The following is a 260,300-nucleotide window of genomic DNA, read 5'->3' as shown; positions in this document are numbered from 1 at the left end:
AGTATAAGCAAGAGTTCATCTTTACAAAATCTATTATTTATTTCTTAACATGAACCAGGGCAATGAGATTCAGTCACCTCTTTACACACACAGTTATTATGTTACATACTGTAGGTGCCAGGTCTCACTATTCAATGTACAATTCATATAATGTCCCTGTTAAAAGGGGGTTTAGATGCTGAGATTCAGGAGCTCTTTGATGGTTTAAAAGCTGAAGTCCGGGGACGACCCCCAGACTTTCCAGCTCTAGTCAAAACAACAAATTGATTAAGTCAAAAATTCGTGCAGCAATTTCCGCAAAACGCCTCCAGTCAATGCGGCATCTGGCGTTAACAGGTTATTTCATTGAGAGGTCTTCTTACTCAGATGCTGACGCCCAGTGTGAAACTAAAAAAAACAACAACTCGCGTTTGGGGTATGGACTGGACATAGTAGCTAAAATTCCAAATGCCTTACATAGTTCGTGAAATGAAACGGTCAGTAGTGATCATTTGGGAAAGGTAAAAACGCTGCGGTTCCTCATCGTCATAAATAACGTTTACAGCATATTGCGGTGCTTGTCAGTTTGGAAGGCTGCCACGTTTAGAGGCTAACCTGCTGAAACCCCCGAGACATTTTTTTGGGGGAAAAAAAAGTGTTTCAACACTTCGCATTATTCCTTCTATCACTGATTCAACTTATAACCGATGTGCCCAGAAACAGGGCAATATGTTGTATATTTGTTTTTACAAAGATTAAAGACCGCCGTGCAATTTACGGTAACTTACAAAGAATGAAATGCTAATGTTATATCGCTTGATAAGATTAAAAGTAATTAGAGCTATTTTTGGTTACTTAGTTGTGTTACTTAGTTTGGCAAGGATGTAGCGTTTAAAACTTAATTGGTAGGAAATTGGTAAGAATTTGAATTTCAGTACTTCTAAATTACCTTTGCTTTTTCACTGACAGCACAATTACTGTATAAAAGATCCTGAGTTAGCAGGGTAGATTCGTAGCCAATGAAATTAAGGGAGAGGTAATTCTAGTGTCAGTCACTACAGAGCTGCCTACCTACGGATAACTTACCTGTTTCCTTAAAATAACCATGAAACAGATTTCAGAATTGTTTTGGATATTTACCGTCCCTTACAAAATGTATCAGAAACAGCTAAATGAACTGGCCGGCTGCTTTCAAATAAACAGTGGTACATTTACTAGCCGTGATGAAGACAGCTTGGTTACTTTAGTGATATTTTTAAATATTTTTTTTAGATTCTCGACCTGTTAATAAAATCCACATAACTTACTAGAAGGCTGCCACACTTTCTGTCTGGCTTCAGTAAAGTTAACATCCCGCAGTCCAATTCCAGACAGCAGCGCTAAATCTATTTGGATAAAACGCGTGTGACCCAGACAGTTGGCAACAGTCCCAAATGCATTACACCGGCAGCTCAAATAAAAACAAGCATCTCTCACTACAATGAAATAAATGGAGAAGGGCTTCTAATTCTAGTACAACTCACCTGAGGACTCTGCGTTTGATTTGGATAAATAAAAGCATGGTCAACAGACAAACAGTCCCTGTGCACACCTGCTCGCCTGCGTTAACCTGATCGCCGTCAGTTGCAATGGCAAAAGTTTACAAATCAACAAATCCCAGGTGACCACAAGTAAATGAAAAGCACAAGGATAAATCTGGTTGATTAGCCTATTAAAAGATTAGATCCTGGACTTATCAGCCTGTGCTAAAGCCCACTGGACTCCAGTATTGGGTCAGATGCGAGCCTGCAGAAATCGCTGTTACACACAGAGAGAGAACAGTAATATCATCAGAAATGATTCTCGGACCACCAAGTTCTTTTAGACCTAAACCAAATGGAGGTGGGATTTTAAATACGTGTCTTTCGGTTATTTAATTTAAAACTTTTACTTTTATTTCGTTTTAATCAAAAATGGTTTGTATCAAATACATCTTCAATATAAGTACACATACAGCTGGCTACATGATGAGGACAACAATGTCCTGTTCACTTTTGCCGGCTGATTAGAAGACGTTGCATGATAGTTACCGTTTTGATCTTCATTGTCAGAAGCATTACCTACTGAAGAGCTCACAGACAACAGAACTCGTCTGCACTGAAGTTCCGCAGTCAATTCACTGCCTTCTTCCCCCTTTCGCTTTAGAATCTTTCTCATTTATTTTCATGCCGAAAAAGGGATGCTGGAGTGTTTCTTCTTTTTGAAGTAAAAAAAATAGATGAGGAGCTTCAGAGAATCAACTGACTTTGTTGCAATTCCAAAAATACAATTCCATTAATTCATTAACAAAAAAACCCTGAATAAATCTTTCTTAAGGTATTTAGTTTCTCTGTTTGTGTTTGCTTGTTTTGTTTGATGTGCAAAAAATACTTATTCCTATATCATAAAAATAATTTCAAAATACACTGAAGCAGTGCAGGCAAGACAGGAAAGTTGTGTTGAAGTAGCCCCCTTTATTACAGTACCCGGCCTATAGCCAAGTTTCGAGCTGCTCAGAATTGGCAGTTTTACACTGGGAGGTTCGGCTGACGTCAGTGCAGATGTGCTTTGGTTTAGCTGTCAGCTGTGCGCATGTTCCGATGTGAATCACGTGAAGGGGGAGGGGGGTCTGGGGGTACAAGCAGGGTACGGTCTTTCTGCATAGGTACATTGCCAACTTCTAGTTAACTGGACGGGAGTTTCGTTCCCCTTCTTCTCTAAACTGTACAGTTGTTTCGGTAAACGTGACACTTGTTTAATTGATGTTTCAGGCTTACCTGCCCCCCAAGAAAGTACAGGAGGCAAACGTTCACTGAGGGCAGCCTTGCAAAAGGCATCGAGTTTTTACAAACAACAGCAATGTTATAGGAACAAACGTTCTCTGGCTTAAGTTGCTTGTTGAGGTAATCGGGGTTTCATTTAAATTTCTGTTAGCTTTTCGGAGAAAACGTTCTCATGACCGCCAACAACAATGATAAATTCTACTTTAAAGCGGCATCCTAAAAGCCAGTAAAAACGAGCTTGGTCGAGGAGTGGGAAGTCACTTTAAATCTTCATATTGCCACACATTAGTGATCCTTATGGAATAGTACTTGAAATTAAGCATTGCAGTATATATTAAGAAAGATGAATGCCTATCGTGTATTTTGTAACGAACGATTGCTGGGAATCTGGTGGTTGAGCATTATCCATATGTCTGCATCGCAGACCATATTGAGGTTAAAAATCTGCCAGCTGCCTTATATTTGAAAAGTGCTTCTTTTGCTGTTGAAGAGTCCTCCCGCATCACATAAATCTCTCCTGTTTTGATGCCTTGAAACGAAGAATCTATATTTTCCTCTTCTTTTTTCCATCCCACGCCGGAGGTTGTAGTTTTAATCCCTAGAAGGATATGAGCATTTGGCGAGAGCTGCGGTGATTCACAAGGTCGTGGTTGGAAGATCATGCAACAGATAATAGTCGCTGTGACTGTCATTGGGCTTTGAGCCACCTGAAGTAAAATGATCTCTGCCTTCAATGTTTTGTCTTTTTTTTGCATTTTTTAAAAACCCCGAGTTGTGTGTATTGCACTCATATGTCATTTCTGTCTTTAATGTATACACACACAATATTGGTTTATTTTAAAAGGCCATAATTCACTTTTATTGTAAAACACCGAGCGGTTACTATTTTAAAATATTGCCTTTTCTGTTCCGTAAAATACAGCTAAATGAACTCTACTGACATCTTGACCTACATCTAAAGTCCAGCGATATGATCTTACATCAGTCTCATACATTCTGATATATTAATGCTCGACGGATCGTTTTAAACCAAGGTACAAAACTGCTTGTTCAGTGCGCCATCGTGTGGATAAAACTAAATATACAGTATTAAACACTCGGGTGTTAAATGCTTTTTTTACAGTAGATTTACATCCCTCCTGCCACGTGAATGTGGATTTTTTTAATCATTTTTTAGTTTGCTGTATATTAGATAAAAATGTTTATCAAGTTTATCAAGCAAATGTTTATGTAGCGGTTTTCATACATACAATACCAGGTGCGATTTAAAGGGCGATTCCAGATTTGGAAATTATTTTAATACTGATATTTCAGGCTTCGGGAAAGTATTTTTTTGCCAATAACAATAAATGAGAAGAAACTACTAAACAACTAGAAAACAACATAGGAGACACAATAAGAAAGTAAATGATACGAAAATGAAAAGGTCATTTACATTTTTCAGGTGAAGTTAAGTATCCTCATTCAGTTTTGATGTAGCAAAACAAGTAATGAAAAAGAGAATTAAGGCACAGAACCTAAACCCCGAACAATTAAGAGTCTCAGAATCCATGGGTCCGATTTATAAAAAAATATTGAAATACCCTAGTGTTAGCAGTAAGCTATATACTGTACCACCACACTGAGATATCAGAGATAATTAATATAATGAATTCCAGAATGCATGCTTATAAATAATGAAGTGATTATCATGGGAGATACAATGGGAAAAAATTACTAAGGTCAGCAATTCCAATGGAAATGGTATCAATAACTAACAACTGCTTTATTTTTCAGTTTTGAATAAATAACAAAAACCCTCCCCCATCTTTGCTTGTACGATGTCAAAGTAAAACATTAAAACAGTCAAACAAAAGCTAGGTATTCTATTTATAGTTCAATTGTATAATTAAAAATCAATATTAGAAGTTTTTTTTTCAGTGTTACAGCTGGTCTATATTGAGTATTATTAGCATAGAAGAGACACAAGTGTTGTAGGTGTTAGAATGACTCAAGTTCACCTCCACGGCCTGATAGAATTCTGTCAACTGCGGTCTTGACTGACTGTAAACCCCTTAACTGAAAAATAAAATGATTCACAAAAAGAATGACTTAACTAAACTAAATAATTACAGACCAAGAAGTCTGACTTACTAATACTATTACATGTCAAGTTATGGAAAAAAGCGTTCAAACAAAACTAGAGTATCCTCTGTAGGGCAAGAGTAATCTAGGGTGTATCATGGGTTTTAGAAAGGTAGGTATTGTTTATTTAAATTGCTAGAGTTATTTGAACAAGAAACAGCAGTAATGGATACAATATACATATGGTAGATTTAGATTTGTGGAAGATTTGTATTAATTTCTTAAAAATCTTAAATCGCAAACAGTAGGAACCCAAGGTGATGGGTGCCTTTAGGTTAAGAGCTGGTTAATGGATAGGTTATGATAAGAAATGAATGCTCAAAATGAGGTTATGCCATTAGCGGAGTACCACAAGGATCTGTTCTAGGACAAATGCTTTTCCTAATGTATACAAATGATCTAGATTCTGATCTAATATGTGAAGTAGTAAAGTTTGCAAATGCTACCAAACAAATATTGTAGATCTTAGCAAGGAAGCCTGTGGAGCCTGTGTGACACCCGAAGAAGCCTCCACAGCCGAAACATTGTGTTTGTTTTCTTCTCTTTTCAGCATGGAATAGACATTTAGTGTAGTCAAGTGTAGAGTACTTTTGTAGTTAGCAAAAACATAAACTATTGGTATAAAATAGGATACACTGAGCTTCAAGAAGCATCTCTATGAAAAAGACTCCATTATTGTCATATACTGTAGGTCATATGGGGAAACAATGGAAAAGACAAAGAACGATAGGACATACAGTACAGTATATAGATAAAAATCCATCTGTTTTCTAACCGCTTTATCAAAAACAAGTCATACGGGAGCCAGAGCCCACCTCTGCAAGCAAGGCTAGAAGGCTAGTGTTCAGCAAGAAATACTTTTGTTAATGCATAGGGGAAAAAAAGAAGTTTATTGCAGGGATCTGCCCAACTCTCTATGTAACCTTTTCATAGAAAATACTTTCACAGCTCATCTCCCCACTGCCACCATTCACTGACATAGTCAGTAAATCTTTAACTTGATGCATACCTCAATCACGATGTTTTGTGTATTGGTAACATACGAATTCCTGTTTGGAAACTGGGCATTACTGCTATTTTGATAGAAATACTGTCTTTTTTGCAGTTTTCAATATTCAATTGCAATTTATCAATTGATAAATAATATAGAAATATTATATTATACAGAACTTTTTTGCAACAGAGGATAACTTGAAGTTCCAAAATCCCACTTAAATTGCAGTAAATAAACAAAGCGCATCCTCTACCATATACATAAAGATTGTTATTAAATACATTTATTTAATTAAAACCACCAGCTCATTTTTGTCAAATGAAAAACATTTTCGGTGCATTGTAGTTTGTAGTACACATACTGTAAAATAATAGAGGCTTGTATAATTGATAACTTTGAATAAAAACATGAAATAACATTCCTCCTGCTATTACATTTGACTGAGCATAATCCCATTTTTAGGAATGACAGACTTCCCTAAAAAGCAGTCTACAATGGAACTGAAACAAACGTGTTTTCCCTTACCACAGGCCTGTTATACTCATTTCTTGCACCTCATCTTGAAACAGATAATTTTCTCAAATAGTTCCCGGGGCACCATTAAAAAAGTTCAGTCTTAAAAGCATCCACTTCATACCTTGACAAAGGTATTTGATCCCTGATTTAAGCTATTTTATGGGTGGGGTGAGTTGCCCATTCATAAAACAAAACTCTTTATTCAACAAATATTTACACTGGAGTGCCACTTCCTTTTCCTGTATAAACCCACTAAAAATTCACACCCACTTTTATCAGATAAATTTAAAGATTTCCTTCAGCATGAAGTAAAAATGGATTTTTACAGCATACACTGTTAGGGTGTAAGGGTGGCATATTCACAAGAAGTAAGTAACAGGAATTTAATTTCAAGTCTTCTATATTAGATATGTAACGACAAAATCTAGTTTACAACAATAAGCACGTCAAGTACATATATTTCTATTAATGTTTCTAAGTAACAGAATATAAAATGTTACACTGCCTGACGAAAGCTAAAACATGGCTACTTTTCAGACAAAAACCACAAAAGCACTTTGTCAGAGCACCTGCAGGAAAAAATGTTTGCATCGATCTTGTCTTTTCAAACAATCAAGACAGACTGAGGCAAACAGTGGTGAGAAACCCATTTAGGGAACTGTGATCATAATGGGTTGTGCTTTGAAGTATATTCTGAAACTGTGCAGATTATGTACACATCAAAAGTCTGCAACTTCAGGAAAGCAGACTTTGAAGTAACGAGAAAGTGTTAGAGAAGCAGAATAGGATAAGACATAGATGCTATCAGTGGAAAATGGATGGCAACAGTTTAAAGAGATTCTGCCTGAAGCACAGAATGCATTTATCCCAAGAGTCAGCAAAACAAAAAGCTACAAAACAATATGCCAAATTAGAAGGCCTTTGATAGATTTCCTCATAAAAGCTTAATTCTCAAATTACTAGCACTTGATATTTGGGAAAATGTGTGGATCAGGATTAGGAAATACATATCAAATAGAAAATAGAGGGTATAAACAAGGGGTGAATACTCTCTTTGGGGTGATGCAATTAAGAAAGAAGGGATCCCTCCTTTTACAACAACTCTTCCAAATTTATATCAATAATCTAGATTCTGGTATATTTAGTAAAGTTTGCAGAAGATACCAAATTAGGAGAATTAGCAGACACTGTAGAAGCAAAAAACAGGCAGGTGATATTTAATTGGACAAGTTTTTTCGTATGAAAAAGATTTGGGTGTTTAATGTCGACTGATTGTTCACATCTTCCAGACAATGCACGGAAGTAATAAAAAGGTACACAGAGTGTTAGGCTATATAGTCAAAATTGTATAATTCATATTAATGGTTGTTTTTTTAAAGAATGTACCAGATGCTAGTTAGGCCTCATTTAGAATATTGTGTACAATTTTGTTCACCAAAAAAGATTTTGCTGCTCTAGAATCAAACCAGAGAAAAGCCACCAGCTGCATTTGGAACAGACAACCGAAAGAACCGAACCCTTTTAGTCTTGAACAGAAAAGACTGTAAAGGGAACCTGATACCTGAAGCATTTAAAATCCCCAAGAGCACTGACAAAATCAATGCAGCTGACTTCTTCAGGACGAGCAGTTCACATGAACAAGAAACAAAACAAGTGGAAACTATGTGAAAGTGTATTTAAAAACTGAGGAAGTACTTCTTTACCTAAAGGGTTGTAGGAGTACATAACAAGCTTCCCAACTACAGCATATGGTTGAAGAAATCTTCAAGAAACAGCTGGATGAAATCCATGAATTGATGAACTACTAACTACCCAATAGGCCAGAGGACCAAAAGGTCTGCTCTTGTTTCAACTTGCTTGTCTTCCTTTAGTCTCATGACCTGCTTATGCGGCAGGGAGTAAACATTATGTTTTATTCTCACTGCTAATTAGAGTTGACTTAATTGTCTTTGTTAATTAACTTTGTCAATTACCATACCAAACTCCAGTGAAGGTTTTCTCTTGTGGTTGCAGTACTGCGTGAAGATTAATGTTTGCCTGTTAACTGATCACTCTGGTCACACATTGCTCTCTCTTCAGTTCTGTTTCAAGAATTACACTTGCCAGCTGGCTCACATTCACTGGCATGCAAATCAGTGAATCAAATATCCATCTATCCATTTTCCAACCGGTTTATCCACTTCAGGGTCATAGGGGAGCTAGAGCCTATCCTGGAAAGCGATGGGTGAGTAATTGTATCCTCACACCAGAAGAAGAAGGCTTAACAACTGTATTTTTCTTTCTGCTGTTCATCATAGAATTAACCTTTATTTCTGCTCATAGCTATTTATGGTTCAAAGTGTATCAAGCAAACAAAAGTAACACTTTTTTTTATCTTTTCAGTACATCAACAATGTAAGAATAACCGTGTTTTTATTGTTTTGTTGTTGTTGTTCTGAAGGATTTTGTGCTAAATGTTGTATCATAAAGATCTTCAAATATATATACATTTGTATTATCATGATATATGTGATCATTCTCTGCATAAAACTGAATTTTTATAAGAAACAAAAATTACGAGGCTTTTGAAGTGAATTTAAAGGTGAGTGAATATCCATTTAGAAGAAAACTTAGCTTGACAAAGGGTATTACTTAATAACACACAGATTGAGAAATGGTTACTCTTGTTAAGTAATTCGCTTAATGCTAGGTATTAGGAGGTTCGATAAGCGATCAAGGCGGATAATACACTACAACTCCCAGAATGCAATTTTCAGTATGCGCATGCTCCTAATTTAAACAAGAATTGTTTCCCTATCAGTTCACTGCAGGAAAGCGAATGGCGCAAAAGGAAATCTGATTGGATAGACTTCGGATCATTTAAGGTTTCTGCCATTCATGTGCTCGGATCTCTGTTGTTGATAGGCTACAGTCTACAGGTCAAAGTGTAAGGGTCTTAAGTATTTTTTTCATGTAAACTAAAATCATGGCATCTCCTACGGTCAGTTTGGACCAGAAAAGGAAATTGGATCATGAGGGTGAAAAAGGGGGCAATGCTGAAGAAGATGAATGGGTTGGGCCGTTGCCAAGTGAAGCTACACAGTCCAAGAAAAGGAAAGGTAATGTTTCTTGATAGCTCTCGCTGTCTGGTACATGTTTAAAGTGCGAAACTGCGCAAGCATGGGTTGACTGCATAGGGACGAGTAAAGGATGATTTCAAGCTGAAAAGTAGAAAGAAGAAACTTTTCGGCTATTAAGCCTTCTAAATCTGTGTTCTGTTATGCCTTTCATCACGTTAAGTTTAAAAAAAATGCACTACCTTCACCCCTCATCTACTGAGTTATATATATATACTGAAAAATGGACCTTGCAATAGGTGGTCTAGAGTCTCAAGGTGTATCTAGTGTATTAGGCCTAAAAAGTGTTGTCTAATTACTTGAACGAATTCTACGAGGATTAACGATTTTAAGGAATGTATTACAGTATTATATATCCCGATTAAAACATGGCGATGTGCCGTTATAATGTAAACTTACAATTAAATGTTTCTTCATAAAGAAAATAGTTTACATTAAAACGTGGTTTTACAAATGCAGTACTGATGCTAAAACTTCTCTCTCCTTTGGGTTCTTACATGCATAGTGATAATGGTACATTTAACTCTTTTGGTTGCCAGTAGCTAATTGAACTGAGGTTCCAATCCGGCTGTTTCTTGAATACGCTGGGAAACGTGTTGCGAGTATCTGCAGCTATTTGTGTGTAAAACGTTCTGTTTGAAATGCACCTTATTTGCCACCTCAGTGGTATGGTTTCTGTCTTGTTATTGACTCTGAAGACATCCATATGCTGTGTCAGGAGCTCTTGAATGGTTTGGGAAACCACTCAAACACCTTTGTGAGAACTATCCCTTGGCAAGTAAGAAGCCAGCTGACCTTTTGTGTGTTTGGCAGTGCTTGAGTTTGAGAGGGTGTACCTGGACAACCTGCCCTCAGCGTCTATGTATGAACGGAGCTACATGCACAGGGACGTCATCACCCAAATAGCATGTTCAAAGTAAGAGAACATTTTTTTCCCCCAACCTAATTGCTTTAGAAAACTACGTAGTACTTCTGAATAATCTATTATTCTGTCTTTTCTTCCTTCCAAAGTAGTCATAAGTAGTGTTGCATATACAGTTGTGAGAAAATGTTTTTGAACCCTTTGGAATTATTTGAATTTCTGCATGAATGGTTCCTAAAATGTGATTTGATCTTCATCCATAAGTCATAATAACGAATAAAGACATTTTACATTGTCATATCTTGATTGAACAAATGGTTTAAACAATCACTGTCATTGAAGGGAAAAATTGTGAACCTCTAGATAATGGCATCTTATAAAGAGGGTATTTGGAGTCGGGTATTCCAATCAGTTCAGGTTTGAGTTTGACCTGCCCTGCTGTATGAAAAATCAAACAATTTGGGTTACCTGCTCTTTACAACAGAAGTCTGTTGAAGTGCAATATGGCCCAATCAAAAGAGATTTCAGAGGACCTCAGAAGAAGAGTTGGTGAAGCTCATAAGACTGGAAAGGGTTACAAAGGGATTTCTAAAGACGTGGGCCTCCATCAGTCCACAGTCAGGCAGATAGCTTACAAATGGAAGAAATTCAGCACTGTTGCTACTTTCCCTAGGAGTGGGCGTCCTACAAAGATCAGAGCAAGGGCACGCCATACAATCCTCAAACAGGTGACAGAACCCTAGGGTGAGAGCTAAGGATCTGCAGGCATCTCTTGCACTTGATAATGTCTGTGTTCATGAGTCTACCATAAGAAAAACACTGAACAAGAGTGGTGTTCATGGGAGGTTACCACGGAGGAAACCACTGCTCTCCAAAAAAACCCATTGCTGGACGTCTCAAGTTTGCTAAAGACCACCTGGATGTTCCACAGCACTACTGGAACAATGCTCTGTGGACAGATGAGACAAAAGTTGAACTTTTTGGTAAATGTACACAGTGTTATGTTTGGAGAAAACTAAACACTGCACCCAACACCAAAACCTCATCCCAACTGTGAAGCATGGTGGAGGGAGTATAATGGTGTTGGGCTGCATTGCTGCCTTAGGGCCTGGATGGCTTGCAATCATTCATGTCAGGGTTTCTGTCTGTGATCTGAAACTCAAACGACGTTGGGTCATGCAACATGACAATGATCCAAAACACAGGAGTAAATCGACAACACAGTGGCAGAAACAGAAGAAATTGCGTATTTTAGAATGGCCAAGTCAGAGTCCTGACCTCAATCCCATTGAAGTGCTGTGGCTTGATCTGAAGCAGGCTGTTCAAGCAAGACATCCCAAAAATATGAACTGAAACAGTTTTGTATAGTGGAATGGGCCAAAGTACCTCCTAACTGCTGTGCAGGTCTGATCAGCCGCTACAGAAAGTGTTTGGTTGAGGTTATTGCCAATAAAGGAGGTTCCATTAGTTACTAAATATAAGGGTTCACATATTTTTTCCTTCGATGACCTTAATTGTTTAAACCATTTGTTCAATAAAGATATGGCGATGTAAAATGCTGTGTGTGTTGTTTGTTAAATAAGACTGTCTTTATTTATTATTACGACTTAGATGAAGATCAGGTCACATTTTAGGAACCATTCATGCAGATATTCCATATAATTCCTAAGGGTTCACAAACTTTTTTCTCACAACTGTAATTTTCAAGATGTGTATTTCTTTGTTTGCACATGAAACACAAAATTCATATTTTCGGTCCACTTGTCTGAACTTTGTAGGATAAAATTTCCTTCAGTTAAAAAGATTTAGATGTATCATGAAATCTTTAGAGCAGGGATCCCCAACCAGAGAATCCAATTTTGCTTGAGGCCTCTCAATGAATAGTATATGAATAATTTCACACTTAAAAAAAAAAACTGATTCCAGTTTGTAACGTTGAAAGCATCACGTCTCTAATAATCCCTTCCTCACCGCCCAGTCAGTGCCAGTGGGCTTGGAGGTAATTTCTTCTTGAAAATTCTTGATTGATTGACGTTCAGTGGTCATGGTACGTTTTTATGTTTCAGCCATTTACTTCAGCCCCATTGCCGAGCAAGTGTCTTATGCGACTTTTTTGTTTTTCAATGGAACATCAAAGTTTTATTTATGGCTAAAAGAAGTGCTGAACTTTCACAAAAGTACTCGATGTTCAGATAGTTGTAACATTTTTACACGTAGCCCCGTTTCCTCCCGTTTAAATTTTTGTGCACCTGTTAGATCGTTTCTCCTGTTTCAATTTATTTTATTGTATAGTGTCTGAGTGACAGGCACCGTAGAACACTTCCTGATTTGATGCGTCTTGAAGCACTATTGCATTTCTGGGCTTTTTTCCTCAACTGTTACTGCTTATATGGGATTGTGAGATAATGCTGGTGTAGAATGATACCTTCCTTTGTAACACTGCCAATGGTCTGACAGTGTGATTGAACTGAGGCACACAACCCTTGTCATAGAGGGCGGCTTACCCTTCGTATTGGGGATCCCTAATTCTCGGCCTGGAGTGCCAGTGTCTCTGCAGGTTTTGTAGGTCTTTTAAAAGCCGCAGCACCTGAAGAGCTGGGAGACACTGCTCAATCGGTCCAGTTAAGCCAATAATGAGTTGGAAAGAACTTGCAGACACACTGGTGGTCCAGGACTAGGGCTGGATATTCTCGCTTTGTGGGACTGTGACTGTGGCTAGGTACAGTGTATATCACATAAAAGCAGCGAACATGTCATTGGGAAGCACCAGGACATTTTCCCCACAAACCCTGGACTATGTAGCTGGTTCATCACTGTGGCCAAAAGCAACCCTGACTTCCTTGATTTTAGCTGTCTTTACATCATTTATCTGCAGGCTTTGTGTGCTGGACTGCTTAATTTTCAGCACGCTGTACATTCAATTATAGAGGAAAAAGACATCTTGCCATATTAGATTGTTAGCACATTGGATAAAAGTTCTATTTATATCTTTGAAATTTTCAACCAAATTAAACGGTGTATTTGGGGAAAAAAATCTTCGATTGGTTTTTGTTTTATAGTATGAAGTAGTTTCTGATGCATATGTCATTTAATTAACATCATTTAGTTGCATTGTCATGGTGACAGGGTGATAAAGATTATGCTGCTATAGCATCTTATAACTTACAATATTTTTGCCTTTAGACAAAGACTGGGAAACACTACTATAGAGGTCCCAAGATGCATTGCACTGAGTGGTCATCGTTATGCAGGTTAATATGCTCCTGTGCCATAGAACTGTATATTTTATGGTGTCCCACCAAGATACAGACTGTGCCACTCCAGTGGTGTGGATCGTCTTTCTATTTGACCAAACTGTTTGAGTTATTGCCTTTTGATTCCTGACAGGACGGATTTCATTATAACAGCCAGTCAGGATGGCCATGTCAAATTCTGGAAGAAGAAAGAAGATGAAGGAATAGAGTTTGTGAAGCACTTTCGCAGTCATTTAGGTGCGTGAAATTTCTAAGTGGCTTTTCTCTTGTTCTTTAGGAAATGGCATATTGGACAAAAACTATGATTGGAGCTGTTTAACATCTTAAAGCTGTTTAATGAAGCATTTGAGTTCATTCTACCAAGTTCCATATGCTGTACAGTACTACAGATCTGAACTACAGATCAGTTTTAAATTAAATCAAGCATGAACTTTAAAAATGCCTACATGTACATAACTCTGTTTAATCCATTACATTGTGCAGTTCTTGTTTTTTTTATTTTGTGATGGCCCTATTCGATATACATTAGTTGAAACCTGAATACTGTATTCGTTTTTGCTTATTGAAAGTGTTCCTTTGTTCAATCAGGGGTGATTGAGTGTATTGCTGTAAGTTCTGAAGGGGCACTGTTATGTACAGTTGGTGATGACCAGGCCATGAAAGTATTTGATGTTGTCAATTTTGACATGATCAACATGCTAAAGCTAGGGTAAGTAACATTTCTGAAGGTATTTTTGTTTATTTAAGCAAATATGAGGTCACTAAAGAGCATCTATTTATTTTTGTCACACTCATTTATTACCCTAAGGATGTTTTTATTTTCTTGCAAAGGATGTACATTTGTACCCATGTTAAAAAATGGATTCAAATTAAAAGCCTAGACAAAAGGCTTCTAGTTTAATGTTTAGAAAGCTAACAAATGTGAATTTGTTAGAAAACATCGGGTAAATAAGAGGAAACTAAATATGCTTCTTTCTAGACAGAAAGTGTTATTTAAAATTTGGAACTGTTCAATTAAGATGATGTGGTTTCACTATATCTTGAAAACATCAGTCTATAACAATGCTTACTCCTAATCATTGTAAATGAACATTGATTTTAATGTTTAATCATCAGATGCGTGCAGAGATTGTCTAGTTTCTAATCTGTTGGGTTACAATCCCTCTGCCATTTCTTGTGAATCTGTACAGCTTCCACCCTGGGCAGTGTGAATGGATCTACAATCCAGGTGATGCTATATCCACAGTTGCCTGTTCAGAGAAGACGACAGGCAAAATATTCATTTATGACGCCAGAGGAGATAACCGCCCAGTTCACACATTTGAGAAAATGCATTCGTCACCCCTGTCTCAAATACGGCTCAACGCACGATACAGAGTCATTGTATCAGCTGACAAAGCAGGGATGCTAGAATACTGGACCGGCCTTCCAAATGAGTTCAAGTTTCCTAAAAATGTGGACTGGGAGTATAAGACAGACACGGACTTATATGAATTTGCCAAGTGCAAGACCTATCCTACTAGCCTGGCTTTCTCAGGTGATGGAAAGAAAATGGCCACCATTGCCTCCGACCGGAAAGTTAGAATTTTCCGCTTCATAACGGGGAAGCTGATGAGAGTGTTTGATGAGTCCTTGACCGTAAGTTCATATCTTTAACTTCCAATGGCCAGAACCTAACATAACAGGATGGCCACTTTTCTTTCATAATCTGCATTAGCAACCAGTTAGGTCTGAGGAGCTGATGATAGAGATGTACAAAAGGCAGGCAAATAACTTGAACTTGTGTTCTAGATCTTCTTTTAGAATTATATTTCTTTCAAAAAATGGATCTCAAAGGACTGTCATGAATCAGATTCACTTAAAACAATCTTTGGTAATCAACTCAGGCTGAATAGTGAATGAGAGCTATTAAGAATCATGACCTATTTTAAAATTTAGTCTCCTGCTGATTGTCTTATTGGTATATCTTTAGGTCTACCATACTGTGCTCTACAAAGCTTATGGGGACACACTGAGAAGCAGAACTGCACAGAGGGATTATGTGAAACAGCAGTGGAGCTTGAATGCGAAGACCGGCCACGCTCCTGAATGATGTTTTGTTTTTCCACAGATGTTCACAGAGCTGCAGCAGATGAGGCAGCAGCTTCCAGACATGGAGTTTGGCCGGCGAATGGCTGTGGAGAGAGAGCTGGAAAAAATGGATGGTATCAGGCTGACCAACATCATCTTTGATGAAACCGGACACTTTGTGCTCTATGGAACAATGCTGGGCATCAAAGTCATTAATGTAGAAACCAACAGGTAAAGAGCAGCCTCATTCAGGGTTCTGAAAATGACTGATAACCTAAAAAAATGGATTTGTCCCAGCAGATCATAAAGGAGAAGTCTGTAACCTTTTTAAATCTCTATGTGTTGCTATGGTAGGGTGTATGTATTGTATATTGTGAAGTGTTTTAAAAAAATCTTTTGAATAAGGAAATCTGGTGCAGTATATCTTCTGAAATGGTTTTCACCTACAGTGACTGCTTGGGAAAACATGAGCAAGCAAGTGAAGAGACTGAAAAACTTAGAAGTTCCAATTTCACACCTGATATTGCAATTTCCAAACAAGACATTGCCACTGCAGTATCTGAACTGATGCCATCCCAATTTTTCATGGTGCAGTGTGGTCATAGGGAGGGAAAGGCAAGCCATGACAATTTCCTGATATGTTGTCTGTAGGTGTGTGCGCATTCTGGGGAAACAGGAAAATATCCGTGTGGTGCAGCTGAGCCTGTTCCAGGGAATCGCCAAGAGCAGCCAAGCTGCACCCACTATCGAGATGAAGGCATCGGACAATCCTGCCCTGCAGAACTGCGAGCCAGATCCTACCATCTTCTGCACGGCCTTTAAGAAGAACAGATTTTATATGGTAACATCTGCATGCTTGCCATGCATTCCCAAATCGCCTTTACTGCGCTTTGAAAATAAAGGTCTACCCCTGATCTCGTGTGCCTAAATACAACGCCAGTTATGAAACATGAGTTTCAACCTATATAGAGTAGACCATCGTAATGTAGTGCCGACATCTGCAGCAAAGAACAAAGCATTTTAGTAAAATGTAGCTGGAAATTGTCAAATCTCATGGGCATAACATTTTCTGTTCATTTGATCAGATTAGGTTTGGATTTCAGTGATTAACATTGAATATGCACAAAGCTGGTGGTTCCAAAATATGAAATTGCACACTGTGCAGTGTTGATTGTGCTGCAGTCACATTGAGGGCAAAAAAAAAAGTAACTGTTCTTTTAGCTTTGCTTGCGTTTTGTTGTGCTCAACAGTTCACCAAAAGAGAACCGGAAGACACGAAGAGCGCAGACTCGGACAGGGACATCTTCAACGAGAAGCCATCCAAGGAAGAGGTGATGGCAGCCACTCAGGCTGAGGGACCCAAGAGGGTATCCGACAGCGCCATCATCCACACCACCATGGGCGACATTCACCTCAAGCTGTTCCCTGTTGAGTATGTGTTTCATGGGCCAGTATATTTTATTTTTGATCTTCGCTTTTTTATGTCAAGTCAAATTTGTAGCTTTGATCTCTGATGAATTCCCTAAACACTTGCAATCAAGTCCTGGTTGTTTCAAGGTGAATCTGGGGGTTTAAGGTTATGGAGTGAAATGTGCTTCCATCATCTGACTGTTGTAGATGCTTGGTAACCTGCAGATGAAATACTAGTAGATTGTTCTGAAAAGCACGACAGTACTTATACTATCAATGTAGCTGTTTGCAGTCTCCGCTTTGATTAATCTGTTAACAATCCTCTGCTTTATTTTTTCCCCTTAGATGTCCAAAAACGGTAGAGAATTTCTGTGTCCACAGCAGAAATGGATACTACAATGGACATGTATTCCATCGTGTTATCAAGGTATAATTTTCTGTCACTTTGGCCTTCATTTTTTCCCCAGGAATAATACTTAGGTCCTGTACCTGTAGATCATAAAAAAAAACTCAGCTGAGTGTGAAGAGTTGAAATAATTTAAAATAAATTAAAACTGCCTAAACTTATTCAGTGAAGTACAGTCATGGTTTTAGTAGTGTTTTGCTGTACCCTACTGCTTTACATTTACATGGGACATTCAGTGCAAGGGTTTTGTGTGTTATAGTCGTAGATTTTTGTATTATAAATAGGGTCTGGTGTTTTTCTTGACCCATTTTCTAATGTATTTTGAAGTCCTCCAGCACTAAGAGGTTGACACAGCCACTTCTTGTACAGTCATCTCATGGTGGGACCTTAATGATTACTAAATGAAAATGAAACGATTATCTATTTTATTACTACAACTTACTGTATGTGTAAAAGGATGTAGTTGAACAGTGTTATGGCTACTGATGTTTAATAGAAAGGCATCAATATTTTCATACACAGTGTAGTTAAATTAAAATGATCAGCAGGAACAATTTAATGCGTCAAAAGAATAGGTTTGCATTGAAGAGGCAAAAAACACTGAAAGTGATTTTTTTCTAAATTGCTCAAGATCAGTGCAATTGAAATACTGCATCCTTACATTTTTACACAAAGTATGTTTATTATGATAGTTCAAGTAGGTAGCTACGTTTTCATGCGTAGGATGCAAAGGAACAGGTAGAGGTTTATTCTATGCTGAAAAGAAAAGACACAACACTTCGGTTGTAGAGTCTTCTTCCAGTGGGAAATGAAATTACGCATCTACTTTTCATGATTTTGTTGTAAAATTCATTCATTTTAACTTAATTTGTAACTGTAAATGTTGGTCTGTCTTTGCAGATGTTAGGTATTCTCTCTCTCACACTCTCTGTGTTGTAAGCTCACATTTTAAGGGCTGGCTTTCTTTAAAACATTCACTCCCTTTTAAGAAATGTTTCTTTGCTGTGCCAATCTTGTAGCTTTTATGAATATAAAGAACATTCATTTTTTTGTGTTAAAATGTGCTTTTTACAGTCAGCCCCAATAGTTTGGTGCTTTATTAAAACATCCGATATGTATGGCAAATGTCTGTGTGACGATGCACTTTTTATAAAAAATGAAGCTTTCTACTCCTTTTTTTTAAACCTGGAGTCAAAAACTTTTGCAATGCACTGTTTCTACCTTAATGTGCATATGATTGTACAGTTTGTAACTGTTGTAACTTAAAACAAGACCTGAAGGGTTTGTTCATTGCTCCCTCGTCTCCTCTCACGCTGCAGGGGTTCATGATACAAACGGGGGACCCCACTGGCACTGGTATGGGTGGAGAAAGCATCTGGGGAGGAGAGTTTGAAGACGAGTTCCACGCCACCTTGAGGCACGACCGCCCCTACACGCTGAGCATGGCCAATGGAGGGCCTGGGACTAATGGCTCCCAGTTTTTCATTACTGTTGTGCCAACGGTAAGCATGTACTTTCATACCACTTGTCTGGTTACAGCATGTACGATTGCTGCGACAGTGGAAAGTCGGTTTCATTTATACATCTCCCCTCTCCCCTCTTTAATTGTTGCAGCCCTGGCTGGACAATAAGCACACCGTTTTTGGGAGGACTACGAAAGGCATGGAAGTCGTTCAGAGGATCTCAAATGTAAAAGTCAATCCTAAGACGGACAAGCCCTACGAGGATGTCAGCATTATAAATATCACCATAAAGTGAATAAAGCAAGCTATTAGGCTGTATTTTGTTTTCAAATGTGTTTGAACCATTAAACATTTTTAATAAAAAAAATTTTTTTATGTTTGAGAAAAGGTGTGATAACTTTCACATTGGGGACACTGAAGGTTTCATGATGAACATATGTTATGGGAGAGATGAAGCAAAATTAAGTGATTTCAAGTAATACTGGAAGTGAATAGTTTCTAATGATATTCTTGCAGTGGTTGTAGGTTCTTGTGTTTTAACGGATTCATTTTTTTCCACCCACAAAGTGAAACAGCTGTAAGATCTTAGTTCTGTAACGAAATCAACTATTATGTCCACAAGGTGGTTTTTATTTCAACAGCAGAAAACTAATTCACATTATTGAATGGTATACAAAAGCATTTCTCAATACACACTTCACTCAAGTTACAAATGTTCTTGTTTAGATGTGTACTGTGTTTTCATGGGTTTACAAAGTAATGCCATGTATTATTTTCCACTAATCCACAGCAATGATGGTTAACCTGTAGGATAGTTACTAAATGAATCAAATTCAGACATGCTTTTTCAATAGGTACAAGTAGTAAACTTACATTAAGATGTTAAATGATGAAGATAGTGTTAAGATGAACCTACACGTTCTTTGAATTTCTCAGGAAAAACACAATGATGGTACCTTGGTGTAGTACAATAAAAAATGCAATGTAATGTTTCATAGACCAAACCCAGAGTGAAAACTAGACATTTCTGCAAAGTAAATCTTAGATGATGTGTAACATCAGTCCATGTTGCACTATAATTAAACAGGATGTACTTGAAATGTAGCATTTTTACAGCAGTTGGTCAGTTATGGATAACTGTAGAAAATCACTTTCTGCAAAACAAAAGCTCCAAGCTTTTAGTAAAGATTTCCAGAAAAATGCAGCCAATCTTCTACACTTTCTACCAGCTACACGTACTGTACTACTGTATTCCATCACTGTTCAAATCCAGTGAAAAGTAGATTATCTTTCTTGTGAAGTGTTTTTAATTCTTTAATTTCTTAAGTGCTGTCCTATAGATGGGTTTTGCCTGAATCTGGGATCAGTTCAAGACTGATGCCCAATGAGTCTTTAAAATTGCAACATGGAAATGGGCTAAAGGGTGCATTAAATCTGGGTGTTCTTTTTACATAACTACACATGCAGATAACTTATAAAATAAGAAATATAATATTTCCTTTTAATGGAAATAATGTTCATCAGTCAGAAATATCAGGCAGTTACTTCCCTGCTCCACATGCAAGGCTGATTTGGATACTGGTCACCTAGCAGTCTTCATGACAGAGAAACTTTCGTCTGCAGACCTTGATGGGAAACAGGATGATCACTTTCAAGCATTTAAAGTACACATCACAGAGCTGAAGTCACTGAAGTGCTTCAGGATCTACTAATCACATTTTTCCCCATGTAGTAATCAGTGACTCAAAATACTTTTCAGCCACTAAAGGATACAAAACAAGATATCTCTCGGACTGCTCAGGGTGTTTACAGCAAAGAACATAAATTTCCATGATGTTCCTCAACACCTTCAGGTGGCTGGAGGTGGTGAGTCATATAATCATGGCAATGCCTGAATGCATTGGATAGTCCAAGAACAATTGTAAGCAAATACTTAAATACTAGGCATCACATCAATTTTTTGCCCTGAATGCATATGCATATGAAATGAAAATGATCTATTAGTACTGAAGGAATACAATTTTTGAGAAACACCATCCAGAACTAAGATTCTGGAGCAGTCTTTTTCTGCTTATGCAGGATGTGCTTCAAATGGAGTAGTTTATACAGCAGTTGGCAAACAACGTAGAATACCACATTCTGCAGATGAAAAGCTGCTACCATGGATCTCCAAATCCCCAGCATCATATTTCTCTTTCTTCCTCCTTTCTATGTTTCAGCCTTATAGGACGAATGAACAGATGACAGGTGCACCCACTGCACCTCTACTGAATCCTCCCCTCAAAACAGGAGATGGAATAACTTTTATAAACATCATTAACCCGGGTCATAGCCATAAGGTTCCTTAACTGACCATGATTTAAACATAAGTAATACAATTTACAAAGAGAGGTTTTAAGAAGATAGTCTTTTAGACTTCTTGCTAGCTGGACAACAGATACTACTGCATTCCACCTACCAGTTAAAATCTATCCAGTTAAATCTATAGCATCTTCCAAAGCAAAAACAATGAAACAAAACTGTGTTGATGATCCAAATCCATGATATGTTACCAGGGGACTGTTCAGAATCACTAGCAAAACTGGGAGGTCTTGAACAGGACTTTAGAATAGTCCACTAGACAATTTCAGAAATAGGCCAATTTCATTAGACCTCCCCTTTTCATCAACAGGAAGACCCCCATGAACAATGAAGGGAGCACAATGTGGGACAAAAAGGATACTGCGTGTATACCAGCAGGCCTGAAACTTCAATTTAACACCATTAGGTTGACATGTTTATCAACATCAAAGGGAAAGCTGAGACAAAAATTTGACCTTTTACAAATGGTCTGCTGGAAGCAGTGGAAAGAACCCTCATCTACAGCTCATGGGCCAATGAGCCACCAGGTGTCACAGAGCAGATCCTCTCAGGGAGGAGATGCTATAGGAACCTCAACCCCACCCCAACTCTCTTTCCCACAGCCTTGCCGTGTAACAGAACGCAAACCAATAAGGGTAACAATGAGTTAGCGGTGGGGTGTTACAGAATGTGAGTCAAATCGTCAAGGGAAGCCGATGGAGAGGGGCGGGCCCAACCTCGGAAGGAGCTCAGGCCACATCCAGCACCCCCGCGGCCACCAGCTGCCGGGACAGCCAGTCCAGGCCCTCGTGCAGCCCCGTCCCGCTCCGAGCGTCGCAGCCCTGGATGTGCCAACTGCGGCCACAGCACAGCTTGTGCAAGCTCAGCAGTTCCGTCATCTCCTCCACGGAGACCGCGCCGGCCACGTCCTGGGGGACCGGGAGGACACACGTCAGCACAAAGATCAGTCAATCAACCAATCTTCAAAACACAGACTTACTCCTAAATCACGGAATGCAATACTTCCAGCGGATGATCCAAGGTAGATTTACCTTATAGTCAGCCATTAAGTAAGCAATATTAGTTTAAAAATGAAAATAAACTATCCTTACCACAGGTGTTAGGGTCCATTAGATAACTATTACTTTGAAATAATATGAAGGCAGGGATGTAGTGGAACCTCAAAAATATATATTTACAAATATTACCCTATACAATCAATATACAGTTCTGTTCAATCACAGGTGTCACAGGTATCTAGTAATACATACAAAGGGTTAAAAAGCTAATACATAAGGTGGCATAAGAAGCATTTAAATACAATATTTACAGATGCAAATGGGTAATTACTGTATCCTGGAGAGATAAGGGAAAGGAGACACCATTAATACACCAGTAGTAACAATAGTACCTAGTTCAATACTAAACAAAATCAAAAGAAGACTATTGTTTCTAAAATGAGCAGTTGGACCCAAAGGGGAAATCTGTGTTAGGACCCCTACAGCTAATTTATATCAATGATCTTGATTCTAGTTAGTAAACCTGTCATATTTTACAGACAGTACTGAAATAGAAGGATTAGCAAGCACTGTAGATGCTGCAAAGGAAATTTGAAAAGACTTCCAAAAGCTAAGGCTGAAAAACACTTGGAAGAGGACTAGTGCAGAGTGTTAGATGTATGTAGCACAGAAAACTTACAGATTTGAAGAGACCTGTGTTTATGTAAAAACACCATTATCATCTTCTAGACAACGCAGAAGAAGAAAGGCAATACAGGATTTTAATAACAATGTTAGGCCATACAGTTACAAACACAGGGTTGAAATTAACGCATGTTATGTAAGATGAGTATAATGCACTAAATTTATTCATAAAGGTAAATCTCAATGCACACACTATCCTTAACGCTATGAAAGTCTGTTCATTATTTGTAAATATTTTCACATCCAAATCACCAGCCTCTCTACAATACGTTTAATATGATGACTCTACACAACAGTAACCCTCCTTTTGAGCTAGAAGATCACTGCCAAAGCCAACTTCCTAACATAATGACAAATATTCTACTATATATAATATGTATTCTACATCAAAGATACAGCTACACCTCTGATCCTGATTACACTTATTACATTTAACTATAATGAAACAATTATACATCTAAATAATTAGACTAACCAGAAAATGGCAACTTGAAGGTTGAAGTCCCTGTCCACTTTCTCCAACAGTGTGAGCGCACTTTGAGTAAAATAGGCGGAAAACGCAGTGATAGTTTGGCGCTCACTGCTCTAACATTTTAGAAGAGCAGTTAGCTGTATGGACAAGCAAATGATGACCCATTATGGGCGTCATACATGTTACTTCAAGATACAAAATACTGTATACGTACCTGTTTATTGGCGAATATGAGAAGCAGCGCGTCTCGCAGTTCTTTTTCTGTCAGCAGCTTGGCCAGCTCACTGTGGGACTCCATCAGCCTGTCTCTGTGACAGCTGTCAATCACAAACACCACCGCTGGGAACACAAAAGTGGTACACTTTTAGACAATTAGGGTCTAACCCCACGATTTTCATGATCTTCTAAAGGGTTTACATCACAATAAATGCCCCTTTTTTTCTGGCACATCCGAGCTATGAGGGATCCGTATGGTCCAGTGAGTGTTTGGTCACGTCAAGTGGAAACCGGTGCATGAAACTCCACAACCTATCTAGCTCTCTAGGCTTAATGTACAATATTTTGACAGTGCATAATCCTCAGTCAGTGCACAAGAGAGAAAGAAGGTACAGTAGCACCCTGTAGAGTTGTTGAAGAAGACAGTTTGGCCCTTTCCTAAAGACTTGTAGGCTCTTGTAACAATTTGGGCAGACTGCTGTACTCCAGAACAGCTGGAATCCTCAGTCTGAAAACAAATTGGATTAGAATTAACTATAGTAGATTGGGCATCAGCTGAAACCTGATGCATTGCTCAGAAAAAAAAAATAAAGTGAGAAGAACAAACTGGTACTCTCTATCAGATTGTCTCTCCTGTGATTCTACTGTGTAAGACACTATTTACAACAGCTTGGGTAGTTCAGTTGATAAACATGCAAAGTCTGTCAGTTAGGACAACTTACAGTAGGTTAAAATCAAGGGTCAGGTTTGTCAATGCAAGTGGAAAAGGGGTATTAAAGAAGAACAACATTCATATAACAGGTTCAGAAAAAAACTCAAATTCCCAGTGGAAGAGAAAAAGATAACCAGAAACCACTCTATTTAGTAACATTAAGTTTTTAAAAGGAACATGCTTTTTATGTAATTGATAATTTTCCAAAGAATCCCCAGCTGCGAATCTAAGGCACAGCTGTTATAAGACATTCTTGAAAAATAACATTGGAAGGCCAGATAAAGGCTTGGATGCTCATGGAAAAGAGCCTGTGACGTATGATCATCTCAGGCCACTCTCCAAGCTCCTCACATCTTTCACCTGCAAACCCCCCTTCCTCTGTCACAAAACCCTCAAAACACTAAAAGATAAAAGTGCTCCGCTATGAAAGACACAGTTCTCAGTGATTCTTTAAGAAAAATATTGAGAGGTGTACCTGTATGACCATCTTCATGAATGTACAGTATTGAGGAGCAACAGGGTGACTAAAGGCTTTAAAGACTCAACCATAAGATCAGGCTTTTAAACAAGGATTTACTATACATTTATCCCAGCAGTATTGCTTTCATTTGCATAGCACTACTGAATTAAAAAAGCCTACCAAGAGAGTACGGTTATCCTCAGCTGACTGGGCAATAGAAGAGATGACAATTCATGCTTTGAAATTGCTCCTGGACAAGAGGAAATTTACACAATATTATATCCTGAGTAGAGTGAGAACATCTTGTCCTGTTGTCTCATCTATAATGGATCACCAAATCAGCCTGTGGGTATAACCTGGATTTCCATATTCCACAACTGACACAAAAAGGTATTCTGTCAAAAGTGGCCTATTCATCTTGTTTAGAAGTTTAAGACCTGGCAATATATCAAGGTAGACAACTCCCACACCAGATCATGAATTTAATTTTAATCCAAATTTGAAAATCAAATATTGGATATATTCTGAATAAATATTTGGATTCTGATGCATACCTTGTGTGTTTAGATAATAATGTTTCCAAAGCGGCCTCAATTTATGTTTGCCACCTACATCCCAAATAGTAAACTTTAGGTTTTTGTATTCCACTGTTTCCACGTTGAAACCTAGAAAACAAGGAATGATACGGTTAAAGGTCACCTGAACAATAACTCCACTGAACGACTATGCAGTCTACCTTTAGGTTTGGTTTTACTGTGTTTTTTTAAGAGCTGGCTCTGATAGAAATCTTACCCATCAACTACTCAAAGTAAAGCAACTTTAAGACAGGGTATGTGCACGTGTATATACATAATTTTTTAATAGAATGGGTATAATACAAGGTGTTACACCACAGAAATGTGTGTAAAACCTAAAATTGGGTCTTACAGGCCTTCAAAATAATCATTTTTCTTAACTGTTTTAAAAGATACCACCAAAAACAAGCTAAGGTCAACAAGTTAGGGGTGGAATAAAATCTTATATCACCCAAAGTTTAAACATTAACAGGTATTACTGGATGGGCTAGGTTTTTTTTTACAATGTTTCTCTTTCATTTTAATACCATACTGATTGCCTGGAAACCATAATAAATAAAACCATAATTAAATAGTTAAATATTTTACAGAAAACAAAAACGTTTACCCATTTCAGATATGGATTCCTGCAATAAAAATAAAGCAGACTATGCATAAACAAACTCCAGGTTTAGTTGTACAGATATCCTGCAGACGTTTTACCTATTGTTGGAATGGGCTGCATGAACTCATCCTGCTTTAGTTTAAAAAGAATTGTGGTTTTTCCTGCCCCGTCCAGCCCTAACGTCACCACACGAATCTCCATTTTTGGGCCTATGTGCACCCTGTTATCCTGAAGAGAAGGGTAACAAAAAGTAAGACTTAGGAAATAGAAAAACATTTGAAGTACATCTGTTGTTAGCACAAAAAAGGGAAGCTTCACAAAACATTTTTAGAAGTGAAATATTCAAAATATGCTTTAATTCTATTGGACTTTCCTAAAACAATACAGTATATTCATTCTAATGTTTTCTTTTACAAAATTACATAGGAGATCAGATACTGCTGAACAGGAGTTAGTTTTGAAACACATCAAATTATGTGTAATAGGAAGCACACCAAGATCAGGAGAGCTGCAACAAATACTGTCCTCACTTTACCTTGGTGAAGGTGACCGGAATACTGGCGTCAAGCTGAATATGATCAGCAAGCTCTGTGAATTGCTGCTGTTGTTTCTGGAGTGTTTCTAGTAGTCTTGTGATCTCTTGTTTTGCCAAAACAACTCTGCAATCATCCTGTACAATGTAGAAAACAACAATAATAAGGCAAATTCACCTTCAACCATGCCATATTTCTTAACATCTAGAGTCCTGCTCTATTGAAATGGTTCCTCGATATTAAACGTGAGGACTTTGATTTTTAAAACTCCTCTGAGACCGCGGTGGGTTCCAATCTTTTTCCAGCCAAGGTCCAGCTAGTTTTGATCCCTGCATTTCATAAACTACTTCCTACAGCAACCACACTAAAGAAAAAAAGGTATTTCTGGCATTTGTATTTCTCCTTATTAATAATAATTCTGCATCTTACACAGATGGGCAGTCAAACCAATAAAACGAAAACCATTGATATGATAAATAGCTTTCTAAACACTTTCCTCAGAGTTTATGCATTCCAGAAGGAAAAAGTGTAAAAAGGTCCCTGTCATGCCTGGATCACTTCCTACATGAAAGTTTAAACCAGCACTTGTATGAATGAAGAGTGAAGCTCTGCCCCCACCAGGTTTAGCACATGGCTACTCACAGGCGCTCACAAATTCAGAGGACCTCGCCACGTGCCTCCCTGACAGCCAACACTACACAAGTCCTCACTGTAATGAATGCAGCTCTGCTCCATTTCCGCTCACAGGCAACCTTCACAGCCACGCAGTGCAACTCTCCAGACATTTCCTTTCGTTCCTTTCCTTTTGTTGACGGTGCCATACCTGTTGCAATGTCTTCTCACAGTGAAGGCAGGCAGTGGAGACCTGCGACAGCAATATGGTCATGTCTTCCTGCTGCTGACGAAGCCAGATGAGTTTTTCTCGCACGTGGGCGTCAACCACACTCAGGGCCATCTCCTCCTGGCGGCACAGTGTCTCGTGCAGGTCTGCAAAGTAAGCTCGGACACAAGAGCGCGCGCTTTCAGCCGTACCAGGCACCTGGATGGACAGGAAGGAAGAAATGCAAGAAGGCTCTCACACACACACACACTAGAAAATACTCATTAACCCCAAGCCATGCCAATTCTATTCTCAGGCACTGAATAAAATGTTTTGCCTCTGTAGTCAAGAAGTTCTTATCTACAGTACGAGCAAAAACAGTTTTGGAGTACTTATTGGTAATCTGTACATTTTTGGTCACATAACATAATTAACAATTAACATAAAGAAGGGATTTGAAACAGCAGGCTGCCCTCAGATGTCACGTCTATATGCATCTACAGATTTTCTCCACGACTATTCAAGTACTGACTTGGTCAGGCCTCAGCAGGTCTTTGCAGAGAAAGTGCCATTCGATCTTCCTTACATGTTCTGTGTGAGCCATGCCGATGCCATCTTCCACAATCTGTTCTCCCCCCTCGATCTGCTGCACAATGCCCACCAGTTTTCGGGAATACTCTGAGATCTCCTCGGTAAAAGTACGAATGCAGTGAGCCATGTCCAGAATGGAAGCACGGATCTGATTTGCTTCGGCTTCCAACACTGCATGCTGAAAGTGTGGGGGGGGGGGGGAAAACACTGCATGATTTGAAAAGGACTGGATGTTGGTATCTTCTTACCTTAAGAAACAGGTGTAAATTAGCAACTTCAAATCACATGTAGAGCCAAAACTGTCTGTTACCATACCCATACAGACACAATCATAAGCTAAACATCATGCATTCAAAAATGGAAAAATGCAACACACATTAAGGAGTTTTAGAAAAGCCTGTGCCTGACATTCATCAATTCCCACACTTCAATTCAGGAAACTTTCATCAAATTATCAGACGTTAATCACACAGCTAAACGGAACATTACTCAGACTTCAGAGTACATAACAGCTGTGACAGTCAACACTGTGTGATTAGAGGCTATCCAAAACAGCAGCAGCAGTCTAGCTGTTGTGGATTGTGATGACTTACCTTGTGGCCTTGGTGCTTCCCGTACTCTTTGCACACACAGCACATGAGTGGGCCTGGCTGACAGGCATCTTCCAGGCAGACAAACTCGATGGCATGCACCTGGTGCTGGGGACACAGAGTCTTCTCATGGGGCTTGTCGGCAAGGGGGACGCGTCTGTGCTTGGCTAGGGTGCGGGTGGAGTGCGTGAGCTGGGAGCAGTCTGCACACAGGTGAGTGGCGCACACAGTGCAGTACATGGACGCGATGTGATTCTCGTCCTCGTCACAGCGGATGATGCGCTTGGAAAGAAGGGAAGGTTGAGCGTGTTGGAGTTGGCCAAAAAGAACATATCAACACCAGCAACACCAAAGATGATTATTTCTTTGTAAAATTATGTTTAAACATGTGTTATGCCTTTGCTTTCTATGTTAAAAAAACAGGCTTTCCTCAAAGCACAGATAAGGGCTTTTTTAACAAAGAAGGGGTTTGGAATGCACTAACTTAATGTGTGTTTTACTACCCATTTCTAATTAAAACAGATGCAACGTAATTTACAATTTTGGAAAAATAAAATAAAATGCATTCTAGTTAGTCAAAATCAAAGGCAAATTCTATGGAGAACAGTTACTATGAACAAATGCTAATCTTCATTTCTGAAAATTTGTCACAGGGGTGGACACAAAATGGAAACACCAATATGAAGTATTTTAATTGGGCGTTGGGCCAGCAAGTGCCGCCAGAACAAACTGTATACTCTGTGGCAGAGAGGAAGAGTCAAACAACTCATTCCTGGATGGAGGAGGTGGAAAACCGTTTCAGGCATCCTTTCAGAATATTTCATATATACTTGACTGGGTTCAGATGTCATGACCTTCTTTGTCACCAAATATGTATACATCACCATCATGCCCATGAAATCACTGGGCAACCACATACGCTCTGTGGATGAGCGCACTGTCATCCTGGAAGATACCTATCCCAGCAGACAAGAATTGCTGCAACATTTGTCGAGAATAGAGTAAAGGATGAATCATCTGACAATATCAAATTTCTCTACAGCTTGGTTTTCTGTTGCCTGTGCTCTTTGCTCCACTGAAAATGCAAACGTGCATTACCAGCTGTGATGAGTGGTTTATACTGTACACCGCCACCAGACTATTCTATCTCACTCTGTGGAGCTCTAGGTGGACTGTGCTTGATTAAACTGGCTATCCATGCTCCAGGTTGAAATGATCCACAGTTGCTCGGCTGTTTGGCTCACACTTCGCATCAATGCACAGACATCACGATCCTGGAGTATGAGCTCCTGCCCAAAGTTTCCTTTTCCTTATGTCTTTCTCTCAGTCACTTGGTCACTGAAGGTTCTGCCAAATGCACCATACAAATCACCCCTGTTTGAAAGTCAGTGAGATCTCCTCTTGCTGCCACGCTAGCTAGAATTATAGGCAACCAGGTCTCTCCAACATTTTTATGCAGGACACTAAAGCATTCTGGGATGTTATTTGCTTAATTAATGCATGAGCCACACCAGTGTAGAAGCCCTAGCTTCAATATACTTGGTCTTCCCAGTTTACCCAGGTGTTTCCATTTTGTGTCCACTACCTGTACCTAAAGCATTGTGCACTGTACAAACTCAATGTCACCAGATCATAAGGTACAAAATAAAGCCTGAGAGATAGCCACAATGCCACACTCAGGAGTTTAACACTACTGAGAATGCCCAGTGAACAGTCTTCTACCTCTCCAGCTCCTCCTAAGGCATCTTCTGACATGCCTGACTGGTTAGAGGCCCCATGCTGCAGTCTCTCAAGGAGCTCAAGCAGAGCAAAGTTCTTCTTCAGTCCCCAGACTCCAGAATCTCCTAAACAAACACACACATTCAAAACTGTCATATTACCATAGAAAGTTCACATCCCAAGATATTGCACAATTGTTAGAATCAACTTATCAAAACAAGTTCAAGAAATTGATTCTGTGATCTGTATATTGTGCAAGCTTCTTTATGTTCTTACTTCTCATGCAAAATAAAAATGTGTTCTTCATTCCTTGTTCTTCTATGTCTTCCTCTAAGATGTAAAACCATACAAAAGGGCAGCTCCAGGTATAAATTTTATACAACAATTTATATAACAATGATTAGACAAGGCTCTAACCCTCACTAGGAATAGGAGGCTAAAAATGGATGAATGGTTACATATGTAAAATATAAATCTGTTTATTAATTTTAATTAATAACAATGTGGGTTTGTAGCTGAACATCCAGGCTAACATTCTGTATAAAAACAATTGTAAAAAATTAAATTATTCATACTGTATATTAAACTTCTAAAATAGATTAAAACTCCATAGTTGATTGACTGTTGCAAAGTCAGAATGAGGAAAATCTGATTTAATTAATTCTGAGCGTCACACACTTTTGAGACAATTTCATGATAAGTACTGGACCCTGCACTGTTCATTTTCCATACACTTAGTTATTAAAAAAACATTTACACTCTAACTATTTTTTTACCTTGAGTCTAAATGTTGACTGTAGTTTCATGTTTCTAATTTGGACAATTGTTGGTGTTTCTGTTAACTTTTAAAGATAAAGCAGCTTTTTAAAAGATAGTGCAGCTTGTTCCCTTAAGGTTATTTCCACCAGGAGGTTTCTTGTATCAGTTCTGTGTTCATCTTCATTTAGACATCTCCAAGGTTGTTTTAGACCAGTGCCACTACACTGCATGTAAACCCCTAGAACTTCACATACATGTATATCACCCAGGATACAGAAGAAAACTTCAATCTCATTAAATGTTAGCAGTCAGTCTTAAACCCAAAATACCACGATGATAATGACTGTTTCTGTAACTGAATTTCCAATCTATAAAGGATTTTAAATGCCATTCTAGATACTTCTTATTTTAGAATTTTATAACATGGGTCCCTATGAATACCAATTCATCTTTTTTTCTCCGTTTGTTTTTTTGTCCTCCAAAACACAAAAAAACAAACTCCAGTTTATTAAGTCAGTGAATTATAATTAAACAGTCATATGCCCCAGCTGATGCAAATTTAGCCACAGTAAGCAATTTCAAAGTCAGGGCCTTGTCGTCTCCATGGAAACAACCCAGCCCAGAGCTCACCCAGCTCGGTGACCTGTCTGTCGAAGGGGCAGCGGATGGCCCTGCCGTGCAAGGGCAGGCGGGTGAGGCAGTCATGGCAAACCGTGTGGCCACACAGTAGCAGCCGGGGGACTTTATCCCCTTGCAGGGAGAAGACGTCTTCGCACACTCCACATTCCAGCACCTGGAAGCACACAACAATCCACATGAGAAGAGACATCCGGCCAATATCCCAGGCAACGCAACCAGACCGACATAGCAGGAGCTTAACAGCTTAACAGCAGCTTGCGGCCACAGATCTCCTGGGCAGCACACAATAACTATCAGCTCAGACATCTCAGAGAAACAAAACCTAGGCTCCGATTTAAGATTCACTCTGGCATAGGCTGGGACAGTGCAATCAATGTATCTGAATGTAATGCACAGAAATGAAGTCTGACACTGAATACCTTTGAATCCAAAGACAAAAGCCAAGTGGAGCTCGACTAGCCAATCAGGTTGATTAGCCAGAAGCTATATCACCCTGCAACCCACTGAAGCTCAGCAGGTGTGACCCTGGTGAGTACCTGGATGGGAGACCTCCTGGGAAAAGCTAGTGTTGCTGATGGAAGAGGTGTTAGTGGGGCCAGTCGGGGAGGGGGCCTGCCCCTCTAGACTGTGTAGGTCCTAATGTCCCAGTATAGTGATGGAGACACTACAGTGTAAAAAAAGGCACCGACCTTCAGATGAGACTTAAAAAAAAAAAGAGATTCTGACTCTGCGGTCATTAAAAATCCCGGAGTGTTTCTCATAAAGAGTAGGAGTGTTAACCCTGCTGTCCTGGCCAAACATCCCCCCATATTGGCCTCCTACTCCGTTCTCCTCCCTGCTTACAGCTGGCGCGTGGGAAGCATACTGGCGCACTATGGCTGCCGTCGCATCACCCAGGTGGGTGCTGCACACTGGGGGTGGTGTAAAGCCCTTTAAGTGGAGTGTCTAGGAAAGTGCCAAATAATTGTATTATTTCTATTTATTTATCAGAAATAGAAAATTGTATATAAATATATCAAATAGGTTAGGATTACTATTAGAGGTACTGTGTACTGGAGCCGTACAGCACCTTGTACTAGTGACTGCCATGCTTTCCTGGAGCAGCTACTAATATTCTTTTTTTAATTTCTTTTGAGCTTATATTTTATTAGTTTTCTATGTATTCTAACATAATATTATAGGACTGACTGCATCAAATTCTCCAAGTTAACCGACTGCCAGACCCATAAAACAGTACAGGGATTTTTTTTACAGACATCTGAGTCTGGGGGGGGGGGGGGGTGGCAACGGTCAGCATTACTGGCTCAAAGCACTCGGGCCCTGGGTTCAGTTGCTGGGGTGCTATCTGAGTAGAGTATGGACAGTATGTTATCCCCATATTCACTTAGATTTTCTCCAACAGTACAAAGACATACTGGTTGGTTGGGTTCTGGGAAAACTGGTGTGAGCAGGTGTGTGTGTGTCCTGTGATGGACTGGTGTCCCATCAAGGTGTACCCTGCCTTGGGTCTGTTGCTTGCCGAGACAGGTTTCGGCTCCCTCGGGGACCCTGTGCTGCATAAAGCCGTTAGAAAATGGAAGGTTGGAGAGATTTTAGACAGAGAAATTAATTATTGAACAATATGTCAATAAACTATTTATAAACTGAAAGTTGTTTGAGGTTGACCACTGAACAGACTGGCTGATCTGGTATAAAGCACTAAACATTGCAGGAAGGTCCTGAAACCAAAACAAACACCTACAGTAACATGCAATTCAGGCCCCATTTCAGGGTTTGTTTTTAATATAAATAAAAGTGCAAGTTTTGCACAATAACTCAAACTTATTATGAGTGTTTTGCTTCCATATGCTGATAATATCTGAGATTACCTACAACAGGTGAAAACATTTCCATGCACACTGTTTTTTATGTTATAATTAAGGTTGCCACATGGCCCCATAATCCCAGCTAACTTTGAGACAGAGCAGGATATTAAAGTCCCTAAACTTTTACTGCAGCTTAAACACCGCATTGGGTCTGACAATAGAATAGATCTCTATGAACATGGAAAAATAAAAAAAGTATCTAGAGCCTGGAATTTTAATTTTACCTCACTCATTTGCATGTATTCATTCCTAAACGATGCAGCTTACCTATCTAATGCGTTCTTCTGTATAACAAACTGTGCATCTGATTACATATTTGTTCTGCAGGACAGTAGGATAAACACAATGCAAATGGCAGCTGTTTAATAGGGATGATGGCAAATTGATGGGTTGAGGTCAATTAAGCTGAAAAAATACTCAACAATTACGTACAGAACTGCTGCCCCCACAAGTAACCGAAAAAGCTTTGCATTGGTTTCAAAGTAATTTAAACATTTAGGACTTCTTGTGAACAAAATGTTATTAAGTTTTAACATTGCTACAATATAAAACAAAGAAATGCGTGTCCCAACACAAAGAGAAAGGACAAAGGGGCATTATTTCACTACCAAACTAAAAAAAAACAGGAAAAAAAAGAAAAAAGGAAGGGGCGGATTGAATATACTGTGTAAATTATAAAAAGCCTTTGTCTGGGCCAAGGTTTGAGCTCTTGGAGCTGAGCAATGTAATTTAGTTATTTTCAAGAAGGATAATAGCTATTTTGACACTTTCAAGAAGTATAATATCTACAAATGAACAAAACTCTCTATGATTTAAAGCAATGCTGCTCTCCACTCAGTCCTGGAAGGCAGATTTTATAGCTGCAGAAAGGAACTATCATCGAGTAGGAGCAGTTTGGGCATCACTGGCATGGGACCAACCTCCCACAAAGCCACACATGCATGCTTCTTTTTTCACTTAAAAAGATCTTTTTGCCCCCCCCAAAAAAAAGTCAGAATCCAGCAAGCGATGTGGCTTATTGCTTGAACATTTTTGTGGACCTTTATCTTTATTAGGAAAAATAGAAATAATATCTGAAAATATGATAAACAAGAGTTTTTCCATGAAAAATGTCTAGAATTGAATATTACTGGGCTAACATGATCAAACACAGCCTGCACTAGCTGAGATCATCAGGGCCAGGAGAATTTTGCTTCTGCATAGATTGAGACTGAGACTTCAGCTCCAGCAACGCTTTAGGAGTAGCCCAAAGTTTTCAGCTATCGATCTTAACCAGGTCTGTGCAGGAGCCAGAGGTACAGTACAGAGGTGTTTAATGACCTTAAAAGCTGGAAGCTCATGTTGTTTTACACTAAGTACAAATTGTTTTCTAGGATGTTCACCATACTCATATTGAAGCGGTCTTATCATACATAATAGGAATTTGGCTCTAATTTTAGTGAGGCTTTAAACTAAGTTTTTAAAACTATTTCATATTTGGCCTGAATGTTACAGTTTTGTTCTCTCCCCCCCCCCCCAACTGTTAAAATGCAGTTTCTTAACTGTTCATTATGTCTGTTTAAATTACAGGAAAAAGTAAAAGAATAGTCACCTATTCAAACATTTGGTGTCTTATCATAGAGAATGAGGGTAAAAGAGTGGTGTCTTAAAGAAGTCATGAAATGCAGTGAGATTCAAGGATGGGAAACATACTGTATGCGTGTAATATATTGAAGTTTTCCAGCAATACACTTATGGAGGAGCAAAGTTGAGTGAACACAAAATCAATCCACAAAGGCATTTTATTACTAGATGGGGGGGGGGGGGGGGGGACTATTTTTAACAGTTTTATTTCACCGAGCATCACATTGAATTCTTGTGCAAATGTTTGAAAGCTTTTGCAGGCAGGGAAAGAGAGGAAACAAGGGGACAAACACAGGGGAAAATGTCCAGCATGGGGATATTCTCTACATGCGTTCAAGTCTGGAACATTCTGAGGTTTAATGCTACCTGGAAATTCAAAAACATTGGGCATAAAAACTGATGACTAAATACAACCCTTTTCATTTTATGTATTGCACAAGAATGAGCAGTATTCTTATACTGTAGCTTATGAAATATATTAACATTAGCATATTTGAGAAGAGTCTGTTAGAGTAAAGCAACTTGGATTTAATCAAATTGCGAGCAAAACGGGTTCTGAAGGAGATGTTTGCAATTCCTTATTTACTGCTCCAAGTATTTGGCTCTGTGCTCTTTCTGCCAGAAATGTCATGCAAATGCATCTTTACATGGTCATGCTCAAGAAGCAGGTTTAATTTCTGCAAACATAAAAAATTAGACCATGAAAATTAACTTCATCCCGGTGTGGTTGGGTCATTCATTCACAAATTTTACAGCTTTACTAGATTACAGTAACTGTAAATTTCTTTTTATGTAATGTCGGTATCGATATATTGCTTGTTTCTGGGTAAGAAAGATTCTACCGTTGCTACTAAAAAGAAAGCTGCACAATTGACATCGACATCTGATTTAATGATAATAACATTAGAGACACAAAATAATGGATGCAGTTACCAAAAATAAAAACAATTAACTTAGCCATCTGCACGCAAAGATTTAAAATCGGGGTTATTAACATTTGTTATGCAATATTTAAGTAATAAGAAAACTGGCCAATGAAGTGTGTGTGAGACACAAAACTCAATTTTTAAGTGACTACGTCTCGGTCAAATATGTGATCCTGATTATAACCACACAAAAAAAACAATGATTTACATGCGCACAGGAAGTGCAATTTTTCTATATTTTGAAACATGCAATTGTATTCAAGGACAGCCTTTTCTTTGATGCGTACGCCAACGCAGGCGAGCAAGCCTGCTCTAAACGCGCTGGAAATTTCCAGACTAAGTTACAAGTCTAAGCAAGCCAAAGATCGCTTTCCTATTTGCAACACAGGCTTTTCTGTGCCACACAAACTGCAAGTACCTTGTCATGAGATCTTGGTCATACTGCACTTACATAACAAATAACGCATGATTAATATATCTTTCTGAATTAAACTGCAGTGTGCAAACTGAGTTTAAGGGTTACGTAAAAGACAATGGGGACATCGCATTTTCAGAGGCTGTCATCAGCACCAAAGAAGCTGGTGCAGCTACATTAGCAACACAGCATCCGAGCCACGACAGCAGCGGCCGCCCAACTTGCTCTCTCTCGCCAACTCTGTCATTCACGGTCACCGGCAATGCACTCCTCTCTGCGGGCGTCGCAATAGGTTTTCTTTTTCGGTCACTGACCGTTTCGAGCGTCGGCTTCACTCACCTTCACCGTGCCTCCTGCAGCCGCCCGGCCATGTCGAACACAGCTCTCCATTGCCGCTGCAGATGATTGCTTGTTTACACCTACAGCAGCAGCCATCCTCGGGCACTACCACCAGCCCAGCCGCCCCTAGGTGGGTCCGATTGCACGCAGGCAGAATGGCATCAAGATAAAAATGCTTATATGTACTGGAATTGGAAAATAAAGACTCAGGTTGAAGTTTTAAAATCAGTCCTTTTAATCTCATCGACATATGTGTGTAAAGTAACAACCGAGTTCCTATTTAAAACTTCCACCTTCCCCCGAATAAGCAAAATGGACGTTCCTGTCAGCTGTTTCCGTCAGCTTCCAGAAAGCTGCAGGTGCGATTGCGCATTGAAGAGGCTCGGTGAAGGAAGTTTTTGTGTAGCTGAAGAGGAGGCTTTGAAGGCGGAATCTTTGAGTTTGAAAGAATTTGAAGATTGTTTTAATCGAGTTTATGTGTTTTCCCCCTAAAAATACTGTATTTTATTTCTCCCTTATGTTTAAGAGACAGTTTTCTAGTTATGTGTTTAGGAGTAAGTTTTGATGCAGTAATAATGCAAAAGAAGGGTGAAAGTGTCACAGTGAAAAAAGAAATATACACTTTATGTTGCACAAACTTTTTTCGTTTGAATTCAGAATACATTTTTCCCATTAAACAATTTGAATTTTCTTGTATGACTTGATTTGCTCTCGTTAACGTCACTTTTACATTCTCAATTGTCATGTATACAGTGAACCATTGTGATCATTATATAATGATATTGCACTTTTTTGTAGCTTGGATGTTCTAATGTTAAATTCCGATTTCAAGACCACTTCCAACAAATTGCTCTTCAACTATATCACAATCCATCTAGCCAGTCAATTTTAATACGGTCTATGGTGAGAAGGTCCCTTTGCATTCACAATGAGCATGGTAAGCAGCTGTTAAGTCATTAATATACAGTATGTATACAATATGGAAAGAAGTTATGAAAAGCTAATACCTTCGTAGTTTTTTTTGTTTCCAAACTTGTTACTTGATTCCATGCATGAAACAGTGCATCATCTCTAAATGAAAGGCGATAACGATTCCTTCAATTATTTTTGCTGATGACATGCTTCTATATTAACATTAAATGAGATATTGTTCCCTTTTTCATAAGAGCACAGAATTTGCTGACGTCGTGAACCCAAGTACCCTGTGTGTGTTTTAATGAAGCTCCGACGCTAAAACCCCAATTTAAAAAAAAAGAAACGCGTAATCTTGTCCGCATTGTTTGTTCCTATTTGCTCTCCGTACACTGTTCTGCAATGCAGGTGAAGGTTCACAGGTTCACACAGACAGGGAAGATGGATGTCAACCAGGCCAAACAAGAGCATTTGCTGGCTTTAAAAGGTAATATTTTCGGTTGTTTTTTATTGACATTGAAACAAACAATTGTATGATCTATATTTTGCTATACGTCCAAGGAGTGAGTTTAATTATTATGGTTAATTTGACTAGAACTTTATTACGGTCGCAACATAAATCCGCAATCGGTGTTGCGTCCGTAAACAGATAGCCAAGACTTAAAAATGTAACTGCCGTTCTTTAAAACAACCATGTATGAGTTTATAATATTTTGCGTTGTTTGATGTCAAGTCTTATGTCTCTGAAATATATGTGTATTGTCCGAAAGTCTAATGGACTAATGTGTCTCGCATAGTCAGAGTCGTACAAAGTCCCGAGAAGTTTTTTTTTTCTAAACGCCAAACATTGTTTTAAGTCAAATCTGAAATAAGTATACCCTTCACTTTCCTCTTCGCGTTAATGATCCTATGGATACCACAGACTGTATTGAACAAATTCTTCATTATAAAAAAAAATGACGAGAGGGATGACTTTTCATTTTTTTGCAGGTCATGCACAGTTAGCTGTTAACGGGATATATAATTTGATACGTAAGTTGTTAGGGAGCTGGTCATTCGCGGTGACTAACGGATGGAGACTTCGGCTGTTTTACTGTGATTACCTGATCTTTTCACACCTTCACCATAATTCCGCTTCAGGTATTCTCAGCTGCCCCGCACTGGAAAGTGGAAACGGACCAATGTGACATTTCATGGTGTCCTTGAAATCCATAAGGATCGTCAGTTAAAGAAACACCGAAACCAAGTTCGGTAATTGCGTCCCGTGGATGATGAGCTAGTCATAGTATGGATGTAGTCTTGCATTACAAGAATCATCAAGGTAACCTACACGATGTGTTGGAAATAGCCGAAAGGGCATTGGAAGATTTTCCCTGTGCTCCTTTGCCAAGATTTGTCCCCTGGTTCCCAAATGATGCCAGCAAGCTACCGCTGAAACCCACAACGCGCCCACCAGTTATCTCGCCAGAGGAGGTGGAACAAATCAGGTGTCAGCTGAGCTCTTCAGCTCCTTTGGCGACTTCTCAAAGCTATGACTGCACAGAAGACTTGCTGGAGTTCTGCACGGGTTTTAAGAGGGCGAGAGCTCAAAGGGGCAAGACGAGGGCGCTGTCTCTGCGCACAGGTTCACCAAACTCCGAAGCAAGAGTTTCGAAAGAAGGAGGGGGGTTTAGAAGGTCATGGAGTGTTTCTCTTCCCGGGAGACTTCAGGAAGTTCTGCCTTTCTCCAGACAGCTCCAGGAAATATTGGAAGGCCTCCAGATCCACTCACTGCAGAGGGCCAAGTGGATAATTGAGGAATCGAACTGCCTCAGAAAAGACATGGAATGGGTTTGGACTATCCTGAGCAGGGCAGTGAGACATTCCAAACTTCCTTCTTGCAACGCAAATTTTCAACGAGACGTGGGGCAGATTTGGGTTTTCTGTGATATTTTGTATAGTGAATATATCGGAAAGTTTATGAAACAACAATTAAACTTAACCGGTGAAATTAATTTAGTAGTTCATAAACATGGAACCATTTTTAGCATGTAGTCTTGATGGAAAATGAATTAAAATGTTTTAATACTATGAACTGATTTCTAACAAAATAGATGTTTTTCACCTATTTATTGTAATTATTTTTTTGTTAGACTTGTCAAAATAAACACATCTCTAAATGCCATCCAATGTCCTGTATTAATACAAAGTAAAAATGTATCAAGAGAAATTCCATACAATTGAAAAGCAGCATGACAGAGTTGGGTCTTTTGCACTTTCTGAATATGAAACAATGGGGAAAAAATGGGAATCTTTGTGAACTGGATATTTCATTGCCAGTGATCACAATTGATATTTCAAGAAGAAGGAATATATATAGAGAGAGAGCTACGTGAGAGCTTCACCATGTTTTATTATTGTGTGTGAGAGAATTTTGTATTAAAGAGACAGTTTAGCTGAAGTTTGTACAAGGTTGCCTCTTCCACTTAAGCCGGGAAAACAGATTTGGATATTTGTGTCCACTAGTGTCTGCAACCTTAAGCTTATTATTGAATAGAACGAAAGGGAAAAACAGCAGAACATTTCACTATGGCAACACCGGTCTCCACACGGCTGTGTGGTGAAACACTGAAATTACTGTGTTGGTCAGAGACATGCAAATGCAGAGACATGCATTTGGCATCCCATTAAAGACTTGTCTCCTCTCTCCTTTTCATACAGAAACAGCTGTGGACTCGTAAGAGAGAGAACTCGTAAGGAAAATAAAGAATGTGCATTGGCATAATTCAAAATTGTTTCATGGTACAGTGGTCAAAATAATACAGACATAAAGCAAATTAATTGGAAGAGTTGCATCTCTTAATTGTTCTAAAGTTGTTCCCATGTGCATTCCTTTCTCTTAGGTGTGATACTAGACCAGGCTTTCAGAGAAGCACCATTAATAAAGGTGATGGATCACTCGCAAGTTAATCTGATAATGCCTGTTCTCTTGCAGTGATGCGATTGACAAAACCAACCCTTTTCACAAACACACCGGTGACATGTGAGGACCGAGATCTGCCAGGTACGCAACCTTGACTGAACAAACTGCACTGTACACACAGTACTGAAGGAGTGAGGAGGAAGGTTGGAGACATTTCAATAAAATTAGTTAAAAGTTTTCTTTTAAAGGGGAACCGTAGTCCCAATTTCTCCAACAAGTTATTAAATCTTGGTAAACGAATTAGTTAATTGATGGTTGGTGATTGAAAAATTTTACAAATTTCGAATTAAGCACAAAATCATGAATTTTGTTAACTGCTGTAAATCACCGGGTTGTTGCAAACTTGCACTTGAGTTTCCAAGGATTGTGATATGGTGCGGCCCTTCCTGCTCCCTAGTCTCCGTCATGATTAATTTAATGTGATGTACAAGCAAATAAGTACAGGTACAGGTTCCAACGTGATCTGCATGCAGAGTTAGCAAGTAAATAGTATTTGGTAAGCAAAACTCTCTAAGTTGAGTGCAGAAATTTTTATTGTATTAAAAGAGATGTATTCACAAGTCTGCTTGTTTACAAAAGAAACTGTATATGGCCAATAAAGTAATCTTACAGTGTCATATGGCTGGAACGTGTTACCATTGCGTCATTCTGAATCGCAGAGCACTGTGCTCTCGTTTCCCTGGAAGTGTCATCTTTTTTGTGATGTAAACCGAAGGTTTTACAAGTTACTGCGTACATAATACTTTTATTGTGGTTTGAATACATTCATCAATGCGGATTCTTTCTGACTCCAAAATATAAAACTAGCTTTGCAGTTCCCCTTTAACAATCACAGCTACCTGTGACAAAGGTAAAAAAACGGTAATAGAAAGGTGTCTTTTGTGATTCTTCTCTAAGATTCCCTGATAATCTCAAAGATCTGACTTCTTTTTTCTCTTAAAGATATTTGGTCAGGATTATTATTGAATTTCTCAGAATGTAGTGCAGTGTTCCATGGAGTAATAATATACTGCAGGTTAGGAGATCTCCTCTTCGTTTGTCCAGCCCTGTCAGAATATCAGGGTTACAAGGATACCATACCCAACAAACAGGATCTACACACAGGCAGTTGCATCCATCCTTCCGAAAACAAAACTGAATGCATCCATGTGATCCCCGAATAAGTACAGTGATCTTCACGCGCAGATAGAATGGTGCCACAGCTGGAGTGTTCCCAAGCAGGACACTCCACTTCAATAAAACATTGAAGGTCAAAATGGGTTTCCTGCCACATGGATGATGCAATATTTAATCGTACATTTGATGCATTGAAGCATCAGCCCAGTTTAAACAGGGTCTGGAATTATGAATGGTACCAGTCACTGTGACAGCAGGATTTCCTCACAGCAAAGACCTGTTGGAAACTGAATAGTCCGTACAGTCTAAGATGCTGCTAAAGGTATGTGCTGGCCTCTGCCATCATGCTAACAAGTCATGTTGACGCAGTAAATGTCACAGAATCTGGCCAGATTCTGTGTGGTTAAGCGCAGATGAGGCGGTATGGGAAGTGTGCTGTTCATGTGTGCCGGAATGACTTCGGTCCAGCCACCAGCAGCAGCGCCCTCTTGTGGTCAACTTCTGACAACTGCTCTGGTTGCCTTCGCAGGCGACCTTTTCAGCCAGCTAATGAAGGAAGACCCATCAACTATAAAGGGGGCTGAGACGTTGATGCTCGGAGAGATGTTGACACTTCCGCAGAACTTTGGGTAATTTTGTGTTTCTGAACATAACGTTTATTATTTTGCGGTATGTGAACTGGAGTCCCAAACACTCTACAATCTTTTTTTTTTGTCAGTGTTTGTCTCTAATATTCACATTTTTTTTTGTATGCATATATTTTTTGCCAGTTTTAAACTGAAGCCTAGGCCTTGCCAAATAATGCCTCTCTTCCCTGCCCAGAAACATTTTCCTTGGTGAAACCTTTTCCAGTTACATCAGCGTGCACAATGACAGCACTCAGGTTGTGAAGGACATATTGGTAAAGGTAAAGATACAGCATGAATTTTTACCTTCCATTTTTACTTCTGATTTCATTTGGAGTTTCATCATTGTTGCCTTGTATTGCTATACCTTAAGGCGACTATTCTAGTCATTTTAAATTCATCAGATTAACATATAGATTGACACGCTTCGGCATTAAGACGTTTTTTCTTTTCCTTTGCTTTCTAACCTTCAGGCAGACCTTCAGACGAGCTCCCAGCGCTTAAACCTTTCAGCATCCAACTCGACTGTGGCAGAGCTGAAACCGGAGTGCTGTATTGATGACGTCATCCACCACGAGGTTAAAGAAATCGGAACACACATGTAAGCTGCAGACCCACAATCCGCAAAGGCAGAGAGAGAAAAGCCTCAGTCATTTAACATACTACATGACCACGGTTTGGATGTTTCAACATCATTAAAGCTTGTCCCCCCCCCATCTTTTGTTTACTGTAGATTGGTTTGTGCTGTGAGTTACACCACTCAAACAGGGGAAAAGTTATACTTCAGAAAGTTCTTCAAGTTTCAGGTGAGCTCTCGGGTCCTGGGCATTTTCTTGGCCTTTCTTTAACACTTAAGCTGATATGTAATGCGCATTTATTGGTTTTACACTCAGAGGTCCAGATTTCATCTCTAAACTATTTCACACATCCACGACAGAAAGAGCTAAGCAATTAGCACAGCAGCCTGATGTGGCCTGATCGGTTTCTGTTAACAGCAAGCATTTCAGTTCTTCGTTTTGAATACACAACTGGTTTATGCTAACCCTTGTTTTATTGCATGTATTTTAGTACTTTTCACATTAAGAATCTAGACCAATTCTCTTTTCTTACTTAAGTAATACCCTGTCATAGCTGGTTGGTTATACAGAAGACACATTTCCAAGGCTGAGTGGATGTACAGCTTTTGAGTCTTATGGGTGAGCAAGCTGAGAAACCTGTATTATTCAGTCTGCACTCTTTTTTCACGCAGGTTCTGAAACCACTGGATGTGAAGACCAAGTTCTACAATGCTGAAGTAAGATGTTTTCGAGCATTTTTCTGTGCTTAATAGTCCTCTTTCGATAAGACAGTAGGGTTTTTTGTCATCTGTCACTCTTGTGAAAAAAGAAAATTCTCTCTCCTGTGAAAGTTAGCATTCAGTTTCAGAATAGTGTTGCTTTAGGAAACAATAGGAAAATCTGTATATACATATAAAAAGGTTAGATGGATGAGATCAAACTGCTCAAACCCATTAGTCAGCTTCACATTCCAGATGTTTCTTCTGTTTTCTGATGGAATATCGGCTCATGAAAACGCAGCTCGCAGAGTCTGGAATTTATAAGTTCTTGTTGGATCAAAGTCTTCATTTATTCTAGACCTTACACAGTAATACAATTCTGAAGCTGGTGTTGCCATTTATTTTGCTTAGCAATGCATTTTCAGTATTCTACCATCAGTTAAATTGTGTCTGTGTGTTGCAAACAGTACCAACCATTTATTATGTATAAAATTAATTTTTGTTCCTGTCATAATACCTTTCTTTTGTAACTTTTCACTTATCATACTTGTGATATTTGATTACATTTATTTTAAATATTTAAGTATTTTTATTAATATATTGTGGTTTTTTAGACATCTTTGTTGTGTTCAAATGCTGGTTCTTTTGTAGTTTGGGTTAAAACTTGTTTCTTCATATTACTAAAGTGAAAGTATTCCATCATTATCATGTCAGAGGCTTTGTAGATCAAAACATCAAAGTTAACCAAGCAAAACTGTTATTAGCACTTAATTACATTAAAAAATCAAAATATACCCAGAGAGTATTAAAAAAAATAAAGAAATGAAAGAAAACACTGTAAAAGCCAAGAGTACACTGTGTAGAGGATGAAAGAAGAATAATGTGTTAGTGGAGAACTCCGGCATCATTTACATTTTTCTTGGGAGCTACTTGCTGAATTCTAAAGGTGAGCCTTCCCTAAAACAATGGATGCTTTAAAGATTTTTTTTAAACATACACAAGGTAGCTTCAGGTTTAATAGCAGGAACAGCAGAAGATGTGTACAAGAAAAAACCTGAATTTATGTTGACTGAAAATTTTGAGGAACAGACCGCAAATATTAGACATTAAATGTGCAGTTAGATTTACACCAGACATCCCATTTAAAGCAGCAACATATTAATCTAATTCCGCTTTAGAGCTTTTAATAGTAGGACTAATAGTGTGACTAATATTTAGTGCTTTTCTCCATAAATAGGGTCACTGTATTCCAGTGTAAACATCAGCTGTGATTGGATTATATTCTCTGGGATAGGAGCTATATACTAGAGGCTAGCACCTCATCTTCTGTAAATGCTTAAAAAGCTAAATAGGGTAAGATTGAAACTTTTAGAGCTCATAGGAATTGGGATTATAAGAGTGGGATAAACAGTTGACTTTAAAGAAACGCATGACATGACTAGACTGAAATGATAAAATAGAAAGTCAATTCAATTGCATGGGAAACTAATATGAAGAGTTAATAGAGAACAAAGTAGAGCATTTTTAAATAGTTTATATGTTTCCATGGAATCCCATTTAATTACATTTTACATGCAGCATATCATTTAAAAAATAACTGCTTTTTATTATGCTCTTACCTTTTTGTTACAACACAGTGCCTTGTCTTCCCAAACTTCTATTTGTTTGCTTAATAGTTATTTAGCGCAAAGGGCTTTTTATTTCAAAATTAGATGTAAAAACATTGTCATTTTCTTTAGCATGTAACCTTCATTCCTCTAATGTTTCTTTGTTTTATTTTCCCCATTAGAGTGACCTCAATTCTGTGGTAATTTATTTTTCTTCTCATTGCCAAAGCCTTCGCTTGTTAACGTTTGCTGCAGCATTAACTGTGTCTGTCTGGAATCGACAAAGTCTGAGAAGAGGGGAGATAATGGAAAAGCATCAAACGGAACAGGACCATTCAGTGAAATTCACGTTTTTAAAATGCGAATGCCTGACGTGAATTCAGTAGTTATAAAAGCACGACTGCTATCTGGCATGTCTGTGATGCATTTGAAAGCTTTTTCATTATTTCGCTGCTTCTTTTTTGTTTCTCTCAATGCTTCCTTGTAATTGTGGCTGAAATTCAATCAAACATAGAAAACATTTAATGGGATGTGGGTGACACGGGTGCTAAAAGGAACAAGGGGGGGTTGAATGAGGATTTACAGGTGGAATTGAGTAATTTCAGATTTCATGATTGCTTTAAAGCATGCTCTATCTAACTGATTACAGTGGAAATCCTAAGTATAGTTCACACATCTTTGGGCTTTGATTGCACTAGTTGTAAACATATATAATGTACAATATTAGAAAATGTTGCAAATGATTTGTAAGTTCATTAATTTAGCAGTTTGTACAGTGCCGTGATTCCTCTGTTATTGCAGATTTTTGACACTGAATGTTTTCAGGTCTTCAACCAAAATCTATTATTAGATAAAGGGAACCTGAGTGAACAAATAACACTTTTTTTTTACTTATTTCATTTGTTTAATGGACAAAGTCATCCAACACCAACTGACACTGTGTGAAAAGGTAATTGCCCAATTTAAATAGCTAATAGTTAATTTAAATAGTTAAATCAAGGGATAATTTAGAGTCAGCTGATTGAACGCAGCCAGGCTTGATTACAGCCAGCCCTGCTCAATATAAACCTCACTTATTTTGACCCTTACCATCAAAGTCAAGTTGCCAGCACAAAGATTCAACAAGGACGTTGTGCCACAATCAATGAAAATACCTGAATAGATCAGAAAAAAAGTTGTTGATATCTATCAGTCTGGAAAGGATTACAGAGTCATTTCTAAGGTTCTGGGAGTCACTGAACCACAGTGAGAGCCATAATCTCCAAATGGAGAACTCTTGGAACAGTAGTGAATCTTCCCAGGAGTGGCTGACCTGCCAAAATGTCTCCAAGGGCGCAGCATAAAATCATCCAGGAAGTCACAAAGGATCCCAAAAAAAAACACATCCTAAGAACTGCAGGCTTCTCTTGCCTCAGCTAAGGTCAGCGTTTATGACTCCACAATCAGAAAGAGAGTGGGCAAAAATGGGCTTCATAGGAGAGTAGCAAGGCAAAAACCACTGCTAACCAAGAAGAACATAAATGCTCGTCTCTCATTTGCCAAGAAGCACCTGGACAATCCCCAAGCGTTTTGAGAGAATATTCCATGGACAGATGAGTCGAAAGTGGAACTTTTTGGACGACATGGGTCCCATTATGTTTGGCGTAAAGCAAACATAACATTCCACAGTAAGAACATCATACCAACAGTCAAACATGGTGGTGGTAGTGTGATGGTGTGGGGATGCTTTGCTGCCTCAGGACCTGAACGACTTGCTATAACTGAAGGAACCAAGAATTCTGCTCTGTATCAGAAAATTCTTAAGGAGAATGTTCAGTCAGCTGTCCGTGAGCTGAGGCGTAGTTGGGTCATGCAGCAAGACAATGATCCAAAACACAAAAGCAAGTCCACATCAGAATGGCTGAAAATAAGCAATCTTAAAGTTTTGGAGTGGTCTAGTCAAAGTCCAGACCTAAACCCAACAGAGATACTGTGGCAGGACCTGAAATGGGCATGTTTCTGAATTAAAGCAATTCTGTGAGGAAGAGTGGGCTAAAATTTCTCCACTGCGATGTGAAAGACTGATATTGAATTATAGGAAGCGTTTGGTTACAGTCATTACAGCTAAAGGTGGAACAACCAGTTATTAAGTGTAATTACTTTTTCACACAGGAGACATGGTGTTGGATAACTTTGTTTATTAAATAAATGAAATAATCACTATAAAAAAGTGTTTGTTCACTCAGGTTCCCTTTATCTAATATTAGATTTTGTCTAAAGATCTGAAAACATCCAGTGTGACAAATATGCAATAATAGAGGAAATCAGGATACTTTTTCATCGCACTAGCTGTGTGAAAAGGATTCATTTTGGGACCAGGTTACTATATTTCTTTCAGAGGAAATAAATACATTGTCTGTGACTTGACAGGACATGTCTTTTCAGTCATACAACATACTCTAGCTTTATATTCCTGCTGGTGGTGATTTTCACCAACTGGTTCCAGTTTTTACTTTTTCACAACTTTCATCATTGTTGCTTGGCAACACCAGGTTTCAGCTTTTGCTAATGAAAAGTCTTCAGCTTAAAGAACACAGCTGAAAAGGGAGACTTAACATTTAAAAGGGAGACTTAACATTTATAGTGACCAAAATCTTTTTCTCAAGAGAGATTTATACAGCAAATAATCGACAAAGACATCTGGAAATGTAATAACCAAAGTAATTCTCGACATCTGTTCCGTTGTTAATTACTAGAGTTTGATTTGCAGGCATGAACTAATCACAGCCCTCTCTTTTTGTGAGTGTTACTGTAATACTAATACACAGTTGGTGACAATAAGCCTGAAATCTCCATGCTTGGAGCTCTGACTGCATGGTTTGACCCTACAGACAGATGAGGTCTTTCTGGAGGCCCAGATCCAGAACATCACCACCTCCCCCATGTTTATGGAGAAGGTGTCCTTGGAGCCCTCAATGATGTACAACGTGACAGAGCTGAACAGCGTCTCCACAGGGGAGGAAGGGTGAGTCCAGGCTACGTTTGATTGTGTTGAAAAACAGACAGGAGAAAAAGGTTTTTGATTGTAGAGCCTTCTTTGGGTGTGACATTGTGTTTCTCCTTTCTATTTTGTGAGCTTACTGATATTTATACTTGTGACTGTCATCTTTCATACCTGGGAAATTTCTTCATGTCAGTTTCTGACTTGCATGTGTCTTTTTAGTGTATCCATCCATTTTCTAACTGCTTTATCCAGTGCAGGATCATCAGTCCCTATCCTGGCAAGGCAACAGGTGTAAGGAAGGGTACACACCAGATGGGTTGTCAGTCCATCACAAGGCACATACAGACGTGCACATACTCATACGAGGGCCAGTTTTCCCAGAAGTCAATTAACCTACCAGGATGTCTTTGGACGGTGGGAGGATAAAGGAGCACCCAGAGGAAACCCACACAAACCCAGAGAGAACATACAAACTCCATAAAATGCTAATCACTGCACACCCATACCACTCCTTTTTGGTATTTAACATTTTTAATTATCAATTGGCCTTTGAACCCATCTGAACCTAATTATTTAACTGAACGGCATGTAAAAAGTACTAGGTGTTGCTTCAGTTTGAGAATGTGGAGGCAGTGGGTTGGTATTCGTACACAATGTCTTGTGCAGGAGTAGCCTGTACAGAAATTCAAAAATAAAAAAAAAAATTTAAAGAAGAGCCAACATTTCTTTGGGACTATTTACAATTTTTTTTTTCAGAATATCCACCTTTGGAAAGATGTCTTACTTGCAGCCCCTGGACACTCGCCAGTACCTGTACTGCTTGAAGCCCAAGCCCGAGTTTGCTGAGAAGGCCGGTGTGATTAAGGGGGTCACAGTGATTGGCAAGCTTGACATAGTGTGGAAAACCAACCTGGGGGAGAGAGGGCGACTCCAGACCAGCCAGCTCCAGAGAATGGTAAATGAAGGGGGTACAGTGCATCCTGTATCTTGTCTGGTTCCACAGGCGTCCTTGATCTGAAAGGACGGCTTTGTTAGAATAGAAGAGCTGGTAACAGCCACGTCTCCCGCTGCAGAATTCTCCTTTCCAGTCACGTAGCAGGCTTCTCTTCACTGCGTAATTGACATTTGTCTGTCCAGACTTCTTGAATGTGTTACACCATCAGCAGAATCTGCAAAATTGTTCTTGTCCTGTAATCTGGTTACTGTCTGACGTGGAGCAAACTCAAAGGTCAGTACAGCCTCTTGTCTGGGAGAGCTTAATCTGAAGCAGTTCATAGGAAGTAGCAACAGCATAAGATGTGGTATTTATCAGCAACTCCTCCAGGATGCTGCAACTTAGGGAAAAAAAGCCTCAGTAAAATTTTGTGAAATGCATGATCCATAATGCATTTAAAATCTGATAATCTAAATGGCCAGTCTAAGATTTGCCACATATTTCTAATAATTGCCTTTGTTGCATTTGTCTATTTGTTTTGTGTCATTGCTATACTTTATGGTCAAATGCTACCCAATAAGTATGGAAACATTTTCTCCTACATAAGCAGACAAAAATGTTTCTGTAAATGTCAGAATATATTTAATTATTTTTGCTTCTTGCTACCACACTACCAATGTGTGGTAGTTTTTAATTGGGTCAACAACAAAGACGAGCTAGCCAGTTCTATGAGATGAAACATGGAGCATCTCTAGTTTCTTTCTTTCTCCACACGCTCCACACGCTTTCTCCACACTTTTGGAAAGTTTTATCTTGGTCTCATCTGTCTATAGAATTTAGTTGCAAAACTGTTGTTTCATCATGGTACTTCAGAGCAAATTCTAATCTGGCTTCTCTATTCTTGGTGCTGATGAGAGCTTCACATTTTGCCTGAGAAGATGTTCACAGCTCTTCTATGGGTGCATAGTTAGCCAACAACAAACATCTGACTAACTAGAGATGCCCGTTAGCCAGTTATCCCAATACTTTATTAATGTTGATTCAAATTTAACAATGATCAGATTGATCACTCGATACTTAATATATTTATATAAAACAACACGAGTAATATAAATCAATGTGTGGTAGTTTTGTTATACAGTACTTGTCAAATAAATATTGAAAATTCTGGAACAGTCTTTCTAAACTGAGTTTTTGTGCCAGTGCTAAATTCTCCAATAGTTTTTTGGGTTTCTTGAAGTATAACTCGGCACCTTAGACTTTTGATAGGAGCAAAGAGAAAAAAATTCATTAATAAGCCATAATTAGTCAATGTTGGAGAGTTCTAAACCTGACACCCTAATGTAGACTTCTTATAATGGTTGGTTTAAATTATATCTTAAAATGAAGTTACTAGACTACTGTACCAAGTACAGTATACAGGTAAAATTCAGAGCTTTGCAAACCTTTTTTCTGTTTTCCCTTCCAAGGCCCCTGGCTATGGCGATGTGAGGCTTTCTCTGGAGTCAATACCGGACACTGTCAATTTAGAAGAACCTTTCAACATTACGTGTAAAATAACAAACTGCAGGTAATGGATGTCTTTGTAAACCTTCTCAGAACACACCACACATTCTGTGAAAGGCAACCTGCAATAGTTGTATTTGTCAGCCATGTTTAAGATTGTCATTACTACAGGTGTGTATTTTCACAGAATGATGATAATTGAGTGCCAGAACCCCCCTAAGTTTACTTTAAACAGTCTTATACCAGCTCACTAGGTATCTGACTGCTCTGAACATTCCTTTCCCATAGAACTCACAGATATCAGTGCTGCCTTTGACAGGCTGTTTATTCACAGCTACAGACTACACAAAGGTTGATGAGTTCCAGGCCTGAACAAAAAAGTTTCCCTTGTATTTTCTAGAAATTTGGGTAAATTGACATAAGCGTAAGAAAACTAGACCAATGTACCAGCTAATATACCTCCCCCCACTGTATCACATATGGGGTGTTGCATAGGCAGCTGTTTCAGTGGGAGCATCTTGTTCAGAGCACAAACTTGTTTTTGAGTGGGGGTGGGGAGTGCTTTATCACATTTACAGAACAATGAACCCACTGGTCCTAGTGCCACTACATAAAAGTACGATCCCAAGAGTAGTGTACCTTACTTTAAATAAATTATTGGGAGTAGGGGGAAATTTCAAACTGTTTCGGACATTGAGGACAAAGTTTCTCCTCCATTCCCATAAATTCTCCCATATCTCCAATTTCCCATAAATTACACCCTTTGTATTATTCTGCATGGTCTGCCTTGCTAAGCTATATGACGTTAACAGAAGAGTACTAAATAAGCACAGCACTGCACAGTGTAACTTGTTATTTTGTATTGAACATCCTGTTACCTAGCAAACAACCCAGGTTTCTGCTGCCCTAGCTAGCTTTGAAACAACCATACTCACTGGCTCTTTCTTCACATTAACGGTCTCCGTTGGAATCCTCTGTTTCCCCCAGTAGCGAGAGAACAATGGACCTGGTCCTGGAGATGTGCAACACTGGCTCGATCCACTGGTGTGGAGTTTCAGGAAAGCAGCTGGGGAAGTTAAGTCCCAGTTCGTCTCTATATCTCACACTCAGACCCTTGGCTTCAGTCCAGGGCCTACAGGTAAAAACACTAACGTGTATTTCAACCCTGTTCCAGTTTCCTCCTCTGATCATATGTCCCATCCTAAATGTTGAACCACCATCTTGAAAAATTACATTGGCATAAATCATGCTCTTTCCCAACATCTTCAGAAATGGATCTTGCAAAGTAGTACAACTTAAAAGCAACGTCCCACGGTGGAAGTGTGGCATATTTTGAAGTTGTTTGAAATGTGAGCTTAAGTCAGTCAGACGTCCACGCAAAACCCAAATGATTACAAAATAGGGATATGGAAGTGAAGGAGAATACAGCCTTGAGACGTTTGTACAGATATTTTTGGGGCGTCTGTGCCTAACGTTTTATGCATGGTCATGGTGTGCACATACTCTGAAGATGCTAATTAAGAAACATGCTCATTTTTAAAAGCCCATTCTTTTCATTGGCTGCTTGAATGTTTTTTTTTCTGGGGGGGGGTTTACCCTTTAAAATGTTGTGAAGCATAAATTCCAGACTAAAAATCAGTGGGCAAGGCCAGATCAAAAACCTAGTCTCATGTTTGTGTGACATAGAAAGTTTATGAAATTAACTTGGCATAAATAAATCAGAAACCCTGTGGTCAGTTTTACACAATATGCATGACAAGTTTGTATCATGCTTGTTTGAAAGGAAAAGACTAATCCATTATGAATTAGACTAGTTCATTATGCGTGTGCATTATTTTAATGTTTTTACACCGTTCCCAGTCTTTAAGTTGATTTAATGTGTTAAATTGCTTTTGTGTCACTTTCAGCACTTTTTTTCTCATCCTTGTAGAGCATATCTGGTTTGAGGCTGACGGACACCTTCTTGAAAAGAACTTATGAATATGACGATATCGCACAGGTGTGTGTAGTCTCTTCCTGCTTGAATCGAGAAAGCTAAACTTCATGGCCATGCATGGCACTGACAGATTTCTGTGGACCAACCGTGGAGCTCTCGGCACCAACCCCTCACCTTCTTTTTATTAAAAGACTCTTTAAAAAATCTTAATGTTTTAAAAGTGGAATGTTTTAGTTTTTCCAAACTGTATCATGATTTTAAATGTATAAATGTGAATAAAGTCTTATTAAATGTAAGTCAGGTCTATATCCATTTGCAACTTTGTCACTGCTAAATTTCAGAAACATTTGTCTCGCCCCCCCCCAAACTTCAAAGCATTTTTAATGTTCCTGGTAAATGAAGCACACATACAGCACAACAGAGACCTAATTTAAATTATTTATTTATCACAAAAGGCATGTTATTGTTTGGATCAGCATATTGTTTTCTATTCCCAGTTTTTTAAATGGTATTTAAAATGTTTATCTTAAAAATTACATTTAATGTTTAAATCGCAGTGTAGTGCACAACTTATGGACATAATGTGGCACTTTGCAACAAAACATAATTTGCTCATATAATGTTGATCTAAGTTTCACAGTAACAATCAATTAATGACATTTTGGTGTACCTCCCACTGTAATGGGACTCTTATAATTACAGCCTTCCAAAGTAGTCTGAGTATACAGTATCAGATCCTGTTAAGGAACATGCAAAATAATGCTAAGAAGCATTACAATTCAGACATACATTTCTTTTCCTATGATAGTGTAGGAAGCTATTTACAGAAATTTTAAAACGGTTTCCAAACACGGAAGGAAGTGAAAAATTTACAGTGACGGGCAAAATACGTGCTACCTACAGCTGCAGTCCTGGAAATAGCTGCGTACAGTACATTACATTGCTACAACATAATACACATTTAAAACCATTTCAAATGTTATCAGACTAACGTGTAATGTACAGTCTGCTCTGTGGTTTTTTTATAATGTGTTGACTAGTAAGGTGTGCAATGTTTTTTTTGTTAAAGGAGATCAGCATTCATTGTGAAGCTGTTAAGTCACCGTAAAATGTGCTCGCCCTTTGCAGTCTGCTTCATTCTAGCGCTGCGGATATCCTCTAGTGGGGTCTTGACATTGTAATCGTGAAACGTTTACTTTGTATCTCTTTATCACTGCAAGGGGAAAATGTGCAATTAAATGTCAATTCACAAGTGCAATTCAAATAATTCAATAATTGGTGTGGCTGGTCAACATGATTGCACATTCGCATGTTTTCATATATTTAGATCATCTCCAGCAGTTTAAGCAATTATTTATTAATGACTACTGAACATTTATCACAAAGTCTTCCGTATTTTAAAGGCTACATTAAAACAACAGAAATAAGGTCAAAGCTGTCAGAAAACTGCACAAACGTACAAGGAAACTTGAAAATGTGTGCAAAAGTTCACCCAAATCAAGGTCTTATAAACCATCCTGCAAAGAGTTAACAACACTAACATTTCCAAACATCCCAAAGTTTCAAGAACCGGGGACATTTTTGATTAAACGCTCATGAATTCCTCCGAATTGCTCGTTCAGGTGATAAAGCGGGAAGCAGTGGAGATTTAAATTAGGAGCTCTAGGTATAAATCTCGCGTATCCTTCGCGTTCTGGAAGTGCGCTTCAGGCTGCTTCAGTGAGCTGGCAGAGCCCGCGGGCCCTGGGCCTACCTGCCCCTGGTCAGGAGCGCTCCTCCGCGCTGCCACTGAAGGACCTGCTCCGCACGTGGTTTCTCAGCTGCTCGATCAGCTCCGGGTTCTGCTGCTGGATCTGCTGAGCGAACTGCTGTCCGCTGCGGAGGAGAATTTTTATCTATTTAAGAGACCCGTGTGCGCTCAAAGTCTGAATCTCGGGGCTGAAATCAAAGCTAGAGAACTCATCAACGATCGCGGCACTCACGCTTCAATGAGGCTGGATATGTCCGATAATCCCCCGACCCCAGCTGCTGGACCGCCGACTGCGTTCGACATCATTCCAGACATGCTGCTCACGAAGAGAGGAGGAGATGAGTCTCCTTGCAACAAGGTGCTCTTAAAGACTGTATTAATACAAATCAACACTGGAGCACTGACCGAACGGAAGTCCAAGTAGACTAGCTTAACTTACAGCTGTTGCACTTGGGGGTTGTGCATTACACTTGCAGCCTGAGAACATCAAATCAAATTTGGACAAGAAAATGGGAAAAGATTGTCGTTAAAGACCTTAAACAAAGGAACTGGGAATGAAAGATGAGACCCTCATGACAGCATAGACCGATTTCTAACTACATTCTGGCAATTTCAGAAAGGCAGTATAAATACAACTATTTTTTCATGAAAATGCAGTTATTTTAGTGTCCTAAAGCAACATTGGTGGAACAACTTATACTCTATCTATACTAAACCCAAAGCTAGCATGATCATGATCAATGTTTACCATTTAATTCAGTTTAAAAATGAAATGGTTAACATTGATGTAAAAATAACAGCACAACAGTCATTTTCCAAGAGAACCATTCTGTGAAAGCTGCGGTCAGATTTAATTGAATGTAATAGTTCTAGGAGGATGGCAAATTTACTGCCACAGTTTCAGAATTTTTCCTACTTCTAAAACCACAACGATCAGTGAAACAACAGGGAACTTCTGTGTTTCAGTACATCTGAAATAAAATGTGATTAAAAATGATTAGAACATCACAATTAGGCATTATAAATTACTATTATTGTATTCAAACTACACAAATACCATGCACAACTTATTTGAAAAGAACTCTAAATGTGTGCTTTGCATTGACGAATCTATGAGTGAAGAAACTTAGAGAAAGTTTTACTGAGGGAGAAGTTAAATATTTTTAAGTGAGCTTGGTTAAAGACTATGCTTTGGAACTAAGAATTAAGCCAAGTCACATGACTCTTGTTCTTACCATACTGATGAAAGCAGGGTTGTTTATGAGACTTGCCATATCAAATCCAAGCCCAGTGGCAGTCTGTAAGAAAGACAAATTTCTGCACTCAAGATTGAAGTCTCCAAATAACACACCTGCAACCACTTAAGTCAAATACTACTGTATTTAATAGCAGCTTGCAGTAAATTATTTTTCAGACTAAATTTACTCATCTTTTTTGAAAGTACATTCTTAACATGATCAAGATAGATGTTAGGGAGATGTCACCTTAAGTCTTCATGCTATAAACAAAATATAATGGAATCAAGTGTAACCACAAACCACCTGTGTGCACTTTTATGAGACTGGAAATTGGGGTATTAAAATTAGAGACTATAGCCTTTAAGCACTATTTGCTTAACACAATTCTTTTTTTTTCTCAAAGGGATAATGGAAAATAATAAGTTAAACCTATGGGACAATAAATTTAAATCCAAGGAAACATACTGCTTTTTAATTTCTTTTTTTTTTGTCCAGTAAAAATTAAGTGTCGTTGATTGTGTTTTGTTGTAAGTGTTGTCGTATTTATACTTACTGGACTTGAGGCTTCCTTCAGCTTCTGCTCTGCAATTTTCAGGTTCGATTTATAGGTGTCATTCTCTGGATCCAGCACCAAAGCCTTCTTGAAGTATGTAATGGCATCTGTATATTTATTCATTGCAGTCAGGGCTAGACTGTGACAGGGATACATAGACATTTTCAAATGCGTGGACCCGCTCGCAAAATAATAAGATATCGTCTTCAGAAGAGATGAACAATTAAGTCTGAGATTAATCTTTGCTCTGGTGAAGTCTACAGATCTAAAGAACTGGAGATTGTTTTAGAAAGGATTTGGTTTATTTGTGGCTCTTTATACTCGGTAGTAATTATTCTGAGAGTGCTGAAACACTTGGTATTGTTTTTTTAATGCCTCTCACTATATAAAGCAGCTTTTAAGAGTCAAGAGTGCACTGTCTCACCCTGTTACTAAATATAACTGGAAAGGTGAAAATTTTGACCCCCATTCATTCATCATCCACATCTCCCAACTTTTTCAATTACCAACAACAAATGTAATCTCTTCACTCAATACACAAATCCTTGTTTGTAGTTTCAGGTTCTAACAGAGGTTACTTAAACACAATCATATAATACAGTACGTTTTATCTCACAAGCTCTGGGGTGTGAGTTTACTTGTCTCGTCAAATGAAAATCACTAGAAGCAGAGATCATTAGGACCTGAGGGCACAGAAATCTACATTTTGAATGTAGAGTTTAAATAATAATCAAGTTGACTTTCCTTTTATTTATAGCATGTGGATACACTGCTATGCATAACATTGAGACATTTAGGAGTTACACTATACACTATGTATATTTATTCAAAGGCTTTACTCTCATACAGTAGGTTACATGTCACATTGTAGTAGCTAATCCATAAGGTGTTCCACTTCTTCACAATTGTGAAGCTAAAATAATAGTTTAGAGAATTTCAAAATAAAGATATATCAGTATTAACTGTTAGGTTAAAAGAAAATAACTAAAACAGCAGTAGACATTCACCATAGAATTGTGTTCCTGCTCTAAACAGAGGAACCTGAGTGAAATAACTTTTAGCGCTCAAATTTCAATTTGTGGTGCCCAAAGCCTAATTAACAAGTAATCAAACAAGTACTGGAAAATCCAAATCACTGACTAGACAAGCAATACTTGGAAGGTAATCGGGTTAACTTGGCTAGATGGGCCGAAAGGCCTCCTGTCATTTTGACAAGAAGACTGTAACCTTCTTGTGTCCATCCATCAAGAGCAGGAATGAGACTCTTGAAACCAGACTTAAAATGGAGTATTGGAGTAAGAAAACCTTTGTACAAATGGGGAAATTAACTGCTAGTATGTTAATGTGTACTGTGTGTTAAATGGATATGCCAAAATAGACACTGGAGCACAGAAATTGCACTATGGATCAGTGGTCAAAGCTCCATTGGACAAATAAGCTAAAGAGTCAGTTATTTGGATCTTACTGAATATAATATGTGAAAGGTTTCGAAAGACCTTTGCTTCAAGCCTAGAACTATGCATGAATGAGGCTCAATTCAAGTTTAGGGATGCATATGCATCAAGTGATCCTGGGAAAATACTGAAAATGGATGTTGCATTCAATACACTTTTTGGTCCTGACATCCTAATACTGCCAGATAATTCCCCCTTTTAGGGGGTCCTGACATGGATCCCATAGATAGTAGTTTCGCACCTCGGACTCCTCAGCCAAGCACATACACCAAAAGTCCTAACCTGAGGTTCCTCTCGTACTAAGTGTCACGATTGTACTCCCTCCTCCTAAGGGCGCTCCAGCTCTTTCACTTCGGACCTGATTTTGTGCACCTGCCCCTTGTTCCAGCTCCTTCCTGTCCCCCTTAAAAACCAGACACCCACTCAGTTCCGGGCTCTGCATTGATTCCCGTATCGTGCGAGCCCAGGACCTGTAATCGCCTGGCTCCATTATGTTTTAAGTTTCTGTTTCTGTTCCTGTTCCCCCTGCCGGTTCCGACCCGGTTCCTGTTTTTAACCTGTCTTTGGACTTTGCCCGTTTTTGGATTCCCCGTTTGCATTACCTCTGGATTGTTTGCCCCGGACTCACCCCCCTGGACACCTGCACACTTTGGACATGCCCTCCCGTAATCATTCCCGATTCCTGCATGGCTTTTTCCCCTGTGTTTCTGACTCAACCCTGGATTGTGTCGTCCACATAGGGTCCGGAAAGAACTGTTCCGTTACACTAAGCAGGTCTGCTACTGCAGCAGCACACCACCAGTATTGTAAAACTAACCTGCCTCCTGATGGTCTAAACCCATTAGCTGAAATAAGTCAAACGCATCTGAAACAGGGGGAGGACACTGCAGACCTTTATCGCATGGAATGGACTCATCAAAGCACGGACCTCAAATACCTCTGCAGATGAGACTATTTGGACTCTTCGGAGAAACTTAAATAATAATCAAGTGTCTTTACAAGAGTGGTGATAAAGGAACAGGATTGACATGCATGCTGGTCTTTAATTGGAAGGTAAGCTGTGTATGCATAATTACTCTGACTAGTGCAATCTTCACAGTGGCTTTTCTAACCCCTCCCTCGGCTACCCCGCCCTTTGCCAGCTTTAACCGGGTCTCTCCTGTTGCACGGCTGGCCATGGTTTCTAAAATAAAAACCTCCACATGTTCCTTGGATCCTATTCCTACACCTCTGTTCAAAGCCCGCTTACCTGTCCTGATTCACTTTGTCACCGGCCTGTGAAATAAATCCCTTGAGACTGGGGCAGTGCCAGTTCTGCTCCACACCACTGCCGTTACTCCCCACTTGAAGAAATCTAACCTTGGCCTCCACCTGCTCTCCAGCTAGAGGCCTAATCTCCCACCTCCCCTTTTATCTCACAGGTTCTTGAGAAGGCAGCAGCTACTCAGCTACAGTTCTACACCAATTCCCCCAACTCTCTGAAAAAGCCCAGTCAGGTTTCTGACCCTTCCACGGCACAGAGTCTGTCCCTGTGAAAGTTTTCAACTTCAAATGGCTGCTGATTCTGGGTTTCTATCAATTTCTATTCTTTTTCTACTTGATCTCACAGCAGCCTTCAACACTGTGCACCACAACATTCTTCTGCAGAGACTGAAGGACTGTGTTGGACTGCAAGGCACAGCTCTGAAAGGGTTTCCTCCTATCTTTCCAACAGGCAGCAGTTTGTCTCTGTTGGGGAAACAAGTTCAGAGTTCTCGCCAGTGACTTGCAGCGTCCCCTTGTGGACAGTATCGGGGCCCATCTTGTTCCTCTGGGTCAGATTATGTACAGTAGCATTGGGTCATTTAACTTTCCCAGCTATGCAGATGACACACAGCTGTATATTAAAACCTAAACCTGGCATGTCCACTTCTTTGGAAAATTTAAACAGCTGTCTGGAGATCAGGATATGGCTGAGCCTCAATTTTCTCATGCTTAATAGTACGGAGGCCTTGCTGATAGGACACCTAATCAGATTGCCACTGTAACTACAGTCCCATCATTAAGGGAAATGTTACCTCTGTCCTCAGTAGTCAGAAATTAAAGTGTAAAGTTTGATGCTTCTTTCAGTGATTCAGATAATATAAAAAAAACACCTGTAAGTCTTCATATTTTGTGATAAAAGTGCTACGTGAAGCTATACCTACTTCTGGATGATAAGTACTTAGTTTTTGGTTTGTATATGACAATGAAGCAATATTTATATCATTTGTGAAGAAAAGCCACATTAAAAAGTTATTATTCAGTTCACAGTCCTCCAGTGAGTTATCTTACTATTTCAGCCCATGTGTTAATCTTACAGAAATCATTAAAAAATCCCTTCAACCCTGAACACAGGCAGCTAAAATTCAAGATCACTGACCAAGCTTTAAATATCCATCCCCAATGCTGGGCAGATAATCTTGTCATTAAGTAAGTATTGCTTTTGTGATGCAAATTAAAGGCCAATCAGTCTTCGTTTTGGATTTGATATGCTCCTCACAAAGGAGTATAACAAATCCAAAATCCTCTGTGAGGCAACTTGAATTTTTTATACTTAGTAGAAAGAGGTGACTCATGGGTGCAGATAGCTCCTTCTATTGATAGTAGCTAATAGATCTCATCCAGATGTTGCCAGAAAGAAGCCAGGGTATCACCTTCAACAATATGGCAGGGTAGCTGGTTCCAGGTTCCAATACAGACCCCTTTGTGTAAAAATGTTTCTCCTGTTCTGAGTTTTAAATGCAATTCCTCACAGTTAACACTTGCATTCTCTGGTTATTAGTTCATGGCTACTTCTGAAGAAGTCCACTGGATTGACATTGTAAAAGTATTTAAAGATTTTAAATACATCAGTCTGTTTCCCTTGTAGTCTCATCTGTTCAAGATTAAAAAGATTCAGTTTGTCAGTGTACGACATTCCTTTAAGTCTTCAAGTTTATGTGATCACTCCTCTCGGGACTGACTGGACTATGGAGAGACTATTACTGACCAACCTGTCAGTAGAGGCCTATAAAGGGGCTTCTATCGCCTGCAAATTGGCATACTTGAGGTAACTAGTTAATTAGATAATTAGTAACATATTGAAACCATGTTTAGTATGATGAGTGATGTTGGCATATATAAAATGCCTTACGGTGTTAGGTGGTGGTTAAGTCAGTTAGCAGTCTGCTCCAGAGTTTTTTTTATTTGAAGACTGTCAAACTCTCTGCAATAAAGCCTACCCCAGTGAAAGAGTTACCATTATGTGTTTTCACTTTCATGTAGTCAGTTAGCAGGTTCCTTACTGAATTACATTAGTTCATTGGGATATAGCAGGAACAGCAGTGATCCTAATAGAGTTCCTTGTGGTACTCCACTATTTACCCCAGTATGAGCATTTTCCCCTTAATCTGTATTTTGTTTCCTATCCATTGACCAACTCTCCATTCCAAAAGCATTTCCTTGAACATTGACTGCCTATGATTTAAGAATTAAGCTTTTAAAAGGAACTGTATCAACAGCCTTTGGAAAATCTTTATATCTATGTAAATATAAGTTCTGTTACTATGCTTTACTGCTGTTGCTTAATGTCAGACATTTTCCGTTGGTGTTCTATATTACAATAATAAAAAATACATTATAGCATTAAACTACAGCTAGTGTAGTTTTAATATTTAATACATTTAAAAGTCCAAATAAAAATCTTTGGAAATGTTTACAACCTTTTACAAAATGTATGAATTAGCAAAGGTGTATTGTATCATTATATAGGTGTTGTATGATAAACAACATGTTACTATTTATAATCTGTTTTTCCTCACAGCCCAGAGACTGACACCCAGTCCAGATATCAATATTCCGTACTATTTGTTTCTCATTTTTTGTTTGTCATTCCATAAGAACAGGAATTTTTACAATTGAAAGGAGGCCTTCCAGCGCACAAAGCTCATTTGGTAGTTAAATGGCCTGAGGATCTCATCCAGGCATTTTTTTAAGGCAGGTTCTAAGCTTCAACAACCTCACTGAGTGACTTGTTCCCTACTCCCACAACTCCTTGTGTAAAGATGTATATCCTGTACCCAGCAAGTAACTTTCCTAATGCGATCAGTGTGAAAACCGGCTCCAGACAGCAGAGGACTCACCCCATTCTTCCGTAGGCTTTGCTGTACGTTGGATCTATTCCTATTGCCCTCTCACAGTCATTTGTCGCTTCCACAAAGTTCCCTAGTTTACTATGAGCTGCAGCCCTGGGGAGATAACAGCAGCGTCACAAACCCATTAACTTTCTGTGACTCTGAAATGAAACAGAAACATTGCAGCCTGCTAAAGTAAACTCCCAATTACGCCCCTGCATTTTCTGCTCCTGATGATAAGTAATGAGGGTGTTTCATCCTTCCTGTTTTTACCTGTTACAGTAATAGACTGCATTGTTCAGGTCCAGGTCAATGGCTTTTGTGTAGCACTCAATAGCAGAGCTGTAATTCTCTTCCTTCATATGATTGTTTCCTAAAAGTAGACAGAGGGGCAAATCAGGCATTTTAACTGGATAAAAACACTTTATCACACTCAAGTCCAAACAACCTTCATAGAAGCAATTCAGGTATGGACTAACTACAATTCAGACAAACCTAGAAGAGTTAGAGTGGTGTATAGCTTAACACTTTGTAGTCACCGGTCTGCATCTATAAAGGCACAATTTACGTATAGGAGACCTACAGTACATGTTATAGTAATTTAACATTTAGCGTGACAATGGGTTATATTACTGTAAGTCCAATGTTAAATGCAAACCCAAGATCAAATAACTGGAAAAAACTGCAAAGATTATTTAAAACTAAGGTCTAGCAGACACAAAGAAAAACATTCCATCCTTTATGCTTGCTGTTTCTGCGTTTTTAGGAAGAAATTAACTTCCTGGAGTTAACCTGTCCTTTGCTTTTGTGCAAATTGGAAAATACTATGCAAGTTCACTAGTCGTGTGACTTTACAGTTATGTGATAGCTTCTGCAGAAGATTTTGAATACTGGCAAAAATCACGACGTCACAGACTCTAAGGATTTCAGTAAGACTATGCGAGGTTCATTCAAACAAACTATGTCCTAGATAGTATTTAATATAGGACAAGAATTTCTGAACACTATTGCCAATATTTTTCATATTCTTTTAAAATAATAACTACATATGACAGATTCAGGATGACAAACTTTGAAAACTAAGTTACATATGACAGAGCTAGAGTTATTTTTTCCTGTTTTATTGTGTACACACAATTACTGTTAATATGGATATACTCCTTCAATGCTCCTCTCTTGACAGCTTATGTAAAATAAACCAATTGAGGTCAATGATATTACAACATAACATATCACCTGCATTCCCACAAAGAAAGATTATTAAAGGCTTTTTAGCCTTTAAAGAAACACAGTTTAAAGTCACAGTCACAGTTTAAAGAAACATCTGAAGCTGAAATGAATCTACTTTACAAAAAGCTTTTGAATGGAGTTCCCTCGATTGGCTATTGCTAACCACAAGCAAAATTCATTAGAACTCTTCTGCTATTGCCACTTCAGAATTGATAACAAGAACTTCTGACACCACTGCTTTACCTTCGTTCTTCAGCTGTTCGGCCCTATCTGCATCTACTGGGGAGGCAGAGATCTCAGGAATGGACAAGTTGTCATTCTTTAAAAGGCAACAGAAGGCAAAAAATAATAATAACAATGACGACAATTCAGGTTTTCAATGTTTGTGAAGCTCTGCGAAACATCACGCAAAGCCTGATGTCCGCTGAGGGATCAGCCAATAAACATGCTAAAAGAGCCAAATGGCCTTACACAGAGGTTGTAAAATGGCTTAGTTAACAAAACATGACAAAATGTCCAGCCTACACAAAAAAAGTGGCCCCTACTTTCTTCAAGGACTATGAACTTGCACATTGAAGAATTGAAAAGATGAACCATGCAAGTCTGAATTGAGTCTTTCATAGGGCATACTGATTTTTCTTGCTCAACGGTTTAAATTTTTACTAGCAATTGCTAACTTGACTGTGTTTGTATGTGGAAAATCCTTTGGTTAAGCATAACCTTTTTGTTTTACTTTGCTACCCAATACCTAGAACTGGAATAGTCATTTTAAAGTTATGTTTTCTGCATACACTAGGTAATGACGAAGAGAAGTACTTGTTTTGGCAATGCTAATAGAGTAAGCCTGGGGTTCTCCAACCCTGGTCCTGGAGAGCCCCAATCCAATCTGTCTTCCAGTTTATCTGTTTCTGAAGATAAAAATAATCAAATACAGGCAACACCTGCATGTTATTGATGAATTAAGGAAGTAATCTTTCAGTTAACACAGATCCACTCTTTCAGTGCTCAAATGTCTTCATATTTCTATTCCAAATGATCTCTAATTTCCTTAAAATGAGATATCACTTAGCTAATCAGTAACAATTAACTTGTTCCAGGTCTTTAGGAACTGGCAATTTAATGGTGAACTGTTAAGCCTAGTAGACTGGAACTTTCCTTGAACAGGGATGGAGTCCATTGGAACACATTTTCATGGTGCTGAAATTTGACTGCTGTGAATTTGTACATTTTGATTTTGACCTTTAGGTTACACTTTGAGCTCAAGTGGTACAATAGGTAGTGTTAAAACTAGTCAAGGTCTCTAGTCCAAATTATTACTATAAAACTCTATGGCCTTGTATTTGGTGTGACAGTTTATTTCGATCAACTAAAATACGTTTACAGTGCCTTGATGAAATGTCCAAAGGTGCAAAATGAAATAAGTGGTTGCGTAGGTGTACAAGGCATAAGTGAAATACATATTTTTTGTTTTACTTAAACATTATAGAAAATGAGACCATTTATTTGTAGAGTACATTTTCCACTGAAACAAAACTTTGACATATAACAGTTCTGCTATAGTTTCACAAGTAGAATAAAATACAGCTGGAAGTAAGTTATTTTATATAAAATGCTAGAGTGTCCAGTTGTGTTCAGAAATTACAATTAGGATAATTTAACTAGGGCATTCATTCATGAACTCATTCACTGAATTAAATATGTGGTCCAATTCATAGTCATAGCAGTTATATTGCAGCTTTTCTTTAACCTTAGCTGAAGCTCTACTATGCCTCTTATATAACTTTACATTGGATAACTTTGTATTGTGAGGTCAGTGTGTCTGACAAACAGGACTGTGAAGACAAGGGCCAGCTGTGCATACCTTGAAGATGGAGTTCAAAAAGATCTCTGCAAGAGACTGTGGGACTGCAAGATAGCTGTCATCTGAGCTGATCTTAAATGTTGTCTCCAGACACTGTATTGCAACTTAAAGAAAATACAAGAAACAAACAAAATATGAACTCCAATGACATAATAAGACTATAAAGATGGTACTATTTAATAATTTACTCAATCAAGTGCTGTTCATCAAAATTACAGTGAGAAAAATGTAATGGGAAAATAACAGGGAATTGCATCTTAAGACTATACGTCTTTGAATCCATGGGCTTCTTTTAAGAAATCTTCAGCTTATTTAACACACATGAATTAGTAATTAAAAACTAGTTGTGAACATTCTTTCCAGGACTGAATACAAGTTTTATTAATATACAAGCTTTTTGTTCCTGATTCTTTTTTATCTCTGGTCTTATTGCAGTTAAAATGTTTCTTCCAATATAAACCACTTTCAAAAACAATTTATTGCGGAAACACCTTCCTGTTTCGTAAACGCACCCTTTCAGTCACTCTGTTCTTTTTAAATTTGATTTCAAATACGCAAGATGTCCAAAAAGTAAAGTGAACGGGGTACACATACACAATTTTTATTACCTTCAAGGCTTTCTTGTTCATCGGAGTTCAAAGTATCCGAGTGTGTCTGATCGCGGAGGAACTGCACAATCGAAAAAGCCAGGCGCTTCTCCACTGACATCCTGTTTGCTTGCCCACGTCACCTGTGTTTTAATTAGGACCAGATGAAATGCATAAATAAAACAATATTCCTAACCCTACTAATTCTACTAATTAGTTAATACTATTAAGTTAAATTATTCAGTATTTAATCCTCCTTATAAAGAAAAATGAAGGCGGCATGGTGGAGCAGTGGTTAATATTGCTGCCTCGCAATGTTGAAGTTTTTGATTCAATTCTGGACCTGGGGTGCTATCTGTGAGGAGTCTGCATGTTCTCCCCATTTTCGCAAGAGTTTCCGGCTGCATTCCAAGGACATACTGGTACAATAATTGTCTTTTGTGAAAACTGGCCCTGGTGTGTGTGTCTGTGTGTGCCCTGGCATCCTGTCCAGTCTTGAACCAGTCGCTTCAAAGGATAGACATCAGCTTCCCCATGACCCTGAATTTAATAAAGCAGTTTCAAAATGGATGCATCAAGGGAAAAACAGGTAGGAATTAGCGTTAGCAAGTCCCTGGTGAATGGAACTCATGAGTTGTTCCATTTCATCACTAAGATTACTTGACAACGTTTTGTGCACCATTGGCCCTCTATTATCAACACGGACATAGAAAATATAGGTATGTGTGTGACACAGTTGGTGGGTTGTATTGACTATGTGTCGTTTGTCTGAAAACTGTTTAATAGGAGAAAAAAAAGTGCAGATAAGGGATGAATACTCAAGACTCCATTAATTAGTGGAGTACTGTAGGTTTTGCATTATGACAACTGCTTTCTAACTTATATCAATCATCTAGATTCAAGTATATGTAGTAAACTAGTCAAGTTAACAGATCATACCAAAACAAGTGGATTAACAGAAACTTTTGTCAAGGTCCTTCTTTTGGAACTGTTACAGTTTTTAGTAATCTTCCTAGTTTGGTATAATCTCTGAAGCTTGCTATCTACACCAGAATCAGATCATAGATATCGTTTAGAAACAGCCCTCGTCCTTACACAGGTCCCTAAAATACTTCACTGAACATGTCACCCTATTTTGAGCATTAACCCCTTTCCTGTTCCCCTATTTCCTACTATCCAATTCCTATTCCAAGTAAGTTTATTACCTTCAGTACCCAGTGCCTGCAGTTTGAAACGTTATCAAAAGTCTTCAGAAAAACCCAAATATACAACTTAATATGCCAATCCCAGCAGGCAACGGGCACAAGGCAGGATACACCCCAGACCGGATGCCAGTTCATCACAGGGCACACATAGATACAGACGTTTTCTGAGAAACCAATTAACCTACAAGTATGTGTTTGGACTGTGGGAGGACACCAAGGAACTCTGAGGAAACCTATGCAAATACAGGGAGAACGTGCAAACTCCACACAGGCAGCACCCCAGGAATTTCACTCAGGGCCCCAGAGCTATGAGGCAGCAATTCTAACCCCTGTGCTGCTGTGTCACCACAGAATTAAGACTAACTGGACAACAATTATTATAGGTTCAGTGCCATTGTTTTCTTGTGGATGGCTACCACATGTGTATTTCTCCCGCTTCAAAAGAGTTTAGTTAACACCAATGAACGTGACCTCTTTTCCTTGAGTTCAATTGTTGGAATATCTTCTGTGCTTGAAGTTTTGGTCATCGCAGGTGCTTCTGTAGCTGTAACACTTTGGTTTCTACTGTAATATTTAATATGGAACTCCTGCTTTTTTCACCCTAAGGTTTGTTCTTTTCCTTACACCAGCATGAAATATGTATTCAGTACCTTAACCGTTTCTCTGCTAAATGTTCACCACCTTTATTGTTCCTTCTGCAGTTGTAATATTAAAAAGATCTCTTATTTTCCCTTCCACTGCTGTATTCCTTTCCGTATCGATCCTAGAGTATGACTTCTCCAATGTGATTATGTAATTATATTCTTTGAAAGGTTTTGTACTTTTTGGAGCTGGTCTGAAAGATCATCCAAATAAGCCTGCTTCTCACAATCTGTTTGTGTAATCATATCTTCACCATTTATAGGGAGATAAAGTCAGGATATTGGTTATTTTACTGTGTTATCATACAAATCAACTACACGCAGAGCACAAAATGCGGGTTATGTTATTCTTCTATCTTGCTATAGCTAAAGGACACGCTGACCCGGTTGCATCTTTTACAATCCAGAGTTTCATCAATTTTCCCAAACACAGCTAAAGGCAACTTTTAGAGCCCGATATGTCAAACATATAAGTAGGAGAGCAACGTCTAGGATCTAAGCAGTAAAAAGTTGTTTTTTCTGTCCTACAGTATATTTTTACCATTCTACACCAGCGGTACCCAGTCCCAGAGGGCCACACATCTGCTGGTCTTCATTGCAGCCAAACATAATTACCCAGTTGGAGAATTGAATATTGGCAAGGCTTTTTCCACTCAAACGTTTGGTATTTTAATGAACTTCTGGAATGTATTAAAAAGCAGCCTCAAACTTGTTTTAAAGCTGAAAACAGTCAAACAGTTCAAATTAATCCTATTCGACTAATTAAGGGTTAACTGGGAAAACCAAAACCAGCAAGTGTGTGTGCCTCCAGAACCAGGTATGAGAATCCCTGCTCATAGGTACAGTACATCTCGTTCAGGAGGGATGAAACCTGGAAAGTCTCTTTAAATCAACAGCTTGTAAAAATATGTTACATCACTCTGGTTAAGGTAATGCTTAGCTTAATTAGTTCATTAGAAAGAAACCTCTTTGGTCATTCTGGACTGGAATTGTGACCCTAACTATAGAAAGAAACACATACTGTAGTAGCTAACAAATTATATTTCTTGACTGTGAGATTTTAAAAAAAAAATATTACACCGAAACCTTGAACAGTGTCCCTAATTATTCCAGGCACTTGTGTGATGTTCTGCACCAGAAAATCCAAATTCATTTAAAAAAGAATCAATCTGTCTTGATTTTAGTACCATTGCACAGACGATTTAAAAAGCGTGCTAAGTTCTTTCAGCTTACAGCAGAAAACAATGGCTCAATGGGAGAAAACTGCTGACCCAGCGGAGGCACTGTTATAGTCTACCACCAGATCCTCAGCTGATCACAGACACTCTCTACTCCTTCAGCACACACTCCAAGTAAATGAAGCACTATGTGGTATCCTAACAATATCATCAAAAGGCTTGAATCCTGATTGTTTCCCCAACTCCTGCCAGCCCACATATTTTAAGATTAATCTCTGCAATGATTCGAGAAATCCAAAGAAACACCAAGTTAAAAGTACACAAAAGAAATGCTTGACATTACAAATCCTGTGCAAGTCATTTGTTTCAACTAGTAAATGCATTCTCAGTTCATGCCTCCCTTAAATGTTTTCTAAGACTCTTGCAATTCACTCTGAGTAGGTTCATGTTTGTGTGCATTTTAGAGGACAATTTAAAAGCCACCGTACATATGAATACGCTACATCACCAAGAACCCCCCCCCCAAATACTGCAATACACTAAACCCCCACAAAACTTTAATTTAAACAGAGGAAAATAGTTGGGTTAGAGGCTTTCCCCTCCATTTTGTTCATGCAATCCTTCATTCCAGATAATCTTTTTAAGCTCTTTTTAAGCTATTAGTTTTACTATATCTCTGGAATAACAGGATTGGAAAACCACTTTCAAAGAGCCCTCCTGGGACACTCTACTCACAAAAAAGAAAGTGAAATTAAAATTCTTTTGCTCACACTTAACAGATTAAAGGCAGGGAGAATTTAAATAACTTTGGGCTCTACTTCCACCTCCATCATTTCCAATCAATGCCATTTTGTGTTGCAGGGCCATCGTCTGAGTGACAGTGGGCTTTCTGGCAATAGGGCTGGATTTGAAAAAGATGAATTGGAACTGCGTGAAATAATTGCACTGAAAGCCAGCATGCTGAGAGATGAAGCAAGTCCCTCAGAGACCAGAGCAGAGCCAGATGCAAGATGCAAGATTAGGTGCGGCCAGTGTTGCTTACAGTATTTGCCTTCTTCTGTTCATCGCAGAAATTAGAGGCAGCACGAAATGGAAGACTGTAAACTTTATATGCGGTTGACAATATATATAAGCAGGCTTCTGCTATATAGTTTACAACCTGGGAAAGGAAATCTAAGAGAAAGAAAATTTCAAAATTAATTCCAAATCTACTCCAACACACATTAAATAAGCTGCCTTTTGGACTTTCAAGAAGGCAAAACACTGTATGTTAAAATAGTGTCCCAGAATGGCAAGATTTGACTCTAGACTTTTCCTGGGTAGGTATTAAGCAATTCTTAATGGGTAAAACAGACTTAATACTAAGGAAAAGTGTTTTTAATGAGTTCAAAGACGTTTCTCATAACGGTCATGAAAATAAAAAGACACAAATCTGAGCACAGTTTGGAACAGCATGAAAACTGTTACCATTAGTTCATGAAAGAAACTCGTTCTGAAAGCACCTGTGACATTTTATACTGTGACTATTAGTAGCGCTAACAATGACAACCTAATTATGCTAGTTGCAGTAGAACAATATATATAGCATTATCCGATTAGCATAAATCTTTTTCTTCAGCAGATGACATTTTCCACCCTCACTTGACTTAAGCCGTCTTGGGGGAGTTATGACTTTTGGTGTATTGGTGACATAATACACCTGAGAAAAAATGAGATCATGGATCATTAAAACTACATAAAAGAATTATCCTAAAGCGTGCATATTACGAAGGAACAAAATAGCCATTATCAGATATTCAGCGAATTTACCTTTTAATTTCTATTGCTAGACCGGTAGCTGTCTGACATTATACCCTATAATTTAGAATGCTTTAGACAACGGTATTTACGTAACCCCACATGAAAAGCCGTGATAATGCATCTGACTGCCGCTGCCTTACTTTAGCATGCATATCATGGCTGATGTGCTCAATAGCGCTTATAATGTACAGAAACAATCTCGGTTATAGTGCTCACGCCCAAAACTACATCTTCTCAGCTGCTGTGCTACATAACGGTCCACAGTACACTGTATATTATTTAGCCTTAGGTTTCTGCTGTCACCCGCCCACCTACCTGTGTATTTCTCGAGCAGCCTCCACAACACTAGCACACTAACTTCAGTCAAACCAATCTACTGCGGAGCTTGCGCATTCGCAACGGAAGTCAGCCCGTTCAATTCAGTGTCGACCTGTCAATCACGGCATTCTGGGCCAATAAGTAAGACTTTTCTTTAGATTTTCAGATGTGGGAGAAGATTTCTTGTCTAACAGACGTTTGTTTTAGGTGCTGTAATTTTAACACAGTACCACCTAAAGCCTTTCGACGGATATAAGCTTCTACACTATGCACCATAAACCCCCTAAAGAAAAGGTTGTCGACTAGTGCTTTTCAATGCACATTCGATAACATGGCATACTATGAAATTATGGAGCTGTGGTCCATTTCTAAAATGCACAGGACTATCTCATGAACTCTGAAATGCAAACTTTGAATTGATCCCATGATCCTCTAGAGTTGAGGGATATTCATATTTCTTCCCACACATTTCGTGCGTAACTGATCACAATATTTTTTGTCTGTAGAAATTGATGATTTGATAATCATATATAAATCCTCCTGGGCCGAGACCCCATGTTTAAAGAAACAGTTGTATTTCAGAATGCCTGACAGTATTTAGATAATTCTTAATTTGTTGCAAGTCCCTCCAACCTTTGAAACAAACTACATTAATACAATGTTACATTTTACATGTTATAGTAATATTAGTTTCACTGTGTATTCGTTAGCTTACTTCAAAGTATGAAAATTCCATGTAAGTGTTTATGCATTTTTAACAATATTTACCATAACAATATGGTACATGGGCTACTAAAGACAAAAGTTTATTTAATTTACATTGTAAACATGTCGTTCCCTTTCTGAAACTATTTACTTAACATTTATTTGTTTGACAATTAGTTTAATTAGCCTTAGTTTAATGTTTATGGGGGTTTTGTGGAGTAGCAAAAACGTGCAAATAAAATATACATTTTTCTGATATGAGGAAAAAAAAAGAGTATGGTATATTAAAGTGATTTAAAATGTGTGAGTAGATTGGGTGGCCATATGGAAGGTTTTGATATAGAAAGTACAATATTTGAACAAGAAACATACTGGAGGGGTTTAGTACGGTAGCAGCAGCGGCACCGTTTTCTTCTAAAGTTCTTCCCAATCAAGCTGTGCAGTGGGGTTTCTGGCTCGCAATAGCATGATGCACCTGGGGGGTACAGCATTTCTGTGGTAATGAAGTGGGGACCCTTCTAAAAGTAAGGTGCTTTTGACATATTTTGGAATCCATATACAATATCCAAGAAAATGCCAAAAAAATGTGTAAAGGGTGATGCATTACATTCTGAGACTCTCAATTAACTTAGATTCAGTTCTTATACCTGCAAGAACAGTCTGACGTACAGTATAGTGCCGATTCTCCCTGCAACCCTGTGCGTCTGCTAATGTTGAATTCTTCATTGCCGCTCTCCTTCAGCTGTGTTTCTGTGATTCCAGTTACCTGGATAATCACATGCTAATACAGAAGCTTCTGTATCTTGCATTGTTGCTGACTACCCTATCTTTCTTACACCCGAAGAAGGCCCCAAAGCCGAAACGTTGTGTTTCCTTTCTTCTCTTTTCAGCATGGAATAAACTCATTACTTGCTACTTAATTAACAGGTTCTCCAATCATGTGTTTTTCATTTGCATTCTTTTATGGGGGGGATTACTCTGTGATTTACAGATTTAATCTGGAATGCTTGGGCCAAGCCAATTTGTTCCCATCTTATTTAGATTTAGACAAGCTGCACAGTGCTCTGCATTGCTGCCTTATAGTGCTGGGGCCCTGGGTACAATCCCAGACATGGGGTGCTATCTGTGTGGAGTTTGTATGTTCTCCCCTGGCTCACATGAGTTTCCTCTGGGTGCTTTGGTTTTTGTCCACAGTCCAAAGACAAACTGGTAGGTTATTTGGCTTCTGGAAAATAAAATGGTCCTGGTGTGAGCATCTGCATGTTTGTATCTTTGTGTCTGCCCTGCAATGGACTGACATCCCACCCAAGGTTTATCCTGCCTTACGCCCATTGCCTGACAGGAAAAGCTTTGGCAGCCAGTAACCCTGTATAGGATAAAGTGGTTAGAAAATGGATGGATGGATGTCTGGACAGATCGCTTTTATCATACAAGCTGAAATCTTCCTCAAAACACCATGTTCTCAGCCTCATGTTATGTTTATGCATTAGTGTATGTGTGGTGCAGGCAGGATCCTTGAGAAGCCTAACAGTTTGGACCTACCTTCGGTGTGTTTCCCACTTGTGTCCCACTTGTCAATGAATTTGTTTTATGATCACTCCCTCTCGTGCGAATCAGAAAATGATGGCCTATTGAGAGTTTTAAGAACTCTTCCAGAAATAAAGGAGCACATTTTTAATTAGCAAGCTGATGAGAAACTGCATAAAGGTCTGTACAGTGAAAATGTTTAACTGGATTATTTTAAACAGAATATTGTAGAAACCAGGGACTGAATGCAGAACAATGCTGAATCAAGATGATAAATGATTTACATCACAATTGCATCAATTAGCACTGGCAACCAAGTGTCGAGCTGAAACACAGTGGCACCTAAGGACCACTTTTGAGAACCACTGTTAGATCCACTGCTAGATAGTAATACCAGGTAATACACGGTGGACTGATAATGGATTTATAATGATCCTGCATTGAAAGTTGTAACTAGGATTTTACCAAACTGTATTATTTTAGTGGCCGCAAGAGGGCGCTAAGTATCAGCTAATGAAATACTGGATGGTTTCCGATGTATTACCTCAACGAATCTTATTGTTATTTCTTCATTATTAAATTATAAAAAATATTAACAATATAATAACCGTTGAAGGAAAACAGTATGCAGCAAGAACCAAATCTAAAGACAACCAAAACATTCTGTTTTATTCTATAATGCTTTTCTGCATTTTCGACTCTTGGTGTATATCTTTCCACTAGAATGAGAATGTAATGAGAACATTACAGCAATCAATCAATTTTGAACAGTCTGTCTTCTCTTCCTTGACTCATTGAATAACATGAGAACTTGTAAATGAATGTAAAACAGAACAAATTGAAATACATCTAGTTTGGTGGTTTATTTATTATATTGCGCTTTTTTCATGAAGAATGGAGTCATGGTGTGCAGTTCAGGTCTCAGGCTGTGATTATATTAATTTGAAGGGAGTGCTTCAGAGTCTCTAGTGCTTTACATTGGAGAAACATATTCAAGATTACCCTAAGTATAGCCCCCTACGCAGAGAAGTGCATGAAGACAGCACTGAATCAGATAAAAAACTGTCGGACCTTACATGGAGATATGAAAATGGGAAAATAAATACATTCTTCATATTCACAAATATGAAGTAATACCAGGTAAGCCAAAATGAATATCCTGTTCCAGAAGACTGTAGCACTACAATAAGAAAGATCTGTTAAACAGAAAGATCAGTTTGTGAAATTCAAGACTACAGGACATTTCAAGAGTGGGTGTGTGTTGTCATTTTGTACTTTAAGGCTTAAAGTAAATTGAATTTGATCTAACTTATTGTACTGTACGTCCTGTCTGTGTATGTTATGCTGCTTAGTTTTACACTAACTTGACAAACTGGAATAAAGTACTAAAAGAACTCCTAAACTCTTTTGATTTTCTAATGATCCTCACTAAGTACTTGTAGGGAGCTGTGATGCACAGTCTTCTCCAATACAACACATAAAGAGCACTTCTCTGAAGTGAATGTAGTCTGAATTACCAACAAATTTGCACTGACAGTGGCTGCAGCAGAAACAGTTTACATAATGGAATTGTAGTTTTATTGTGCTATAGCCCATAACTAACACAACCCATTATTTCCCAAAGGACTGATTTTGACAAATGTATCAGTCCTGCTCATCACTAATGAAAATGGGGTACAATTGGCTGTGGTTTCCATTATTTTCATGTACATGTTTTTATGTCTGTACCGAGAAAGAGCTGTAAGAAAACAGAAGGGCTCAAGCCTTATGGTATGAAAAGCTGCATTAAATGTTGATGCAAAAACTGATGTCAATGTATCCAGCTTCTTTGGACAACACCCTTACATTCATGAAACTCTTTTGAGTGAATAGAAGGCAGACGTTTAATTTAATTGAAGGTGTTTTCCTCAGCTGCCTCCTGACCCTTTGTTCTGAGTTTGTTTTTTGTGTGTACAAGCAGACCATTGTCAGATCTTAGGTGAGCCTGAAAAGCTAGAGGGAACTAAGATACCAGGGCCTTTGTTTTTCAACTTGAAAACGTTCAACTTCAGCCTGAATTTCCCATGAACAAAAGAGAAATACAGTTGACACAAACAGGGATTCCAGGGATTCTTCGTATGAAGGTGCGTATCTGGTGCCTATTTTCTGGTGCAGAGTCCTAAGCTAATGGCCCCATTCAAAGACGCATCTACATTTTTTTAAATCTGTATCCTCACCTGGCTTCATACAGTTCACTCTACCACAAGCGTGTGTAACGAATATGCCCTTGCGTATAACAGGGGTCTCAGACGCTCAGGTTAAGGGTGGTTCTCCTTTAGCTCAGCCGGCAAGTTCCCAGTTGCGTGACACCGGAGACCCGGGTTCGCGCCCAGGCAGTGAGGGACAAACCGGCAGGGCAGGAGCGGCAAGGGCGGATGCCCCAAGAACCATTACAATCACGTGTTAAACTCAGTTGAGGGATACAGGGGCTCTGGTTCAGAATCAGCCCCCATCTATGTAAAAGAGCAAATAATTTGCTAGACTGAAAAAATGGACGTCCTGACTAAGGTTCAGGAGGAATGGCAAGTGTTTTCCCCCAACTGTTCTAAATCACAATCATTCCCAGCGTCATTTCTCAAAGCAATATTTAATACACCATATTTTCTCTTCATACGCATTTTACCTCATGCATCCTTCCTTCACCCCATCTCTACCTTTGGTCACCCCTCACTCTGCGTGGGGGTCCTGTCTCTCAGCCAAAAGTATTCAACCGAATTTCACTGCCAGATCCTCAAAATACCTTCTCAAACGCATCGACTTCTGGGGCGTCATTATTCCTCATAAAATTATAGAAGGGAATTTTTCTTACACATGTTCAAAGCTCTTAAAAACGACAGTATGAAACAGTACCAGGTAAACCACAAATTAGATGTCGTTCACCAAGGCATTCCCATGACCCTGCACTTAATAAAGCAGTTAACAAATTGAATGAATGAGATATCAAGTTGGGAAAAAACATCTGCTTTCCAGAGTGTCCCCTCTGGCACTTAAGTGGGGTGGTGCAGTGGCTCTGTGGCTAAGGATCTGCACCTGTGGCTGGAAGGTTGCTAGTTTGTATCCTGTGGCTAGCAGAGGAATCCTACTCCGTTGGGCCCCTGAGCAAGTCCCTTAACCTGAACTGCTCCAGGGGTGCTGTATAAATGGCCGAGCCTGTGCTCTGACACCAAGCTTCTCTCCTTGTCTGTGTGTCTCATGGAGGGCAAGTTGGGGTATGTGAAAAGGCAAATTCCTAATACAAGAAATTGTATATGGTCAATAAAGTGATCTCTTAAATGGTACAAAGGAATGTTTTGCGTTTTATGGGGCTGGGTGTTTCTGAAAAAGTGCCCACCTCTATTTCTGGTTTTGTCTCATGTGGATTAAAGGGACTAAGGTCAATGTGCTACTGAAAGCTACTTCCAGTAAACTGTGTCAAAGTTTTTTGGTTTGTCAGATGGTAATACTTGATTTTAGGCCAGTGTTTGCTTCATTTGACCCTGTATGAGAAGTATCTACAGTATGTCTTGTGCAGTCACACAGTCGTAATTTTGAATGGGTTCCTTCTTCATCACTGTATACTGGTTTAAAAATAAATCCTGTGACAGAACTGTAAGATGAGAGAGGATGCTCACTCAGAAAAAATGCTGATGTACAAGCCGCTCTTTACTAATAACATAATAATAAACCCAAGGTATGGTACGGATAGAAAAGGTAATTCTGAAAGTTCAGAATAAAATTTAAGAAATGTTAATGCATGCTTTTAATGCATCATTATTGTGCATAGGGGCTTAAAATGTCCTGCTCTCGTTTGGGGTTAATTGGAGATAGATTTTTCTTTCCACTAGCATTCCCATGTTTCTTAGAAAAAGCACTTCTCGTAATGAAAGCAGAAAGATATGCCAGTGCTCCATTGGGCTGCTGCCATTTTTTGAATTAATTAATAGCCGCACTACTGATTTTCTCTTGTCAAGAGGCATTTTGAAATAATGAAATGGGCTACTGGATGGAAAATAAAGAGTAGTTCAGAGGAGTAAATTAGAGTGAGCTTAAGTATTGTAAGTCAGGTGGTGGAAGGATTTTAAGTTTAAGATGTCACAGGCCTACAGTATATTCTTTGATGTGCACAGTAATTGTTATTTTTTTGTAGTTTACCAAGGGCAGCCTGGTGAGAAATGATGGTGCTGTCGAGAGACTTGAGCATCAAGATCTTTAAAGAGTATTTTGTGTTTACTGAAACATAATTCCTTATTTTAATAGAAAATATGTACCATGTACAGCACATAGCCCTAAAATACTAGAAAACAAACAGCAGCACTCTTGATTTTGATTTGTTTATACATTTTTATGTTTTAACTGTTCATTGGTTCTTATCCATGTGTTCAAATGTAAGCATAAACTTTAAAAGCATTATTTTTGTAAAAACCAGGTCAGGCTGTTTATTCATTTGAATTGCCATGGTTCATGGAATAAGAAAACTTTTAATTAGAAAAGTTGTATTCTTATTGTGCGCTTTCAGGTAAAAGACTTATTTCACTCCAGGCTTGAAGCTAAACAACTCATGGACAGACTTATAAAGTATGGAAAAGTAAGAAAATACTTATACCTGTCTGAAGACATACAGCAGGTACTGTCAGGACTGAGACTCCACATGCTTTTGATGTACTGGTGGCACAGATTCTTAGGATTCTAATGATAATGACTGGAAAAAGACACAAACAGATGAGTTACCATGAAAGGTACTGTAGTCTGTAAGTGTGAAATAAATGACTGAGATCTAATCCCACATACATGGGAGTTAGGTAAAAAAAAATTCAAGATATGTCAGTGAGAAACAGAGCTGACACTAATTTATTCTGGATCACAAAGTGTTTTCTTTCTAGTTATTTTTGGGAGATATAATCAACGTCTAAACTAATAAGCGAACTTTCAGTTGACTTCAAGAAGAATCTGAATGAAGAAAGCACTTATTTGGTATTCACAAAAGAAGAACAGAGTTCTCTCCTGTTTACTTATCATTTCATTAACTGTAAATACTGTATAACAACTGAAAGGTAACTTGTTTCACACTGATACTATTACACTTAGAAAGTGTGCATATGTACTGTATGTGCTGTTAGGTGGTCTGTTTTCTTGACACCCTTTGCAAATTCTTAGGAATTTTCTTTTCTTGACACATTGCAAATTCATTAGAAACTGCATATATATGTTTACATTGATGTGTTTACACATATATTTACACGTTCTTTAAAATCTGGTATTCTATAGTCAGCCTCCATTGATTCGGATGGGGATTTAAGTGGCCAAGTGTTTTAAATATCTGGTGCATCATTCACAATGTGAAACTAAACAGAGTATTTTAATTTTTTAATTTCCCTCAAAACTTCACACTGAGAAATTGTAACTGTAGTTTTGACATAATTGAAAACTACACAGAGTTTCAGAAGAATATAGTTTTGAATATACAGTATATCTTGTACTGTATATCTGCAACATTGCTCCTAATGAATAATAATTATCAGCATGAATGAAAGCCTTCTGAATTCATTCACTTGCTGTCCCTCTCAGTTGAGGCAGATTGTCTCCTGTGAACCTGAAGGTAACTAAACATACCTCTGTTTCAACAACAAACCTCTTTTATAACTGCTACTTCCATTCCAGATCATGATTATGAGCTTCCCGATATTTGCATCCTGCTTTCGTCATCATTAACCGGTCACCAAAGGACTCAGAAGATGTGCTGGGGATGGAAGACTCCTGTGTGAGATGTCTCGTATTGCTGACAAACTGTCACACACCATCTTCCACAAGTATCTTGACAGCATGCAACCTCAATCCAATGGCAGTGAGGCCAAGATGACTGGAGGCGTCATTCTGCTGCGGCCTTTGTCCACCAGAACAGCTGTCAGGATATTTCAGATCTCCCACCTGTTCTGGTATTGAGGACCTGCTGTCAGAACCCTGTATGCAAGGAGTAAAAGATCCCAATGGCTTGTCATGGTTTTGATGTAGCCTTCAGAGAGGAATGAAGGAGTCCTTCTGTACTTCAGCTTGTCAATTCTGACCTTACATTACTTGTTGGCCAGGCTCCATGGACCTATAGGCATGTATCTATTTTAAATTGGGCGTCATAACTTTGTCCATGAGCTTTGTGCATCCACAGGAGTACAAACGGCTTAATAAATATAGAATTAGAATATGTATAGACCATTAGACATTAGCATTTGTTTGCAATTACTGATTGTGTTTTATTATGTAAAATGACCATTAATAAGTCATAGCATCTTTAGACAGGAGTCTTGTAAAGAGAATTCGGAAAACAGCATGTTGCCAAAAATAGAACAAATGTGCTTAGGGCACATTTTTGAGTGGAACAGATCTCATTTCTTAAAAGTCTGAAATATGTAATATCTAAAATATGTAGTAGTGAGTCAAATGGTTTCAAATGGTGTCTTGTCAGCCTTTGAAGTTGGAGCATACTCAAAATGTACAGTTTTAGATTTCCTGAGTTTGAGGTTTACTGTGTTAAAAGGTAGGTAAGAGACTGAGTACCAGTTTAAAAGTTTAGCGTAGAAAATCTACAACCACAAACATATGACCTCTTTCTCAGTCCTTTGCACTGTGAGATAATCCTTCTGAGAGCCACAAGTGTGATTTAGAAAGTAAAAAAATAAAAAGTACAAATAATTATTTTTTGCAATACATTTCCAAACCCTAGATTTTTAAATTATTTTTAGTTTTCATTTTTTTCATTTTCCCCTAGATTTAAGCCTAGGATCAACTTTTCTAGACCTGTCTTTCTCTGATCTAGTTTCCTTGCCTTTTTTACGCCTCACGCCTAGCCTTTCATGAAGAGATGTTAAGTCCTAGAAACCGGGAGAAAGTGGAAGCAGGTGACCTCAAGGTGTAAAGAGTTGGGTCCCCTTGCACAGACAAAGCTCTACTGCATCCTTGGACAGAAGCCTGAGGTTAATATTATCAAGATCTGAAGCATTTGGTTTTGTTCTTGCTATTGAATTGCTCTTCCCTGGCACTGCAGAACTGTCTTTTTCTTTGATACTAAAAAGATATGTCAGTGCGCACTGCATAAATGGATTAAAATGTTCGGTATTTAATTTAACTTTTCATTTCTGCAAAGAAATGTACTCCAGGATGGCTGCAGTGAACATTTTTTTAACTGTTTTTGTCTCATTATGTATGGGAGAAAATGATGCTCAGACAGCCATTCTTTGGTTTAAAGAAAATAAGAAATACAAATGGACCATTAACCCCATGACCACAATGTGCAGTAAGCACAGAAGTCTGCCCTTTCCTCTACATGCTGTAGTACTGTACAGGACAGTACAGGTGTAACGAACAGTTCTTTCCGGACCCTATGCGGACGACACGGAGTGGGGGGAACACTAGGGAAACGTCATGCAGGAATACGGGGCTGAAGACAGGGGGGCGTGTCCAAGGTGCGCTGGTGCACGGGGGAGGTGTGGCCGAGGCGAACAATCCGAGAGAGTAGTCCTTAGGGATAATCCAAAACGCAAGGGTAAGTCCAAAACCAGGAGATCCATCAGAACAAGTTAAAAACCACGAAGGCCGGGTCGGAACCGGCGGACGGGGAACGGGAACGGGAACAGAGGTTAAAACCTTAACGGGACCAGGCGCTTCCAGGTCCCGGACTCGCACGATATGGAAATCAGATGCAGAGCCCGGATGAGCGTCAGCGCCTGGCTTTTAAGGTGGGCTGGAAATGGGAAACAGGTGCAGAGAATAAAGTCTTGAGTGAAAGGGCTGGAGCACCCTTTAGGAGGGGGGACTATAATCGTGACAACAGGTTTGCCTGTGATGCTCTTCTTGAGATAAGTACATAGCATATACTGTACGTGATCTGTAATTTCTGATGAAGATGGGCACTTCACTTTTGTGTTTGGGTGAATCTATAGAAGCATTTGCTCAAATGTCCACAGCCCTTTCCGAGAAACAGAATCTATATACAGGAACGGTTTTCAAAGGCTAACATTCCCAAAGCAGTGGAAAACGAAGACGTCAAAACTGCCTTATTGGATTGAATTGTAGTATAACGACCCACACGTTTATCAGAACAAAAATACAAAATTACTAGGTTGTGTTTAGTTCCATTTGAAGCAATGGATGCTGGATAATAAGGAGTCATCATACTTTCTTCTCTGCCCTCCAGATCAGTTTAAAAAGTGTACTTTAAGGGATTTGTTTTGTTTTGAGTGCAGGAGAACACAAGCCTTCTTGAACAGCTGATCCAGCTAGGAGCAAAGATTGCCGAGCTGCTGGGCCTCAGAAGACATGCTGATTATGTCCTTGAAATGAACATGGCTAAGAATACCAAAAAATGTGGCACAGTTCCTAGGTATGCTGTTTATTATATAAAGTATATAAGCGTGATTTAATGCCACACAGGAACGCAGCACATTTAGTGGTCAAAGCTTGAGGGTTTCACAGTTCTATAATTTGTTATTTAATAATAATGGATGGAATTTTATTTTACATTTTGCATTAGTTCTATTGTTTCAAGTCTTGATTTAATTTTTAGTTTTAGACATAAATGGCGGAACTGCTCAGATTGCCTTTTCCAGCTCAAATACAATTTTCGCTAATCTGAAAGACAAGGAATTTTTCGGAGGTCCTGTAAAGTGGACAATAAAAAACGTAAGAAATGTTTCTTGGCATCTGTTTTTCTCCACTTCATTCATGCAATTCTCCCTGGGACACTCCAGAAGTGGCATCTTTCTGCTTTGCATCACTTGCTGTTCCCAAAGCCTGCTGTGCTCCTGCCAGCTAATCCACATGTGGCGAGAATGGATGTGTTAGAACAGGATGAAGAAAGAAGGTTTAAGAACTGTGATGCCTTGTGGGAAAAATGTCAGAACCTGGAGAAACAAACCACCCATTCTCCATCCCCGTTGCTCTTGAATCCAGACATTCTTTTTACCCATTTTTCTTGATGACATTCAAGAAGAAACATTCAGCCTATACTCAAATGTCTAATATGGGGATTTTTTCATTTCATTTTTGTTTTTATTTCTAGCTGGAAGGAGGCATTGGACATTGGACTTTGATCTGTTCAAGACTTTTATCCTTCTGGACTGGCTGGAGGGCCCGGTAGGTGCCAGTGGAAATGGCTGGGATTTTAACCACTGGGCTACTTGATTTACTGGGCTTAATGGCTCAACACTGTGCTGAGTAATAAAGCGTATCAGTAAGCGACGGGCTGGGGGATGGGACAGGACCTTAGCACCAAAGTGGAGCTCTGCATTTCAAACCGAATGAAAATACTTTGAGATGTATTGCGGACTAAATGGCCTTCTATTTAATAACATTTCCTGTTGCCTTCTGAATAGTGGAGGGAGGAGGATGGTACAACAGCTTTTATATGGTGCACTGCAGATGACGTTTATGAAAAATTAAAGGCTTTTGGAAGAACAGGAGAGAGATTACAAGATGAAGCGAAAGAATGTGAAGAGAGAGGCTCTGCAAATCTGCGTGAACCATAAACAGGTCAAGGCCTCCTCAGAGAATAAAGGCTAGCTGAGTGTTTTGTTTTGGAAGGGGCTGCCAAAGGCTTCCTCTGTATTCACCAGGTTATGAGTTTGTGCGAGCGTGTGGCCTGAGAGTGTCAGACTGCACTCTAAGATGGACGTAGCCACCGGAGAGGAGATAGGACAGTTCTGCTTGGACCTGTGCCTGCAGTACTCATGAAGAACAGTTACAAACAAGAGGAGGCCATTCAGCTTGTTTGGTAATTACTGTAGTAGCTAATTGATTCATGCACGAAGCATGAAGAGATATTGTGCTGAAGGATCATCGCCTGCAAAAATGCCCCAGTACCCCAGGGGAGGTGGAATTGTCCCCCACAACAAAAATGGAGCACGAGATGGACCAAAAATAAAATTGGACCCCTCTTATTGTGCACAGCCAGTGGTGGCCTCATTTGTCAGTTAATAATTTCGGGGCTCAGCCTTTTGCCATCTAGACTCCTCTGAGAAAGTATGCTGCTACATTCCGTTCAGATCCTGACACCTCCTTATAGCCCTGGTTCAAATGGCCAAACCTGCTCCTTGGCAGCTCATTTCAACCCCATTGAGCCTGTCTAATGTATAAGCACGATGCCATCGGTAATGTCTAAGTTGTTTTTTCTTAAGCATCCCTAGTCCCACAGTCCACTGTGTAAATGTGAACTACCCCATGGAGCTCTTTGTCTCCCTTATTCTAGACTGGAGCCTAGGCACAGCCTCTGCTTGTTTTCCCTAGCTGATCTTATTAGCCTCTTAATTAGGCCAATTACACACAGAGCCTGATCCACCAGCTCCTTTCCCTCACATCGCTCTTCATTGAATCTGAGTACTAATTACGCATTCAGAGCAGCTGTTTCCTGTTCCTCTGGTTCTCACACATGGAAGACAGCCATCCTGGCTCAAGACCCCACCAATGGGCCTATGTTTTGAGCCAAGATGGGTGGCTTTCTCACACAGTCACCTCAAGGGGATACGAAAGCAAAAAATCCTTTTGGAATTACCTCGTATAAACAGTAAAAAGGGTTTTCTTGATCCGTTTTGGAGGTTTGCATTCTCCAAACTAAATTGTGTTGATTTGTAATATTTGCAAGTTAGGTAAACCTTATTCAAAGATTAAAAGAAAGCTTGGAAAATAAAATTCTGGCCAATCAACTTCTTCTTGGATAATATAAGATGATCTCAAGGCTGGCTTAAGTATTACCCACTTGATATATGTGCTGCCAGGGTTGCTAGGGCTGGTCAGGTGGTCAGGGTTTCCTCACCTGGTATGACAAAAGCAGCCCCTGCGATATGCTGAAGACTTCTATGCTCTTTAAGTCACTGCTAGTGTGTTAAGCACCAAACAGTTCTGCATGTGAGCACTTACAGTATCCCCATTCACCTCATGAGGCACAGGATAGACAAACTGCTTGAGTATAGGGCAGAAAACAAGCGATTTGAGATTTAGCTGAAGACAAATGACTTTAAGGTCTGAAATATATTAAGGTTTTGGTTATGCAGCTCCATCATTATAGCTGTTTTGTGAAGGTGACCTACAACAAGCCTCTGGAGAGTTCCTAGCATTTTAGGATGTTTGCCTGTATCCTTTTTCCTCTATAAATATCCTTACTAAAAGGAGACAACTGGCCTATTCAGACAATTCTTTGCTGTATTTCCAGGTGCTATTGTTTGATATTTTTATGCATGTCACAATGACAGCAGCAGTGCTGTATTCTGATTGTACGTGATGGTCTATAATTTTCAGGAATACAGTCTCTCACCTTAGAGCATAACTAAACATTGTGAAAGATGCCCAGAACTGGTAGTATAGGTCAGGGCACCTTCTCACAAGAAGCACACAAAAACAGCTGAATGTTTGACATCTTGGAAGTTTCTTAAAATGTTTCTTACCATTACAAAGTTCTCAATAAGTACACCAGTTCTCTTTTTATACTATCTCAATCAATGTCTTAATTAGAGAGGTGACCACCACCTCTTAGCTACTCCAAAATCCTTCAATTATTACAACATTCTCAATACTTAAGACACGTTTCCTGAAGACACAACTACACTCACTCAATTACAAACCGTTGTATACACAAACCCACTCATTCAACCCATGTGAACACAAACACTGACCCAAAGTATGTGAGAATGCATGCTGAACAATTACTCAATTAGTGAGATTACACCTATCCATCCACAAACACGTACACACTCACACCAGGGCCAATCTTCTGTCCACCCATCCATTTTCTAACCTCTTTATCCAATACAGGGTCGTGAGGGAGCCAGAGCTTTATTTGGCAAACAGCAGGATAGACCCTGGATTGGAGACCAGTCAATTGCAGGGCAGACAGACCAAACTCAGACACACAGATACACACTCACACCAGGGCCAATTTTCCTAAAGGCCAGTTAACCTACCAGTATGTATTCACCCTGATAGCACACCAGGAACAAAACCAAGTGAAGTAATTACATTTTTAACACTCTCTTAGGTGGTCACTAGTGGGAGGTCCAGGAAATGACAGTACATTCATTGGACAACCTGCGACAGCATGTTCAGTCAGGTTTATCCAGGTGATGTACTGTGGATTAACTGTGATTTATGTGTGGACACACATGTAATAAAATAAGTGCTTATTAAATTCCATTTCGAAGAGCATCAGATCGGACAGAGGGCAGAATGAATCTATAGAAGAGGTGGAGCAGGATCGCTTTGTCTCAAATAATTTCTCCACATGACAAATATATGCACCCTCTTTCAGTAAAATGTGAGATGTTCAGACCACAATTAGGTGTAATGAGATGGGAACTGAATGAACTCTTGTACCCTCCCCTGACCACAAAACCCTTTGCCTTTTACCTCATGTTTGCAGTATGACTTAAATACTTTGTTGCAAAGATCAAGCGGGATTTGGGATTTGTTTGCCACTCTACCTTACAGGCACATTTCTGGATTGACCAGGGCTATTCTTGTCTCGTGGGTGTTTTCTCTGGTCTCAGGTGTTGAATTCTATGTCACACCCCACACTCTCCCTCACCAACGCCGTTACATTCCCAAACCCACTGTTTCACGATCTCGTTCCTAATTGAACCCATCACATTCCCACATGCGCCAGATTCCACAAATTCTCACTCCAGGACCAATTATCCAACCACATCCCTTTCCCTTCAGTATTTAAAGTTCCCTCACACACAGTAAACCATGCTCACTATTGAGAACCTTTTTCCAACCTTTTTGACTGATCTACTGGTTCCTAATCTTGTCTTTCTTGGATTTCCCTGGTTACTGGCTTTTCCAATTGACCGAGCCCCTGCATTATGTGTTTTGGACTGTTCCTGTGCTGCTCCACATTCTGCAGGATTCACAGTCGTGCAAAAGGATCCTCCTACTGGTTCAACATTGAGTCAACATTGGCATCAAAGTGGCAACTATAATCAGTTGCCAGCTTTTTCCAAGCTGCCCATTGTGGAGAGCCACCATTGACTAGGCAATGTCTATGTAGTGTGGTACAACATTCACTTCTGTTCAAAAGGATATGTTTGAAATTTTGGTGAATACTTTTCCAACGGTCTGCAGTGCAGTGCAGTACATGCCATGACTTCATCTTAATTAAAACACTAAATCACTGAACATTGGGGTTTACTCATAATTAGGTGTACAATTACACATGATGTAGGTGTACTGTAATTGCATCAGTTACAAGTTTAAGTGGGTGATGTTCAAATGAATACTGTCTCAAAGAATAAAATTCAATTCATTAGGCTAAATACCTTAAAACATCTATTTTTGATTATTGATTTATAACTTGCCCTTTTAAAGTTACTAGGTTACAGTCTATGATTAAGCTTCTGCTGATGCCTTTCAAAGAAGGCTAATATGGGCATAAGGCTGATCTTGCTCTCCTGCTGAACTGCCTCATGCTGAATAGAAAGTGACTGATACCAGTGACAGTGACATCCCTGTTCGGGGTGTATCCTGTCTCAAGCCTATTGCTTTCCAGGATAGGCGCTGGCTGCCCTGTAACCTTGTACTGGTAGGATGTGGTAGGAAAGTGTTTGGATGTACCATTCTCAAAGTAATGAATACAAATAAAGTGTCTTTGAGTTCAGTTTAATGCTTTGCTGATGTACTAGAAAATGAGGAAAGAATTGCAGGTGTGTGTTCACCTCATGGTACAATACATACAGTACAGTCAATTTCATGCAATGAAGATTTTTAAAGCTGATTAGAGAAGGGGCACGTCACTAACTGAAGTCATGAAGTCATAGCAAGCTTGTGGACATCGATTATGTCCTTAGAGTAGTTGTTCATTCAAAAGCTGAGGTAAGCCTCGCCAACTAAAACTCATGCAATTCCAGTGATGCTCAGCTAATCGTGTGCCACCATTTGCAGACTCTTGCTCACAGTCTATCACACAGCTCAGGGCAACTACAATGCCATAGGACACTACCTGCACTCAAAGCATAGCCTTTTACTTGTTAAACAGCATTTTTTTATTTCTTTTTTTTCCAATTTTTAAATTGGCTTCTAAAGCCTAGGTCAATACTTGTGTTTATGGTCTGATTTCTGCATCCTGGTTTGTTCACCACTATAGCAGTTCACTTTTCCTTCCTATAGCGCAGTGAAACAAATTCTCTTCAAGTGCACATTTGCTGAATTCAGAGGAGCACTAGTGGAAATACATTTTGTGAAATGGAGTCCCATTCCAGGCAGCCTGCTGGATAAATGGATTACTAACAGGATAGGCAACACAGGTTTTTTTTTTCCTCCCACCTCCATGATAGCAGTATTACCAACTTGTAGCTTCATCTCTTCAGATTTCAGAACCTAGGCAAGGTGGTCCCTGGTCAGTACAGGGATGGGACACCTCCAGGTAAAAGCACGCTGCTGCTGTAAGTGCTTTTGGTAGGCCAGTAGGTGGCACTATTTCCTCTGATTCAGAATTTCCAAACCAAATCCCCAGTATGGTGACCTCGGGCACCGTGTTGTAAGAGGTGCTGTCCTTTGGATGACACATTAAAACTGAGGTTCTACTTGGTCATGGCCCTGTTTATAACTGTAGGAATGTTAACTCCTGTCACCTTGCTAAATTTCAATTTCACTATATGTGAACTTTAGGGGTGGATGTAATCCAATCTGTGAAGAACTCTGGGATCCTTCAGGATGAAAAAAGGCTGTACCACTACAAGCAAATAAAAGTTTTTATCACTTACTGAATCATTTTTAGCAGCAAGAGGGAAAACTAATTCGCTGAAAGGGAAAAAAAAACACGTTAGCGGTTACTTCAATGAGAAATTATACTGAACAATAAAATTATTTATCTTGTGATCATGTGATAATAATGCAAGAAGCAATGATAATCCTGGAAAAAATATCAGTTGCAGAATTGCCATTTGTCCTTTCATTTATTTGAATACTGAATTTCCACCCCTGAATGCTGAACACAGGCCCTGCCACTGAATCAGGAAAGAGACAAGCAGAACAATAAGAAAAAGGTCCATTTGGTAACTTCACTTTGTAGGATTTCTAATGCTAGGGTCTGATAACCTGATACCAGATGGTTACCAAAACCGCTGATCTCAATGCGGCAATGACAATACCTGAGAATAATCTGCAGTTTTTTTTAGGACCTGACACCATTCAGGTATCAGGTTTTATAGTGAAAGGGGTAACTACATAACTGATTTTGAAATAAATGTGAATTAAGCATAACTATCCGATATCTTCAGGTCATGTTAACAGTTTCTGATATACAGATCACAAATCCTTTTGGTACTGGGGCACTGCCTTAATAGGAGCAAGAGAGTAAATGTATGCCAGCAAGTTCAGAACATACAGACATATCCAAGTCAGTAAATGTCACGTTATTCTAAGAAAAACACAGCACGGCTGAGTGCCTGTCGAGCTGTGTTTTGTGGTAAGCTCCCAGTTCCACTAGCAACTGCTGCAGAATAACAGAAATGTCTTAAAGGGGAACCGCAGTCCCAATTTCTCGGACTGGTTATTAAATCTCGGTAACAAAATCAATTCATTGATGGTCTAAAAAAAAATTATAAATTTCAAATGAAGCACAAAATCGTGAATTTTGTGAAAGTACTGTAAGTCGCCATGTTGTCGCAGATCCCTGGTCTTGCCACAGGCAAGAGTGAGAGCTGCCCTTCCTGCTCATTAGTCACTGTAATGACTAATGTAATGCGATGTATACGCAAATTAAGTACAGGTTGTGCAGCAGATATTTCACTGCAGAAAGTTTCCAATGTGATCTGCAGGCAGAGTTAACAAGTTCCATCTACTGGCATCTATATTACAAGATGAGTTGTCTCTTACGTTGTTCTATTAGATTTAGTTTTTGGTAGGTTACAGGATTTTAGTAAGATAAATTTTAATGCAGAAAAGTAAAAAGAAAGAGCAGAGCTATCATTTTTTCTTCTTTTTACTCATCAGTGCGGACCTATAAGTTAAGCTCTGCCTAACTCTCTGCAACTCACACACCGACGCAGCTCATCACTGTAACCCTTTAAGTATAATTTTCTTTAGTTAACGCTTCGGATAATCAAGGGTTTCAGGCTTCAGTACCATGGCCAGAGTTCTGCGTCTTCTTCCAGAAATAACAGTATCTTGACATTTGGACTCATGACCAATTATACTGTACACCAGAACAATAAACTTGAAAAGAGATATGAACTGTCCTTTTCAGCAAACGCTTCATCCTGTCAGTCCTATTCCTTTAAATCCAGGATTCTTCCTCTGAAGGGCTCCATGATTAAATAGGTGGACAGATGCTATGGTGGATATATCCATGGATATACTATTGGTTTACTACAAACCACTATTTGTCATTAGACCTTTTGTGTCTGCACTGAACTTGATAAGGGTACAGTTTCTAAACATGATTTAGAAGTCAGAGTGACCTTTTTTTCTGGTGTGCTGTGCATCTTACACTGAACTGGGAACTGGCTGTGCAGGTGTTCTCTGAGCCAATGGAGTTAATAGTGCACATCTGCGATGCACTGTCTGGTGCGTCTCCAGACAACGAGAATTAAGTCATTTTCCATGCCATTCTGAGAACATTACATTTTAAAATGAAGCTCGATAATGAAAAGAGCCTCCATGTCAAACCAGGCTAGTTAGGATATGTTCCGCTGTAACCTCCCATTTAAGGATTTTGTTGTCACTGGAAAACATTTGTTTTCTTCAAGCAGTGACAACTATTTGAACGTGAATAAAACAGCTGAGATAATTAATTCAGTTAGGAAAGAGTCTTTCTCTCCCATTGCCTTCATCACCCCAATGTTATTGCAACGTTCCGGAATAATACTGAAAAAAAGTATTTTCCTGTCAAGTTCTTCAAAAAAATCTGAGGTTGATATTAAAGAAATGTTATCATGCACATTAAATTCTTGTTGCAGTTCACTGTTGCTTTGTAACTGAATGTGGTTTTGTTCATGTTGGCATGAAATGAGTACAGCCACTTAACTGGGGACTTATATGGCCTGTATTATGGGTACCTATTCTTCACAGACATTTTTCATCCACTTTAAGAAACAGGGAAGAACACACTCTAAGGTAAATCAAAGGGAAATATTTAATTTGCTCCTAACGTCTATTACTTAAAATTAAGCTATAGTTTTATTTCATCAGCAAGTCCCACAAGAACAAAGTCACCCATAAACAAGCTTAAATAGACTTCATTTCAAGGGTCATTTGTTTCTTTCTCCTCTGTTTGTGAGGACGATTGTAATGGCACAGCTTTTTTTTCCAAAGCCACTGGGTTGTATGAGTGTTAATAAGCATATTTTCATATGACCTAAGTTATACAGTAACCCTTCGAGTCTTGCATGGATTTTCAAAAGCATCACAATAGAAATTGTTTGCAGCCTTGTGGCTGCTGTTTTAACTTCATAAACTAGGACATCAAAAGGAAAACGTCTTGTCAACCAGGGCTTGCATTGCTTTTTTGCTGATTTCATCATTGCAATTAAACAACATCTATGCTGAGGCAGTGATTGCAATGCCTTTTTTTGTAGACATTCTTTGTTTAGATTTTGCAAGGCCAGTTTATTATTACCATTGTTAATTGGAGCTAAGCAACCAACTTGTTTGTGAAAAATGAAAATAGCATTTATAACTAAAGGCCTTAGTTGTTTCAGTTTCACCTTCCGTATAGTACTGTAAGTGCTGGATTAGGTCCACCTGAAATTAAATTGACTCAATCAGCACCTTCAGATTTCTAGTGCTAAAAATGCACCTGCGTAAAGAATTCAACTGACTTGAATTACTATTATATAAAAAAATTATAATTATATATTAGTACTGCAGTATGACAGCAAGATTCAACTGACTTGAATTACTATTATATTTAAAATGTATAGTTATATATTAGTATTGAGGTATGACAGCAATATGCCACTCTAAAAGTACAGAGCTTCTTTAATTTATGGTTTGATATTATATTATACACTTATGAAGATGAAATGGCCTTGTCAGGGATTACTTAGGGACGTCTTTATGGATTTAAGCACTGTCGCTGACAAGTGAATTTTCATTAGGTCAGTCTGCATAATAGGCTTACAATATTTCAATTATAAACTTAAAGTTATAAACTTTTTATTGTAATCGTAATAAATTTATTGTAAAAATATCCTTTGTACTGATTTTATTGTGAAAGAAAAAAGGTATGAAACAAGATCCAACATTTAAGTTCTAATTCTGAGATATGTTACACACACCCTTTTGCGTAAGAAGGGGTACTTGATCACTTCTGTAGATGTAGGCAGGTAGTTACTTAGATTTCATGTTAAATAACTATCATCCATCTATTTTCTAAGCACTTTATGCAACAGAGGTTCACAGGAGAGCTGGTGTCTTGTGAAATGGGCGCAAGGCAGGGCACAGCCTGGATGGGGCACCAGTCCATCACAGGGCAGACACAGACACTTTCCAGAAGCCAATTAACCTCCCAGCGTGTCTTTAACCTGCAGGAGGAAGACGGTGCACCCAGAGGAAGCCCGCTCTAACATGGGAAGAACATACAAACTCCACACAGATAGCACTCCAGAAACTGAACCCAGGGCCCCAGTGCAATGCTAACCATTTTGCCACTGTGCTGTCACAATTAACTAGGGTGGAGCGGTGGCTCTCTGGTTGAGGATGTGTGGCTGGAAGGTTGCTAGTTCAAATCCTGCGCCGGACAGAGGAATCCTACTCTGTTGGGCCCCTGAGGAAGACTCTTAACCCCAGCTACTCCAGGGGCACTGTATAAATGGCTGACCCTGAGCTCTGAGCCCAAGCTTCTCTCTGTCTGTGTGCCTGTGTGTTTCATGGAGAGCAAGCTGGGGTATGTGAAAAGACAAATTCCTAATGCAAGAAATTGTATATGGCTAATAAAGTGATCTTATCTTAACTACCACTGCTTTTGTATTGGTGTAGCTGTTGGGACCTTAAAGTTAAAAAATTGTCCAGCTGTCAGTTTCTGAGTAATTTGAAAGTGCTTGTTCGTACTTGAGTAAAAGAGATGATACAGTGTGCTTATGTTTTTTACTTTCTTTGGTTTATTACCTTGTTTCTCAGACTAAATAGGGACACAGTCCATCACACCAGATATAAAGTGGTCCACACCTGAAAAGACCTTTGCTGCTGTGTACAATCACATGTATGACACAATATTGTGTGAAGTTTGTTGCCAATCTCCAGATCCTTCCAGCATATTACAGACAGAGGACAGTTGTGTCCCTCTAGAATATATTCTGCGCTCTGCCTTTAACCTTCAGCTACTTCCAGTGACAGGCAATGCTGGCTTGGTGACGAAACAATAGCATCAAGAGAATGTTGCTTTCAGATCTTTGCATGAAATTAAGCGTTTTTAATTTTCTCAGCTCTCCTTGGGGTTTTCCTCCAGATGGCTCTGGCAAGTGACACATTTTATTCAATTTTTAAAAAGCTGCTACTATTTTTCTGAAATGTATCAGTTTAGATCATCAAAAAACTGCTCAATTGGAGTCTAGTTCAAGCCTTTTTAATTATTTTGTGAGCACTGTAATATACATAATATGCAATACAATAACAGCTAAATTCAAGAACTATTTTTGCATAAATCATTAGAAGGTACCCCTGTGTGTATGCACGCACTTGATTAAAATCCTTGTTTTTTATTGTAAAATAATTCACAGGATTGGTGTACTTGTAGTAATATAGGTGTAGATAAAGATGTCTTCAAAATTATAACAGCTGTAATACTGGAAACTACAGAATATGACAATCTGCGTTAACAGATCAGGATGGAATATCAAAACATTATGCTAGAGTCTCAAGGTTCTGAAGATGGGATTGATAAATTTAAAGTTTAAAACTTTAAAGTTTCTAGGATGAGAGCCAAGGTGCAAAGGATTGAGCTATACTTTCACTAATGTCCTCTACAGCAAGACCAGGCACTGCATGGTGGCTGAAATTATCACTGAATCATTTTAAATGCCTGATCTATGACATCTTACAGGAGAATGTCTACTCCTAATGAACCTGATGTCAGTGAGCTTGTTAAAGTAAGAAACCTCCCTGTCAATTACAAGAAACATCTATAAAAGCATAGAATGATATTATAATCTTGAATGTGTTCTGACAGGTGGAGTTTTGTCTGTAATTTCAGGGCAATATTTTCATCACATCTGCACAATGCGATTTTTTTAGATTTGTTTTCGAGGAGGCTATCCATTCCATAGAAAATTAAAGAATTTTATTCTTGAGAGACAAATATCCTAAGCCAATACATGAGCTGTTTCTGTGAAATAAAGAGACCTCTTTGAAAGTTTAATAAATTACAAATATGGTACTAACTGAGTTTGATTTTAATAGCTCAAATCTAGAATGTCAATTAGCTCAGTACTGCAACCCTTGCGCCAATAAGGAGGCATGGTGAGGTCTATGCACACCTTCCTCCACAATGTGTACCACTGAGCCAGCTGTCATTTTTCATGCTGCTCCAGAATGTCTGTAGCAACTCATGTCAAATGGCAGAGTGACGAAGAGATGTTGTCAGCAAGAGCTGCAAGATCTCAGCTATCAGCAAGGCCTGCAGCTTGTACACTCCCCTCTTGGCCAGCTGTGCGATGCCACATAGGGAAACCACACCCAGCTGTCTCATAAACCAGTAGTGAATGTTTGTCAATGGGTCACAATCCGTGGTCCAAACCACACATCTGTACTGTGTGAGCCAAACAGCTCATCTTACTTCATCCTCATTTTTTCTTTGTTGCCTCTTTGACAAAGGATAGTGATACAAGCAGAGTCGGATTTTGGTGTTCATAGGCCCCAGGCACTTTTGCTCTGAAATGTGCAAAAGGAAGGGTAAATGCCAATTGAATTACATTGATTGACATGATGCACTTTACACTTTTCTAATGCTAAACCTCGTGATTGAGCGAGTCGAGCAAGTCGAGCGACCATCCCTTTGATACTTCTAGTTTCTAGAACAGCCGCTAGATAGCGTATGATTATTGATTTGGAGCACCTAGAGTTGATCGCAAGCATGTTGTTTCAGCTCGTTTTTCGTTAGTCACTAGTGTCTCCCTCCTTCGTAGGCCCTAGGCACTATGCCTAATGGGAAATCTGGCACTGGATACACGTGTTTTCAAACCAAACATTTATGGCTTGTCATAAGTGAGTGATAAACATCTAAAAACATTATTGTTTTGTAATTAAAGAGGTAAATTAGGGGCATTATAGTTAGGGGCATTGGGTTCATGTAATTGAGTTTATCTGATGTTTAAACACATATGGTACTCCAAGGGGGTCACAAATGGCAAACAAACCCATTTCCACCATGTGCTGACTGGCACATACTACAGCACCTTTCACTCATTTAGGAATAGTTAGGGGGGCAGTTAGTGACCCACTGACAAAGAAATGCAGAACTGCTTTGCAATTTAGTCCTAAGTTAACTCAAAGCTGAAGACTACCCTAAGGAATGGATTGCACATTGTACAATATGTCAGTGTTAATCAGGACCCTATGCAGACAATAGAATCCGGAAGGGAGTGAAACAAACACGGGGGAGAGAGCACTAGGAAAGGGGCTGGTTGACGAATGGGGGGGGGCTAGTCCAGGCAAAAGTCCAAGGAGAGTCCGTAGGGAAATCCAGGGTAAAAGCAAAAGTCCAGAACCGGGTAATTCCTCCATGACAGACACGACAAAAGTTAAAAACCTGAGCGGGATCCAGTGAAGGGACGGGGAAATAAAAAGGGGTAACGGAGCCAGGCGCTCCAAGCCCTGGACCCAGAAGGTCAGGACGCTGTTGTGAAGCCTATGCCGTTGGGCCACTCCTGGACCCGCTGGTAGGCGGGCTTCCGGGTGTCCATCTTCCAAAGCTGAGCCCAGACTGGTAGGAGTGTCTGGCTTTTAAGGGGAGGGGCTGGAACAGGAGGCAGGTGCAAAAAATCAACAGAAACAAAAAAGAGCCGGAGAGCCCTTAAGAGGAGGGACTTACAATCATGACACAATAATCATAGATGGGAAAGCAATCTTCTTTATTTTAACAACATTGTGGAAAATGTTAATTATTCCTTCGTAAGAGTAAGGATATGTTATAGGTTTTAAATAAATACTGGCATTTAAAAAAAAAATTAGAATCAACATTGTATCAACTCAATCTAGATTAGCCAAGGGCTTTTCCCATGGATGGGCTTGTAGCTCCTATCCACACGTCTGCACACAGGGAAGACTGAGGAAGTGTAGGTAGATACATCCTAGCCATTCGGTTAATGCTTACTGACCAGTGCAAACTGGAGGAGGGGCACATCCATCTGTGCACCCACTTGGGGAATCCTGGTTCAGTCTCCTTCCGTCATGACCCGGTCTCAGAGCTCAGTGGCCTTTTCAAAGGCAGAACGAGGGATCAAATACCTAAATACCTTAAGACAGGTACAATACATGCTGTCGAACTCTATTAAAAAAAAAAGAAAGCAGTTGTTTAGTATACCCAAAATACCTCAATTGTTTAGGATTGTCACTGCAGTCCGGGCAACACCCACCACACTCTGCTAGTAATCTTAATTGTGCACAAATCCCCAGAGAAGCACTGTCTCCAAGATGACTGAGCTTCACCCCAGCAATATCTGAGCCACAAAAGTCAATCTGCATTCTAAACGGGTCTTTACTGGTTGAGCCGCCAGTGTCATTTTAGACCCATACAAGAGATTTATTGGAAAACTTTAATGTTAACTGTTTATCTTCGAATGAAAACGGAGACACCAGGGAAAGATCAGAATAGAAACAGCTTAAAAAAGAACCGGAGTTCCTGGCACTTTATTGAGCAGTTAAAACTAACGTGTCTCTCTGAGACTGGACAGTTTACTGCATGTATAAAAATCAGAGGGTTTTACAAATATTGACGTATTTTCCAGGATTAAGTCAAAATCCAATAAAGTTTTTCCTCTAAACAAACGCCCGGGAATTCCCATTTTGCAACCAGAACTAGTATTACACACATCCCTCGCTGTTGCCATTAGCTCAGAAAGTTCAGCTCGTAAATGGAAACGCGTAAGTGACAATTACCATTAAAATAAAATGGGGGTTCAAGTCTTCGATTAATTTCTAGTGCTCCTATCAGAACACGAACTAGATGAGTCTAGGTATTTTTCTGATGTTTGTGAGTATTTTCGACCCATAAACTGCTAAGTACATTACAACGGGAAGAATTTACCAACACTTTATGAAAGCTGTTATGTTTAAATTTATTAGGAACCAATTATGTGGAATGAAGATTTGCATGACCTATATAGCACACATGAACAATACGATATGAACAAAACAACTTTTAGTTAAACCTTGTACAAAGAATAAAACTCTTAATTGTAATATTAAGACATCAAGCTGTCTGGTGATAGACACCGTGCACCCATAGAGGGAATAATCAAAACAAATAATTTAGTTCTATAACATGTTAGAGTTTGTGAATCGATATTATTTACAAACTATTCATTAGAAATATGTCAGATTTAATTTCTCTAAAGAGCAGCCAAGAATAAACATGCTATTCTAAGAATAAGACGTTTAACTCGCACAACAAAAACGGGTCTGGGTACCACTTGTTTTAGCGAGTACTCTAAAGTAAAATAGTCGTTTAACAAGGAATGAGTGCATATATTTTTTGGGATCCTTGCACCGTATGCCTCCCGTCTCCGAGTTCTGGGGTACACCGATCTCGTTCCCATCTGTTGGGCATTTATTTGTCAAGCCAAAACGCGTGATAACCCCTTCCATATTTCTCCTTCTCTCCCAAAAGAAATAATCTTAGCAACCAAAATCTCTGATAATTGCGCACCTTCGGATCGACGTCGTTTCTGTTGGAGGCTGGGAGACAGGGAGACCTCGATTAAAGCAGGGCCAGAATCAAACTATGAAATCAGACTCCGTTAAATCTAGTAACTTTTGAAGGATACTAATGTAATCGCTGGACTGTTTTAAATAATCAGAGAGGAATGTAATACACATCTGATACTAATTGAATCGTTTATTTATTTTATACGCACGTATACGTATTTTATTAAAACGAGTTACCGCTGCTAGGAGTTTATCGCCCACTAGTGGCTGTATATACATGTCCTGACTATTTTCCACACATCGCTCTTTGAGAGACTTAGGTTAACCATCAAAATTGTTCGTTTTAAAAATAGTAATAAATTATGGGAATAATTTTGTTTTAAAATAAAATAATGATGCCATGGGATTTTTAATGACCAAGTAGTTAGAAACATAGTTTAACAACAATTAGGATTCACGTCTTACAGCTCTCTACTGTTGCCATTTTGTGGAAACTCTCACCAGAGGGATGAGAGAAACCTGCTTGTCCACTAGCACCATTTAAATCTGCTACCTATTTATTCTTAGTTCAGGTGGGTAGCTGCGCCAGCATGCGTAGGCTGCAAAAGAACAAGTAATAGGTTTATTCTATGCTGAAAAGAGAAGAAAGAAAACACGTTTCGGCTGTGGAGCCTTCTTCGGGTCTTGCTGAGCTTCTCAGATTTGACATGAACAGGCCATAAATTGGAATGAATACATCAGACCCTACATGATTAACAAGTCCAAGCCAGAAGATGTAGATGGGCATTATGGTGTTTAGTTGGGTTCTGTACGTCAGAAAGGTCGATTGCCTTGATTAAAGTCATCCTGTTGAAAAGTAGATGCAGGTGTTTTGACGTGTGATTTTTATTCACATATCGTTTTGAAAAACTGGTGTGCACAAAAAAATACTTCAGCAGTGCCTCGGATAACACACGCTACTGTTTCACAGTCGTATATCGTTTTATTTGTGTTGCACAGAATGTTTCTAAAGAAAATTTAACTACTTCATTATTGTGACATAAGGAAATAAAGTAAGGATACCCAAAATCAAAACAAAGCGTAACACGCTGTTAGGCGACACAATCAGTCAGTTCCTGCTGACATTTCTAACTTTTGATTTCATTCTTACAGCATCTGAAAAGGAGAAAAACAACCAAACTTGCTGTGTGTTTTTGGGGTCCCGCCTCCACACTGGGTATTGGCGTTCTTGCTTTATACATGGTAGATATGCAGCTAGCATTGGTTGTACTGTCCTGCCCGTCACCATGTTACCTGATCTCGAAGTCAGACTGAAACCAATCAGCCCCAATCAGACTTACCTAGGCGTCTGGTCTGTTTTGCGGGCTGTTGCTGTGCTCGGCTGGCTGGGACTTGATCGCTGCCAGAGCATGAATTACGCCGTATCGGAGTGCAAGTTGTGCTGCTTGCTTGCTAGCTCTCCCCGTGTTTGTGTGTGAATTTGTGGCGAATCTGTTTCTACATGTAGCCTTTTCACATTAATGAGAAGTTGGCGGGGGTGTCAGATTTGAATGCATATGGGTGCGGCGTCCCCTTTTCAGAAAAAAAGGCTTAACAGGATTTGTGTTCAAGCTTGGGGTTGAAAAAAGGAGAAATACTCGTCTTCTGGAGCAGCGCTGAGCGGTGGACATTTTTTCGCCTTTTGTATACTTGCGCTTTGTGGACATTTTGATTTTTTTGTTTCTGATTGTCAGGCTACTACTAAAGTTTTTTCAATTTAGGATTTAAGTAATTTTATTTTTTGTGCTACCCTGCTAACAGGAAGTTACTTCCCCGAAGCAAAAAAACCCTAAAGTACACGAAAGACAACTTTTGGTGAGAACACTGCACTTGGAGAAGAAGCACAGTCAATGTGCTCACTGTTTTGAGAGCTTTAATGTCATATGAATGGATGGATGCAGTAGAGGTTTTTAAGCTATCTCGCCTAAGACGATTTGCACCAAAGTAAACAAAACCGTGGATTTAAAACACTTTTCGGAGCTGCAATTTCAATGAAAGAAGGCGTCTGGAAACCTGACGTTTAAGGTAACATGTGTACCGCTGAGTTTGTTTTAATCAAAAACACCTAGAAGATGGGGGAAAAAACAACAAAGTTTGATCTAGATATCATTTGACCTCGGAAAACTCGGAAAGGGTTAAGGATCATTTTAACCCTGTTTCCGCCCGCCCCAGTAATGTCGTTGGCTGGTGTGTGAAATGGTGGTGGTAAACTTGAGCTGGAATCCGCAGCCACTGGAGGTTTTAAAGGGGGCAGACTGGAACAGAGGAGCTATTGTTTAACTCCAGAGACTCTGGACTGAAACTGATGTGACCGCTGTCTGGATGCTTTCCACGGGGGATTTTTAATCAGTGTATTTACTGTAAACCCCCTATGTTTAATACTACTAGTATCACTAACGCATCCCAAGTGGAGTATCAGAGGCGTCTCTATAATAAACACGTGAAAGTGAAGTAGATCTTTAGATTTTATTAATTTCTACCTTTATTTTCGTGTTTTTGGAGTCCGTGTAATTAGAAGGGAAATTCTGTATGGTTTTATTTGTCTCTGTTTGCTCGCCTCTATTGGTAGAACGAAACAAAGCCACAGCCAGAGGAGCTGTCAGATATATTAATGGGTCTATATATATAATTTGCATAATACAGTACTGCTGTATTTTTACTCTGTTAAATTACGATTTACTCCGTTAGAGTACGTTTTGAGTAACCCCTTCCTTTCTGGTCTTAATGTTTTGTTGGAGAAATATGCGGAAATTTACAGAGCACCAATTGTAATTTAAGTTGGCATCACTTCCTGTGTAGAATAATTTTGCCAGGTAAACCTTGTGTTTTGTTCAGATACGTCTGTCTGATGAGAGCTGAAAGGATTGCTTTCGATATTTTCACGTTTTAATAAGATTAGGCTAGGGATTTGGTGTTAACTGTGCGACCTCCTGTATTTGATTTTATGGGATACAAAGGAGGAAATCTACTGTACGACTCGAGGGGCATAAAAACATCCCATCCGTCATCTTACTTAAAACGGTAAATAAGAAGGAACTGAAATCGATCAATATGCTTTTCATTGTCGAACTAAATTTAACATAGATAAAAACATTTTATATTGATTGGTTTATAAACCTGATGCTATTGTTGTTTTTTTTTGCTAATCTGATCCTCTGTGGTTTTAGTTTCGTACATTTTTTTTATTTCGACTTACCAGCTTCGCGAAATTGTATTGAAAACCTCAGTAAAACTGTCTTCCCCCTGTTAATCATGCTGGAACAGGATTTAGTGCGTCAAGACAGGTAGTAACAATAAAAAAATACGATGAGCAACCTAGGATGGTGAACCAGTTAGCCATTGGTTATACGGCCAATTTGTTTTGCTTTGGAGCATATTTAAATAAAAAAAAATGATGAAGATAGTTTAAACTAGTGCTAGTTCATTATATGCAAAAAACCCCGAGTCGTTAAAAAAGATCTACAAAGCCCTGCGGACGCTGTTTTTATTAGAGGACAGTGATTACACTATAGACGTGGATCAAAATGGAAGCTCTTTAACACCTTATTGATGTTTTTTCGCCATTTGGATAAGATCTCGTCATTTTCCTAGGTATGTGCACAGGTATAACCGGCTTCCCTTGAATTTGGTGTAACCTTGCAGCGGAGACGGAAAGAATCTGCTAAACTCGTTGACACAGGTGTTGGTGTGAGTAGTTGGTCTGCCTTTCCTCTTTTCACCGTCACAGGTGGAATATAGGGAACATTAGGCCACAAAATGGTTTCATTATTTTTCTCAGTGTACATTAGTAATTATAATAGCAATAGTAATTAGTAATAAAAGAGAAAATAAAAATCTATTCTTAATGGATTTATATTTAACGTGACGGTTATTTTTCCAGTATGCTGTAAGTCTTCTTAAACTCTTTTGGCTTAGTAAAAAAAAAAGGACAAATGAATGTTTTGTTTGAGAAGGAACTCGGTCACTGGGATGAGTCTTAAATGAAGACTTGTTCCTGTGGGCACTGCAGTGGTGTAGTGGTTAGAGTTCTATGTCACAGCTCTTTGGATTAGGGTTGAATTCTGGCCTGGGGCTCTTTCTGTGTGGAGTGTGCATTTTCTTCCCATGTCATTACATGCTGATTAATTTGCATAGTTAAGTAAAGTGTGTGTGTGCTCTGTGATGGACTGGTGGTGGTGGTGGGGACTACACACACTCAGTGTCTGCTGCTCCCAGGTGTCAGTACTGGTCCAGGAATTACCTCCTTCGTTTGCTGTTTTTTTTAACTGGACTCTTGGGTACCCCCAGTGATTTGTGAGATTTGTAATCGGTATAAACCCTGTGCTAGCCAGCAGCCATATGACCCTGTGAAACTAAGCAGGGTTAAGCCTGGTCAGTACCTGGATGGGAGACCTCCTGGGAAGCTATGGTTGCTGCTGGAAGTGGTGTTAGTGAGACCAGCGGCCTTTCAATGGCCTCAAAATAGTCCACATGTATGATTGGCTTGGACTTGCCCTGCGATGGACTGGCACCCCGTCTAGGTTGTACCCTGCCTTGTGCTCGTTGCTTGCCGGGTAGGCTCCGGCTTCCTACGACACAGTAAGGTATAAAGTGGTTTGGTAAATTACATAAACCCTGTGCTAACTAGTGCGTTTCAGGACAGCGCTCAGGTGTGCAAGCCGAAATCTAACCAGTCACGTTCAAGCAGAAGGAGGAGTGGAGTCTCCCTGAGGCAGTTGTCCGATACAGCGTCATCCTTAATCGTCTGTCATCAATCGATTGCCAGTTAAGAGCTGTTTAGTCAGAAATAAGGGAGAAAATTAATAATTCACATGTTGAGGAGAAACCACATAAAAGTCTCTGTGCTAGTGTTGGTGGAAATAATGTACTTTACAGTGTTTTTGAAACCAGCCTCTAAATTCTGGAACCAGAGGGCAGGTCTGTCATAATCGGGGTCTGTAACTGGTGATTAAAGGTCCAGTTGGAACAAATGACAGCAAACCCTGAGTTGTTGTGGGACGGAGGCCCACTATAAGGGCTCCTGAAAAAAGATGGGCGGATGGTAGGAGAGCTGCTGGTTAAGGAAAAAGCTTATTCTCTGGACGGTTCCTGGTTCAGGCCTCATCTCTGCTCCTGCGCTGATATGCTGTGTGATCCCTTTTAAGCGAATTGCTGCTCTGTCCCTTTGTCCCGTGGGGTGGGATGAAAGGTCCTTTTGTAAGTGATTCTGCAGAAGGTGTTTCTAGTAAGGTGAAAGCATGTTCACTTCTAATTAAGCAATTGATTAATCCAGTTAATTCATTTTCAGGCCAGTTCTTTATAAGCTATGTTAGATAATTGTCACAAAATGGCCTTTTTTAAAAAATGCTCAAGTCGGTAGCATTTTTTTGTATTCTGATTTTGTTTCCGATCTTAAAATTCCGTTGCAGTTGTCTGCTTTTGAATTGCAGTAATGGTGAGTGGTCCATAAGTGTATTCATTTCACAAGGCTTGTCGGTAGAGTTTTGTTGCTTATGATTATTTAAAGAATGTATTATGGACCATATGAAAATGTGTATTGAACAATAGTGATTGTTATATTAGGTGCAAGTGATGCAGAATACAGTTAAACTTTCAGAGTGATGTGAATTGTGGAATCTTTTCCTGCAAAATTAGGAACAGTACATGCTTGCACTAGTAACAAAGTTGGAATTGTGCCAGCAAGTTTTTTCCCAGTTACAATGGGGATCAGTAGCTTTTAAAAATTTTGTGGGTAAAAACTGAAAAGAGAATCCTTTCATTAAAACAAGCTCATTTTGTCCATAATCATTACTGGTGGTCTTATTTTACAGCTTTAAGTATTCAGTTGATCCATCCATTCTCTCACCGCTTCATCCAATTCAGTTCAGTTTATTGTCATACGCACAGGTGCAATGAAATGCTTATTTGCATGTATGCTCCAATACAAAGACGTTAAAGGAATCACCAAAAACATAAACACAGAGCAGCAACAGCAACAACAAGAAGTTAAATAACATACAAGTTACAAAAAAATCAGTCAAGCAGTGTGAGGGGAAAAAAAAACATCAGTGTGAGCCGGTGGTAGGGGTAGAGTTCAGTAATCTGACAGCTTGTGGGAAGAAACAGTGGGGGAGCTGGAGCCTATCTGAGTAAGCAGTGGGCGCAAGGCAGGGTACACCCTGGATGGGACACCAGTCCACTGCAGGGCCCACACACGCAGATACACACACTCACAGCAGGGCCAATTCTCCCAGAAGGTCTTTGGCCAGAGAAAACCCACATGAACACAGGGAGAACATACAAACTCAATGCAGACAGCACCCCAGAATAACCCACAGCCCCAGCGCTTTGAGGCAGCACCGCTAACCACTGCGCAATTGGGCTGTCCAGCTTTCGGTATTCATGGGAGTTTAGCACTGTGCCGATCTATGGAGAGGCAGGATTTAGGTTGCATTGTTTCAGACTTGAGGGTTGTAGAATTCTTGGGTTTTATACATTGTCGTCTATGTTGCACTCAGCTTTGAATATTCTTAAAATGGTCTCGGTTAATTTTAGGTCATTTGCGATCCTCTTTACCCCTGCTGAATAATTGAAAATTGCTCTGTACTTTACGTCTCTATAAATAGTTTTCTTAGCTTACATTTTCACATGAGCGTTCATTTCATGTAAAAATTCCCATGTGAAGCTAAATGCTAAAGCTTGGCTGATTGTTGCTTATAAAGTCCTCGCTTGGAACGGTCAAAGGAATTTGAGCGCACGTGATGAGTTGTTACAGTTCAGCCCCATTCAGCTGTTTTTAAGGACTCTTATAAAGTGTGTAACTGAATTATGTGATGGATGTTATTGGGCTTAATGGTGCTGTGGTGGATAGCACTGCCGTCCCACGGCGACAGGCGTCCTGTGTGTGATTCTGGCCTTGGTTGCTCATCTGTATTAAGTCGGCGTCTTCTCCCCTACTTTCTCACAGGTTGTCTGCAGGTGCTGCCTTTTCCTTTCCGAGGACGTGCACTCGAAACTGTAACTTAGCCTTAAGCAGGAGGGCTGGGGCCCCTCCCTGATGTAATCACGTCTGCCTGGCATAGTTCTGCTATGAGCAGCGACCGCCGTTTGGACAGGATAAGCAACAAGAGAGTAAAAAGTTGTTTATCAGGCATGGTGGGGAAGAAAAGTTTTGTGTTCTTCATGCTGAATCAGATCAGTACTAATCTCTCATTGCTACATTACAGTTTGAAACATACTTGATTTTTGCTTGGGACAATGCTAGTTTCAGTTCTCTCTGCTGTTTTGCTTTGCGGCCTCATGGCCAAAAATACATGGGTGGGTCCTTGGCAGGGTTCGTGTTAGGAGCCGTGTTTGTTAATAACGATTTCAGGAAGAGACCCACCCAACTTACCTTTACATGAAGTGCTCCCAGGCCCTACTGAGGATGCTACTGTTATCTTTGTATTCACTGCTTCCTGTGTTTGCTGAGCCAGAAATGCCCATGGGCAGGTCCTGGTGTAAACTTATCTGTGGATTCACCCAGAGGAGCAACTAGCGTTTTCAAAATGGAGTTTTGTGATAAAGAGCGATAGATTGAAATGAAACCCGTAGCTTTGTTGTTACTGTATGTAAGCCAGAGTGTCGGTGCTCGTTTTTTCCACTACCACCCCTTCCTTTGTCAGCACTGATTTTCTGTGAGTGACTTTGTGGACCCTGCTAAACATAGTGACCATCCTAGATAGAGTGGCTAATTTCTCTCGTTAAAACAGGCTTTGGGGTCACTACTCATGTGCATTTTGTAACTTTTCTGTCTTTAGGTCTGTGAATCATCTGCCCATCCTGTTATTTTGGATATGGTAATAGTAAAGCACATGTGAGTTAGTATGAATGTTTTTTTTTTATCAAAGAAGACATTGTATTTAATGCTAGATTTTAAGCTGTGAGACATATTTGGTTTAACATGCTCAGTGTTCAGTGTGTGGTAATTTTTTTGGTGTGAGTGAAGTTTTATTTAATCTCTGACCCAGGGAAAAGTGTGGTGTGGACGGTTGAGGAGAGAATGCAGGCTCGCGCTGTGTCCGTTATTTTGATTCTTTGTCTTCTTCTTGCTTGGTCGGCTAGTTTATTTTATTTTGTTTTAGCAATAAAGTTTGATAATCGGCCAGTGAAAGCTCTGTTGTCCTATACATGAATGCCTGAAACATTTTACCGAACCCAGGATTTTACACTATCATAGCTCTTATGTAAGTGGCATTCAAATGGGAGCATTGGTAGCTTAGCTCAGCTAGTGTTAAAGAATTCACCTTTATTAATGACCAAGGTAGAAATGTATGAGTTATCGGCAAAGAAAATAATGAAATTTCCATTCCTTTCTGTGTTGCTTTTTGTTACCAAGGCATTAACTGACTCGTGACTTCTGTAGCGAAGTGTTCTCTGTTCTCTGTTCTGTAGCGAAGTGCTCTCCGTTCTGTTCTGTAGTGTAGTGTTCTCTGTTCTGACAGAGAACACTGGTGTGCTAAATCACATTGTGATGGGCTTGTTAGTTCCAAAAGACTGAAGCTTCACTCGCGAGAAAACTTCCTTTATTGTGGATTCTGCATTTACTTCACACAGAAGAGCAGAAACCTGTGCCACAGTTTGAACAAATGGTAGGGAAAAGGGTTCTTAAAGCTCTGGTTTTGTAAATCAGCAATAATAATGAATTTAATGATATTCCAGCAATGATATTCTGGACACTCCACTAAAAGTGCTTTACAGGTAATGGGGACTCCCCTCCACCACCACCAATATGTAGCCCCCACCTAGATGATGCGATGGCAGCTAAAGTGTGCCAGGAGAACAGAGTAAGAAAACAAAATTGATTATTAGGGGATTATTAGGAGGCCATGATTGGTAAAGGCCAGGGGGAAATGTGGCCAGAATGCCTGGTAACTTTTCAGGAAGTGCCCTGGGATTTTTAATGACCACAGAGAGTCGGGACCTTGGTTTTACGTCTCATCTGAAGGATAGCACCTTTTTACAGTATAGTGTTCCCGCCACTATATTGGGGCATTAGGACCCATACAGATGCGCTCCCTACTGGTCTCACTAACACCTCTTCCAGCAGCAACCTTGGGTCTCCCATCCAGGTACTGGCCAGCTACTCACGCCTGCTGAGCTTCAGTGGGTTGCCAGTTGTGAGTTGCAGGGTGATACAGCTGATATATTTATTGTTTTTTTATTGTTAAATCACTATTTAAGATTTTACAAACAGACCTTATGAGGTGTGCTTCTTCTTAGAAGTCCACAATAGAGCTCACATTAGTGCTAAAGATGTGTTAATATGACCTAATAAACTGTAACTATTATGTAAAAATAAAGAACAATTTATGTAGAATGTGGAGCAAGCACTGATAATGTCTGTGAGCTGGGCTGGAGTTATATAGAGGGCAGCGTACAGAAGGGCAGTTACACCTGGGAGCAAAACCATCTCCATGTTATAAAGAGTGGTGAAGTGTTCAGCTCCACTCTAGAGTGGCAGAATGGATAACAGCAGACCCTTTATAAATTTGAAAAGACTACTTGCTTGGCTAGTAACCCCATACCCTTAGGATCTTATTGCTGGACATATTGCTCTCTGTAATTTAAAAGCTGTGTCACTCTTCTCGGCAGCTCATTTAAGTAAAATTAAAACAGTCATTGCTTTGTTCGAAATACTGATGTTTTTATTTAAGAATCGGTATCACTTGTTTAGATGAAAGTGAAACTAGGTAAGGCAAAAACTGCTACTATTAATAGCCTCAATATCTAAGAGAATTTAAAGGGACAAAGACTCTTTAGCTGCCTAAGGTACTTAACCCTCATGCAGAAGTTCAGTATTAAGGAATGCTCAGAATGTTTCCACATGGATTATTTTGTAAAAGCTGTAGAAATGTTACCCAGCATTTCCATATCGGTAAAACTGTAATGCGTCCAGTACGTTTCAACTCTAATTCCCCATAGTATTTTTACCCTGTACTTCCTGCTTTGTAAAAGTTGGGCACATCAGCAGTAGCTGGTTCCGGTAATATTTCTCTTGTGTTGATCTTATGTCCTTATCTGTGCTTTATTATAGCTATTTATTACTCTGAGATACAGGATACGTTGCACATACTGTATGCTCCCTTAGTGTAACAGTGTCTGGAAACACAGGAAGGAAAGGCTGGAATGTTGCAACTGTAATAGGAAGGAGAGTTTTCATAAGAAGAGTGCTCTAGAGATCATTAGCAGGTACAGCACTGAGACATTGGAAGGTGCAACGCCTTTCTGTATGGCACAGCTTTTAAAAGACCTTTTCTTCTTGTGTATTCTATGGGTGTTTCAGCAGAGAAGGAAGATTCCCAGCCGAGCAATATAAATTACTATGGGTCCTGACGGACGAAACAGAACAGTCTCAAAGTGATATATTGCATTTTCCAAGTAGGCTCTGCTTTTATAAAGGTCTGTTCCACGGGAAAGAAAATATTTACATTGATTTTGCAGCCACTTCACACCAACTTGAAGTGAAGCTGCTCTTGAGAGTTTATCAGAAGTGAGGAATGGTTGTGTGACAAAAAGCAAATTCATCTTTAAAAAACACACATCTGCTGATGAAAGTGCTCTGAGAAGCACCTCTTTTTCCTGGTTTTCTTATATCTGGAAGGATCTTATCTCCATGTTCTAGGTACTTTTAACATTGGCCACATGTACATGAGAAAGAAAAAAGTGTATGAGATTTGCATCTAGGAATGCATACATGCATTATCTGGTAAACTATATTTAAGATTTTGTTTGACTCTGCACGGCAGTTTTGCAGGATTTGCTTGCACATGTTAAATAAGAGGGCAGTTTGGTGGTTAGCATTGCTGCCTTGCAGGGCTGGGGCCCTGGGTTCAATTCCAAACTTGGGGTGCTGTCTGTGTGGAGTTTGCATGTTCTCCCCATGTTCATGTGGGTTTCCTCCAGGTGTTCCTGTTTCCTCCCACAGGCCAAAGACGTACTGGAAGGTTAATAGGCTTCTGTGGGAAATTGGCCCTGGTGCGAGAGTGTGCATGTTTATGTCTGTGTGTGCCCTGTGACGGACTGGCGTCCCGTTCAGGGTGTATCCTGCCGTGGGCACGTTGCTTACCGGGCTCCCACGTGACCCTGAATTGGATGATGGATGCCTTAAGAAATGCATAACATTTAAGTCTCCAAAATGTCTTCAGAAAGGTTTAATTCTTAATACATAGCCATACAGCATTGCAGCGGTACGGCTGTGCTAATCCTGAGCATTATCTCTGATTTCTCAAACCGGCAGTACAGTACAGTGGATTGATGGTACCACTGTCTTGCTGATGAATGGCTGACTAGCCTGGGTTTCCTGACTCAGCCTGGTGCAGTCCTTCATCTGTTAGCTGGGCTCTGAAAGGGACAGGGAGGAATCTCTTGTTTTTAACCATTAATGTACCTGGGTAAGCTACTTTCTCAGCAACCGTTCTCGATCGTAGTATAAATGGGGTTTTGTCCTAGAATGAATAATGCTTGAATTAGTGGAAGGTCATAATAAATGCCTTTTTGTGGGTGCTTTACATTAGTGCTTGCTTGTATTGTGCTAAAATATTTAAGTTGTTAAATTCCTGTAATGCTTTGAAGATGCATCTTACGGAGATATCGGGGGTGTCTGCCATGACCTCTGATTTTTTAATTTCATATGGGATGTTTTGGAGAGGGTTATGAAAATGATTGCTTTAAACCAAAAATAGGACCAGAGGATCCAATTCATCATACTGCTGTGGTAGTATCTGGATAATTGTACAGTGAAAATTGGAGACCATGCAAACTGAAAATCAGACTTACTCCAGTTAATGGGAGTGTGGGCTTTCACTAGGGTTTGAAGTGATCTGATTTAAAACTTGTTTATCAAGTGCTTGACTTTTGAAGTGGCTGAAAGGTGATAAATTGAGCTAAACCTGTTTAACTTGCCATGGCTTTCAACCAAATTTTAAGTGCTATTTACAAAACTCCTTAAATGTCCTTTCCGTGAAAAAATAACCCAGTATAAAAGCAAGGACTTCACAGGCCTTTACGTTGAAAATAAGAATCTGTTCATTTAACTGGAGAAGCCCTGTTGCTGGACACTTGTTGCTATATATATACACACAGTCTGTCCTGCTATGGCTGTGAGACCTGTAATGATAAGCCAGAATAGCGTTTATAGCTTTTCCTTTCCTCATAATCTTGTTTGTGAAGTGCTTTTATATCAGAAAAAATTACATTTTTTACTAAACGAGCCGCCTTAACAGTGGAGCAGTAAAAAAAAGTAAAGTATTTCCAGTTCAGAAAGGCCCATATCTGAGGGGCATCCAGTTCTGGGATGGAACAGGGCCATTATTTTTCACTTCTTCATGCATCTGTCTTGCGACCAGGGGATAAGGTGCAAAGCAGACCATGTCTTGGGATTCAGTGCAGAAAAAGAATATGGGCATTAGGCTACAGCCCTGGGCCACGCCAAGAGCTGGGCTAACAGCAGGGTGAGTCATCTGTGGTCCCCCTGCCTGACGGTCGTCCCTGAGACATCAGTTGGCAGGCATGTGCTTGATCTCTGCAGGAGGCTGAGTGCGGCTCGTGGGGCTGGAGATCAGGTTCAGTCAGCTACTGAACCAGACATTTTTCCTTTAATTTTCCAATGTGGAAAATTAAGTGGAACGAGCGAGTCGAATGCGGACATATAGTACCTGCCTCACAAGCATATGCCTTTGAGCATATATTGCTCTGAAATATATGTATACTGTAGGTATTGTTACTCATGAATTAGTCCGAGATAGAGCACCCAGATGCATTGTGGGACTTAAAAGAATTACATTGACAAGCTGAAAGAACCAAACTTTCAGTGTTGAACAGATAAGATTACGTGGAGACCAGATACAAGAGTATTCAAACTCCTCAAAGGCATTGACAAAGTCAACCCAGTGGATGTCTTCCAAAACAGTGAAATAGGAACCGTAGAGACTACAAGATACTTGGATAGGTTACAAGTGGAAACTATATGGAAGTGAATTTAAAACTGAGAACAGGAGGCACTGATTTATCTAGAGGGTTGTGGAAATGTGGAACTTCCCCATGTTGTTGAAGAATCAGCAGATCTTTGGGTTAACTACCAAACGGCTCAGATGAGCCAAAACGCCACATCTTGTTTGTTTCTTTAAGTTCTTATGAGCAAGTTTTCACTCAGTCAGCTTGTGCCAAGTTAATTTAGTGATATGCTAAGGTACCTTGATTTCAGAGCAGGTTCGCACCTTGTCTAATCTCAGTAGTGGTTTGGTATGCATTGTTTTTAAAGAGCTGTTATCACTGTGGGCAGTCATGACAAAGACAGGCATTTCTGTTGACATTTCCTGTACTAAGGGGGATCCTATCTTGTTCTTAATGAGGCAGTGCAGTAATGTGGGCCCTGTCTGTTCTTCATAGTGTCAAATCGTCTCAAAGAATAACTATCAGCAGAAGCGTAAATGATTTGTATCTATTGAAAAGCCATGGAAAGTATTCCTGCAGTCTTTTATCCCAAGTTTATCATCCCAGTCTGTCTGTCTGCTATACCAATCATGAGTTTTGTCACTTATAGTCGTGAAGTCAGCATGTTTGTTTTTGATTAGTGTATGCTGTTAATCTACATTGGACACACTTTTCTGGGAATGTGAAACTAAAAAAACTTTTTCTGCTGCACAGGTGTGCTTTGCCAGGGATTCCTTGGTTGGTACAGCATCTGAATGTTCAAATATATAGATTCACTGCTGTTAATAATCTTCATGTGAAAATAACTGATCGCTTCATCTTTACATACAATGCTTTAAGTGGCACTTCCTTTCGTGGTTATTTTTAAACAAGGTTTGTTGTCAAAATAGTATTTTTAAACCATAATACTAGTTAGAAACTGACTTGGTAGGCTGATAGTTGAATTCGCATTTAACATTGGATGAAATGTTCAGAGGTAAAAGTTTAACGTGCTGGTTTTCACCACTGTAAAATGCACTCATAGGTTTTGCTATAAAGGGTAAGATAGTTTATTTTGCCCCTCTAGTCTTATTTTGTATTGTCAGTACTGTTCTTTTTGCATTTCTAAATTTTTTTTCTTCATATGAGATGCCAACACAGAATGACAAAGTTTAATTTAAGTGGCTATGTTCAGTGATGGCAGTCTAACAGGTTAATCATTAATGTAAATTGCCCTGTAAGCAGGTGACATGAAGGAATGTAACCTGTTATTAAGTTACTTTGACTTTAAACTGAGGGTTTTAAAGGAATGACTTTGCCAGGGTATCTTTAACCCAGGAGGTTTTGTTTTCAAACATTCTGACACTGAACCTTCAGAATAGATGAGAGGGAAGACCAAAGGCATTACCTACTGTTCAGCTTTCTGTCTCTTCTGTTTCTCTGCTTGGGCAAGTTTTACTTTTTCATTTAAAAAGTTTTTCTGTGTTCTTCTGAGCCATGAGTAAACAAGCCCTGATTTTTAGACAGCCTTTTTGGTTTGCATAATTACAAACTCAGCCTGCAGCACGAAGACAGAAATTACCTGGTTGAAATTTGCTTTCCCAAAATTCAAATCTCAACATTCATGATTCCTGTGCCTGAGCCAAGACGGCCTGAAGCACATTGATTTTTATGCTTCAGTGACCTACAGTCAGTTGTCCAAGGTGGAACAATGTGCAATAAAGGAAAAACTTTCTGTCAAGGTTTAAGGATGAGACCACACTGCCTTTTTAATAACAAATGCATGCTTTCAAATAAACCCGATCTGTTTATACAAGTATTCAGTACATAATACAGGGCATACAGCCTTCAATTTGTAAGTTTGAAGGCTTGCATGCAGTACCATGAAGAGAAATAAAAAGACCTTGAGAGTGATCATGGTTTCTAAAACATTAGAACTAAGTAAAAATAGTTTAGACCAACTTTATATCCATCCATAAGATATTGATAGAATCAGTATCTCTTAATTTCCCAAGTATGTTGTATAAGGAATTTGATCTGGTGTCTTGGTGTGAAAAACAGAAATTCAGTAATACATATTGTATTATTGACTCAATATGCAATACGTTTATGCTTCTTACAATTATTTTGACTGTTCAGGTATAGGGTGCTGTCAGTATGCACATCATGAGAGTGCTGTTACATTTCACCATTGGGGTTTGTTTTGTTTTTATTGAATCAACTTATCAAAGCTGACTCCTATTTTATGCCAATTAACGTTGAAGGAAATCTGTTGATTAACCTAGAATGTCTTCAAGCTAGCATTAAAGGGGGTAGAGTTTTGTACTAATTGTAGTTTTGCACTCTTTGATTAGTAGCGTGTTTTGGTAAGACATTACTAAATGAAAGAGCAAGGCTTATTTTTGTGATGTAGGGGGAAGGTGACGATGTGCTTTTGATACGCTCTATTTAGGTCAGGAGGCTGTAGGTGTTTCGGGAAGGAATTTTGTCTTGTTTAATGATAAGTTTAAGATCTAGCCTGAGCTCCTTAAAATAAACTTTAGCTTCCCGTGAACGCGTACTGCGGAAGCTGTATTCTACTCTCTTTCCGGTGTCTCACTGGCTGAGTCTCATCGTAATCAGAAGGGTTTGTGTGCTAGTAACCTCGTGATTCCGTTTAATTCAAGCAGCAAAACTAAGTCTGCACTGCATTCACTTCACGTAGTACCACAGGGGAAAAAAATTACCAAATACAGTAATCCCATTATAATGTCTTTTGCTGCTTCTGTGCGTGGTTGACAGTAAATCGTTAACAAACTTGAGGAAAAAAATCAAAAGAACTGGGGCAGAAAGAAACCAGTGCCGGAGCTAGAAGCCAAATGCGTGTTGCGCGAATGCGCGCTAAAGAAGTCTTTCTGTCTTGCTAATCGTTGTTTTTCATTATCCAGCTGTGCCTCCTCAAGAAATTGGCTGACGCACGGGGTTAATTGCTTTCCATAGAGGAGTTCAATAACGATTGCAGGCGTAGCCGCTGTGCGGATTGCCTGTCATGTTCAGATTCATACTTTACTTTGGAGCCGCATCTTAAAAAAAAAAGGGGGTTCTGCTGTGATGTAGGACGGGGCGAGAAGCATGGAGGCCAACCTGAAATGACATGTTGGGGACAGTTTTGTAAATAATGCGCTGTGCAGGGAGTGATTCACGGTAATCCATCCAGTTTCTGCTCATCTTCCTGCTGACAGGTTCCGATCAATAAAGCGAACGTATCATTTTGCCTTGTGGGCCAACAGTATTTTTTTTTGTCAGTAGGCAAGAAGAGGAGTGCCACGTATGTGCTAGAGCGGAGCTATTGGTTTTTTAAATAACATCAAAGGCCATTTTATGCATGCATTCTCTACTCGAACACATTTTGGACATCTAAAGTAAGCCCTGCCTGTTCTGTGTTCTGTATGAAACTAAGTGGTTTCATGAAAACAAATATTGGGAGATGGAGTTGCCACTCCTTACAGAAGTTTTTTGGAAAGGCAAGTGAATAATATAGCATTATGCTGTAATGTTACACTTTGTGGTTGCTGGTGCCAGATGAAAAACGTTGTACTGACTGGGGAAAGTACACATTCTTATGGGAAAGGCCAAGAAACAGATGAAGCTCAGAGAAAACTATTCTCATTTGAGTTGTAAAACTATGGAAACAATTTGCTGTGGACTGCCCTTTTGCTTTTTGGATTTTTTAGTTTTGTTTGGTGACTTACCTTGGTGGGTTGGTGGAAATGGCATGTTTTTATTGTTCCAGAAAGGGTAGGCTATTAAATGCAAGAGCAGTGCAATTGATTTCCTGTCCTCCAGCTATACCTTTAGATTTTGTATGACCTAACCAGGGTTTTTTTTTAACTCCTCCTTGATGCTTCATTTTTTACATGGGTTATTTTCAACAGTAATAAATGAAATGCCTTATGCTTTATAAGTTGAAGCCTGAGTGTTCTTCACCCTTTTTATTTTTGTTGTAAATAGAGCTTTATTATCTACCTGTGTGCATTTCACAATAGTAGTTAGGTATAGAAACCTTGGCATACAGGCATTGGGAATAAGAAAATGATATAGCAGAGCCCAAAGACATACTTGGGGGATACCTGATATAAATGTACAGAATAATTTGAGGCCAGAGTAACAGACTCTCAAATAGGGAGGAATATCCAACTCTTCAAGTCTTCAAGTCTTTTCAAGTCTTCAGCTTGTTAAGAACAAGGACAAACTTCTCATTAAACACGCCATGGGCTCAGATTGGTAATAAGTGTTCAGGCGGAAAGAAAACTCTATTAGCCCTCTGGTCCTCCTGTAGTATAGTTTTAAAACAGCACTTCTACGGCTGGGTATTCCCACAGCACATGGCAAGTCTTTCCTTCTGTTTGGTGAGCCTGTGTCTGAGCTCCTTGCTTTCCTTGCAAGTTCAGTTCTTCTTGTTCCTCCTCAGCTTTTTGATCAAGATGAAAATTGATCGGGTATATTTGGGTAGCAGAATGTCGGACAAGTTTTCTTCCTATTTACATGGGAATATTTAAAAATGTTCCAAATGTCATATCACAAATGTTCTGCTTTTCGCCTTTACTTTGATTACTCTCAGTAGAACACGAGAGAGAATATTTGCAGAAATCTGGATCCTCGTGGTTGGCGGTTTGGTTTTGAAACTCACATTTGCCTGTTGTAATTAGGAGTCATATTTTGAGTAGGGGATGAAGGCCGAACACCTGGTCCTAATGATAATTCACACCTCTTCAGTGCAAAACGGATGAGTTTTTTAAAATGGGGCCCCCGGCGTGTGCAGAATTAATTTCTTTGGGCATTTTTACATCCTACGTTTTTGTTAAATGAATTAATGAATATTTCAGGGACCATTAAGGTTTTAAAGCTTGAAGAGACTCATGAGCAGAGTAGTAGGAATTTCAGCAATTTACCCAAGTGCCTACCCTAGATGTTAAGTTCTTATTCAGGAAGATTGGAATTTGTCTTATTATATGTCCTCCCAATTTGAAATGGCCAGTTGTTTTACAGCCAGGCTGTGTGGCGGTGATTCCTGTACCCACTCGGGAGAGATCTGAAAACATACCCACCTGCTCAGCCATTCATCATTTGACAATTAGTGCAAATCAGAGTGGACTTCACAGCCGGTTTGTGAGAGCTGGGAGAACCTAGATTAATTCCAACACTACAGCTGTGGTGCTTGAATAGCCTGCTGTGCATCTTCACTATTAGGATAGTCTCGGTCCCACTCAACTGGTGCCTTGACTGAGGCTTGAACTGATGACGTCTGGCACTTGTGCGTTGAGCCACGTGCCTGTACTGGTTAAGCCATTAAAGAAGCCGTTAATAAAAACTGTCAAGCTAAATTGATTTGTGTTTCAGCTGTCTGCCTCTCCTGTTTAATAAAATAAGTCCTAAACTTTTTAAGTAGTACTTGATACAGTACATTATTAGTGAACTATAGTATGTGTTGTTCCTTCCAAATATAAAATCAATTTTTGGAAAATGAGCGCAAAATTTAATCAGCGTGAACGTGCTGGTTTTAAAATTAACAACATCCTTCTCAGTGTTATAGGGGAGTAGAATCCTTTAAATGTTTCTGAGCTAGAATGAATCCATAAATACTGAATGGCAGATGGCTAATCTCTAAGGCTCTGGAAGATGACAAAGGGCGGGCTATATTTCTGTGACTGATTAGCAATTATAATTCCGTTAAAGATAGAATTTCTCGACGACTTTCTTCTTGTGAAGTTTCATCACAGGCCTCTTCTGTCCGTCAGTCATTGAGAATCTGAGCAATGGTACACAAAGAACCTTTTTTTTTGACAGACTATGGAAATCTGATTCCTTTTCCTGTAGGCAGTCTAGCAGCACGGAAAAACCATTGTCCAACATTATTTTACCACAATAAATCTGGCTATAGGCCAAACAAGAACCATATTCAAACCCCACTTTCACACAGGCCTAGTCCTGGGTGGATCAACATTTTTGCTAATGGACAAAACGCAGCCTGTTACAGCATTTCCAGAATTTTATCATTTGATTATTAGAGTCATACAAGTCAAATAATTGTAGCAAAGTTCTTGCTTTATTTATGATGGCAGTATTGCTGTGTTGTTATATAAAAAGACAAAGTTGTGCTTATGGGATTCATCAAAGGCAGTAAAGGAGTTGGGTTCTGTCAGTATTACAACATGTGATAGAGAATCTAACTGTAACAGAATGCAAGTTTTTCTTTTCTAATTTTTATTTTCTTCACAATGTTTCTCCACAGTTTCCACTTTCTGTTCTTGGATTCATCTGGCCCCCAAACTGGACTTCAGAGAAGCTGGTTCATAAATGACAAGGTATTAAATTGTCTCATAAAGCAGTCAGCATTTTGCTTTTCTCTGGCATAACATATAGAAAAGTTTAGTCTAGAGCAACTGCTGTAAATGTGCCTTGACAATTCATTTCAAATAAAATGGCCAGGTTATTACACGAATTAGTGGTAATGCAGGTTTGTGCTTTAAAGAAACTAGTCTTGAAAATATCTGCCCTGCCAGTGTCAAAATGGTAAATAGCTTTGTGTTATGGGATTGAAAACAGACTTAAAGTCATATACATCTTTGACATTGTACAGATCTGTATTTGAGAGTAATGAGACTAAGACATTAACATTCTACATCTGTTGGTGTGATCTGCTGTTCCTTAAATGTTTTCTTTCAAATAAAAAATATTTATGTTTTGAACTCTTTGTGTCAGTAGAAAGATAAATTGAGGTAATTTTTAATTGTGTTTTCCAAGTTACTGTCTAGGGGTTTGTTTACATTACATGATATTGAATATAAGTTGCTAATATTGATCTGATACAAATGTTGTAGCTTGTTGCTCTTTCCAGTAATAGCTTAAAAGTGTGGTGTACAAAAAGCCATGTTAGGTCTGACTGTAAGGTATGAATCGTTGTGCGTGCTCCTTGTTCTAAGTTAGCCATCACAGTAGGTTTGTTAAACTCACCCCAAGTGAAAAGTCTTATTGAACTACAGTATCTATGGTTCTGTCATACTGAAACGTAAAAGCCCTGCTGTCCTCTAGCTAAACTGACAGCACTGAAATCCTGAAATAAATCCTATGTACTCTTGTACTTCAGTGAAATAAGTGTAGCCTGATGGTTCAAGTGGCCAAATATGAGTACAACATTCTGATTGAATTTCAGAGGGACTTTGGGATAGGTGGCTACTTAAACCTTTGTGTACCGGGGCTAGCCAGTTTTGGTCCGCAAGCTTTCATAGCAGTCTAGCTATTAGCAACCGCAATCATTTTAATTGTAACACCTTAATAAAGCTGCTGCTTTGAAGAGACTTGGAAAACCTTCCTGGAGCAGGATTGCCTAACCGTAGTAGGCCAATGTGGAAGGTGAAACTTTTGCTTGCTGTAGCCTTCAGGCTACAGCAGAAAGTGAGCAGCACAGAGCCACTGTACATCAAGACTTGTCTGCCTTATAAAGATGTTGCCAAGCTATTTGTTTCTCTGTAGAGCTGTAGAAAGCTTTCACATCAAAGCAAAAGAAAAACTATGTAAACCAAAAAGAAAATAATAAAATCTCTTTTAAGCAAACTGAACTTCTTTCTTCGTCTGTGCAAACTTACCTTACTGTATCTTTTGAATGTTTCAATAACAGACGAACAGAGAGCCTGAATATTGATTCTTGTCTGATGCAGTGGGATTTACATAGACTTCTGGGGTTGAAGGGAAGCTGAAGTTAGTAAGAATAGTTATAAAAGTGAGGAGGCCATTTGACCATCTTTTGTTCCCTACTTTCCCCAACCTTTTACATCAAGAATTGCCTCCTGTTCTCAGTTCTAAATCTTTTTCCACAGTTTCCAAATGTGTCCTCTGTTTCGTGTGAAACCAGATGTTCATTTTGAAGAAATCTGCCGGGTTGACTTTTTAAGTACCTTTGAGGATTTTAAATAGTTGTATCACTTTCCCTTATAGTCTTCTCTGTTCAGGAATTAAAAGGTTCAGTTCCTTCAGCTTGTCAATTTCTGACATTCTCTTTAGCCCGCAAAATGTATCTGGTTGCTGTTCTCTGGACTAATTCCAGAGCGGCAATATTTTTTCTGTAACATGGTGACCAAAATGGTACACAATATTCACATTGAGGCCTTACTAATGCATTATATAATTTTACCAGAAGAGGAATACAAAGAACTGCTCATTCTGTGACGTGAGTGTCAGCTTACTCACTGCAGTTCCGTAAAGAAAAAGATGTGCTGGTTTCAGTGTCTCTCCTTGCTTCTGAAAGACTGGCTAGACTGGCCCTGGCCAGCTTCTCAATGTCCTGCCACACCGTGCACTGTGGAGTCCTGAGGCCCAGCCAAGGCCTAATGGATCTAAATTGGCTAAAGCTATGAGACCAGGCTGGAGAAGTGCAAGTCGGCCTAATCATGATGGGATAATGCCACGGCGATGAGGATCCTGTGTTAGTGGCAGATGGTGCATGTCTGCTAAGAAGGATTCCATCCCATGAAAACGTGTTGGCTGGAAGAGAACCTGTAATTAGCTGCCCTTGTACCATGCAGCTAACTATTTTCACCTTTCTAGGAAGATTTAAACTAGGTTTCTAATTCGTTGATATCCCTGGTAAACATTCTTAGTGTTTCTCACCAATGAGTCTAGACCTGTCGGGGGTATAGGTTTTAAAACATTAAAACATTTTTTAAGGAAAACTAGATCCCTGCTTTGAACAAAATCTGGAAGTATTAGAAGGCAAACTTCTGGTTCTTATCCTTCTGTTGTTCTGTAGTATTCAGACTGACTTTGAGGATTTAGATTAATGAGATTGCATCTCATTGTGCCAGAGGTGAAGTCCGCGATCCGGCGGATGAATAGTCCTGCTGAGGAGGGCCCTCTGTGATGTCCGTCTTCCAGAATAGAGAGTGCTTTATTGTAGCATGAATGCCGTATGCTGGTTTACTGCTTGTGAGTTTCAACTCCACCTTTTACAACTGCATTATGACAAAATAAAAGCTTGTAAACCATTAACTTTATTGCCTAACATGTTTAAAATAAATTTTAAATTGACTGTATTTTCTACGAAATATATACCCGTGTCTGCTTCGTTTTAGGGTTAACGCACTCTTTGGTTTGGCAGATTTTTTCCCCCTGATTACTAAATGCCCTTTCCTTATGCCGGCATCACTCTACGTGACTTTTTCCTAGGATTTACTTAATTTACATAATCGTAAGAAAATCAAAGCGAGTTGTAGAGAGTCGCAGTGCGTGCGCCCGTTACCATCAGTTGTGTAGTGTGACACCCCCAGCGGCTCAGTCATAGCGCTCTTAATAGCCCCTATGCCTCTCTGCAACTTGCTTTGATAAAATCAGGTTTGATTTTCTCGTAGTGATTCGCAAGTTGTAAGGGTGGGTTCTTGTGTCTACGACAGTCAACAGCTTGAGTGCTCAACCGGAAGTACAATGCGGCTGCAAGGAAAGAAGGAAAGGGAGTGTTTTGGACTGTGCAAATGGAGGAGAGGCTCATCAAATTTTGGCGCCAGCACAGATGTCTGTCTGTTATTTCATGATTGTCGTTTTGTGTTTGTTGTTTGTTTACTTTCGTGCGGTTCTCCTCCTCGTATTCCGGTGTGCTCCATGTTGGTTGGCTGCCAAAATGAGGCGATCTCGCGGTACTTTCCCGGCACAATACGAGATTTGGAACCGTGATGAAAAGTCGTGCGGGAATCGTGTAGTCACTCACCCCCTGCAATCCTAGTCATATAATGTGACACCCTCTAGGACAGAAAAGGCAGCGAGATTCAGCAACTGCAGTCGTTAAATTTGACATGCTCTCCCACTAGAAGTCATGACGAGTCATGTCAAACAATGGTATAAGGAAGATCTTATCTTTCCTTGTCTTATTCCCTGTCATGCTCTTTAGTCTGATTGTTGTTTGAAAATATTCTGTACATTTTGTCAATTATACTAAGGCTAAATAATTTAACAAGCTTCCTAAATCAGGCATATGCCCGAACTATTACATATATATAGTAGTTAGGGGCCGCTTTGTTAAGATGTAGGCTATCGTACTAAGATATCTATCTGAAGCAAATACAGTAATCCATTGCCAGCTATGAGAGGTGTATTCCTGAAAACCTTTACATCAAGTACATCCGCACTTGGTAAACTTAATACTTTATGGGCGGAAAATAGGGTTAGGGGACCTGAAGTCATGAATTAATCTTTGAAAGCCCTTTAAACATTCTTTTCACCCCCCACTATATTAACACAAAAACATCAGATTAAAGTGAAATGCAGTAGATCAGCACAACAAAACAACACTGTCAGTGCCACTAAATATCGCTATCCTGCAGTGTGATGCTGAAAAAAGCACTTTCGGTTCATCAGAGTTGAAGACCTGATCAAGTAAAAAACTTTATCAATCAGCTTCTTCACTTCTGCTAAAATTGAAAAATGGGATGCTTCCACCTCACCTGCTGATACTGCCTGCTCTGCTAACTTCAAGTTATGTAGACTGTAACAGTTTTAAAGTCACTAAACCACCCTTTGCTGGCAAGAAACTTGTAACTTCTCTAAGCTTTATTACATATTATATAGGTCAGAGACATTTTTTCGATATTCTGGTCATTTGCATGCATGAAACTTTTAAGAGAAGGCTATGTATCATTGGCAATACTCTCTCCTGTAGAATCCTCATTATTCTTTATTGTCTGAATCTTGGATTCAACATCAAATCCATCAACAGCACTATTCCTTTGACCTTTTCACAACTCATCAAGAACTTTTATTTTATCCTCTGAAGACATCCCTGATCTTGCATACTTAGCAACAAGATTCTTCACTATTTCTTATGCTTTAGTTGCTTATTCAACTCTTGTATATATCATTTTTGAGAAATGCCATAGTTGTTTTAATCACTATCTCTTGGTTGTATAGTTGGATATCATTAATACTGTACACTATACAAACACTTGTGAGAGGCAACGAGAGGATGTCTATAAATGCACATCAATTTCTGTATATTTTTGTTCAATGGGTCGCAGTAGAAGAGTGGGTCATTCATAGACACTCAAAATCCTTTTTGGTAAATTCATGCTTGGTAGGGGATTCACTGTACAGCGTTTTTACCTCTTTTAGATCAATCATACCCATGACCTTTGTCTGTCCAATTAGAAGCATGTCTGATATAGAAGTAATTGTAGAATTTCATCATGTAATTTACAGGATGAGCTTTCTCCCCTTTTACCAAAATGGGCCACAAACTGTCTTTAACACTACTGTTAGCTCTGGGGCAAAATACTGCTCTGGCACTTGGCACAGTATAAGGGCTGTGTGTTTGGTTACTGGAACTATAGTAACAAGAAGGCACTTTCCATCTTCCTGGCAGTATCCAACCATGCAACAAAGAGCAAGACATAAAGAATCACTGTTTGACATAAATCTCTCGGCTCCTTGCTAAACAAATGGATCGGTGCAGAAAAGTATTTACTGGAAAGTCTCAGTAACTGATCGATTTGAACTTATGATTTTCTGTTACTAACCTGTCTGGAAAATGTATAGCATTTGCCCCCCATGACTAGCGATATGCATTTTATGCCTTGTTTTTTGTTGAAGCCCTCATGTGCAAAGACCTTGGCAATATATGAATGCGATGGTCCTTTGTAAATGGATAAAAAAAATGAAGGGGTTGTTTTCACAGAAATATTGGACAGTTCTGGTAAAGAGCTGAATTATAATAGCAGTAACGCCCCAAAAATTTGGAAGGTTTTTAATGTATCTTTAGGCATTGATGTTTGGATTTCGACATTTGATTGAGTAATTTTGTTTTAATTCAATCAGTTTTTCTGGCACACACAGTCTTTGGTCAGAAAAAGGAAAGAGAAATGACCTGGAAAACCAAAAGCTCGGCACTGAAGAGTGAGCTACCCACAAGGAAAATGCCAGTGAGAGCATCATTCCCCTGCAGGTTATGGGGAAGCTTAAAAGCATTTGCTGGATCTTGTCAAGCTGTAAAAAGCACAGACTGTCGTAGACAGGGCAGTTTTTTTCGTTTTATTGAGAATGAACAGGAAATTGAATTATTTGATTAATGTGTAAGAAACCTCCCTTCACCACTGTCTTATAACGGTGACGTTGTTCTGGAGATAGTATAGGCCTATTGTATGCCATAGTGAGAGTCTGAATCAATTGCAGCATAAAGCAAGCTGAGTAGAGTATAACCCCTTTTTATTTTGGCCATTTTGTCTGGTGGAACTACAACCGAAGGCTTCCAGTGAAGAGCTGTGCAGTTGACGTAGTGGCTGGCAGATCTGGGAATGAGGACACCACATTAGTGACTGCTCAGTAATTATCAATAAAACAGAGACTGCTGAATACATAGTTCTGTCCAAACGCTTTGACAGTAAGGGTTCAGATAACTGATGCTAACGCCACACGTCATTTAAAAAAAAGGAGACAGGCCCATTGATGCACTAAAATGTTTTTCTGCTGGCATGTGTTGTCAGTGAGAGTAAGTGGGAATAGGCACTAGATTCAAGTGCTTGTGGTTCAGGGCAGCAAACACATCATAACTGGTCTCAGCCAGGTCTAAAGGGTTAGGTGTGGATTTGCCCAGGGTTGCTAGGTGCAGGGTTAAAGGTCATTTCCTTCAGGTGATACAGCTTCAGAATGAAGGCAATAAGAAAATAAAATAAGCCCAGTTGCACTATTACTTGGTTAAGTACCAGAAACAATTTTAGTTGATGGCTTGCGTAAGACTAGATGGGCAAAAGTTTTTTTATTGAAAAATACTGTATTTCTGTCAAGAATTGCTGATTGGTACTACTTTTATGTAACTCAGCAGTTTGGTCCACCAATAGTTGTGCTTATGTAAGGCTTCTATATCCAGGGATATGTCCACTGTAATATTAACCTATGCCATCAGAAAGGTATTTTTTAAAAGCTTTCAAAGGTAAAAACAGTTTTTCTATTAACCAGAAATGTTCAGAAGTGTACCATTAGTGAAGTATCTTGGATTTTTCGGTCATTGTGAAGAGACCCTTGAGATAAACACATTTACAGGTAGGCTGTTGGTTATATGGAGCATGTGTAGTGTATACTTCATCCTTTCATAGAGAGAGTCTTTATTATCCCCGAGGAGACAATTTGTTTTACAGCAGCAGTGTTGGTGTACACATGGATGGGGAAAAAAATCACAACAACAATATACATACATATTTGCATAGCAAACAACAATATAAATACATTTAAGAAACACAAGGGTTTTGGTTTTACTGTTTGTCACAGTTTCCCAGGTGATTCTATTTTTTTGCAGTGCATGAGACGGGAGGCAAGTACTTAGGTTTTAATTTTAAGTTCAGGTAGTGTGGTCATTGGCAGCAGGTTTCTATAATTCATTTTGATTGAATTATATTAAGCTTAACTCTGTGCCATGGAATTAGATAAAAAATAAAACATACGTTTTCACATTAATCTTAAATCACAAATATAAATTGCTAGACTGTAAAGAAGAACACATTTTGTCTTTGCTATTCTAGTGCTTTTAGAGGGCACTGCAATGGTAACAAATTCACATTTACCACGAAATTAAGCTTGCCACGAACAGTTTACAGGCTCGTAGTGTCTATGGCCACTGTTAGAAGCAATACAAGCTGTACATTTGAGATGTGTGCTCTGGACTAGGTAGCAGGTGCTGTGTTGTAGGATTCTGTCCCATTTCTCTCATACATCCTGAAAAGCCTGCTAATTGGTCCCTGAGCCCTGGATGCCACATATCATTCCAGCTCGCCCAGCCAACGCTGGGGATGAAGCTAAAGTCTGAGGAGTGGGGCATCCATAGTATAGGTATTGTTCTCCTCTCAGATTAATGCCGGCATCACACTACATGACTCGTCACGACTTCTAGTTGGAGAGCATGTCAAATTTAACGACTGCAGTTGCTGAATCTTGCTGCCTTTTCTGTCCTAGAGGGTGTCAAATTATACGACTAGGAATCGCAGGGGGTGACTAATTACACGATTCCCATACGACTTTTCATCATGGTTCCAAATCTCGTATTGAACTAGGTAAAGCTGAAATCTCAGGAATTCACAGCCAGCCCAAGACTTGGGGATACATATTGGCACCCCAAAAGGATGTTTGAAAATATTTTAAATTATTTTGTAATGAACTCTTTTCAAATCCAAATGGGCCTCTGTAAAAGTATTTCTGTCTCTAGTGTGTAAAAGTGTATGGTGTCAACTGCAAAGGTCCAAATTGTATAGAATGAAACATTCTAACAGCCTCCTGTTTGGTGGCTGAAATGAGCAGAACATTCTTGATTCTCTGAGCCTTTTTCATTAATGCGAGAAGAGGCTGCTGTGCAGTTTGTGTGAAACCTCAGGGGTGTTTACCAGAGTCTTGGACTTTGTGGAAATCCATTGGTGGTGGAATTGGAATTGCCATGACCTGTTACATACAGTGTAACATACTCAGTGAAAACACTCTTTATCGTATTGATTTCAGAATGCCGTGCTGTTTTTCTCTGTCTAAACTTAAAGTGAGGGTCTTTGTAGGCTAATTATGGAATTAGGAAAGTCTGTCCCACTTGAAATCTTGCATTACTTTGCATAAATCAATTCCATAATTGAGATCTTGTTCAGCTTGGTTAATGAGGCTACATTAAAGTCCAAACTGAATTACACCAAATCTTGTGCTCTGTGTATTAAGATGGTCACACTTCCATCGTAGAATCTAGATACTAAAAAACTCTTGATTGCAGTTAAATGTTTTATATACAAGTTGACGTAGTAGGAGTTGGTAATTGATTTTAGGAATAACTGCAGCACCAATCCTACCTACTGTAATTAAAGGTCTGACTGTAGAAACTTTCAAGTACAAGTACTTAGTACAAGTCATAGACAAAAATGTGAGTTGGGACAAATGCTGTGACACCATTTATAAAAAAGGACAACAGAGACTCCTTTTTTCTAAAGAAAATAAGCTATTTCAAGGTAGAACCATCCTAACACTTTTCTACAAGTCTTTTGTTGAAAGTATCTTAATTGTATCTTATCTCTCTCACTTGCTGGTTTGGTAACATCAGTACCATTGATTATAATAGGCTGGGAAAATTAGTCAAAGTAGCAAATTAATTGGGGCAAATCAAATCGCCTGACATATCCTCTACAAACAGAGGGTAGCAAAGAAAGCAAAATGTGTCATGGATTGTCTCTCTCACACCGTCCACGAGATCACACTTCTCCCATCTGGGAGATGCCTCTGTAATACTAATATTAATGTGTAATACTAATAGACTCAGGAATTTTTTCATCCCCACTGCAGTATCTCTTTCAAAAAATGTACTGTTACTATTGTCTCCTTATCTTGCTGTAACTGTTGCGCTGACTTCTTGATTGGTAAAATTGTGTCTGTCATTGCGTTGTTATGTTGGGAGTGTACTGTAAAACGAATTTCCCCAATGAGACAATAAAGCTTGATCAGAATCGAATATTGCTCTATGATGCCATAAAGAACGCATAACTATTGCAGTTCTGCTGTGCCTTGGCTCCTGGTTCTGTCCTGTAGCATTATTCTGGGACTAAAAAACCGTCAAAATTGAATGAATTTCCAAAAAAGGGAAAGGGGAAAAAAACTCTTACCTTTCATTTCAAATGTTAAACTGATGGTTTTCTTTTTAATGCCACCTCAGGAAATTTCAACATGTAACTCTCAAGGTATTATAAACAGCTGTATTACTTCACTGATCCTACCTATTTGATTTGACCTGTTTTATAATTAGAATTTCAAATGATGGTCACGGTAACTCTAAAGTCTGGCCTAGATGTGTACTAAAGCGAATGAAGCTTTTAGTACGTTTACAGGCTGAGAGCTCTTCATTCCCCAGAACAGCAGCTGTTGTGGGTAGGGAGCTGTTACCCTATTGCTAGATATTAATTTATCTGTCAGATAGATGGCTTCCATTTAATTCTGGGCAAAGAACACTTGCAGCAACTTACAATATAAACAGATTAACGTAATTTTAACATTACTTTTAATATAAGAACATGAGACATGTTGCTGTCAGTCAAAAAGACTGATTTGATTAATTTCACTGAAGACATATTGCTTCTTTTCCAAGTGTACTGTAAGGCTTTTATTTAACCCCAGCAGATGGTTCGATTTATGCTCGGTATCTGAAGCGAGTTTGCTTGACTCGGCTGGGGAGGACAGAATAATAGTGAGATGTCATATTCTAAAAGTTATTTTTTAAAGAGTAACTGCTCATGTGCTAGAATGCTACCAAATGTTCCCTTGAAAGAGTTGATGGATACTTCTTTTCCATCTTGCATAGTTTCTTTTCTTTTGGCTGCGCTCCGCTGACGATGGAATGTTTTTATCCCTCCATCTTTTGTTCAGCTTGGCAGTTGGTTTTCCCAAAGTTAAGCAGGAGCACTTTTGTTTTTGGCAAAGCTTTGAACAAGGGGCTAGATTTGTTTGTTTGGTTTATGTTTTGCTTTTGTGCGTGAACTTCTGTTTTGTTTTCTCTTCAAAGCGTTATCTGATGCACACATCTTCTTTTTAAGCCGGGGAAATTAATAACATTCTTCTGCCGAAGTTGGCAGCAGAAAATGCAAGCGGGTTATAACCTTCTCCCCACGCGTTAGCTTTACAATGAGGCCTACAGTCATCCCATTGTGATGGCAAAGCCCACATAGACTTGTGCAGCAGAGCTAAATGGCGTTTCCAACTTAGGAATTGTGGGAGGACTGCTGGGAGAGCACTTTTAATCGTAACTGTGGGATGAAATGAGGGGTCAGAATGTAAAATCCCAGTGCCTCGACTCATCTGCAAGCTTCAGGGCCTGGGTTACTGTTTTAAAGGGAAAGGTCACTTGATTCACGTGAGTGGGCATAGATTAGGAACATGCCTGCAACTTGCAAAGCTTCAAGTAAGAAGGGTATGAATTTAAGTTCTTATATTACAAAATAAAATATTGGTCTGGTTTTACATACCATATACATACCATATTTTTTACATACCATATAAATATTGGTCTGGTTGATACATAATGAAAATGCAGGATTTGCATCAATAGTTTGTTGGACTCGTACACAGTGTTATTTATTGAAATAGTGCTCAGCATATCATAGAGGTATCGTTCCTTGCGATACCAAAATACCAAGTCATGTGATTAAAAGATAACACCTGTTGCCCAGTGTTTGGTGTTAGAGATGTCAAAATTGCTAAAATGGTTTGATGAAGAATCTGTAGAAATATGACAAGAAGGAATTATGTTATTAAAAAGAATAGCAAAAGGTATGGTCATACCCCTGTATGTAATAAAGATTGCCTTGTTGCTATTGTGATAGAGTTGCCTTAAGAATACATTTACAGTAGATTAGTCCAGAGATGGTGTCTCCAGTCCTAGTCCTGGACAGCCCCAATCCAGTATGTTTTAGAGGTCATTCTAAATAATTCAGATCTAAAACTGGGAACATTTACAGATGTTCCTGTACTTGATTCCAAATTCATTTTTTGAGCCTTCAGAAATTGGTGACTTCATCTTAACCTATAAAGCTCACAGATTAGAGAGTGGTTGGGTGTTTTATTCACTGATGAAGGCTTTTTTTTTCTACAAAGACCTGACAGATGACATGTAGAGAAATTCAGGTGAGTGTTATGCTGAGTATTGTGATGTTTAATAAACACACAAACTTAATTGGTGTTATTAATTGATAGTATTGCTTGTCGCCCAGTGATACATTAAGCGACTACATTGAGACCTTGAAGTGACACATTGAAGTCCTTGAGCCAACAGTTTTTCTTTTTCTACAAGCCAGAAGACTATTAAGTGACTATTTTCCAGCAGGATGATGCGAGACCATTCAGTGCTAGGGTTACGGTGACACAGCTTCAGGAAAATCCCTTCAGGGTCTTGCCATGGTCAGCCTTTTCTCTTGACATAAATCCAGTAGTTCGAGTAAGTAGCTGTGTCAGCATGCTTGGGCTGCAGAGGAACAAGTAAAGGTTTATTCCATGCTGAAAAGAGAAAAATAGTAACACAGCATTTCAGTTGTGGAGCCTTCTTCAGGTGTGAACTCGCATCTCGGCCTTTCTCGACAGCCTTATGAGGGCACTGGTTGAAGGGCTTCCTTCATATATCAAGGACACCAACCATGCTCTCCAATTTTTCATGATTTCTCACATGTGGAAAAGGCTCTGTAGTCAAAGTATTGTGTTTTTTTTCTTCTCTTATCAGCCTGGAAAAAAACCTTGTTCCTATAAATCCAGTAGAACAATTGTGAAACCAGTTCTCAAGTGCCATCAGAAAGGTAATAACGATGACTGGCCAGCCTTCACCAGCTGACTGCAGCTGTAGAGAGAAATAGGTGGATTATCTCAGAGCAGTCAGTCTACAGAACTGGGCAGATCTTGACATCAACACTGTTGGGATTGTGTCAGGGATCCTCGAAGTTGGATTCTAACTTTGTCAAGTTTTATACTGAAAATCTACCATGATTCTTCAATCTAAATTTTTGTACATTTTTTCTGTTATAATTTGTTTCATTCCTGTGTGTGAAAAAAATACAAGGGTTAAATAAATTAAACCTGCTTTCTTTTCTGCATCAGTATACATAAATGGAAAATGTCACCTTTAAAGGCTTTGCTGTAATGTAAGAAAAAATGTACCGCTGAGCCAAAAAATATTTTTTTCTATGGTACCAAATCTTTAAATGTATTTTGCATCAAGTATTGTACAGTGCAATTAAGTTTATATAAGTTACTGCTTGAACATGACAAAAGTGACAGCTAAACATCAAATAAACAACCAAGTTAAAAGCAGAATTTAAATCTTGCAGTGCAAAGACATTTGATAAATTGCTCTGCATTTGCTGGCTGTGAATTAAACAGTAAAAATCAATAGGTGCCTCATGATGAAAAAACTTCTGAAGCTGCTGATGGTTTGGTTTCATTGTATTTTCCGTTGCATAGCTATACACCTTTGGATATAAATTATACACTCAGGGTGATTTGTGTTGGCTGTAAAAGAAGGATATTCTACTGTCATGGGTTTGGGGATTTTGTTTTGTAGAGCGCTAGAATGATTTGAAATCTTGTCTCTGGAGTTCTTCCAGATGATTTATAGTTTTAGATAAACAACCTTAAACATATGAGCTAAACGTTCTGTCTGATAAATGTGTTAACAACATATTTTGGTAATAATTGTTACCTAAATGCTTAATTTCACACAATTTTTTCAGCTAAAAGGCCGTTTTCAGGAAATTGAACTTAATGTAAAGACTTGGTTTTTAGTCAGCTCATTGGCAAAAGATATCGGAAGACTCACGGCAGTTAAATGTTTTGCCGCTTGATATTCAGTGCTTTATAAAAGATGATTGGAGATGTTAGATATCAGCTTATTGTGTTCTTTTGAGTAAAAATAAAACATACGCTGGCTTTGTTTCATGTCCAAGTACTTCTGAACTTGTATTGTGCTGTTTCTTGAGGCTGCTGTAATGTAAAGAAATGCTGAACCAGTGTTTTTTATTTGTCAGATAAGATAGGCTTTTAGATGTTTTACTAAAAGTTTTTTTTTTGTGGCATTCAAATACTGCCCGTGTCCTCTGACCTGAAGAAAGGACAGAGGATATTTAAGTTATTTGCTTCCATTCCTAGTGTGAAATCTGTTTGCCTACCATTTCTTTTTTCCAGTCACATTTCAGGCTGAAAAGGGTCTCCTAGTGGATTCTCTTCTGTGTTGAGCTTTTTAAAAAAGGAAACCTAAATGTTTCACAGTCTAGTGAAGTAAAGCACCCCTTTAAACCTGATCTCCTAGGGGATGCGTTTGTCTTGTTAGTTTTTTTTCATCTCTGTATACCACTTCCTAGACTTGTTTTGCATGCATTCAGTTTTTGTCTAAATAAGTTGACACGTCCTTCATAATGATTTCTATAAATGGACTGTGACTTGTTATTAGGATGATAGTTCCAGACAATGGTAGGTGACTGGAAGTGTCTCTAAGAGTGTCGATACAATGGGTAATGCCTAGCTGGTGTTCACATTTCATAGAGCTTCAGACCCTTTGGTGTTTGCTTAGCTGTCCTGGGTGGGAGACACACCGATCAAAAGAATCTACTGGTTTACCTTAATTAAGTGCTGGGTAAATGTTTAAGTGTCAATCAACAGTCCAGAAAAACACTATATAAGAAGATGGAGAAGACAGGAGAACAGGCAGTATCAAGCACGACCAGATTGAAGCAAACCTTGCTTAGAGAGCTTGCTGTTCTGTGCTTTTTTAGGGAACGCCGAATTCCTGAGTGAAGAAGCCCTCAGTTAAAAACAGCCGATCTGGGTTAGTGTGTACATTTTTGGAATATGGAGGAAGGTTCCAATTCATGTTTACAGAGATTTAACCTCAGATTCTATTCTATTGAGTTTATTTAGTTTAGTCTTATTCTGGCCTTTGTAGGCCCTTTGAGTGTGAATACTTGGTAACATTGGGGTTTTCTGGGTGATTAGGATATTAGGCCTCTGGAACGCCTTGTTTGTAAACTTGTACATAGGGTAACTTGTGTGTTGTCTGTTTATATTGTGTGTTGTTTAGTTTGAGTATTATCATTGTTAATAAATATTTGTTTAACCTAGTGTGCCTGAATTATTGCTCTTTTCACCAAAGCTTTGCCTGAGAACAAAGAATGCACGTTCCTCTAATCATACCGCATGGTAATTTTCTTGGCAGAAAGCTTTCTGATTATTTTACTTGATTTATCCGCTTGGTCGATTTCCTGATTTTCTCCACTTCTCCATAACACCCCACTTGTAATAATATTTCATATAATTTTTTGTTGTTGAAAAGATCAAGTAGTTCATAATGTGTTAACCGTTGATAAAGAACTGATGATAAAATTCAGTGCACTAAAAGTTCAACCCTGTATGTGTGAAGAAACCGTGAAATTCCAGTTAATGTTATTCAGTAAGGATCATTGCAACATTTATAACAGAAGACTGTTTTTAACGTTAAATTAACGTGCTGCAAAAGGATACATACAACAACATTAGTGGAGTATGTTGTCTATTACACCTCATAGTTTACAAATAATGGAGCTCTCCCTCTATGTTGGCTGAAATATCTTGCTGTTTTCTTCCTCTGATTAAATTGGTGAGTGTGGAACTGTTTTCATGATTAAAGTAGATTATCTTGGGCAGTGATACCCTGGTAAAAGAAAAGGATTGAAGTTATCTTATATTAGGCTGCTGCTTTGAAGGGGGTACGTTAAAATCGGCATTAGGTATGGTGAATTACATTGCATTACATTGTGTTGCATTCAAAAACTGGTTTGTGGTTAAATAAAGTCTTAATGTGGAACAGTGTCATTAAGCACAAAAGAGAAGATAATATTTCAAATTATTTAGATGATGCCTTTGCAGTGGTTAGCATTGCTGCTTCGCAGAGCTTGAGCCTGGGTTCAATTCCTGGGGTGCTATCTGTGTGGAGTTTGCATAGGTTTCCTCTGGGTGTTTCTGCTGCTTCCCACAGACCAAAGACATTCTGATAGCTTCATGGGCTTCTGGGAAAATTGGCCCTGATGTGAGTTTGTACTTCAATCAGTGTGCGCTGCGATGAACTGGCGGTCTAGTCCAAGGTGAACCCTGCCTTGTCTGCGTTGGTTGCTGGGATAGGATCCCTCATGACCCTGAAGTGGATAAGTGCTTAGAAAATGGCTGGGTGATGCTTTTAACCATTTATACAGCTGGGGATTTTATAGGAGCAGAGTTGAGTACATTGCTCAAGGTTACAACAAGCAGGGCTTTTTCAGTTCTCTCACTTCCAGTTACAGAGTCTAGATCTCCCCCCCAGCTAATACATTTCCTGATGTGAAAGTTCTCTTAGACCCACTGCAGCGCTAGACAATGCTGGGAAATGGCTCTGTCTCTTTTTGGTAGAAAGGACAAGGTGACATGTCTGCTGTTATCATGTAGATCCTGGCTCCATCCATGCTTGTGCCGCTCACCTTGAACACGTTATTCAGGGTATTAAAAATTTAAAATAGGCAGGAGGCAAGGGGGATGCCAGCTGTTCTGAAGAGAAGCACAGGGCTGTGCTTTTAACAGTGGGCAGCTAGCTGCATTTGGATTACATTTGCATACAGAGACAAACACAGCTATCTGAAAGTTTGTGATCTTGTGTATTTAGCCAGCCTCAAAATAGTGACTCTGTGAATGTGATTTTTATTCAGTTATGCACCATTAAATGTCTTTTAACAATAACAGCACCACTGTCGAATTGGAACATTTTCCAGTGATTCATCTGGTTTTCTGTTGACCGTTATAGAAGTCCTATGGCGGGCTATTCATGACACTTGTATTTTTTAAGTGTTTTGATTATCTTTCATTCTGTTGGAAACAACAGAGCTGTTGTGTCCTCTTGTCGTTCTCATTATCAGTCTAGTGGCCAAGGTCTTTGAAAATACAGAAAGACAGAGTTTACAAGCTAACCTTGTTTTCACAAAATGAAACTATGGTTTAGGGCTTATTTCTGACATGATGTGGACTCCTCATTGATCATGCTGTTGGCACTTTTTAATACCTGTTTTTTAAACAATTTCTTTGTTGCTTGATATGTTTTTATAGATTGCCATTAAAGACGTACGGTATTCAGCACAGATCTAATTTGTGGCCATTTGAACTCATCTAAGAAAATCTTATCTTAAAACTTAAAGTTTATAGATCCACTTAGTCCTGCCAATTTCTGGGATTTATTCTGTTTCATGGTCTTCCTTTCATTACAGTGTCTTTATGAGGCGTTACTTGGGAGAAGGGAGGGGTGAGACGTGGACTTATGGTTAGTCAAGATCCAAGTAAATTGTCAGGCTGAGTTTTTGGCAGCTTTTGACCATGTTTTTCATTGTTTCCTTTCAAAGAAAAAACATGTATCTACAGAACCTGTGTATTCCCAGTAATTAAATATCTCCCTTTAGTTAAACAGCTAACTTAGATTCAGACAATGTCTTGCTGCTAAGGTTTTACTTAAGGAGATATAAATATTTCCACCCTGTGCTTCAGCAGGGAAAAGACTGAATTTGTGATGTTTGTAGCTGAAACATATGCTCTCAGTCTGGGATTCTGTCAATAAATATTCAAGTTTTGAACTGCTGTTTTACAGGCTTTTTATCTGAAGAGCATTGTTAAATGGGGGTTTGTTTTTCATTGTGGTAACCAGCAGGACACATGAAAACTTCTTCCTGCTGAAATTGATGGAATAACCACGTGACTGTTTATTAACACAAATTGGTGTAATTTGATTTGCAGCCTTAGTTGAAAGCTCCCACAGACACCCACTGACCTGCTCTGCTTGTGAGTTGTGAGTTTTGCTGTGTCTTATATGAAACTAGAGCTTTAAGCAAGATGTCAAGACAGATTAAATCACTTCTATCATGGATGTCTATATAAGGTCCATCCTCAGAAAACTGACAATTTTTATGCTGAAGAGTTTAAATTGGTTTAGCTTTAAGCACTTTGTTGTAGAATTCAATTTAGTTTTATTGTTTTAAGCTTTTGCCAGTACTTTTGTTTGTATAGACATATTTTTCAGTTCAGGACCTGTTTTTGCAAATGTGATTGTATTAACTCCATTTTTAAGTTCATAGCTGTCAGTTCTGTTGTTTGAAGGGGGAAGTTTCAAGAAGGAAAAAAAGGAAATATCTTGTTGAATTATGAGAACATTTCTCACTGTGTCGGTATCTAGAACTGAATCAGTTCTAAACACTGTGGCACCTTGAGCAGCAGGTTCACAGCTCATGGAATCAGTCTTTTAATCTTAGTTGCCTTCAGGGGAGAATCTGTAAACTTGTGCTTTCCTCTTCTATGCACATGATACTGTAAAGACTGTATACTGTACCAGTAAGCAACTCCTGCCCAAAACTATGTTCTTTGTAATACTTCCTGAATCCTGCCCAGTGCTACAAAGATACACAAGTTATTCTAGTCTTTGAAGAAGCTAACCTATTCATGTACTGGGGAGTGCACAGTGAGCTTGGTTAGTTTTTTTAGGCTCTGAAGTGGGCTGCCAAAGTATGTGCTGGTGTTAAAGTTCCCACCTGAAGCACCTGTTCTGCACTGAGACCTGGCTGGATGTGTGCATCACAATATCGTGGTTTCTCCATTCAGTATTAGGTTATAGCAACAATTCAGCCGCTAACATCAGGAAGAATTCTTCTTTTGCCAACCTTGTTCTATATAGACTACAGGTGCTGCCAGCTAGATAAACAGGGATGTGCCATTTTTCACGACTTTGGATGAATTAACTTCTACACTTTGTTCACATACTTGGAATATGTGGCTGTCTTTGTGCCGGATTCTTCTGCTGTGATTTTCTCACATACAGTAGTTAACATTATAAGTCTGTAGTCATGCTTAGCACAACTGACGTGAAATATTTCCCCCTCTTGTTGTACTATTACCTTCGGGATTGTGGCCTTTTCCGGAATTGCACTGATATTCTTGGGGACTGTCCCTCTCAGTGTGAAAACAATCTGTGCTTCCTAGTTTAATGATACTTCCAGTACCACAGACTCAGTACTCACTGGTCTTGTACTTCAAGCACATCTTGCAAAATAGGTTAAAAGCATGTTGAATTAAGTTGAGAGCTCTGAACTTGCACTTAAAAACTATTTAAAAGTACCTGAACTCTGAGAATTTTCATCAATAACAGTATCATCTTTATGTTGCATCTTGAGATATGTTAATTGCTATATGGTGTTGGCAAGACTTTTCTTCTTGCTGTTTTAAATATGAAGTGTTGTAAATGTTGAATAGGAATTGTGGGTTCAACCAGATTCTCTAAGGCATGATGTAGACTGCAGTTCAAAGAGAAGGGTGTTTAATGTTGAAAACAGATGTTGCAGATGTGTCTGTTTGGCTGTCTCTCTATGCGTAAGCGCATATATATATATATGTCGATCCCTTTAAGTCTAGTTGCATTTTAAAATACAGTTCTGTGTTATGTATTATGTGTGAAATCGGTTCACAGTGTTAAATTTGCATATATTGCAATCAGCGTTAATGTATATAGAAGGCAGTACTTGGCAGTCTTAAGTGAACTCTGCTCTATGGTGCATCTATTGAATGAGGGCGTGTGACTGTGCTTGCACACTGCAAAAAGTAAAGAGCCACAAGGTGAGCAGAGTTTGAATGTGGAAAGTGATGAGTTTAATGATTGTGAAAAGGTACGATAATTTCTGGATGAAAAAGTATACAGCTTTTGGATATTGATTTGATGCTTTTGGTGTCATTTTGTGATTAAGGGGTCTGTTGCACAAGCACTAAATCAGCATGTCAGTAAGGAAGTTTTTGGGACACGGAGGTGTCGAAGTGATGTAACCTGCGGTATATTTTTTCCAGCAGGCCCTCAAGCTGTTTGTGCTATGTCTGCCTTGCTTGCCAGCCTTGAGCCCTGATGAAGATCTGTGGGCCGAGATGGGGTGATGTGTTACCTCTAGGGCTCAGAAACCAGTGAACAGGCACAGGCTTTTTGAGGTCCTGCAGAACCGTTCCCTTCCATGTCATTCTGGCCCCCGGTTAAGGGCAGTTTTTAAAAGATGATGGTTGTCCATAGTACCTGCCTGTGGCACTGGTGCCGTCTTTCGCATATGAATTGTGACAGAGTGCTTACATCTGCCATTCATCTAACTTCATTCATTAGATTATAATGCCCAAGTGTGATATTCCCAATGTTGAAACACATTGCTTTCACTCATCCCTCTCAGCAAGTTGCCATATTTCACTACCCTACATTTCTACATGTTTCTAATGATTGCTCAGGAACACATAGCTTTGTTTTCCCAAGAGATCACTTTCAGTTTCCAGAAACTAATTTTTCCAAATGCTGAATTCACCCTTTCAAATCTCAGTCTTGTATCATCTCACTATGTGTTTTCTGGGTTAACTGTACATGCAAAGTTGTTCAATGTTTCTAATTTCTTCCATCACTATTTGTGCCTGTCTCTCCAACTTCCATAAGCATTACATTGAACCTCAGGCCCATCTCCTCCATTATGTCTTTTAAGTGAATCATTTATATTATAAGCCGAATTTAAAAATTCAGTCTTCATGCAGCTGGAAATGAACAACTGGATCCTTTATACAGCAGTACTACTTTATTCATGCCATTAGGAGTCCCAATACATTTTGCCAAGATCTCTGACACATTAAATTTTGTCCAAAGCAATTTGATCCAACTGTACTATTTGTTTTTCACATCTGAATCTCAAGTTTGGGTTTTATAAAGTGAACTCTCCAAAGGATTGCATAGGTTACTAGTGGTGTTAAGGATTTCCTGTGTGGTTTTAATGAACACATTTTTTAGATTATTGAATGGTTGCACAATCCTCTTTTGCATTTGATTTGAATCTGTATGTTTGATGTGAGAGACTTGCTAGAGAGATTTGAGATTGTTAGAGGCTTAGTGCGAGGACTTTATTTTTCTATTCTCAGATGAGTGTCTGCACCAGTCAGTGGCTTAGACCATACAGAAGTGGCTGTTTCACATCCTTTTAAACTGAATGACTCTGACATCATCAGTTTGCTTTGTCCTAAAACTTTCCAGACAGCTTCAATCTTGCAAGAATTGCTTGTGGCCTTGGACTCCCAAGAACAACAGTATGGACTATGTTTCTGATTCAGACGGGAGATTGGGACTAAATTAGTCCTTTCATATTTAGGTCTAGTTAAACATTGTTGAATTGGATCTGATCTGCTGTATGAAGGATTTCAATCTATATTCACTCTTTGGAGCGAGGCAGGCATCTGTCGGAATGACTGGAATGACCAATATAACCATTGTCAAAAGGAGCAATTCTGTCATGTGTAGAAATCTTTGTATAGGTTCTAATGCTTAAGCAGTGATCACTTCTAAAAAATATCCATGGTATCACTAGACAGTGACTAGGGCTGCGCTCGGATTATATCCCCCCCTCCCATCCCCCGAAAAATGCTTAAATGCAGAGAATTATAGAAAGCTGCACTTTGCTTTTGTTCTCTGGAAAAATTTTCATGACAAATTAAAAAGTAATTTTAAACTTTTGATGAACTGCACTGTGACTCCATGCAACCCTTACAACTTCCTCTGTATGAGGGTAACCAGGGGCACATTTTTGTGGGGTTTGTTTACTCTTCAACACAGACTTTTGTTTCCAAAACATGCTCTTTGTATTTTCAGTAAATTTAGAGTGGCATCAGTCCATTTCAGCAAAGGCTTTGCCACTGTGCACATGACTTACTCATGACCGTCCATCTAATTCAATATAAAATTATTTTCCATGTGTTAAGCGACTCTCTCCTTAGTAACTATACTGAGATAGTGCACATAATAGTGCATTTATTAAAGTATATTTGGAAAAGTGTTTTTTAAACTATATCCACCCATGACACATCATGTTATTAATGGGTTTTAATGGTGATGGTTACATTTGTGTAGTTTCTTTCATCCTAAAGGATTGCAAAGTGTTTCACATGTAAGCACAGCAGCCATTATATTCCAGCATTCCCACTACAGAGCAAATCAGATCTTGGTGATGTGGTTAATTCATGGCTTGAATGGGGGGGGGCAAACACCCCTAGTTTTACAAACTGTGCCACAGGATATTTCATGAGCAGGTAGTCACAAGCTCGGTGTAATGTTTTATTTGAAATATAGCACCTTCTGCATCAGGGTTCCTGTCAACATGTTGAGCAATTGCTAAGAATGTTCCCATCCAGGGATCAAGCGTGCCACCTACTGGTCCACCAATACCACTTATAGCACCAATCTCGTTTTCCCAGGACTAGTGGTTCACTGCTTTCCAGGCCCGGGCCTTGCTTAGTTCCACATGAGATCAGGTTACAGGGCACCTGATAAGTGGCTCGATGAAAAGAAGACAGTTCTTAAGAGCTGTATGCGCTCTGCGACAAAATTATCTCCTTTCATTCTCTTTTATATCAAACCGAGAAACAATCCAAAAGGGGACACACAACTTTGTTTGACAGTGATCGGCTGGAGTAGGGATTTTCTCCTTTTGTCTTTTAAAACTTGACCCGGTGTTGCTGTCCCATTCTACCTGTGAAGCGAATGCTAAACAGCTGCTAGTACACAGCTAGAACGAAAAAGGTCTAGTATGAGAGGAAACAGAAGAACTTTTGAAAAAACTTTATACTGTATTCCGTACATCAGAATTTAAATAGACAAAACATTTTTAGTGCCGATGAGATAGTTCCTTCTTAATAAAATACAATTGCTGTTATATCTTCCATCATTGAGTGTCAAGCAGTTGGAGAATGGATTTGTGGGCAATGCTAGAGTGGATACAGTAATACAGGTTGAAAGACTGACTCTGTAGCAGTCTTCCCTCATGTTCACTGTAGTAACAAGTCTTTTAGAGTTTTGTCAGCTTCACTCACAACGCCCCATACGCCAAAACACAAGATGAATAACAGTAGTCCCCATCAGGCTCATTAAAATGTGTTGTCTAGTGTTCTCACGCATTCTGTACTCTCTCCCCATAAAAAGGTGCAGTTGTACAATAGTTTTACAGAGCTTATGCAGTTTTTTTTCTTTCTTCACACAGAGGTGTTCAGTTACCACTTCCCCCAGTTGTCCAATTTCAATTCAGAACTGTAACTGGCTAAAGAAAAGACAATTGTATTTCAAATCTTATTTTTTTCCAGATACCTTGGTAAACGTTTTTTTGCTTAATGTGGTTTAAGCAGTGCTGCTTTTTAAATGCATTACTGCATCTGAAATGTCCCCCAGCACTGTGTTTCTGTCTTTTGCTTTTTGCTTAGCAAACTTTAGACGTTTGTTCAACTCATTCATAATTATCTCCTCAAGAACCATGGCAGTTCTGTGAACTTGACGGACCTAGTTAGCGTTCATGCGTGTCTGAACCCATTGAGCTATGGCAAACCTTCCCGACTAGTGAGTTCTCGCTGAGAGTCACATGGGAAAGGACAATAATTTTTTTGTTTTAAAAAATGTCCTTGGCTTTGCCTCAGCAACTAAAGCCTGTGAATTACAGTTACTCTCATGCCGACTTTGGTACCATTATTAAGGCTATTGCAGTATCAAGATTTTAAGTATTAAAGGACTACATAGAATAACAGAATGATTCAAAATGTCAAGTCATTCTAAAATGTTGTTTTGGGTATTGTATAAGAACTTGTTGATTGCCTTTAAGGAACTATTGCAACAGTATTCTTAGTATTATAGGTGTTCAATATTCTACTGAATTCTTAGAAGAAGGAAGAGTTCTGTTACTATTGGAGTTGCGTAAGAGAATTCAAGGCTTTTAGGCACTTTTTTATGTCAGGTATTTAAATAGTAGTGTATACCTGTATGTTTTTACTATACTAAAGACTCTCTATCTGTGACCCAAAGTCATAGGTCTTTTTTCCGTCTCTGCAGGTTTAATACCTTATCTTCATCATTTTGAAAATAAACACAGGTGTTTCAACTGTTGGGAATGCTGATTTGAGCTGTTTTTCCTGTTTGTTCCCAGATTTGTACTTTGGCAAAACCTGCCTCTGCGACCTCGAGTAATTAACATGCAGGCTCGTTGCCTCAAGGACTGTTTGAATAATACAGGAATATGTGTGTGCTTTCTGCAGGGAGCAGGGAAAGTAGCACAGGATCGGGGGCCTGAGGAGCGCACAGCAGTGGGCAGTGCATTATTTACAATGTGTGTATTTTAAAAATGTATGCTTTATTGCTCCCGTGTGGCGAAACCTTCTGTATGAGTGGGTAAAAGAACTGACAGTCACGAATATTACTACTTGGAATTGCAATATGAAAAAATGGACCCATTGGGTGCTATCTGAGCAAAAACAACAGAGGCAAAAATAGTAATGCTTTGTAATTTGTCTATAAAGTAAGTGTTTAGTAGATCTTGTACAGATTACCAATTTGCTGTCAATTGATGTGGATTGAAGTGTTAATAAAAGCATTTGTAGACTTTCTGTATTGATGGGGTTACAATGAATTGCACAGTGGATCTTTATTGATGGTCAACTGATATAGTAAACATATTTATACAACTTTGTAAGGTTTAGACCTTTGTTTTTCTAACTTCATTTTCTTGTTCTTTTAGTAGAAACATCACTTTGCCACTGGAAGTGTATGAAACTTTTCGCAGTTCATTACATTTTAACGTTATAGCAGTCTGAAAGCATGATCATTGGGAGACGAAGCACGTTTGTTACACGAGTCCTGTGAAAGTTTGATTCCACGTCTGTACTCATTGCACTGTGTGCACTAACCTCAATACAACTTCACTTTTAAAGCGTTGAAGGCTGCGTACAGGTTGATGGTTCTCAGACAGCATGCTTTAGAGACTGCTTTTGCATTTATGAGCAAAGCACTGCAATACGTAGGATCTAGGTTGCTGTGAGTAGAAAAGTGAAAATAAACTTGCGCAACGATGGGTGGAGACCGCCAAAACTGATGTCTCGTATGAAAAGGACTGATTTTCCAAACGGCATTGCAAGCAGCCAGTCGGAGCTGAGATGTCAATATGTGAAGACACTTCTGTTTGCAGTACCTTGTTAAACCTTTTTAATGTGTACTTTAATTCCCCTTGTTGACCATCCTCATTTCTGTTTAAATTTGTTTCACCTTTGTCCATGCGCTCTCCAAGTAAGGGGAAGTTTTTGTGGTGGTGCCGTTTGAAAACTGTGAGTACAGGGTGTTCAGTGTAATCTGATTTAGTGAAGGTTCCCGCCCTTTTCAGTTGGGCGCTGTACTGAATTTGACGTTCAGAGCATCTTGAGATTGTAACTGATGGAGAGTTAATTTAACAGTGATCATTGGTAAATTCATTTCTCTAATAATGTGCATGGATGTCTCCTCTAATCACTTACTGCTGAAAAAAGCAGGATGTAAAGTCATCGAGAAGATACCTTGGTATTGCCTTAGCCTTGTACCTTAAATTCTCCCAAAAAGCAAAAAAAAAAATGTTCCAAAAAGCCCAGTTTTGGCATAAATGACACTTACCATGCTGACACTGTATTTTTTCTGTTAAATAACATCTGACACCCGACACATGTTTTAGTATTTTCGTTTGCATGCCCTGGTCAGAAATTATTTGACTAGTTGTGACCAAATCTGATTAACCAATTTGTGCTCATTTCCTGGAGCTAATTGAAGCCAGTTAGCAAATTGAAGCATTATGTACTACGGCAAGAATGCATGTCGGAGCAGAGCTGAAGCAGGCGATTCTCACTGTTGCACTTTGTGACATGACAGGGAGAGGCTGTGTTAAAGGTCTTGTAGGTGCAGTATGCTGTTATCATATACTTGTGGCAGGTACTCTTTAATCCTTGGGTGTGAGTCATCCTCGTCACCTTTTACCAGGGAATGTACAAGCTATGGTCTTGGTTACATAAGAAGATCAAAACAATCAAAGTTCACGTGACATTCTGGGAATATAAATAGCACAATGGTTTTAGACAGTAGTTGTATCACAATTTTAATTACGTTATTGTGTTGGCATTTTTTTAATGGCAATATGGGGCCTGTTTCTACAACAAGGACCTTTTCTTCCTCAAAAGAGAAAAGGCTAATATTTCTGTGTTTTTCAGTGTGGTTCTTTGTACAGTATTTTAAGTTCACGTTGAAATAGATTGCAGAGAGATTTAAAGTGTGTGCAGCTTTATTAACATTATTAATCTTTAAAAGGGGTAAATGTAGAATGATGTAGGTATCCTCATAAAGGAAAGAGGAAGTCTACTTAAAAAGATAAAATCTATGCCTCTTGAAATTGACTGACTCAGTTTGTGCATAGCACCCGCTAAGTAAAGTTTTTTTTTGGGTTGTCACCTGACCACAGAACCAGTAAGAATGTAGTGTTCAAACCTCTGTTTAAAAGTCCTTGCAAATGAGGCAAAACTGGGCAATTTGCGGCTTTAAAAACTCCACAAGTATAGGAAAATTCAATTCTGTGACCTCCTTAAGTAATAGTTGTTTATTACTTCGCAAAGCTATTAACTGAAAAAACACCAGACTCAAAGGTTCTCTCAGCATGAACAGTGTTCAGCACTATCTGCTTATTAAAAACAGTGTTTCTCAAATGTGGATTCTGCTCTTATCCTTGATCGGGATTTACATAATGAAGATTACCATATTGTTTATTCTTGGTATTGTATTGCAGAAGCATAAACAAGTGAATGATTTTGGACGAAAAGAGACCATTGTAGGTGCTAGCAGTGTTTACTGCACTAGCTCATGGTAGGCTGACATTTGGCATGTTTCCAAGAAATACACACAGTATCTGTAACAGCTGTAAAAAAAAGTTTTGAGAACCGGCTTCCTTTGTTTTGACCCTTGTAACTGCATGCAAATCAAGCTGATGTTTGTGAAAGGTGGGGTTTATGTCGCTGTTTCTTCTCAGGTACAGCTGCAAAAGAGAAAGGGACCGGCTGTATTTAAACAAGTTGATGTCGAGTTTTGAAACTTCATGACTGGAGTTCTCACTGGGAGGGATTGATGTAATGGAGATTTGCTCTTGTATCAGCTGTCCCCTTTATAATTTTCATACCAGAATGCTGTTGTGGACAACAGTACTTTTTGGGAGACATAATACAGTCCTTTGCAATATTTGAAAAAGGGTATTCTCATTACAGATATGAAGCTATTTCTTTGTCCTTGTTCAGGAACTTTCAGCATGTAATCATTTGGTTCAAAATCTTGATTATTTTCTTTTGCGTTTTTTTGTCAGGCCGTCGTGTGGGACCGCAAAGCTTGCTCTTGTCAGTTTCGGTGCCAGTGAGCCCCAGCAGAACGTCCTCTACAGGTTTGTCTGTCCTGACCTCAACACCTCTTGCATTTTAAATCAGAACTGCCGCAGTATTCCTTTCTATCATATTTTCCAAGTGAAATAGTAGCCGCACAGCAGACCGTCTTTAACAGTTGTAAACTAACTCCCAAATATTGTAAGTTAGTGATAACCATATTATTGGTTAAGACTGTAAAAAGGTTGTGAGTGTATCCTGAAGTAATGTTTAATAGTGCCACCTTTAGTATTGCCCATTTTCTTTAGTTTTTCATGAAGACTTCATTATAAGATTTTATATATATATGAGTTTCCCAGAAAAAATTAGGACTCTGAAGGACATTGAAAAAGTCCTGAACTACAGTCTGTATTCCCAAGCGTATTGACTGTTTTTTTTATGACAAAAGTTGTCTAGTGACAAGGTTGGCTAATAAGAACCAGTACATCAGAAATGAATTAAATTCTAGGTTGGACGCAAGAAGAGTATTGTTGCTGAGAAGGCCTGAAATAAATCCTAATCATGTTTCCCACGGTGTGTCATGTTGCCATGTAGGAGAATTTGGGGTGGGGGAAAACCAAAGTACTACAGAGGAAGTTAGCTGTACTCTCACAGATGGCATTTATACTGTGGGGAATTTATGGCCTAGCCCAACCCAGTGCTGTGTTGACACTACACAGAATGGCCAACCTGCTACCTCATTCTCCCCACTGTTGCTGCGGAGAGCTGAAACTGCTGTTGACTGTACAACATATTACTCCAGAACAGTAGGGAGGAGTAGGTTTAAGGGTGACTGGTGCTATTTATGTTGTCTTTTGACATTCTACACTTTAAAAGGGTAATTATGCTTATTTTGGTTGAGTTTCCTCTCCTTTAAATCAGGCGCTTTTAAACCCTGCAGTCTGGAGAACTCCAGATCGTTCAGATTTTACAGGCCATAGTTACATCACCAATTTAGAAAGACTTGGGGACAATGAAACTGATAATCAGGTGTGAAATTTTAGAATCAGATGACTTATAAGACTAACTTGATTGGACCTCTCCTGGACTTTTTTTTAACTTTTGAGCTTCTGCATAGTTTAGACCTTAGACAAGCTGGCCTGACAACACTTATACAGTCCTGCTGAAGAAGAGAAACAGCAAGGAGATCGTAATTCAGTTTTTGTTATCAACAGTCAGCACTCCACATTCCTCTGTTCAATGTCAATGCTGCCTGCATCTCATCACGGCTTGGATGTACAGAATGAGGAAATAAGTTTTGGAACCGTGCCCATGTGAAAACTACATAAGTTTGGAATTTGTTAGGTTTAGTGGATTGTCTGTGAAATATAGTCTTTCTTTAGGCTTTTATAAAGTTTATCTAGCTGTGTCTCTCAGAAAACTGCTGTTGCCCCACTTGCTTTTGTTTGTGATTGTGGCTACATTAAAGTGATCTGAAATTCAATGCAGGGATGCAATTTATACTTGGGTTTAATCTCATATTTAATTTACATCTTTCTTGCAGTTGTTTTAAACTAGGAGCGTATTTGCAGCCTGGAAATTTTAACATTCCTTGATTGCTTTTGAAAAACCACTAAGGTTCTTAAGAATCTTGACTAGGCAAGGCACATATCTCTGTCATAACTCAAATACCGCTTTCTGGATCTTCCCTATTCTTACCATTTCTGAGTTTTAGAAGTTCAAGTAGGTAGCTGCATCAGCATGCGTTGGCTGCAAAGGAACAAGTAAAGGTTTATTCCATGCTGAAAAGAAAAGAGACAATGTTTCGGCTGTGGAGCCTTCTTCAGCCTCCCCTGAAGAAGGCTCCACAGCCGAAACATTGTATCTCTTTTCTTCTTTTTTTTCAGTATGGAATAAACCTTTTCTTGTTCTGTTTCTGAGTAGTTTTCCTGCAGTGGGAAGATTTGGAGATCATTGTTGTCACCAGTGGGCAGAACCTGCTGTATTGGACAGGAAATATTCAGAACTGTCCCTTTCTTCAAGAATGACTTTCCTTTTTTTACTTGTTACTTCCTTTTCACAGTTTTGAAAGTATATTGGATTGTACTTGGTCAAATAATTTTTTTTCTTGTACAGAAAATGTAAATTCCATCATTCTGGGCACCATTCTTTTGTAAGGCAGGTTGTGCTGTCCTATTGAACAGCAGGGTATCTGCAGTTCTCCATACTTCTGAAGATTTTGTTGTACTTTTCTGTAATACCATGCAAGCTGCTTGCTATGAGGAAATCACTTCACTCTCTGTACTGCTGCTTAGCAGTACTGTGCTGTTTGTGTGCCTCACAGGAAACCACTCTGTGTTGTCATGGCGGATTTGAAATTTGCCCATCGTCACTGTTGTGTCAGCACTGTCTGGAAGTACAGCTTGCTACCTGAAAACAGTACCTAAAATGTATCTCGGCTTTATGACTCAGTAGGTGTAGGGTTGGCTGTGGTGTCCCAGTCTGGCTAGTGGTTAACATTTACTGGTAAAGTAAACTGGAGTTGTTCATTTAGTCTTTTTAGTGCCCTTGTTAGAATAATCTGAGACTTGATTATTTAATATAAGTATTACTATAATATATAGTGGCCTTTTCATGGGAATTAGCTACATGGTGTCTTTTAAGTACCAGAGTGACTGCAGTAAAAGACATTGTCATGCCACTAGTGAAAAATGAGACATTTATTTTTGCTTAATACCCTCTATTTTCATTTTTTCTAATTTGTTTCTGCTTATTTTGTTAATGGGTAATTGTGCAATTTGGAAAACAACTGGTCTGTGAATAAAGCTAATTGAAGCTCTCTAGATATTATTGATGCTTCTGTGATTTAAACAGCTGTTTAGTAGTCTGAGGATTTTGATTATTTCAAAACAAAGGAGGCTTTCAAGATAGACATCTACTGCAGAAGATGCCAGAGACAAACTGCACTGATATTCATTTAAGAGGCTCAATATCTCCATCAATGAAGAATATGCCAGCTGAAGAGTTCACACATTTAATATGTGTTTTTGTCAGATCACAATCATTTTCTGTTTAGTTACTAGAATGAATCTATGTAAAACAATTTATACGTTCTTACATTGAAGGTCTAGTGAAGGTGTTTTACTGCTGTGACACTGATTTATGTCAGCTTTGGACTGTACAGTTTACTAATGATCCATTTCACACAGGGATGCATCTGATTTTCAGAGGGATTATTTTACCCCTCTAAAAAAAAAAAAATTGCATAAAGCCTTGTTTCCAATGTCTGGAGATACCCAACAATATAAAAGCATGTTCTTATGCCACCTGAAAATTATAGTGTAAACTAGTAATTGTGTATTTTGCTGAAAAAAACATTGTGGCTATCAACATCGGAAAAAAAAAGTTCTCCAGTCGTTTTATTACAAAATTGGTTGTTTGATTTGTATCTACATCTTGTATTTGTAGCTGGGTAAAAAGTGTTGAACGTGGGCAATTGTAATTTGTGGGATAACTAGCAGGCAGTTCTAAGAGATGTAGTTTTTGAATTAAATCATGCTGCTGTTCTTTGCTGTTTGTGCTTTTCAACCAGCTACTTGTTTACACTTGACACCTTAAAATAATTTTCACAATATCAGTAACTTCATCAGCCTGAATTGAGAGACATAAGCAAGTGTGGTACATTTAGACAATGTCTTCGGGTACACTTTTAGTAAAGGGTGATTTCTTGAGTGGTACCTCTCTGTGCTTTGACTTCACGGTATTCATCCCCAGCATTCAATTTCATTCAGTTTTTAATTCTTCCTCCAATATTGATCATACTTTTATTTTTGTGAAGGCGAGGAAGATAGACAGCATGGTGTCCCGTGATCTGAATAATTATAAACTCAAAGTAATCCATAGCAAACCTTGTTAGTCCGTTTTCAGTAACGGAGTGAATGTTCAATAATAGTTGTGAAGCTCTTATGGTGATGATGTGACTCTTGTATTGAAAACCTCCCCAGAGACCTTTGCCGAAACATTGTGTCTCTTTTGCCATAGTGCTCAGTGTTTTTATCTTGTCCCCAAGCTACCCCATTCTTATTCAGATGGAAAAGGCACTTTGCTTAGGAAAACAAAGGTATTTTAAGTCCATCTTCTCTAAAGTACAGATTCTTCTGTATTGATTCCAAAAGTGTCATTTCTCTTTCTCCAGAAAGGCCAGGAGTAAGTGTTGTCTTGTTGACACCCTTCTGTTGCTTTGTTTTCCTGTCTGCTTGACGAGTTTCTCAGTTAAGGCCTGCATCACTGGCAGGAGGACACGCACCTTGTAACATCGAACATAAGCCTGAGCTGTGGAGGCTTCAGTGCCTGACTGAATGAGGTCAGCCTGTGAAAAGCCAGGGTTACATTAGATAAAGCAGAGAGCTGCTAACATGTTATTCTTGGAGCGCAGGGGCTTCATCTGTGACCAAACATTTTGACCAGGGGCTGAGGGCATTTTTACGAAAGGAAATTGTGCAGAGATGTGATATTTGATAGATCTTTGATGACGCTGGCATGGCTCACAGGACATTCAAAGACATAATATAGATTTTTCCATGTCTGGTCATATGAGACAAATGTGAAACGAGGACAACACTGCAGAAGTCTTAAACTAGAGCTATGTCGAATGAGCTCATTACTTGCAGAATGGCTTTCCTTCCCACCCCCTCTGTCTCATGTTCCAAGAAAACAATGTACAATTCATATGCAAATATGCAAACGCAGATGGTAAACTCTTCAGGGGCAATCTGAAAATCTTGCAGTGCAAAACACCACCACCCAGTAAATCTTTGAGCAGGATTTTCCAAGCACCGCCCCCACTGTGGTAACAGGAGAAGTTCAGCAGGTGAACAACTGTAAAACCCTATCTCTTTCTGAATTATTAAAAAGGTGTGGACCGCATGGTCAGTGCCAATAATGGGAACTACTTTTGTCTTCCAGATAGATGGGGGGGAGGCGGTGAAAATTAAACCAGACAGAATGTTCTTGCCAGCAAGCTGCTTGCATGACTTTTTAATTTGATACCCCTGATGAGAACTGGCCAGGACGTTTCATATGCTTCTTACAGAAATCTGCATATGAGTAGGGAATTTAAGAATTGGTTATCCGTTCCAAAGTCACTCTCAGCCTGTTATTGTTTCTTTTGACTTGGCGCAGGCAAGGAATCTCCGCTTATTGACAAGCCTGGTGGGAGTCATGTCTGTGAACTAGAAGATTTATTGTCCAGTCTGAAAAGTTTCTTTGCTAGGAATTATGTGTGGTGTTAGCTGATGCTGTGAGTGCGCAGTGAGATGTATATAGTGTGTGAGTGTCTATGCCGGAAGATATCTGTATTTAAATGGAGGTTTGCTTACATTTTGTTAGATTTTATTCCGCTCAGATCTTCATTAAGCTGAAAGGTAACCTTCAGTTTATTTTTTTGTAATTTCTGTTCCCTAACTCCTTTTTTTTTGTTTGAGCCTCTTAAGATTTTTCTTTACAGAATTATATCTTTTTAAATCACATTTGGGCTTGTAATACAGGATACAAATAGTTAATATTGCTTATTTAATCAAATACTGAAAGGTAATCTTCACACACAGACCCACCTGAATTACTAGTGCAGCTGTAAATGCTTCGATGTTTGTTCATGTTTTTATCGTTTTTGTTGAAATATTCAACAGTGAACTTTTTATGTCCTCTAATTGTAAATTCTTGTAAAATGAGATTGGCCTTGGATTCTAAAGTTTATCAGCATTCTGTATGCAGGATGTACAGGATCATGTTGACTGACTAAAACACTGACTTAATTCCAGAGGGCAGAAGTTGTCCATTTACACTTGTAGACTCTATTATTTATTAATTGAGGAGAATCATTTAACATGGAATTAACCGGATAAAATGCGACACCTGGGTTGAACTCTGGTTTAAGGACACCTGAAACTTTGACATGGCCTATTTCTGGCAAATGGTTTTGACCTATGTAATGTTGAAGTCTGAGTTTTTGCTGAACCTAATTAATAAAACTGTTCTCTGTCTGAGCACAGAGTCTCAATTCTTAGCATATTAACTTGCTGGTCATCCAGGTTTGGCACTTTGGTGCCTTGCAGGAGAGTCCTGTGAAGCTACTGCTCAGAGGATAGGAAGGTGTTGGGTAATTTCTTGTGTGTAATATACATGAATAAAGTAGGACTTTAGAATTCAGTATCTTGTTGCAAGTCGGTGTAGTCTCCACTTTGTCATTTTCTCATGAAGTACATGGGTGATAAGGTGTAGGCACATAAAAGTATTTGTCATTGAATGATTGCATCTCTATCTGCACAGTATAACGCAGCCAGTTCTGTTTAAGAGAACTGCCTTTCAATACAAATATATAGGTAGTTTCTAGAAAATGTGCAGAAGGATCTAGTATAAGTTTACAGTATTTTTGAATACTGTAAGACCTCTCACATTCCTGCACTTCTTACTGGATAGATTATGGATCAAGTAGTATTTCTATACTGCAAGGAAGTCACTCACTCATCTGATTCTGTTGGTTAAACTAGAAGTAGTTACATCTTCTGTACGTTTTCTACATCTTTACTCTGTGTTGACAGTAACTGGTTAGGCTATGTAACAATTCAACCCAATAGACTTCTTCAGAATTAAAAGTCAAACACGAATGGGTACCAGTGGGAACCTGAGAATTTAAAACATAGACAGGAAGCAGATATTTTACACAAAGGATTATGGGGGTCTGGTGTAAGCTACCAGCCATGTTGTTGAAGTTGAGATCCTTAGTTCATTCAGGAGTTAGCTGGATAAGATCCTCAGATCATTTGGCTACCAGCAACCAGTGAGCTGAACAACCATCTCCCATTTCTAGCCTTCCTTCTGGCAGTTATTTTAAAAGCCTTTTTATCTTCATGATTTGTATGAGTCTACTGAATTCTAAAATGTTATGAAGGGCAAAAAAAACTATTAAGAGTGGAAAGAGAAATTTAATCTGAAATTTGATGAAGCGTCATTGCAAATACAAGGAAAATAATGACAAAATGTAGTAACAGGAGAATGTGTTTTATTGTTATGAAGTCAGGTGATTTTTTTCCAAATAACACTGATAGTTTATGTGGCAGCAGAACCCTAACATCTGTATTACAGGTTGCTGTGCTAGTCACAATGTCATAACCTTCCTTTAAAAAAATCTCCTTCCTTTACTTTTTTAATGCCAAATGGATGATTATAACAGATTCAGGTGTTAATTTCATTTGTCAGTTTAAATGGCACAGCAAGCCTTTTCTCAAAACATTAATACAGGTGTAACCTTTAAACAGTAAATCTGTGTATGATTAGTCCCACATAGAGAGGTTTCTCTTTTTAAGTGTGAGGAAAACCTTTTGTCCATAGATAAAAACATTACATCTGAATTCCACTTGACTGTGTTCTTAGGAATATGTTTTGATCTAGCTATTGGCTGCTGATAAAGGTTTTCAAGCTCACTGGCCTTGACCTAGGCTTAAACCTCTAGTTTCTTTTATTGTAGTTTACTTTTTTTGGATGGAGAACTTGGTGAGTTAGTACAGAGGAGTGCTGGAGTTCCTGGTTTCAGATGCCCGATTCTCAGACTCTTAGAAGCTGACTCAGAGTCTGCCTGTGGCAATCCCCGCGTGAGAGCCTGGTGAAAAGTCTTTTACAAAGAGCAACCAAATGCTAAAAATGTGACTTTTTAATCAATTCCATTTGAATTCTTTTGCAGTAACCCATATGTATGTTTACTTGATAAGAAAAAGAGAAGTTGGTCTGAGTTTGTAATGTAATTATATATGAATAGTTGATTTCTGGAGGAGTTTATGTCTACTGCATGGTACATCGCACATTATGTTCCTTATCATGTAAATGATCATGAATAGCTTTTTGTTGTACAGTTTTACCTTGAGAGAGAGTTAATTTGAAGATATTTTATTCACCTTGTCCATATGTTTACAATTTTGGGCAGATATTCCCAGAATTAATTTGGTATTAACCAATTTTAATTCCATGGTATAATTCCTTTGAACCTAGCTATGCTTTTTCAAGCTTTCAGAAAGGCACATTAAATATTTTTTTTTGTAATTTCACAGTTTTAACTACACAGAGCCTCTAAATTAACTCCTTCGGTATTGTTTTAAGGATTTGCAATTCCTTTCTTACTGAACTGTTGCTTGATGTACTGAGTAGTTTTCAATATGACCAGAAATTAGGGACCTGTGTACTATTAGTAATGAAAGTCATAGTTCATTGGTAGGGTTTAAAAACATGTCAAGCATAATTTCCCAGTTGTATAAATGTGTACAAATATAGTCACTTTGGATAAAAGCATCAGCCAAATAAATAATTAAAGAAAAACAGATGGCCACTTCCAGTCATCACTTACTTTGTGCTATGCTCTGTCAACCAAGGATTTCACAAACTAGGGATAAGACCTCACACAGTACATACTGTTTAATTGATTCTCCAATCGGTTTCTGGATTTGAGCAAAATGGGTTCCATTTCATGCCTTGTCAGATGGTATACCAGTGGCGAATAAGACTGTCATGCCACTGTGTCCTGTACAAGGATTCCTATAGGCTTCTCTGGGAACCTGGGAAACATCCTTTGTAACTCAAAGTCACGTTTCAGAGGTCTCGGTCTGGGAGAAATCCAACTAGTGCTGAGGGAATGATCTGTTACTACTCCACACTCAACCTGTGCCTCAGCCTTCAAAGATTGCCATTTGGCATTTTCCTTACTTTTGCAACTAGTGACTGTAGAGATATCTTTCTCTGGGTTGTATGGCAACCTTGTGTTTACTTTTATATTGTTTCTGAATTCATAAACTACTGAAATGTTTAACAGTTTTAATCCCACTATAGGCTGGTTGGATGTAATGTTTAGGAATGTACGGTATAAAGTAATTGTTAGAAATCTGCTGTTTATCACAATCAAAATGTCACATTCTGCCTGAAATAAATATTTAGGAATTTCACTGTAGTAAAAGGTTTGAGGTTTACCTGAATAGATGTTAAATTAATAGCCATGGGGAGGGGGGAAGCAGTCTGTAGCAGAAAACTGTGATTTTGTTTTCTCTCTGAAGCTATCGCCCTGTACCTTTTTTACTGAACGTATTGCTTTAGATGTGTCTTTTCAAATAATATTTTAGATTTATTTTAAATCATATGAAGATATTTTTTAAATAATATTGAGTTCTTTACAGAGTGCATTATAATGCCCTGACTTTCTCCAGAGATTCAGCACTAATACAGTGCCTGGGTGCTGTATGCCAGGTAGGAAGCATTCCTCTCTGAACTGTTTTGCTTGCGTTTAGACTCAGCATTACAAATAATTTAGAATCCCCTATAGACAATATGCATATGTTTATGACTTACGGACAGTTTTCTGAGAACTGTATATGTTAAAATGATCATTTAAGTATTCGGTTATGTAAGCAAATAATGGTGAGGGATAATACTTGCACCATTAACTGGTAAGTTACGTTGTATCTTCGTCAGCAGAGACGCAATGAAGCCCTGCCAACAGTAGTCATGGAAAAGGCAGTGACCTGTGGGATTTGCCATCCGACAGGAAGGGCTGCCTGGGATCAGTATGGAAGGAAAGGCAATAAAGCAGAGCTGCTCAGAACTACTTTAACCCTTCATCTACTTACCAAGGCATTTTACGATCCTTGTTTTTCTACCAGGAAGTGTATAAATAGTTGAACTGGTTGTTTTCCAAAGCAATATTAAATATCCAAGATGCAAGAACTTGTTTGTCATTTGTTTTTTGCTATTGCTTGTGATGTTCATTTTTTTTTGCTATCAAATGCTTTGTTACCTACTGTAGATACACGCAGTACAGCAAAAAAAAAACTTCGGGTGTTTAAAAAACAAGAAAAAATAGAGTTTTTTCACTTTTAAGAATATTGTTTGAATTTGTTTGATCTGGAGCATAAAATAACTGAAAAGTAGGCTTGCAAACTTTTGAGAGAGGTTATAAATGAGACCTTCTTGCAAAGAAAGTATGTAACAATTGGCAAGATACAAAATTGCTAGTATATCATGAGAAGTATTTGTCATCCAGTACTCCAGTCCTCTGGGAAAAGTCACAAATGCTTCCAGAAAATGAGCAGAAACAACATAGCTAAAGTATTCGGGCTTCTCCAACCTACCAGTTTAACTGGTTTTGAGGTACATGTGGCCTCATAAGCAGAAGGCTGTGTTTACTAGAGGATGTTACCTCAGCTGCAGCATCTGAGCTGTTTTTGCTCAGTGCAGCAGCACCAGAGCCTTTGCTGCTGTTAATTAGGCCCCGGAAGGGCTATAGCTGTTGAGTAAGTCAGCCTCCTCACAGTGAGTAAATTAAGAGCAATGCAGTATGTTGACCAGAGATCTGTCCCATTAGTGGCCCTTAAAATGATAACCTTGTGTCAACATTTCCTTTATGTTGCTGTGTTATGTGGTAGTCCCTTCAGACCATGGTGACTGATTTTACACTGGAACAGCAAAATAAAAGGATAATAAAACGGTGTACCCACAGCCAGCGAGAAACTCTGCAGACCAGATCTCCTGCCCCAGAGCCAGCTGATAAACACGTTTACCTAAAGGTGGTTGTTGTGGCAGTGAGTAGGCAGCCTGAGTACTGCTGCAGGGGACCCAGGATTTAGACAGGTCATGCAACCACCCAGCTCTGAACCTTCTCCTGGTTTGCACTTCTTCTACCTTAAAGCTTTCTGTCATAATGCTAAACTGCCTTTCCTGTTTTTTTTTCTTTTACTTCACAGGGTATTTTCTCTCTCTCTCTCAAACCCTCCACTGTTTCGCAAAAACCAACCGAGAATATGTAATTTTATGTTAAGTTACTGCATTATTCATCATGTCCTTGTAAAAAAAAAACTAAAAATTTTAACAGTATTTTAAAGTCCAGATGGCTTTTCACTTCCCTGTGCTTTATTGAGACGCTCAGGCTCAGATGCGAGATTTATCTGTGTTCGGTAGCTTTGCTACTGCAGCTGATATTAAAGAACCCAGGAGATTTTTAACATGACAGTTGACTTTGTGTGATAACTTACTTTATGACAAGTGGCAACTGACTTTATTCAGCTTCTATTTTGTAATGGAATGAATATTAAAATGTATAGAATGGTATCCTACATTAAAAAAAATCATCTTTATTGACTATGTCAAGTGTGTTTTTTGTAATTTTTAATACTGGGATCTAAGGAGCTAATACACAAAAGATTAAGCAATAAACTTCATAATGATAACACCATAGTTAAAATGCACCTTATTGCAAAAGACCCTTTCATGAAGGAGGACCTAAATTCAGAATACTGTCTTCACGCTTCACCTAAATCTTGGGCAGAACCTTTTGCAGTAGAAAGTTGAAAATAAATAGCTGAATGTTAAGTGGCTGATTTGGGATTTTATCCAGGTAATTTCCTGGCTTTTGGTAATTTGCTATAAAGAAATTAGATTCTCCTTCCTAAAGGTTGCTTGTACATTAAATGGAGTACATTTGTTAAAATTGCTGCTGAGTCGCCCACATTCAATACATTGAATCTGCTTAAGAGGCAAAAGACTTCAGATATTTGCTTTGTGCTTTTCTAAACAACTGAAATGATGTTCACCACAGCTAATACTTTCAGTGGATAGGAAAAAGGTTACAATAAACTAAGGAATGTCTCTTTGTTTGGAAAAACATGCTTGAAGCGTTGTTGGATGTAAGGCTTATAATACTGTCTTTGAGTGTTTACTAAAATGGACGCTTTTAGTTTTAGAATTGGAAAATCTGCACAGAACAGAACCTTCTCATTGTTGCCAAACACTGCATTGTCCTGGGCTTGTCTTTGCTGTTTAATGATGTCAAAGGCCACCCAACATAAGACAAATATTTATCAAAATGAATAATTCTGCCTAGTGTAACATGAAAGTGGCATTTTGAAGAACAGTTCATCTTCTCTGAACAAAGTAGAACTTCCTTTTGCTACAATTTCACTACCCATTTTGGTCTCCCAACTACGTGCTGTTTTAAAAGATTTTTATACATTTGAAACCTTGTTTTTTTCACGTGGGTAACAAGGATGTACTGTAGGCTTTTGTCTTTTATAAATAGTGGTGTTAAATCCAAAATCCAAATCAAATACAAGAATACGGCAAGTTTTTAACTGTTTAACCTGGTCTTGGCAGAGTGGAGATGGTTGTAAGAGAGCTGAACTTCTGACCTTGCGTGACTGTTGTGATGCTATAAAAGTAGAAATTTGCAACTGTGTCTTGTGGTCTAAGTGCTGAGCTGGTGGTGTTGCAGCCTGGCTGTGTGTGTGACGCAGTTCCTTTGAAATTAGCTGTCCCCTGAACGGTCCTAAAACCTGTGTGTTGCAAACTATTGCAGTAGTACAATACCCCCCATTTTGCTAAAAACAGACATCTTTAACCACAGTGATTTAAAATTTTAAATTTAGCTATTTTGGTGCTTTTACTTTTCTTGTTATAAGCTTGAATATAGGTCAAAAAGAGGACACCATGAATGCTGTCAACTGGCGATGCCTCAGAACATTATTTTTGTAAATATTTTTGTATATTGTTCATTTAATTTCAACCAGCAAGCACATAGGGATTGTTCTCCCTAGAGAATGTTTTTCTAGTCCATGTAAAACGCCTTCAAAATGCATTGAGCTGCTAATCGCAGACTTTCCAGGTTAATTGCTTGAAAAGGTACGCACTTTTTTAACAACTTGGATATTATAGACATTCCAGCAGAACTATAGATTTATCCGTGGCATTCATTCCCTGTCAAGAATCTTTCCTGGGTGCAACAGCATGATACTTGAAACGCTGGGTCCTTGTTCCAAACATACAGCAAAATGAAGGGACTTGCAGTAAGATTCCCAAATCTGTTGTTGCGTGGTCATGAGAGTTGTACTGTGTTCAAATTGATTCCCTTATTGTCAGTACAAGAAAAATGCGAAATGCTGAAGTACCAGCATAATGTTAATACCCCAGTTCTACTTACAATTCTGACAGAAATGGGACGTGCAGTAAACATGGTTTACTGATTCATATATCTTTCGGAACATTGCATATTGGAGGCATTGAAGTCTTGTGTAAATATGCGTGGAGCTGCATGAAACTAAGCAATTATTCATTACTGTTCTGATCAATTTCGATCTTCTGTGATGCTTTCACTACGTGGCTCTTACTATTTCTGAGCCTTAAAAAAATTGTGCAGTTCTTTTCTTCAAATCTCACTGTAGGTTTAAATTATTCAACAGCTTCTTTAATTGCTGGTTTGATTCTTATTGCAAGGATAAGCTGAGATTGTTTCAGGGAATGGCCCGATGAGATCCTTGGATCAATAATCTAGTAATCAAGCCAACCTCTTCTAGGTTGTAACCTTTCCGATGGTCTTATAATAAATGTAATGAGCCTTTTTTTCCTTTGGCAAAAAACGGGAAAAAGCTATATTAAAGTGAAAGAATATTTGACTTGGGTGGAACGGTGGTACAGTGGTTAGCATTGCTGCCGCATAACACCGGGGCCCTGGGTTCTGTTCCTGGGATGCAGTCCGTGTGGAGTTTCCTGCCTTTTACTCCCGTGGAGTGCACGGTTCAAAGACGTACTGTTAGGATAACGGGCTTCTGGGAAGATTGGCCCTGTGACGGACTGGCATCCTGTCCAGGGTGTACCCTGCCTTGCTACTGTTGCTTCCTGGGACAGGTTCAGACTGCCCCATGAACCTGCACTGGCTAAAGCAGTTACAAAATGGATGGAAAAACAGATGCAATATTTGACTATTCCTTTGTGATAGTACGAGAAATGTCTTACTTTCTGAGCAAAGCAGAATGCACAAAGTGAAAACGATGGTTTAGCTGTAATCAAGCTGTGTTCCCCTTTATTGATGTTCACATACTGTATATTCATTTTCATTCAAAATTCAAGGCCATGCAAGGGTTTTGTTTTTCGCTATTTTTTTTTTCATGCCGAGTAGAGCATGGCTTTTGTTTAATTTCATGGTCGTGCTATTCTGCTGCATGAAAAACCATCAGCAGTGGACCTAAAACGAACAGTTCTCTAGACTTAGTCTCAAGCACCTGTTTAATTGCATCCATTGAAAAGAAAAAATGATGTGCCCTAGATACACTGTAGTTTGTTTTATGGCACAAAATCTCTGGGCGCTTCATCAAGACAGTCTTAATGTAAGAGGGCGTAGCCAGCCCCAGCTGGTTTTTCATCCAAACTGAGCGGAAATCAGTTCTGTTAGCATAGTACCTCACTGTCACCACAATTCAGAGCCCTATAGTTTCATAGAATATCCCATAAGAAGTTATTGGCCTCTTTTGTATTTTTAAGGTAAATAACATATACAGGTGACTCTGAAACCAGCAATTACAATAACAAAAAGGTGTATCTAACTAAACCTGCCTGAGGAATATCAGATACACATGGGAAGAATTATTAGCAATAACTTTCATTCAGTTATTCATATGGGTGAGTCACAACATGGTACAATTTTTAGGGACATTACCTAATATAATCTGCTTTGTATTATTTGACTAGATTTAGTTATGTAGTTCATTTTATGACTGTTAATAAGGTTGCTTTTTATTTGTGATATTTAAGCCACGTCTGCCATCTCTTAGCTGTATTACCACTTTGGGTGAGGTACTGGGAAACAGCCATGCGCTGTGATAATGTTCATAATATTGAATGGGTTGGACTCGAATGCTGTCACAGCCTTTCATCACTTAAGAGCATCAAATTGTACTCTTTCCAGTACACTGTTACATTAGTACAAAACGGGGATTATTAAATATAAAAGATTTCTGTTTCTAAATAAGTTTCATTTGCAGCTTTCCTTAACTGTTGCTCCGCAGTTCTTACAGTTGGTGCAGTACAAATTGGAATGGGTTGGGTAGCTAACAGATAGAAATTGGAAACTATAAGGATTAAAAAACAGGCACTTTATTAGCAGAAAATTAAGGACAAGCAAACCAATTTGTCTGTAATATAACATATTTACACATAAGCAGTTTTCTCTAGTGTGATTCCTTTCATCTGATCAATCTTTGCCTCATCTTACCTTTTATATTTTCTTTGAAACTCTCTCCCTGATGATGGAGAGGAAACCAGTATTGTGACTGACTGTCATTCTGAAAGTGCAGATGATTTTCTTCAAAAAGGGTAAGAAGAAAGCACAGGTTGAATGGTGCCTGAAATGGATCCCATAAATGCAGGGAGGAACAGGTGTTTACTCTGTCTGAACTCATGCAAGTGCATTGGATAGTTTTCACACATGTGCATATGTTAGCAAGTCAAGTGGACTGTGACATTCTCTTAACCACTGTTTGTGTGTCTTGCAGCTTTCCTCCTCTAGTTGTTTTCAGTAAATGCTCAAATGTTAAAAGTTACTGCATTTGGTAACTCTATCACAGGCTTTTTCAGCGCTCAGGAGCACACCTGAGTCCTGTAGAACAGGTTGAAGCTGCTGATCCAAGTTAATACTGATAGAGGATGTCTCTAGAGTTCGTCTTCCTAAACAGCTCTGCTCCATGCCCAGAGAGAAATCCTTTTCAGTTCTGGAGAATTTGGTTTTTTTGGGGGAGAGTTTTGGGGGATACGTTAATTGTACCTTCTTGTGCTGTGATGGTCCTAGGGACAGATTTGCTTTCCAAGTTGAACTTGCCGAGATCTCATCATAACCTTAAAAAAAGTTGGGGTTCCTTTCAGGAATTGTTGTTTTTGGGGTATTTTAGACAATCCTCAGTTTGACTAGGAATTTGTGGTTGATGCCATGATTTTGTCTGGGTAGAGCAGTAATGGTCAAGTGGTGGAGATATAAATCACTTCAGTAAACATTGCACCTGTGGGGGTGTTATTTTCATGGTTTTGTTAGTAGGATTCTTGAAGGGCCTGCTGTTTCTAATATTGGATTGTTAGGAATAGTATTCTGTGATTTCCTATGTTAAATATTTAACTTAGTATCTCTGCAGCTCACACTTGCGTCACTGATAAAGGAAAGTGGTTAACAAAACTTCCTGCTCAGACTTGCGTTCACAACAAGAAGTAAAGCAGGTTTCAAAGCTCTTTTTGATAGAATAAAATCTGGCTTTGCTGCAGAAATCATTTTACACTACATTTAATGCTCACCGTGGACGGAAAAAAATCCTTTTACTGAAAATGTACAAATCGCACGTGCACGAAGAAGCTGTTTATTCTAGAATTGTTTTCCTTGCGCGACGCTGTCGCTTGTTTTATAAACCTGCTTCCTTGGCTGCGTTGCCTTTGTGCGTGCTGAGGGTCTGAGGGTAACAGATAAGGTGCGTGTAGCCTCTTGACTGTTTCAAAGCTGTAGATAACTATCAACTGGGTGCACCCCCGCCCTCACCGTGCCCTTCTCCTCCCCGCAGTGCCTGACGATGTCGACGAAGAGGAGCTTGTTTGTGCGGCTGGTGCCGTGCCGCTGCCTGCGAGGGGAGGAGGAGTCCGTCACGGCGCTGGACTACTCCCACTGCAGCCTGGAACAGGTGCCTAAGGAGATCTTCAACTATGAGAAGACCTTGGAGGAGCTGTACTTAGATGCCAACCAGATTGAGGAGCTGCCCAAGGTAACTCCGAACATTAACAGTTTTGCGAGATGAGGCCACCTGGTCCAGCTAACTTGTTTAGTTGTTAGTAACTCAACAATTGTCAGAACGCCAGCTAGCCCTTTCTTGAAAAAAGCCAGGGTATCAGGCTTTCAGGGTTCCAGACTCCCAACAGTACTTTTTAAAAAAGCACATCCTTTTCCCACTTTTAAACTCACTTCCGCTTAACTTGGGTGTTTTTCAGGACTTCAGCAAAAAGTATGTAGGTTGAAGAACAATACAACCTTTAAATAAAGCAGTACTTTTTAATGTAACTTTAATATAATACCACCAAAGACATTAATATAATGTCACCAAAGACAAAGCAAAACAAAAATCCCTTTTCGTTAACTTTGCTACTTTTGAACTTCTTCTGCAAGTTCAAATCCTGAAGTAAAAAGCCTTACTATATTAAAGAAAACACTACAAAATGGCAGTTATATAACACTAATATCTGTGATGTTAATATGAACCTTCTGCCTGTCTCTGTTATTCAGAACCTTATACAGAAGGCTAAGCTACCAGACTTAAATGTTGTGAGCTCTATTCTGTGCTTGGCGTTTTGTTGGAAATATATTACATGGTGTGTCATAGGTTGTTTATTTCAATATGGTAGCACTCTTTTTCTTTAGTGAATCAGAATCACATCCTGAATGAAAAGATCTTTAAGGATATATGTTATTTTTCAATTTCCTTTGTTAAAATGTCAAGGAAAATAAAGCACAACTCCATTTTTCTTTGTCAGGACAGTGCTGGAATAACAGCCATTAAATCCATTAATTGTGTAAAGCTAAAAGTAAGGATAAGATAGGCAAAGCAAATATTTGTTTGACAGCTTCTGCAGCTTTGAGAAAGATACTTCAGTTTGAACTTGAATCTTATCAGTTGACACCTTAAGGCCCTAAACAAACATGTTAAAAGCAGTGCATGTTTAGGTGAGTACATTCAGTAGTACACAGAGTCTGCTAAGTGCTTTTTATTTTATTTTTCTTAGCTTACAAATATCCATTTTCATTTCGAAATTATATTTCTGGAAGCACTTTCATTACCCATCATTCATTTGCCAGCTGTGTTTTTGTAAAAATTCCCGTGAATCTACAGGACAGAAAGAACCTTCACTTCTTAAATCCAGTACAGTAGTGAATTAAGTCTCAATGCAAACATGTTTCAGTAATACAGCCTTCTAGATGTAGAAGCTTTTTTAAAATAAAAAAGATCACAAGCCACTTTGATTGTGGTCATTTTGATGTTGATATTACCATGTTAATGTAGTTTGAATATTATGAAGACATTTTAAAGTCAGTGATTTCAAGGTCTTCTATTCTGAGCTGTGATGGATCATGCATTTACAGCAGGCAAGTGAGAAAACATTTATAGATTCCCATGTTACCATTTCAAAGACGTCAAATAAGAGTGGCTTCAGCACCATGCTGGGTGGTCTGGGGATAAGTGTGAAATCTGTACATTGAAATTCTGCATTCAGCGTCCTTAGGGAGACTGACCTCTGTTATGAAAGGATACTTTGCAAGGTGGTTCTCACCACCAGGTTGGTTTTCTTTGAATTTTAATTGCAGTTCATGCATATAGATTTAATCAGTGAGCCAGTATATTATTTGGAAACTAGTTCTCTGCATTTCTGTTGAAAGTACTACATGCATGTGTATAGTGAACTACAGACATATTGGGAAAGCAAAGTAAATATTATTTTAACTTTACAACTTGTGTCTGGGATCATATTAATGTGAATAAGTTCAATATGATATAGGCCTAGTTTTTTGGTATTTCCATGCATACATTTGGTCATATTAGGACAAAACCATGCTTTGTGTTCAATCCTTTGATGTCAAGTGATTGTAAGAAGTGGGGCTCATTCACATTCAAGTACATTGTAGAGTTTAAAAGTCAGTTTTTGGTTCCATATACCCTTTATGAAATAGCTGCAAGAAGTCTGTAACTCATAGAGCTCATCTGATTCTTTGTGTATTCAGTTGTAAAGCTTTGCTGCAGCTACTTGAGGGGTCCAGACTTCAGATATTTGCAGCATGTTAAATGCTGCTCAAAGTGCTTTAAATGTACAGTTTGCCAGATAAATCTGGAAGTTGACAGTCTATGATTTTCCACTTTTTTCCCCCCAATGAACTCATTCATTGCACTGGCCATATGCTTTGGGTCTTTGTCACACTGTATTGTGGTGACAAATTAAAAGGCCATAGTAACAATTGTACTTAGCAGGCCCAAAACCTTTGAAGTGCACATTGCCTATATATATGGATGTTAGTGCCAAAAACTTTTGTGTCTTTGAAATGCTTACTGAGTGTGTAAACCTAGAAAACCATGTTTGTTTGTTTTGAAGTACAACAAGAAATTGACATGTTTTGAGTTATCAGCTTACCTGATGTATACGTTGATTTACTAGTGTAGCAAGTAAACGTTTCGGTAGAAATTCATTGACTGTAATACATGATTAGAAGTGAAGATATGAATGAAAGTGGTTGCGTATTGCTCGTTTTTCATTAGAATTCTGCCTTCTGTATATTGTATTCCATATTTAACACATTTTAAATGGTTTTGTCTTTTTTCTTCTCAACAGCAACTTTTCAACCTCCAGTCGCTTCATAGACTGAGTCTGCCAGATAACGACTTAACTGCGTTGCCAGCATCCATCGCAAACCTCATTAATCTCAGGGAGCTTGATGTCAGCAAGAACAGTAAGCAGAGCAGCCCCTTTGTTTAAGTATTCACTTCTGGACTAGCTCATTCCAAAGGCTGGTCAATTCACATTGTACTCTTTGTGGAAGATGATGCAGCAACACTTGGAAAATAATTTCCTTACTTTTCCAAAATACTGCGGCCACAGTTTCAAAGTTGACTGAGTATTACATCGGGTGTTTTTGGGGTGAAGACTGCTGGTGGCGGGGTCCACAGGTTGCCATGTGTTACTAATCGCGGTCACTGGCCAGGAGCCTGCTGAGCGATATATTGAGTTGTGTCCGTTCGCACTCTTGTCACTGAACCTCCGCTGTTAGTATTCCAGATTAGCAGTGTGGAAGGCAGTGAATGATGTAGAGATGCTCTGGTCTCCAGAGGCCACACTTTATCGGCTGTCCTTTTCTTCCTTGACCTAACCATGGACAGAAAAAGAGAAATGCAGTCTATGACTATAAATATCAAAACCTAGTGCTGGTCCATTGAGACATTTTGCCTATTGCTATGATTCACCTCCATTTTCCTCCCAGCTACAGTTATAACTCATTTTTCAGTAATAGGTATCTGGTTGCTTCAGAGTCTTTCAGCGCCTTATTTGAACTCTGTCCAAAGGAAGAAGTCGAATGCTTTCATAATGTCTTCATGAGCAGCAGTGAATAGAGCTCTAGACTTGTAATGTGATGGCTATGGGTTGAAATCCCACATGCAGCAATGTTGTACCCTTCACTCAGATTGGAGAGTACATACTTACACTTACAGGTTGCATTGTGACCTGTTTATTTGGTCAAATACTTCCTGTAACAAAACTGCCTCGGAGCCTTAGGACCCTATAGGTTAAAGCTGCAGGACTCCCTTTGGCTGACATCAGGGTGGCACGGTGACATGGGAGTTAGTGCTTCTAACTCAGCTCTTGGGTCCTTGGTTTAATTCTGTACTGGGAGTACTGGGAGACTTGGTTTGACATCTGTCTAGAGTGCACATGTTCTCTTGGGTTTCCATGGGATGCTCTGGTTTTCTCCTCCCTGGGGTGTGTGTGTTGTCTCGTGTTTGGGGTGCAGTCCTAGCTCAGGCCTTAGGCTCTCATCTTTGTTATAGTTATGGGTTGTTTTGTCTGATTTGCCTTTAGTCACAAACCTTGTTAAGATGTTAACATAAAGATGAAGCGTTCTTTCTTTACAAGGCTACAATAATTGAAACGAGTAATATTAACAATGCTCTGGATCTTTTAAGGAAAATTCTAGAAATGTCTAGACTGTTTCAGGATTCTAGCACTAATGGTATTAGTGGAGTAGTTAATTATTCCCTGGAGCTGCTGCGGAGGTCCAGGCTGAACTGTCTTTTAGCCCACTATGTTACCCTAGAACTGTCACTCTCCATCATGCTCACTGTAGCCCAGTAGTTCCAAATGAAAAGCAGAAAGGATGGATGTTTTAGTGTTTGAGAGAGCGTGGGCACAACCTTTTAGTTTTTCCCCCCTTTCTTTGACTATTGTTAATTGTCTTTAATTTGTTATTGTTTTGCACATTTAAACATATACCTCTTTTGGAGGAACTTGCAATTCCCTTTTTGTTGGAAAGGGTATGGCAGTGGTTTTCAGTATGAGGAACTCAGAACATTTGTATTTGTTCAAGATGGCTTTATATCAAAGGTACTACAACTTGGAAAGTTACGGAGAGGTAAATTTACTTCTGGTACAAATAGGACTGACTGCTTCAAAATAAAAAAAGGCCTTAGTGAGGTTTCCATGCTCCTTGCAGAAGTACTTTTATGAAAAAAAAGCAGAAATCTACATAATAAACAGTAACATGGTACACTTTTGTTTTAAACTGCAGATGTGCATTTGATATTGTGCCAGCACTGTATAACCTACAGGTGATTATGAACTACAGGTGAAACTACCGGCTTATTTGCCTGCAGTGTAATGGTTTTATAGTTCTGAGTGATGTGTGGGGTGTTTTTGCCAATTTGCTTAATAAAAGCTATTCAAATGAAAAACTGTAAGCTGTGGTTTGGTTAGATGTGTTCAACATGATTAGTAATCCTTTCACTTTAGCCAGGATATCCAGTGCTGGAGATATTTACAGTATTTGTCATTTTTTGGGGGAAGGTGGGGGTACAGGGCTAAATTCCCACCTACTTTTCTGAAAGTGAGGTCGGCATTGTTTTCTATCTTTTGTGTGCCACTGGCATTGCATTGACAAGGAGATAAATAGCACACAAGAACATAAGGAAGGGACAGCAAACGAGAACTAGTCTGTGTGGTGGTTATGAGTTAATTAATCCAAGGATCTCATCCAGCTGCTTCTCGAAAGAAGCCAGAGTATCAGTGTTACGTCCCAGTGTGTGGTCTATGTGTGTTTTTGTTATGCTCCACACTTCTGACTTTGATTGTTCTTCCTCCCCCATTGGTCCATCATTACACCACTGTTTCCATATGACATCATCTTCAGTTAGCTTCTTGACCAATCACAACTCATCTTATTCAGTATAAAACATGGAGGCTTTCAGAAGGAAGGGGCCTTTCGTTTGACTTCGGTCCCGCTGGGCTTGGTTTTTGCTTCGCTTCGCTTTGCTTTTGGTTTTGCTTCGGCTTTGTTGGTTTGTTGTTTTGCTTTGTGTGTGGGTGTTTTCGTATTGCTTCGGCTTTGTTGTTTTGTTGGTTTCTGTTTGTCTCTTTGTACTTTTGTTTGTTTGTGTTATCCTTATTTTGCCATTACCTTGCCCAAACTTGTTATTGTATCAACCTCTGTGTTCTTTTGTACCCTGTTACTTGTCTACTCTCGTTTGTATTCGTAGTTCACTTGTGTATTTGTGTGAACTTTTGTGTATAGAGTTAGCTCAGGTTGTTGGGTACATTTTGCACACACGTAGTTGATTCTTGTATTAGTCACACTAGTTTATTACGGGTGAGTGCCGTTTGTCTTGTATGGTTATGGGTAGTCAGTGGAGGTTAGCTAGGGTGTTGAAGACGCTGAAGATCGTGTGTTTCGGGTTTTCTTTTGCAGTCAGGATAGCTTTTCCTCACTTTCTTAGCTAGCTCCATGTTGTTTGTTATTTTCTTTTCTTTGGCACCACTCTAGTTCCCTTACCCTGTGTGTTGTTGTGTCTTATTTCATACCAGTCACTTATTCAACTTAAAATCATCACTTTTTGAACCAACCCTTGTTATCACGCGTCCTAGTCCCTCACCAGAACCCACCTGCATCCAAAAATTATCCTAAATGTTACACCCCTTTACCCCTAGACACTTGGGGTCGTAACAATTGGCTTCAACAACATGGCCGGGTATCTTGTTCCATACTCCCACCACACTTTAGGGTTAAGAACTGCCTCCCTTTATCATTTTTAAATGCACTTTCCTTGCAGTTTCCTTGTGCCCTCTGGTTCACTGTTCATTCTGAAAAAATCTGTTGCATTGACTTTGATGTTGAATACATGTGTCAGGTTCCACCAATCTTGTCTTTTCAGGAGTGAAAAGGTTAACTTCTTTCAGCTTGTCGATACAGGAGATCCCCTTAAGCGCCAGAATGTATCAGGTTGCTCTTTCCTGGACTGAGTCTAGAGGAACAGTACCTTTGTTTTATAACACGATGACCAAAATTGTACACATTTTTATAAGTGAGGCGTTAATAGTGAATTATACAACTTTAACATAAGATCCCTTGATATAAATTCTATGATCTTAACTGTCCTAGCATTTTGATTGTCTTTTTAATTGCTTCCTTGCATCTGGAAGATGATAAATGATGTCCTTTTTTTATAAGTAGCCTCTTCTTGCTCAGCATTTCCCATTTTGTATTTAAAGTTTACATTTATACTGCATAGAAAGCCTTGTCTGCACTTGTCTCTATTAAACTGCATCTGCCGGTTGTTTGCTCGGTGATGGATTTTATCTAATGTATGGAGTATGTCCTCTTGGATTCCCTTAAAAGCTCAGAATGCTGTTCTGTGCTCTTAATTTGTCTTACTTGCATTTCTGTAATGTTATTCCCATTCTGGTTAAGATCAGTGTCATAACATTTAGATAGTTTTCAAAGAAACTAGTTTTAAATGTTTTTAAATCATTTTAAATATTTTTTAATTTGGCTTTCAAATTCAGATTCAGTCATCTGTAGTTTAGGTACATTGTCTGAGCCAGCTTTGTTCCCAGAACGTTTATTTCATATAAAGTTTTAAAATCCTCCTGATCTGCCCATCTAAAAAGCTTCTTTTGATAATCCCAGCCCAGGAGATGCTCAAATGGTTGTTTTACCCTTTAATTGTTTAAATTTCCTTTTTATTTCTGCCTTTTCATTCATTGCAATACATCTTCCAGTGACCTTGACCTTCTTTGTCTTCCTAAAGTGGTGTAATCGCTCAATATTCAGGTTCATTGTAGGATATGTATTGTGACAAATGTACAGGTCTAAGGCATTTTATTCAGCACAGAATGGTCTCATAATTGTATGCTAGTTTTAATTTGTATGGGAATAATTTATAATCAAATCTCTGAAATTATGTAAAGCAAGACAAGTAAACATAATTTGTTCCTGCAAGTGAAAGAGTGAATGGTAATTAACATCTTATTTGCCAGACTCTGCGTCAGTTGTAAATTACTCATGCCTGCACATTTGAGATTGATGGTCTGTTCTGTGCTTTGAACAACTGGCCTTTGACTGTTTGTCTTTCAGTTTTAACACAGAATTATGTTTATTGCACACTGAAGAGTCAGTATGAAAAATACATTAAAAATACATATGAATTGTATATTTTATATTTTATAAAATTACAGAATCACAATCGAGCTGTATGCATTATCCCACATTGTTGACTTTGGATGGTTTTCAATAAATTGATCTTGCTGTAGTGTAAAAGCATCCTAGTCACCCTTTGCTGAGCATCTTTGTGAGAGAATTAGCTGATTTTATCTGAATGTCCTTCTTCCTGGTTTGTTTAACGGTAGGAACGATCAAAGGCTTGATTTTATTTAAAATCCACTAATAAAATTCTGACCTTTTAGTCCCATCTGTTCCACTATAGACAGTGGCTGTACAGTAAGCAGTAAGCATGGAACAGTACTTATATAGGCATGTTCCATAGGGGCGAAACTCTTGAAACAGTCTAGCTTAATGGGTAACTTAGTGTTGGACAATAAATTATTATCCTGTTTAATTTATAAACCTGTGTGGTCTCTAGAGCAGCACAGTTCCATAGTGTTGAATTACAATTAATCTGTCCCTCTTTTTTTTAAGAAAAAGTAGTTTTTGAAAGCAGTGTCTGGACTGAATGTTTAGTGTCCTATCACCAGAGTATATGTTGTGTGTTGAGATTTTTACCACTGTATTAGCGTATTAAAATATAACAATGGCCACTTTTGTGGGTCTAATAATATTAGCTTTTGGCATTTTGAGCTTCCATTTAGTTGCTCTGTAAAGGTTGTTCAGGGCCACGTAGTGCTGAAAACAGTCTCATTCCTCAATTAAAATATTTTACCGCAAACAGCTGTGCAAGAAGTACTTGTTTAACAGCAAACCAAAACCAACATTAAAATTTCATCCATGCCTACAGATGCCAGATATGCATTGCAAATGATCTTCTAGCACTTAATAGTGTTTAGGTTTATTTCTTGGTTTTCACTCAGGTCTCAAGCATGGAAATGATTGAAGACTCTAAGCGTACAAGGCAAAGTTTTCTCAATGTTTATTATAAGTTCATGAACTGAAATTCTGTTTTAAATAATATTGGCAGTGAAGCTCAAAAATCCAGTGCAAAATGGATCAGATAGTAACTCTACCTGTTCTGATAGTCGTCACCACACCTGGTGTGGTAGTGAAAAGCTTGGGCTGATGTTTGCTTTGGAGGACAGAAGACAAAAGTCCTTTCTTCTTCTCCTGCCCCGCTAACTGGTGCTGTTTCTGCTGCTTATCAAATTCTTGTCTATTATTTTCCAAAGCCTAATCAGAATTATATCCTAAAACCAGTAGCTCTTGCGTCACAGCTGCCTCTTGTAGATGCAGAACATCTTGCCAGTTTAGTGTGTATTCCAGTGTTCACTAGCAGCCGCATGCTGCCACTGAAGACTTCCAGCAAATGCCAGTTCATCTCTCATTTTTCAGAAAGAACTATAAGCGATGAATGTATTTCAGTTGAAACTCGCAAACGTCTCCGAGATTAATCCTCAGTTTAAAATACTCAAGGAATCTTTGTGAAAGCCACTACAAAGACTACTAGCAGAGTATAAATTGTGCCGGAGAACCTAGAATGACCACGAGTCTTTTGAAGTGGGCTGGTTTAGGTTCAAAACTACTTTTTGTGTTGGTCAGTTCTAAAATATATTTTGCACAGACATCTGCATTAGTGCATATTATCCCTTATTTTTCCATCATAAGCTGGGTGAAGGTCCAGACTTAACAAACAACACTAAAGTTGATCTTTAATCGTATTATTCTGTGTTATTCTGTTAATTATAATAATTATTTCTAATAAGATTGTTAGCAATTTTGACTAGTTAATCCCCCTCATAAAGAAGAGTCAGATTACTGAAGTCTGAATGTAAAGAAATGATGACATAATGTATCAGTTGCGCTTAGGAAATAGTTGACAGAGATTCAGCAGTGGGCTTCATACATTGCATAAATGCAATACTTTGTTGCCATCTGGGCTATCATTAATCTTGGAAAGGTTGTACAAGACCTATTCTTTGCTGGAATAGTTAATAACAATTAACTGTCTAATTGCAAAGAATACTGAAAACCAGTGTACAGGTGGTGAACAAAAAATGGAATTATGGAACAGCTTCTACCTCCAGGCAATAAGACTGCTAAATAGCCAACCTGCAGCTTCTTCAGCAAGTCACCCATAATGGCTACATGGACATACAGTTTTCAAAAAAGCCTAACATGGCTCTCGACAATCTTAACAATTTTCGCCCCATCTTCAACTTACCCTTTCTTTCTAAAATTCTGGAATGTGCTGTCACACTTCAGTTACATAACCACCTCATGACAAACAACCATTTTGAACCCCTCCAATCTGGCTTCCGCCAACTTCACAGCACAGAAACTGCCCTGGTCAAAGTCACCAATGATCTTCTAATAGCTTCTGATTCTGGTTCTCTTTCTATACTCATCCTTGTTGATCTCAGTGCTGCTTTTGACACTGTTGACCATGACATCTTGCTTTCTCATCTTGAGACTGTGTTTGGAGTTTCTAACACTGCTCTCAAATGGTTCAAATCTTACCTCACTGATCGCTGTCACTTTGTCTCTCTTAATGGGTACAGGTCTGAAATTGGTCTTGTTAAGTCTGGTGTCCCTCAGGGCTCAATACTGGGCCCCTTGCTCTTCAGCATTTACATGTTCCCTCTTGGTCAGCTTTTAAGATCACATTGCCTCAGCTTTCATTTTTACGCTGATGATACTCAAATATACATCCATACCAAACCTGACACTGACGTGGCTGTCTCTATTCTATCTAATTGCATCTCTGACATAAAAATTTGGATGACTCAAAACTTCCTTCATCTCAACTGCGACAAGACTGAAGTCATGCTTATTGGTACCCCCCATCAACTTCGTAAAGCCAGTCCTGTAATCCTTTCTGTAGATGGCTCTGTACTTGAGCTTCAATCAAAATTGAAAAACCTTGGGGTTAAATTCGATTCTGGCTAAACATTCGACCCACATGTGCAGCATACTGTCAAAACATCTTTTCTTCACCTTAGAAATATCGCAAGACTATGCCCTATGCTATCATTAACTGTGGCTAAAAAGCTGATCAACACATTTGTATTCTCTCGAATTGACTACTGTAATACTCTACTCGCAGGGGTATCAAAATCTACTCTGAACAAACTGCAGTACGTCCAAAATTCAGCAGCCAGAATCCTGACCAGGTCTAGTGCAAGTGTTCACATTACTCCTGTCCTGGAGTCCTTGCACTGGCTTCCTGTCAAATTCCGTGTAGACTTTAAAATCCTCATGCTCACCTATAAGGCTCTGCATGGCTTGGCACCTCAGTACCTGTCTGAACTATTATCGCCCTACTCCCCACCTCGCAACCTCCGCTCTTCAAATTCTGCCCTCCTTACTGTCCCCCAAGCCCGTCTACATTGTATGGGTGACAGGGCCTTCTCCTGTTACGCCCCCAAGCTCTGGAACTCTTTGCCCAAGGATATCAGAGAGTCACCCTCTCTAAACTCCTTCAAATCCAGACTCAAAACCCTCTTCTTCAGAAAAGCCTTTACTTAACTGGTTCCATTCTTCACCCCTCTGCTCTTCTTAGTACCACCATCCACGGTCTCCCCTATATTGTAATTGTGTCTGATCTTGTGTATTCTCCTTATTTATTGTTATACTCTTCTTATTTATTGTTATTGCCATCCTGTAAAGCGCTTTGAGAAGCCACCTTTAAAGGCGCTAAGGAGATATTTTGTCTTATTTTATTCAGTTTCTCTTGCATTATTATCTATTATTATGTAACCTTATTTTTATAACCTTAATTTAGTGATTTTTATCCCCCCCCCCCCTCCAAAGAGTTAGTAGAAAAGACATTTCATCGCCAGCTACTACTGCTGCATGCACAATTGTTGTGCATTTGATAAATAAACTGATTGATTGATTGATTGATTGATTGATTGATTGATACATGAGGGACACCAAACTGAGCAGTGGTGACAGGGTCAGATAAATCATGCTTCATCATATTCTTGACATACAAATGAGTGCACTTGTGGTGCTGATCTAAACAACAGGCACATTTTCCATGGTTTAGGTGCACTCATTCCCATAGAAGGCAAAGTTAATGCTAATCACTGCTTAATGGTACTGAGCAACAGTCTTCACTCTGTGTTGCAGCATTTCTTTCCTAGTGGAAGTTCTACTTTCCAGAATATCAATGCCCCCATCTACAAGTATGTATGGTTGGCCAGTGGTTTGATGTTGGCCTTCTTGGTCACAGGGTCTGAGCCCAGTCTAGCATTTATGGGATATTCTGGATTGATGTCTGGAACAGATATCTTACTTTCATCATCCAGGAGTGTTTCTTACCCACTTCATTACTTTGTAAGTAAATTCTTCACAAGGTATGTTAACGTAAGATAGACTGCAAAGGAATTAGGGCCATCTGGCTCATGTTGCCGTTTACTGGCAAAGTACATTTTAAAACCTTGTTCAACCATGTTGCATGAAATGAAATATCAGAAATAGCACCAGACTACGTCTTATTTAGTTGCTAACTATTGCTAAAAAGCTGGGAAACACTTTAGTTTTTTCTTTGATTGACTACTGTAATGCTCTACTCGCTGGTGTATCTAAATCAATATTGAACACACTACAGTAGGTGCCAAATTTGGCAGTCGGAATCCTGACCAGGTCTAGTGCAAGTGATCACATTACTCCTATCCTGGAGTCATTGCACTGGCTTCCTGTCCGGTTTCGTGTCGACTTCAAAATCCTCATGCTCACCTACAAGGCTCTGCATGGCTTGGCACTTGTCTGAGTTATTATTGTCACTCCTCATAACCTTTGCTTGTCTAGTTCTGGTCTCCTGTCTGTTCCCCAAGCCTGTCTACACACTGTGGGTAACAAGGCATTCTCCTGTTATGCCTCAAAACTCTGGAACTCTATCCCTTAAGATATCAGACATTCAGAGTTCTTTCAAATCTAGACTCAAAACCCTTTTAGAAGGGCTTTTATTTAACATTCTGTGTGCCTCTTGGTTTTCCTACTGTTTTCCAAACCCACACCTACTGTCTCCTCTCTGTGTTTTTTTTCTTTGTTGTTATTCTGTAAAGCCCTTTGAGAAGCCACTTTTAAAGACACTATATAAAAATAAAGTGTATTATTATAATAAGTGGTTAGTCATCAACAGGAATGCTCTGGACAGATATTTCGGATCCCTTCTTCTGCCAGCACTTAAGTTCCTGGTAGTTTCACACTATAAGTAAATGACAGCACCAAAGTGGAATGCTGATGGGTGAATCCTTTATCGCCTATGTGGCAGTGATTGATGTACTGTACATAAAAGTTTCTCATCCTTAAGCAAGAAGAAAACACCCTCCTAGAACATTACTGGCTAACATACCATAGCTGACTGATGTGGATTTGCTTTTTCAAATTATCTACAGGAAGAACATTCAAGGGAGGTGACCATGAAACATCTCATTGCTCAACAGTGCCAGTACAGTGCCAAAAAATAGTAGTCAGACCCTTCTGATGCTGCCCTCTCTCATCCTAGCGTTAATTCCGCATCAGCAGGGTCCGCTTGTCGGCACGCCCGTCCCCATTTGGTGGTTTGAACCAAATCTTTCTCCATCATCTGAATGCTCAAGCTGAAGACTTCTAAGAGCAAGATGATACATTGAATGTCAGAAAAAAAAAACTAAAGAGAAAACACTTTAATGTGTTGATTATGTTTTTAGGCCTGTGAACGTAATTTTTAGAGGGAGCACCTTAGGCAGCAATTATAGCTCCGAGTGTTTTTTTGTCTTTACCTACTTTGCACACATCTGGTGAAATGGTTACCTATTCTTCTTTACAGACTTGCTCAGGCTCTCTCATGTTGATTGGACATTGCTAATGAACAACAATTTTCAAGTCTTTCCACAAATACTCAGTAGGATTCAAGTCAGGACAGAACCATTCAAGGATATTCATTTTTTGTTATTCTTAAGCCCCTCCAATATGACTTTGGCATTATGCTTTCCTGCTGACAGGTGAATTTGTGTCCCAGTTTTAGGACTGTAGCAGATTTTCCTCTAGGATTTGATAGTACTTTGCTCCATTTGTGTCACATCAGTCTTGACAAGCTTTCCAGTCTCTGCTGATAAGAAGCAGAACTATGATATCATGCTGCCACCACCATGCTTGACAGTGGAGATAGTGCTGACTGAGTGATGCACTGTGTAGGGTTTGGGTCAGATGTAATGCAAATTCTTCGCATTACAACAAAACGTTCTTATTTTGTCTCGTCTTACCATAAAAATGTTTGCTAAATGTTTTCAATGTTACTTAGGTGCTTTGTTTGTATTAGTAGGAGTTGAGATGTTTCTTTTTTAATTCCGTACAAGCCCCCTTTGTGGAGTGACTCAGTTATTGTTGGCCCTTGGACACTTTCTCTAATGTCAGCCACTGAACTCTGTAACTCTTTTAGAACAGCTGTTGGCCTCACAGTTGCATCTTTAACCAGGTTCCTTGTTGTCTGGCTTTTCATTTTGGAGGAACAGTGTTATCTAGGCAGTGTCTTGTTGCCTTTTAGTTCTTAATGATTACCTTCACCATGCTGACGGATATATTAAGGGTCTTTGAAATGTTTTTATATCCTGCTTTAGACACTTTCTAGAACTTTATTCCTGAGTTGTTTTGAAAGCTCCCTGGTCTTCATGGTTGAATCTCTGCTTGACATTTACTACCTAACTGAAGGATCTTACAGAGATAGGAGATTTGTTTGGAGATGATGTCTACCACTCTTACAGCACACAGACTAATCAACTAATTGAGTCGCTCGTTTAAGTAATTTTGTCCAACTGTATTTTAACTTTGCCACTTGGCTTAGCTTGCAGAGGGTTTGAATACTTACTTGTACTGTATATATAACAAATATCAATTGCTACTTCAAAGTGTCATGACTACAAGCTTAAAAGCATCAAAATGTGAAAACAGGGGTCTGAACAGTTTTTCAAGGCACTGTATTAAAAAGCCTCTTCTGTGTTTGTTACCTTGGCAACCACTAAGTCAGTTATATTGAAAGATGGAGGCATCGCCTGCTAGGCAATTATCCTATTGCATATGCAGTTATTACAAACTATTAACCTGGCTAAACTGTGTTAGATGTTAGTTCTGACCTGCTGTTTTTATTGAGGCTAATGGTTGGAAATGGGTTTGACATTGGTGATGTTACATTTGTGCAAGTTAATGACTATAAAATATAAAGTATAGGAAGCTGCAAATCCATTTAATCTGTTTTTCTTTTTCAGGCATCCAGGAGTTTCCAGAAAACATCAAGAACTGCAAGGTGTTAACCATGGTTGAAGCCAGTGTAAATCCCATTTCAAAGTAAGGCCTCCCTGTTTGTTTGATTTTCTGTCATGAATAACCTTCCCCAAGCCCCTGTTCGGTTCACTTGTGTGCCTCTCATCTTGTGCAGATGTTCTGTCTCAAGAAATTATCTCTATAGTAATTAAACTGGGCTTTATGTCTGGGCCAAAGCCTTGAAAGTGTCTTGAAAGAGGCAGCCATATATCTACTAAAGTATTTTTTTTTGTCTGAGGCTGAAATCAATCTAATATGTATGTATGTCCCGGGATTTTTTAAAAATGGTTTGCTCACACTGCCTAGCAAAAGAAGCCATATTGATAGACATACACATGATTTTAACACTGCTGTTGTGTATATTGTTAAATTTGTTAGAGGCTAGTTACTAACAGGGGACTGAGTGTTCAGAGCGCATGTATCAGTGTGGAGGTTAATGTGCAGCACATGCAGTTAGGTCCTCTTCATGGGTGTGCAATATCTCCATCCACAACTTTGATGTTAACCTTTACAATTTGATTAATGGCATATAAGGTGTGAAAAGAGTCTTAACTTAGTTGTCACTGTGACGTCCCTAGGCTGCTGTTGACCTTTCTGAAAGGTGAGGCACATAATCAGAAAAAATTACCCGCCCCCCCCAACAAATTAATCAAATCCAGTCTTTCATTAAAACTGTTGGCCGGAGTTCTGTGCACCACTGAATAATAACTAGCAGGTGTGTCCAGACTTGTGCCTAACTACTTAATTAGCACAGCAGTGCTCTTAGTGACCCCTTGGCTGATAGTTTTCTATGGTTACAAGGCAGCTTTATGAAGCAGCAGCTGACGAGCCCTGGCTTTGTACCAGGGCCTTGCTGAGCTCTTCTGCTACAATTGTACTCCACTGAAGGTATCATAATGAGTTCTAATTTTTAATTGGGAAACTCATATTGTTGAACTGTTACATTTAGGTGTACAACCTTTCGGTTTCAATCAAGGGCTGTTTTTTTTACACACACTTGATTTGGATGGGCTGAGTGTTTTTCCGTGTCTTGGGCTTCGGCGACAATCCCAGTCCCCCTGCCTCCGCAGACAGGAAACAGCGAGGAGGAGCAGGCGGACGTCTCCCTCCCGCCCACCTACAAGCCGCTCGTCCTTTCACACGCCACAGGCAGCGCTGCCCCGTACCGGAGGTTCAGCACCGATTGGGGAAAATGCAGGTGCGCCCAGGAGGCAAGAGGAGGTTTATCCCACCCTGCCCTGGCTGCCGCTCAAGTCAGTTCTGTGTAGCTAGCTGGCTGGGTCACAGCCAACCAGTCCCAGTCATCCAGACTTGAAGGATTCAAGTGTGACCCCAGTGTGAGCGCCATTGCCTTCAGAGCCACTCAGGTGTATGAACATGAACATTTAACGGTTTAGTTAAAGAGTGGCACAGTTGTTACCATTGCTGCCTCACAGCTCTGGGGCTATGGGTTCAGTTCCTGGGGTGCTGTCTGCATGATGTTTGTATGTTGTATGTTTGTATGGGGGTTAATTGGCCGTGGTGTGAGTGTGCATGTGTCCGTGTCTGTGTGTGCCCTGTGATAGACTAGCTGCCTGTCCAGGGTGTATCCCACCCTGTTCAGATAGGCTTCATCCCCTCCGTGACCTTGAATTAGATGAAGCAGTTAGAAAATAAATTACAATGATTTGCAGAAAACAAATCGGCTTATGAATAAAAAATAAATAAATAAAAACATTTGGAATGTCTTAGTTTGGGCACATCTCAGTTGGAATGCTGTTCCCAAGATTTAGATTCTGTTTGGTCAATGAGGTGTTGATGTCATGTGGCTGCAGGAGTTGGGCATAACTGCTGTAGGACCTGATTTGATCGCCTGCTCTTGTCTAAGCTCAAGATGCGCAAATGACAGGGGTGCCGTTTAATTTGCAGTGACATTTCTTTGAATTGATCGAGGTCTAGAAACATACCAGTGGTGTGGGTTAAAATTAGAAAACGGAAAGCATTGTCATGTATGGTTTCTTTTGCTAGTGGAAGCTTTTTGTCATGGTATTTGGTACAGATAAAATCATACAGAAAAATCCAAACATTTGAGTTCAGTTGTTTTAATAAAATAGTATTATAATGCATGTTAAATTGAACCAATTTTGAGATTTTGTTTAAAAGCAGGAATGTGTAAGATGACCTATCCAGTTTAATTCCTGCATACCCAGCCTTCTCCTGTCAATGCGAATTCTGTTTTTGAATCAAACTGAACGAACAACTACTTAACATTTAATCTGTTTTCATGAATTCCTCAGACACCTCCTAGGTGCCGTTTGCTTATCATTGTATATACTATCTAATAGTGTTTTATCCCATCATCTTGTGGCTGAGAAGGAAGAATCACCTTACTAGAAAAAGACCAGACACATGGTGTGTTTGAGCGACAGTGTGATGGGCAATCACTGAATTAAGGGTTTTCTAAAGTGCTGAAGAGCAACGTTTACAGATTTGGACTTTTTTTTTGCAATTAATTTGTAAAACCGTTTAAATGTCAGTTGGTTAAAGCAATATTCATCACACAGTGCTTGGGGTATATTTATACCTGCTGATTACCCTGTATCCTGTACCCTGTAAGTCAATCAGTTCTTCAACCTATGCATTCCTTTTCTCCCCTTCCTCTGAATAGGCTTCCGGAAGGATTTACTCAGCTCCTAAGTTTAAGTCAGCTATATCTGAATGATGCCTTTTTGGAATTTTTACCAGCAAGTTTTGGCAGGTAAGGGCGATATTTGTTCCAGAGTTGGCAGCAAAAGAATGGCAGCAAACTCTGTTATCAGACCAGTGTAATAAAATATCTCTTGCTGTGGAGAGTACAGTTAATGGCAGTGGCTGGGGTGTGTTGCTTCTTGGGCATCCTGTGTGAGCTGTAGCCCTGCGTCCTCTGTTGCTGTTTTGTGGCCTGTGCTCGACACAGAGTTTGTCTGTCTCTCTTACTGCAAGCGCCAGGAAGGAAATCCGAACCGGCAGTGGTATTAAAAATATACTTCCTGCATATGGACCACAGTATTACAGGTGATTAAAATGGCAGACACATGGAAGAGGTTTTTTTTTTGTTGCACGTTTACAGCCTCATGACTGTAGAAACCTTGTATATCCAAATATTTTGAGAATGTATTATTTTGTAAAAAAAAATGTGGTGTGGCAAGTTCTACAGTATAATATTAGAAAGTTCACAACGCAGGCAGTGTTTATGTATATATATCGCTGTTTTTCATCTGTAGGTCATGAATGCTGACAGACTAAGAATAATTAATACTAAGTTACTAATACTAAATGCTAACTGTAACTAAGATGAGTGTGTTTCACTTTTCACCTCTTTGGACAGAAAGCAGCTATTGAATACACAGGTATATTTCTGTCCCTTATACTGCATTTATGGACACAAGATAGTAGTAATGTTTTATTTAAAAATAAGATTCACCAACACACCATTTACATTTTCTGTTAGGGGGCTTAAAAATCACATTCCAACTTACCAATGCACAGAAAATATGCTGTTTTTTTCCCTGTACCTCTGCACTTATTCTCATGTACCTAACCACAGGAGAGCTGTGGGTCTTAAAAGCTACCCTTCATGTACTTCAAAGAAAATACATCATTAATTTTCTTTAGATCAGATAAGTCAATTTAAATGCTTAACTACTAGTATAAACTCATTAACTTCCATCTTTCTTTAAACGTTCTATGCATACTATTCATTTAGGAGAAAGCTTTAGAATTTGAGCACGTTTTTCATTTACAAACTTACTGGTAGAACATTATTTCTATAAAACCTATAACTGATTAATTGTATTTTATAAGGAAAGTAAATGCTGAGCAGTTAGTACATAATGTCAGTGGCATTTCAGTTTCAAGAATGTTTGCGGTATGATAAAGTGCTCTCAGCTGCTCTTTAACATCAAGGCTTTGATCTCAGTTGGGTTCTGAACCAGTTGCAGTCTTTTCACTGTGGTGTGTTTTTAAAAAAGCACACGCCAATCTCATTCCAAGGATAAGAGCACAAATGCATTGAAGAGTGACTGATCTGTACTATTTGAGAAGGAATATATCTTTAAACAGTGAACTTGAGAACTATTTGAAATCCTGAGCATTTACTCAGCATGCATGCAGTTTTAATAAAGTTAGAATATTGTTTCAAAATGTGAAGTTATATTGTATCGCGGTTGCTGTATGTATAAAGTCTACTGGCTAAATAGAACAAATTAATATTTTTGTGCAAAGGTTAACCTGTGATTCTGTCTATTTTTGTCTGTGTTTATGTTGACTCTTACAGTAGTATTAGCTGATAAAGGCTCACTAATATTTTCCAACATGATGTTTGATTAATTTAGATAAACAACTTGGATGTTTAACAATGTAATTATGATACCAACTTTAACAATACTACCAACAATATTTTATTGTACTGTTACTATGCCTATCTTTTTAATCTTTTTCCTCTTCTGTCTGTTACCCTCAATTATTTTACATATTTCTAGAAAATAGTTTTATAGAAATGTCACATAGCTTACAGTTTAAAGTAAAGTGAATTTTCATAGTGTAATTATTTAAGCTGTGTTCTGATGTGCTACTAAATCATTTTGATTATTGACATTCAGGGGCTCACTTTCGTAGCTCAGTTTTGTTGTGCTTGATTTTCCAGGTTGACCAAACTGCAGATTCTGGAATTAAGAGAGAACCAGTTAAAGATATTACCAAAGTAAGTAGACCGTTTCTTGAATCATCGTACTGAACTGGTTTGGAAAAAGGATTATTTATTTTAATGTTTAAAGCTATACTTTCTATAGATGCTACTTTTGTTATTTTATTTTATTTTTTTAATATAAATCAGTGTGATCCATCTCCTTGGAGTGTCCCTGCAGTGTGATTTGGACAACCTGGAAGGAGTCAGTGGTTCTTGCTTAAACTACCCAGGCAAAATGAGTTGCTTCATTACAACTTCATGAGTTGTGTGAAGTGCTAAATTTGTCTGTTTTCAAACTCTTAACTATTGAATGTGTTCAAGGCGTTCTTTCATGTTCTGTATCAGATTTGTACAAAAATGCCTTTTGCACTTAAGTGCAGTGCAATTGTGTTGTGCATGTAGTGTCCTGCATACCAAAGCATCTCCAGGTGCTTTAACAAGTTGAAAAAGCTTGTGTGCAGAATTCACTAATGTTATAACTACATGCTCAAGGCTAACAGGTCCAAATTGTGTGATTATGTGGAATGATTTTGAGTGACCCAACCTGTAAAAAGCAGCGTTTACCTTGTAGAGGATTCATTCTGTACAAGCTAGGGCCTGAAATCAAGAAAGATGCCACACAGTCATGTGCCAGCACCTCTGTAATCTACTTCTCAATGAAAGCTCTGACCTAAGGAGTATGTTACAAATGTTTCAGTGTGGTTTTTGTTAAAAGAATAGAGATGTAACAAGAGATCAAGCTTAGAGTTTTGCTTGAGATTTATACTCTTTATACTCAATTACGGTGTGAATGGCTGGTGTTGAGGACTCTGGACTCCTGACTGGAAAGTTGTGGGTTTGTTTCTCTGGGAGGGACATTTCTGTTGTCTCCTCAAGCAAGGTACTTCATTCAGATTCCTCCAGCCACGGAGAAGGTTAAAAATGTGAAATGAGAAAGTCAAGATGGCTTTCCCCATGAATAAGTGCTAGTTTGTCAGTTGCCATGACTAAAAGTGGGAGGTTGAAAATGGTCTGTAGCTTCCCTTTTCTCTGGAAATTGATATTTCTTTCATACAAAATCTCACTGACACCAGTTGCAAGTCTAAGAGGAATATGCCCTTACTCTTTGAAAAGCTAAGTAAACCAAGGGTCTAAAATAGGTTAGTAACTGCCCAGAGACGAAAAGAGCTCTTCTGACCTGACAGTCACAAAAGCCAAAGCAACAGCTAATTAACCAAGTCTTCATAGATGATGTTTAAAACTCATGACCCTTTATAATGGAGATCTTCTGTTCAGATCATCTTTGAAATAAAAGCTGTTATTGTTCTTTGTTTCAAATAATGATGCAAGACTGTTTGGCATTAAATATAGAAATGAAAGGCTCTTCTTATATTGCTTGAAATGATGGTGTGAAGTCTATTTTCTAAATAAATAGCAAAAGTTGCTCCACCAAAGCATTATCTCGCTTCTTTCAACCTTGAGAACTTTGGTCTTTAGTATGCTATGGAATGTAGTGTGTATTAGAGATTATTAATAGTGTAAATAGGAACTTCAGTGTTTCAAACTGCAATTATAATAAACTGATTGATCAACAGATGTCATAAGAGGGAAGTAATCCTTTTTGTTTAATTTTACAGGATTGAGTAAGTGACTTGAAAGAAAAGACAACAAAAGAGTTGTAAACAATTTTTAAATTAGTCCAGATTTTCACTAAGTTATTTTGTTATTCACATTATTTTTAACAGTGAAATACAGCTATCAAAACTATCATTAAATAGGTAGTACAGTTGATAAATATGAGGGATGCAGATGAATTTTAAAGTTATTATTGATTACATTGGTGTTGCAGTCTAGAGTGCAGTTTAGAAGTGGATATAAACTTCTGTGTGCCTTATGTTCTTAAAAACAAGGTTGGTTGGTATTATTTGGACATCTGTGACAATTTGACTGCATGCTGTGTAGTTCCATAGTTTGTATAGTTACTCAGTCATGTCTCCTGCGGCTTTCTCTTGACAGGTTTTATAACACACTAGATTTAGACTTTCTGTGGTTCTATGCTTACTTGATTCTACAGTATTCCTTCACTGATTGACTGCATGGATCTTAATGCCTTCAAGCTGTTTTTAAGTTTGGTTTTGAAGTCAATCTTGTTTGTCCGCCATCTGACCTGAACTCAGTTGTTTTTTCATGTTTCACACAAAGCTAATAAAGGATTCTAATCCTGAAGTCCTGTTTTAACTGGATAGAAAAAGTACATGCAGCATACTATTTTTATCTTTTTTACAAACAGTATTTTCTCCCTATTTCCCATTGAATGCATCCCAAAATATTTTTTAAATTAATGTTTCATGTTGAGCCCCTAGACTGCTGTGCATTCCTGTCAATCCCATTTTGATTGTGTGCATTTTAAAATAAACTCCAGTCATAATTAGAGAGCATGAGGGTTAGCCAGAACAAGGCATTGCATATGAACTAATGACTATATTACTCTTGAAGGCTGAGATTTTAATTGCACAATATTTACACCTTATTGTCTGAGCTCAAGCAGTCAAAGATACAGCTTCAGTACTGTGTTGTGACAGATTGTCATTAACTGGAGATTAAAAACACAGTCTTGGGTGCTCTTGTGACCTTGGGTCACATGCTAATTTTGGAATTGAGAGAAGGTGCTGGTGTATTGTTAATGTGATGATGATAAGAAAGCCTGCAAATCGGTATTGAGGTAAAGTGAAAGGTCATTATACACAACTAAAGAGCTGCTTGAATGGTGTCTGCAGTGGGTTTTGTGCTTATGATGTGTGCATTGTAAATCAATATGTACTACAGGGTTTTTTTTTTAATTCAGGCTTTTCTTTGGTCAACAATATGTCAAGTTAATATATGGGCAGAAATGTATTATGCTAATCCAGACTGTTGTGTTTGCAAACAGCCAAGTGATTGAAAAAAAAAACCTCTCCTCTTGGAGAGAAAAGATAAATGCTGTGCTGGACAGATAATGTTTTAGACATTCAGGCTGATTGATTTGTCAGCAAAACTGTTGTTACAGTACATGCTGTAATGCAATTCAACACCAAATTGTACCAAATAAGATGGAGATGCAGGATGTTTTTTACAGCTTCATTTCAGTATTTTAATGTGTAAATATTGTGCTTCTCTAAATAGAGTGGGCAGGTCGCTGCAGATGTCTGAAGGTGTTTTGTTGAAATTCACCTTGGGTGAAATGTTCAGTAGCAGGAACAGAAATTAACTTTGAAATAATGAGCTTTGTGTGACAGCTCTGTTTCATCAGTCGGTGAGTTTGGTCTTAGTATAGGAGCTTAGTGATGGAGTTGAAGTATGAAATAAGAACTGCTGACATGTGTCTTGTGTTGATCTGACCATACTTGAAAGGTCACACCCATTTTTCATTGGGTGAAATCTTACCGGCATTTGGCAACAGTACTCTCTTATGTGTAAAGAGAGCCAAAGGTGTTTTTTTTGTGCGTGAATATTTTTTTATACATAAAAGGTCAAATTAAAGTGCTGTAATGCACAATTACTTTCCCTACTCTTGCTTGTGGTTGGATTGACTCACACTCATTAAGAGGAAGTAATTACTGTATTCTACATAAAGTATGAAATATGCAATTGGGAGATTGTTTTTAAATCTCCAGTTTAATTTCAATTGTTTTATCGCTTGACAGCTCTAATTAAAATCTAATTAATTAGAAGTTACTGTTCAATTGAAACTTCATTGACTGGAACTGAATGGAATTGGGTGCTTTCTGTTTAATGTCTGCATTGCAAGAAGAATGGAAATTATCTGGAAAGGTTTTTTTTAAGATATTGAAATACAGTTTAGTGAAGAGCTTTATAAGAAACATTTTTAGAATCGCCAGTGTGAGAAATTTAATCTAACATATTTTGCTTAGCAGTATTTTGTTTTTTATGTTCTTATTCAGGTACATTTTTACTAGTTTATCTAGTATGAGAGAAGTTTTAGTTGATCTCTGACCCAGGGAGAAGCGTCTTGGGGTACATGGTTGAGGGCAGAACTTACTCATGGGCTGCGTCCGCTATTTTCTTCTTATCTTTTTCTTTATTTTTGTCCCCAATAGACTCTGATAACTGGCCAATGAAAACTCGGTTTTCCTTTATATGAATGCCTATTTAAACCAAAACCAAGATTTTACACCAAATATTTGTTATGCTATACAACTATGGCTACGAGCCCTGTGACTGCTCACAGGCAGAATGACCGAGGAAGTGATGGCAGCCTCCTCCAGTGCACCCCACCTCAAGCCAGTTGATTTTTCACACAACACAGAGCAACACAGCCCTATACTGGAGGCTCCAGTATTGTTGTGCTGCCTGTTGGGGAATCCCGGTCTCAGTTACCTTGTAACATAGGGCAAGATTGAACCTGTGATAACTAGATTATAGATTTAAATGTTCTCTCATTAGTGGCACCAGAACACCTCCTTTTAAAGGTAAACCTACCAATGAAGAGTTATCAGTGTAATTGAAGCACAGCTGCCAGCTTGTACCTTGCGCCAACACCTGGTGAGTCTTTAGCTTGTTCTCAGATGCTAGCTGCTACTGAACTGTCCTTTTAATATACACTCCCCTGTAGGTCTTGCAAGATTAAAGTAAAGAAAGACTTTATGAATCTCATAGATGCCATGATTAAGTTTTTGAGTTGTGGGAAGTACAGTATACTTCAGGTATGTACAGAGCGTGTTGTGCAGCAAGTTCCTTATGCAGATATATAGCGTGGAGGAAGTGTAATGAGCTGTCCACCAGAATCCACCAGGACTCTGTTTTGCTTTGTTCTTGCTCATGTTTCTACTGATTATCATCTCTCTCTCAATTCTGTGTCTCTTATGTGTCATTTTATTTACCATATATTTTTAAGTGTGTGCTCTTTTTTGGTGTTTATTCTAATTAGAGGATTATAAAATGTTTTTTCATCAAGTGAAATGTTTTATTTAGAAATATCTTGAACGAGACATTAGGAATGGAACCTGTACATCAGTCATGGACTGGGTGTGAGGCTTTTGAAGGGCTCAGGTTTTGAGAGCTCTAATGTAGAATCATAAGGGGATGGTCACTTATTAAAAACGTGTGCTGGCTTCGTCTCTTTCAAAATGTTGTCTTGATTTGGAGGACCTTGTGTGAGGTTTTTCTTGTCATTATAACCCTGGACTCTGTTGATGAAATGCTGTGCAAAGCTACTAAGTTCCTCTCTCCTTGCAGAAGCATCCATAAACTGACCCAGCTGGAGCGCCTGGACCTGGGAAGCAATGAGTTCACAGAAGTGGTGAGTATCTGCAGCAGTGGGAGGATTTGAGGATCAGATCAGACCACATTATCTATAATTCCTTTTTCATCAGTGGCAAACTAGATAACAACATGCTGTGTTCAGTCTATGCTCTGTACCTTTTTCACAATAAAAGTCTGTGTTCTGGGAGACATTGCTATTCCTCGCATGGTCAGTTCAGAAAAACTCTGCAGGATGTGTGATTTTGTACGATATGAGCCATTAAATGCAGAGTTTGATTTCAATGCAGGCTTGCCAGTAGTAGATCAGAAGGGACTGCTTTAAGCACTGGTCCGAAATGTTAAAAAATACTTCTGCTTTTTTAAAGGTTGAGATGAAGACTTGAGGATGGTATTTATAGCTGGTTCTTAAATTGTTTTGTTAGTTTGAGGGGTTGTGAAAGTTTGTGGAGCTGGAGATGGCTCAGCTAGCATGGGTGCTGGGATGAGTTTTGTGGCCTAGATTTGGCTAGTCTGAGCCTGGGAATTTTAATTGACTGTGACAGGGTCCCTCCATGGTGTAGGGTGGGTATTAGCTGGCTAGGGTTCTCTTGGTGCAGCAGTAAGTCTTTCAGCCTGCTTCGGAGAGACCAGTGAGAGAAGCTTGCTCCTTCGATGTCTCTCCTGTGTGTCATAGCAGCATGACTACAAGTCCTCCTGCCCATGTGGATACGGGAGATACCAGAGATACTAGGGAACTGCAGTCTCAATTTCTCAGACCGGTTATTAAATCTCAGTAACAAAATACATTTACAGTTTCACAAAATTTTACAAATTTCAAATTAAACACAAAATTATGAACTTTGTCATTTATGTACTGTATGGTCCCCATGTTGTTGCAAACCGCTGGTCTCGCCATGGGCGAAAATGAGAGTTTGCATTAATTGTGTGCAATTGAGTACTAGAAAATAATTGATATTCACAAATTTTTGATGGTTTGTGTTTAAACTCAAAAGTATTTTATTTGATGTATTTATGTATTTTGTCTGGAAGTATATGAGTATTTTGTGTTATCGTCTCTTTTCTGCTTAGCCTGAAGTTTTGGAACAGCTCACAGGGTTAAAGGAGTTTTGGATTGATGGGAACAGGCTGACATTTCTACCTGGGGTATGTGTACATTTTGCTTTCAGTAATCGTCAGCATGTTTCTGAGGTGACACTGCTTCATTCTTCATGCCTAAAACCTATGTGTATGCAAAATATTTTAAATGTATGTTTTAATGTTAGTTTGCTTATACTGTACGATCCTTTCTTCTTTTAGGCATGCTAAATACTATATTATCATAGGTTAAATGTCTTTGTGGTGATCTATGTAACACTTGGAAATAATTTACAGATATGTGAAGTATTCTTAATCAGCACTGTAAAGTATATTTTTCCAAATGCTAAAGATTGTATATATTTAATTTCTTATTTTTAAGTTTTCCTTCTGTAAGATATTTAGACTTATTAGTGGATTGTTACTTTGAGTTCTAAATGTTTTGTAAATTTAAACTTTAAATGTGATTAAATTATTCCAAAATATGGCCCATATCTTGGGAAAAGGGTGGCTAAGACATGCCAACAGGTAGCTCTTTTATCTTTCCGGCTGCACAATTATTTGTTTATTGAAATGTCTCAATGCTTAAAAAAGGTCAAAATTACTGTTTACAAAGAAATTTATAGAGAACAGAAATGGAATCAAAACAGGAAAGTAATGCTGAAATTAGAGTGAGTTAATCGAATTGAGCCTGATCTGCTAAAATTAAACCATTTTCTCTCGCTTTCACTCCATGTTTTGATTTAGCTTCGCTACAGCTGTGAAGCCTGTAGATGTTTAACCAACGGTTATTACTGCATGACCGGAATGCATTTGAAATCTGTGTGGGGCTTTCATTTATTTAAAGTGGGAAGATCATTTTGTGGGCTTTTAATCTGCCAGTGCATAAATAGTTCCTGGATTGTTCTCTCTTGGCTGGGCTTATTCTTTTTACTTGTAAAAGCAGAAACTGGAATTGTACTTCCACAGAATAGAGTTTATTCCACATGTGATGCCTGTTGGTTGTCCTGTAACAGATCTGACAGATTGCTTATATCATACCTCTTCCTTCTGCTTTTACATAGCAATTTATCCCAAATTCGTTCTGTCTCTCCCTTTAGTTAATTGGGTCATTAAAGCAGCTGACCTACCTAGATGTGTCCAAAAACAACATTGAGATGATTGACGATCGGATAGCTGGTTGTGAAAACCTGCAGGACTTGCTTCTCTCAAACAACGCGTTGGCCCAACTTCCTGGGTCAATTGGTTAGTACACCTTCACCACCGACTGTCCTTTTCAGTCTTTATGAAGCATTATAAAAGTGCTTTGTGCGTGGGTTCCTCTCGCTTTTCAGGCAGCTATGGGATTCTGTGAGTTCAAAAATCAGAATGGATGTGTGTAGTGTTACACACTGTCCATGCTAGAAAAAGGACCACTCAATGAAACATGACGGTCGTATCTCTTCAATCTATGAAAATACTTTGATTCTCTAAAGGCTTCTTCAGTGGAGCCCAGACTGACCTGCAACACTTATTCTTGTATCACAGCGTGTCCCAATAGTAAAACAACAGCCTTAAAGGCTATCCAATGTAAAATGTTCCTTTTCATGTTTTGAGGCAACGCAATCTGAAATAACTAGTAAAATAATATGTTAAGTGGTCTTAGGCAGGCTGTTAAGGTCTGAATCCTCTTATTCCTGCTCTCTTAAATCACAGTCAAGGACTGTGGTGATCATGAGTGAATTTGCTTTCAGGAAGTTTAGTAGTGGGGGAATTTCTGTCTGGGTGTCTATTGTGTAATATGGTCAGAGTGGGTGTAGTTAAAGTCTTTCACATTACCTTTCTCATAACCTGAAGCTATTCTTACCGCAGCAAGAGAGGAACCAAAGTCCCATGATGCGTTTATTCAATAATATTCTCCGCTTTTTTTCTTTAAATATGTCCTGTTTTATTGGGATGTGAAAACGTTCTGTTTTAATCCTTTATTCCCAATATCAGTTCGACAGTCACTGATGTATGTTTTAAAATCCATTGCTGTTATTTTACTAAAGCATTTCACCACTTTCCTAGTGTTTTTCTTTACTCACAAGTTCATATAGAAAAATTAGCCCAACACCTATATATTTTGCATTTTAGGGTTTATGTACAGCGTGTATAATATTGCCTTTTGTAGTCTGCCTTGACAAAAAGATGTTTGATAAAATTGAGTATTTCTGTAAATGTCACTTGTCGTAACTCTAGAATTCGCACTGAAGAAGCAATTCTGCACAAGGGATTCCAAGAGAAAACAGAAATATGATCAAGGACATACAATGAAATTGTTATATGTTTTAGATCAGTGTTCCAAATATTGAGCAATTTAGAAATTGCTTACCAGTAATCATAATTGGGCTTTTTTCTTTTAAAAAATGTAGGCTTTCATTAATACATTTGTACATTATGGTTGTCTGAAAGATTATAGACAGTATATTTTAAGACTTTTAAACTGTGGCTGAAAAGGAGACGTTAATTTAATACATTATTGTATTCATTACACTTGGTCGTTTAATGCATTGAAACAGGATAGCTATTTAGTGCATTTAAACTGGGATAGCTATGTATATTGAATAAAGGACCACTGTGTTTGGTAGCTGTTTTGTTCTCATAGCTGAGTAAGGATTTTGCGTAGAGTCACTTTCCGATTAAAGAAACAGCTTTGTGTTGTATTTACCGTTTCCTTCACTACAGATCCATAAGCCCTTCATCAGCACAGCAGCTTAATTCTGAGATTTCAGCCTCACCAATGATGTCTGCTTGCTAGTCTTTGAAATCATTTTTAGCCTGAAGTCGTTATTGTGTTAAATGTAGCCATTCAGGATAAATGCAGTATAATTACCTTGTTAAAAATGTAAAATGCCCTTTAGGTGAACTTTTGATTAAATATAGATGTATAACAGGGCTCAGTAGCGGTTTTCATTACACATGCCATATAACAGTTTTCAACCTCAGTTAAGGGATGAAAGACAGCACACTAGCCTGAGAAATCCAAGTTATCCATGTTAGTACAGTAACTACTTATAGTTCATTTCTGTCACAACAAAGATAGTTACACTTGGTGCCATGGGAACATGTTTTTTGGTTGGGAAGTTAAAAAGTTGGTTTTTGTCTTTGCTTTCTTTTTCTTTTTTTTATTTAAATGATAATTGCATTACATTACAGCAACACTAAAAGCCTATGTTATCGTGATGAGGAAAATTTCAGTAGAGCATAATTGTATAAAATTCTATATGCTGTAAATTCTCATTAGCAGCTGTTCCTTTTTTTCTAACTCATATCAACATAGACAAGGAGTGTGTTTCCTAAACTCAAGGATCTGCAGAAGTATTTGCGTGTTCATTGTAAGATTTTTAGATTTTCACAAGCGCCTTTTTCCTTTGCATCTTGAAAATTTTTTTCCTCACAATATTATAAGATAATATTGGGAAAATAATGATATTATAAAAGTGCCTTTACTAAAGACAGTGCCTTTTTACTGTAAACTATGTTTGTACATGTATTTATTTGTGATTAATTTGCTTTTTTTTTTGGACAGGATCTCTGAAGAAATTATCTGCGCTGAAAGTTGATGAGAACCAGCTAATGTACCTGCCAGATTCTATAGGAGGGTGTGTATTTAAACTGTTATACCAGATTTACTAGACAGGAATACGTCTGAGCATGTTTTTTCTTTGGCCAAGAATTCAGGCTCCATTGTTCCTTATATTCGTCTACTGCATTAGTAAACACCTGTCCTGGGTATTTGAAAGTAGTGATGTAAACGTCATATGACACTTGAGCTCACTGGAGACCTAACTAATTTTCCTCCACTGCTTTAGGGGTTGGTTTTGGGTGCTCTATAGAACAGCCTCGATCCTTTCAGCAGTACTAGCCGATGATGAACACTAATCCATTCTGTCTGAGTATTTTGTTGTGACACTTGTGGATTATAGTTGCTTTTATTTGCTATAAATACCTTTGAAATCCAGACAGTTGGATTAAACATTGTGGATTAAACAAAGCGGGACATTGTTTTATAGAGACTAAAGCCGTTTATAGGGACTTAGCACTACTGTAAGTGGAGAAAGTAGTTGTCCATATGGACCAAGAAAGGGATTAAAGTTTAATCGTGGTCCTGTTATTTATACAATAGCCTGAAACCTATCCTAAATTAAACAACCAGAATCTTCACTCGGAGGTGAAACTCTTCTCTTGTTTCTGAAAATTTAGATTTGCTTTCAGATGTTTTTTGTGATAATAAATTACCTCTTTTCAATGATCCTAATTATGACTGTTGAATCGCCTTACCTCAGTTTGTTTATCAGTGCTGCATTAGTGAAAGCCACTGTAAGGATTATAAATATGGGATTGCAAAGAGCCTGTTGTAATCCCTGTAAAGACTGTAAACCAAACTGATTAAACCTATTTAATTTTTGACTTCTTATTCAGTCACTCATAATTACAGTTATGCTTTATCTTTTTTTACTAGCTTTAGGAATTAAATTCTGTTTTGTAGAGCAAAAAAATCAGAATGGGATATGTCAGAGGCTGTTATATAGGATTTGAATGTTGAAGCAGACAGCCAGATGAACATTAAACCCTTTATCTTCTTGTGACCGAGTTGATTATAGTCAGATCAAATATTTTTTGTGCCTCCTGTCTGGCGAATCTTATGTATAGTTGATGGATCAACCTTTACACATTCATTTTATGGGACTTCCGAAATGTTCTTAACATACTGAAGGCCTTGACAGATTCTGGTGAGCGAAAGTGTGGGTCTTGTTCTGGAGATAGCAGCTCCCGCAGGTCAGCATTCAGTCCAAGTGCCAAACATGAGGGAACTTGTACTGAAAATAAATTGACTATTGATTAGAAAAGGTTCAGTCTTTCTTTAATCAATCTCTCCATAAATTTGAGCTTGGTAACTAATGAAGGATATAAGCATGTTTGCACACACCATGCTCCTTAGAAACAGTAGAGATCAGTGAACAAGGCTTTTGGTCGGAGGGAAAGACATCGGAGGTTTTGCAATATCTGAAGCCCCACTGGCCACCTTCTCTTGATGTGACATAGGGATCTACTCAGCCTATGGAGCCTGAGATTTCAAAATCTGCAGTCTCAGAGAAAGAATCCAGGGGCTAGTCTGGTATGTCTCAGGTCTATAGCTCTGTATTAGGAAACATACTGAGATCTCTGACAACAGCTGACATCGAAATCCTTTGTATTTATAGCTCTACTACACAAACCCCTAATTCCCCTAATTCAGCACGTTTTTTTATTCAACATCTTTAAATATTTGAAGATGTCTCAGGTTGTTTCCTATATTGCTTTTTTTTTTCCATTTTGCTGATGAATGTAAGTATAAATGGCAGTCCTCTGCCTGCAATAAATATCTGTCTAAGATATTGGAAGAACCTATTTCAGTGATGGTTTTGATCCCGGGAAGTTTGAGGCCAGCTTTTGAAAAAGCAGTGCTGATCTTACATTTATTCTGCAAGAGAATGGTTGGATACTTCTTGAAATGTGAGCTCAGCCTTTTGTTTTTTTTATTTTGGGGAGGAAAGTCTGTCTAACAAAGCACTTGACTCAGATTTGCTTCAGTATTAATTAACACGCATTGAAAGAAGGCTCAATTAAATAATTAGATTGCATAATCTCAGCAGGGGTCAATTTTGATTCGTTTCTTGCCCTCCCATTTTCAGCCTCTTGGCACTGGATGAGCTGGACTGCAGTTTTAACGAAATTGAAGCTTTGCCGTCATCCATAGGGCAGTGCACCAACCTGCGCACATTCGCTGCAGATCACAACTTTCTGACACAGCTGCCTCCTGAGGTAATGGCATCAAAAGAGTCATCTGATGGCTCAGAATTTAAGCTTCATCCACAAAATTGGGTTTATTGTTAAAAAACGTTATTTTTTAACGAGATATAATGTGTTGATAATGATATGCTACCAATGGAATACTGCTGTTTAGAAATTCAAGTACAACTGAGCATTTCCCAGGTTTTTTCCTCGATGACAGACTTATAACATAACATCACTTTATTAACCCTTTACAATTTCTTGCATTAGGAATTGTCTTTTCGAATACCCCAGCTTGCTCTCCATGAGACACACAGACACAGACATAGGGAGAGAGCCTGGGGTCAGAGCGCAGGGTCTGTCATTGTACAGCGCCCCTGGAGCAGTTGGGGTTAAGGGCCTTGCTCAGGAGCCCAACAGAGTAGGATTCCTCTGCCGGCTGTGAGATTTGAACCTGCAACCTTCCAGCCACAGGCGCAGATCCTTAGCCACAGAGCCACCGCCCCGCCCCGCCCCGCCCCGCCCAAACAGTGAAGACATGAGCCCGTTTGAGGCTGAAAAGAGGGGAACTGGTGTCGCTGTTAAAATAAAATCTATTTTTTGCGCAAAATGTCAGAAATTGAAACGGAAAACGTAAAAATCTCTTGTCCTTGTCCTCCTGTATTGTGCAGTTAGCCATTACTGAATGTTCAAGAGGCCATTTCACCCTGGCCTACAGTTGTATTTTCAGATAAAAGTACTCTGTCACAGTGTTAAGCAATAAGATGCAAATGCTTATTGTGTTTGATGACAAATATTTTTAATTCAAAGCATCGTGCCCTATGTTTTTTTTCTTTTAAATAAAAAATGTGTGATTGTATTCCTCAGACACAATTTGACATTTCAATCCATGTTCAAAGCAGTATAATTCTTAAGATTTTGAGCCTGCCATGTTACCAAAACATAACTACAATAAAAGGAACTGTTGTTTTCTAGGCACTGTCTTATGGCATTTCATACAATGAAAATGTTACTCTTAAATTTAAGTTTGCATAGAATTTGGTAAATTTGCATGAAAACAAACTCTGCACTGTGAAAGTTGCTTTGCATTTTCCATTAACATACCTGAGGTACAAATACTTTGTTTTCTTGATAAGCAAGATATAATGTTCCTTTCTTTATTTTTCTTGAGTAATGTACACCAGAATATACATTTAGCAAGAAATAAACAACCTTATCACCTGTTCCAATCAAATCTCACTATATAATATAGTGCTTATTCAACGATCTTTAAAAACATTATTTTCAGTTATTGTTACAGAGCTTATTTTCTCTAACCTACACAGGTCATTGTTTAAGTATTTTTTAACATGAGAGCTCCATATACAAATATGCTTTACTATTCTTCACAAAAAAAGAAATTGCATGCTGCATCTCGTTGTATAACTGCAGATTGGGAACTGGAAGAATGCAACAGTGTTGTTCCTACACTCCAACAAACTGGAACACCTGCCCGAGGAAATGGGAGACATGCAGAGACTAAAAGTCATCAATCTCAGTGACAACAAGTGAGTTATACTTCTAATATCTCAATATTTTCCCACATTTATTTTTTTCTTTACTAGGGCTACAAACTGAAGACAAATTGGATGTACTGTTCATGGCCAAGCAATCTTCTTAACCGCTTTATTTAATACAGGATTGTGGGGGAACCAGAGCCTATCCCAGCAAGCAACAGGCAAAAGGCAGAGTACACCCTGGACATCCACTGCAGGGCACACACAGACATGCACACACTTAGACCAGGGCCAATTTTCCCAGAAGCCTGTTAACCTACCTGCATGTCTTTGGACTGTGGGAGGAAACCAGCACCTGTAGGAAACCCCCACGTAAACACAGAGAGAATATACGAACTCAACACAGATAGCAACGCAGGATTTCAGGGACCCAGTGCTGCAAAGCAACAATGGTACAGTAAATACTACACCATTGCTCCACTGCAGTACATTCATTTAGCTAGGTAGTGATATTTTGGAAGTCAAGAAGAAAATGTACTCTGAAGGTGCTTTGTGTGGGTTCTGGAGTTGCTCATCCAGCACAAACCTCCAGTGAGTGAACCATGAGCCTTGGAAACAGACCAGAACTGGATCAACTCCAGGCCAGCACTTCTGGTGCAGCAGTAGTGAAATCAGTACAAGTTCACTGGTGTTTTACGATGTTAACTGTTGAGCGTCATCTTTGAGGTACTTTCTGTGTCATCCCCTTTGAGGTTTAGTTTACTCCTTTGTATTGAACATTATTCACTAATAAAAGCAGAACTGTGTTTCTGGTGGTTGACTTGGACAATGTAAGTCCTGGAGCAGTGCTTAAAATTATATTTCTGCCATAACATACACCATAGACTTGAGAGCAAAGCTTGTTATGTCAATATATGGTCCTTAGTATCCAAAAAAAAAGAGGGATCTTTTTCTTCTTGAACAAAAAATCTCTTTTTTGTTCAGTTTTGGGGTCTCCCAAATGGAGTATTTGGTGTATTTTGTGGACATCTATTGACAGGATCATCTGCAAAAAATGTTCTGTGATTCTGATTCAGAGTTGATTGGTCTAGTGGTTTTCTATAGTTAATAATTTGTAGCCAGTTTAATAATTAAAGATGGTGACGGAAGCCATCAAAACATCAAAAAAGAGAAATATAAATTATTTGTTAATTGTACCTGGAGTGTACACTTGGTGCATACTGTAGTGGAAATTAGGACACTAGATTGCAAACCCAAAAGATAGGGATGGGATTTTGTCTTGGACTTGCCTTCTCCATATTCCAAGATATCTATTGGAATTCATGGAATGTAACATGTATGTATGGCTTTTAAAAGTGTCTTGGGTGTGACAGATAGAGCGAGATTTCATTGGCACATTTTGAAGATGTATTTTTAGCCACCATTTGTTATTATCCACAGTCTTACATGGTTTTCCATACAGCTCCAGTTCCAGTGCCCATTTTCTTCATTTGTTCAGCTTTAGTCACTTTGACAGGTTATTACATCCCAGTGGTATCTTAATGCTGATCTTCATTCTTTATTAAGATCACTGCCTCTGTTTACCCCTGCTGGGAAATCAACTGCATCAGCAAACACTGCAGAAGCCAAACCTGTCAAGAGGAGGTTTCCCTTGTAAATATTATGGTGATAGGGGATTATCCAACCATTCCAAGTACAGAAATGTTCTGAAAAGCCAGAAGGAATCACTGTTTTTAATTTCACTCTCGGGAAACAAAGTTGCTATTTACATTAAATACAACATAATTGAGATGCATTTGTTTGTGTGGATGCTTATTTGTGATTGTTTGGTGACAAATGTTCTCTATGGGAGAGAAAACAGTGTGTTGTTAATGGATCTTTAATGACATAATCCCTCAGAATTTAGACATGGCTCTGCAGGGAATTTTAAATCACTGGGAAACTGATGGTCGCCAATAAAAATAATGAACTGTCTAAATTTTGTTTTCAAAGCACCAGGTATGCCTGGTGTTTTACATTATTTGAAGTTAACATGGTCAGCTTCTATCAGGCCCTTGTTGCGTTTAATGTGGTATACAGTTTTTTTTAATAAAAAGTGCCATAACATGCAACTCTCATTCTAACAGGTTAAAGAATTTGCCCTTCAGCTTCACCAAATTGAGCCAACTGACTGCTATGTGGTTGTCTGAAAACCAGGTGGGTGACTTTACAATTCAGGTTTCACCTCATGTTCACTGTGCACTGACAATAGCGGACGCTATTCACCCTTGTCACCCTTGTCAATTCAAAAGTGTCTTCCCTTTTAGTTGAGACCATAATCGCTCACCTGTTATTGTTTGGTTACTCTGAAGAAAAGGCTTCAGTCCTCTGAAGATGTATAGTATACATCAAAGAATGTCTTTTTCATCTCAGTACATGAAAATTATTTTACAGGCCTCCATCTTCCGCTTTCCCCTTTGGGAAACCAATGCAAAGTTCTATCAAAGAACAAACATATCCTTATTCTCTAAGCAGCAGTGTTTCCACCCCATAGACTAATCTTTTCAGATTTCAGAGGCAAATAGAGGCTGGTCAATGCTGAGATGGAGAACTCTTAAGAAAACCAGGTTACTGTGTAAGTGTTGCTGCCCCAATATTGCAACTTAGAAGTCCGTGTACCATCCTTCAGACATTAAACTCCTTAGGATGACAGATGTCCTGACCCAGGTGTGATTTTTAACTTCTGTGATCTGGCTAAATTCTGCTTTGTGCTATTAAGCCCAATTTGGTCACCCATTATTCAGCGATTAAAGCGTGTCCCCTCCCAGTCTGCAGGGGGATCCTTTGTGCTGAAAAAGTTATACGTATAATTAATTATGAAGGTGCATTTATGATGATGATATTACTATTATTATTACCACCTATCTGTTTTTTCCTCAGAGGATACATTTGTAGCTACTTTTTAAAATTTCATTTAAAAAACAATGCAAACTCAAGGATTTGAGGAAAACCAATTTTACTGCCTCTCCACATTCTTTTCCATCTTTTCTGGCTCACTGACTCCCTTATTCACGTCTTCCTTTTTAGTTTCATTACAAACTAGCCCTTCTAAGGTTCACTTTATTGTCATTCTACACTTATTCAATGTACAAGAGAGAAGGAAATATAGTTCCTCCTGGGCTGCGGTGCACAATACACTAGAACAATACGCAATACGCAGTACACAATACACTAGAACAATCGGAATAATGTCTCAGAACAACACAGAAGAACACACACAGGAGGTGAGTGGCAGTCAAGTCTGCAGTGCAAAGTGGATTTTCTATTGAAAAAATAACTTTTCTATTAGTTTCTACCTAAAGCTTTTTATGACAAAAAACAGCATGAAACAGAAACCTGTGCTGGTCAGAAACAAGTGATGAACATTAGAACTGCCTTAAAGGTTCTTATCAGGTTTAGTACAGATCTGTCTTTGTATGCCGTGTCAAAACTGCTCTTGATTAGTTTCCTACCTTTTCTGACTCTGTGGGAGAGACTAGGAGTTTAGGAGGTCAGGAGTTCATTTGCCAACTTCTCTGCTGTGGAAGTGGACAAACAGTGATACTAGGGCACTGACATTTACCCTGGCAAGATAGGAAAATATTATTGGCATTTGATCTTACTTGAATTGTTACTCACAACGTGCACAGCAATAAAATCGAGCTAGCTCATATCTATAGCAAAGAAAAACTTTCTCTAATGTGCTTTTATGAAGATAGTTTTTTTATTGTTCGTAAAACATGCAGAATAGGCAATGGAGTTGTGGTTCTTGGAGCAAGTGGTTTGTCAGCAGTAGGACTTCTGGTGTGAGAAATGTTCATTTAAAGGTTGAAGAAAGATCTACTCTGGCAGTTAAGAAGTAAATTCTGTTCTTTAATAAAACATGACCTGGAAACCACAACTTTAAAGTAGTGGTATAGTTCCACCGTATCTAATCTGAGTATGCCATATGGTACAGAAACTTTGCTCTAAGGCAGAGTATAGTAAAAAGTTTAGCAGTTTTTGAGTGAAGCAAGGTTTGATGTATAATGATGTATATTATTTGAATTTTGTGTTTATAGTATTTAAGAGAAATGGTGCTTATTTCGTAGGCTCTTTATGGAAATGTGCACAGGTGTGCATAGTGTTTGCGTGTGAACGAACATGCATTTAAGGATCAACTTTATTGTTCCAAGCATTTTTTGATGATTGAGACTCACAGCCACATGTGCTCAAGTGAAAATTACTGCTTACCAGCTGGTCCCCATTGAACGTCACTGACACTCTTGACTCCTTTGCAAGCCTGTGCTAACATGCAGCTCAGGCAGCTGATGTTGACAGGGGAGTTCTCTTACCAGACTAGCTGTTTCTCGTATTAGTGTTCATTCCTTAATTTTACAGGTGCATATTCATAATCACGCTTTATAAGATAGTTTCAAAGGAAATGCAGGGCTGTTACATAACTGTATTGAGTTAAGGGGTAAAAATGGGATACTCAAAAGCTTGGTTACCCAGAACTCCTGAAGGTTATCCAAGGCCTGAGCTCTGTAGAAGGGGACAGGCTTGGACTTATAATTGGATTATGTTGATAAAATATTTGTCCTTGTCCTGGTTCTGCTCGTATTTTCTTTTCAAATTTTTTTTCTCTACTCCCAAGGTTTTATATGCATCTAGATAACATCATGCTGCTGAAGGCACGTCTTGTCAGGGCCTGAAAATTCCAGGCTTCCGTCCAGTTGAAAGTGAAACACGAAACGGCAGCATTCTCCCTCACCTTGCTTTATTTTCTCCTCCAGTCCAAGCCTCTGATACCCTTGCAGAAAGAGGAAGATGAGGAGACACACAAGACTGTTCTCACCAACTACATGTTCCCTCAGCAGCCCAGGACTGAGGACTGTAAGTTCCCCTGTTGATTCAAAAGCATCACTTAATGCCAGAAAGCTATAGTCATGTTAATTATAAACTGATGCTTGACATTTCCCTTTCCCTACCATCTGAAACTCTGATGTAAAACTTGAGCGCCATTGAGTTATTTGGGGATTCCAGCATTATGCTGAATTATGTGTCACAGAATACCCATTACCACAGAATCTCAAGGGGAAGAGAGTCTGGCTTTACTGGTAGACCTACTTTCCTATTTGTCACTAGAACAGCAGTGCTATACATGTAAAGTGAAGATTTTACCTTCTTGCAAAAATGACATAAATGTATACAAAATATAGCTGACTTTCTGTTCCTTTCTTAATTCCCTGCCACATTTTTACCAGTTTGCTTTGTGAAATGTGCACATACAGTACCAAGGAAATTTTGTATAGGATACCAAGGGAAAAGGTATATAGATTAATTCACATTGAATATAAATTAATGAAAATAAACCATTTTTCATTGTTTGTTCCAGTGTTAACAAACTAAATGCTTTTTTAATTAAATGCATTTTGTCTGTATAATGCTTTAATGCTAAGTAATTCTTTCGATTTCCACCCAAGTAGACAGTTTAGTATAAGAAATAGTGTATTGTAGAGACAGGTCTTATTTAAGACGAACAATTTAAATTGTCATCTTGAATTAATAGCTTTGCATTTTACTTTAAATGTTTTTGCAGTGGACACAAAAGCACCTTTGATAACTCCTACAACCATAAAACTTTCCCCAAGATTGCAACATCAAGATAGTGGATATGAAACAAACGTGTTTTGCAAATTAAATGTCTGTTGATCACAAATCATTGATTGCTACAGTTTGTGATGAACTCGTTCAATTTATATCCATTTTCGTTAAAAGTTCTCGATGCTTATGGAAACTTTGGGATATTGTTTTGACGGAATTGAAACCTTCTCCCGATCTGTATTGACTCGCAGATGCGCAAAACTCTGATAACGAGAGCTTCAACCCCTCACTCTGGGAGGAGCAGAGGAGACAGCGAGCACAGGTGGCCTTTGAGTGTGATGAGGACAAGGATGAACGAGAGACACCTCCTCGGGTCAGTGGGTCTTATAGACAGCTGCTGCACTCAGTAATATTGCGCTGGGAAGGGCTAAAAGTATTACTGCTTCCTTGTTGCACGCATGTGTTCTCATTTTGTTGCTGTTTTTAACTAGGCCTTTCTATCCGTTATAACCCACAGCCATCGGAAGTGGCTTGTAAAGGATTTATTCTTGGGCATTTAAAAACACAGTTAGAGAGTGAAAGGTCTTAGTCATACGCTTAGTCTTGGAATAGAAACTCGTGGTAGAAAACAGACAGGTGGAGTTAAAAATGACCCGATCTTTCTGTCAGTGTCCACATGGTGTTGTTGATTTGGGCAAAATCCCTCTTACTCTTACACAATAGACTATGCTCTTTTCTTCTTATTTTTCTTTGAAACAGCTCTACTGTGATCAGCATTTACGGTGCTTAATTTTAGATTGCTTTATGAGGTACAGTATTCATTTCTGAAGCTGACGTGCATGTCAAAAATGGCACCACATCTTCTGAAGTATCACAAATTGTTGTTTATCCTGAAATTGAATCAACTGAAAACAGTGCTTTATATGCAAATTCCCTTAAATTTAAGTAACGTCAGAAATCCATTGATTTTTTTTAACCGTCTAGATGAAGTGTACTCCACCATAAAGACTACTTTTGAGGGTTTCATAACATATCAGTGAGACTGTCTTGTGTGGGCAGAATCTACAAGTAAAAGGTACATGGATGCTCAGACAAGATGGATTTCCGACAGCATGTTCGCAAACTTCCATGATGCTCACAAGATGTCTCCTTCTCTCTCCCCAAAGAATCTGTCATTCTGTCTGCCAGCATTCTGTAATTCTTTTTGTATTTTCTTGCTCGTCGGCTCAGGAGGGTAATCTGAAGCGCTACCCCACACCATACCCAGACGAGCTGAAAAACATGGTGAAAACCGCTCAGACGATCGCACACCGGCTGAAGGAGGATGAGTCGTCGGACGAATCTGGTAAAGACACAAAGCAAAGCGAAGACACCACTGTCACAGTACGAGATGTTGGAGTAAAGGTGGGTGAAACTGTGGGATAACAAGAGATGTCATAAGCTAACAAGCAGCCTATCCTTAGGTTTTTATGGTGGATCAAAACTTTTTTTTCAGGCAGCCAGCAGTGCCAGTAATATAAACCAGTCTTTGTGGTTTATTTTTTGTCAGACCACATTCAGAACTACATTGTTCTTTCCTCCACTTGTTGATATCAATGAAGATTGTGAAGACCTTGGTATTAAACAACAAAACATTAGGAATGAAAATCCAAAACATTCCGACTTAGAACATTTCTCTAATTTGAATAGAAGACTTTCGCAATGATTAACTTTACGTGAATGGATTGTAACATACGATGCCGTGTAAATGTCCTATTACAATAAATATGTAATCAAAACGTGCACCATCCCAGTGTGCTAAAATAAAGGGACGTGAATACTTATGAGGAAGAAGGTTTTCCTCTGCGGTTGTTACCCATAAAAGTGTTCAGTGTCATCTTTTAGGTTTTGATTAAATTGTTTACACTCGTATTACACAAGAGAATTGGCCAAGATTGAAGGGGGGGTAAATACTTTTACAAAGCACTGTATGTATGAGTATTTGGTGAGTAGCTAAACAATGAATCACAATTGTAGAAACCCCTTCTTTCTATTTAGCAATACCAAAATCATATTTATTTTCCTGATACATATATCACATTGTAAGTAAATCCCATGGATAAGCTCATGTGCCTAGACAGAGTTCAAAGGCCTCTGCAATAAGTGAGGAGTTCTACACGCTCTTTTTGTTTGGCCAGGCTTCCGAAAGCTGTGCAAACGGTCAGGCAGTGGAGATGGATCTGAAAGCAGCTGCAAACTGCATCCCAAAGCCTAGTGACCTCGATTCCAAGGTTGCTGTAGAGACACCACAGGCAGCTGCCCTTCAGATCCTGGACAATACAAGAGCAGCAGTTAACCATGAAGATACTCTTGAGGTATGACGTTGTGACAGATCACACTTCGCTATGGGAAATTGCTTTTCAGTATCAGCTCAAGTCAGCTAACCTGTTAGACTGCATGTACACTATCAGAAAATGCCCTTCAATACGTTTCTAGTTTAGCAGCTGCATTTGTTTCCATGGGATACCGCTATTTGTCATTTTAAAAGGATGGGTTTCATCACAGTTGTACATCCTGGTGTTTTCTTGAGAACATGGGATTTCTGGTATGTTAATAAAATAATTGTGGCCTTAAAAACATGTTAGGCAAAACCTAGTGGATAGGTTGCAAAAAAGTGGGTAACCATTTGTTCTCCTTGGAGTGAAATTGAGCAGGGAGCCTACACCATTTAACCCTGCATGGTTTAAATAAGTTTCTACCATGAAAAATCATTTAAGTTTGAAATAGTTTGCCTATAATGGGATTGACATGGAGTAAATGCAGTTAACATTCAACATTCAGTTGAACGGTTGAAAACTGTGGATAATTACTTTTTAAATAAGAGCAACATTGTCATCTTTCTTCCATACAAAAACCATATATCAGGTTGTTATTTGTGCATATTTTTGGAAGAGAGCACTGCAAAATATGTTGAATTTGTTGTATTTATAGGAAAAGGTTTTAAACAACCCTCTAGTATTACAATTTCCTTGCAATGGAGATTTTTAGAAAATTATTTTTTTTGTTTATTTGTTCTGTTAATTTGCAGTGTGGTTGGCTTTTTCATCTTCCTTATTTTATGGAACCTAATTAAAACTGTAGAAAATAGGTTGGTGCAGAACAAATCTAAGCTAATTTTTACTTTCAGCTTTTGAGCCCTCAATGGTTTCAAATGCTTTAAAATTCAATCTGCAACTGTCAGCTATTTAAATACCTTTGAACTTCTCTAAAATAATTGAGTGAAGTTGGTTGGCAGTCTCCAGGCATTTATACAGCATAATTAATATTCATAAATAGGAAATACATAGTTATTGATAAAAAGTGAGCCTGCTAGTATTGCTTTTCCAACCAGTAACTCATAGGTCACAGTACATCCACAGGGGAGATTAAACACTGGAAAACAACACAGGGGTGTTGTATGTTTTCAAGCAGTTTTAAAAGTTGTAAAACTTATGCTGGTTGTTGATGATTATTTTTAGAAGTGTATGATTCTACTGTTTCTGTGGTTTTCAGTTTTGTCCTGTTATCTGGTTTCCTGTAGGTTTACGTACAAGAAAAGTGAAGAGGTGCCTTAATTGCATTTTCTTTCTTTTTTAAGCTCACTAATCCAGTACATACTGAAGACTCTCATAGTATATTTTAGAAGTGTATTGTATTTTTTTAGTTTTCTTCTTGAAGCTATATAAATAACATTTGTTTGACCACATTTAGGAGTAGCTGCAATTCAGCATTAACCCAGTGTGTAACCCAATAATGTATAGATCTTGGAAGCCATCCCAGATACAGATACTGTATGTCATTTTCATTACAGTAGAATATGTCACACTGGGAACTAAATAGTGGGAAGATGAACACAATTCCACAGAGTGACGCTGAGACTTAATAGCTTGAATATAGCAGAATGAGAAGTGCTTTTGGCACACGTGGAAAGGTGGTAACCTTCATTTAACTTTTATTTCTCCAAGCTGTAATACAGAAACCTGTAACATGTTTCCTTCAGGACTCTGAGGACTTGTCTTCTGATGAGGAGGAGATGAAGATTGCAGAGATGCGTCCTCCTCTGATTGAGATCTCAATCAACCAGCCCAAAGTGGTGGCTCTGAGTAAAGACAAGAAAGGTACAGGCATTAGCGTGATCTTTTACTTCGCTAGTGTTGGTTCACTAATGCTCCAGAGTCCTCCCATCTTCCAAAGACATGCTGGTTTCGGTTAACTGGGGTGTCTAAATTGTCTGTGTGAGTGTACCCAGTGGTGTGTGTCCCATCCTGGCTGTGGTCCCACACAGAACCAGTTGGTTTTTTAATCGGTTTTAATGAATGAACAGAGGATTAAAGCAACCATTCATTTAGTCAAGCTAACATACACAGTGAAGAATACCATGTCACTTTTCCCACATTATCTACTTTTTATAAAACGGTCATGTGTATTCTTTTGTTTAGGAAATAATGATTGAAGCCCATTGTGTGGTGTATCTATTATGTAAAATGTTATTGAAATTGGGTGGCATGGTGGCCCACGCTGGAGCCCTGGGTTCAATTCTAGACCTGGGGTGCTGTCTGTGTGGGGTTTGTATGTACTCCCCATGTTCACACGGGTTTCCTCCAGGTTCTCTGGTTTCCTCCCACAGTACAAAGACATACTGGTAGGTTAACTGGCTTCTGTAAAAATTGGCCCTGGTGTGAGTGTGTGTGTGTGTTTGTGTGTCTGCCCCCTGAGATGAATTGGAGCTGTGTCCTGGGTGTACCCTGCCTTGGTCCCATTACATTACTGTGGCTCCCCTGTGACCTGAATTGGATGACGTGGTTCGAAAACATATATTGAAATTAGTGGCACGTAGGCAAAATTAAATAAGGGAGTGTGAGTTCACTTGAGAACTTGTAGTGATGTGTTGTTTTTACTCTGGTCCTTTTGGATCATCACACATTTTTTTTGTTAGTGATAGTTATAGCAGCTTAGTAAGACCAAGACTGAAACTTTTTTAAAACACTTCCATTCCTGTAGTTTCACTTTTATAGTTTCCTCAAGATATTTTATCATTTTACATATGTTTTGTGGCTCATAAATCTGGTATAACTGGAGCTATGAAATGCAGTTTCCTTTTTGGAATTGAATTTGTTGAATCCATTAAAAACACTATTAATTTTATCAAAGTGGTTCTAAATTGTTCAAAAGCTGGTATTTAAAATGACTTTTCTAGCGTGTAAGTTATTTAAATGTCCAAAAGTAAAATGATGAATGTATAGCAGAAGTAATGGCTGTTGCATGTCATTAAGCTGCATCTTGAGGAGACACTCAGGGAGCCTAACATTCCCTGTACTTCCAGATGAGAGCAAAGATTCAGACTCTTTACTGGAGGAAAGCGCTGTAAACAGTAACCAGAACAACAGCAACTGTTCCTCGCCATCCCGCATGTCAGACTCGGTGTCCCTCACCACCGACAGCAGCCAGGACGCCTCCCTCTGCACACCAGAGAGAGAAGCCAAAGTCATGATCATCTCCAAGATCAGGTGAGATGGAAATGGAGGTGGGCTGCACTGTCCTGTGTTTTGCTCGTGTTCGTTATCGTTACTTAAATCTCTCGTCTTGGCAAGGTCTTGCTGCTCGACTTTGAACTCTCGTTTCCATCCTTTGGTCTTGGTTGACTGTTTCAGTTCCTCAAGAGAAAACGGAAGAACTTGTGAAGAATGTGTTCCTTTACCACTACAGCTAGACTATAGGCTTCACTATAGCCCCTTTATAAAGATTATTATTATTATTATTAATTAAATTATGATTATTATTACTTCATCGTTGATATACAGTATATCATTTATATTGTCACTCTGTGGCTTGTATCAAATATTGTATATGTATGTTAAAGTACTGTATGGGATATTGCCACTTAATGTAGTTCTCTGGAATGATTGTAAAGAAATACTGTGTAGAAAATGTAATCTGGTGTTTCAGTTTGAAATAGAAATGTTACTGAAGTAATTACAGGGCTTCTGACAATTTTAAGAATTTATGACTGGACCGAATAGTTTTTCAACTTCATAGAAATGTTTAAATTAGAAGTTTTTTTTTTCCACTTGGTTATGAAGTTGTATGTATTTGTGGGATTGTGGTGTAACCATGTTAATATATTAATGTTTTTTTAATGATACACAAGGATTCAAGAACAGTAAGGAAATAAATCTGTAGGAGATTAAAGTGAATGAAGATTAACATACCATCACTCTTTCATAAAAATAGTACAGAACAGTTCCATGAGGAATGGGGGGTGCCAAATCATCAAACATGCCAGTTAAGTCACGAGTTAAGTATTTTACCACATAATTGCATTGTACAACTCACTCCAGGTATGTTTGCACTTCCAAATGTTAGCATTATTATGACTACATTAATTTCTGTTAGTACTGTAGTATTGCAATATTATTATTAAAGTGTACATGACTTTAATAAAACTATACTTTAAGCAAAAAATATGTAACAGAGCTTCACATACTTGAATTCCTAGTGTTGGCTTGCTTTTCAGGTCATTAGAATGTCGTGGTTAAAAGGGTTACACTGCAAGCGCAGCGGAAGGTATTCCAGACAGTGCACATGTAAGAAGATACACCCGAGAGGCAGTAATAAAGCTTTTACTGTTGTACACTAAAACTTCACATAAACATACCCCTGAACTGCTTCTGCAGAAGGTCCGTGTCAGCTTGCAAGTCCTTTATGATTTTCCCTTACTGCTCTCTACCTGGAGCTCTGCCCCTGGCTTTCGGCTGAAATAGTCTATAAACCATTACAGTCACATGGTATCATGTTTATGAAGGCGACATAACTTTTTTTTTTGCCTTATTCAGGTAAACCAAAAATCTTATCAGTGGTAGATAATTGGGGTTTTTAGATGGATCCACAGATTTTTTTCCAAGCATGTGTAGCTACAGTGCCATGGCCTAATTGGTACATAATACATTATTCTGGGAGATTTTTAATCTAAATTAGTGAAGGTTGCCTTTTGTCATGTTTTCTTCCCAGATCAGAGTGTCCAGTGGAAGAAGTGTATCATATGCTCATATGTACTGTATGCTCAGGCTGCCTGCTAACATTAACATGAATCGATGCTATGGCCAGGAGCCATATCTTTTCCCTACATTAGGAAAACAGACATCTCTTAGTTGCTCCCTAGATTGCAGTATGCACCTAGATAGGTAAAGACCACAGGTGCCCACAGTATTACTGCTTCTGGTATCTGTGTCCCCTAGGCATCAAAGCCAATGTAAGTTGCTTGTAAAAACAGGAATGTACTCAGTGTTGCTCTACTATGAATAATTCACACTTTTCTGATTTGTCAGTGTGTGCTGGCTTGTTGGTCTTGGCTCAGAATAAGGCACCCTCCCTTATAGTAAAAAGTACATTTTTTCTTTTCAAAATGGGGTTTCAACTAAGGGGTTCTGATAATCATATTGTCATACATTGTTAACAGCTTTGTGACATATTAGGAATTCTTTAAATCATCTGACTGTCTCAGGTTGTATTTATGTTCTTAAAGAAATAAAAGTTGACACAAAAATACATCGCAGAACATAGATTTTTGTTCCTACTTGCACATACAGAAGAATTACATTATTACTAGTTGTAAAATGTGAGTCACTTCTGAAAAGCCTATGTAATCCAAGTGAACATACCAGGACAGTTTTATAAATGTAAAGTGGACAAACATAAAGACGACACATTATGAATTTAAATGTTCCAATAGCGTAGCAGGTTATGGTCATTAGATATATTCATGTGAAGTGGAAAAATCAAATTGTGCTCTTCAATTTTAAAATCACTTACTTACCAGCACCAGAGTGTAACAGCTTATAGCTCTAGTGACCCTCTCAGGATAATATGCTTACTGAAGGTGGATTGAAGTGTTAATTTGTTTTTTTACTGTTTTTACTTAGAATTGTTGTTCTTTCAGCATGTAATGCAAGCTTCAGAAGTCTTAGTTCCAGATGTTCACACATGCTTTTTTTAAGATACCATTTTTTAGAGATTGTTGGGTGCATTAAAAAGTCAGATTCTATGTATATAACCAAAAAGGTGCCAAAGGTCACATCCATTCTTGGAGATGGACGTTGGTGGAATGGAGGGACGATACAAGAAGTTTGTCAACTCAAGCGTTGCTGTTTTTCTTGAATCAAAGCGTTTTTGAGAAGGCATTCATTCAGTTCTGTCTTTTTGATTCTAGGCAAGAAGATGAAAATCTAAATCAGCTGAAAGAAACGGCATCCCTGCTGCAAAATGGAAATGGGTCTGACACTTCGCTGCAAGCAATCCTGAAAAACCAGCAGGAGAACGATTCAAGGAAAGAAGGACTAAAAACGAGCGAGTTTGAGTTCTCGGTGGAGGAAAAGCTGGCACTTATTGAGAGGGGCATTGACTTAAAAAATGGGATGGAAGATTCTTACAGCAAATGGGATGAGATCAACATGAATGTGTCCCAGCTCCCTCCAGACAATGTAGTGAGGTTAGAGGACTTGGAGAAGACTAAGAGCGTGCCTCGCGAGGAACTGAGGGATAAGTCTGTGATTAACAACAACAACACCAAACAAGCCCCAGACCAGCTGGAGAATGGAAACCAGCTTCCAAAGCCGGTTCACACAGATCATCACAATGGACGTGTGGAAGAACCCCCCCAGTCCCCAGCCAAGTATGAGGTTGTGAGAACAGCAACAGTAGGAGTGACAGCGAGCAGTGAGATGTCTATTTCAAGGAGCACCGAGGAACTGTCCCCTCAGAAACGGGGGCCTCCAGGCCCTGTGGTGAAATCTCAAAGCATCACTAATATTGAGACGGGCGTGCTTAAAATCTATAACATTTCCAGTGACAATGGTCCCTATGAGACCAGTGCTGCAGGGCGCGTATCTGTGGCCAGTGCCCAGGGACAAAACATCGTCCGCAGCAAGTCTGCCTCCCTACTCAACGACCAGCCCCTGCAGGTCTACCCTGGCTCCTCCGCCTCGTCATCTGACCTGCTGTCCAGCAGTAAAACCTTATCCAAATACGACCCCGGCTTCGTTCAGCAAGGCCCCCATACAGGCAGGGTGCCTGTGCCCACTGCTATGCACGGGCCTGGAATGCCTCAGTACAACATCCAGTACACGAGTAGCACGATGCCCAAAGAGAGCCTGTGGACTCAGAGGACACCAGTTCCTCCAGATCAAGGGTACTTGCCGCCACAGCGGCTGCAGAGGTCCGACAGTACAGACAGCTACACCAAACACGCGGCGGCCAACACAAATTACTCCAACCGCAACAGCGCCCAGGCCTACACCCTGCAACAGCGTGGGGCGGCCAAGCCCGTGGAGATGTGGGCGGTCCCCCCACCGAAAGACAGGCTGATGCTAGCTGGTCCGCGGAGCACCTTGCAGAGGCAGAGCAGCAGCTCCTCTACTGCCTCCATGGCCCTTGCAGACCCTGGCCACCCCCGACGGGTCCCAATGCCGGAGGGCGACTACATGACTTACAGGGACATTCACACTATGGGCCGGGGGCTGGCGCCGCCCATGAACCAGGGGCTGCAGAGGCCCCTGTCAGCCAGGACCTACAGCATCGACGGCCCAAACGCGCCCCGACCGCAGAGCGCTCGGCCGTCCGCCCACGAGGTGCCCGAGCGAACCATGTCTGTCAGCGACTTCAACTACTCACGGACTAGCCCAAGCAAGCGGCCAAACATGAGAGTGAAGTCGGAGCACTCCTTGCTGGACGCCCCAGGGACGGGGAGGGTGCCAGCAGACTGGAGGGATCAGGTGTTGAGGCACATTGAGGCTAAAAAGATGGAGAAGGTAAGCATCTGTTTTCTGGTACCTGTTGTTGGTAAACGTGCTCTGTTTTACAGGCAAGACGGAGGAGTCAGTACACCACATGTAGAAGATGTCTGTTATTTGGTACAGACTGGACATCGCACAGTGAATGTATTTCTATTTAAAATAAGGCGCTTGATAATTTCAAGTAAAGGCCATTCAGAACCTTTTGTTGATTGCTTCAGCTTTGCCTCACTGTAACTGAGTGTTTATTTTCCTGAGGTCCGTGAGACTTGTAGGTTCATTCCTGAGGATCCTTCTGTCTTGGTTTAAATTGTTATAGAAAATGAGCTGAATTTGAGGATTTGATACTGCCTTAAACTTAAGTGTCTTTATTCCCCTCCCGGATTGTATTGGTGGATGACTGTGAGGTTTAGCTGACAGACATCAGCGTGTAAGGAAAATACTTTTTAGATGTGAATGTAATGTGTTTCTTTTGGATTGATACTACTGCAGCATATTCAGTATTGTTCATAGTTCAATTTCAGATTAAATTTTATTATCCTTCTGTCCCGTTTTCTGCAAGAGTGGTGAAATTCCTGTATATCTGTAACTGGGATTATTATTTTTTAAAGGATTAGCATGTTCTAAATAAGACTTTCTGTCCCCCTTTAATTTGGGTTCATTGAGTGTTAATGACCTTTGTGTGTATGCCACATAACTTGTCAGAGACATCCACCAATTGTTTTGTCTGTGAGTCCCATGGTGTCTTACTGGAGAGTGAGCATCAATTGGAGAAGTGATGCAGCTTTCCCTGCCAGCTCACAGAAACCCCAGTAAGTTACAACTAGTCACAGGGGTTGGTGTTACAACCTGTACACCTCAAATCTAGTTGTTGATTGCTAATGACAACCAATTCTCTGTTGAGCTGGTGATGTCTGCACGGCACCATTGCTCACTGGACTACATAGAAACCCCTTCCTAGTTATTTCTATGTGTCCTGCAGCCTGTAAAGCTTGAGGAAACCATTTTGTTTTCCATTAGAGGGTAAAGCAAAATGAAACAGACTCGAAACTTCACTTGAAGAAAGAAGCAATTTGACATCACAGGAGTTAATTAATGTTAATAGAATGCTGTCTTTTCTCTTGAGGACTTGGTGGTCTTATTTTACTTAAACTCCATTTTCTTGCCAGTATACTTTATAGTGCAGTAAAAGTCTCTGAGGTCCGTGTTCTGCAGATAAGAATGCAGTTTTATCTGTGCATTGCCTCTCCTCCTGCGGTTGTCCAATACATACTTTCAAATTTGATCCTTCACATTTTCTGTATGTGGTGCCATGGCGACACAGATCTTTCCTCCTCTGTTGGCTGTTTTGATTTTCTGCACTTTATTAGTATAGTCTAATATTTTTCAGGGTTATTGTTGATGTATTATTTATTTCATCTGAAATATGAACATTTTGTGGAAATACTTGTGACAAATAAAACATAGCAGCTCCTTTGAAGAGAAGTTGAGAATAGGGTTTTCTTTTATGGATTTGTCTTGTTATTGCAGAGCTTGAGGCATCAAAGCAGATTCATAACTGTGGCCACCAATTATCTAATAGGTTCAATAGGTAATAGATCCTGTTAGCAACCTTATGGCTTGATATGGACAGAACCTATTGTCTTTTTCAACACTACTACTATTATTGCAAACCTTTGGGAGAAAGTATTTCAAATTCAATCTTAATTGCATCTAATTCAGAGAAGAATGTTAACGCCTCTTTTTCACTAGTTTTCCCGACTTAGTTCAAGTCCAAGAGGGCCCAGAATATGAATGCTAACAGGGTTGAACATTGTATCCCTCAGTCTGCTCCCTTATTTTTTTTTAACTCAGTCTCGTCTGATGTTCTGGTTGTTGAACGTTTCTTTGCAGAAGATATCCGAGACTTGACTAAGTTTAAAAAAAACAACACTTAAAAAGGTCCTCCTTTTCTTGTCGTGTTTTTCTGTGTCAATAATGCATGACTGTTCCTTCCAGAGCTCCAGAGCACTAACGCGGTGTCACTGTTGTACTAGTCCGCCTGAGACGTGCTGTTCCCTGCATGCTGTGGACCTGGAGTGGGCTGGTGTGAGCTGTGTGCACAGTGTGTGGTCTCTGTTAACACGTCTTGTAACGCATGTCTTACTAATCTGTCTGTGTTCAATCTGTGTTCCTCTTTGTTTAGAACATGCTGTCTAGGTCCTTTAATTCCAATATTGCTGCAGTTAGCAGCTTTCACTATGGCAGCTCTAGAGATCTGCATGCCAGCCAAGGCAGTCTTACCTTTAGTGTTGCAGATGGAAGGCATTTTGGAGCACACATGTTCCGCGTGAGTACCTCCCATTAGGCTAATCATAAGCCCTCTAACTAATCATTCTTTTATAACCTGTTTAAAGAGGCATTCCTTCTTTTGGGGCGTGCAAGACTTAACAAATGTTGTTTGATTTTTGTTCTCCGTTGGTTTTTAGTAATTGTTCAAAGAATTAGGAAAGAGCCTAACACTGTGTTTTAAAGTTTATGCAAATGTACTCCTAATATGGATACATTTAGGTAGACAATGGATTTCATTCAGGCAAATTTGCATTGACAATTTTCATCTGAAATGCATTTAACACTCCAGCTTTATTTCCAGAAAAGCAAAATGTCGTTCATGTATACATAAAATTTTCTAGTGTTAGTCATTACTGATACAATACACTGTTGTATTCTAGTCCAAATGACTCCATTTGGCAAGAGAGAAACAATGCGATGTGCCAGTAATTTGCCATAGGGAGCTGATAGAATTGATTATATTCTAGATAATTCAGTGTGTCTGAAAATTATTGCATACCTTTTGTGTATGGTATATACATTTGTCAGCCGCAGGTGTTTTGAAAAATTATGTACAAAGGTGTAGTACAGCTCAAGCTATATGTTTTTGGCTAAGATTAAGGGTCTTGATCTGATTTTATGGATTAAAATGAAACACAGAAAATGCCTTTCTTTAAACACTTTATCAACAAATTATAGAGCACTTACAGTATTCTTTGTTTCCTCTACATTCCTGACAAATCAAGCTGAGATATAGACTGCATAGGTCACTTTAGTTTGGCTTTTAAGAACAGTCCAACTCTTCTCTCTTGACTTCCTTTATCAACATCGTGAAATACTAATGGGGCCTTAATTGATCTCATCTTCTAAGATACTTTTCATTCTGTTTTAAATTACTCCCTAACCTTTCAAATATCTGTAAAAATAAATTGTGTAATAAGAAGGTAAGTGTGGTTTTACTGCTGCAGACTTAGAAGATGATGAAAAATCAAGGCTTATTTTTGAGTATCAGTAGAATCTTAGGAAAGACTTCTTTGGGACTGGACATGATAGGGAAAATAAGGGTCTTGAAATGCTTCTGTAGCTGACAGTTACTGTAATTAACTAATTATTAACCACTTTAGAAAAGTATTAGGGTTAAGGTTTAAGAGATTTCATTTTGGCCCATTGTAGCTCAATTGCAATGAGAAAAGCTAGCATAGAATGATTTAACGTCAGTAGAAAAATACGGCATTAATGAAAAGTAATGGTATGGTATTTCAAAAGTGATTTAATTCTTTTAATTTCAGAATCAATCCTCTTCATTAAAAAGGGGCTATTGCTGCTTTATGCTAATGTCTAATGGATGGCATTTTGTGTTCATACCAGAATGCCCTTGTATGTTTGTCACATGATTGTAGCACATCTGATAGGTGGGGCAATAATTGTTGTAATACTCAAAGGCAAACAGGGTATCATCACAATTATATTCAAAGACTTTCCTCAAAATTTACTTTTGGGGTCATTGACACCTTTCATAGACATTATTCTGGTAAATAAAAATTACTTATATTTTAATAATTTTTTAACTAATTTTTATACCCATAATTTTACACACATTAGGCTCTGTGTCAGCCCAAACAGCCATTCAGTAAGTGCCACAATATGAAAATCTTTCTGTGAAAAAAGCAGTTACTTTACACAGCAGGGTCTTTCACATTCTTTAACCTAAGTTGAACGGTCAACATCTGGCACAGTTTTTAGTATTTTACAGGTACTGTAGTAAATGGAAAGTTACAACATGTTTAAAAACTAAAACCAACTGATAAATAAGCCTCTTTTTTTTTTTGCTTGTCAGGATGATGTCTTTGTACCTCAAGTACAGCAGAGCTACTCAATGGCTGGACTCAGTCATAAGGATGTGCCTATGGATGTTATGAGAAAAGTAAGTTAATCTCTTTTTGTTTTGGATGTCTTTACCTCTAATGTTGACTCCTCACTTATGCAGAAATATCTTTAATGCCTTTATTCCTTAAAGCTGTGAAAAAATAGCATGTTTTTTTCAGCCTGTAAGAAATGCAAACAAAAATACTTTCCATTAAATAAAGAAGGGATTAATAGTAATCATGGAATTTTGTGCATGCCATGAAATAGACCAGAAGAATTATGTTGTGAACTCATTGTTACTGAATTACACTCTGTGGTAGCCCACAGATGATTAATTAACCTTCATTCATGAACAGGTTACTTCACTTCACTGAGGATTATTTGTTTTTTTTACTCCAGAGGCCTGTACTTGAAGATAGTTTTGAAAAAGTTATAATTACAAAATTAATTCCCTTTTGAAGGTCAGTTGGTTTAACCACGTTTTTACTGTTTGTTCTTAGACAAAGAGTTTTCAGAAATTGAGCAGATCTAAAACATGTTTAATTATTTTGCTTGTTGTAATTACTGTATCGCTAGTCGACTCTCTAAATGTAAGAGCTATTTTTGCTTAGTTATCAACAAGATGTCTCTCGTATTAAATCCCAAATGAAAAGATTCATTTGAGAAACTAGAATAAAACCTTTACTCCTAGGGCACAATGTTATTACACGTATGTGGAATACATATGTTAGAGGAGTGTTTGCAACAGAACCGCAGGGATTGTTATTTCTTCTTGCCCACTTTGAGCAAAATAATAAGATCTCCTTGTTTGAATTTGCTTACGTTATACAAACTTTATTAATATTAAAGTTTCATAGCAAGAATTACCAAACAACTATATTGCACTTTCCTGGCAATTTTGTAATGTTTTTAAGGCTTTGGTTTTACACCTGTGAGGATGTTTAGTAAGAAATGTTTTTCTCTATCAGCACAACTATAAAAGGTTTCCCTATTAAGAACACACAAAAACTGAAATCTTTCTATTTGAATTTTAATGACATTGTGTGTTATCCCCAATGACTACTTAGTTTTCTTTGACTACTACAAAATTAAAGCATTTACAGTATTTCCTATACTTAATATGTTGCTTTGAAAGGGAAGTATAAGTACATTCTACAGTGCTTTGATTATCTGTCTTGATCAGGGAAGAGTCTGTTAAATATTAAGAGGTACAGAGGAAATACAGTACAAAATGTCTATCAATGAGCCCTGTCTCAGTGGCTGCAGTGCTTTCCTTATTTCTGGGAGCTGCCTGGAAGACAGAGCTTCAAATTCCGATCACATCTGAACCTGTATGGACCCATATCATTGGAACCACTGACATTTGTTTCTTGAGATTTTTTTGGACAGCAGCGTTAAAGATCAGGTCCTGATTATCTGGTCATTAAAGAATTAATAAACGTGTTGGAAAGAGAAGTGGCATTAATCCTGGTGTCCTGCCTAAATTCTACTCTGGGTTCACACAGTCTGGCCTCTCTGAATTTCCTTAATTCGGTAGGTGAAGCAGTTTTTCAGTTCTCCGACTTCTCTGCTGGACAGTGAGGTTCCTGTTTATGAAACGCAAATAGTATCCTTTGACATGAAAAGCTCCATGCAAACATGAGCAATTATAATTATTACTTAATTACAGTTGAATTTGTGATCGTATGAAATTGAGAGATTGAAGACATAGGTGTCCTAAGAAGGGACTACAATTACTGAGTTAGGGATGAAACAAGCTTTGTTTACATTGAGTAAATTGATGTACCGATTTTAATACTCCTTTTCCTTTTTAAGATGCAGTGCCATCTTGTGTTGTGCTTGGTAATAGTTTTTAGCACTTCTGATGTTGTATCCAGAGTTCTGTCTAAAAAGTTAATTGTAGTATCTAATAAAAGTTCAGTGTTGTAAAACTGTCTGTTTAAATGCATATAACTATGATGTTAGTATATAGATTGGTATAATATGAATCATGTGAATGAATATTAGGTTTCTCCCACTTTTTTCACAGTGCTGAAAAGCAAAATAAGCTCTTATTGTGCTATCTCTAATTCTAATGATGCATAGTGATATATTGCTCTTAGAGCATGTCATAACCCTGAAAGATACTGTACGCCGCATAACTCTTGCAAGTTTATTTACTATGCAAGGGCAAATAAGGGCAAAACAGTGTCTGCTCACCTGTATACATTAATCAGGGTTTAGAGTGTATTTAGATGGTTCTGCTTTTCAGAGTTCAAAGCTAATATCTATTCCCATAATTAATAGTGACTGTGTGCTCTTAAGCTGATTGATTGCCTTTTTACACATCTATTCATAATTACACTGTAAGCACATAGTTCTGCATCCTTATGAGAATTATTAAAATATAGAAAATGTGAATGTTTTATTTTGAGGAGTGGCACTTACATTTCAGGGTTTTCAGCATTAATAATTCATTATTCCTCAACTGTTGCATAAAACTACAGTTAAACCCTTAAATCCTGTATTTAAACACTTTGCCAATAAATTGGAGCCAAGATACACTGAAAAGGATGGAATTGCCTTATCTGTCCTTTTGGGATTTTTTTTTAATTCAGAAGGCTATTTTATCCATAAGGAATTAGTAATTATTTTAGGTTGTATCTGCTTATAACCTTGGGGATTAAGTAATGAAAGAAACTCATTAAATGTTCTTCTGTGATTATTTGTCTGGGGAGCGGTGTTTTTGAACTAATTATTGAAATCCTCATACTGTAGTATAAAAAGGTTATTGTGAGTGAAAGAGAAAAAATCAATTGCTTTGTTAAGTATCAAGGCTCTTTTCATGTTCAAAACAATTCATAGATATTATCCGTTTTCTTTATTTAGTTAAATGAAAGGAAAACCAGAGAGCACATTCACTACGTAGATGTACTGTATAAGTGCAGACATTTAAAACAGAATTTTCATTACTTACAGTACACCAGCATTATTGTTCGCTGGTAATAAGATATAACGTATCCTGTTCATTTTCCTACTTCACTGTATAAATTAAATGGATCTTAATTTTTAAATTTGAATTAAAATGTATTCTAAAAGGATGTTTTGGAAGCGAGGATCTTACCCGAAAACTTTGGTGATTGAAAGTTGTTAAATCTAATCTAATCACCAGTTGTTAAATTCATCAATACAAGAATCTATAGCAAAGCCATCCTGAGATTTGAGTTATTATTGGAAGTAATTTCTGCCTGAGACAGAAGTTGCATCCCTGAACTGCAATACTGAAGGCACTTTGCAGAGTTTGGCAAGGATATATTTTTTAAAATTAAACACTGCTACAATTATTGTATGTGTGTATTATTGTAGTGTGGAGCTCCATGTGCAATTAGCATGGCCTGTAGGTGCCGTAACAAGTCATGCCTAGTTGATGGAGGTAGAAAATGGTTTTACATGCAATATCCCAGAATATCAAATAAAAGCTTGATTGGGCTCAGATCTGGTGAAAGAAAAGGCTGTGACATATGGATCACATCAGTGTCATGCTCAACAGACTACTGGGTGACCACATGTGCTCAGTGAATGGGGGCATTATTATTCTTGAAGACATCCACCCCAGCAGGACAAAAATGCTGCCACATAAAGTGAAAATGATCACTCTGTACCAAAATGCCAGGAAAATGTGGTCCACAACACTACAGAACCACCAGAATCATTCACGGTTGGAACCATTCACATGTCTCCACTGCTTGGTGGTAAATTGCCTGTGTACCACTGGACTCATAAATGTGCATTGCCAGCTATGATGAGGGGTTGGTTCCCTCTCTGTGGAGTTCTCAGCAGACTGTTTTTGATTAAACTGACTGCTCACACCCCAGGTTGAAATTTGCAGTCAGTTATTCTGGATCTGTTGGCCTGTTTTGCTTTGCACTTTTAATTAATGCTCAGATGTCACAATCTTGGAGTATGCCCTTTACAGCCGATACCTGTGCTTCCAATGTTTATACCTTAGACACTGTTGCTGGTAAAACATCCTCAAGTTGAGCTTTCTTGGACACTGAGGCTGCAGCTAAAAGCACCACAGCAATCACCCCTCGTTCAAAGTCCCTGAGGTCTCCTTTTGCAGCCATGCTAGCTAGACAAAACATGAATATGAACAAAAACATGTTTTGTCTTGACACTGAAAGTGAACTGGATTTGTTTGCCAGGCCCAGAAAATACAGGTTCACCTGAAAGCTTTTAGGTTATCAAGCAATTTTTGGCAATAACCCTTATATTTGTTAATTATATTAGCCCCTATTTGTGAAACTATTGTTTCTAAAAGGAACTGGAGTTCACCATTAGCTAGTCCACCTTAATTTTAAGATTAACAATACTAAAACTCACAATATTTAGTACCTCGGAGAAGTCACTACATCCTGCTGCATTTAGTAATACAAAACAAGCTTTTTTTCCTCCCTTCTGACTGAAGTGCAAATAACTGCACATATAGGCAACCAGGCCATACTCATGAGCCATACTTGTGTTGAAGGCCTTAATTTCAATATATTTTACTGAGGTGTTTCCATGGTTTTGTCCACATCTAGTATACGTGACTAGCTATTAGATTGGTCAGATGCTATCAACTAACAAGTTAAATTGGCTAGATGACTTTCTCTCACTTGTAACCTTTCTTATGTTCGTTTGTATTGCTAAATTCTCTCTTCACACACTTGTCTTCAGTAAACACCTATGTGCGATCTTTTTGTTTCACAGCAGATTGAAGAGAAACATCCTTTATGATGTTTTTACCAATTTTATAGTTAGGTAGAACTGTCTGTTTTACCAGGGGAATGGGTGATGGAAATCTAATTTACCACCCTAATTACCGTTATTTTTCCACTTGTTCTCCCCCTGTTCATCCTCACATAAATTAAAGTAAGCACTTTGAAGGTTTTTTCTGATTTGTCATCCGGAGCGCAGAGTGAATCTGGCTTTGGGCTTACGTCATCAGCTGACAGAGATTGGAAAGGCGCAGGAGGTCTGGTTCTTTTTTTTTAAGCACATGAAATAGTTTAAACTGATGTGCACAAAATGTAGCTCATTGTTCAGAGTTATCATTGCAGTGCAAATAATGACCATTTTTTGGTGGACAAAATTAAATCAACATCAGTCATCTCAGTTCTTTATATGGTGCAAGAATATGAACACCAATAATATTAAATCTCTAATAGTAAATATAAGCTATAATCAATATTATTTCTGTTATACAGTACACAGTACCTAGCGAATGTATTCAGACTCTTGTACAGTTTTACGTTTTGGTGATTAAAAGCAAGGCCACAACCACATTGGAGTGGCTAAAGAATAAAAGCGTGAATGTCCTTGAGTGGCCTAGTCAAAGCCCTGGCTTGAATCTTTTTCCAAATCTGTGAGAAGACTTGAAAACTGTTTTCCATAAGCGATCCCCAAGCAGCTTGAGAGAGCCCTGAGTTAATCTCCGTAGAAGAGTGGGCGAAAATGGCACCAAATGGCAGTGTGTATCATTTGGTAACTTCATAAAATGGGATACTAAACTAACAGTCTTGAGTACTTTTGCAAGGCATTACATAGCTATATAAAAATGTATGCTGTAGTATTATTGTAATATTAGATAACAGTCTGATTTTGGAAATAAGCCACAACATATGGACAGTGATAAGATAAGACAACACATTTTATTTTAAATAGCTGACATTAGGAATGTACTAGCTATGGGTACCAGTAAATAATTGCATATAAAAATGTGTCAGAAGGGCTTAAGAGATGCATCTGTAATGAGATTCAAGCTGTATCAGTATATATTCAAACAGGCTTCCTACTTCATACTTCAATTGTTCTGTCTTTCTGCCACTTACCATGATACATAAAACGGCCAGAGGAAATAAATCGCTCACAAACGCACAGATATAGTTTTTCTCCTGATAATTCCTCAAGATAATGCCATTTTTTCCACAGCTTTGCACAAAATGTTACCTTTTCATTTCACCACTTGAAATACTGCACCCTATGGGAACATACTCAGATTTTAATCTCGGAGGTTTCTGAGAATGATTGGAATGAGGACTTCTTGTGGGGAAAAACAAATCTTTCACAAACCCAGTACTGCACATTGGTAAATCTCTATGAAATTTGAGAAAGGAGAATTAAGTTAATACATGTGAATCATGAGAGAAATGAGGACACTGTAGGTTGTATTCCACTCAATTTATCTCCCTTAACAGAACGTCTGACTTCTGTGATGCAGCTTGAAATGTGTTCACTGTACTTTGTGTTTTTTATACTTTATTAATACTGCTTAATATTAATATAATTTAAAGGTAAATGTAAGAAATAACTCGAATATTCAAGTAATTCTGAAAAGTAGACATCTTTTGTAAATCTGTTACCAGATATAGCATTATGACAGCATCACCAGGCTTTGTTAAATATAAGCACATGTTCTGTCACCTCACAACTTTCTGTACAAAACATACTGTTCTAGCCTTTTCTAGTATTTGAATATTTCACATATATAGGACTGATTCATATGTTATGATAAGGAAATCCATCCATTCAGTTTCCAACCACTCTATCCAATACAGGGTAGCAGGCGGTCGTAGCCTATCCCAGCAAGCAATGGGCACCAGGCAGGATACACGCTGGCTAGGATGCCAGTCCATTGCAGGGCCCACACAAACAACACAAGCGTGCTCATCCTGGGGCCAATTTTACAAAAGCCAGTTAATCTACCACTTTGCCCTTGGACTGTGGGCGGAAACCAGAACACCCAGAGTAAACTCGTGCAAACGCAAGGAGAACATACAAACTCCACACAGACAGCACCACATGAATTGAACCCAGGGCTCCAGTGCTGGGAGGCAGCAAAACTAAGCACTGCAACACAGTGCTGCTCACGTTAAGAACATTTGATTTTCAATTAAAAAAAAAACAGAAAGTTGACAACTTGCTTCCCAGTAAAACATGCCAAACCAACATAATCAAAAGAAAAGTCAAATTGTTTATGCCCTAAATACAGGAAGCCTTTAAATTACACTGTGTTTGCTTATCTTTGATATTAACACTAAGAAAATGAAAGCTGAATTTATTCTTTCATTTGCTAAAATGCAAACAGGGAAATTTACAGTATATAAGTCAAGTCTGAGTGACCGTTGAAAGAAGGAGATTTGTAACTATAGCTTTATTTTAGCAGAAAGCCTGCATAAGTACAAATTTTAATTTTTAAGGTTTATGTTCTGGGCTGTGACCATTACAATAATATAGTGACATGCATACTATTAGAAGCAGGAATTTTCCTCTTCTTTAACTAACAATATAGATTTAATATTCTGATTTCTAGACCAAAGGCGATGAGATTTGGTTTTATAATGTTCTTTCTTTTAAAGGAAAACATCTTGAACCCTTTTCAGTTGAACAGATGCTACCTCATGCTGTTAGCTGTGAAAACAGCAGCAGCAAGCCTGGCGGAGGTTGTGATATTGAATATTCACAGAATAGTCATTGTGCCAAAAAGACTGGTGAACATTTATTTCTACACGTGGAGAGGAAGCTATTTAGTCACGCTGCATGGCGACCTTGCAAAACAAGATTATCGGTCTCTGGTTTAAGCAGGAATAAACACATGAGGACCAGCTTAGCTGTGCTTGTAAGGTGCATTTAAAACTGGAAACAGGAGTTGCTTTCTATTCTCAATGATTGTGAAAGTCCACAACATGCTACCCAGCTATGTTGTCAAAGTGGATACCATTCTTTAATTTCGAGAAATGAATGGATGAGACCTTCTGTTTAGTTGACAAAGCAACCAGAGGAGCTTTAATGTGCTACAGATGGGCCAATTACTTCCTTTCCTTTGTAACTCTACTTCTGGTCTTGTATTCTTAACATAGAAAATAAGGTTCCTTGCATACCACTTGCAAATATATGAATATGTGTAGTAGTTAGACATAAGTTTTGCAATTTTGTTCATATGTAAATCCAGCTTGCTGGTATGATACCATTGACAGGTTGTGATGATGGTCACAGAGTCAGGAGAAGCCAGGAAGGAGACATTCCCTTGGTCTGGGTTCCGTGGTTTGGTGCAGAAAGAGATTAAGAAAGCTTAAGAAATCCTTCTTTCTGGGCCATAAGTATGGTTGTACATAAAGAAGACTAGAAAGAAAATGGAGTCTACAGCAGTAGATGTTGAGTCAAAGATTTTCATCAGCTAGTACTGAGGAAGCCTGAAGACACCTCTTATAGATTGTGAGGGGCAACTTGATAAATGTTAAGACATCTTCAAGTACAAAGTTAAATCTTTCACTGTTTTTTTATTTACTTTCTGCCTGCTTGGATTTACAAAGGTGTTTCTTCCATTCGTTAATGGCTTAGTTGAGCACTTTCCTGATTTTTTTACATTTATTTTTTAAAGCTTAATGTTTTGAGTGACTTGATTAAAACACTCTTTTTCCATGGACTCTTATATGGGATGTCAGCCAGTCAAACCTGTCAAACCAGTTTATCAGAATCACCATCTTGTGTCACATTGTAGAAGAGAAATTGCTAGAATCTACTGGTTTAAAAGTTGAATGTCATCTTATGAGAAGAATATATCTTCATCTCTTACAGGTGCCTCTGACAAACGGACAAATGTGCCCGCCTTCCCGACCACAGATGAACTGTAACCAAGGGCACTGTCTCCCCCCCCAGGCACCAGTGGCCCGACACCCCTCCAGGGAGCAGCTGATCGATTACTTAATGCTGAAAGTATCCCAGCAGCCACAGGGCCCTACCCGGCCGCCCCAGGAGGTTATGCAGCAGGAGGTACGGCCTTGCAGCATTAGTCTGGCTTTAGTCCAGTAAAAAAAATACTTAAGGAAACAATACATGTTATTGAAAGACCATGAAGTCTTCCAACACTTACTCAATAAAGAGGTAATACCCAGTGACAGAATATTTGCTAAAGTAGTGCAAACGAAACTAATTAATTATAGACCTGTAGACTTACTTCTGCATGGGTGTAGACAAGGGGGGTCTTGCTTAAGTAACATACTTCTTGACCATGCTACAGCTGTAACGGATACAAACAGAGCACATGATGTGGTGTACTGTATTTCGATTTTCAGAAGGTGATAATCCTCGTAAAAATTGTACTTGGTCAATGGAGTGTCAGGGGCTAAAGTAACGGAATCTTTTCTGTCTTGAAAAATAAAGAATACGAGAGGCTCTCTTATTAGTATTCAGGATCCTCAAGGCAATGTCGACCTCTGCACTTCTTCAATGAACAGTAAAACATGAAACGGAGGACACACATGCAAACTAAGGGGAAGTGCATTTAAACCAAGAGAAGGAGACATTACACAAAAGGAGTGTGGAACAAGCTACCCGGCCATAAGAGCATTAGCTGATTAATTGGTTCATTAATTTGTGTTTTTATAAATAATGGTAGCAGTTTAAAAGAAGCCACCTTACACCATAATAGTTTCTTAAGAGGTAGAAGAAATTTGTGAACTTTTCATTCTTAATAAAGGACAGGACACTTTCAGATTGTTATTAAATTTATAAATGGACTTAATAAAAAACATACTTTTAAACTTTATTATGCAGGCATTTCATTAAAGTATAAAATAAATAAAATAAGTAATGAGTCATGTTTAAAAGGACTCAATTATGACACCATGTAAGGTTGTCAGTCAAAGAAGTTTCTAAAGCTTTCTTGATGCCTGGAGAACACTTGTGAATTCAGTTTTACTCAATCCCAAATTAATGTTTCCTAACATTGTATTTGGATATTTTTTCAATGTTACCTGCATGATTCCACACATCCTGCAATTCTGCAGCATATTGTTCTGTGGTCTAATCTAAACTCAAACTCAGCTACTGCTGAGTCTGCCTTTCGGTGGCTTTGTAATCCTCTGTTGTTAGACAACGTCTGCCAGAGTCTGGAATTCTGCAGCAGGAATGCAGCAGATTTCTTCCATAGGATATTCACTCGACCCCTGCCTGGTAGATGGAGGTGGAAAACATCCCATAAATGCTCAACTGGGGTCAGGTCTGGTGACTGGGGAGTGAATACATCAGTGTCATGCTCATCAAATCATTGGGCAACCACACGTGGGCATTGTTGTTATTGAAGATATCCCTCCCTAGAGGAAAATAAATGGTGCAATATAAGATAAGATCTCTTTATTAACCATATACAATTTGTTGCATTAGGAATTTCATTTCGCATACCCCAACTTACTCTCCATGAGACGCACAGATAGGGAGAGAGAAGCTTGGGGTCAGAGTGCAGGGTCAGCCATTTAACGGTAAACCTGAAGCAGCTGGGGTTAAGGGCCTTGCTCAGGTGCCCAACGGAGTAGGATTCCTCTGCCAGCCGTAGAATTCGAACCAGAAACCTTCCAGCCACAAGCCCAGATCCTTAGCCACAGTGCCACTGCTCTGCCCTGGTGGAGGGGGTGAAGATGATCACTGTGTAACTTTAAGTATCAATTAGCGTTGACCTTACCTTGTAATAAACCATGCCAGGAAAATGTATGCCACACCATCACAGAACCACCAGAACCCTTCACTGATTGGACTGAGTACTCGGGGCTGTAGAGTTATTTTGGTTGGCACCGCACACAAACTCATTCATTAGTCTCATCCATGGCGAAGAATTATTTATTTGACCATATTTGCATTTCTTCGGTGCTTCGTATGCTCTTTGCAACACTAGATAGCCAAAAAATATTTGTACACTCAACCCGACTATGGTATCCCACTCTGTGGAGTTCTCAACAGACTGTTTTTGATTAAATTAGTGGCTCACGTCACAGTCCCTCAAAATTTTTCGTTGATTTGCAGTTGCATTTTCCGCTTTGCACTCAAATTAATGCACAAACATCACAATCCCGGAGTGTTTCCAGCCACTTTTGCCCATCGCTCAGGATGTCTTTCCCTCGAACCTACATGCTGACATCTCCATAGACCTTCTATAGCTTGTAAAACATCACAGGTCTTGATCACTGAAGCTTCTGCTAAACATGTCATAACAATCATCCCTCAGTCAGTCACTGAGGTCTTCTCAGCCAGGATTATCAATTCAATTCAACTTTATTTGTCATTATACTTACACGGGTGCATAGTATAGTGAAAAGTATTTCTCATTAGTCTCTCAGGTGCAGTATATAAGTAGAACAGCAGACAAGACAACAGACAATAATACAATAACATACAGTAATACAGCAACAATGTAAACAATAGTATGGTGCCAGTGCAAAATTTTCAAAAACTGTGCAAATAAGAAAACAGAGAAAAGTATACAAACAGGACAAAAACAGTGCAAAAGTAATTCAGCGAACAGTGCAAAAATAATACGGCGAAAATTAATAAATCGTACAAATAGTACAGTTTTAAGTACAATTTCAGCTTACATTCAGTTGTCGTGTATGTAGTGTTGTAGGAGTACAGTCATTGTGGATACAGGAAGAAGCGAGGAGAGATCATAGTATGATGGGAGGGAGTGGGGACGTTACCAGCTTGACAGCTCTGGGGAAGAAGCTATTTTGGAGTCTAGTTGTGTGCGACTGGAGCATCCGGAACCTTCTACCAGATGGTAGGGGGACAAACAAGTTATGACTGGGGTGAGTGGGGTCAGACATAATTTTGGTGGCTTTTTTCAAACTCCTGGTGTTGTAGATTTCCTGGATGGATGGTAAGGCATTGATGATGATGTGTTTTGACCATGTGCTGCAGTGCCTTACGGTCAGATGCGGTGCCATTGCTGTACCAGACTGTGATGCAGCTGGTCAGTATGCTCTCCACCGTACATCTATACAAGTTGGTGACGATCCATGGATGCAGGCGTATTTTCTTCAGCCTTCTCAGGAAGTACAGCCGCTGTTGTGCCTTCTTGATGAGACTGGAGGTGTTGAGTGCCCATGTGAGGTCCTTAGAGATGTGAACACCTAGGAATTTGAAGTTATTCACCATCTCCACCGCAGACCCTTCGATATAGATGGGGGAGTGGACTTTTCCTTGTCTCCTGAAGTCAACGATCAGCTCTTTGGTTTTGCTGATGTTGAGACATAGGTTGCTGGTTCGGAACCAGTCTGCAAGTTGTTTTATCTCCACCCTGTAGGGAGTCTCATTGTTGTCAGTGATCAGGCCCGAGACTGTGGTATCGTCAGCATACTTGATGATGATGTTTGAGCTGAACATGGCAGTACAGACATGGGTGAACAGGGAGTAAAGCAGTGGGCTGAGCACACAGCCTTGAGGGGTACCAGTGTTAAGGGTGAGCGTGTTGAAGGTGAGGTTGCCAATCCTGACAGTCTGGGGTCTGCTGGTGAGGAAGTCTCACCAGCACCCAAAGCCTATCTAGCATTTAAATATGACTCTCAGCATGCTGGGATGTAAGTTGCTTCATGAAGGCATGAGCCACACATTTGTAGAAGCCCTTACTTTCATTATACTTGGTGTCCCTCATTTACCCAGGTTTCTGCAAGTTTTGTCCACTGCCTGTAGGTGTAACTTTTTTATGTGAGGGTAGAGGTCCAGTTCAGACAGCATTTGCTTGACCTTGGTTTCAGTATGCAGGATGTTTAATATGTCAGACTGTTTCGATTCAGAATAGCTTTGAGGGACATTTGTTCTGTTCTACTGCCTTATGCCACTGTGTCTTTTGTCTCTGCCGGATTGGACTCGCACATCAGTAGGGATTGTCAGATTGGAAGGATAACTCTCCAGTAACTGAGTGAAACTACAGTAGCAGCTTTGACTCATTTTCCTGGCTCATTCACCTGTGAGTCCCTTGCCAGCTGCTACAATTTCATTTTTATTCAGTGTCTTTTATTACCTGAGGGAATAGAAAAGAAATGGTCAGTCATTATTTTAATGTTTATAATGTTCCCAATACTCTTGATTTTGTTTAATTTCCCTCCTCCAATGACTTTTTGTGTGATTGAGTCCTTGTATTTCCTGTCAGGCTTATATTTTGAAAGCTGATATTGGCTGTCTTGTAACAGATGGAAAGGAATTCCAGTGGTTTTTCTTGCAGAACTCATTCATGTGGTGTGCAGAGAGTGAGCCATATAAAGAGGTCTTTTTTCCTGGCATACGAGAGTCAACACTGGAGTTAAACAGGGGTCATTATAATACCAAAACTGGGCTATCTTTTTTCTAGATAAACTAAAAACATTTTGCAACTGAGGGGTACAAAAAATAAGTGATGGTACTTCAGAAAACTTAGAAAAATGTGTACTGAACTGAAGTACTTATTCTGTGCCACAGTCCTGAATTTCCTTAGTGGACTGTTGAAAAGGGCCAATCTACTGGATTCTAATCTTAACAGATTCTTATTGTATTCTGTACTCTAATAAAGCTACTTACTGTGTTTCAGGTCCATGTCAAAATTGAGAAGAATCCTGAATTGGGTTTTAGTATATCGGGAGGTGTCGGAGGCAGAGGAAATCCATTCCGGCCGGAAGATAATGTATGTATTTTAAGAGTTTTCATATTTAACATTTAATATTGAACGTAAGGACTTAATTGGAATGAAATGTTAATTCCACACTTAGGACAGCTAAACGTTTTTCCGCATGGAATTAACTTTTATTTTTGTTGGCAACCAAGCCAACACAAGCTGACGTAGCTCCTCCATGAGTATTTAAAGTACTTAATGTTAAATATGCCAGTAAAAGAAAATCACAGACCTGAGTGTTGATGCCCTACATCTGAGCATATAGTTGAAGACATGTACTATGCTTACACACATGGATGTTTGTGTTTTCTTTTCTTTTCGTAGCCTAGTGCTCATGATTACTGTTAATAAATCTTCATCTGCTTTACAGGGTATATTTGTAACACGAGTCCAGCCAGAGGGCCCTGCATCAAAGCTTTTGCAGCCTGGGGATAAGATTGTGCAGGTAATGTGTGGAGAAGCTCTAAAAATAATCTGATCAGATAGTTCACTAATGAGACATATTTCCACCTCATTTTATATTGTACTGCCAGATAGGAAAATGTAACTGAGAATGCAGTATTTTGTCGATTGTTCTTGAAATTTGTTTTAATGTCATTCATGCTAAAAAAAGGAAACAATGATTACCTATTTTCTTTCTTTTTGTGATTCAGAGACTGAATTGTGGATCAGAGTATACATTTGTTTTCATTTTCAGTGTATTTCAGACTGCTAACCTTGCGAACAATGAAAACCAGTCATGGAAAAAAATTGAAACCATTATACATCAACGTTTATAGCAGTGTTCCAAGTATCTTGCCATGACTGCTTCACGATATAGAATAGTTTATTACTGTATAAGCAATATGTGTACATAATGGATTTCAATAAAACAGCATTCATTTGAAATAATAACAGAAGAATCAGAGGAAAGCAGGACAGTATAAGAAATCCTTAAATGCAAAAATATGCATTTCAAGATTGAATTCCATGGATATCTTTAAAATTTTTAATCTATAGACAAGGAGCATGTAAACCCATTTTTTGGCCAGCACGTTTTCACTAAGCACTTTAAAGCAATGTTCTGCAAACTACAGTGCCATTTACTGGATACTTACATTCCCAACTATGGCATTATCAGAGTTCTGTGCTTTTTGAACAAAATAAAGCAAATACATTGAATAAGTGTGGATCATATCTTACTGTAACAGTGTAAGGATATTCTATAATTTATATTTTGCTAAAATTAATTTAAAGTCACTCTGTACATTCATTTATGCTTATTAATTGCAGTGATTAAACTGTTGTTGAGCATATCCGGGAAATGATTTCTGTGTTTCCTTTGGTAACACGTCATGTCAAACATTTTTAGAATGTTTAAAAATATCTGTTGTTCATTTTCTAAAAAGATATTTTTTTATGGTACAGTATGTATCACACGTTTTTGCAGAGGTTAATGCTTAATTATACTTATTAGAGGACTGTTCTAATGCTGATGTTTTTCATTGCAGGCAAATGGATACAACTTTGTTAATATTGATCATGGACAAGCGGTTTCCCTGTTAAAAACATTTCCCAATACTGTGGAACTTGTCATTGTCAGAGAAGTGTCTGCATAGAGCCCTGATCACAAGAGAAAAAGCCCAGCAAGAGAGACCATCTTGAGGGGGAAAAAACAAACTGAATGTTTGCTTCAATATTTTTGTAAACAAAGGAGCTGGTTATATATAAATAGATATATGAACTGCATCCATTAAAAGAAAATTTGAGCTTTGGGAAGGGGGAATACCACTGTGTTAAGTGGAAAGGGCACGCGTCTGGAAATAGGCATTTACAAGGCCTACACTGTGGGATTTTATTTTATTTTTTAACAAAAAGTCAGTGAATGATATACTCCTACATGAACAAACCTGTGTGCTTTCTGTACAGACTTGTAGGTTTATTTTTGAATACTTCATATACATTACTAAATAACATAAAGAGCTCTTGTAGTAAGCCTAAAGTGTAGCCGGTGAGCAGATGGCTGGGCTGTCTGCGGCCTAGATGTATATGCCTTTATTTTTAATCATCTTTTCTAACTTTTAAAATGCTGAAAACCACTTCTGTAGATGTAAGGGAGGGGGTGGGAGATTTGGAGGACAATGCTATGTGCATATTGTGAAGATGAATGTGGTGCTGGATTGAGTTTTTGTATTTGGGCCAGATTAGATTCAATCTTTTAATTTCCCTGCTAGCCAGCAGTTGTTGATATATCCAGGGACAGCTTTGAATGGCTACATGTCGTTGTGTGACACAGACCTGGATGTCACCAGCAGTGGTCGTTCATTAATGACTTGGATTCTCATGTCTGGGACAAATCATCTGTTTCTCTGTGGTGTTAGACCTCAGTTGTTTATTACACTGGGGCAAAAAGGGTGGCCAATATTGTCTTCTAAAAAGCCATCCGGCATGCCAGTCTGAGATCAAGTTATGCACTGCTTAGCAGCTTTTACCACCTCACCTACACTTGGTGCAAAGTACCTCTCTGAACAGCCTTTTTTGATGTTTGTGTTTATATAAGTGCATCAATAAATGAAAAACCACTGCCTGTGTCTTTATAATTTGGCTTATGTTATTGAGGTAATTTGTTGTGATGTTATGTTCTATTTAGAAAATCATGTTAAACTATCTTTTTAACGGGAAAGGAAAAATACACTGAAGAATGTCCCTGTATACGTCTCCAAATGTGAAATATCAAAAGTACTGGAACCTGTGAAAAAGACATTGGGAAATTTGGGAAATATTGTTTGGCCTTAATTTGCCTTGCCTGGAGCACGTGGGAACAGGAAGTGTGTTGCTAGGTAACCAAAGTAAGTGCATGAACTGTGGCACAGTGTTGGCAAACTGCTGAGGATCCTGTAAGTGTGGAAGGGTGGTTGTGCCAGATCCTTTCCATTTTTATTGGCATGTATCAAAGGGCTTAACTCTTAGGTCTACAACTGCGAATTAACGCAAACAAGGCTCGAGTTATTAAAGGGTTTCTGACACCTTTGTTTTAAGTGGGGAAAAAAACATGATCTGCCTTTCCTTAGTGTACAAAGTATCCTTTTAAAAATTAAACGTGACTTTTTTACATTTTTTTAGAGAAAGCTTTTCATACCAGATTCCAGATGAGATTTTACAAAAATGCTAGGTGGAAGGCATGCATACAACTGCGCAGATTAGTAATGCCATAGAAGACCAAGAACTGTTTGAAGCAAGGTACTGATTCACACCTTGTGATCTGAGCAATATTAAAGACTGATGTACATGGCTAATGAGGTGTGTCCATCTGATCTAATAAGTGATACACTTGTTAAATAGCAATAGGTTACATTGTCTCCAGAAAAATATTTGCATTTTTTTATTCTGAAAGGAAACCCTTTAAGTACTCTTGGTTGTTATACAGTATTTTATATTTTTAGTTTTGTAATGAAGACATAGGAACTTACATTTAGAATTTGTAAGGAAAAGCAACGAAAAACAAGAATATGCTTCCCCCCCCACCCCCCAGAGTCAAAATTCAAAACTGCCCCCAGCTTTTGATGATGAATAACTTTTGCATCAGAAATCCTGCAGCAGAACTGTCGAACCCCACCTACCCCTCAGCCTTCAGCCAAACCTAAAACCAGCAGTTTGTGGTTTTAGGTCTCTCGCTGTTGTTTGCAGACATTAAACTATTCATTACTTACCTGGAGGTAGCTATCACAAATCGCCATTTGTAAAGGGGGGGTAACAGGACTAATATTTGATAAAGGCTGCATGTGCCACAAGGGCGATTTTATATACAGTGTCTATTTTTTTTAAACTCTTCTGTTGAACCAGTGTTTTTTATTTTTAAATGCAGCAAATAGCTATGTTTACATGTGGCTTCAAACAAGAACCATTACACACACTGAGAGACTGTGGTGTAAAGCATATTCTGTGCATTAATTAATTAATAACTATAATAATTGCTTACACTTATATAGTGCTTTTCTGGACACTCCACTCAAAGCGCTTTACAGGTAATGGGGACCCCCCTCCACCACCACCAATGTGCAGCATCCACCTGGATGATGCGACGGCAGCCATAGTGCACCAGTACACTCACCACACATCAGCTATCAGTGGGGAGGAGAGCAGAGTAATGAAGCCAATCCATTAAATTAGAGTAATGGTTTCTTGTCATCAGATGGACTATTTTTTTCTGAATAACACAAGGAAGCTATTGTATCTGGTCTGGCAAAATTACTAGATATATTTAGGTCCCCAAAGACAATTTGTAAGTCACCTTAAAAACTGAACTTCCATGTAAACATAGCTACTTTTGGCAATTATTTTATCTATTTTAATAGGTTCAGTTCTTTAATGATATTGGCATTAAATTGACTGACCCTAAAATACCTAACTTCATTATAAACAGTTTCATTTATAATGTCTTTATATATTAGTTTTGTGACTTTTCATAATGGGATCATAATGCTGTGGTACAGCATTTATCGGGCAGATGGCCTAGTCAGCTTCTTTTTGTGTCTTTTCTAAATGGCATCAGACGAAACACTTCACCCTCATTATGATTTGTCTGGGCATTTTCTGGCACTTTTGTTTCCCCACTGTGCACCACATTTCATTTATACTAAATCTTTTTTTTGCCCCCAGTACTTTTAAAAATTCAGGCTTCTCCTTGTACAAAGGCTTATTTTTCTATCTCCTATTACAGGCTATGCTCCTGTAGCTGGAGTCTGAGCACACCGGAGGCACACTTGAATATAAGCACTTCCCTGTCGGAAGCCAGTTTTGTCTTTCCTTAATGTAACAGCCGCAAATGACTGTTTGTCTCCATTACTGTTTATCTTCAGTTTGTCAGTGAAAAATCATAACCTCAACAAAAGGACGTTGATAATTTGGAAGAATTTCTACCTTTGCTCCAGTAATTTTGTACGTTTTATGGGGAGGACATAGATCTCTGCAGGAGAATCTCCAACTTTTAGATCTGTATTCTGATATTGATGACATTGAAGAGACGAATAGCAGGTATAAAGAAGCTAGGTATTACACTGCGGATCATGCTTTCTTTTGCCAAATCATTAAAGAATTTCTTCCTTTTTTAAAAAAAAATGCTCAGATGAAATCATGTTGCAGCATATTGTTTTATTTATTTAGCACATTGTGTCTGTGATTTAGGCATTACTAATCATGTGTAAATACTTAAAAAATACATAAGGCATTAGCGGGATACATTTTTAAAACCAGCAATAAATGAAATGCAGATACAACCCCTTTTACTGTATAACTCTCTAATTTCAAAGGTTTCTCTGTAAGCAGCTACAATGAAATGATTGATATGCATTTATTCAACATTCCAGATTTTGTATATAATTAAACTGTTTTGAGGTAACCTGTGGATAATAGGAAATAAACTAATGCTCTTTAAACTTTGTTGTGAAAGTGGCTGTTGGTTTTATTTACAACATTCTTTATTATTTAAATGTTTCCTGTAGTTCCCAGTACTCTGTAGCAAGCTGTAAAGAATGTATTTTATTGTCATTGTGTACCACTTATGAAGCTGAGACACTGAATCAGCAGTTTATTGGAGGAATACAACTCCTAAATATCTCAGAGATTATTTAAAATGAATAATAAATTGTAAAGTATCTCACTCTATATATAGGAGCCTAAATTTATTTTTCATTCTCAGTGTTGTAACAAAAATAAAGCGACTTTTATTTGGGCTTAACCTTGAAGCCTACATGCGGAATCAGAAATTTAAATGTGGGTTAAAGGGGGCATTTATTTAGTAGAGGATCTATTGGGCCTCCTCAATATCTATTTAAAAAATTAAGTGGATGTTCTCCACTAATATTTTCAGAGACAGCACGGATTTAACCATTATTTTTTATGTCTACATCATCACATGCAATATACAAGGAGAATTTTAGAAATAAGTGTCATGCAAATGTGAAGTGATATGTTAAGTTCTAATTCAAATGCTAGACATGTATTGTACACCTATATACATGTTATACAATAATTATGCAGTAATATATTCTTGTATAATAATTCCTAAAGCTGGACTTTGTACTTAAATGTTTGTGTACAAACAGCAGTAAAAACATTTAGATCACAGTGCATTGTTGGTGTTTTTAGCTAGAAGATGTTATTCTTTGGGGGTTTTTTAAATTTCAATGAACTTCTAAAGCCACTTGGAAAAAAGTAACAAGGGTATATATGCCAGATTCTGATTATAAAAATATCAAGCATAAAAGTGTTAGTGTTTTTTCAATGATAATCTTGCCTCAGTTTGTGAATATTCCCTAAGATTATTTAGTAACATAACAGGGCAATGTATGTATGCCTTTTTCAAAAACCTTCTCTATATTAACGTCTCAAGAGTGTAAACTATACTGATGATCCACAATGTGCTGGACTCCGAAGACAGCTTTTTACTGATGATGCAGAAGCAATATTTACCCATGAGAGGTGCAGCTATACAAGTCTCTTTTAACATTCTAAAAGTTGTCAACACAAGGCCAGGTCACTGAAGATGTACCTAATCTGTTTTTGTGGAAGACCAATCTGAAACGATGCTAATGTCATTTATTGGTTGGGACATTCTGGTCCTGATGGAAGAGTGCTACCTATTGGTCCACCAAATAAGCCACAGAGTTGTCTCTTCTGGATCAGTGACAATTTACAGGAGTTGCCTGGTTTTCCTCAGGGCACAAGATCAGGATATAAAAGTATAAAAGTTTATAAAAGCTTATAAAAATAGCTCAGTAGTATTTTTAAAATGTAAATAGTTTTGTTGACCTCATTACTCTTGTCTGTTGCAAAACACTAAAATATTCTGCAAAGGAACAGGTAACTGGTTTATTCCATGCTGAAAAGAAAGGAAACACAACGTTTCCGTTCTTTGATACTTGATACTTCTTCACACCTGAAGAAGGCTCCACGGCCGAAACGTTGCGTTTCCTTTCTTTTCTTTTCATCATGGAATAAACTCGTTACCTGTTCCTTTGCAGCCTACGCATGCTGACGCAGCTACCTACTTAAACTATTCAGATATTCTTTCAGGCTTTTTTTCTTAAAAGTTAGGAATACCACCAAAACCCTAATAGTAAACAGGATTACGATCTAAAATACTTTTAACGGAGATAAATATTGCCCTCTCGTGGTTAAACGAATATAAATGCTATAAAAGAAAATGGTTAACATTGCAGTTTGCATCAGGAGAGATTCACACATTCACAAGCTGTCTTTGCTGCACACGCACCCGAGTGGGGGGGGGGTTCGCGCTCTTCTCGGTCCTCCTCATCAGAAGGGGGCGCTTGCGTTTGCGGGTTGGCAATGCGGCAATAGGCCTGCTTTTGCTCAGCGATCGCCATTAACAAGATAAAAAAAAAACCTAAAATAGTGACCAACGCGGCAGCTAGAGAACTTAAATAAAACGCAAGAAGTTGTTTAAGTTAGGGAGGTCAGTTGCTATTTTTTTAGTTTTTTTTATTTTTCAGAGCAGACCATGATGAGTGGGATCCCCGGTACCCCTGTCATTCAGATTACTAACCTTTCCCCAGCAGTGAGCAGCGAGCAGATGCGGACTCTCTTCGGTTTCCTCGGAGATATCGAGGAACTGCGACTCTACCCACCGGAGTAAGTGTATGGACGGGCTGGTTGAAAGCAGGGAAACGCCGGTGCTGTGAAGGCCTGGCAGTTATTTTTCGAGTTGGCTCAAAACAAAACTGTATGCCTCCAAAGATGCTGTTTTTTTTTAGATTTAATAAGGCACATAGAATCCATTATTACCCAACGTTTCCTGACCCCATGCTATGCGATCAGCTGTTCTTTTCTACATAAAAAGCTGAAATTGAATTTGATAGTGGATACTCGTATACCTATAACTGAAGCTTAACTTAACTAAGAGGAGACCACACATGGCAGGAAACCGTAACCAAACGTATTTAGAGTATAAGGTATAACAGTCTGTAAGACGTTGATTTATATCTATATCATGTATACATTTCTACATGCACTTCTCCCCTGATTCAGTGTCTAGATGAGGTCGTGCAAAACAATATGGTAAATTTTTTCACTGACATTCGAGAGCAGTGATGTAATCGTAAGGTTCATATATTTTCGTTGTGTTAGTTGAATACTGTTTCCAGCGATTCCAATATTTTGTATGGTGTAATTCTTCTTAAGAGAATGCATTATATGAAGATTGTTCTTTGCTTACTTTTGTCGACATTTGAGGTTTACTGGGCTTATTCAGGGGCTTTTCAGTTTGCAATATCTGTTGCATAGGTAATGTTTTTAATTATTGTTTGGTTGAAATTCAAAGCAATACATTTTTCTGTGCAAAATGTATATTTTTCATTTCCTTTTTTTCCTGGTCAGAACAATTCCTTAACTATGCAGTGGGTAAAAAATGCACCAACACAGGATACAGTTGGTAGAGGCTTCTCCAAAAAAGTCTCGCTGCTGTAATTGCTGCTAACGGTGCTTCAACTAAGTATTGTATGGGGTGGGTGGGTAAATATGTATACAATCAACATATTTTAATTTTGCAAAGGAAGAAGGAAAGGTTTATTCCATGCAGAACACCCAAGGAAGACTCAACAGCCAAAACGTTGTTTCTTTTCTTCTCTTTTCAGCAGGGAATAAACCTTTACTTCTTCCTTTGCAGCCTGCGCATGCTGATGCAGCTACCTACTTGAACTATTTTAATTTTGTTTTGTTTTTTGGGGGTGGCACTTAACTTTTCTCATCCATCCGTTTTGCCCATGTTTGTGCAGCTTTCCTGCAGGTGCTCCACTTTCCACACAGTCCAAAGACATACTGGCAGGTTAATTGGCTTCTGAGAAAATTGGCCATGGTGTGAGTGTGTGTTTCTGTCTTCCCTGCGATGGATAGGAGTCCCGTACATGCTGTATCCTGCCTTGAGCCCGTTGCTTGCCAGGTTAGGCCCTGGCTCCTCCACAACCCTGTACTGGATTTATCAGTTAGAAAATGGATTGATGGATGACAGAAAGGGGACGAAATCTTTTTCAGGGCACAGTATACAGATAAACTAATGAGTCATTAATAGGTATCCAAAAAGAAACCGACATAATACTTATTATAAGTATGTAATACATAATACTTATACAAAACAGGCTGTTCATGATGACTTTAGTATAAACTTGCACCATTTTGCACTCTGAAATTTATTTAGTCTCTTTTTGTCTTTCAGCAATGCTCCACTTCCTTTTTCCTCGAAAGTATGTTATATAAAATATCGAGAGCCTTCAAGTGTTGGTGTGGCCCAGCATTTAACCAACACAGTTTTTATTGACAGAGCTCTGATAGTAGTGCCCTGTGCCGAAGGTGAGTATGGGTCGTATTCACGGCCATTCTTGCTTGTAGTTAAGTGTCCTATAAAAAGGACTAGAAGTAATACTTGTGTGTTATTATAATTTTTTAAGACCTTATCTCGTATGTCTGCCTACACATTAAATATATTTTGTCTGTGATTACATTATTTTTTATTTTTCTGCAGTCAGGTGAGAAGTGCAATACTAATTGAAGGCCAACAGATGGTGCTGTTTTATCAAAATAACTACACTAATCAACCTTTTCATCTAGTACAGTTTTCCGTGATGTTACTTCTCAAAATAACTTTTCAATGTTAAATTGGGGTTATATTGTAACTAAATTACTTCAGTGGAGTGTTTTATAATTAATGTTTGCTTATTTCACAGAAGACCTGGATTTAAGGCTTTGGATTCATAATGAAAGTAAAGGAAATTCTTTGCACAATTGTATGTGTGGAATACAAAAGTGTTTTTATTATATTATAGTTTTGCGAACAAAAGTAAATGTAAATACAGTACCTTTGCGAAAGCATCTTGGCCTGCACATCTGCGTCACAGACATTTTTCCGTGCCGAAGTGTCGTGATAACATGCGACAGTACAAAACCCATTAGTTTCTTCCATGCTGCATTCCATTTTCTTTTTTTACGCAATGTAGTCTCACAGCTCCACACAACTGCAGTACTAATAGTCCTGTTTTGGGGTGGAAAGAATCACAAGCTGAAACATCATGACTGAAGTTAAGTTATTTATGTGAATCTCGTCCCAAGGCAGCATCAATATTCGTTTAATTGTAGCTGAACGAAGACCAACTGGTTACCCATTTCAAATTACAATATTATTATTATTATTATTATTATTATCTCAGGCATGAGGTTGAAAGGAAGAGCACAGGTCTAGAAAGTGTTATTTTTCTAGACATTTTTTTTTGTCAGGTAGTGTTGCGCTGTCCCAGAGTTGAGATGGTACCAGAGATAAAACAAGTCGATGGTTTGGGGAGGGGGAGCACAGCTTAGGGCAGAAAGTGTTTAACCAGCACAAAAAAAAAAACCCAACTTCAACAAGCAAAGAAAGCTGAGGTAGAAATGCTCAGGTACTTAGTGTTGAACATGTAGCTAATTACTTTCTCTCTCTTTTTTTGTTTTGTTTCTTTTCTCTCCTGGAATAGCGCTTTCTTTTCTTAAACAGTGGTATTTCTGCCTTCCCTTTTGTTTTGTATTTATTGTCCACGTGATCGTGGTAGATGGCTTCTGAATTTATTAATTTGGTTTTGTATGTTTTTTCTGTGTGATTATGTGTGCATTATCAGATGACTAGACTGGCCAAGGCAGACCTGTTACACTAGCCTGAGTAAGGCTTTGTTTGCCCTGCCACTATTCCCGCTGGCAGCCGCAGCCTTCAAGGGGGAAAATGTGACCGGGAGAATAGCAGCTGAATCCTTCCAAGATGGACACCTTGTCTCTTTTATTTTCTTTTGTTTTCTTTTTTCTTTTTTTTTCTTTTGTCCCTTGTTTGCCTCTACTAGGACCAAAAAGCAAGTTATATTGCATTTTCATTAGAACTGTTTTTTTTGTTGTTGTTGTTTTTCCAGTCCTAAATACTTTATTCCATAACTGCTCTTTCTCACATGTCTGTTTAAAAACGTATCTAGGTGGACATAAAAAAAACCCAAAACAAACATTTTTGTAGAGCTTATGTACTGACATTGAGCTGCACTTTAACTTTCCCCTTTTTATTTTCAATCATAGGATTGGGGCTTAATGTTTCCCGACTGTTCCAGTTACGAACAGATGTGTTTTTGTTAGTATCTCATTTTGCAATGCTGTTTACATTATAACATAAATGAAAAGTCAATATTAATTAAAAAGCAAGTTATCTGGTTAAACCCTGACCACCTAGTAGGAAAGGAGTTTTTTAAGCTCTGGAAGAAATTGTATTTTAATAGATTCCATGGGCATTGTAGTTATGTACCTTTTTTGCTTTGATGCAGTAGAACAATTTTTTAATTGCTGGAGGCTGTTAATTAGCCTTATTAAATTAACACCAAAGCAAATTTAATTTTTCACTATTTTTCATACATTTCATGATTTAAAATGATCTTTTGCTTTTGTGCTGGTGTTTTCATGTAAGAGTGGCAGAGTTCTGCTGTTACAACATAGCGAACAGTCAGTGAGTATAAGGGAGGGAGTGTAGAGCAAAGTTTTTCTCTCCTGTCTTGCTGAGACCATGCATGCAAAACATTTAGTGAGCAGGGCAGGGGGGATGTCTTTTTGTTGGTTGCTCCTTGTGATCATTTGCAGCAGCATTTCTTAGAAGTAATTCGTTTCCTCAACAACAGAATTTAACATGATATATCTGTTGCTGGGATTGTGAACAGCAAAAACACTTTTTGTTTTTAACTTTGATTACAGGCTTATTGTTCCTTTAATTATGATTTTAAGTGAGAAAAAAAGTTTGTATTTAAAAAGCAATTCCTTTTTTTTGCTCCTATTTGTGTTCAGTGAGTTGCATGTTTTAACCTATTGGCACTTAATATACAGGTTGGATATGCTTCTGTATATAACTCAAGCAGACCCCCATAACACAAGAGGGGTGGGGGGGTGGGGTATTGGGGGGGGGGGGGGCTCAAAAAGAATATTTTGTTCATTTGCCTTGAAAGTTTTTGGTTCTTTGCAATTTCTGGGGATTCCAATTTAAAAAATGTTCTTCTTTTCTGTATCTGATGTTCTGTGTGCTATTAGTGATGCAGCCAACACGAACGGTTGTCTTGTGTTACACAACTTTCCAACACTGCGAAACGATCGCCTGGGAAAAGCGTCCATGCTTGATATCGTATGGTTCATGACCAATAAGTTTCCAGTACAGGTGACCCATAGCTCAAAGTGTTAACTAATTCTCTTCATTATCTTGCTCTTAAAGAAGGGGAAAAATCAATTTTTGTCTGATTCATTTTGAAAATTTCAAGTATATTTAATTCTAGCCTATTTATTTAGTCTGATAAATTGTAAGATAATAGAACAGTTAATAGTCTTGTCAATTTGACAATTAGTGGAGTTATTCCGTTCAAGTGGAATTCACTGAAAGCAATAAGGATGCTTGGTTTTGATACAAGTGGTTGTATTATCAGGAGTTTCTCACCTTGTAGTATAGTAAGGGTTTAGGTGATATTTTTTTTCTTTGTAGAATACTGGGGTGCTTATAAAGTCATATAAAAAGGTTGAACTCTTTCTACCATTATTCTCAGTAACACAGTGTTTTTTTTGCCCTGCAGGTAAAATCCCAGAAGAAGCCAAAGCCCTGTCCCTTTTAGCTCCTGCCACTACAGTGGCCAGTTTGATACCAGGTGCAGGGCTGTTGCCAATTCCCACACCAGCCCCCATCCCATCCGTAAGTGCCTGCGCTTCCACAGAAATTACTCTTCCAGTCGCAGAGGAGATCTTTTCATTTCGTCCACAGTTATTTAACTTGTTCTTGTTTGGCAGCCTACTTGATATTCAGAGTTACATTTGAGTAATATTTGTGCCTGGTTAAGTTATTCTCCAGTTATAGTAATAATAATAATAGCCCTTTTCTGGACACTCCACTCAAAGCGCTTTACAGGTAATGGGGACTCCCCTCCACCACCACCAATATGCAGCATCCAGCTGGATGATGAGACGGCAGCCATAGTGCACCAGTACTCTCACCACATCAGTGGGGAGGAGTGCAGAGTAATGAAGCCAATTCATAGATGGGGATTTTTAGGAGCCCATGATTGATAAGGGCCAATGGGTTACACCCCTACTTTTTTCAAGAAATGCCCTGGGATTTTTAATGATTTTAATGATCATCCAAAGGACGGTGCCTTTTTACAGTATAGTGTATACTGGGGCATTAGGACCTGGACAGACCATAGGGTGAGCGCCCCCTAACACCTCTGCCAACAGCAACCTTAGTTTACCCCAGGAGTTCCATCCAGGTACTGACCAGGCTCACACCTGCTTAGCTTCAGTGGTTTGCCAGTTGTGAGTTGCAGGGTGATATGGCTGCTGTTAGGTGTGCTAAACACGTTTTTTTCTCTGCAGACAGTCAGTTTCTAATACAAGCTTGAGTAACAAATGTGGCTTCAGTTCTAAAATCTGCGCTAATCTAATCTAAAATTCTGATTTCTCGTTATGCTGTAAAGTAAGTACTATGATATCTGTTTCTCGGGGAGTTTATATGTCAGATGTTGTTAAAAGATAACTTGAACCTAACAGATTAGCCTGATAGTGAATAGGCTCTTGTCCCGCAACTTTCCTGTGGTATGTTAAGATTAATGAAAAGAGGGGTGTTAGAACATTTTAAAAGTATATTGTTTAGTTTGTGTGGCGAGATCTTGTAAGATTACCTGAGCACTCTGCTCAAATCTTGATGCCATTTTAATATGAGGTGGCTTTGTGTCCTAGTATACTACTTTTCTGGTGAATATAAAGAAAAATCTAGATGTCTGCTACTCTGTGGGGGTATATCTGTTTCTGTTATCATTTTTGTAATGTTTTCAGGGGAACAGAAATTAGAAATGTTTATTAAAAAGACGTGTCCCTTTTCTCCTTTTTCTTTCCTCATTGCTTTTACAATTAGAGAACCCTGTGGCTGTTATTTTTTTTTCTGTAGCAAAAGCCACAAGGCTCACTTGAGAAACAACTGCTAAACTGCTGGTCTTGGGTGTAAACTAATATGCAGTGTCCTCGAAGAGTATTGGGACCGCATAGTCAGAAGTGTTATTTCTGCTTTTCAGTTGGGCAGTTTGTATTTGTGTCATTACTCTCACTTGAAATAACTCAGTTGAACACAAAGTATGTGTTCAAATACGATAGGAACATATGTCAAGTACATGGGGGTGCAGTGATTAGCGTTGCTGCCTCGTGGTGCTGGAGTCCTGGGTTCATTTCCTGGGGTGCTGTCTGCATGGAGTTTGCATGTTCTCCCCGTGTTCATGTGGGTTTCCTCCAGGTGCTGCGGTTTTCCTCCCACAGTCTAAAGCATACTGATAGATTAATTGGTCCTGGTGTGAGTGTGTGCGTGTCTGTGTTTCTGCATGTCTCCGTCCGTGCCCTGAGATTGACTGGCGTGCCATCCAGGGTAAATTCCGCCTTCCGTTTGATATTTCCTGGGATAAGCTCCGGGCCACTGTGGCCCTGAATTGGATAAGCAGGCTTTAAAAGTAATGTGTTGATCATGTGCAATGTTTTATTTCAAGCTAATGAATATATTCTACCTTTCATTTTAATCCCCATCACAAAATGCATTTTGCGTCTAGGGTGAGAGTTTTCATCTATGTTGCTGCTTTTTAAAAGCTCGTCTTTATTTTGATTGAGTCATACACGCTAATTGAATTCATAGGATACCCTGGTTTATGATTGCTAGTTGTTGTTGTGTTTCCAGCTTATGCACAAGGGTGTTTTCACTCAATTTCTGTTGCTGTTGCTTCTGCTGCTTGTCCCTGAGAGAGTTTACTTGTGAGCGGTTTTGTAGTTTCTAATAACTCAGCAGCAGTTAACGACATCCCAGCTTGTTCTTTGAACTAAATCAACATGGTATTTTTGATGCTTTTGTCCTTTCTTTTCCTCTGGAACACTAAGTAAACAGCTGGGTCATTAGATTTAAATAAGCCAGAGATTGTTCCCTCAAGGTATTACTTTTTATAGTGGAAGACAGAGCTAAGGTATGGAACAAGGCCAACTATCTGTGTTCAGTGATGATTTGCCCCTCTTAAGCTTTGTTGCACAACCTGACATTTGTTTTTCAATCCACTAAGCTAAAACTAAATCAAAACATTGGGATGGGAATTTACCTGGATTTTGTTTGGTTTGACATGTGTTGACCCCACTTGCTTTGACTGAAAAGGCTTCCTTTAGATTCCTTAATTGAACTATGTTTGGAATGTTGCAGCTTGGTATCCCAATTGGCAATCTGGGAGCGTTGCAGGCTGGCCTCGACCCTACTGTGGCAGCACTAGGAGGAATCCCGGCACAACCCCCTTTGATGGGAAATGTGGACCCTTCTAAAATTGATGAGATCAGAAGAACTATTTATGTTGGCAACTTGAATTCTCAGGTAATTCCAAACCACAGTTGTGTCATTTAACCATATTGCAGTAAAAGTTGCGAACAGGTGACAATGTGCGCCTTAAATCACTTTTTTTCAAGTAGAACCATTAGGATTTCTTTCTCTACCTGTTAACACTTGAAGCATAACTACTACTATACTGTGGAACCAAGCTAGTGTTTATTAGCTTGCAGAGTTGAGAATGCCGTTTCAGTCAAAACTACAATCTGAAAGGTTAGTCAGATTTTCTGAATATTTCCATCTATTGGTGGCATTTTCATGAATCGTTTGTGTTGTTAATGTCTTATTGTGATGTCAGTAAGGCTAGCTGAAGGTGGTCAACTTTATTTTTTTCATAGCTACTGCCTTTTGAAAGACCTGTGCGGAAGGAAAGGGCCCAGGGTTTTGTCCTAAAACTCAATAAAAATTCACCTGAGTACTGCTGGGATTTGAAGGGGTGGAGAGAGGAGCTAGTGTTTCTCACACATGTGTAACCAGGCAATGAGGTGTGGGCACAGGAGTTGGGAATAGCGCCTCACACTGGCAGGTAGTTAGTCTCACTACCAGTTTGCAGTGCTTCCAGCTAGTAAATATCTCTGTCACATTTTTTTTAAAAAAATGTTTAGGTAAGGTCAGTAAACATCAAGTAATAAGGTGTTTAAAATGTCTGTAGTGTTATCGCTGTAGAGTCGTTTAAGGTTTAAGTGTTTATTTGTTTTAAGGGTATAAAAAGTATTCTAGGGCTGTGGGTCATCCAAGAAGAATACTGAGCTCCTTGAGCTAAATGTGTTAAGCCACTAGACTAAAAGTGTCTGTTTGTTGAGAGTTGAGTGTGTTTTAATGTTCGGAATTGTTGTCATATTTAAATGTGTTGTAGTATTGTGAAAGTTTTAAACAGGACAGCATGTACAAAATGGGCTGTGAGATCTCTGTAACCAGTGTGCAGTACTCCCAACTTGTAAAGACCACTGGAGACCCTCCCCCGATTTTGTAGAAAAAGAAACTTTAAAAGGAGTCCTGTGTGCGTTCCTCCTCCGTGCGCTGCAGACTAGCTGCCAGTAGTGGGAGGGACCAGCTAGACGTCAGCACAGCCAGGCAGCATAGGGACTGAGACATAGACGCCATCAGGAAGTTGCTCGGTGTGGTTGATGGAAATTGTAGTTCTGAAGCCAACGCTCCATCTTGGAGCGATCTTAGCCAGTTTTTTATAGCTGGCTCCCCTTAAGACAAGGTTACACACGCTTCTTCAGAGGATGGCCTGTGAATGGGGCAGTCTCCATGTAGGATTTAGAGTGCAGTGCAAAGCAGTCGGCTTCAAGGCACCACTGCGTCTCTGGTTTCGCCTTTGTCTGTGCAGGTGGATCATGATGGGTCTCAATAACAACTGGCAATTTTATATGTGGGTATGAAAATGGAAAAAAAAAAGATAAGGGTTAAAATGAACACGTAAAGGTTTATTCCATGCTGAAAAAATAAAAAAAGGAAACATAGTTTCACACCCAAAGAAGGCTCCACAGCTGAAACATTGTGTTTCCTTTCTTCTCTTTCCAGCATGGAATAAATCTTTTCTTGTTCCTCTGCAGCCTACGCATGCTTCCGCAGCTCCCTACTTGAACTAAGGCTTAAAATGTACAGTTGTATGCAAATGTTTGGGCATCCTGTGGGTAGATCTCAAACATGCAGTGAATGCAAGATGACCTAAGAATATTTCTAAACTAGAAGTGTTCTGCAAGAAAGAGTGGGGAAAAAATTCCTAACGCAAGAATAGAAAGCCTCTATTGGAGGCTGTGATTTCTGCCAAAGGGGGTGTTACTAAGTACTGACTGATAGGGTGCCCAAACTTTTGCACATGCCACATTTACTGTTTTATTTTTTTCAATCCGTTAAATTCAGCAAATAAATAGTAACTGTGCATTACAGTTTGCAGAAATATGTAATTTGGCCAGGGGTGCCCAAACGTTTGCACACAACTGTATGGATTGGTTTTTGAACAATCTGAATGTCAGTTTTCTCTGTTTATTCAAGCTTATCGTTGGATTTACATGGACATAGTAAAATGTTCAATTTCTTTATGTGCAGACCACAACAGCAGAGCAGCTGCTGGAATACTTCAAGCAAGTTGGAGATGTGAAGTTCGTGCGCATGGCTGGTGACGAGACCCAGCCCACTCGCTTTGCCTTTGTGGAGTTTGCAGATCAGGAGTCTGTACCAAGAGCCCTGGCTTTCAATGGTGTCATGTTTGGCGACAGACCCTTAAAGTATGCCATTTAAATCAATCGCTGCTTATACACAGCATTTCCTACTTGATTTGTTTTATTTTAAGAACAGCAGCAGTTCTTCCTTTCCTACTCTTGGTGTGAATTTCAAGTAAATTCAGCCACTGCATTGATAAAATGACCACACAATCACAGGTCTTGCTTTAATGGAAGCCATTGTAATGCATGGTGAAGTTTGTTGTTAGAGGCTTAGTCAACCTAATTCCATGTTGCCATTCTTTTCCTCTAGAATTAACCACTCCAACAATGCCATTGTGAAGCCTCCAGAGCTCACACCTCAGGCTGCAGCCAAGGAGCTAGAGGATGTGATGAAGAGAGTGAGGGAGGCACAATCCTTTATATCTGCAGTTATTGAACCAGGTATACTCATGCTATCCTGTGCCATCAGGGCTCCTGTTTTCTCTATCATCTGAATTAAATTGATGAGGAATTTTTCACCTCAGGAATGGTATTTCATTGGTAAAGGAAATCTTTACACCTTTAACAAGCATGAGGATTTCACCTTTAAATCCCATTCTTAAAGGGGAACTGCAGTCCCAGTTTCTCAGACTGGTTATTTAATCTCGGTAACAAACGAATTCGTTGAGGGTTTAGAACATTTTTGCAAATTACAAATTAAGCACAAAATAATGTGAAAGTGCTGTATGGTCACCATTGTTGTAACAAGTAATAGGTTTATTCCATGCTGAAAAAAAGAAGAGAGAAAAAACACAACGTTTCGGCCGTGGAACCTTCTTCAGGTGTGTGTTGTAACAAACCTCACTGGCCTCACTACAGGTGTGAGGGAGAGTTTGCAATAATTGTAACGTGAAGCGGCCCTTCCTGCTCACTAGTCACCGTAATGACTAATGTAATGCGATATACGAGCAAATAAGTACAGGTTGTGCAGAAGACATTTTACTGCTGAAATGTTCCATCTGCATGCAGAGTTAAAAAGCAAGTAGTATTTGTCGGCAGAACCAACTCAATGTCAACAGCAATATTTCTATTGAATTAAAAGAGATGTGTTTACAATCCCTCTTGTTTACAATGTAATTGGACCGCTTCATGCCTTGTTCTGAATCACAGAATAAGGTGCTGTACATACTTGAAAATTTCATCTGTTTTGTCATGTAAATTGGAGGTTTAGCAAGTTTGTGTACATTTTACTTTTATTGTGGTTTGAAATGCACTCATCAATGATGATTATTTCTGGCCCCCAAAATATAAAAATAGCATTGCAGTTCCCCTTTAACAGAAATCCACACAAATACGTTATTCAGTGATCTAAATGCAGTAAATAGTATCCACACTCCAGTGCATTGTGTTACAACACGCTTGTTAATGGAAAATGTTGGTCTAGCTGCTACTTATTAATCTAGACATGCTGTTAAGCTTAACATGCTGAATACATTTCAGGAAAAAATGAAACTTCTTTGAAGATGAATGACCATTGGTTTCTTAATTTCATGCTTACAAAATAGGGGAATTGAAGTGATCTTTCACCTAGGCTCTTATTTCTTTTTTAAATCTGGTGCCTGATTACAGTGCACACTGGAGACGAATGCCTACTGTAGCAAATTATTAGTAGGTAAACCAGCAAACCAAACTTTGAAACTAAATTGGGTAGCTGTAGAATGCTTCATAAAGGACATATTACTTGGCACTTCAGGCTAAAAATCAGGTACAGTATTACCAAGTGGCAGTGATGCCATGTTTAAAAACTGAATTGTGTGGTAAAGTTAATGGATTAGTTTCAGCATATGACAAAGCATTTAGAGAAATGAAGGTGTTAACCCCAGTGGTTAAACTGCTTAATGGTCCTGCTTAATTGAATTGTTTGAAATAGTAGCTGGGTTTCACATAATAGCTACCAGTCTCCCAGGGGGGTGCTGCACTTCAGTGGTGAATGGAGTGGGACCTCTGTTACATGTATAGTACTCAGAGATCCTTTGGGTTGAAATGTTTGTGTAATTACAAGACATTTTTTAAAATAATTATCTTGCTAATGTAGGTAGGTGCTTAGAATGTTTAAAGATGTAGGTGTTAACACATTTAAGTTCTTGGGGTAAAGTTAAAAGAGCTATTGGTTTTTGTTCCCTGATTTGGAAGTTAATTTATGTTGAATACAGCACATCAGTAATCGCTCAGTATTAAAGAGATGTGGTTTGCTCAGTCAGAATCAAGTCTGCCAGCATTGCTCTCCAGTCACAGTTCCCTCTGCTGTCCTGCTTCTCAAATGTAAACGAAAGTTTGTTTTTTCCGTTCATATGAAAATGTGAAACAAATAGGTTTTTAAAGAGTTTCAGATTAGTTCTAGAAATATTTGGTGTCTCCCAGTAATGAGTACATTCATATTAATTTGCTATCTGCCTTTTTTGTTTAACATATTTTACAAAGTTAGATAAAAATACAAGACAGGGCTGACTCAACTACCAAGACTAAAAAGTATGACTTTTAAGTTGGTGTATTATGTAAAAATTTGTACTAATTATACCAGTAACTCCAGAAACCATTTTGAGTGATTATGCTTCCAACCAAACATAGAAAGGTATGGATTTTCAGAAAATCAGAGGTATTGTATATATGAAATTTTGGAAATAATCAACGTAGCATGCAGTAGAACTGCCTTACAATGGAAAAACCTAGCACTTTACACATGTAATAACTGGTTTGTAAAACAATTTTTACACTAACAATAGTGTAGTTTAGAATATTTACTGTTAAAATGATTGCGAGGAAAATTGAAAATTTTAAATAAATTATTATTTGCAGTGATGATGACACTCAGCAATTCCAGTAACTGATTTGGTGACTTTGAGCAGCATATAGGGAGGTCAGAACACCCTTTTAAGTGTTCTTTCTCTTCTGGCAAGACTTGTATTAAATTAACTTAAGTTCCTTCCCATAATTGATTTATATCCCATTCCCTGAACTTGAACCGCACAGCAGTGTAAATGACTATTGAGAATGCAGCTGTTTTAATTTCAGTGCTTTTTCCACTGAAAAACTTGGACGCATTTTTGTGGGAGAGGTTTCCTCCCATTTATACTCATGAGGGTCATTTCTTTGGCAGCAATATGGCAAACAGGGGAAGTGAGAGCCAACACCAATGTTTTAAGCTATTCTCCTTGGCTTCCTTTAAAGCTGTTTTCTATATTTCTATTCTATTTTGAAACAGAATCAGCTGTAATTTTTGTTTGATTTTAAGCAGAATCTGGGAAAAGCAGTTCCACCGGTAGCAAAAAAGCTGCCAGATCTCGAACCAGATCCCGGTCTCATTCTCGATCCAGAAGGAAGAGATCTCGGTCCAGGCACAGGTAAATGAAATGGAAGTTAATTGAGACTGTCTCTTATGTGTTTTTGATATATAAGTATTCAGAACCTGTGAAGCCAGGTGGTTTAGGTTAATTTTTCTAAACCAGCATGACTGATCTCCTAAGAAGTTTCACGTGCAGGATAGCCATTACAGTTGTTGAAAAGACTGACTTCCACAGTTTGTTCCATATTGAGATTTTTTTTCTTCAGGACTGTTTTTCTCCAGTTAAATTTTTTCCATTTACCTCGCTTAGGAGTAGAGCGTCCAGGAGATCCCGATCCAAAGTCCGCGAGTCTCACGGCTCTCGGAGTTCCCACAAAAAGCGTTCCCGCTCCAGAGAAAGAAGGCACTCCAAAAGTCGATCCAGGTCTCGGTGAGTTATAGATTTTCAATGGCAATTGAAAATATTCAGTGGATTGTCAATGGCAGTGATTTATTTAATTGCTCCTGTAGGGCTAAAGAGATTTGCTTGCTGTTTTGTCGTTGTAGAAAGCCTTTTAATTTTCCTTACCTTTTAAATGCTGTGTAATAAGTGTTAATATTATTTTTATTTAGCTTTGTATGTCCTTGTCATTGTGTTGACCCTTTTTGGATGATTGTCTATCTTGAACCCTAAGGTAACTGATAAGGTCATTATGTGATCTGCACTCTCTGGCTAGTGTTCTGGGTTATGTGAGGGTTTGTACTATATAGTCTGGTCATGGTGGACTAAGATGTTTAGGTCTCAAAGTAATGAGCTTCTTCCCAGATATTCTTTTTTTCTCTGGTTCAGTAAAGGCTCATAATCTCATAGGAACTGATCTAATTCCTTCGTTTTCTTTTGCCATACCTTTGAAATGTTTTCTCTGGTATGGTAACTTTGCCTAATCTGGGCAGAAAGCATTCTTTCGGTGATGAATGCATGATATCTGGATAACAGGAAAATTGAAAGCTTTTTAAAGTGAATTATTTGCAGTGACACTCAATGATTCCAGTAACTGTGATTTGGTGACTTTGAGCAGCATACAGGCAGGTCAGATCAGCCTTTCATAGATCTGATAGGGAAGTTTACAGCTTTAGTGCTTGTGGTATCTGTTTGGGAGAGTCTTCCTATTTTCAATGTAAAATCTTCTGGCAAACAGCATTAGTTCTACTGCTCTAGTCTTTTTAAATGTCTCTGATATGATACTCGTGTCTCAGCCATGCATAGACCATACAAATAATGGCTGCATGGCATCCTTCAGTTCAGTTTTAATCTGCAGATATCGGCACACTTTTCTTCTTCTGGCAGCCAAAGGCTATACACTGATCTGTGCTATTACGTGAGTTTCCAAAATGCGAATTGGCTCTTATGCGATTGGTAAATTGGTAAATCCCCAACATGTTTATGTTTTGCGTCGCGGAGTAACACGACTATTCCACAGAGGAATACACATGATGGCATTTTCACAAAATCGTCTGCATTGTTGTAAATATGAGTGGACAAGGTGACAAGAATGTGTCTAAGAGACATGCTGATGATAAAATTTCAGGTGGTGAACTTCACTTTTCAAGGTAAAATCCTAACTTTACTGTAGTATTTCTTTATTATTATTGCGCCCTCATCTGGTGTCGTGGCGGAAGCACAGCCGGATAATTAGTATTCGCCGCGGTGCAGGCTGGGAACCACTGTTGGGGTACTGTCGGGAGATGGTCTGAGGGCCCACAGGCAGACCGAGTGAGTGTTTTAGTTTTGTCAAAGAGGAGTTTATGGTCTCTGTTACCTGGTAACAGGCTAATGGAGGACTCTGCAGTGCTGTGATCGGTTCTCTTTGGCTTCCTCTGCAAAAATTAATAAATCCAAGAGTGAGATTTTTTATCAGAACTGGAGGGAGCCAAAAGAAGAACATGATCTCAGGCTGCAAGAGAAGAGAATTAAGGTCCTGCGGGTATATTTTGGAGAAGAGATGGGAACAGTAAATTGGCAGAACAAATTGCCAATCTTAAACAAAAAACTTATGCAATGGAAGGACCGAGACCTCACCATGACAGGGAAGGTGCTGGTCATCAAAGCCGAGCTGTTGCCTGTCTTGAATTTTCTAGCTTCTACCTTCCCAATCCCACACTTTGTTGCGGCGGTGCTGAGGAGATGGATGTTTCAATTTCTATGGGGTGGGAAGTAGGAAAGACTCAGGAGGGAAATAATGTACAGGCTGCTACCCTCAGGGGGGAAGTCTGTCCCAGATATTGCTACGAAGCTGCTGTGCATTTTCCTGGCCTCTGTGCTGAGAGGCTTTGCAGCAGCACCTGAAGCGCGTACCTGGACTTATTTTGCCAGGCTCTGGGTAGGTAGGGAGGTGTTCAGAGTGTGGGGTATCTGACCCAAGCTGGATGTCCCACTCTCTGACACATTCCCTGCAATTTATGGGACAGTTAAAAGTTTTCTAAGATCTCACCCAATTGGCCATATTCCCCTCAGAGATGTCAGCGTCCAAAAACTGGAAGATTTCGTTGCACCCCAGAACAATAGGCAGACCCCTGTGGGCATTTTAACATCAGCCCAAACGAGGAAGGTGTGGAAACACACATCCTCTAAGTTTCTGTGCAACATTCACAGAGACTTAGCCTGGAGTGTCGTCCACCAGTGCTTACCAGTGCGAACCTTCTTGTACCGCAGGGGCCTCACCCCCAGCCCTCGCTGTGTTAGGGTGGGCTGCGGTGAGGAGGGGACTGTGACCCATCTCCTGTGGTCCTGCTTTTTTGCTAAGGCCTTCTGGGCCCAGTTTGAAGACTGGTGCAAGCTCTCTCGTCCCAATTTTCCCTGACCGCTGCTTTCGTTATATACGGCATCTCTCCAGTCAAACTTCCTCCTGACGTGTTTGACAGGATCTGGGCCGTGGTGAACAGTGGGAAAGACGCCCTGTGGAGAGTGAGGAACATGGGGGTGTTCAAAGGCATCGAGGTCCCAGTCAAGGCAGCAGGTAGCCTTGCCCTGTTCATCACCCGAGAAAACTATTACCTCAGAGATCTGTGGAGAGAAGGGAGGGAGGAAGCGGAAAATCTGTGGGAAATAGACGGCATAGGACAATATCTCAAGAAGCTCTGAAAAACATTATAGTAAAGAATGTTCTTTGCATCAGAACAGGAGAAATTGTTGCTATGTAACTATTATCGCGTCAAAACGTAATGAGATGTAATCATATATACTGTTTTAAGTATGTATATTAATGTAAAGCTTTCTATTTTTTGATTCCCTGTATTTTTGTGAAAAGAAAAGAAAGTTCTTAAAAATCAAAAATCGAAGGGAGGACTGTAATAGAGCGTGTGTGCTATTTAAGTGTCTCGTTGTTGCCCACGTGAATCGTTCCATAAATGGAATTTATTAATTTAACATGTTTAAACTGTGTAAACATTCTTATTGGGATAACTATTAAGTTTGGTAAAGCTTTGGTTAGGCATTTGGTTAGGTTTTGAGTGTTCTGCCCCAACCCTGTTTTTCCCATAAGCCCTGTTATTTTTATAGCTCGATTTTCCATAACGTGAGCTTTTACAGAAACACTTCTATCGCGTTATAGCAGACGCCTGTACTTGCAAGTTTCATGAATTTGACCTTCTATGAAAGAATCTGGCAATGATGAGAGTTCTGTGCCAAAAATGCAGTATGACATTTTGTATGGTCAATGTATAGACCATGTATAAAGGTCCTAATGAACTCCAGGGATGTGCCTAACTAGTGAGGAATAATGCGGCAAACCAGTTTGAAGTCACCTTCTCTAGCTCTTTCCCAAAACAGGGTTGAGCAGAGCGAATCCTAATGAAGGCAGTCCAGTTGCATTTCAGTTTCAACCCAAGAGCTTGCATGGATGCCTAGCTCGATTCTGTCACCGTGGTTGCTAAAGACATGGACAGTGAACAAGAGATGGACGATGTCTGCATCTGACATTTGATTGTGGAGACCATTGCAGCTTCCACACGCCCTGACAGAACCTGACCTTGATCCGGTGGCAGGGAGACTTAAGATGATGGGAGGTGTCATTCTGCTGCAGCCATTGCCACTACACAATGACTACTGCGTTTGCTTGAAATACAAAAGCCATGTCGTTTAAGGTCGACTTTGAAAGCTCTGCTTCTTATTCAATCAGATTGAGAAGTTGTGGGTAAAGTGAAACAAATACAGGATGAAATGTATGTATGTGTATTTCAGTAAGTACATAGTGAAGTAACTATGTGATGGTAGAGTGAGTTTATTCTAGAAATGTGTTACTTCTGTCCTTGGAGTTAAGACGTGGACTTATTAACAATCAGGTGAAGAGTAGGGAAAAAAAAAGGAGAAGAGCAGAAAACGTGTTTATCTTGCTGGAGGAAAAACAAAAAGTAAGGAAAATGTCAGAACTGCAAAAAATAATCGAGTGTTGTTCAATGAAGTATTTTTACAAAGCGGTCAATGCTAAGGAAATTGTAATAGGAGTTATTTAATCTTTATGATAACATGTTATATATAAGCACAGTGATGTCAGGAAGTATTTAAATGATCAAGGTAAAAGAATCATGATGTGTAAATGATACCAAGCAAATCTGAGCAAAAGCAAGCCACAATCAGCACCAGTTTGTGTGAATTAGTGACATCCATGTAAGCTGATATTCTAAAGGAAAATGCAGTACTTTTGTACAGTAAAGATTGTACCATATGTTTTGTTATATAGGTATTTTCAATTTTGGTATATTGAATGCATGTGTATGTAGAATTATGAGGTGCCGTGGGCTCATCAACAAAACACTGATGATGGAAGGTTCCCACTTGAAAGGTCACAAGCCCCCACTCAAGACTCAACATTATGGAAAGAACCAGTGAAGTGCTCATATTCTCCAAGGGATTGTACGATCACGTCCTTTTTGTCAGAGGCATTCAAGTACGTCTAATTCATAGTGCCAGTATTAATATAACTTATCATGATTGCTATGCCCAGTTCCCACATCCTTTTCATTTCATAAGATACAGTACCTACCTGAGACATCTGTGTTCTGCTTGGTTTAAAATGCATAGGACTGAAATGTGATTCCATTAATTTTTTATATAATGAAATTTTGAGAGTCTCAACATTAAGGATTTTTGTGAGTCATGGTTGCCCATCGCAAAGAAGCGCGATATCCTTAATCCTGACTATATCCCTGTCACAGGGTTTACCTGGACGTTGTCTGATCAGCTCTCATTTTGCCTTCAGTGAAAGAAAGAAGGAGAAGGAAAGCAAATCAAAAGGCAAAGAGGAGAGCTCAAAAGACAAAGAGGAGAGGAGACAAAAAGACAAGAAGGGGAAGACTCCGCCGAAAAGCTACAGCTCGTCTCGAAGATCCCAAAGTACTAGCAGGTCAGCTCAGTGCACATGTAAAACTAAAGAATTGTCCTAATATGAGTAGCCCAATAAAGTAATGTTTAAAACAGCAGTCTGTATGGAGCAGGGGTACTCAGCTGTGGTATTCCACTGCATTGCTAGTTTTTACCTTAAGCTCATCTTCTGCAATTTGATTAATTCAGGAATTAGTTTATTAGAAAGTTGAAAATGCTGTGATGGCATGGAAGTGAAGATCCCAGGTAGCCTACCACTGATTTAGAGTAACACTGCCTTGAATTAATTAAATGCATCCAAAGGATTCTGGGCACCATCTTGGAAGAAGTATATCAACTAACGTTTTGACTATCCTATAACCATTGGTTTTCTGTTTTCTGTTAACAGAACCCACAGAAAGAGGAGTAGAAGTCGGTCTAAATCCTTGAGGAGATCCAAAACGCCTAAAAGGAAAGTAAAATCTCCTTCTCCAAGGAGGTAAGGACTATCTTTTATTATGTTACTTAATCTCACACAAAACTGTTTAAAGCAGAAAATCCTGTACTGACACCAGTTGTTACAAGTGGGAGGTTAGGAAAATGGAGAAAATTAGGAAATTGACAGAGCGGCTTAGTCAATAACTAAAATAATCATAACCTCCAACTTGTAAGTTGTAAGTTACTTCTACGTTTCTTGTAAGTTACTCCAAGAATGCACCAGAGCAGTTGAAATAATTAAGCGCACATTAATTCGTTATTCTCTGGCACAGTTTTGATGAAAAGAGCAATAATTCAGACACACTTAGTTAAACAAATATTCATTGACGGTGGCAATACAAACACTACACACACCACAAGTTTGCAGACCACCTAGAAAACCTCAGACTGCTACCAAGTATTTGACTCTCAAATTATGCCTACAGATAAATAAATAATAAAAGAAGCTGCCTTCTACACTAATAGAAGTTGCAATACAACGTGCAGTTAAATCTCTCTCTTTCTGAAAACCAAGATGCCACAAAATAAATCTCTCATGTATTGTACCCACCAAGCAAGAAAAGCTGTCTTAACCCAGACACAGGAAACTCAGGAAATCTAAGTTCCCAAAAAACACAATAGCAACCTCTCTTTAGCAAGGTTCAAATACTTAGTTCCAGTCAGGTCTCTTCAGATGAACTCAAATGAGGAACTCTGGCCCAAGCTTCAAGTTCCTTCTCCTCTCATAGTCTGACTTTTTTTCCTCTCCCCCCCCCCCTTTTTTTTGTCTTGGTCTGATCTTATATGGTGTCATCCTGGACTGTTGATTGACACTTAATTATTTCCTTAGAACTTAATTAACTAAGGTAAACCAAGGTAAAATTTGTAATTGCCTTGATCCCAGAATCTGGCCCCCCTACATCTCTGCATACATCTGTCCTTTAGAGACACTTCTTAGTCATTTATAGCTGTAGTAATAGTAGTAACAGTACTTTGATATAAAATTCATTGAATAGTGTCAGGCTTTATAGTAACTTTATTATCTGTGAAAAATCATTTTGATTGTAATGTTAATTAAGCCTTTTTTAAATTGTTCTATACTTAGCTCTGAAATATTTTTTTAATACTTGGTGACACTTCAAATGAAGTAATACTATAGAATGCATACGTTTGATTGTTAACTTCAGCTTTGCAAGCATATTTTGTCTCTATATTCACTGCCTTTAGCACCTTGATAAAACAAACTGATGATGCATCTTGTATGCAAATGAAAAGGCTGCCATTCTTTGCCATCTGCTGCAGTTGCTAAGTTAATCGCAGTTTTGTTTAAAGGCAATATTACATTTTAATGTAAATATTGCATTAAATGCCTCCAAATGTGAAGGAGTTTGATGCCTGGGCTAACTTTAATAGGGGGTGACTGTTAATATTCTGTATCATGATGCTTTAGAACAGTTTTCTGGAAATGAGTGTTTCATGTGCTGTGTGTATGTCAATCTGGATCATTATAATGCAATTATAAAAAAAATAGTAATAGTAAACACTAACATCTACATTTTACAAAGTTAAATTAACCATTTCCCAAACCTACTTTGACCCAATAATTAAGGAGATGTACGAGTAGTTACTATGATGCTGATATTATACCAATATAAAAATAAGACAAGCATGCAGTCTAGGTGTGTCACAATTCTAAACTATGAACAAAAGAATACATTTGTTACTAATTAAAAAATTGTTTTACAGGCAAGAGGTTTATCATATGCAGAACCATTCACTGATCGGCTAAAAGTTCATAGAAGTGAATAGATTTTATTTCCCGGATTGTGATTATAAAAATAGGCAGAGAATTGAGAACTTCACTCTTCCCTTTCCTAGAAGATGCAGTGAGCAGATTTGGTCAAATTGAATCTTGTGTTCCAGGAACTCTAGCAGAAGAGCTGTATCACTGTAAATATCTGATGACCTTGATGTATTGTCTAAACAATAGTAAATTATTGCCCATTGGTGTTCCCACTATATTTTATAGGTCTCTTTTTTAGAATCTAAAAGGTTTAGTACTGTAAAGTTAATAGATAGTTGCTTTCAAGTTATTTTCTTGTCTGTTTCGTTATCCTCTCTCTTCAACTTGATATAAAAAGAGGCAAAGTATATTGAAAATTATTATTTTTTTAGCTGTGACATTGACAAAGTTATCTATGTACCTCATCATTTTAGGCTGGCAGGTTTTCTGTCTGGTATTTTGGTACAGATCCAGAAATCTTAGCAAATGGTGATGGAGTTAAATAGTAGAAAGGCTTGGAGTAAACATAAATTGTCAGTAATAATTTCACTGATATATATATACACGTGATCTGAGAACTCGGTTGGTTCAATAAAAAATTATCAATAACTTCGTTATCATGGAGTAACTGACATACCTCTCCCAAATGTTGAGTAGTATATCCATCCATGACAATAACCAATTCTACCATTACATTTTGGAAAACACTGGCATGTTTCTTATTAAATTATTCTGCTATAGTTGGTTGATTCCACTGTTCTTGCTATACCTCAGACACTACAGTTCTATACCTTGTACTCCACCAGGTAAAATCATATTTGGTGGGAAAAGGTTAAACTTTACCAACAAAAGTATTGGAGTTTTTTCCCTGATTTCCTAAATTTTATTTAAAAAAATGACTAAAAAACAACATACTTGAAATACAGAAATACATGTCTGGCAAAGTTCAAAATACTTGTTTGTCTGATGTTTCATTGAAGTTGTCTTTTGACACTGTTATCCTGTGGAATGAAAAGCCATTGATAAGGTGCTCACAAGTACCTAATGAAATAAGAATAGGCACAGGTGTCACTATTCCACTGTTCTGTAGCATCCACTGAACTTAACCGCAATTAGAACTTGGCGAAAGCAGGCCGATGTTTAACAATAGCTGAGTCGGATTAGCCAGCTTGGCTATAATTGGAAAAATCCAGTGGGAACAGGACACCAATGTCTTACCACATTGCTTTACAGAAGTAAGAAGGACAAGAAGAAGGAGAAGGTCAGGGAACGGAGCAGGGAAAGAGGTGAAAGGGAAAGGTCAGCATCCAAGAAGAAGCCCAGCAAAGACAAAGAAAAACAGGAGAAAGCTGTCACACCCATCAAGGTAAGGAGATGTGATGTTTATAAAAATGGAGTATTCATTAGTAATCTAACTACTTGTAATCCTCATACTCAAGTTCACAAACTGTTCAAATTAAAGTTCTTTCATCTTCTGTCATTAATTCACCGTAGTAGCCCCCTGTTGGCTTGGGGCTCCAGCGAGATTACATATGCATTTCACATTCCTGATGCAAGGCTCAGCTAAAATCGTTCCACCTGATCGGACTGCGGCTCTGTTGAGCATATGTCCTCTGGGACTGCATATGTTCTCATTTCTGTTTGTATTTACTGGAGGAAACTCCAGTCCTAAAGTATTGTGTTTGTTTCAGATTTTAAACTTTCATGATTTGATTAAATTACTATGAAGTCATAACAGCTGTATTTTCTAGATCTTACTTGTGCTAATTTAAAGATATCTCTAAAATTTGCAGGAACCTGGCATGTAAGTACTGGAGTGGCCGTCCCCCTGCAATATGCAGTGCTTTTATCACAATGGATCTGTTCCATTATTCCTAGTCATGAAAATTCATCTCAGACTCATTCTTTATGGAGTTTATTGAAGACCGACCTGATGTTCTTGCTCATATGCTAATTCATATTTTAAATTGTAACGATGCATTTTGATCAAAGCTGAAAGCTGTAGGCTTACTATTGTAATTATGTGCGACATGTTTTTATCTGACCTTATGTTCAGTGTGAAGTCCTAATCTCATTTCTCAAGTTCTCACTTTTGGTATTTTTTTTCATATACAGTAAAAGCAAGTTATCGGTTAGATCTCCTTTTAGATTTAAAGTGTTATTGCATGTTGCCAATGCAAGTGCGGCCTGGCTTGACTGAAGTGTCTTCTCCTGCAGATAGAAGCAGCCCTGCTGGAATTCCCCGCTCTCATTTCTCAGCATCGGCTACAAGGCTTTAAACGTGATGTCGGAGGGGATAGTCTGTCAAAATGGGGAATTCACAAAATCCTTCGCCTCACCAAAAATATCTAATAGCCGTTTTGAGCTTTTCTTGATGTAAAAGATCAATAGTTATGAGATCTCACATTATGTTTCAAACGTGATATGGACTGTTCATAAAGCGGGGGGGGTCATCGCTTGTGTCACTTTATACTCTTCACAGAGGAAGGAGAGTAGACATTTAAATAATTGACTTGATTCCAATGAATACAGTCACTCCATTATTATTGCTGCTTTCCTATGGAGTGTTCATCTAATTGCTCAACGTGAACTCTTCTGTTTTAGGTGGACAAACATTCGGATAAAGAAGAAAAGGAATATGAAGGTGGCAAGGACAGCACCAAGGCGAGGAGTGGCGATCAGGCAAAGATACAGCACAATGGCAGCTATAGTAAACATGAAGGAAACCCTCCAGTCAAAACAGAAGCAGCAGAATAAAGGCAGGGACTATGGTATCGGAACAAGGCAGAATGGCTGGGATTTCAGCCAGGTCTAGTTTGGAAGCAAAGTAATCCAGAGGCTAAGAACAAAGTCAGCCACTTCCGAAAGAATTCCTGGCGGAAGCCTGTAATATCAAGTCCTGAAATAAGATGGTATATAAAATTCTGTGTTTTGTATAACTGATATTCTTTAAAAAAAAAACCCATAGCATAATTTTTTTAGTACTGTGAATCTATGTATCATATGATATTCATATGGAAGATGCACATTAACATTGACAGTTTTTGCTAATTTCGTCAATGCGTAGAACTGTAAAAGTTATAAAAAAGAACTTCGGTAAGAATTTAGCTTGTCTACTTAAAAGGTATACTTTAGTGCTGCGTAGTTCTTTTTGCAAATTAGATTTGTACTGCCATTTTATACTTTTGTTTAAGTAATCGTTTTGAATTTTTGTTCTAAGGTCGACGATTGGTTCCCACTCAACACTTTTTTTTTCGTGTTGCTTCTGACTATGGCCTAACTGGAAATGTAATTGTTTTAAACTTGTTTTAATTAGAACCACTGAATTGTGTGTAATGGAAGTATTACATTTTTGCAGTTTGACTAAAGCCACTTCATCCTGTGAAATATCCTGACATGGTTTGATATTGACACTAGAAAATAATGCCTTAAAATGGCATCAGTCTACAAAGTTTCTTTGAGGTTTTATGTTAATGCAAAACGTGTACAAAGCGAGACCTAATCTCTGTATTTTCTCGCAAGTACTTCAAATGTGAAAAGTGCCTAGACAAACCCAGGCATTTTATTATGTAACATTGTAAGGCAATTTTTCCTTTGATAAGATGTAAAAAGCTGGTTATCCTTTATCTGCAGTATAGAAATCACCAGATGCTATGAGAACAAAGAGTGAATGAAAGGTATTAAATGGCTGTTTTAATGATGCATAATTCTCCTTTATTGGTACAGCTCACAACAGGAAATTTGGACAATAGTGATCGTGTCTTTATGCTTTGACAACAGTCTTGGTAAAATTTCAGCTATAGTGTGCTATTGAATTGAAATTCAGCTCAGTAAGGCACAATTTCCACAGACCCAACAGGATTAGTCAATGTTTGTGTCAAGAATTGGGGTTCATTTATTTTTACATTTCAGACATTAAAACTGTGATCACATTTCAAATAAAATGTTAATATACTTCCCCTTGCCTTTCACTGGTTTCATATACACCCAGTTAGAAAACGTTAGACTCGACTGTTAATTACGTAACTTGCTGAACTGTACCAGTTCGTTCTTTTAAGACGAATCCTGGTGATTTTCGCGTTTGTATCAAACACTTTCGGCTTTATCACAGTGGGGGAAAAAAGATTTTCATATTAATCAAATTCCTGTCTGCATTAAAAATTAAGAACTGGTGAAGAAAAACAGCAGGGTAAATGACAATGAGCAACATGGGAGTTAAGCCTATGACACTGGCTCAATCATGTAATTTACATAGGATTTATGTAGATCATTTGTCATGTTTCACAAATTTTTCTTTGTAACAATTTATTTTTATATGTATTTAAAAAATGCCAGTTTGTATGGTTAGCTGGTTTGGGATTTTTGTGTTGGGTTTGTACTTAATTGTATAGATATTTTAAAAAGTAATCTCAAAGGTCTCAAAGTTTCCAGTGGTGAATTGACCATCTTCTCTTTAAGCTTTCTAAATATTATTTCCACATTTCTCCTTTCAACTGTTAGACATATAGTACACAGCCTATCAATTAAAAATATACACAATTTTTCAAGCATGTTAATTGCTAAAAAGGTTTTTTTACTAACTAACCCCAAAAACATATCTGATGTATAATGTCAATTTGAACCAAATCAGTCCTTCATGCAGTGTTTAATAAATGGCATGTGAATGGCTTAATGTTTTAATCCTGCAGGTGCTACAAGTTATATAATTACATTAGCCCACTGCCTGACGTGTAAATGTCACAGGATTTGAAGCGTTATTGTATATTGGCTATTCAAGAAACTGTATTCAATACAGCTACACCTACATTAATTAATTCCATAAATCTGCGAGTGCTGATCGGCTCTGCCATAATTTGTGAGCTGCCACATGCAAGGTGTAAAATAAGTCACCAGGCAAATGAGTTCAAAATGCATAGTGATGTATTCATACTCTTAATGACCCACAGTCGTTCTCGGCAACACCAACAGAAAAAAAACTGAAGAATTTAAACTAGACCAAGGTGGAATTTTTTACAGATTTTCAGTTTTAAGTGATAGATACCTGAAACATGTTTTAAAGGTGAACTTTGGAAAGAGTGGCATGTTGCCAAAAGTTAAAAATCAGTGGTTACTCAACAAATCTGGGGCCCTGATAGGAGTAGGAAAAGAGTGTCTAGTTTGTCCTGAATGTGTTTATTTTTCTAGTAAATTTGGGAATTTTAGTAATGTGTACTCAACTTTAAACTATCTTTAAATTGGTCCAATGCAGATTTTCGAAACTGTAACGACATTAAAGAGGCATTGATTACCATTTTAAAAGCGGTGTGATTTTTAATTATCAAAGAAATTTTACAGAAGTTTGATCCTCCACTTTTTTTGTTCTGGCAGATGTTTGTGCATTGCTTTGGTAACCAAATTAGATGTCTATCTGAAGGCAATTAACTCACGGCAGTTGCTAGAAATTCCACACTTTTTTTTTGTCCTGAATCTAAGAAGAATCTAAGAGGACCCCAGTAGAAAAGTTGTGGAATGCTATCTGAAGTCACATGTTAATGACCTCTGAAGCTTTTTTTCCCCATCCTGATTCACAAGTGAGTTTCACTTTCTTCTCATCCAACTCAGACTCATTCTTCAAAAATCTTTTCATGAGGCTTAGAGAAGATAATGGTATTTTGTTTTCATTCGGTGAAACTGGACGGCACCCGTCTCACTTAAGTATCTGGGTTTGAATGTAGGGCATTTTATTGTTTCATTCATTTCATTCTCGCCTGTTTTTCCTTTTCATTTACATTCTAAAAATAAAACAAGGTGAACAGTTAAGATTGTTACAGTCTTTTAGTTTTTTTCTCAGTCATTTCATGATTTTGTATGTGTTTTAAGTTAGGTTGCATGAAAAAGAACATGAACAGTGCAATTCATAATATAATGAAGTCCTAGGTTCTCTCTGTTGAACATTTTCAATGTTTAAAAATAATTGAAAAAACAGAGAATGATAAATTAATAGGCACAAGGGTTTTCTGTAACATTAGTTTCATTGTTTCTCACTTTGAGATTTCAATATATAGTACTGTTTTTAAATTTCCATCAAAATACTTTCAGGTTCACATTCACACTGAACATAACACTTTTATTTCTTGGAAAGTATGAGAATCTCAAACATTGAAATACTGTTTGTTTTTTTATTGAAAGGCTAGAAGTATTTGGTGCTTTGTAACTTGGTAAACAAATCAGATTCTTCCTAATGGAATTCCGGTACATTTTAAAATTGATTTTCAGTTATTTTCTTCCAACCTACAATCAAAAAGGACATGGCCTTCTGTAGTTAGCCACAGCATTACTGTTAATGACTTAATGGTCCTCCTTTCTTGACTGTTACTTATCTAGATCCTGTGGGACCTTTCAGGAAGGACAGGGGAGTGCAAACTCATAAGGCTGTGCATATGAATTTTACTACTGTAAACAAAATAAGTTTAGTAATGTATTTCCAATTACTTTGTTTCATCAGAGTTAACATAGTCTCCTGTATTTCCAGTTTTTCATCAAGTTGCGTACACATATTGTGAGACTCTGGGCATGCTGTAATTTGATTTTTAAAATAGGCAAGCACAGGAAACAAACACAAAGCACAGGCATATGTTAAAAAAACATTGCAGTTTATTTATAGTGCAGGGAACATGA

At 38.7% G+C, this 260,300-nt stretch overlaps 6 protein-coding genes across 20 annotated transcripts; 4 read left to right on the top strand and 2 right to left on the bottom strand.

Moving 5' to 3' along the window:
• Nucleotides 1-9,345: 9,345 nt before the first annotated feature.
• On the top strand, nt 9,346-19,372 carry ppwd1 (peptidylprolyl isomerase domain and WD repeat containing 1). 3 transcript variants are annotated; one of them, XR_016090830.1, is made up of 11 exons: nt 9,346-9,512; nt 10,344-10,446; nt 13,780-13,883; nt 14,235-14,355; nt 14,837-15,284; nt 15,757-15,947; nt 16,368-16,557; nt 16,967-17,143; nt 17,472-17,553; nt 18,852-19,034; nt 19,147-19,372. XR_016090830.1 is itself a non-coding variant. In XM_088911089.1 (11 exons), exons 1-11 carry the CDS (start codon nt 9,380-9,382, stop codon nt 19,288-19,290), a joined length of 1,881 nt encoding a protein of 626 aa, XP_088767215.1. In that variant the 5' UTR covers nt 9,346-9,379; the 3' UTR covers nt 19,291-19,372. The 3 variants fall into 3 exon arrangements, 2 of the variants coding, with proteins under 2 accessions (XP_088767215.1, XP_088767217.1); XM_088911089.1 differs by having other exon boundaries at nt 16,967-17,148; XM_088911091.1 differs by lacking the exon at nt 9,346-9,512 and adding an exon at nt 13,576-13,643 and having other exon boundaries at nt 10,391-10,446; nt 16,967-17,148.
• Nucleotides 19,373-19,609: 237 nt separating this feature from the next.
• Nucleotides 19,610-37,024, bottom strand: trim23 (tripartite motif containing 23). 2 transcript variants are annotated; one of them, XM_088909879.1, is made up of 11 exons: nt 36,897-37,024; nt 31,720-31,882; nt 30,334-30,455; nt 28,615-28,893; nt 28,017-28,199; nt 27,434-27,649; nt 26,613-26,747; nt 26,176-26,305; nt 25,453-25,563; nt 23,725-23,849; nt 19,610-22,264 (listed from the first exon to the last, which is right to left on the bottom strand). In XM_088909879.1, the coding sequence occupies exons 1-11, from the start codon at nt 36,990-36,992 to the stop codon at nt 22,085-22,087; spliced, it is 1,740 nt and encodes a 579-aa protein (XP_088766005.1). In that variant the 5' UTR covers nt 36,993-37,024; the 3' UTR covers nt 19,610-22,084. The 2 variants fall into 2 exon arrangements, with proteins under 2 accessions (XP_088766005.1, XP_088766006.1); XM_088909880.1 differs by lacking the exon at nt 28,017-28,199 and having other exon boundaries at nt 36,897-37,007.
• Nucleotides 37,025-38,202: 1,178 nt separating this feature from the next.
• On the top strand, nt 38,203-53,060 carry trappc13 (trafficking protein particle complex subunit 13). Of its 3 annotated transcripts, XM_088909878.1 has the most exons (14): nt 38,226-38,295; nt 38,949-39,129; nt 40,783-40,851; nt 42,416-42,515; nt 42,709-42,793; nt 42,986-43,113; nt 43,246-43,318; nt 43,762-43,806; nt 45,578-45,595; nt 48,266-48,399; nt 49,135-49,333; nt 50,782-50,882; nt 51,806-51,956; nt 52,749-53,060. In XM_088909878.1, exons 2-14 carry the CDS (start codon nt 39,096-39,098, stop codon nt 52,854-52,856), a joined length of 1,245 nt encoding a protein of 414 aa, XP_088766004.1. In that variant the 5' UTR covers nt 38,226-38,295; nt 38,949-39,095; the 3' UTR covers nt 52,857-53,060. The 3 variants fall into 3 exon arrangements, with proteins under 3 accessions (XP_088766003.1, XP_088766002.1, XP_088766004.1); XM_088909877.1 differs by lacking the exon at nt 38,949-39,129 and having other exon boundaries at nt 38,203-38,295; nt 51,809-51,956; XM_088909876.1 differs by lacking the exon at nt 38,949-39,129 and having other exon boundaries at nt 38,203-38,295.
• Nucleotides 53,061-53,182: 122 nt separating this feature from the next.
• sgtb (small glutamine rich tetratricopeptide repeat co-chaperone beta) lies at nt 53,183-70,796 on the bottom strand. The gene is made up of 11 exons (XM_088910907.1): nt 70,700-70,796; nt 65,582-65,703; nt 64,974-65,077; nt 63,356-63,431; nt 62,156-62,255; nt 61,892-61,996; nt 56,296-56,434; nt 55,740-55,802; nt 54,944-54,981; nt 54,737-54,820; nt 53,183-54,629 (listed from the first exon to the last, which is right to left on the bottom strand). The coding sequence occupies exons 2-11, from the start codon at nt 65,679-65,681 to the stop codon at nt 54,518-54,520; spliced, it is 921 nt and encodes a 306-aa protein (XP_088767033.1). The 5' UTR covers nt 65,682-65,703; nt 70,700-70,796; the 3' UTR covers nt 53,183-54,517.
• A 27,398-nt stretch (nt 70,797-98,194) lies between these two features.
• Nucleotides 98,195-230,546, top strand: erbin (erbb2 interacting protein). Of its 8 annotated transcripts, none has more exons than XM_088909896.1 (28): nt 98,195-98,854; nt 116,031-116,103; nt 142,480-142,554; nt 158,872-159,069; nt 161,678-161,795; nt 173,747-173,825; nt 176,449-176,538; nt 178,465-178,521; nt 183,721-183,784; nt 184,816-184,890; nt 185,922-186,066; nt 188,372-188,444; nt 190,518-190,647; nt 192,049-192,164; nt 194,240-194,309; nt 196,907-197,006; nt 197,969-198,090; nt 198,948-199,121; nt 199,895-200,071; nt 201,736-201,853; nt 203,059-203,242; nt 205,942-207,538; nt 209,706-209,849; nt 211,668-211,754; nt 220,295-220,489; nt 225,051-225,143; nt 225,502-225,576; nt 226,622-230,546. In XM_088909896.1, the coding sequence occupies exons 4-28, from the start codon at nt 158,881-158,883 to the stop codon at nt 226,727-226,729; spliced, it is 4,380 nt and encodes a 1,459-aa protein (XP_088766022.1). In that variant the 5' UTR covers nt 98,195-98,854; nt 116,031-116,103; nt 142,480-142,554; nt 158,872-158,880; the 3' UTR covers nt 226,730-230,546. The 8 variants fall into 8 exon arrangements, with proteins under 8 accessions (XP_088766022.1, XP_088766024.1, XP_088766027.1 ...); XM_088909897.1 differs by lacking the exon at nt 98,195-98,854 and adding an exon at nt 99,663-99,850; XM_088909898.1 differs by lacking the exon at nt 209,706-209,849.
• Nucleotides 230,547-232,445: 1,899 nt separating this feature from the next.
• On the top strand, nt 232,446-258,941 carry srek1 (splicing regulatory glutamine/lysine-rich protein 1). 3 transcript variants are annotated; one of them, XM_088909892.1, is made up of 12 exons: nt 232,446-232,760; nt 234,340-234,473; nt 237,731-237,846; nt 240,373-240,537; nt 242,608-242,786; nt 243,034-243,164; nt 245,998-246,103; nt 246,356-246,475; nt 251,283-251,426; nt 251,793-251,882; nt 254,877-255,009; nt 256,248-258,941. In XM_088909892.1, exons 1-12 carry the CDS (start codon nt 232,630-232,632, stop codon nt 256,398-256,400), a joined length of 1,602 nt encoding a protein of 533 aa, XP_088766018.1. In that variant the 5' UTR covers nt 232,446-232,629; the 3' UTR covers nt 256,401-258,941. The 3 variants fall into 3 exon arrangements, with proteins under 3 accessions (XP_088766018.1, XP_088766017.1, XP_088766019.1); XM_088909891.1 differs by having other exon boundaries at nt 245,995-246,103; XM_088909893.1 differs by lacking the exon at nt 240,373-240,537 and having other exon boundaries at nt 245,995-246,103.
• The last annotated feature ends 1,359 nt before the right edge of the window (nt 258,942-260,300 follow it).

The sequence above is a fragment of the Atractosteus spatula genome, chromosome 3, assembly GCF_055471065.1.
Source record: "Atractosteus spatula isolate fAtrSpa1 chromosome 3, fAtrSpa1.hap1, whole genome shotgun sequence".
NCBI classification, from domain to species: Eukaryota; Metazoa; Chordata; class Actinopteri; order Semionotiformes; family Lepisosteidae; genus Atractosteus; species Atractosteus spatula.
This window is presented reverse-complemented; position numbering and strand designations above follow the sequence as displayed.

Excerpts from the sequence above, each read along its gene's own strand:
- ppwd1 (XM_088911089.1), top strand. The coding sequence starts at position 9,380 with ATGGCATCTCCTACGGTCAGTTTGGACCAGAAAAGGAAATTGGATCAT. Across the intron at positions 10,447-13,779 it reads ACCCAAATAGCATGTTCAAA|GACGGATTTCATTATAACAG; the intron begins GTAAGAGAACAT and ends GATTCCTGACAG. Across the intron at positions 14,356-14,836 it reads ATCAACATGCTAAAGCTAGG|CTTCCACCCTGGGCAGTGTG; the intron begins GTAAGTAACATT and ends GAATCTGTACAG.
- trim23 (XM_088909879.1), bottom strand. The coding sequence starts at position 36,992 with ATGGCTGCTGCTGTAGGTGTAAACAAGCAATCATCTGCAGCGGCAATG. Across the intron at positions 30,456-31,719 it reads CAGACAGGTCACCGAGCTGG|GAGATTCTGGAGTCTGGGGA; the intron begins GTGAGCTCTGGG and ends GTGTTTGTTTAG. Across the intron at positions 25,564-26,175 it reads GCAGCCCATTCCAACAATAG|GTTTCAACGTGGAAACAGTG; the intron begins GTAAAACGTCTG and ends CTTGTTTTCTAG.
- trappc13 (XM_088909876.1), top strand. The coding sequence starts at position 38,211 with ATGCAGGTGAAGGTTCACAGGTTCACACAGACAGGGAAGATGGATGTC. Across the intron at positions 42,794-42,985 it reads TGAAGGACATATTGGTAAAG|GCAGACCTTCAGACGAGCTC; the intron begins GTAAAGATACAG and ends TCTAACCTTCAG. Across the intron at positions 43,114-43,245 it reads AAAGAAATCGGAACACACAT|ATTGGTTTGTGCTGTGAGTT; the intron begins GTAAGCTGCAGA and ends TGTTTACTGTAG.
- sgtb (XM_088910907.1), bottom strand. The coding sequence starts at position 65,681 with ATGTCAGTGGAGAAGCGCCTGGCTTTTTCGATTGTGCAGTTCCTCCGC. Across the intron at positions 65,078-65,581 it reads TGAACAAGAAAGCCTTGAAG|TTGCAATACAGTGTCTGGAG; the intron begins GTAATAAAAATT and ends ATTTTCTTTAAG. Across the intron at positions 61,997-62,155 it reads GCAGTCTATTACTGTAACAG|GGCTGCAGCTCATAGTAAAC; the intron begins GTAAAAACAGGA and ends TTATCTCCCCAG.
- erbin (XM_088909894.1), top strand. The coding sequence starts at position 99,774 with ATGGGATACAAAGGAGGAAATCTACTGTACGACTCGAGGGGCATAAAA. Across the intron at positions 184,891-185,921 it reads GGCTGACATTTCTACCTGGG|TTAATTGGGTCATTAAAGCA; the intron begins GTATGTGTACAT and ends CTCTCCCTTTAG. Across the intron at positions 198,091-198,947 it reads AACGAGAGACACCTCCTCGG|GAGGGTAATCTGAAGCGCTA; the intron begins GTCAGTGGGTCT and ends TCGTCGGCTCAG.
- srek1 (XM_088909891.1), top strand. The coding sequence starts at position 232,630 with ATGATGAGTGGGATCCCCGGTACCCCTGTCATTCAGATTACTAACCTT. Across the intron at positions 234,474-237,730 it reads AGTAGTGCCCTGTGCCGAAG|GTAAAATCCCAGAAGAAGCC; the intron begins GTGAGTATGGGT and ends TTTGCCCTGCAG. Across the intron at positions 246,476-251,282 it reads AAAAGTCGATCCAGGTCTCG|TGAAAGAAAGAAGGAGAAGG; the intron begins GTGAGTTATAGA and ends TTTTGCCTTCAG.